Here is a 288,358-nt window from a genome sequence, read left to right on the forward strand (position 1 = left end):
ATTTGTCCAATTTTGACAAATCTTTTAAAGCATCATTCTATATTTTTTCATAATTTTTAAATAACATATAATACTTATTTTTCAGCATTATACCCAAATATTCTACCTTCTTTTCAATCTTAAAACCAGGTTTTTTCATCAGTTTTATTTGATCTGGTGTTCTCGTATTTTTAATTAATATCTTATTTCTTTTAAAACTTGCAGTTGAACCAAATTCTTTCAACATTGTCTTTAATATTTCTATTTCTGTTAGAGAATCTGCCAAAATCAAAACCAAATCAACTGCAAAAACTGTCAATTTATAAATTTCTTTTCTGATTTGTACACCTTCAATCCTCTTGTCATATACTTCTATTCAAAATTTCTAGAGCTAGGATAATAATATTTTTTTTATTTTTAGCCTACCCTTCCATGATGCTCAGTGTGGGTACCAACTGTAAAACATTGTACATCATTTTTTAAAAGTTAAAAATATCATTAATTAAACTAATGGCCACAACTAAAAATTACAGATAGGAGGTGTTTTTTTTAGATGTCAGAAGCTGATCTTTCCATCTCTCCCCTCCTTCCTAGCAGTGAGGCCAGCATTTTTTGTGGATATTATTTTAGCCCCCGGCTATAAGCCTAGTAGAATAGCCATCTTGCAGGCCATGCAGAACTGATTAAGGTCCAGCAGGGCCCTGATCTCCTTCAGGAGTGCATTCCACCAGATTGGAGCCAGTTGGGCTGGGAATCCTGGGAAGGTGTTGATCTGAAGATCTTAATGCTCTTGGGAGAATAGAAAGGAAAAGACAGTCCCGTATTTTCGCTGGTCCCAGACTGTTGAGGGCTTTAAAGGTTAGTATCAGCACCTTGAATGTAATTCAGTCTCCAGACTGGTGCCAATGCACTGTGTTATATCCGCCCTCCACTCAGTCCCTGTCAGGACTCAAGCTGCTGCATTTTGGACCAGTTAGAGTTTCTGGAGCAGTCTCATAGAATCATAGAATCATAGAGTTGGAAGGGGCCATACAGGCCATCTAGTCCAACCCCCTGCTCAACGCAGGATTAGCCCTAAGCATCCTAAAGCATCCAAGAAAAGTGTGTATCCAACCTTTAAGGGCAGATACACTCAAGGGCAGCCTGTGTCTCAAGGGCAGCCTGTGTAGACTGAGTTGCAGAAGTCTAGTCTAGAGATAACCATCACATAGATCACTCTGGCTAAGTCTGTTTCTGAGATATAAGGTGCAAGCTGCCTCACCTGGGGCAGGTGGGAAAATGTCTTTGTGATTTGAGGGATCCAAAATCACACCCACACTCTTGGCAGAAGGCACTGGTGTTAACTGTGTTAACAAATATTGGGAACCGTATCATCTGTCTCTCTGCATGCCAGACCAGCCGCCAAAGGACCTCTGTTATGGCTGGATTCAACCTCAGCCTACTTCGCTTGAACCAGTCCGCCACAGCCTCCAGACACTTGACCTGATTATCTGGAGCAGCTGAGTGAGGGGTCACACACATATATATATATTAAATACCATTGGAGAGAGTATGGCTCCCTGCAGGGACCCTACAGTTAAGGGCTTTACACTGGGATGTACTTCAGTCAAATTAGTCCAAACCAGCTTCAAACAACTACTTGTGATTCTGTTTTGGTAGCCACTTAAAAACAACAATTTATCACTTTGGAAGTTACAATGAACCATGATTTGACTTCACAAGCCATAGCTCGTTGACAGGTCTGCACCATACCCAAGTATCTTGTGTGGTTAGGCAAGAAGATTAGGTAATGGCAAGTAGTCTTTTATTCTCACATGTAGTGTGTTTTGCAGGGTGTTTGGCTCTTGCTTGAACTGTGAGGGAATTAATGCAATATGTGCTGTTTGACTGATTGAACCATCTGAAATGAACCATAAATTCCATCTGTTCACCCAGCTGCTACAATGTATGCTGAGAATATTACAACAGAAAGAAATCCACACATTGTTTTCTTTTCTTTTTCTTTATATTTATAGCCCGCCAGTCCCAGCATAGCCGGCGTGTGGCGGTTTACATAAAAACTTAAAGGATGAGAACTTTCCGGAGAATTTGCACAGCCCTTGTCCATCATCATCAGGACCTCTTTAAGGACTGGAGATGTCCCAGAGGACTGGAAGAGAGCAAACGTTATTCCGATCTTCAAAAAAGGGAGGAAGGATGACCCGGGAAACTACAGACCAGTGAGTCTGACCTCTGTTGTGAGGAAGATAATGGAGAAGATGTTAAAGGGAGCGATCTGCAAACATCTGGAGGACAATCTGGTGATCCACGGAAGTCAGCATGGATTTGTCTCCAACAGGTCCTGTCAGACCAACCTGGTTTCCTTTTTTGACCAAGTAACAGGTTTGCTGGATTGTGGAAATTCGGTTGATGTTGTTTACTTGGATTATAGTAAAGCTTTTGATAAGGTTTCTCATGATGTTCTGATAGATAAATTGAAGGACTACAATCTGGATTTTCAGATAGGTGGATAGGGAATTGGTTAGAGAACTGCACTCAAAAAGTTGTTGTCAATGGTGTTTCATCAGACTGGAGGGAGATTAGTAGCGGGGTACCTCAACAGGCAGTGTGATGCAGTGATAAAAAAAGGCGAGTGCCATTTTGGGCTGTATCAACAGGGGCATCACATCAAAATCAAAATCACAAGATGTCATAGTCCCATTGTATACGGCACTGGTCAGACCACACCTGGAGTACTGTGTGCAGTTCTGGAGTCCTCACTTCAAGAAGGATGTAGATAAAATTGAAAAGGTACAGAGGAGAGCGACGAGGATGATCTGGGGCCAAGGGACCAAGCCCTATGAAGATAGGTTGAGGGACTTGGGAATGTTCAGCCTGGAGAAAAAGAGGTTGAGAGGGGACATGATAGCCCTCTTTAAGTATTTGAAAGGTTGTCATTTGGAGGAGGGCAGGATAGAATCATAGAATCATAGAATTGGAAGGGGCCAAACAGGCCATCTAGTCCAACCCCCTGCTCAACGCAGGATAAGCCCTAATCATCCTAAAGCATCCAAGGAAAGTGCGTATCCAACCTTTGCTTGAAAACTGCCAGTGAGGGGGAACTCACCACCTCCTTAGGCAGCCTATTCCACTGCTGAACTACTCTGACTGTGAAATTTTTTTTCCTAATATCTAGCCTATATCGTTGTACTTGAAGTTTAAACCCATTACTGCGTGTCCTCTCCTCTGCAGCCAACAGAAACAGCATCCTGCCCTCCTCCAAGTGACAACCTTTCAAATACTTAAAGAGGGCTATCATGTCCCCTCTCGACCTTTTCTCCAGGCTGAACATTCCCAAGTCCCTCAACCTCTCTTCATAGGGCTTGGTCCCTTGGCCCCAGATCATCCTCTTCGCTCTCCTCTGTACCCTTTCAATTTTACCCAAGTCCTTCTTGAAGTGAGACCTCCAGAACTGCACACAGTACTCCAAGTGTGGTCTGACCAGTGCCGTATACAATGGGACTATGACATCTTGTGATTTTGATGTGATGCCCCTGTTGATACAGCCCAAAATGACATTCGCCTTTTTTACCGCTGCATCACACTGCCTGCTCATGTTTAGCTTACAATCCACAAGTATCCCAAGGTCTCGTTCACACACAGTGTTACCTAGAAGCGTATCCCCCATCCAGTAGGCATGCTTTTCATTTTTCTGACACTGATGCAGAACTTTACACTTATCTTTATTAAATTGCATCTTGTTCTTATTTGCCCATTTTTCCATTGTGTTCAGAACTTGTTCAACTCTGTGTCTATCTTCTGGAGTATTTGCCAGTCCTCCCAATTTGCTGTCATCTGCAAACTTGATGAGTAGTCCTTCCACCCCCTCATCTAGATCATTAATAAATATGTTAAAAGTACCGGACCGAGCACCGAGCCCTGAGGTACCCCGCTACTAACCTCCCTCCAGTTTGATGAAACACCATTGACAACAACTCTTTGAGTGCGGTTCTCTAACCAATTCCCTATCCACCTAACTATCTGAAAATCCACATTGCAGTCCTTCAATTTATCCATCAGAACATCATGGGGAACCTTATCAAAAGCTTTACTAAAATCCAAGTAAACAACATCAACTGAATTTCCACAATCCAGCAAACCTGTCACTTGGTCAAAAAAGGAAACCAGGTTGGTCTGACAAGACCTGTTGGGGTCAAATCCATGCTGACTTCCTTGGATCACCAAATTGTCCTCCAGATGTTTGCAGATCACTTCCTTTAATATCTGCTCCATTATCTTACCCACAATAGAGGTCAGACTCACTGGTCTGTAGTTTTCCCGGGTCATCCTTCCTCCCTTTTTTGAAGATCGGAATAACGTTTGCTCTCTTCCAGTCCTCTGGGACATCTCCAGTCCTTAAAGAGGTCCCAAAGATGATGGACAAGGTTTGTGCAAATTGCATGGACACGTGTCCTAAAACACGTATCTTTGAGCTTGTGGGGAAGATTAGCCCAAATGCAGCGAGAGAGGGGTAACTTAGCGTTTATGGATCGAAATGCCTATATATACCAGGGTTGATTACACCCATAGGAACTCAAGGCAAACTCAGATGTTAATGGTAAAATAGCAATATAAGCTTTATTGAAAGGAAAATAACAAAAAGACACACAAATAGCTAACACACCTACAAGCAGTTGTATAGAGAAGGGGGGAGGAAGAGTGGAAGGCTTGATAGTTACCTGTCCGAAGAATGGAGGGTCAGAGGAAGAAGCACGAACCAGCGTAGGAGGTCTCCAAAGGTCCTGGGGTGGAAGACAGAGTGGCTGGGTGAAGCCACAGTTTTTATGGGGTTTTGGGAAGGGGGCTACGTGACAAGGCTGAAGTAAGCACGTGCTGGAAGTTTCCAGGGTGCCCGGAGGCTAGGACAATGCCTGGCCAAGTCGGGGGTGGGGGTGGCCGTAAATGGATTTGGATAAAGGTTTTAATGGCTCTGAGGAAGACAGTCATCAGGTCTAGATGTAGGGAGGAGATTTCCTATGGCAGAGGGGCCAAGTGTGAAAAATGTTGCAAGACAAAGGATTTTCCTAGGAGCCCCTAGGCAAACAGGAGGAAGCCAGTCCACTCGCTTAGAAATACAATGGGGGGGGGTGTTAGCTGATGGCAGCTTGAGTCCAGAGGCACCTCTAGGTCAGGCAAAGGCTGTCATTCCAAACCTAAGGCAGATATGGAGTCTGGCCTGGCTTGGCCGACCCTAGCAGTGTCGTCTTGGCTTTAGCTTAAGCCTAGACTATTGTGGGATACCATTGGTTATAGAAGACAGTGTGCCTGTCAGCGAGGCAGGGGGCCCTGCCACACCTTAACAATGCTACCGGATGGAAAGAGCTGGATGTTAATCAACATCCATGCACCAAACACGATGAAAGACTTCTTTTTTACAACCCTCCTCCGGCACTACAAAAATCTTGTTGACAATGAAACAATGCCGTTCCTGATCCACGGACAAACAAATCAAGACATATAAAAGGGGCCAGAACACCAAGTAAAGTCTTGCAAACTCTAAGACAACATGAAATGGTTGGTTTATGGAGGGAAAGGAATCAACTGAAAAGAAAGTATACCTTCTTCTCTGAGAGGCATAATTCCTACTCGAGAACAGATCAGTGTTGGATCTCATGTAGCTTATTACCTGAAGTGGAAGATATTGAGATAATGCCCAACACCTTTGCTGATCATGCCCCTTTGAAAGTTGCAATGGGCTATGGGAGAAAAGGTCTGAGGAGATGGAATATGAACGCATTTTTCCTGGATGACACTACAAGATCAGAAAAAAAGTGAACATAAATTAAGAGAATTTTTTCAATTCAACAGCACATTGGACACAAAGCAGCCAGCACCATGGTGTAGGGGGGAGGGGAGGTGTAGGGGCTGGCATGCCGGTCCGCAACACACATGGCGCACCAGCGCCCTTGCCTCCCCTCCTCCCTCCCGTGCCGTCGCGCTGGCTGCTTCGGGCAGGAACAGCCGATTTGGATGCCGAAGCACCCAACCCTATTTTCGAGCTAGTTGATAAGCCCAGAAAGTGGCTGGTATTCAGATTAAGAAAGGAGATTGGGAACAAAACCATTCCCCTCATTAAAATTGGTAATCGGGAATATCGGAATGAAGGTAAGATCCAGGGATGCTTTGTCAACTGCTTCCAAAAACTCTGTGGAGCCCCAGAACAAAAAGATCAGAATCTGGAGGATTCTTTCAAAACATTCCAATAAGGATGTTTTCCCTGGATCACCAAAAAGTTTTAAATCAGAAGATTACCATTCAAAAAGTTACAGAGGCAATAACTTCACTGAAATTAGGTAAGGCACCAGGGTCAGATGGTCTGCCTGCGGTATTCTATAAAAAATGATACATGCTGTAGGAGTTCCTCTACAACAAACAATGAATGAAATTATCAACCAGGATGCCAGAGCTTTTCCTCATACTTGGGAGCAAGCTTTTATAACTCTACTCCCAAATGAAGGTTGCAGATCTACTGACCAATCTCTCTGCTCAACGTCAATTATAAAATATTTACCAAAATCTTAACAGACAGACAGACAAACTGATATCTGGTGCATATCAGATGTAATTTATGCCAAAATGGATTTATGCCAAAGAGGCTAACAAAAGATAACATCCATTTCATGCTAAATGCCACAAGGCTAGCAAACCCTGGAAACAAAGAAACTGCTTTTCTTTTCTTAGATGCAGAGAAAGCCTTCAATAACGTTAGGTGGGACTTCCTGCAAGCCACTCTTCAACAGATGAACTGCGGTAACAACATCCTAAGGTGGGCACAACTAATATATTGCAAGGAAGAAGCCAAAATTCTGTTTAACGGGATGGTAAAAGAAGAGTCGATCAAAATAAAGTAACAAGGCAAGGTTGCCCACTATTTGACATAACTCTAAAAGTACTTGCTAATAAAAAAAGATGGACCCAGGGATTGTAGGTATAAGAATGGATAATCAAGAATTCAAAACAAGGAGTTATGCAGACAATGTTGTTCTAACTGTACAGAACTTGGATACATTAGTCACTAAAGTTATGGACAGCTTAACAGAGTTCAGATGGTTCCCAGGCTATAAAGTTAACACAAATTAAACAAAAATCTTCTTTTATACCAACAATAATAAAAAATAAAAGATAGGAAGTCCTCTACAGGCTGTGAAGTGAACCCTGAGAAATAAATACTTAGGCATCTATCTCCATAAAGACCTGGATGAACTGATGCAAAATAATTATAACAGGGCCTTTGGCTTGATCAAGAAAGATTTGAAATGTTGGACTCCTCAAAACTTTTGTGGTTGACAAGAATGTCAACAATAGTGTACATCCCTCAGATACAATTCCCCTCAGGATACTTAAGTCATGGGGGGGGGTGCCTCCTTTAAATAATCCTTGGACCAGGAGGTTAATTTGAATGGGAGAAAATGCTTTCCCCTCCAGTCCTAATAAATCACCAGAGAGACATCTTTTGAATTGTGAAGGGATGCACCCTCAAAGTTTAAAAGATTATGATAGAGGGGAAATTGGGCTTATAAGATCTTTGTCTTACAGCACACAACTCAAACTCATTTCTCTCTTCCCTTGGGCCTTAGGTGGAAGGAAAGCAAATGTCAAATTGTTCACATCCTTTCCTGATTAATGGATAACCTGCTCACTGAAGCTTTGTGCCAGGATACTGTGGTGCCTTCATTCCATATCAAGGTGCATGCACAGCTTTTAGTCATTTGATTATATGTCACCTCCCTTTGATATATAGAATCCACTCTGTTCTGTATGATGGCCTCTTTAGCTGACATATTCTTCAGCCACCCTTGTGGTAAAGAAAAAGATTGCAACCTGCTGATTGATCATATGGTTATTAGGGACTGGCTATAATTTTATGTCCTGGTTCAAGTATTTGGCTCTTACCATGGCCTGGTCCTCTCTGGAATGCAGTTTTTGACAAGCTCTCTCACAAAACCAAAGTTTATTTTATAACTGAGATAGTCCCTCTCAAGTCTAGAGAAACGGAAGAAGAGTATGTCACTACTGTCTGACACCTTTGTCCCCATGGCCCATTATGCACGGCTGCCGAAACGGCGATTTCGGGTCACATGGAAAACGCGGAGGGGGAAGACGCGAAGCACACCGGTTATGCATGGGACGGGGCGCGACGGCGGCAAAACCCAGAGTAACCGATTATGCACACGGCGATCCCGGCACCGCTTCTGGTTGCGCCCCAGTCACCCGGAAGCTGCGCTTTCTTCCGCGTTTCGCTGACGCAGCTTTTCCGGCGGCATGCACCAAAGCTGCGCCCGGTTGCAGCCAGCTCCGTGCGTTATCGGTGATTTTAGTCGCCACCATTCCACCCCGAATGTGCGTTATTCCCCCCGTGCATAATGGGTCCATGTGGCTTTACAAGTAATCAAGCTAAATATCTTCAAATGGGTAGCCGTGTTGGTCTGAAATAGCGCAATAAAATCAGAGTCCAGTAGCACCTTTAAGACCAACAAAGATTTAATCAAGGCGTGAGCTTTTGAGTGAGTAAAGTGCTTTTATAAAATACTCTTTACTTCATGATAACAAAATAAATTACACGTTTTATATCACCAAGTGAATGAAGCCTCTCTAGAGAAAACAGACTATTGTATGTATTCTCTTAGGCAAAAGGAAAGTAAACCCTCCAGCTGTGTTGCTGCATGGAAATGGGACATGGTGTGACTGCTTGAAAATGTTCCTCACCTGTCAGCAGACCAATGGTCTGTTTTCTGTTAACAAACACTGATGAACCTGACCCAGTTTGCTTTGATTCCATAATGTTTCCATTCAGCTTTCCTATGAGAGGCAGCTCTCTGATCAAGAAGGCGAAGACTGTTTGGTCTCTGCCAGCTGCTCCCCTGCTTTGACAGCCAAGAGGGAAGATATTCCAGATGCTTCTGTTTGGTTTCAAAGTATATGGGATATATTAATTATGGACAAGTTAACAGATGATGAAAAGCTGAGCTGAGCCATTTTCATACTGCTTGGCTGCCGTTCTTGGGCGGTGAGCAGAACTGATGCTCAAAACAGCCACCGTCATTTGTATTAATATTTTAGTATGAGTGTAATATTTTAAGGGCTGGCTCAACAGTTTCCTACCTCTTTTTTAAGTTGGCATTTGCTCTTTCATAGCATAATAGAGCTGTGCTGAATAGTCTTCTGAAACAGGGCTAAAAAGATTACTAACCAGCATTATTCATGTTGGACCGATGAGGATTTCAGGATGCAGACCCCACCCCTTCCTGCCATGAAGTTTGCTCTGTTATCTTGGAGCAGTGAATCATAGGATTTGTGAGGATAACACAGGCTGCAGTCCTAAAAACACTTTCCTGGGAGCAGTTAATAAAATTAATAGTTAATAAAATGGAACTTACTTCTGATTAGGATACCTGCCATGGAATACCAGGTGCATTGACTTGAGAAGGGCGGCATAAGCCTATGAGAGACACTTTCAGGCAGATGGCACAGGATATCTCCAGGCAAGTCCCCAGTTCAAATTTTGCCTCAATAATAGCAAGCCACTCTCACTCAGCACTAGCTGGGGATGGGGAGAATTGTGTTGAAAGCTGTTTTGGGTCCCCACTGAGGCAAAAAGCAAGATATAAATGCTTAAATAAATAAATCTTGCTATATAATAATTATTTCCTTATTCTTGTAGCCTGCCATTCTCAGCAGAAGTCCAATCTGGAGGTGACCCATGCATGTATCACAATGGTTAGGTTGGTTGAGAGAAGTAAGGTGTCAACTGTCATGCCTGGCAGAAGTGGTAAAATGTCTGGTGGGCAACAGTTGCAACTTAGGTCTCCATGGATAGGGAGACATGCAGGATCACACCGAAGCTCCTAACAGTGGTAAAGGGTATTAAATCGACCCTGTCAAAAGCCAGGAGTTGCACCACTCTCCCCCGGCATGTTGACTTGACCAAAGTACCTCCATCTTTGCTGGATTTAGCGTCAGCCAACTCCACACGAGCCACTCCACCAAAGCCTGCGAGCATTTGGAGAAAGAGTCTGGGGGTGTTGAGGGATGGCTGCCCATAAACAGAAACAGTTGGGTGTCATCAACCTATTGATGGCAGCTCAGCCCAAAACAGCAGACTGGCTGGGCAAGTGGGGGCATGTCGATGTTAAATAGCATCGGGGAGAGAATAGTGCCCTGTGGCATCCTCATGCCAGGACATGCCGCTGAGAGATCCTCTCCTCTACCACCACTCTCTATCCTGATCTTGCAGGATGAACTCCAGTGACCTTAGAGCTGTTAGAGCTTCTGCTTCGAATATCAGAGTTACTATTAGAGTTATGCATGACCTTATTTCCTGACATTTTGTTGCTGTCTCTTGTGGCAGCTGTTTTGTAATTGTGCTGCTACCCTGTGTTAGAATTCCAAAGGTGTCTACAGGCTCACAAAGGCTGGGGGGGGCTAGCATTAACTCACAAGAATTAAGTCCATCAGCAGCAGCAAGCAGAGCGTTAACAACCACCACCAAAACACATGTCCCCAGACAACACAAGTCAATATAAGTCAAGAAAAAGCCAGTGCAAAAAGAGCTTTTATCAATTGTAAGGTTGTAACTAAGATGAAACTAAAACAGAATTAGGGTTCTCCCACTGGGAAGTTAATTAGTGGGCAGTTCCACACATTATGACCACTGTGGGGAACACTAGTTTAATGCTACAGCAAACATGTATTTGTAACCTGTCAACCTCAGTCTACACACATCTTGGGACCTGTGGCTCAAGCACTGTTTTCAAACATTTGTAGACATCTCATGAAAGAACCTTTATAGATTCAAGTGGGTAGCTAGTGGCACCTTTAAGACCAACAAAGTATTATTCAAGGTATGAGCTTTCATGTACATGCACACTTCCTTAGATACAATGTCATGTGTACAAGATCCAGGCTCCCCCTGGTGCTAGGCAGCATTAGGCCATGGGTTATCAATGGCCCCCTCTTCCCACCCCATTATTAGATGTCTTGGGGGGGGGGAGATTGTGTAATACCACCATGTTTGGTGCTACTGCTTGTCAGGTTTTATGTCCTGTATGTTTTAAAGGGGTTTTTACTGGGAACAATTGTAACCCTCCATGAGCCAGTTCCGGGAGTGGTGGGCAATAAATTTAATAATAATAAATAATAATTGTAGAAATAATAATTGTAGAGATAGAAACGTGAGAATATAACTTTGCTGGTCTTAACACTGGACTCAACATTTGTTTAACCTTTCTCTGATGCTGCATAGAGACTGTGGAACCACCAGATGGCGCTTGGAACAACGGGAGGGCTGGTTTCTACAGTTTCTGTTCTGTCCCCAAATGGCTTTGTGTTCCATTTTCAGAAACGAAGGCAATAGTTTAGCTCCTGTGTTTCTCTTTGTGCTTATGAAGTTTCTTTCACAAAGGGAGATTGCATTTGCATAAGGGCTTTATGCTTAGTTCTTGTTTCAGAAGATTAGGCTATGCAAGGAATCAACCAGTTCCCTCATGAATGCTTCAAACTCAGTCAGTAGAATTCCTGTCTCATCTTCACTTTCTGAGGATTAGCTTGGTTTTCAAAGCATCAATAAGGCTGTAGTTCTGTTCCACAACAATTAGTAGTTTCATGGTGAAACACTTCTCAAACAATATGTCAAATTCTATTAATTTTAAGTATAAAATACAAGGATATTGCTCATTATAGGGCATGGTTCCTTTCAGGATGCTTTATGCAGAAAGCCAGGCCCACAGTCTATAGCGTCAAGGTGGACAGGCATAAGGATCCTTTGGGGTTTCATTATAAGCCAACTTGAAAGTAAAAAATTAAAAATATTATATGCTTATAGTTACTTGAATTATTCATATAAACTGAACTGAAATTTTTAAAGAGACTTGTACTCAAACGTGCCTGAAAGATCTATATTCTAGGACTACAACTTAGTGATATTACATTCACAATGGAGTCTACATCTGTCCAATGGAGCATTAATTTATCAAACAACATTTCCACGTTGCAGACATGATACCATCACCTGGTTAGCAGTGGTAATAATGTTTCATTCGGTGACATAGTATGTATGTATCATGTGTTTAAGAGTTTTATATACCACTTTCTTGTATAACTTAAACAGGGTAAATAATCAAGAAGCTGTGGCTCAGTGGTAGAGAGTTTGCTCAGTATGTATAAGGTTCCCGGTTCAGTCCCCAGGGTCTCCACTTAAAAGGATCAGGCAGCAGGTGACGGGAAAGATCTCTGCCAATCTGAGTGAACGATGCTGACCTTGATAGGTCAGCCATGTGATTCAGTATAAGGCAGCCTCATGTACTCATGTGCTAGAATAATGACAAGATTGTGGAAGTGTGTGACCCTTAACAAATAGGGCATCTGAGAAGAGCTAAAGTCTTCCATTAATGGGAAGAGGAACATAGCAAGGACAGAGGAAAACATGGTATTAAAGAATATTATCCACATATATCTTCTCTACTCTGAACTTAGAAACTAATCAGAGTCAGATCTGTTAATACTTGGATCTCAGTAAGAAAGCTGAAAACTTTGCTTTTTAAAAACCAGACATTCAGACTGGAAGACTGCGAAAAGGATCTAGGAGTCTTAGTAGACCATACATTGAACATGAGTCAGCAGTGTGACTCAGTGGCTAAAAAGGCAAATGGGATTTTGGGCTGTATCAAACAAGAGTATCGTGTCCAGATCACGAGAGGTGATGGTACCACTTTAGTTGGCTCTGGTTCGGCCTCACTTGGAGTACTATGTTCAGTTTTGGACACCCCAATTGAAGAGGATGTTGACAAACTGGAATGTGTCCAGAAGGGCAACAAAGATGGTGAGGGGTTTGGAGACCAAGACGTATGAAGAAAGGTTGGGGGAGCTTGGTCTGTTTAGCCTGGAGAGGAGATGACTGAGAGGGGATCTGATAACCATCTTCAAGTATTTAAAAGGGTGCCATATGGAGAATGGAGCAGAATTGTTCTCTCTTGCCCCAGAGGGACAGACCAGAACGAATGGGAGGAAATTAATTCAAAAAAAAGTTCCTGACAGTTAGAGCGGTTTCTCAGTGAAACAGGCTTCCTCGGGAGGTGGCGGGTTTCCATCTTTGGAAATCAGAGGCTAGATAGCCATCTGATGGAGAGGCTGATTCTGTGAAGGCTCAAGGGGGTGGCAGGTGACAGTGGATGAGCAATAGGGATGTGAGTGTCCTGCATAGTGCAGAGGGTTGGACTAGATGACCCATGAGGTCCCTTCCAACTCTATGATTCTATGATTCTAAGACATGGTGAATATGTCTGCTTTAGCTAAAGCTTTTTGATTGGAAGGCAAGTTTGGCCTTCATTGGGCTTCAGCGTTCCTACTTTTCTTCTTACATACTGCTCTGCATTTCTGGACTATGCCAACAGCCTATATGGAAGGTAGATATGCCGGATATTGGTAGATTAAGGATATGTGTCTGTGGAGAACCATCTGTAGAAGATCTAATTCATAAGAGTCAATTCCGCAACAGAAGTACTACTCTGGGCTGCTGGCAGTGCATAGCTGTGTAGCTGCATGCTCCGCAGTTTTCTGTGTCCCCACGGACACAGCTTTGGGGACACATTTCAGCAGGGCACCTGGTCTGCCACTAAAATGTGTCCACTTGGGGTGTCCACCTGTTCAGTGTGGTGAACAGGTTCCACCGTGCAGGTGGGGTGGCAGGGTTATTGAGGAAGATGGGATTGTGTGGGAATGTTTCTTTCTTCAGTTATTGAATTCAAACTGATTGATGTATCTTGACTATCTCTGCTTATCGTGCTAATCTGCTTTATGCCAATAAAGGTGTTGTGTTGTGTTGTGTGTGGAAATGCAACTCCACCTTCCTGCAAAAAAATGTTCAAGTCCTGTTCTGCCTGTGCCACCACAAAGTGCCATAAAATTGAACAGAGCATTTTTTGCCCCCTCCAAGCCTCCACTGGCTCCCCAGCATGAAAAGGGAACATGGACTGTCCTGCATACCGTTAGCGTGCGTCAAATGAATACCTGATCCACAGCAGGCCCTGGAGGGGTCTGGAACAGCAATGACATCATGTGGATGTGGGGATTAGCCTCACATCCATACTGATGCTGCCCTGGCCTTTTCCGCCTGTGTGGAATTGTCCTTTATGCTTCATTGTCCTCTCTATCTATGACCAAGATCCAAATTTTGGGAAGAGGTGTTTGATGTGTGTAGTGGATATACAGAGGATGAAATATTATGCACGTTGTTGTCCGATGTAGACCTTCATATTACCTATGAAATAGCCTTATTTGCTTTAGCTGCATGAAAAATCATGGACAGATTTGTCAAACATAATTTTATTTGGCTTGTCCAGGTATAGTTATCCTGCATGAATGATTTCCATGTATGTAGTTTGTAGTTTTAAAGTTGCTTATGGTAAGGCTTGCAGTGGCTATTGGCTACATGCAATAAACTGAATGTGTACTTTTTCTTACAGGAATCAATTTCAAGTGTTCACTTACAGGGAAAGAAATTAAAGGGAACACTTAGAAACAGCATGAAGTAGAAATTTGCTGCCTTCTCTGGTTACCATGGTGACTTCTGAGTGAATATGCACAGAATCACAGATTTCCCCTCAAGTAAGTCAACATACATAGAGTTACAATTCATGGATGTTCATCTTTCTTGTTATAATACATTCAGATTCAAGGGTATAGCAAAACCACTCTCTGAGGAGAGCTGAGCTACCTGTCACAGTCTACCTTCTGTCAAGCTAAATAGTGTGCCTGCTTATTTATTTAACATATTTCTGTGCTAGTTTTGCTTGTTTTCTCTCCAGGTCCACAATTATCTCTAGACTTCCCCAGCAGCCTTCACAGTCAGGTTTAATAAAACAGCAGTTTGGAGTACAGCTGGCTAACAGGGTCAGGTTCAAACCTGCATTACACTGAATTAGTAATAGCTTGCTAAAGAAGAGTAACCAGAGCACAGAACCGAGGACAAAAGGGCAAAGCACCCATTAGATAATGTCTCAGGGAAATGGAGCATTCTCTGAGTCAAGTTGTGGTAGTGAAATGGAAATGTTCCAGAGAGCTCGCTTTAGAAAAGAAATGTGTAATTAATTTCTGAAAACCTGAGTCAGGGTTATATCCACTGTGCTGTTTTCTGGATATATTATTCAGTTTTGACTGTGTTGGCCTCTACTTTTGTAATCCAGTTTTATTTGCCTGCATTTTTTTTTTTGGGGGGGGGTATGCGTTCGATAAGTCTTCCCTCCTCCTGTTGAATTCTGCAGTCTGCCTTAACTTTCAGGGTGCTTTCACACACACTAAATGACACCATTTCAACCCACTTCCAGTGCACTTTGCAAGTGGATTTTACTGTGTGAAATGGCAACCTCCATTTGCAAACAATTGCTGAAGTGGATTGAAGCTGCATTATTTATCAAGAAGAGGGGAGAGAACGAGACTAAGGGGGCCTGCCTGGAGCAAATTGGTTTTGAGGAGTTGTGGGACCTGGTGAAGCTGCAGTTGGAGGTTATGGGGCCATCTGGTGGTGGCTGCTTGAACCGCAACTCTATGAGGATGCGATGATGATGATGATGATGATGATGTGTAAAAACACCTTCAATGAGAAAGGTGGTCTATAACAGCACAATTCTAAGGATAGATTCAAATGGGTAGCCATGTGGGTCTGAAGTAGCACAACAAAAATACAATCCAGTGGCACCTTTAAGACCAACAAAGATTTATTCAAGGCGTGAGCTTTTGAGTGCAGGCACTCTTCCTCAGACTAAATGAAAAAACATCATAACTGTTGAGATATAAGGCAAAAGCAAATTATGGCAAATTAGTAAACTGTGTCATAATATTCCAATTAAGCCATATGGATGGGGCCAGCAACAACTGGGGAAGTGTCTGCCATTGATTACTAACATTATTTCTCCAGTGTTTTTGTGAACTACAACTGAACTCAAAAGGACTGATTAGCTGTTTTAGCAAAGAATTATCATATGGCATCACTGGAGCCCCCTAGTCTCCTGCTGGTTGTCAGGTTGTATCTGGCAACCCTATGTCAGTCAGCAATGCAGATTAGGCCCCGACCAAATCTCCACTCTTCTATTTTCTTTTTACTATCCTACAATACTAAATCTTCTTGTAGGCTATGTTGTTTATAGCTACTGCTACAGCTAAGAACACCATAAATAGGATTACCAGCCATGAATTGACACTCAACAGGAGGATGGGGACAGTTTAATCCATTTTACCAGAGTTTTGGGTAAATCTTGCAGCACTGCTCCAACATGGTGATATGACATGTAATTTTTGTGGAAGTGACATCATGCCGTTAGTGCCATGCCATGCTGACCCCCCCGCCAATCCCCAATTTGGCTCCTCCTGCTCCATGGGGCACCAACAGGGGCATGGGGGTTTGGAATGATAGGTCTCCCATCAAAGTGGCACCCTAACCTAAAGGGAAGTAGGAAACAGGCAAAAATGTCAAGGAAGGGAGCAAGGAAATGGAGAAACTGATAGATTGGCACTATAGAGAGGGAAGTCTACAAAAACACACCCTTATTTTCAATGTTTAACAGTATGCAGTTTTCTTTAATGGCTTAGTTCAATTAGTTGTGGAAAGTGCCATCAAGGCAACATTATCAAGAGAGGCGGGATATAAATTCAAAAATTCAATAAATAAGTTGCAGCTGACTTATGGCGACCCCATAGGGTTTTCAAGGCAGTCTATGGTGGACTGACTCAAACAGAGCTAGTTAAAGTTGAATCCAGCCAAGATGGAGGTCCTCTGGCTGAGCTGACATATAGAGAAACAGAGGATATAGCTCCCAGAACGTAACAGAGTACAACTAACACTACTATCAGAGCCTGGGCATGATCTTGGATCTTTCTTTAGCAATGGAGGCCCAACTCACGAAAACAGCTTGCTTGTTTTTTTTTCATCTATGGCAGGCAAGGCAGCTTGCACCGTATCTCTCTGAGTTCGACCTAGCCAGAGTGATACATGTGACGGTCACCTCTAGATTAGGCATTTACAAGTCGCTCTATGCAGGGCTTCCCTTGAGACTGCTCCGGAAACGCCAACTGGTGCAAAAAAAATGTGGTTGCATGAGTCCTGACAGGGAGTCAATGGGGAGTCCATATGACACCAGTGCTCACCCAGCTACATTGGCTCCAGATTGGAGACCAAATCAGGTTCAAGGTGCTGGTAGGCTTGCCAATTCTAGGTCAGGAAATTCCTGGCACTTTAGGAGGTGAGCCTGGGGAGAGTGGGTTCGAGGAGGGGAGGGATTTCAATGGAGTATAATGCCATAGACTCAACCCTCTATTTGCACCTGTGGGTCCTCACTGAATAGTTTGTTCAGATGATTTGCAGATTTATGCAAATATTATCAATTAATTGTTTAAATCTTATGTGATTTTTAATAAACTAAGATTTCTTTTAAATAGTTTAATTAACATGCAGATAGAAGAAGGAGAAGGAGGAGGAGGAGAAGGAGAAGAAGAGGAGGAGGAGGAAGAGTTGGTTCTTATATGTCGCTTTTTCTCTACTCGAAGGAGTCTCAAAGCGGCCTACAATCACCTTCCCTTTCCTCCTCCCACAGCAGACACCCTGTGAGGTAGGTGAGGCTGAGAGAGCCCTGATATTACTGCTCGGTCGAAACAGCTTTATCAGTGTGTGGCGAGCCCAAGGTCACCCAGCTGGCTGCATGTGTGGGAGTGCAGAATCAAACCTGGCTCAGCAGATTAGAAGTCCGTACTCCTAACCACTACACCAAGCTGGAAGATAGAGACTTTCTTAAGAGACACAGTCAGTAGTCTCAACAATCAGAAGTCAACATAAGATTAAACAGAAAAGGCTTAAACAAAAGGCTTTCAGGTCATAAGTAATTGGCACTGAGGCTTAGTGTAAGAGTTAGCAAGGTCTTGAATTAGTTGACAGCCGATCCCTATAAATACATGCAAGTCAATTATATTTTGCAATGCATCTGTTCTTGCTATTAAGTAAAGGTATCCCCTGTGCAAGCACCGAGTCATGTCTGACCCTTGGGGTGACGCCCTCTAGTATGCCAGTGCCTTCCCTAGTCATTACCGTTTTACCCTCCAGCAAGCTAGGTACTAATTTTACTGACCTCGGAAGGATGGAAGGCTGAGTCAACCTTGAACCGGCTGCTGGGATCAAACTCCCAGCCTCATGGTCAGAGTTTCAGACAGCATGTCGGCTGCCTTAGCACTCTGCGCCACAAGAGGCTCTTTTTGCTATTAAGTAAATTATCTAAAATTAATAGATTAGATTTAAAATCAATAGATTAGAAATCCAAATCAGAGTGCCAAAGGGTGGATTCATATATGAGTTTAATCATAGACATGCTAAGTAGCCCTGAAATAACTGAACCCTTTCCAACATTTTGTCAGATTGGGATTCATGCATTATGATTGCTTTCCTTGTTCTTCATAAATATTCATTAGGATAGGATAAAAAGAACTTGCTAAAGTGTTAATAAATAGTCTTTCCATTCTTATTGTCATTTGGGATTGAGACCTATGTCCCAGTTCAGCAATCTGTTGTGCTGTGAGAGTTTTAAAATTGCATCGTGCTCTCCTATCTGGAATGGTTTCAAAAGTGCAGACTATGGATTGGGGTTTGGACCCCATTCCAAGTCATAATAGGAATGGAAGGACCATGCATCAAACTGTCTCTTGTACTAGTAGCAAGAGCTTTTAGAGATGAAGTTTAGAGCCAACAGAAATCATATGCACATTGTAAAGTGTAAGAAGGCTGAAAAACAGTTGTAAATCAACCTTCCTGCATGGCCAACAATCAATACAGAAACCTTTTTGTTTGTTTTTCATACCTGCATATCAACAGTGGGAGAGGGACTTAAAAAAAAAAGCTTTAATTTAGCTCATCTGGGTATAGGGACTGTGAAGTTCTCAGTTGAGAACTCACACCTGCCATGATTCACTGTCTATTTTAAGCAAGGGCCCCAACCTTGGGTTCAGGGGTGAAAGGTTGGTGTCTGGGAGAGAGTAGGTTCCCTGCTCTTTCGCTCTGTTGGCACTCATCTGCCTTTTGTGGAATTGAAGAGAAGCAAGCCAGTATCTCTCAGGCAGGGGTTGATGAAATTACTTGTTTACAGAAACTGTGAGTCTAGTGGCACCTTTAAGACAAACAGTGTTTTATTCTGGGTGTAAGGCTGTATCCTAGCAGGAAAGAAAGTGCTGGGCCATTTTAAAAATGTGCAGATGGTATGTTGTGTCGCTTCCAGAAACACTGCACATAAAAGTGCTGAACAATGAGATGCTGACCTCAAGGGTAATTTATATATACAATTATATTGATCTGGAATTTTTCCAAATTCCATTGAAATCACTGCTGTTCTTTCCTGTATCAGTCAGTTCCTGTCCCAATTTTCATTGTTAATGAACAGAAATATAAAGTTCTCCAATACTAGCTTCAAAGCCCATTCGTAAGAATGGGCCCTGAAAGAGTCCCCTCCCCTGGGCCCTGGCCACGCAGATTAAGGTGGCTTTGGGCTGCAGCTCGCAGCCAAATCAAGTGGCGTGGGCAGGGGCTGGGCAGCTCATTAGCAGGGCCGAGACAGAGCTCCTTAGCAGGCAGTCAGCAGGCCCAGCCTAGCAGGCCAGGAGGCCCTCGTTAGCTAGCCCTCCACCATGACCCTTTGCCCAGGGCCCTCTCACCTGCTGCTGGCTCCAGGCACTGAGGCATCTGAGAGCAAAGAGGCTAGAGTCCAGGGCCGGAGGCTGGGAACCATAGGGGCAGGGCAAATCAGGGCAAAGCTGGCTGCACCCTGATTGGCCGTATTCCAACTTGGACAGCTGGACACGTCCCATCCCCTAGGGTGTTTCAGAAATATCTGTAAACCATCCCATGGCGCAGGGCGCCGCGGACTAAATAATTGAGTAAGGGCAAGTTGGGAGGAGTTAGGGCGGGCTCCTCCGAGTGGCACTCCAGGGCCAAGTGTCCAATTGTTGATCTTCAAGGTGCCACTGGACTCAAAATTTGCTCTGCTGCTTCAGACCAACATGGCTACCCACCTGAACCTATCACCATGTCTGGTAGCCACTGATAGAACTTTCCTCCACTAACCTATCTAATCTCCTTTTAATGCTGCCTACTCCTGCGGCCATTGCTACATCCTCTGGCAGTGGATGCTATATCCTACCATATATATTCGTGTATAAGCCAAGTTTTTCAGCGCAGTATTCACACAAAGTGCTCCTTGGCTTATATGTTGGTACATACGGTAACTGAAATAACAGGCAAGCAAATGTTGTCCCTATCTTCAAGAAGGGGGGAAAGGAGGGTCTGGGAAACTATCAGCTCAATAGCTTGACATATATAGCTTGTCAACAAGATTATCATGTGGAACCTTATCAAAAGCCTTACTGGAATCAAGGTAAACAATGTCCATAGCATTCCCCTAGCAAGCTAGTAACTTTCTAAAAAAAAAAAAAGAGAGATAAGATTAGTCTGACATGACTTGTTCTTGAGAAAGCCATGTTGACTCTTAATTACAACCATCCACTCTAGCTGCTCAAGGACCAACTGTTTGATGATGTGTTCTAAAATTTTGTCAGCTATATAAGGTTCCACATGATATTCTTGTTGACAAGTTGTTAAAATGTGATTTGGCCAAACATCTGGAAGAAATTCCTGACAGAGTAGTTCCTCAGTGTAACAGGCTTCCTTGAGAGGTGGTGAGTTCCTCTTCTTTGGATGTTTTTTAAGCAGAGGTTAGATAGTCATTTGGCAGAAATGCTGATTTTATGAACTTAAGCAGATTTTGAGTGCATGGGCAGGAAGGAATGTGCCAGTGTTTGTCTCTTGTGGCCCTTCCTTGCATACCCAGGGAATTCCTAATTGCCGTTGTGGGATGGTAGGTGAATTACCTCCAGGCCAGGCTGGATTCTGATTATTTTTGGTGGAGGGATCACTTGGGCATAAAATTGGGGTCAGCATGGGTTCCTGCATTGTGCAGGGTGTTGGACTAGATCAGGGGTCATCAACCCCCGGTCTGCGACCCGGTGGCGGTCCGCGAAGGCCATGGTACCGGGCCGCCGCCAGCCACGCCAGCCTTCCCCCGCCAGCAGCAAGAAGGAAGGGAAGAGGCAGGCGCGGGTGCCGGCATGGCTGTGACGCAAACACGCATGCGCGCTGTTGCCGCGCATGCGCGTTAGTGCCACCTGGTGGCGAAAACACACATGCACGGCAATTGCACGTGCACGTTTTCGCAGCACCCGGCCGTCGGCTCTTCCCTCACTCCGGAGGCGGTCCCTGACCTGAGAAAGGTTGGGGACCGCTAGACTAGATGACCCTGGAGGTAACTTCCATATCTATGATTCTATGTTCCTTGAAAAGTATCTGTCCAGATGTTACTTAAAGAGGGGGAACTCACCACCTCTACCTCTGAACTACTCTGTGAAATTTTTACACCTGATATCTAGCTGATACTGTTCTACTTTTAGTTTAAACCCATTACTGTGGGTCCTCTGCTGCCAAGAGAAACTGCTCCCTGCCCTCCTCCAGGTGACTATCTTTCAAATACTTAAAGAGAGCCACCATGTCCCCTCTCAACATCCTCTTCTCCAAGCTGAACATTTATTTATTTTATTAATTGGATTTATAGCCCACTGCTCTCGGAAACTGGCTCATGGTGGGTCACATAAAAACAATTCATACATTAAAAAATTCTAATAAAAAACTCCAGTTAAAATCCCATTAAAACCCCAATTATTATAAATACAACAAAAACTCGGCAAAAGGTAAAAAAAAAAACCATAGCCCTCCCTTAACAAGCTCTGTTTTGCAGGCCCTATGGAAGACAGAAAGCTCTCTAAGAGCCCGCAGCTTCTCTGGTAGTTCATTCTACCTGGTAGGGGCCAGGACCAAAAAGGCCCTGGCCCTAGTCGAGGCCAAACAAGCATTCCTGGGGCCAGGAACAATCAAAAAGTTGGTGCCTGGAGAGCACAAGGCCCTGCAAGTGACACAGGACAAAAGACAGTCCCTCAGATATGTGGGTTCCAGACTGTGAAGGGCCTTTAAGGTCAACACCAAGTCCCTCAGCCTTTCCCCTGGCCCTGGATCATCTTCATCACTCTCCTCTGCACCCTCTCTGGGCATTTCTGCACCCGTTCAATGTAGTGAAATGCTTACCTTACATAGTCATTATATTCTGGCCCCTCCATATGATGTCTGGGCAGTGCCTGGGCAGTAACTGGCTGGCTACATCCTCCATTTTAAAGCACTAGATAGGGAATCGCATAAACTGGATTCACCAACCTATTTAGCACTAGCTACTGGAGAGCAACTAGCAGAGGGAAGTTATGGAGGCTAAAACGCGCTAAAGGCACCTGTCTCGTCCCACCCTCGCACCTGCCGTCCTCTCCCTTGTTCCTGGGGATGGAAATTTCTTTTTTTAAATGGCTAACTTCTTGGAGCAACGAATAGGTGGACGAGTGTGCTGAATTTTTTTTTTTCAAATTTGTAACACAAAGCATGTCTCTTGAAAGTTTTCTCTCCTCCCCCCAATCAGGAATTATTTTAAATGTCTCAAATTTTAAATGTCTCAAATACTAAAAAGAGAAGGAGTGGAAATTCAGTGGTTGGAGCTTAACCAACTGTTTCCTAGATTTAAGGCAGACTTTACCAGACCTGTGGAGATGGGTTTCTCCGCTTCCAGAATTTGAAAACATTTTAGCTCAAGCTAAACCACACTTAAAAGGTAAAATATACAATCTGTTATTAAGATATGAAACAGAAGCAGAACAGGTAAAGGAGTGCACGATTAAATGGATGCAGAATATTCGAACTACACAATGGAAACATGGGAATGTATTTGGACAAAAGTACCTGAATTAACAAATAGTCAATTACTAAGAGAGAATTGGTATGTTTTATAGATGGTATGTAACACCTAAAGTAATTGCAAAAATGGCTAAAGGTTATAATAACAGATGTTGGAAATGTCATGAAAAAGTAGGGTCCTTTTTTCATATGTGGTGGAGATGTGGGAAAGTGAATAGATTCTGGGCAAAAGTACATGTTGTTTAAGAGGAGATGTTTAGTGTTAAGTTTCCTATGACAGCTGAAAATACATTGTTAAATTTGTGTCCAGATTTAATTCCCTCTCATGCCAGGAATTTTTTTTCTATGCTACTATGGTGGCAAGACTTGTCCTGGCCAAGAACTGGAAGTCTCTGAAGATACCATTGATTATATTGGCTAGATAAAGTCACCGACTTAGCAAAAATGGAGAAACTGACGTCTACAGTTAATAAAAAGCCAATTGAAGAATTTCAGGAGCAAGGGAGCTTCTACTTGGACTACCTCGCCAAGTGATGCCATAAGCAGGATACATGGTCTGTGGGAGGAGAAGTATACATTTTTCTGTATATCTTTATAAAATAACAATAAAATTAAAAAAAACAAAAAAAGAACTATGCATCTATGATTCTATGCATAGGAATTTCAATGGAGAAGTATGCATTAAAAAAAAATTAGTGGGCATTGTGGGACCTTTAAAATATCGAGAAAGGGGAGTGGTTGCCTGCATTGATTGACAGGCAGAAGCACAACGCATATAAGGCACGTTGCTTTCTTCTGCCATATCCAGCAGCAGTTGTGGAGGGTGAGATGGGTGTAAAGGCGCAGACAAAGGCAAGACAGCAGAAAAGGTGACGGTGGGGGGGGGGCATGGAAGCGTGAAAAAAATTTAGTGCTTTGCAATTCAGCTGGCATAACGCTTTTTAAACTGATGTGTGTCCACATTGTTTTTGAAGTGAGGCCTCCAGACCTGCACACCATACTCCAGGTGGGGTCTGGCCAATGTGGTATACAGTGGGACTATGACATCTTGTGGTTTTGATGTGATGCCTCTATTGATACAGGTCCAAGACTGCATTTTCCTTCTTTAAAGTTGCATCACACTGTCTGCTCATTCTTAGCTTACAGTCTTCAAGTACCACAAGATCTCATTCAAGCAGCCAGTAGTGTATCTCCCACTCAGTATGCATGTCTCTCATTCTTGTGATCCAGATGTAGAATTCTGCACTTCTTATTGCATTACATCTTATTCTCATTTGTCTACTTTTCCAGCATGTTCAGATCTCATTGAACTCATTGCTTCTCCCAATTTGGTGCCATCTGCAAATATAATGAGTAGTCCCTCCTCCAGATCATTTTGTCCATTCTGAATTTCTTTCCCATCAACTTCATTGGATGCCCTCAATTGCTAGTATTTAATAGCTAGGCATTAGGCTCTTTCAGTCACCTGTCAATCATTCTGCATTTATCTTGGCAACCTGTCAGTACTGCTAGTGCCAACTGCAGATGTTTCTCATGTTGAACACAACCTTTAGTAAATGCTTTTGAAAAGCCAATAAATACATGCTGTACTGGAGTCTGTGCATAAATGAAGCATCATTTACCTGTGCAGGATTGCAACCAGTTTTTTCAGAGTACTGTGGAAAACCTCCAGTTGTTGCTTTACTTGAAAGTACTCCTGTGGTGGTTTTCCTTATAGGTGATCCTTCTTCCATTATGCATGTTGGCATTGCCTACACAATGGCTCAAATTGTATTGTTTGTATTTATAATGTAGAACTTCATGACTTTATTGCTAGAAAGAGAATAGGCATATCTCTTTCTTGAATTATGTATGCATAGCAGGAAGGTCATGGCCATCAGTGCCCATAGTACATATGCTAATTTTTTTCTCCAGCCAAGATTTCTATTCTGATGGGTTTGGCAGATTATTTTACCACCACAGAAACATGGGAAACCTGGGATGATTCTGCACTTACTGTTTATTCTGTTGTGGATCCTGCTGAATTCACATCGATTTGAACTCGGGTCTTCCTCTATCCCCCCTCCCCATTGAAACAGTGTTTTGCACGTGATTAGGGAAACTCAGAAGGGGGGATCCAAGCGCAGCAGGAGCCTCTTTCTTTCTTTTCTCTAACGGGGGGTTGGGGGTGGGTGGGAGAGGATTGGAGATATCAGAGGAGGGGGAATAAATACAAGAGGAAAATCTCTGCCAAGAGAAGTTAGGGCTTCCCCTATAAGAGTAACTTTACAGCCTGGGAACAAAGAAGCCTTTGAACTGATGCCCTGTCCAATCAGGGCTTTTCTACAGCATTGGAGGCTCAAGGACAAGCAGAGAGCTGCACCTTTATTCATGCCGATTTTTCAAATATTGAGGGTTATATTGACTCCAGGATATTGCAGGGGAAAGGTATGGTCACTCTGGATCAAGCCTACTTGGGAAAATTTAAATTGCCCAAAATCAAAATGGAAATCGCATTCAGTGTAGACGGAAGAGATTGAATCGACCTGGGGATTGAAATAAAAGCTCAGTGCAGATTCAGCCCTGGTTTAGAAACCTATTTCTGTTTGGTTTAATTTTTGCACTATTTAAGAATAAGGTGACAGCATTATTCAAAGTCATTCTTCACAGTGCTTGTTTTTAAAAATTATTTCAGAGTTGGAAAAAATTACTTAATAGGATCATCTTGATGCTGTGTTACCTTCCTTCTAAAGCACTGTAATTCCATTAGATCAACCACTGAACAAGATCTATGAAATGCATGTCAAAGAAAAAAGAAAGAAAAAAGGACAAGCTTGAACCTGAACAATTTTAGACACTGAAAACAGATGCAGTTTAAGCAATCTGTTAACAAGAGTTTTACTCTCACCAACTCCAGTACAGCACAAGTATTTACTGACTTTTCAAAAACACTTACTAAATGTCGTGTCCAGCTTGGGGAGTTCTTTCACAAGTACCAGGGGGCAAACGTTTTCTTGCACGACCCCCCCCCCCACAATCTCAAACAACTTCTCACCCACAATACATCTATGAATATGGACACTGGTACCAGAGCTTGCAATAAACTCAGAAGCCAACTTTGCTGCCACATATACCCAGACAACATAATCACTAGAACTAACAACATCAACTGCACCATCTTATTCAACTCTTCTTCTTCATAATGCTTGAGGAATGCTCACTCACCTGCATGTTCACCATCACAAATATGCCATTATTAGTCAACAATAACCTTCTGTAGTCCACAAGGACAAAAAGGTATGTATAAAATAGAACAAGTGGACAGAAATGTTATATAAATATTGCAGAATTCATAACTCTGTGGAGAAACATTTCAGTCTCCCAAAACTCTCTGCTGCTAGTCTAAAAGTTATTAGACTTTGAAAGGAATATAAAAAAAGGACTCCAGGAAGAAATTTTTGATTGAGCAATCCATTATTATTATTATTATTATTATTATTATTATTATTATTATTATTATTATTATTATTATTATTATTATTATTATTATTATTATTATTATTATTATTTAATTTTTAGACCGCCCTTCTCCAAATAGGTCTCAGGGCGGTTTACAACATAAATAGTTAAAACACAATAACATCCCCATAAAAACCCCAATTAACATCAACATTAGCAAGCTTGATTCTTCAGAATTTGTGATCATAGGTCTCATGTCCAGTCTGTTGTGTTAATTCTGTTCACCAGCTGGCAAGAAATTAATTACCATATTAATTTATTGCAAATCGGTGTTTGGTAGCAGTGATCTGGCATGTATTTACCCTCTGTGTGAAAATGTAATATACTTACTGCATTCTACAGCTTTTTCATTCCACTGTTTACAACTCTTTTTCCTTCTCTATAGCATGCGTGGACAGGTATGTGTCAGGATACCCCTTCATACTACAGTGAATATGTTATGTTTTCTGTTTCAAAATATTGTTTTTGCTGTAGACGAGGGGCCTAATGTCACATACAATGCTCATGGGACTAAGAATTCTGATATGAAGGCCTAAAATAGCTATGCAGGCACTCATCCAAGACAGGCAATGGCTCCCTTGCCAAGAGAACACAGGGAGGCCCAGTGAGACAAGAGAACAGTTAAACTAAGGACAGCTAGAGAGAATATGAGTCTCCTGCCAATACAAGGCCACTGTGTTAGATCAGTCGGTAGTGTCAGGAGAAGAGAAGGAGAAATCAGAAAGAAGTAGGATAATGCAGGAGCCCCAGGAGAGTGATTCAACAGTTATCACAGACCATAACACTGACAGGTGTATTTGGCTTGTAAGAAAATCATGCTGAATCATTAGGGACAACACTTTGGGGGAAGTCAAAATTTCATATGACAGATAAATGGTTTCAACTTACATCTGGGACTGCACAACAGAGCCTGTGTGGAAACTATTGCGTCCTTTGTTCTGTTCAATTTAGACTGTAGTAAAGCCTTAACAACAGGGGTTACATGAGAGCGTCCCAGGGGTTATGCAGCCTTTCCCAGAAGTTTGTATGACCTCTTTAGATGTCACTGGAGGCCATTTCCCCTCTTGCTCTACAGGCCAGGTCTCTTTCTCCACAATGGAAATGGTATATGAGCAATTGATTGACTTGCTGGCTCCACTTCTTACTTCTGCGCCCACTTCTCTGAAGGGGTATGTCACCACTCTGGGGGTTCCTTGGAGGCTGAAAAACATTTCTGGGATTCCTCCATGGTCAAAAGGTTGAAAAAGGCTGTCTTAAAATCTTATGAAATATAGAATCAAAGAACAATCATATGGTATGCTATACACACTATCATATACCTTATGAAGATCAATTAGAAAAAGCTTTGTTTTCTACCATCTCTTAGAATTTCCTCCCTTAGATGAATATCATTTTCAATAATTTCTCTAAATAATTTGACCAGGAATTAAGCAGGTCACTAATTAGATTAGGTGTGTGTTAGAACAAAGTGTGATTAATGTTCTGATATATTGAATTTAATCACACACTTCAAATTCAATTATTTGCTGTGAACAGAGAAGATGCAAGCAACCAAAATGAATGTCTGATGACATTGTTTCAGGATCACCTAAGGAGAATTTTCAAATAAAGTGCCATGAATTAGGAAGGGAGGTAAAAAAATAAATAGGAAGAGTGCTTTAAATGATCTGATGCCCATGTTTGATAGTATTTAGAAAGCATCTTTCTCTGTCACTGATTAGGTTGCCAACTCTGGTTGGGGAAGAAGAAGAAGAGTTGGTTCTTATATGCTGCTTTTCTCTACCCGAAGAAGGCTCAAAGCTGCTTACAGTCGCCTTCCCATTCCTCTCCCCACAACAGACACCCTGTGAGGTGGGTGAGGCTGAGAGAGCCCTGATATCACTGCTCGGTCAGAACAGCTTTATCAGTGTCGTGGTGAGCCCAGGGTCACCCAAATGGTTGCATGTGGGGGAGCGCAGAATCGAACCCGGCATGCCAGATTAGAAGTCCGCACTCCTAGCCACTACACCAAACTGGTTACCAGAGATTTGGGGGTGATTCCCCGCTCTTTCTCCACAGTCAGCCAGCTGGGTGACCTTGGGCTCCTCATGGCCCTGATAGTGTTGTTCTGACCAAGCAATAATATCAGGGCTCTCTCAGCCTCACTTACCTCACAGGGTGTCTGTTGCGGGGAGAGGAAAGGGAAGGCGATTGTAAGACTCCTTTGGACATTGAAAAGAAGAGCATAAAAACGAATTCCTCCTCCTCCTCTTCTTCATAATGATATAGAGCAGGAGTCCCCAACTTTTTTGAGCATTCTGACACCTTTGGAATTCTGACACAGTGTGATGGGCGCATCCACAAAATGGCTGCACATGAAGGTGGAACCAGCCATACAACGGCTGCTGCACTTTACCTTCTGTCACACACTGAAGATCTTTGTGCTGCGGTGACAGCTGCTGCCAAAATAACATTTAAAATAAAAGGCATGACACCCAGGCTCTCACAGGTATGTGGAACACGTAACTGCTCTAGAGCTCTTTGATCCATCCCCCTCCCTCACCCCCTCTCTCACAAATACACACACAAACACACACACACGGGCCCCTACCCTGCCCATTTCCACCTCCCCCGTCACTTCCCTGAACTACTCCCCAGTTCCTCCCACCCTACACACACACACACACACACACACACACACCCTCCTTACCTGTTCTCCCAAGAGGGACCCAGCCTTATCTGGCCTGGAGGGCAGCACCTGCACCTGTATCATGGCCCCCAAAGTTCTGAAGGGCAGCAGCTTGGCCCTCTGGAGTCTTGTGGCCTCCACCACAGCCCCCACAGGCCTGTGGGGCAGCACTGGGGCTTAGGCCAGGTATGCAGCCTCTGCCCTGGCCCCCAGAAGCCTGCTGGGTGGTACTGTGGCTTTGGCCAGGTATACGGCTTCCACCCCGGCCTGCAGAGTAGTGACGTGGCTTTGGCCAGGTGCATGGCCTCCACCTCAGGCCCTAGAGGCCTCTGACTCCACTGGCTGCCTCCCTCTCTCCCTCATGGCCAGTGCCTCGGCTTCCACCTACACTGACCTCCTCCCTCCCTACCACTTCTGTCTCGCTCCCTGGTGTGAGACTATAGACATCATGTCTGTACCCATTTCTGTCCCAGGAGGTGTCCCTGAAGATGTGTTCCACATCAAAAATATGCCCAGCTATTCCAATATCCAGTGGAAAATAATTAGCCTTGCTGGGCAAAAGCCCCATCTGGTCCTGGCCATTTTCTAAAAATATTTGGTGGGTGTCAGGAAAGGTGTCAGTGGTCACAATGGTGCTATAGAGTTAATCTTCCAAAGCAGTTTCTCCTGCAGAACTGATCTCTATAGTGTGAACATCAGCTGTAATTTTAGGAGATCAGCAGGCCTCACCTGGAGGCTGACAATGTCAATCTTTGGAATAGATTATTTATTTCCCTTGCTCTGAAGACCTAGCGTACAAAAGGGATATTTCTAGCATACAATAGATTATTTGGAAAGTTGTACACTGTAAAGATATTTGAAATTACTTGTCCTTGTTTTCATTATTTTAGAACCCCAGGGATGCCAAGTATCTAGGCTTCAGCACTCAGCAACACTGGGGGGATGATGGACAGGAACTAAATGATGGTCTCGGCATTACCAATTTTAAATCATTTGTCTCAGGTTCTACAAAGTCTTCCATCATCCCCTCCTAGCACGCATAAAAAGAAAGTAAATACCACCATTGACTTTTTTTTGGCACCTTTCTGCTTTTTGTCATATAGCAGGTTTGCCACAGAAACATGATGAAGGAGCAGAGCTTCCACATGGCTCAGTGATTCATTTGTTTGTTTTATTTAAAACATTTTTCCTGCTCACAAGTTCACCTCAAACAAGACCGACTCTCCCCACCCTTCTCCCAGGAATATGAGCAAGTAACCAAGTTTAAATGGATTCAGGGCATTTCTCCCACTAGCTCTCCTCCATACTCAGACTTTTCTATATAATTTCCCCTTAGCCGAGGAGGGAAGCAGTTTATAAACCTTCTAGGTCATTACAGGTCAATTAAGAAAGGCAACAAAAAAGAAGCCCTTTCCCTACATTCCGTTCGAACAAGAATTTTTAAAAATATAGACAGCTGAGGGGAACTATACAACCAAAACTCTGCAACATGGCAAACATTTCTGGTTGGGTCAACAACAGCGCTAGAGCAGTGGTCCCCAACCTGCGGGCCGCGGCCCGGTGCCGGGCCGCGAAGGCTATGGCGCCGGGCCGCGGCTCCCTCTCCCCGCCCCCCCCCGCCACAGTAAAAAACTTCCCAGGCCGCAAGCTTGCGGCCCGGGAAGCTTCTTACTGCGAGAGGGCGGGGAGAGAGAATCAGGGCCGGGCCGCGCGGCCGTGGCCCAATGCGTGGGCGTGGCCCGCGGGTGCGGCCCGATGCCCTGCCGGTCCCCAGCCTCAGAAAGGTTGGGGACCACTGCACTAGAGAACAATACTTGTTATTCACCTAGTATCGCAGTGAGAAAGGCAGACTATAAATGAAAATAACAATCCAGCCAACTTTCCCACTCATAATCTTGTATAATGCTTGCTGGCAACATTACAAATTGCTTCTGACCTAGACTTATTCTACACACATTGGATAATGTACTTTCAATGCACTTTAGAAGCAGATTCTCCTGTTCTGCATAGGAAAATCCAGCTGCAAAAGCACATTGAAGTGCATTATCCAACACTAGATTTAAAGCCCATTTTAGTTTTTAATAAAATGGGCGCTAGACTGACCTTGTGGGCGTCGTCCGTGGTTGTTTGTCAGCTCAGGCGCGGTGGGGTGACGATCCTAAGGCTGCAAGGGCGCTGCAGCGGCGGCGAGAAGGCGGGAGGGCCCTGGATGGCAACGGTAGCCATTTCCATGCATCTCCCGGCCATTGGAGCGGCCAGGAGAAGGCGGCACGGCCCCCCCCCCCACCGAGATCCATGGAGAGGCTTGTTGCGGCGCGGCGCCAAGAAGGCGGGAGGGCGGTGGCCGGGCACGGCAGCGATCTTCAGCCACCCCCCGGCCATTGGAGCGGCCGGGAGAAGGCGGCGCGCCCCCCCCCACCGCGAGCCATGGAGAGGCTTCTTCCAGCGCGACGCGGCAGCCCTGCTCCTTCCCCCGCATCGACTCAGGCGGCTGTGCGGCTGGAAAGGAGCAGGGCCGCTGCGTCTGCGACGCGGCAGCCCTGCTCCTTCCCCCGCATCGACTCGGAGGCAATGGCGGCCAAGGAGGCAATGGGGAGGCGCGCGAAGCCTCCTTGGTCCAGGATTGACACTCGGAGGAGCGAATCAGGAGCCGCTTCGCGGCTCCTGATTCGCTCCTCCGAGTTTTTATCCCGGACTGAGCCCGCCCTAACTCCTCCCCAACAGCCCTTAGCGTTTTATTTAGTCGGTTTAGGCGGTTTAAAGATGTGCAGAATGAGCCCAGGTCAAATTAGTATTTTTGAAGGCCAGTCTGCACAATGACCAATGTTGCTAAATGTTTGCAGTATGCAGAAACGCTATATTTAATTTTGGAATTTCATCATTCCGCATACCTTCAATTCTAGTGGCATATTGAAGTCCCAGTAGTGGCGGGAGGGCGGCGGCCGGGCAAGGCAGCGATCTTCAGCCGCCCCCCGGCCATTGGAGCGGCCGGGAGAAGGCGGCGCGCCCCCCCCCCACCGCGAGCCATGGAGAGGCTTCTTCCAGCGCGACGCGGCAGCCCTGCTCCTTCCCCCGCATCGACTCGGGCGGCTGTGTGGCTGGAAAGGAGCAGGGCCGCCGCGTCTGTGACGCAGCAGCCCTGCTCCTTCCCCCGCATTGACTTGGGCGGCTGTGCGGCTGGAAAGGAGCAGGGCCGCTGTGTCTGCGACGCGGCGGCCCTGCTCCTTCCCCCGCATCGACTTGGAGGCAATGGCGGCCAAGGAGGCAATGGGGAGGCGCGCTTTGCGCGCCTCCCCATTGTCTCCTTGGTCCAGGATTGACACTCGGAGGAGCGAATCAGGAGTCGCTTCGCGGCTCCTGATTCGCTCCTCCGAGTTTTTATCCCGGACTGAGCCCGCCCTAACTCCTCCCCAACAGCCCTTAGCGTTTTATTTAGTCGGTTTAGGCGGTTTAAAGATGTGCAGAATGAGCCCAGGTCAAATTAGTATTTTTGAAGGCCAGTCTGCACAATGACCAATGTTGCTAAATGTTTGCAGTATGCAGAAACGCTATATTTAATTTTGGAATTTCATCATTCCGCATACCTTCAATTCTAGTGGCATATTGAAGTCCCAGTAGTGGTCTATTCATTCCCCACAGGTTTCCGGTCTCGCTGGAATCGCAACAAAGGAGGCAATATTTTTCCACGCTTCTTCTCGCCCCTGGCCGTCAATCAAACAGAACAGCCAATGAACTGTTGTGTTCGTGCTCCCAAAAAGCCCCTTTCCCTTTAAAAACTGTTTTTTTAAACCTGAAAACACCAGTAGCAAAGAGTATTTGTTCATTCGATGTCTCAAGACCTTTTTCGCTGGCATAGGAGCTGGCGCTTAATCGTTTACATGCTCTTCAAGTTAAAAAAAAATCCCCCCCATGGGTGCAACTTCTGGCCGGAATTACGGGCTGTGCCGAACAGGGGGCTGTACTGTGCTCAGGAACTTTAAAGACAATTGCAGACGGGAGCTTTGTTTTACTGTTAAGCACTTCTGAATTGCTTGTGGAGGGACTTCAGCCAGAGAAGCCTCACTTATTCGTTGCTTCCGCCGGTTTAAGGGGGAAAAAATGGCGATTGCATCTCTGGAAGCTCGGGGGTGAGAGCTAGGGAGGGACATTCTTTCTACCACTATTATGAGAATGCACATGTCTTTCGCTGATGTGTTGCTGGAGTTTGGCAGGAGTTTTGTGGTTTGTTTACAATGTCATGCAGAATGTTAAATTAATAGCGTTTACAAAAGGTAAGACTTTGGCTACATTTAAGTTGTGTGGAATGGACCTGAGAGGTAAAGCTCTGCTAGATACTTCATTGGGTTCTGACTCTAGGGCCATTCCTGTCAAGTGCAAACCTCTGCACTAGCATTCTTAAATAATCACAATTTTAAATGTTTCCATACAACTTTTTGCCTTTCCACAAGTAGATCTGAATTTAGTGCCCTGTTTACAAATCTGTTTTTTCCATGATTCCCCCCCCTTTGGATCTGAACTGGCAGTGTTTCAGTGAGGCATTCTTGATTTCAATTTCCCCCCACCTTCCTTTTGTGTTGTCAGTATTATTTGTTCATCACTACCCACCCCCCTTCGTTGTTCCCTGAGCAATCTGCTAATTTTTAAAGAGTAATGTTGATAGTGTTATAAAACAATTTTTTTTCATTATATTATAGCCATGTTATACCTTTGGGACAAAACAAGCAGCAATGTTTCATGTAGCCCTCTCCATACAATTACCTGTCTATGAAGTTTCTTTCCTTTTTTGGGGGTGGGTGGATAGATTTTGATGGCATGCACTTATATTCTTTCCTCAGTCTCCCTCCCTTCTCTTTGCTTATCACTTCCAGTTATTTATTTTTTATACAATGTTATGATGATGTTATAACATCACTGCATTGGCAAACAAAGGAAGGTTCCATCCCTGACGAAGTGCAACAGAACATTTAGCATGCTTCATAATTATTGAATTACACTGTTATGAACTGGTGTATCCAGTTCAATGATCGCCAACCATCTTCTTAGTTGTTGACTAAGGAGGAGGGGTGGACCTTTGAAATAGTGGCAACCATATTGTCCCCCATGATGCATCCAGACTTTTAAAAATGTTATGATGTTATAACATTACTGCACATACGCAGAAGAAAGGAGGTTCCATTGCTGATGAAGTACGTGATGACACAGCTTTTTGTAGAACACAAAGGAAGGGTCAGCTCTGAATTCAAGAAAAAATTCCCTGAAATGAATGCCCTTTTGCAAAAGAGGTACTGCAAAGTTGGAGCAGCAGTTGAGGATTCTGCTTGCTGGGGGGGAAACAGCAACAATGAGTTGCAGGAAAGGTCTGGGAATGTTGACTCTCAAAAGCTTATACCTCCAAAATCTTGTTCATCTCAAAGGTTCTACTGGACTCACAGATAAGCTCTCCTACTGCAGACCAACATTTGAAGCAATCTTCATGGAATAACTTGTACCTCATCTGGAGACCCTTGCTTTGGTTCTTGTAAGTATATATGAATTCTTGTGTGTTTGCCAACTCAGTCTGATTTGCACAAATAGCAGACTGCATGGTAATATTACACCTGCATCACAAGACTGCTAGTGGTGTGGGAGATGATGGTTGAAGAAAATATTTAGCAAAACCGAAGAAAATTTTGACAGTCTAAAAATGGGTTAAAGAGACTGCTAGGCTGGAACCTCTCTATAACATTATGTTACTGATTGTTTACTTTCAATTCCTTTCCTAATAATTTCTGAGTATAAATGGAAGTTCCTATTTATTCCTGCTCTTCAGTGTACAGGCCATCTGCTACATTCAATTTTAGAAATCACCGCTCTTACCTTTGCCCATTATAAAATGGATTAACAGTACTGTCTTCACTGCACAGCATATGAAGAAGGAATTATCTGGCTCCCCATTCAAAATGGCTAAATTAACTTTAGAGTAAGCTGAACCAGCCTTGGTTTAGAGGCAGATATCCTTGTCAGCAGAGTTTTAGCACCAAAGCAGCACTTTGAAGATGGAATGTATCAGGAGCAGAGGTAGAGAAAGATTTTGGTTGACTCATATGTTCCTAATTCTGTACTAACAACACCCACTGGTGAGACAAATTAGAGGAAAGCATGTTTTCTGATGAAAGAGCCTAATATCATAATTGCACATAAAGCTCCATGCATACTTAAACAGTTTGTAATCCTCTAAACCAGATGCTTTATAATGGGGCTATTATACTTGCCTTGGGCTGCCGGTGAGCATTAAAAGTTCATCTACCAAGATGGGTATGTGCAAACCAGAAGATTGATTGATCCCTTGGTGCATCTCCATAGGATTGTCATGAGCTACATTTGGCTGGGTGGGCTAACTTGTGCAAGCCTGGCTTAGAGAAAGTGGAGAATGTCTCAAGAAACTAGTTTTTAGTTTTTACACCTATGAAGAAAGCCATAGATTTAAAAAGTTATTGCTTTATTTTTAACCAACTGTTAAACTTGGGCCTCTCAGAAGGAAGGAGCTTTTTTGTCATTTTTGCTAGCAAATAAGTGTGGCAAGAAAATCATTTTTTCCCTGCACAGAATTGTCCTGAGGGGTCCTAAGCTCACCCCATCCCCTGCTAAGGTTCAACTGAATACTACGCAGCCCTATACCCTAGTTTCACTCACCAAGTTTAGCAGATATATACACTGAGGTACCACAGCTTGTTCACTAACTGCTAAGAGGCTTAACCAGAAGCTGCCGCAGCTATGACTTCAGACCAAGGCTGAACTTCTCTGCAGATTCTTGCTATCATGCAGTTTTAAATAATTCTAAGAGGAATGATTGCAATTCCTATGGTCATACTAAAATGAATAGACTGAACAAAAGCATGTCAGGAAGAATGAATTATATTGTTGACTGCAAATATAAACTTTTTAAAGGATTTGTTGTTGTTATGTGCGAAGTCGTGTCCGACCCATCGCGACCCCATGGACAATGATCCTCCAGGCCTTCCTGTCCTCTACCATTCCCCGGAGTCCATTTAAGTTTGCACCTACTGCTTCAGTGACTCCATCCAGCCACCTCATTCTCTGTCGTCCCCTTCTTCTTTTGCCCTCGATCGCTCCCAGCATTAGGCTCTTCTCCAGGGAGTCCTTCCTTCTCATGAGGTGGCCAAAATATTTGAGTTTCATCTTCAGGATCTGGCCTTCTAAAGAGCAGTCAGGGCTGATCTCCTCTAGGACTGACCGGTTTGTTCGCCTTGCAGTCCAAGGGACTCGCAAGAGTCTTCTCCAGCACCACAGTTCAAAAGCCTCAATTCTTTGACGCTCGGCCTTCCTTATGGTCCAACTTTCGCAGCCATACATTGCAACTGGGAAGACCATAGCCTTGACTAAACGCACTTTTGTTGGCAGGGTGATGTCTCTGCTTTTTAGGATGCTGTCTAGATTTGCCATAGCTTTCCTCCCCAGGAGCAAGCGTCTTTTAATTTCTTTGCTGCAGTCCCCATCTGCAGTGATCTTGGAGCCCAGGAAAATAAAATCTGCCACTATCTCCATTTCTTCCCCTTCTATTTGCCAGGAATTGAGAGGGCTGGATGCCATGATCTTTGTTTTCTTGATGTTGAGTTTCAAGCCAACTTTCGCACTCTCCTCCTTCACCCGCATCAACAGGCTCTTTAGTTCCTCGTCACTTTCTGCCATTAGAGTGGTATCATCTGCATATCTGAGGTTGTTGATATTTCTCCCTGCAATCTTGATCCCAATTTGTGACTCCTCTAATCCCGCATTTCTCATGATGTGCTCTGCATACAAGTTAAATAGGCAAGGCGACAGTATACAGCCTTGCCGAACTCCTTTCTCAATTTTGAACCAGTCAGTGATTCCATGTTCAGTTCTCACTGTTGCTTCTTGACCTGCATATAAATTTCTCAAGAGACAAATAAGATGCTCTGGTATTCCCATCTCTTTAAGAACTTGCCACAATTTGTTGTGCTCCACACAATCAAAGGCTTTAGCATAGTCAATGAAGCAGAAGTAGATGTTCTTCTGGTACTCCCTAGCTTTCTCCATGATCCAGCGTATGTTGGCAATTTGATCTCTAGTTCCTCTGCCTCTTCGAAATCCTGCCTGTACTTCTGGAAGTTCTCGGTCCACATATTGCTGGAGCCTAGCTTGTAGGATTTTGAGCATAACTTTGCTAGCATGAGAAATTAGTGCAATGGTGCGGTAGTTTGAACATTCTTTGGCATTGCCCTTCTTTGGGATTGGAATGTAAACTGACCTTTTCCAATCCTGTGGCCATTGTTGAGTTTTCCAAATTTGCTGGCATATTGAGTGTAGCACTTTTACTGCATCGTCCTTTAAGATTTTGAATAGTTCAACTGGAATGCTGTCACCACCACTAGCTTTATTGTTGCTCAGACTTCCTAAGGCCCATTTGACTTCACATTCCAGGATGTCTGGCTCCAGGTCAGTAACTACCCCATTGTGGTCATCAGGGATGTTAAGCTTGCTCTTGTATAGTTCTTCTGTATAATTTTGCCACCTTTGTTTAATCTCTTCTGCTTCTGTGAGGTCCCTACCATTTTGGTCCCTTATCATACCCATCTTTGCATGAAACGTTCTCTTCATATCTCCAATTTTCTTGAAAAGATCTCTGGTCCTCCCGATTCTATTGTTTTCTTCTATTTGTTTGCACTGTTCATTTAAGAAGGCATTCTTATCTCTTCTAGCTTTTCTCTGGAATTCTGCATTTTAAAGGATAGGTTCTTCTATAAACACCTTCTTTCTTCTTTTTATCCTTTAGCTGGTGATTGGTAGAGCAGGTTGTCCTCTCAGCCCATACGCTGCTGTAGGTGTCGCTGGATTTTTTGCCTTGTTTATAATACGTTTCCACTCTTGGCATTTGGTGGCAGTAGTTTGGGCCATGTAGATAGTCAATTGCTGGTTTCTAAGGTCTTCCTCGATCTGTTTAAGCCATGTTTTCTTTGGCGCCAGTTGTTGGATCTTCCATTCAGCTGGTTGTTCTCGCCAGAAGAGTTTATGAGGCAGTCTGCTGGTGTTCATTCTGCAGACATGGCCAAACCATTGCAGTCTGCGCTTTTGGATTTGCTCTTTAATTTGCAGCTGGTTGTCACATTTTGTCTGAATTGCCTCGTTTCGATTATGATCACATAGAGAGACACCCGGAATCTGCCACAGACATCTCATTTGGAAGGTCTCGAGTTTGTTTATGTAAGCTTTTAGTAAAGTCCATGTTTCTGATCCATATAGGAGGATTGGCAGGATTATCCGTAAGAGATAAACTTTGGTCTTGAGATAGATGTTTGTCTTCTTCCAGAGGCACCATTTGAGTGGGCAAATGCTGATGTTGCTTGGCCAATCCTCTTGTGGGCTTTAGTGGTAGACTAGTCCTTAAGCCTGCTTTACCTGAAATACAGTGGGCGCTAGGATCCCTCGAAGTCCTCTCCTGAGGCCTTGTAGCCCTGCCCCGGCCACGAAGCCCTCTCCCCCACTCCCGGCCCAGTTTCCCGGGGCCTCTGGGCCTACCTTGCCTCTCGGCGGCCAGCACAGGAATGGCTACCGTGGGGCAAAGGTGGCTGACGTTGGGAGGTGGGCTTCGTGCCTCCCAACTGGTCAGGCCTGGGACCAACTGATCAGTCCTGGCCCCTTGGCCCCAGACTGACAAGCAGAGGGCTAGACTGACAAGTGGATTGGGCCTTACTGTTTTATTTATACTGTTCCTGTGGAGCGGTTTAAAGATGACACTTTCTTTTCTTGCAGCAACAAGCCTAAGTATTTAAATTCTTTGACTTGCTTGATTTGGGCTCCATTGAGGTGTACATTTGTTGGTGATCCATCTGTGGTTATGACTTTGGTTTTATACACATTTATTTTTAAGCCGTTAGATTGGGCAATGAAGGAAACATCATAGAGGATGTTAGTAGCCTCTGCATCTGTATTGACAAATATGGCACTATCATCTGCAAACATTAGATCTGTCAAGAAGTTGTTTTGGCCATATTGAACTCCATGGCTATTCTTGAATGCTTTTCTCATAATGGCATCAACTACGGTTAAAAATTATCAGCACCTTATACTAGTAACTATGGAGAAATAGAACTTATTTGTTTTAAAGGATCTTTGAGTACTAGGCCGGGTTGCTATCATACAGGTGGGGCTTGGAGTTCTCCTGGAATTACAATGTATCTCCAGAAATCAGTTCCCCTGGAAGAAATGGCAGCTTCAGAAGGTAAACTTTACAATATCACATCCCTACTGTGCTCCCTCTCATACCTAAATTCTATCCTCCCCAGGCTCTACTCCAATCTCCCAGGATTTCATGAGCTGGAGATGGCAGCCCTGTTGTAGGTGCTAGAGATAAGCACCAGGCAAGAACAGGTGTTCTGTTCTCTTTATCAACTAGTGATTGTTGGAGACAGAGTACTCATTTTTTAAAAAAATTACTGCCTTTCTCCCCAGTGGAGACCCAAAGGGGCTTACATCATTCACCTCTCCTCCATTTTATCCTCATAACAACCCTATGAGGTAGGTTAGGTTGTGAGTATGTGACTGGCCCAAGTTTACCCAGCAAGCTTCCATGTCATGAATGGGGATTTGAATCTGGATTTACCTGATACCAGTCCAACACTTCTAATCCCTGTACTGCGCTAGGTTTAAATTCAATTCTAGCAAGGTAGCTCTCACATGCTTAATCTGTTGCATAGGTACCAGCAGAATAACATGAGGTGCTGCTGATTTCACTTTCCTTCCCTTTACATAGTCTCCTGAGATGGAAATAGTAAGCAATCCATTAAACAAATCAGACATGGACACTTGCTGTTAGTGGTGCTGCCCTCAATGTTTAGTTTGAGAAGGATACTTTTGAATTAAAACATATGTTTCTTTCCCTTGTTTCATATATTTTTTGTTCCTTTCTAAATGAGATAGACTGCCATGAATTGTCTAATCAATCCCAAAGGTATTCCCATCCTCCAGAATATAATTGAGCAAATTAGCATAAGGCAGCAGCATTTGCCAGTTTAAACTAGTGGGAAATTGAATTTTTAGTACATTATAAATACAGGCAACAAGTCTGGTTCTTAAACCCTCACATACAATATAAATTGCCTTGTTTTTTTTTGCCAACTGCAGACCAGTAAAAAACAATGACAGCTGCTACCAAGATGCCATTGTGATGGTATTCAGTTCCTTTCAGGGAGTAATCACAAAATAAGCAAATCATCTCATTTGTCTAAAATTTGTCCACTGTAAATAATTTTTATCAGCATTTATCATCATTTTATCACACCTGTTTAAGATATTAAAGTCATGTGTATATAAAAAGTTGATTAAATTTACAAATTTCAAAGCATTTTAAAACTTCAGATTTATATTTATTCCTTAACAGTGTGTCGGCATTATAAAATATGCACATCTAACTCTTTGTCTTTTTCTAAAATCCAGCCCTCCTCTCCCAAAATGGCCAATCATGGGCCTGGAGGGGGTGGGAAGGGAAGGGGCCTTCAGGGGGCATGTACACAGCTATGCTTCCCAAGTATATTCGGCATGATTTCAACACTTCTGGAGTTTCTCAAAGCCAGAAGACTGTTTCAGGGGGTTCTCAATGGTTGAGAAAGGCTGATCTATGAAATGAGATCTGGCACACAAAAGTTTATACAATTATAAGGATCTTGCTGGGGTGGCTATTGTCAGTAGAGTCTACTTGGCGGCATCCCCATACCATCTGACTGGCCAATGTTGGAATCAAGATGCTCTCCATCTCCCAGAAGGAGCCAAATTCTATATTACTGGAAGATGATACCAACAATGTGAAAGGAAACTTTCCATACTTTAATAGTTTTACTAGTTTTGTGGTCTGTGCAGAGCTGTTAAGATTATGACTTTGATTTTAATAGGAATCAGAACTCATATATGGAATTCCCCTGCCCCCAAGCAGTTAGTATATGAAGAGAGATATTAATGCCATTGGCCCAATATCTCTTGATGAAGAGAGGGAAAAACTGTTTCAGAGAGGACAAAACTATGTACTTATTGTTTTGTGCATTGCCACTTGTCAGTTGATGAACAAATAGTATTAGATGATGGTGTTATTCTCCCAGCTCATCATAGCATGTTCGCATCCTCCACTTCCAATCCAGACAGCTCATTAGTTGCAACTTAGCTGCCATGTCCATAGAAATGTGCAGGTCAGGTCTGAGTTGTTAAATGAGCAACAGCTAGACTCTGGCCTTACTCTGGTGATGTAGTGCATGGGCTATGACTTTTATTCCAACTAATTAAGCATCAGTGATCTTTATGCCAAGGGATGAATTATGCATTTGTTTCCACAGAACCTTTATTAATCTGGACTCCCACTGCTCAACATACATACACACACATACACACACAGAGAATTAAGAACTAATCAGTGTTAATTGTTAAGAAGTGCCATGATGTACATTAGTGTTCAAATATAACTAAAAAATTGATTTGATGAAAATATTTGCACTATAAACAATATACTCCAATCATCCTGTTAGCAGGAGGTAATTCTTCTGCCATAAAACCAATTGAACAAATCAATGTAGGTCAGCAACCTTGAGCTGGGAGATAAATAGCTCTATTCAGAAGGACTTGTCTGGCTTCTTCTAAATCTTTTTAATGTTCAGTCATTTCTTTTGCTCAATAACACAGAATCATAAAGTTGTAAGGGGCCTTCGGGGAGGGCGGTATATAAATCTAAATAAATAAATAAATAAATAAATAAATACAGGCCATCTAGTCCAACCCCCTGCTCAACGCAGGATCAGCCCAAAGCACCCTAAAGCATCCAAGAAAAATGTGTATCCAACCTTTGCTTGAAGACTGCCAGTGAGGGGGAGCTCACCACCTCCTTAGGCAGCCTATTCCACTGCTGAACTACTCTGACTGTAAACAACTTTTTCCTGATATCTTGCCTATATCGTTGTAGTTTAAACCCATTATTGCGTGTCCTTTCCTCTGCAGCCAACGGAAACAGCATCCTGCCCTCCTCCAAATGACAACCTTTCAAATACTTAAAGAGGGCTATCATGTCCCCACTCAACCTCCTTTTCTCCAGGCTGAACATTCCCAAGTCCCTCAATCTATCTTCATAGGGCTTGGTCCCTTGGCCCCAGATCATCCTCGTCGCTCTCCTCTGTACCCTTTCAATTTTATCTACGTCCTTCTTGAAGTGAGGCCTCCAGAACTGCACACAGTACTCCAGGTGTGGTCTGACCAGTGCCGTATACAATGGGACTATGACATATTGTGATTTTGATGTGATGCCCCTGTTGATACAGCCCAAAATGGCATTTGCCTTTTTTACCGCTGCATCACACTGCCTGCTCATGTTTAGCTTACAATCCACAAGTACCCCAAGGTCTCGTTCACACACAGTGTTACCTAGAAATGTGTCCCCCATCCAGTAGGCATGCTTTTCATTTTTCTGACCCAGATGCAGAACTTTACACTTATCTTTATTAAATTGCATCTTGTTCTCATTTGCCCATTTTTCCATTATGTTCAGATCTCGTTGAACTCTGTCCCTATCTTCTGGAGTATTTGCCAGTCCTCCCAATTTGGTGTCGTCTGCAAACTTGATGAGTAGTCCTTCCACCCCCTCATCTAGATCATTAATAAATATGTTAAAAAGTACCCGACCGAGCCCTGAGCCCTGAGGTACCCCACTACTCACTTCCCTCCAGTCTGATTGTGCTAGTAAAGAATGAACCCCAAATATATAATACTCTACTGACCATTTGTAATTCCTCAGTGATCAATAAAAATGAAGGGAAATGATTTTTCATTAGATCATTATTTGTCTGAGCAACTCAAAATGATCTTTCTATTTTGCTTCACAATAGTTTTATGCAATTCTAAAGCTTATGTATGTCTACACTAACCAAAACCAATAAAAGATAAAAATTTTATTCATTAATAGGGGTGAAGCCTGCTTTAAAAGTGGGAGCCGGCAGCAGGCTCCCTGACAGTTGTCACCATGGTGGGGGGGGCAGTTGCCTGCATGGAGGTGGGAGGCCGGCCTAAATAGAGGGTAGCTGTAGGGGAGGTGGGGAGGCCAACCAGACAGGCAGGCCTTTGTGGTGGAGGCTGGCAGTGTTCCTTGCCCCATGCGGAAGCATGGAAGAGCCTCTAATTGACCCTCAGTGGGGGAGGGCCCTCCCAATGAGGGCCAGCCAGCAGTCCACCAGTGATTCCTGATAGCGCAACAGCTCCTCTGAGTGGCTGTTGGGGGAGAGCCCTCCCCCCAAAGGCTAATCAGAGGGCTAGCACACCATTGGAAGTACCCTGCACATTTTATGTGGGATGATGATGATGATCGACTAGGGCCAGGGCCATTTCAGTCCTGGCCCCAACCTGGTGGAATGAACTCCCAGGTGAGCTGCGGGCCCTGCAGTCCCTTGCTGCTTTCCGCAGGGCCTGAAAAATGGAGCTCTTCTACCAGGTCTATGGTTGAGGCCAGGTTAGTGCAGGAAGAGCACTCGGGGTCCCTCTGTTTGCCAACAACGGACACCACATGGTTAGAGAACCGCACTCAAAGAGTTGTGTCAATGGTGTTTCATCAGACTGGAGAGAGGTGAGTAGCGGGGTACCTCAGGGCTCGGTGCTTGGCCCGGTACTTTTTAACATATTTATTAATGATCTAGATGAGGGGGTGGAGGGACTACTCATCAAGTTTGCAGATGACACCAAATTGGGAGGACTGGCAAATACTCCGGAAGATAGAGACAGAGTTCAACGAGATCTGAACACAATGGAAAAATGGACAAATGAGAACAAGATGCAATTTAATAAAGATAAGTGTAAAGTTCTGCATCTGGGTCAGAAAAATGAAAAGCATGCCTACTGGATGGGGGATACGCTTCTAGGTAACACTGTGTGTGAACAAGACCTTGGGGTACTTGTGGATTGTAAACTAAACATGAGCAGGCAGTGTGATGCAGCGGTAAAAAAGGCAAATGCCATTTTGGGCTGTATCAACAGAGGCATTACATCAAAATCACAAGATGTCATAGTCCCATTGTATACGGCACTGGTCAGACCACACTTGGAGTACTGTGTGCAGTTCTGGAGGCCTCACTTCAAGAAGGACGTAGATAAAATTGAAAGGGTACAGAAGAGAGCGACGAGGATGATCTGGGGCCAAGGGACCAAGCCCTATGAAGATAGGTTGAGGGACTTGGGAATGTTCAGCCTGGAGAAAAGGAGGTTGAGAGGGGACATGATAGCCCTCTTTAAGTATTTGAAAGGTTGTCACTTGGAGGAGGGCAGGATGCTGTTTCTGTTGGCTGCAAAGGAGAGGACACGCAGTAATGGGTTTAAACTTCAAGTACAACGATATAGGCTAGATATCAGGAAAAAAAAATTCACAGTCAGAGTAGTTCAGCAGTGGAATAGGCTACCTAAGGAGGTGGTGAGCTCCCCCTCACTGGCAGTCTTCAAGCAAAGGTTGGATACACACTTTTCTTGGATGCTTTAGGATGCTTAGGGCTAATCCTGCGTTGAGCAGGGGGTTGGACTAGATGGCCTGTATGGCCAACTCTATGATTCTATGATTCTATGATATGATGTGTCTCTCTTCTCTCCTCCCTCTAATAGATGAATAGGTACCGCCTATGAATAGGTTGAAGGTACCGCCATCTTACCTGTTGTTGATGATCAATGTTGTTGTTATAGTCCTTTTAATGGGGTTTTGACGGGCCTTTGTGGGGTTTTAGTCGGACATATGTGAACAGCCAAGAACCTTTGGGAGTGGTGGTCAATAAACAAACAAACAAATAAACAAACAAATAAAACAAATGGTGTCAGAATCAGGTTACATTTTCAGTGGTCCAATTAGTTCATAGAATCATAGAATCATAGAATCATAGAGTTGGAAGGGGCCATACAGGCCATCTAGTCCAACCCCCTGCTCAACGCAGGATTAGCCCTAAGCATCCTAAAGCATCCAAGAAAAGTGTGTATCCAACCTTTGCTTGAAGATTTCCAGTGAGGGGGCGCTCACCACCTCCTTAGGCAGCCTATTCCACTGCTGAACTACTCTGACTGTCCTTCTTGAAGTGAGGCCTCCAGAACTGCACACAGTACTCCAGGTGTTGTCTGACCAGTGCCGTATACAATGGGACTATGACATCTTGTGATTTTGATGTGATGCCTCTGTTGATACAGCCCAAAATGGCATTTGCCTTTTTTACCGCTGCATCACACTGCCTGCTCATGTTTAGTTTACAATCCACAAGTACCCCAAGGTCTCGTTCACACACAGTGCTACCTAGAAGCGTATCCCCCATCCAGTAGGCATGCTTTTCATTTTTCTGACCCAGATGCAGAACTTTACACTTATCTTTATTAAATTGCATCTTGTTCTCATTTGCCCATTTTTCCATTGTGTTCAGATCTCGTTGAACTCTGTCTCTATCTTTCGGAGTATTTGCCAGTCCTCCCAATTTGGTGTCATCTGCAAACTTGATGAGTAGTCCCTCCACCCCCTCATCTAGATCATTAATAAATATGTTAAAAAGTACCGGGCCGAGCACCGAACCCTGAGGTACCCCGCTACTCACCTCTCTCCAGTCTGATGAAACACCATTGACAACAACTCTTTGAGTGCGGTTCTCTAACCCATTCCCTATCCACCTAACGATCTGAAAATCCAGATTGCAGTCCTTCAACTTATCCATCAGAACATCATGGGGAACCTTGTCAAAAGCTTTACTAAAATCCAAGTAAATGACATCAACCAAATTTCCCCGATCCAGCAAACCTGTTACTTGGTCAAAAAAGGAAACTAGGTTGGTCTGGCAGGACCTGTTGGAGACAAATCCATGCTGACTTCCTTGGATCACCAAATTGTCCTCCAGATGTTTGCAGATCGCTCCCTTTAATATCTGCTCCATTATCTTCCCCACAACAGAGGTCAGACTCACTGGTCTGTAGTTTCCCGGGTCATCCTTCCTCCCTTTTTTGAAGATCGGAATAACGTTAGCTCTTTTCCAGTCCTCCGGGACATCTCCAGTCCTTAAAGAGGTTCCGAAGATGATGGACAAGGGCTGTGCAAGTTCTCTGGAAAGTTCTTTGAGTACTCTCGGGTGCATTTCATCTGGACCAGGGGATTTGAACTCATCCAGTGCAGCTAAATGCCTCTCGATAACCTCTCTATCCATGTTAACCTGCCACCCAGACACTGTCCTTTCGCTACAGCCATCTCTAGACGTGCCTAAACACTTTGACTTGTGGGAAATAACAGATGTAAAATAGGCACTAAGCCTTTCTGCTTTCTCTGCATCTTTCGTTAGAGTTTGTCCATCCGCACCCAACAGCGGGCCTATTGCCTCATTTACTTTACGTTTGCTCCTCACGTAACTGAAAAATCTTTTCTTGTTACAGTGGGCTTCCCTGGCCAATCTTAGCTCACTCTCAGCTTTGGCCTTTCTGATGATTGATCTACAGTGCCTAGTAACCTGTAGGTACTCTTCTTTAGAGCTCCGTCCTTCCCTCCATTTCCTGAACATTTTCCTTTTCTTTCTTAGTTCCTCTTGAAGTTCTCTGTTCATCCAAATAGGCTTCTTAGGAGCTCCTGCATTTTCATCTTTCTGGGATAGTCATTGATTGAGCATGCAATAGCTCTTGTTTGAGTAGCGCCCACCCTTCACATGCTCCCTTCCCTTCCAGCATTCTCGTCCATGGTATGACACTCTGAGTTTATTAAAGTTTGCCCTACGAAAATCCAACATCCGCGTCTGGCTACAAGCTTCCTTGGCTCCCCATCTCAAAAGGAATTCTATGAGGACATGGTCACTTCCCCCTAGGGTCCCCACCTCCTTCACCTCATCCACCAACTCTTGCCTGTTGGTCAGTATTAAGTCCACTATGGCTGAACCTCTTGTGGGTTCATCTACCATTTGATAAATGAAATTGTCAGCCAGGCAGGTCAGAAAATTGCATGACTGAGGACGCTTCGCAGAGTTTGTTTCCCAGCACACATCTGGGAAATTGAAGTCACCCATGATGACAAGGTCTTGCCGTTTGGATATTTTCTCAAGCTGCTCACAAAGTGCAGCATCCACATCCTCTCGTTGGTCAGGCGGTCGGTAGTAGACACCAACCACCACACTGTTTGTTTTCCCCTCGCTTATTTTCACCCAGATGCTTTCCACTGTATATATGCTCTCCTTCACTAGAATTTCCTGACAGGTAAGCCCTTTCTTCACATACAGTGCCACTCCTCCACCTCTTCGATCTATTCTGTTTTTTCTGAACAGTTCATATCCATCCACCATTACATTCCAGTCATGAGAATCATTCCACCAAGTTTCTGTGATGCCTACTAGATCATACTTTTCCATCAGCATGAGAAGTTCCAGCTCTTCCTTTTTATTGCCCATGCTTCGGGCGTTAGTATAAAGACATCTGAATCCTTTTACTTTTGGTTCCCTATGAGCTGGCCTTGCCAGTTGGGCTGCCTCCGATAGTTTTCCTTCCATACACTCCCTATGTTGATCGTCTCCTTCCCCTAGTGGCTTTAGTTTAAAGCTCTCCTGATGAATCTCCCCAGGTTCCTGCCAAACACATTCTTCCCCAGTTTCGATAAGTGCAGTCCATCAGGTGCTAGTAGGCCTTCCTCAAGAAAGCCTATCCCATGGTCCCAGAAACCAAATCTCTCCTGCCGGCACCAACTACGCAGCCAGTGATTCACCTCCATTATCTTCTTCTCCCGACGCATTCCTCTTCCCTTGACAGGCAAGATTGAAGAGAATACCACTTGTGCCCCCGTTTGCTTGAGCTTCCTCCCCAGATCTTGATAGTCTTTTTTAATAGGAGCGATGGTATTCAGGGACATGTCATTCGTTCCCACATGGACCATCACAAATCACAAAGTTGTGGCATAGTAGTTCAAAAAACTACTAAATTAACATCTAAAACATTTTCAATCATGCATATGTTACTAACAAAGTATTCACTCTAATGACATCAAGAAATTATTACTTCTCCAAAATAATATAGTCCATGTCTCATCCCTTATTTTGCTGGAAAGGAAGCTGTGACCTTGCTTTAATATAATATAACCTTGGTGAAAAGTTCCATTTTAATGATTTACGTCTAGACTTGCTCATATTGTTGTCATCAAAGAGAACAGTTTTTTGTCTGAAAGAAAACAATGTGATGATTCCTACTGGTTATTATAGCAATAAATTGGGCCTTTCCTTGAATAACTTGCTGAAATATAACTGCATAACAGAACATATACATCATATAATTGTTTATAATACCATATTTTCAGATACTTGTCCATAACCATGGCTTGATTCATATGTGCTTTTAAAATTAAAATCCTATCATTCTATTTACTAGGGGCGAAGCCTGTTGTATCCAGGAAATACAACAGGTACTAGAGCATGGCAGTGGGAAGAGGAAGGGGAGGAGTTGTCAGTCTGTAAGGACATGTGGTTGAATGTGTGTGTTGTGTGGGAGGATGTGGTGGTATGGTGACAAATGAGGGTGTGGGTGTGGAGAGATGGATGTCAAGAACCTATAATTTAGAATGTTTGTTGAGTGTGGGAGAGGACTGACCTTTGGGAATTGTGACATAGTAGTTACAGATGAGCTTTCAAGAGCCATGTCTTCAGATATATGAAGGGAAAAATCAGACTGGAGGCTCTTCTTATGAAGAGATTACTTGGCAACCAGTTCCTCCCAGTTCTGTATTCAACATAATTTCCCTTCTTGTCGGAATTAGGCAACAGACACCCTGTCGTAATATACATGGGGTAGTCTTAGTACACAGGTGTCTGCCCTGCTCCTTCTGTCTCCAATTTTTTACGGTTGATAAAATGTTCAGACCAGGTACAGCCAACCTCCAGGTAGGCCTAGAGATATCCTGGAATTGCTGCTCATCTCCAAACTATAAAGATCAGGTCCCCAGGCAAAAATGGCTGCTTTGGAGGGGTGACTGTGTACCATTGTATCCCATTGAGGTTTAGGGTTTTGTTATTTGCAAGGCCAAATCGTTGCGTAATAAAAGTGGATCACCGAGTTCCCCCCAAAGCCTCACTGTCTACTTTCCCGTAAAGGTAACTCCACTTAAAATTCTGGGCCACTTCTGCCTTTGAGTTCATAGGACCTTCCTGGCAAATACTGTTTTTTTTAATTTACTAGGCCAAGCTTGAAAAAAATCACTTTAGTTCCCATGTCTCTCCAGCCATTTACTTGTTTACTATTTACTGTTTCAAGCTGTAAATATTCTTTGTTTAAATCTTCCTGCACTTTCCAGACTCTCAGGACTGATGCTGGTTGGTCGATCTGTCTGTCTGTGCCCCAAAATACAAACAGTTGCTAGTAAGGGCTGGCCAAAGCCCATAGCCCAGGAGAGATACACCCACACCACATGCCCACCGCCGCACCCAGACCGCCAGGGCCAAGTGACTGCTACCACCGCATGGCTGCCAAACACGCATGTGTGCACTTCTATACGCCCTCCCACTGCTGCCCACGTCGTCCACGAGGCCTTGCCGTGCCACTGGCCATGAGTGGAGGCCGCGTCCGCCAATGGCGCCGAGCCAGAGCGCTGCCAGCACTGTGCCAGCCCTCGGGTGCCGCGCCGCCGCCCCTGATGGCGGCAGCCACCAGACATGCGTGCACTTTCGCCATGGACTCCTTCCGCTCGCTGTTGCCCCGCCGGCCGCCCGGACCCCCTGGCCTCACCGTGGCACTGGCGCCCACCGGAGGAAATGGCGCCCACAGTCTGCCAGCCTGCCCCCTGTGAGTATGGCCGCTGAAAAGGGGAGGGGGTCCCCAAAGGCACCGGCCGCTGCGGGGGCGGCCACGTCCAGCTGGAGAGCCGCCCGGACCCCCACACTACGGCAGCTACGGCACAGCGGGCTTAATTTCTAGTCTTTAAATAAATAAAAACAATATCCTGCTTATCATCCCACCTTTCTGATGAAAAAATTAATTCTTACATATTTTTTAAAGTATGCAATTAGAATTACCAGGGATGCCGAGGGGAAAAGAATATTTGTGACTGTGAGATTTGTGTCTACGCAGCGCTAAATGACTGGAATGCTGTTTTTACCAAGACAATTTTTTAGATTTATAATCTCAAATAAAGAAGCCAGATGGTGCTTGTTATGGCAGAGCAACCACGCAGAAATGGTATCAGGATTGGAAAGATGCCAGCCAGCAATGCCTATAAAAAAAGAACAACACTAGAGTGGAAATGTGACTGAGTCCTCAATGAACTTAGGAGACCCTTACAACATATTCTGTACAAATCTTAAAACGTGTCTTATTTTTATCACCCAATGGTTCAAGAAGTACTATTGGCTCTTGATTTAATGAAAATTATCTGAACGGTATCACACTCGAAAGCAAACATTACAGAGATTTTAGGTAGAGGCAACTGGAGATCTACCAGGGGTTTTTCATAGACCACATATTTCCATGTTGTTTCAGTGGTGTGATTTGCCTATGAATTCATCATTTGGAGTGATGCCTTTCTCATGTAAGGAACTTGCTCCTATTTATGTCTAGAAATTACTTCAGCAGTGCAATCCTGAGGGCTCCTGAGAAAGTAGTGGCCAGCTGCCACCACAAAAATTGCAAGCATACTGGAGACCATAACAACCCCAGCAACACCCACTAATCATACAACAGCTGCCAATGGAAGCTCTGTGAGTGGAACACAGAGGCACAGCCAATCACTGACCACCAACCCAGTCATAGCCCCTTGATGCTTCTCCTGGTCAGTCAGCAGACATGGTGGGAAGATCCAGCAATGGTGCAACATCAACACAGACACATGGCTTGACTGCCCATGCAGCAATGTAACGGACAGGATACTCACCCATTCCTGGGCAAGGATTTGACTAGCAGCAAAAATGATGCCCACAAACATTCATCTCTGCTTCAGCCAGACTCCTTCCCATGCAACAATAAATAAATAAAAAGACAAAACAAGAGAGAGGCCAGGCTCAAACCCACAGGCCCCACACCCAAGAGGACAGGTGCAAAGGCTGCATGCCATTAGGCATTCCTGCAGCCCTGACACCAGCAGTAGCCGCCTGGAGGCAGGCCGAGACCATTGCAGTGACAAGCATGACTCAGTGGAAAGGCTCAGTGATAACATGGCCAGGCTCCTAGTTTGATCCCCATTTGGGGAGAGGCCAGTGTCAGGCACACCTTTGCCCATGCACACTGCAAAAGTAGAAACAGGACATGGTAGCCAATGGTGAATCCATCCTTTTGGCAGGGATGTCACTCCACTCCACTAATTAACACAGTTCTTTCATGTCTACCCTGTACCTGCCTCACCAAGCTTCAGGGCTTATACCAACACCGGTATGTTTGAGTGTGGGATCTAGGGACCATTATTCCCCTGTGCTAGATCAGTTGTGCACCCCTGTAGATCACCTGTTCCGTTTGTGAGCTGCACAGTGCAGCCAGCAGTGTGTTTGTGGGAAGGAGATGGGGGATCCATATATGGTCTCAAGGTACTGCTGGACCCCTGCTATGTTTTGCAACTGAACAAAACAGTTCAGTGGCACCAGGAAGACCCAGAATAAGAACCCACCCTCTTGGATGTGTGAAAGTGCAGTCCTAAGGGGAAGTCACAAATTGGTGTGGGGGTGGTGGTGGTGGTAGTCTCATCCAGTCGCAAACTAACAGTTAGGGATAGAGTTATCATTCTGAATTTATTACATTGAAAATTGTGTCAACCTCCTGTCCATTATGGCTCCTTTGCCTTTGTGAGGTGTTACCCAGGGGCCATTGGAGGACAAGTTGAGCTGTCCCTGGCACAGCACGCATACGAGTGGGCAAGGTTGCTGCTTGGAAAGCTGCTTGAGAAAGGATGCCCCAGGATCCAGGCTGGAACCAGTGACAGAAGAAACAGGAGGAACTGTACAGGTCATGTTCCCATATCTTCCTCTTGAATCAACACATGCACAGACGCTAAACAGAAACATGTGCAGTGATGGCAAATGGCATAGACACTGAGTCAGGCACAGCCATGCTTATGCACCCGGTTATTGATTAATTATGCCTGAGGCCAAGCTCAAAGTCCTGTCTGAAGGGTCAAAAACCAAGGGAGGCAGTCCACCAAGAGAGACAGGCAGGGGTGTGGAGTCAAGAGCCGGAAGTAAAGAGTCAAGCTGAAGTCTGGGACCAGGATCAAATGGGCAGAGCTTCGCTGCAGCAACCAGGAATACTGGATGTCCAGGCAGACAAGCAGAGAACACATGGATTGCACCCCTCTCCTTAAGTACACCTTGGCTGAGTGGGGAATCCAATCACCAAAGGACTTGCAGCTGGGTCTAGTCCTCATTTGAGGAAGGAGCCTCAGCTGGGCCCCATCAGGACTGACAGTGTGCTAACAGCTGTCATGTTTGCTGTCAGGTCTAAATGGGACCCTATGTGCTATTCCATGGTTTTTGATAACATAACTTTCTGCCAGGGGTTTTACTGAGCTGAGGTAGCTGAGGAAACTTTGTTGTTGTTGTTGTTGTTATGTGCGAAGTCGTGTCCGACCCATCGTGACCCCATGGACAATGATCCTCCAGGCCTTCCTGTCCTCTACCATTCCCTGGAGTCCATTTAGGTTTGCACCTACTGCTTCAGTGACTCCATCCAGCCACCTCATTCTCTGTCGTCCCCTTCTTCTTTTGCCCTCGATCGCTCCCAGCATTAGGCTCTTCTCCAGGGAGTCCTTCCTTCTCATGAGGTGGCCAAAGTATTTGAGTTTCATCTTCAGGATCTGGCCTTCTAAAGAGCAGTCAGGGCTGATCTCCTCTAGGACTGACCGGTTTGTTCGCCTTGCAGTCCAAGGAACTCGCAAGAGTCTTCTCCAGCACCAGAGTTCAAAAGCCTCAATTCTTTGACGCTCGGCCTTCCTTATGGTCCAACTTTCGCAGCCATACATTGCAACTGGGAAGACCATAGCCTTGACTAAACGCACTTTTGTTGGCAGGTGATGTCTCTGCTTTTTAGGATGCTGTCTAGATTTGCCATAGCTTTCCTCCCCAGGAGCAAGCGTCTTTTAATTTCTTTGCTGCAGTCCCCATCTGCAGTGATCTTGGAGCCCAGGAAAATAAAATCTGTCACTATCTCCATTTCTTCCCCATCTATTTGCCATGAATTGAGAGGGCCGGATGCCATGATCTTTGTTTTCTTGATGTTGAGTTTCAAGCCAACTTTTGCACTCTCCTCCTTCACCCGCATCAACAGGCTCTTTAGTTCCTCTTCACTTTCTGCCATTAGAGTGGTATCATCTGCATATCTGAGGTTGATATTTCTCCCTGCAATCTTGATCCCAATTTGTGACTCCTCTAATCCCGCATTTCTCATGATGTGCTCTGCATACAAGTTAAATAGGCAAGGCGACAGTATACAGCCTTGCCGAACTCCTTTCTCAATTTTGAACCAGTTAGTGATTCCATGGTCAGTTCTCACTGTTGCTTCTTGACCTGCATATAAATTTCTCAAGAGACAAATAAGATGCTCTGGTATTCCCATCTCTTTAAGAACTTGCCACAATTTGTTGTGCTCCACACAATCCAAGGCTTTAGCATAGTCAATGAAGCAGAAGTAGACGTTCTTCTGGTACTCCGTAGCTTTCTCCATGATCCAGCGTATGTTGGCAATTTGATCTCTAGTTCCTCTGCCTCTTCGAAATCCTGCCTGTACTTCTGGAAGTTCTCGGTCCACATATTGCTGGAGCCTAGCTTGTAGGATTTTGAGCATAACTTTGCTAGCATGAGAAATTAGTGCAATGGTGCGGTAGTTTGAACATTCTTTGGCATTGCCCTTCTTTGGGATTGGAATGTAAACTGACCTTTTCCAATCCTGTGGCCATTGTTGAGTTTTCCAAATTTGCTGGCATATTGAGTGTAGCACTTTTACTGCATCGTCCTTTAAGATTTTGAATAGTTCAACTGGAATGCTGTCACCACCACCACTAGCTTTATTGTTGCTCAGACTTCCTAAGGCCCATTTGACTTCACATTCCAGGATGTCTGGCTCCAAGTCAGTAATTACCCCATTGTGGTCATCAGGGATGTTAAGCTCGCTCTTGTATAGTTCTTCTGTATAATTTTGCCACCTTTGTTTAATCTCTTCTGCTTCTGTGAGGTCCCTACCATTTTGGTCCCTTATCATACCCATCTTTGCATGAAACGTTCTCTTCATATCTCCAATTTTCTTGAAAAGATCTCTGGTCCTCCCCATTCTATTGTTTTCTTCTATTTGTTTGCACTGTTCATTTAAGAAGGCATTCTTATCTCTTCTAGCTTTTCTCTGGAATTCTGCATCCAATTGGGTGTATCTCTCTCTTTCTCCCTTGCCTTTCACTTCCCTTCTCTCCTTAGCTATTTGTAAAGCTTCCTCAGATAGCCATTTTGATTTCTTGCATTTCTTTTTCTTTGGGATGGTTTTAGTTGCTACCTCTTGTACAATGTCGCGAACCTCCGTCCATAGTTCTTCAGGCACTCTGTCTATCAGATCTAATTCCTTAAATCTATTTGTCACCTCTACTGTGTATTCGTTGGGGATATGATTTAGTTCATACCTGAGTGGCCTAGTGGTTTTCCCTACTTTCTTCAATTTAAGCCTAAATTTTGCAACAAGAAGCTCATGATCTGAACCACAATCAGCTCCTGGTCTTGTTTTTATTGACTGTATAGAACTTTTCCATCTTTGGCTGCAGAGCACATAGTCAATCTGATTTCTGTGTTGACCGTCTGGTGATGTCCATGTGTAGAGTCGTCTCTTGGGTTGTTGGAAAAGAGTGTTTGCTATGACCATTGTATTCTCTTGACAAAATTCTACCAGCCTGTGCCCTGCTTCATTTTGTACTCCAAGGCCAAACTTGCCTGTTATCCCGGTTATCTTTTGGCTTCCTACTTTAGCATTCCAATCCCCCATGATGATAAGCACATCATTTTTTGCCGTTGCTTCTAGAAGGTGTTGTAGGGCTTCATAGAACTGATCAACTTCATCCTCTTCAGCAGCAGTGGTTGGGGCATAGACCTGGATCACTGTGATGTTGAATGGTTTGCCTTGGATTCGAACTGAGATCATTCTGTCATTTTGGGGATTGTATCCCAAGACTGCTTTTCCTACTCTCTTATTGATTATGAAGGCTACTCCATTTCTTCTGCGAGATTCTTGTCCACAGTAGTATACCTGATGGTCATCTGAATTAAATTCACCCATTCCTGTCCATTTTAGTTCACTGATTCCTAAAATGTCGATGTTCAGTCTTGTCATTTCTTGTTTAACCACGTCCAGCTTGCCTTGATTCAGGGATCTGACATTCCAGGTTCCTATGGAATAAAAATCTTTACAGCATCGGACTGTCTTTTCGCCACCAGTTACTTCCACAACTGAGCGTCCTTTCGGCTTTGGCCCAGTCGCTTCATTCATTCTGGCGCTACTCGTACTAGCCGTCTGCTCATCCCCAGTAGCATATTGGACACCTTCCGACCTGAGGGGCTCATCTTCCGGCGTCATAACGTTTTGCCTTTTGGAACTGTCCATAGAGTTTTCATGGCAAAGATACTGGAGTGGTTTGCCATTTCCTTCTCTAGTGGATCACCTTTTGTCAGAGCTCTCAGCTATGACCTGTCCGTCTTGGATGGCCCTGCACGGTATAGCTCGTAGCTTCACTGAACTACGCAAGCCCCCTTGCCACAACAAGGCAGCGATCCTTGAAGGGGACTGAGGAAACTAGGCCCTCCCAAACCTGAGTTTGCATTTTCCCCAGATGATTATAGAATCCTAGAGTAATAAACTCAGAAGTTACCTCCTGTGTCATCTAGTCCAACCCTCTGTATAATGCAGGACACTCAACAACACTATTGCTCATCCACTGTACCTGCTACCCCCTTGAACCTTCACAGAATCAGCCTCTCTGTCAGATGGCTATCCAGCCTCTGTTTGAAAATTTCCAAAGATGGAAAACCCACCACCTCCTGAGGAAACCTGTTCCACTGAGAAACTGCTATAACTGTCAGGAACTCTTTCTGAATGTTAGGTGGAATTTCTTTTGAATTAATTTCATCTCATTGGTTCTGGTCAGCCCCTCTAGGGCAACCGAGAACAACTTTGCAGCCTTTTAAAGACTTGAAGATGGTTATCAGATCCGCTCTCAGTTGTCTCCTCTCCAAGTTAAACTGACCAAGTTCCCCCAAACTTTCCTCATACGTCTTGGTCTCCAAATCCCTCACCATCTTTGTTGCCCCCCTCTGGACATGCTCTTCAACTGTGGTGCCCCAAATTGAACACAGTACTCCAAGTGAGGCTGAACCAGAGCACAGTAAAGCGGTATCATCACCTCCCATGATCTATACACAATACTCCATTTGATACAGCTCAAAATCCCATTTGTCATTGTAACCATTGAGTCACACCGCTGATGCATGTTCAATGTATGGTCTACTAAGACTCCTAGAACCTTTTCGCACATACTACTGCCAAGACAAGTCTTCCGCATCCTATATTGGTATATTTGGTTTTTCCTACTTAACTGCCTCAGAGCCTCTTGTGGCGCAGAGTGGTAAGGCAGCAGAAATGCTATCTGAAGCTGTCTGCCCATGAGACTCGGAGTTCAACCCCAGCAGCCGGCTCAAGGTTGACTCAGCCTTCCATCCTTCTGAGGTCAGTAAAATGAGTATCCAGCTTGCTGGGGGGTAAAAAGGTAATGACTGGGGAAGGCACTGGCAAACCACCCCATATTGAGTCTGCCATGAAAACGCTAGAGGGCGTCACCCCAAAGGTCAGACATGACCCAGACATGACCCCATGACCTTTCTATATGGGATAGAAAGGTATCCTATCCCAGTTAGGATACCTTTACCTAACTGCAGGACTTTACATTTGTCCCTATTGAATTTCATTTTATTCAGTTTAGACCAATTCTCAATCCTATCAAGATCATCCTGTATCCTGATTCTGTATTCGGTTGTGTTTGCTACCCCTCCCAGTTTAGTATCATCTGCAAATTTAATAAGTATCCCCTCTAATCCCTCATCCTAATCATTTATCAACACAGGCCCCAGGACAGATCCCTGGGGCACTCCACTTGTCACTCTTCTCCAAGAGGATGCTGAACCATTAACAAGCACCTGTTGGGTACAATCTGTCAACCAGTTATGGATCCACCTGACAGAATTAGGATCCACTGCATTTTACTAACTTGTCAACAAGAATATCATGTGGAACTTTATCAAAAGCTTTACTGAAATCCACATGAATCCACAGCATTCCCCTGATCCAGCAAGGTAGTCACTTTCTTGGGGGGGGGGAAATGGTGTGAAAATCAGATTCCCACATCTTTAAACCGCCTGTGGCGCCGCGGGCGCCACGGACTAAATAAAGCGTTAAGGGGTCCTAAGGCGGGATGTGTCCGTGATGAGGAAGGGTCCGGACTGGACCCTTCCTCAGGACAGACAATCAGAGGGACCAATCGGCAGGCGCGCAGGCGTGCAGCGCCTGCCGATTGGTCCCTCCGATTCCCAGCCCCAGCAACTGTGAGCCGCGCGCAGCCTCCGACATGTCAGGCTAGCCGCAAGGGAGTCCCCGGCGGCCTGACGCAGCGAGAGGCGCAAAGCGCCTCTCGCTGCGTCAGGCCGCCGCCCGAAGGAGTCAGCAGTACCTGAGGCAGCCAGCAGTACCCCGTTGTTGGCGAGTATCCATGTTGCTTCGGGACATGTTGCTTGTAGGCGACTCTGTGCTGCCTCCCGCCTCCGTCCGCCGGCTTCCAAAATGGCCGCCGCGCCTGCGCCCTCGCCTCGACGCGGAGCCGCTCCGCCCTCCGCCTCTATGGCGTGTCAGGCCGCCAGGCATGTCAGGCCGCGTCAGGCCGCCAGGCGTGTCAGGCCGCGTCAGGCCGCCAGGCAGGGAGCCCCCGGCAGTTGCGTGGAGCGCGGCTGCCGGAGACTCCCTGCCCGCCAAATGACCGCCGCCCGGGAGAGGCCCCGCCGCCCGACGGGCCTCCCACGATCTGGTAAGTGCCTAGAGCCCGCTGTATTACTCATACAGAGGGCTTGATTACTAGTATAATATATATGTGAAACATCTTATGTCGCAGCCTTGGTTCACACAGCGCTTCCTGGGCAAGGGTGGGCATGGTGGCCAGCCAAGGACCTTGCTCTGTCATGCACCTCTGGGCTCCTTGCACCCCTTGCCCAACACAAGTTGTGTGTGTGTGTGTGTGTGCGCGCGTGCGCAAGGAAAATAATATTCAAGATGGCAAAAACATCCAGTAGAGAAAAAGATGCATAACAATCAGGATATGACAGAAATGTCTGTGGCTGCACCCTGCTTCTGTCCATTCGTATCTGGTGCACAGATCCTGCCTGGCCATCAGCAGTGGTGGGAGGGGGTTGGATTGCAAGATCCAGGTTGGGAAACTCCTGGAGATTTGGGGATTGAGCCTTAGGAGGACAGGAAGCTCAGCAGAGTACAATACCATAGAGTCCACCCTCCAAAGCAGTGGTCCCCAACCTGCGGGCCGCGGCCCGCCGCCGGGCCGCAAAGGCCATGGCGCCGGGCCGCGGCTCCCTCTCCCTGCCCCCCCCGCAGTAAAAAACTTCCCAGGCCGCAAGCTTGCGGCCCGGGAAGCTTCTTACTGCGGGAGGGCGGGGAGAGGGAATCAGGGCCGGGCTGCGCCCGGGCTGCGGCAGGCGCGGCCCGCGGGTGCGGCCCGATCCGCGGGGCGCGGCTCGATGCCCTGCCGGTCCCCAGCCTAATAAAGGTTGGGGACCACTGCTCCAAAGTATCTATTTTCTCCAAGGGAACCATAGTTTGGACAGGAGTTGATATTCCATCAGCAGGGGATGGGTGGGATTGCCAAAAACAGGCTGAAAAACCCGCGGACGGGCGCGGCTCGATGCGCGGGCGCGGTCCCCGCGGGCGCGGGCGCGGTCCCCGCGGGCGCGGCCCGATGCCCTGCCGGTCCCCAGCCTAATAAAGGTTGGGGACCACTGCTCCAAAGTATCTATTTTCTCCAAGGGAACCATAGTTTGGACAGGAGTTGATATTCCATCAGCAGGGGATGGGTGGGATTGCCAAAAACAGGCTGAAAAACCCTGGGAGAAAATGGACCTTGGGGGGAGGGAGGGGGAGGGAGGTCTGTGGCACGTACCTTGGGCTGCCTGCTTCCAGGTGGGAATTGGGGATTCCTTAGAATTACAGCTTCTCTTCAGTTCCCCAGTTGCTGGGGGAGGGAGGACTCTGTGGCTAGAGTTGCCAGCGTCTAGTTGGGAGCTGGGGATCTCCTGGAATTATAGCTTCTCTCCAGACAACTGAGATCTAGTTCCCCTAAAGAAAATGGATTGGAGGGGGGGGGGTCTTTGTAGCACCGCACCTAGAAGAAGAAGAAGAAGAAGAAGAAGAAGAAGAAGAAGAAGAAGAAGAAGAAGAAGAAGAAGAAGAAGAAGAAGAAGAAGAAGAAGAGATAGGGAGAGAGGGGGAAGTTGGGGGAATGTGTCACTCTGTGTGTGTCAAAGAGTGAAAATGAGAGGGGGGTGTCAGCCCTCTGGCTGAGAGCCATGGCTTGTCTGAATACTGGGGATCTGACCTGTGTGTTGGAACCCCAGCTGTGCCAAAACAGCGGCAGACCAGAACAAACAAGGGCTTCAGTGCTTGGAGGCTGGGTTGAGGACCAAGTGTGGCCCCTTGTCCATCAGAATTGCTGCGTATGTGGCCTGGCGCTACTTGTCTCCTGGCTAGCTCATGGATAAGGCTGATGGGGATGAAGGCTGACAATGTCTTCTTGCTCCAGTGCAACACTTTCCCTTCCCCCTTTTGTTTGCCAAGGCAGACTCACCTCCCTCTGGCATGCTGCCTAGGCAGAAGGGTGGGAGGGGAACATACACAAGCAGCCATGCTCTGGCTTTCCTCGCTGGCATGGTCAGGCCCAAAGGCTAGCTGCTGATGCCTCCTCTGCCAACGGCTATCTGCTTTAACAGCAGCTCTGTTTTGTCCTCATCCGCCCAGGTGAGGGAAAGAGGCCAGCCCGCGCATTTCAAATTGTCCACCAATGCCTCCAACACCACTGACTGCCCGCTCCAATGGCAGCTCTACTGTGCCTCATCCTGCTGATGGAAAGAGGTGTTGCTTCACTCACCCCCTCCTCCTGCACCCCGTAAGCCACTGCTGCCCGTCAACTCTGAGGCAGTGAGGTTTTTGGCAGGCAGCAGCTTGCGAGACTGCAGCAGGAGGGAATGAGCAAGGCAAGACTCGTTTCCCTTGGTAAGTCCTCCCACAAAGGACACCCAGAGCCCATGCAAGTCCCCACCCCCACTTAGGAGAGACAGAGCGTGCAAGGGCCTTGCCCCTTCTGTCTACATATCCACTTTCAGCTCAACTGTCCATGTCCCACGTAAGATGTTTCACATGAAAAAGAGATAGGGTTAGCCTGATGTGATTTATCCTTGCAAAACCTGTGATGAGTCAGAAATCACAGCTTTCTGTTCCAGCTACTCAAGGACTGACTGTTTGATGATTTGCTCCAAAATTTTGCCAGCTACAGATGTCAAGCTAATGGATCAGTAGTTACCCAGATCCACCTTTTTCTCTTTCTTGAAGATGGGGGCAACATTTGCCTGCCTCCAATTATCTGATGTTATGGCTTGTGCCAGCATTGCCTTGTGCAGCATCTTGTCTATGGAGCTCTCCCTTTCTATGGATGTCCAAGTCACGGGAGTAGAACATGGGTTAGATTTCTGTAACTTGCTCTATGCAGGTTTTTGAGCAGATTTTTATTGTTTGATCTTAACACTCTTGGGGGAGAGGGTTATAGGGGAAGAGGCAGTCCTGTAGATACAAGGTTGCCAGACCACTTAGTGATTTAAAAGTGAGAGTGAAGATCTTGAACCTTATTCAGTCTCCAGGCTGGACCAGTTTTGAGAACAGCTTCAAGGGCAACCCTGCATAGAGAGAGTAACAGAAGTCTAGTCTGTAGGTGACTTTACATGGATCACAATGGCAAAGTCTGGTGGTGATAGGTAAGATGCAAGTTATTGTGCCTGGTGAAGATGGTGGAACGCTTGTTAAGTGATGTTTGGGACATGGGCCTCCCTAGACAGAGAGGCATTCAGGATCACACTTAGCTCCTTATAATAGTCAAAGGTGTTAAATGTACCCTGTGAAGAGCTTGCACCACACAATCCTTGGCATGCTGATCCAGCCAGAGGACCTCCATTTTAGCAGGATTTAACTTCAGCCACCTCCATTTGAATTAATCCAGATACTTGACCAGAGAATGTAGGGGTATTGATGTATGGCTTCTAATAAACAGAAATAGCTGAGTGTCAATAGCATACTGATGGCAACCCAGCCTGAAACTCTGTACCATCTGGGTGAGGGGGTGCATGTAGATGTTAGATAACATTAGGCAGAGAATAGTTCCCTGCATAGTGTCTGCAACTGGCAGTTTTTCTCCTCCGGTGCCATCCTCTGTCCTCAACCTTTGAAGAAATACTGCAACCATTTTAGGGCTGTGTCTTGAATCCCCAAGTTGCCTAGGCATTGGGCTAACAACCCATTTTTGACTGTGTCAAACACTACAGTCAGATCTAACAAAAACAGCACCAGCCCTCCTAGATCTAGTGATCTCTGGAGATCATCCATGAGGGGGACCAGAGTTGGCTGTACCCCATTGCCAGATCAAAAGCAGGATTGGAAATGGTATCTTCCATGTTATGTATTAGTTTGCATTTTTCCCCTTCATTGCATATATATCTTGATTAAGTGAAACATGTCCTGGTGGTTACTAGAGTGAGTTTCTCAGACTTCTATGAAGGATTAGAGGAAGAATGAATAATGAGAGGGTGGTCAAAGCTTGAAATGTCAATCTTCATATGTATCTGAGGAAGTGTGCATGCACATGAAAGCGGATACCTTGAATAAAACTTAGTTGGTCTTAAAGGTACCACTGGACTCTAAATTTGTTCTGCTGCTTCAGACCAATATGGCTACCCACTTGAATCTATCTCCATATGCCAAGGCTGTATTGGTCAGAATGGCACTTGATGGATTTCATCACACCCTTTCTGTGATGCTTGTTGGTTTCTCAAAAACATCTGTCTGGCCACTCTAGAAGATGGAATGCTGGACTACATGAGCTCCAAGTTCATCAAAGGCTCCAAAAAATCTTGGACTAACCTTGGATGGGTTACCATACCAAGTAAATTTGAACTGGTTGGTCACCTTTCTGAAAACATTGTGAACCACTGCCTTAGGAAACACACCTAAGGGCATCTCATGGTCTTACTCAAGTATGTTCTGTGTGGGTTTTTTCTATGAAAGTGCTGTCAGGATAGTGCTGTTAAAGACTAACACATTTGTTGCAGCATAAGATTTCACATTTTAAAACTCACTTCATCTGCTGAAGTTCATGTAAATAATGAAGTGGCCTCAAACCCTCAAAAACATGGTTAATAATAAATGTGTTACAGAGCAACCCTACTGAGAGTTACTCCAGTGTGAACACATTTAAAGCAATGGGTTCAGACTGGAGTAATAAACGATGGCACTGGGAGTCCTAAAAGATATTACAAGAGTGTTATTTTTATTTCCCCCCCTTATTTAACATTAAACAGATTAACAAAGAGGCAATAGAGCAAAAATGAAGAGAGCTGTTTCCTGGCAACTTGTGCAGCTTTAGGAATTCTTTACCAGAGCTTTTGCAGGTATAATTAGTTGAGTGCTATTTTGGCCACTGCCATTTGTGACAAAAAACATTTTTGTGTGCCTTTGTGAACAGAAAAATACTTCTAGAAAACATTCTAAGTTTCTCTTACTTGGATAGATGCTCTGTGGGAAATTCACCCACAATATCACTCCATTTGAATTTTTCAGATTTTTCCTTTCCAGAACTAAATAAAGGTTTGAAATGGAGTGGAAATAGGGCCCAATGGGAAGTCTCTACTTAGAAGTGACAGAATCACTCCCCTATTGAGCATCTATAATATCCTTCTGCCCACACTTCTGCACTCCTAACTATAACTGTAAGAACTGCTCTGTGTAAAATGTACAGGACAACTTTATATCAAGCGTAGCTAGAAAGGGTTGGTAACTGAGTTGCTGTTTCAGTCATGTTTTGACTTTTTTTCTCCCACAGTTGTAAAAATTATATTTTGTTCCTGGTGAATGCAAAATGACCTCTGACAGATTTTTAAGAACAGGAAAAAGAGCATTCCCAAAAGAGTTAGAAAATAATCAAAATCCATTTGTAATTCATCTGCTAATTCAACCCATAACAATGCTGCCTTGTTTTGCAAATAAAAGAAAACAAGAGGCAAGGTTAAAATAAAGAGAGCTGTTTCCTGGCAACATATACAGCTGTAAAAGTAACAAAAATGCAGGTGGAATAATTTTTAACAACCTTTTAAAAAGGGCAAGCTCTCAAATACCAGTTATTTCACAGTTAGAAAAATTACTAACTTACAAAATGTTCTTGTTCCATTATATACTCCTTGGTGAATTTTCAGAGTGCTTTAAGAGTGTTTTGAAAAATCAAGTTCTACTGTAACTGCTAACAGCTGATTCATTTGATGCAGGTTGTTGGCACAGGCTTTCCCACTGAAACAGCTATAGCATTGTCCTTACATTCAGGATACAGAGTTGGATTCAATTTACAATTAATTAGAGTTAACCGAGTAACCATCCTGCGGAAACTATCTTCTTGGTACAATGAAAATCATAAGCCCTGTTACACAAGTTTATCTGTGAAGAAATAGGATTACAATGTTTAACCAAAAGATTGATTTGTTAAAAAAACGGTGCATAATTAACAAAGATACTGTATCAAAATGCTAATTAATTCAGTCTCAAAATATGCTACACGTACAAAGAATTTGTGGAGGGAGGGAGAGAAGTTTTTTTTCCTCCTCCCCTCTGCAGTTCTTCATCTAGCAGTCAAAAGGCCCCTGAGGAAAGCCCATAATGAAACAGGAGGGCTTTTTCGACGCTGCTAGTCCCATAGATTACTTCACCATGAGGTTCTATGGAAACTACTAGGAAATGGGATCCTGGGGGTGATTGTGCCAAATCCAGAGGATCCTTAGATGCAGCACTAGAAAGACCCTTGTGTGATCCTTGCTATGAATCTGAGATAAAATCAGAATACTGGGCTTCTTCTCCCTCACTTATAGTTTCAGGGCTCTCAGAGGGATTTGCCTTGAGCTCAAGGGTAAGTGTAGCAAGAAGAAGAAGAAGACGAAGAAGAAGAAGAAGAAGAAGAAGAAGAAGAGACCCAAGGCAATTACAAGATTAGAAAAAATGCAGTAAATACAGTTACAGTCCCATCTGATTTCTTGGTTTATTTATTAATTTATTATCTAAAATATTTTAATGCCATAACTTCAGAAACCTGCTTCAGGTAGTTCACAAAATGAAACAAGTTAAAATCATAAAATATAAAATAAAAAAATATCAGCTAAATAAACTCAGACACATAAAACCATACAAGAACCCAGAATGTAAAACATCTGACAGCCTAAATGATCTTCTAAATAAACCTCAGATTGCAAAATGATTAAACAGGAATGTTTTAGACTGGCACCTAAAAACTGTATCATAGGCAGCAGGTGAAACTCAAGGGGGAAGGCAGTACATAGACAAGGCACCACTACTGAAAATCTCTGGTTGCTACTAAGGTGACCAGATTTTAACATTGGTAAAACGGGACACCATTGACCGGAGGGGGGTTCTTGATTAAAAATTTGGTCTATATGGAGCAACACAAAGTTTCATAGAATACATAGAACGCAAAAATAGTATTGTAATATATATATTTTAAATTTCAACATAAGTACAATTTGCCAGGTACCCCCAGATGTCCCTCGGAAAATGGGACAATCTGGTCACCTTATACCTACCCCACCTCTGCAGGTGAAGGAACAGACAGCAGGAGGAGGATCTCAGCTGGTAGTCTGGAAAGTACTGGAGAAGATTGGTTTGTTTAAAAAGAATGGTGCATAATTAACAAAGATACTGTATTAAAATGCTAATTAATTCAGTCTCAAAATAAGGTACATGTTGGGGATATACAAAGAATTTGTGGAGGGAGGGAGAGAAGGAAGGGAGAGAACCTTCAAGTATTTAAAAGGCTGCCATATAGAGGATGGAGCAGAGTTGTTCTCTCTTGCCCCAGAGGGACGAACCAGAACCAATGGGATGAAATTAATACAAAAAAAATCCATCTAAATATCTGTTCCTGACTCTTAGAGTGGTTTCTCAGTGGAAGAGGCTTCCTAGGGAGGTGGTGGGTTTTCCATCTAACAGAGAGGCTGATTCTGTGAAGGTTCAAGGGGGTGGCAGGATACCATGGATGAGCAATAGGGTTGTGAGTGTCTTGCATAGTGCAGGGGGTTGGACTAGATGACCCAGAAGGTCACTTCCAACTCTATGATAGAATCTCTGTCAGATTCTAAGACAGCCTCCCGAGCCTAGGCCCCAAACCATGTAGAGCCTTAATTTGGATTTTTCCCAGAAACAGATGGGCATTCAGGCCAGATCTTTCAGCACAGAGGGGATACAATCGTTGAAGATCACTTCTAACAATAAGCCTGGCTGGAACAGCTGAAATGTATGTACCATTTTAAAAGGCAGTTCTATATTTATTGTTTGCTGTGTGGTGGCAGGTACACTAATAGTAATATGCAGATAGGGCCTTTATCTTCTAGGTTCAGAAACTGGAAGCAGATGGATAAGGTTGTGTGTGAGAGATAGAGCTGTCTATACTGAATTCCTCCGAGGCTTATTTTCCAACAGCAGTAAATGACACTTATGTAGTGATTTAAGTTGGGAAAAACAGCCCTTGCACTTAAGCAGCAATTCTAAAGCACCCTTATCTAGTATTTTATTGATTATGTTAATCACTTCAGTTGCTTGAGGATTACTGAGTGATACAAAACAGTGCAATACAGTGGTAAAAGTATTGTTTTCATTAAACCTAAAGTTCAACTAGTGAGCACAATTAACAAGTTCATTAACTAAAGTTTAACTTTACATGGTTCTTTACTGGATTAATGAATTTTAAAATCCAGAACTCTTTGGAATGATGAAATTTCTACATTGATTCTGAGACAGAGATTTTCTACAAATGAAGTCCCCCCCCCCCCACAAAGCACATAGACCAAGGGTGGCCAAACGCTAGCTCTCCAGTTGCCCATGGACTACAATTACCACAAACCTCTGCAAGTATCCTCATGGTAACTGTAGTCCATGGACATCTGGAGAGCTAGTGTTTGGCCACCCATTCATATTGCTGAGTCATGAGAGAACACTGTGGACCTCCAAGAGGAAGATTTGATGTCTGAGAACTAAAAAGCCATGAAATGCAAAAGACCTGTAAAACTGACATTTTCATACAAAGCTAAATCTATTCAAGATGAGGAATGATAATTCACAATAGCAGTAATCAGAAGTAGTGTATCATGCCTCTGGAGAGACGCTGGGAGCTCTCCTAGGTCCTGAAGAAAAATCTCTCTTTTCTAATTTGAATCCTGCTGCCTAGAACTTGACATCTATTGATTGTTACTTGTGTGATACTAGAGGGCTCCTTCATTCATTCAATGCCCTGCAGGAACTCTCTGCTCAGTTTGGCTTCTACAAGGCAGTGCTAGAGTAATACGAATCTCATTAAAGATGCTAACTAACTTAAAGTAGGTTCCTATTTATGGCTGTGTGAACTGAAAGTACACATATGACATCTGTGTAAGCTCAGCAGACACACATGACATTTAAAGTTTAATTCATTCTCAGATATGAATGTTGTACTGTCAGGAAGTTGACAACCAAAAATAAGATTCCAATCCTTTAAATTTCCATGAAGCACTAACTGGGATGAACTTGGTCCAGAGATGTGTATGAAATTTGTAAACTTGGATCTGAGATCAGCCAGGTCATAATCATACATCGTAATTATCTCCATATTCTCTGAATTTTCTCAGCATAAAAGATTCTTGTGAACAAGGTTTCCAGGCATTCACTTTTGGGTGTTATTCACCAAGCACAAACAATTCTGGTCAATATAACTGAAATAATGACTAATCCCATTTTTTAATTCCTATTTCTAATTCCCATTAATGTTCATCCAAATACAATGTGCACCAAGCACTGAAATAGAAGAAAGTCACTAAGCATCAAGTTAGTTCCCTATTTGTATTTTCAAGGTTTTATTTTTTCAGTTTTTATTAGCAAGTTAGTAACAGTCTGGATACAAGAAAAAAAGTAAAATAAAACCACTCAGTAATAAGCTGATAATGGAGGGATAAATGGCATAATAAACCTGCTACAAATGTTGTTAGTCTTTAAGGGACTACTGAACTCTTGCTCTTTTCTTCTAAAGACAGGCTAATATCTAGAACAAAATGGTGGTGTTGGCAAAACAAGGTTGATGAATCAGAGACATGAGGAAAAATGAGGGCATTTGCCTGTTGAACCCATAAAGTATATGGAAATATTGCCTGTGTTGACAACTGGGACCTTTTATTTCAGGAAGAGGTTCATGGTAATTATAGCCCATGGACATCTGGAGAGCCATAGTTTGGCCACCGTGGTATAGAATATCAGAGAAAAAACAGCCATATTCAAAATGCTATATAATGTGGATTTAAGAGGACCTGTGTAAGAATATCTCATCAATGCTTAAATAAAGGGATGGAGATATTCAATATGACCAAGACACCTTCACATTTTGAGGGATTTTCCTTTTTCTTTAAATACTTTATTTGTAATATCCAGCCTGATGAAGAGTTCTGATGAACTTGAATGCTTGACACTTTTATGTATAATCTGATTGTTCCTTATCAATGATATAGAATCATAGAATAATAGAGTTGGAAGGTACCTCATGGGTCATCTAGTCCAACCCCCTGCACTATGCAGGACACGCACATCCCAATCGCTCATCTACTGTAACCTGCCACCCTTTGCCTTCACAGAATCAGCCTCTCAGTCAGATGGCTATCTAGCCTCTGTTTAAAAATTTCCAAAGATTGAGAACCCACCACCTCCTGAGGAAGCCTGTTACACTGAGAAACCGCTCTAACTGTCAGGAACTTCTTCCAGATGTTTAGATGGAATTTCTTTTGAATTAATTTCATCCCATTCGTTCGGGTCTGTCCCTCCGGGGCAAGAGAGAACAATTCTGTTCCATCCTCTACATGGCACCCTTTTAAATACTTGAAGATGATCCCCTCTCAGTCGTCTCCTCTCTAGGCTAAACAGACCAAGCTCCCCCAACCATTCTTCATATGTGTTGGTCTCCAAACCCTTCACCATCTTTATTGCCCTCCTCTAGACACGTTCTAATTTGTCAACATCCCTCTTCAATTGGGGTGCCCAAAACCGAACACAATACTCCAAGTGAGGGCGAACCAGAGCAGAGTAAACCGGTACAATCACCTCCCGTGATCTGGACATGATACTCTGTTTGATACAGCCCAAAATCCCATTTGCCTTTTTAGCCACTGAGTCACACTGCTGACTCATATTCAATGTATGGTCTACTAAGACTCCTAGATCCTTTTCGCACATGCTACTGCCAAGACAAGTCTCCCCCATCTTATATTGGTGTATTTGTTTTTTCCTACCTAAATGCCAAACTTTACATTTGTCCCTATTGAACTTCATGTTATTCAGTTTAGCCCACTTCTCGAACCTATCAAGATCATCCTGTGTTCTGTTGCTGTGTTCTGTTGTGTTTGCTACCCTTCCCAGTTTAGTATCATCTGCAAATTTAATAAGTATCCCCTCTAATCCCTCATCCAAATCATTTATAAATATGTTGAACAACACAGGCCCCAGGACAGATCCTTGGGGTACCCCGCTTGTCACTCTTTTCCAAGAAGATGCTGAACCATTAAAAAGTACCCTCTGGGTATGATTTGTCAACCAGTTATTGATCCACCTGACAGAATTAGGATCCATACCGCATTTTACCAACTTGACTATAAGAATATCATGTGGAACCTTATCAAAAGCTTTACTGAAATCCAGATAAACTATGTCCACAGCATCCCCCTGATCCAGCAAGGTAATCACTTTCTTGAAAAAAAAGGTAAGGTTGGTCTGACATGACTTGTTCTTGCGAAACCCATGGTGAGTCTTAGAAAACACAGCTCTCAGTTCCAGCTGCTCAAGGACAGAGTATTTAATTATTTGTTCCAAAATTTTGCCAGCTACAGATGTAATATAATGTGGACTAAGTTCTTTTTGTTAAACTTTGGGACCCACAGATTGCTAATTTCTTTCTACAGTTATGATATCTAAATTCCACGGACAAAGAGAAGAAAATGACATCTGGAGAATAAGCTGACTAGCAGAAGACTGTCTGAGAATGCAACATGAGATAAGTAACATTTGGCCTGATTGACTTTAGACTTCATACAGTACTTCAGATTTATCTTCTAAATTAACACAAATACTGTCAAATGTTTTCTGTGCTCTCTTGTGAAAATGGATTTTAAGTCTTGTTAGAAAGTAATTAGAGACAACAGAAGTTATTAACGCCAATAGAGCAGGATTTCTCAGTCAGTGATTCAGGAAACCCTGGGGTTTCTTGATGGCCCTGGGTTTCCTAAATTCACTGAATATTTATTGGGTGATAGGACCATACAAGTCGATCTGACCCCATTCCCAAAATGGCCAGTGATGGACCTAGAGTAGGTGGGAAGAGGAGGAGCCCCGGGTGGGTGGGTGCACAGCTATGCTTCCCAACCATATTCTGCACAACTGAACCACTTCTGGGGGGGCTCAAAGCCTGAAGAATGTTTCAGGGGGTTCTCAATGGTAAAACAGTTGAGAAAGGCTGCTATAGAGTTTGATTTATTACTTCTTGTACCAAAACATTTGTACCAAAAACATTTGAAGCAGCTTGACCAGTTTCATCCTAAGGAATTTTCCTTTTCCATTTAAATAATTTTTGTAAAACAACTGGATGAAAAGTTTTTTATGAACTCAAAAGCTTGCTCAATGTTATGTGTCCTGTTAGAATCTATTATGTGGATTGTGTTCTGTTTTATTTTTCAAAAAAACATTAACTACAGCCGCTCACAGTTCTGGTACATGAGTGCCTGCTTTCTCAGATACCTCTGCCAATCTAGCCTTCTCTTGACCTGAAGTAACCTCTTTAATTCTAATACTGGAACACTTTTCTGACTAAGCAGAGTGGTAATTGGAATTAATTGTGTGGCCTGCAGAAATGGGCACTGTGATAACATTTTGTTTTTCTTTGGACTTAGAACCCAGGGAAATATTATCTCTGTATGTACCTCTAGGGTGGGAGCTGGCACTAGCCCTAATTTGTCTAAGAGAACAAATTTTCATTTTCCAATCTATTCACACCATGTTGACTTAGCTATTAATCCTGCAAATATGCATGAATTAGACCTCTGCAGTCTAACTTGGATGTCTGTGATCAACTTAATCTCTCAGAGCCAGAAAATAAATATATTTTTAAAAGGTTCTGTCTCTTCCCTTTCTTAACCCTTTTGTTAGTCTATGTTATAGATTCATAAACTTTGTGGGCAGGAATTGTATTATTTGAAACACAAGGCAGAGGGGAGTGGGGTTGTCCCTGCTGTCCTTCCTCCCAGTCTATGTACATTCAGCAAAACATCTGCACAGAGCTAGTCATTTGTGCAAAATATTTCATATACTTATAGACACACTTCATGGTATATGTAGTCAATTTGGGTTTGCTCGACATGCTTAGATTGTATGACAATGTATGTTGAGTTATTCTTACAACTACACTCATGTTCACCCAGCATACATCAGTACCTGCAATCAATGTACAAAACGCGAATCAACGTAACAATTGTTGTATTATAAGATGCATATGTACTGTAACATGTAAAAATATCTTCTTTTATGAAGGAGTTCTTGAAGAAGAGTTGACATATATAATTTTGTACATCTTCAGGATCCCATGCAGATGTTCTGCTGAATGTGCAGTCAGGGCTGGAGGGCCCTCCTACACTCATTCAGTACATGTGTAATGGAATATCTGTTCAGGGCTTGTATATTTTGTACACAAGTGGGTAGCAGACAAATTCGGGTTCCCTCGTGGACTACTGGCCTATTGCCAATGGACTGTCTGCTAGTTGAGGCAGATTTTGCTTTTCATCCAGCAAGGCACTTCTTAGTTTCTTAATCAGGATCAAGAACACTTTGAGAGATTAGTTATGTCTTGAGTGTCAAGAGATCCCAGGCAGGCACTTTTGCTATGCACATTTAAGATATTTAGGACTGAAATTAGCACACCCTATACAGAGTGGTTGCACATTGCTTATGTGAAGAAATTTTTTCAGCCTTTAATATTAATTTCAGAAGTGTAAGGTTTTAATAACAATTGGGCCCCACTGAAAACAAGGTAGTGATCCCCTGGGTGGGGGAATGTAGTTTCTCCAGCTTAATTTTTTAAAGTTTTTAAACCGCCCAATGCCAGATGGAAGGGAGGTATAAAAATAAATAAGTAAAACATTAAACGTCCATTTTTAAATTCTGAAAACGTTATTTCCGTTTGTTTGTTTGGCTGCGTTGAGGCGGAGCGAGCGGGAGACCCACGGAGCAGGGCGGCAGACGCGGAAGGCAGAGCCTGGCGTGGATGTGCGGGGTGACTGCAGCGTCCACGAGAGGGCAGGGGGAACGGCCGTTGCGCGCGGGCGGAGGGTCGGGCGCAGAGATGACCGTTAGCCCGCGGGAGATGGTGCCGGCGCACTTTCGAATCTGGGCGCGCGGAGCTGGGCTACGGGGGGAGGGGGGACGGAGGAGTCACGCGCCGCTTTCCCGCTCTGGCGCGCTCGGCTCTCTCCGACACCCCCTCCCTTCTCCGTTGCTCCCACGGCTCCCTCCTCCTACCCCCCCTCCCCCTGGCTCCTTCCTTCCCTCCGCCGCTTCTTTCTTCCAGGCGCTGCCTGTCAGTGCGCCTCCTACGTGCGTTCCACTTGGTACGTCCCACCTGGAAGATCATGGCGATTGATGGTAAGTAGGCCAATAACCGGCTCCTCTCCTTTGGAACGAGTTCCCCCCCTCCCCTCCCTTCACCTGGGCAGCGGGCGCGGGGAGCAAGAGGGAGGCGCGAGCCCGGGGGGGCTTCCACAGGGGAGGCGGCAGAGGAAACGGAGGGGCGTGGGGGAGGGGTGGAAGTGTTGCGGCGACCCCAAAGTGAGCCCAGTAGCCCTCTGTGGGGCGACGGGGCGCTCAGCAGGGCTTCTTCGTTGGGGTGCCAGGCGCTGTCCCGGCCTGAGCTGCTTCGAATCGAGGAAGCCTAGAGCGGAGCGAGGATAGCGGCGGTGTGTGTTTACATGGGGCCGTGTGGGGGCGATTTCTCTCTTCCCCGCCTACGTGTGAGTGTGTATCTTGCGATTATTGCCAAGAGCGAAGGATTCACGAGCTGCGGAGTAGAAGTTGCCATCTGAATTCTGCCTTTTTTTTCTTCCTCACTCCTGGCATCTTTTCCGTTTACTTGTGGGATACCTCCCCCCCCCCCATCCCCGCGTTGGTCGTGCCACAGGCATTTTACTCCCAGGCTTGTGTTTGATGGGAAATGCATGACAAACCACCTAGGGCAGCTGAAAAAGAGTAAAACAGAATACCCCCCCCCCCGCGCGTGAACTCGTATCTTGCAGCTTTAAATGGGTGAGGTAAATAAATCAAGTATCCATCTCACCTAACACCCCAATTAGCTTCATATGTTGTGTTGGGAAACAATGAGCAGTCTGCATAAGCCGCTTTTTGCCTTGCTGTATCTCCTGGATGCTGCTCAGTTCAGCCCTAGATAGCAGCCTGTTGTGTGGAATGTTTCCAAGGTCTGTTGCTCTTTACACACTGTTTGAATAAAACTGTTCAGAAACCTCTGAATTAGATGAAATAGCACCAAAACACACGTGGCATAATGCTCCATCCCTGTGAGGAGTAGTTTTCACCAGGTACTTCACTATTACAAATCTGTGAAGAACCCCAACCTACTCATTTTCATTTTCTATTAAATATTTGATGTACACTGTTTTTAATTTATGCTTTTGATTTTTATAGACTGTGTAAGAATTAGAGTGCATTTAGGGCATTATTGACAACACAGGAATCTGGTGAAAAGAAATAACTGCTACTGCTACCGAAAATGTAAACATCCTAATTACTATCTAATTTAATTTAATTGCTAATCCCAAAGCTCTTTTAAAATCCTTGTGTTTGTGTTCTATACCTAAATCTAAAGTTTGTTTGAAAACTTTGGTCCTTTACTCAAAGAAAAAGCTGGATGATATTTGCATTTGACAAATTTGGAAAAGTGTTAGCCAGATACATACTGTCTAAGTTCCTCTGTACAAACGTGCTACATTTATGCATCATAATAGAAAGTCTCTAATAGCAAAAATAGCTTTTAACAAATTTAAGTGATGATTGCGGAATTATAGAAATACCTTATAAGGGATATTGTAGAGGGGAAACGTGTATAAAATGACAAGACAATGTGTTGGAATAAAGTGTTGGAATAAAGATGTGATTATCTGAAAAATAAATGAAAAAATTCCCCTCCCCCCATTTTTTCTCACCATGGCTGGGGAACACTGAAAACAAAATTATACAATATTTCTTATTTGGAATTAGTGAAATGCTTTTAAGGCAAAGTTTTTATTCAATATGTAGCTAGAAGATATTTATGTGGAACAGTCTACTACATTTGAAAATTATAGCTCTTATGTTTAAATTAGTTTTGGAGCCCATTTATAAAAATGGGCCTTGAAAGGGGAGAAGGGGGAAGGGGAAGAGGAGCCTCCCCCCCCCCCCGCCAGCTTACCTGATGGTAGGCACAGGGCGAAGAGGTGTAGGGCTGGCCGGCTCCGCAGCGTCCTAGGGCCTTCTGCCAGGGCCAGGGACAGCCTCGCCGCATCTATGACGCGGCGAGGCTGTCCCTGTGCTAGGCAGAAGGGCGGGCCTTTGCGCAGCTGTGGAAGCTCCTGCGGGCTTCTGCTGGGGCCAGCTCCTGCGGGCTTCTGCTGGGGCCAGGGACCGTCCCAGGTGGGGGGGTGGAAGATGGTGACAGTTGGGTGGGTGGGGCGGGAGATCCGCGGCAGAGGGGAGAGCAGCAGCGACTTGTGGGGTTGTTTGCAGGGAACTTCGCGTTAGGTGGGAGGCATCATGGCTGGGTGGGGATGTTGGGTGTGGGGAAGCTGCAGCGGAGCGGCAGGGGTTTGAGGGGGTGGGGGGAGGAAGAGCGTGGAGGGTGGGTGGGTTGGTGTGGAGGGTAGGGGGAGCGCTTACCTGCGTTGGCGGTTGGCAGGGGTGGAAAGTGAGCATTGGTGGGTGGCACTGGCACCCGCTGCTGGCTCCAGGAGGGCTGTGATGGCGGGTGGCAGCAGTAGTGGTGGGCAGGGCCCAAACGGTGGTGTGGGGGGAAGGCAGGTTGTGAGGTTCGCGAAGCCTCCCCTCCCGCCGGGCAAAGTGGCCGCCTCAGCAGGAGAAAAGGAGCCGAGCAAGCGTTTCTCTGACACGCTGGCCCTGCTCCATTCCTGCCCCGTCCCCGTCCCCGGCCAAGTTCACTGGTTCGCAGCCAGGAAAGGAACTCCTTTCCTGGCGGCGAAACCTCTGAGTGGGCAGACCAGGGTGGGCCAAGTGGCCAATGGGGAGGTCCTTTTTCCTCCCACTTAGCCCTTAGGGCTTTATTATAATCGCTCCGCAGGAGCGGTTACAGATGTGAATAATGCACTATATTATGTTTGGTGATAAGCACATCATTAACAAGTTACAATGGATCTCCAGGACACTCATCTCATCATCCCATCATCTGCAGTGAATGTGATATGATTGCCTTCCTCCCTGAAGACAAGATGGACTACATCTGCCCCAAGTTTAAGCTGGTAAGACTTTTGGAGGAAAGATTAGGGGTTTAGAAGACAGGATTATTACTCTGACCCAAATTAAGAAAGGGGAGAAGTTCATAGACCGGAGCTGTGCAACTCGGAATAAAGAGGATACAACCAGTCTTGAAGAGGATAAGGGGATTGGCCTCATTACGGAACCTCTGCAGACAGTTAGGAAAAAGACTCAACGGCGTAGAGCAAGACGGTTCATGGGACCTTTGGAGCTCCAAAATAGATTTCAGGCCCTTGCATAGGAGGTGCAAGTGTTAACGAGGGAAGAGGTCCCAAAGCAAAGTCTAAGACAATGTGAAGAGGCCACGGGGATAGAAGGAAATGGTATTGAGAAGAAAAGAAAAAGGAGAGTACTGGTAATTGGAGGCTCCCTGCTAAGAGGAATGGATCGCCATGTGGCTGGGCCCGACTGCCTAACCCGGGAGGTGTGTTGCTTGCCAGGGGCAAAAATTAAAGACATTTCAGAACGGCTGGCCAAACTCCTCAAATCTACGGATCGCTACCCATTTGTGATGGTCCATGTGGGTATGAATGACATGTCCGTTAATACCTATTAAAACAGATTATCAAGATCTAGGGAGGAAGGTCAAGCAGATGGGGGCACGTGTTATTCTCTTCAATCTTGCCTGTCAAGGGAAGAGGAATGCGTCGGGAGAGGAAGATAATGGAGGTAAATCGCTGGCTGCGTAGTTGGTGCCGGCAGGAGAGATTTGGTTTCTGGGACCATGGGATAGGCTTTCTTGAGGAAGGCCTACTAGCACCTGATGGACTGCACTTATCGAAACTGGGGAAGAATGTGTTTGGCAGGAACCTGGGGAGATTCATCAGGAGAGCTTTAAACTGAAGCCACAAGGGGAAGGAGACGTTCAACATAGGGAGTGTAAGGAAGGAGACCGATCGGAGGCAGTCGAACCAGGAAGGCCAGCTCATAGGGAACCAAAAGTAAAAGGATTCAGATGCCTTTATACTAACGCCCAAAGCATGGGCAATAAGAAGGAAGAGCTGGAACTTCTCATGCTGATGGAAAGGTATGATCTAGTAGGCATCACAGAAACTTGGTGGAATGATTCTCATGACTGGAATGTAATAGTGGATGGATATGCCACTCTAATGGCAGAAAGTGAAGAGGAACTAAAGAGCCTGTTGATGCGGGTGAAGGAGGAGAGTGCAAAAGTTGGCTTGAAACTCAACATCAAGAAAACAAAGATCATGGCAGCCGGCCCTCTCAATTCCTGGCAAATAGATGGGGAAGAAATGGAGATAGTGACAGATTTTATTTTCCTCGGCTCCAAGATCACTGCAGATGGGGACTGCAGCAAAGAAATTAAAAGACGCTTGCTCCTAGGGAGGAAAGCTATGGCAAATCTAGACAGCATCCTAAAAAGCAGAGACATCACCCTACCAACAAAAGTGCGTTTAGTCAAAGCTATGGTATTCCCAGTTGCAATGTATGGCTGCGAAAGTTGGACCATAAGGAAGGCCGAGCGTCAAAGAATTGAGGCTTTTGAACTCTGGTGCTGGAGAAGACTCTTGCGAGTCCCTTGGACTGCAAGGCGAACAAACCGGTCAGTCCTAGAGGAGATCAGCCCTGACTGCTCTTTAGAAGGCCAGATCCTGAAGATGAAACTCAAATACTTTGGCCACCTCATGAGAAGGAAGGACTCCCTGGAGAAGAGCCTAATGCTGGGAGTGATCTAGGGCAAAAGAAGAAGGGGACGACAGAGAATGAGGTGGATGGATGGAGTCACTGAAGCAGTAGGTGCAAACTTAAAAGGACTCCAGGGAATGGTGGAGGACAGGAAGGCCTGGAGGATCATTGTCCATGGGGTCGCGATGGGTCGGACACGACTTCGCACATAACAACAACAACAAATGAACAGTTCAGAAAAAACAGAATAGATCGAAGAGGTGGAGGAGTGGCACTGTATGTGAGGAAAAGGCTTACCTGTCAGGAAATTCTAGTGAAGGAGAGTATATCTACAGTGGAAGGCATCTGGGTGAAAATAAGCGAGGGAAAAACATACAGTGTGGTGGTTGGTGTCTGCTACCGACCGCCTTACCAACGAGAGGATGTGGATGCGGCACTTTGTGGGAAGCTTGAGAAAATATTCAAATGTCAGGACCTTGTCATCATGGGTGACTTCAATTTCCCAGATGTGTGCTGGAAAACAAACTCTGCAATGCGTCCTCGGTCATGCAACTTTCTGACCTGCCTGGCTGACAATTTCATTTATCAAATGGTAGATGAACCCACAAGAGGTTCTGCCATACTGGACTTAATACTGACAAACAGGCAAGAGTTGGTGGATGAGGTGAAGGAGGTAGGGACCCTAGGGGAAAGTGCTCATGTCCTCATAGGATTCCTTTTGAGATGGGGAGGGAAGGAAGCTTGTAGCCAGACGCGGATGTTGGATTTTCATAGGGCAAACTTTAATAAACTAAGAGACATGATGAGTGTCATACCACGGGCGAGAATGCTGAAAGGGAAGGGAGCATGTGAAGAGTGGGCGCTACTCAAACAAGAGCTATTGCATGCTCAATCAATGACTATCCCAGAAAGTTGAAAACACTGCAGGAGCTCTAAGAAGCCTATTTGGATGAACAGAGAACTTCAAGAGGAACTAAGAAAGAAAAGGGAAATATTCAGGAAATGGAGGGAAGGACAGAGCTCTAAAGAAGAGTACCTACAGGTTACTAGGCACTGTAGATCAATCATCAGAAAGGCTAAAGCAGAGAGTGAGCTAAGATTGGCCAGGGAAGCCCACTGTAACAAGAAAAGATTTTTCAGTTATGTGAGGAGCAAACGTAAAGTAAAGGAGGCAATAGGCCCACTGGGTGCGGATGGACAAACTAACGGAGGATGCAGAGAAAGCAGAATGGCTCAGCGCCTATTTTACATCTGTTTTTTCCCACAGGTCAAAGGGTTTAGGCACATCTAGAGATGGCCGTAGCCAAAGGATAGCGTCTGGGTGGCAGGTTAGCATGGATAGAGAGGTTGTTGAGAGGCATTTAGCTGCACTGGATGAGTTCAAATCCCCTGGGCCGGATGAAATGGACCCAAGAGTGCTCATTTCCAGAGAACTTGCACAACCCTTGTCCATCATCTTTGGGACCTCTTTAAAAACTGGAGATGTCCCGGAGGACTGGAAGAGAGCAAACATTCCGATCTTCAAAAAAGGGAGGAAGGATGACCCGGGAAACTACAGACCAGTGAGTCTGACCTCTGTTGTGGGTAAAATAATGGAGCAGATATTAAAGGGAACGATCTGCTAACTTCTGGAGTACAATTTGGTGATCCAAGGAAGTCAGTATGGATTTGTCTCCAACAGGTCCTGTCAGACTAACCTGGTTTCCTTTTTTGACCAAGTGACAGGTTTGATAAGGTTCCCCATGATGTTATGATGGATAAATTGAAGGACTGCAATCTGGATTTTCAGATAGGTGGATAGGGAATTGGTTAGAGAACCGCACTCAATGAGTTGTTGTCAATGGTGTTTCATCAGACTGGAGGGAGGTGAGTAGCGGGGTACCTCAGGACTCGGTGCTCAGTCCAGTACTTTTTAACACATTTATTAATGATCTAGATGAGTGGGTAGAAGGACTACTCATCAAGTTTGCAGATGACACCAAATTGGGAGGACTGGCAAATACTCCAGAAAATAGAGACAGAGTTTAACGAGATCTGAACACAATGGAAATATGGGCAAATGAGAACAAGATGCAATTTAATAAAGAGAAGTGTAAGTTCTCCATCTGGGTCAGAAAAATGAAAAGCATGCCTACTGGATCGGGGATACGCTTCTAGGTAACACTGTGTGTGAACGAGATCTTGGGGTACTTGTGGATTGTAAACTAAACATGAGCAGGCAGTGTGATGCAGCGGTAAAAAAGGCGAATGCCTTTTTGGGCTGTATCAACAGGGGCATCACATCAAAATCACAAGATGTCATAGTCCCATTGTATACGGCAGTGGTCAGACCACACTTGGAGTACTGTGTGCAGTTCTGGAGCCCTCACTTCAAGAAGGACGTAGATAAAATTGAAAGGGTACAGAGGACAGCAATGAGGATGATCTGGGGCCAAGGGACCAAGCCCCATGAAGATAGGTTGAGGGACTTGGGAATTTTTAGCCTGGAGAAAAGGAGGTTGAGAGGGGACATGATAGCCCTCTTTAAGTATTTGAAAGTTTGTCATGTGGAGGAGGGCAGGATGCTGTTCTCATTGGCTGCAGAGGAAAGGACACGCAGTAATGGGTTTAAACTACAAGTACAACGATATAGGCTAGATATCAGGAAAACATTTTTCACAGTCAGAGTAGTTCATCAGTGGAATAGGCTGCCTAAGGAGGTGGTGAGCTCCCCCTCACTGGCAGTCTTCAAGCAAATGTTGGATACACACTTTTCTTGGATGCTTTGAGCTGATCCTGCGTTGAGCAAGGGGTTGGACTAGATGGCCTGTATGGCCCCTTCCAACTCTATGATTCTACGATTCTAACTAATTCAGTGTTTTAAAGTTTAATTTGATGTCCAATTAAACTGGTAGACCAGTTTTGATATAGTTTCTGTCAGGATAATACACTGGGGATTTCCGCACCCGTTAAATGTAGTGAAATGCTTACCTTTATATAGTTTTATATTCCGGCCCCTCCATATGATGTCGCCCACATCCAGGGTCTGGGCAGTAAAATGGATTCCCCAACCTATTTAGAGCAACGAAGCAGGCAACCAGGAGAGGGAATGTATGTAGGCTCAAACATGCTAAAGATGCCCGCCTCGTCCCACCCTTGCAGCTGCCTCCCTTTCGATCCCAGAGACGGGAATGTCTTTTGAAAAATGGCTAACATCCTGGAGCAACTAATAGGTGGATAAACATGCAGGTGATGCCAGAATTCCCCTCCCCAAACTGTAACACAAAGCATGCCTCTCTAAAGTTCCCCCTCCCCCCCCAAAATATCAGGAACAAGATTAATTTTTTAAAGTATGAAGACTCGTGATTCCATAAGGGTTGGCATTCAAAAAGCACTACGCATCTATAAGAAGTATGAATTTAAAAAAAATTAGCGGGCATTGTGGGAAAAGGGGATTGGTTGTCTGGATTGATTGATATGTAGAAGAGAGTCACGTATAAAGCGTGTTACTCTCTTCCACCATTTCCAGCAGCAATTGTGGAGGGTGAGAATCGCGAAAAGGTGGCAGACGGGTGAGACAGCAAAAAGGTGAGGAGGGTCTAGGAGGCATGTTTATACTTAATCCTACGCCATTCAGCTGGCGTAAAGCTATTTTTACCCATGTGTGGAAATGCCCACTGTTTTGGTTTCTACAAATTTTGTTTTATAATTTCAAATTCTTACTTCTCACGTGGCAAAATTACATGTTCTAAGTCAGCAAAGGCTGCAAGCAGTTTGCAGATCTCTCTCAAGTACTGATTCTAAAAATGCAAATACTACATTGCTAACTAGGCAGCCTTTTGGAACTGTCTATAGAGTTTTAATGGTAGCGACCTAACAGAAACAGAAGAGATTTTAAAAAGGTGGCAAAATTATACAGAAGAACTATACAAGAGCGAGCTTAACATCCCTGATAATCATGATGGAGTAGTCACTGACCTGGAGCCAGACATTCTGAATGTGAAGTCAAATGGGCCTTAGGAAGTCTGAGCAATAATAAAGCTATTGGAGGTAACAGCATTCCAGTTGCAATATTGAAAAGCTTAAAAGACGATGCAGTAAAAGTGCTACACTCAATATGTCAGCAAATTTGGAAAACTCAACAGAGGCCACAGGAATGGAAAAGGTCAGTTTTCATTCCAATCCCAAAGAAGAGCAATGCCAAAGAATGTTCAAACTACTGCATCATTGCACTCATTTCTCATCCTAGCAAAGTTATGCTCAAAATGCTACAAGCTAGGCTCCAGCAATATGCGAACTTCCAGAAGTACAGGCAGGATTTCAAAGAGCCAGAGGACCTAGAAATCAAATTGCCAACATACGCTGGATCATGGAGAAAGCTAGGGAGTTCCAGAAGAACATTTATTTCTGCTTCATTGTCTATGCTAAAGCTCCCTTATGGGTTCCTGCCTTTAATAAATCTATTGAGGGTGTTCAATCTGCTTTCTATAGGCAAATTGCAGGGGTTCCCAATTGTGTCTCCTACCATGCCATTTGCGCAGAATTTGGCCAAATTAGGGTAGAGACAAGGGCCTGGATAGCTACTTTTAAATTTTGGGTCAGACTGTTTTTTAGAATAGAAACTGGCAGCCTTTTAACTTGTCTAAAAAGTGACCCTCGTAAATTTCGATGGTTCCAGGCTATTGAACAAAAATTAGCCTCCATTGGCATCGATCTGAACTCCCTACTACCTCTGGAAGAAAAATGTATCTTCCGGATTATTAAACAGAGAATATTAGACCATGAGCAGCAGGAACTCATACCTACCCAGCCTCGAGTCTGCTCAGCAGCATTCTTTGGCATCATTATGCAGAGAAATATTATGCCTACATATTTGCATCTCCTTGATGTCCCACCCCTGAGAAGAGCTTTTCTCCTGGCACGAATGAATGCTTTCCCCTCAAAGGTCTTAGAGGGAAGATTCCACCATATCCCATACCATGCGAGACTCTGTCCGTGTGGTTCTGGTTGCCCTGACTCTGTCTCACACATTTTGTTAGATTGCCCCTTATATGAGCAGTGTCGGGATGACAGCTTTGTTGCCTTGCTGGGAAACAAGCCTTCTGTAAGTAAATCTATGACCTTGCAATTTCTGCTCTCTGACAAAGACCCAGAGATAACCATTTTAGTTGCCAGAGTTTTAACTAAGATGCTTTTATAATATGCTGCCTACCTTGTATTTTATCTTTTATAGTTTATTTAATCATTTTAAGATCTGTTTGGTTATGTAACCCCATTTTACTATTTTGTTGAAATTTTAAACCCTACTTTTATATGTCTTATACATTTTATGCCAATAAAAGGTTACTGACTGACTGACTATGCTAAAGCCTTTGATTGTGTGGAGCAAAACAAATTGTGGCAAGTTCTTAAAGAGATGGGAATACCAGAGCATCTTATCTGTCTCTTGAGAAACCTATATGCAGGTCAAGAAGCAACAGTGAGAGCCAGGCAAGGAATCACTGATTGGTTCAAAATTGAGAAAGGAGTGTGGCAAGGCTGTATACTGTACCCTTGCCTATTTAACTTGTATGCGGAGTACATCATGAGAAAGGCGGGGTTAGGTAAGTCACAAATTGGGATCAAGATTACAGGGAGAAATATCAACAACCTCAGATACGCAAATGATACCACTCTAATGGCAGAAAGTGAAGAGGAACTAAAGAGATTTTGATGTGGGCGAAGGAGGAGAGTGCAAAAGTTGGTTTGAAGCTCAACATCAAGAAAACGAAGATCATGGCATCCGGCCCTCTCAGTTCCTGGCAAATAGATGGGGAAGAAATGGAGGTAGTGACAGATTTTATTTTCCTGGGCTCCAAATCACTGCAGATAGGGACTGCAGCAAAGAAATTAAAAGATGCTTGCTCCAGGGGAGGAAAGCTATGGCAAATCTAGACAGCAGCCTAAAAAGCAGAGACATCACCCTGCCAACAAAAGTGCATCTAGTCAAGGCTATGGTCTTCCCAGTTGCAATGTATGGCTCTGAAAGTTGGACCATAAGAAAGGCTGAATGTCAAAGAATTGAGGCTTTTGAACTCTGGTGCTGGAGAAGGCTCTTGCGAGTCCCTGGGACCGCAAGGCTAGTTGCCCTGATGGATGATCTCCGCCACCAGCTAGACTGAGGCGGGTCAGTGTTGCTTATACTATTAGATCTTTCAGCAGCGTTTGACACTGTAGATCATGAGCTCCTAGCTCACCGCCATGCCGATGCCGGGATACGGGGGACCTCTCTCAAATGGACAGAGGATTGAAATAGGAGAGAGAGTATCCAACCATCATCAGTTTACATGTGGAGTCCTACAGGGAGCAGTTCTTTCTCCTATTTTATTTAACATCTTCATGCGCCCTCTTTAGGATGCTTTAGGATGCTTAGAGCTGATCCTGCGTTGAGCAGGGGGTTGGACTAAATGGCCTGTATGGCCCCTTCCAACTCTATGATTCTATAATTCTATGATTCTATGATTCTCTTGCTCAGCTGGTATGGAGGTTTGGGCTGGGTTGCCACCAATATGCAGATGTCACCCAGCAATTCCTTCTTATGGATGACCACCTCGATTCCCCCCAAGAAACCTTAACCAGATGCCTGGCTCAAGCTGAGTCGTCTGAAGCTCAACCCTTCAAAGACGGAGGTCCTTTGGCTGTGTAAGAAGGGACCAAATGAGGAAGCGCATCTACCCAACCTGGACGGAGTGCGTCTAACAGTAGCCACTCTGCCAGAAACCTGGGGTGATCCCCGAAGCCTCCTTTTCCATGGAGGCACAAGTCACAAGAGTAGCGTGGCAGGCCTTTTACCACCTACGCCAAGCCAAGCTACTAGCGCCCTACTTGGCATCAGAACACCTCAGGAATATTAACAATCAGGAATATTAACAATTTGAAAGATGCAGAGGACACTGCATTACTGGCAGAAAATAGTGAAGACTTGGAACAACTACCAATACAGGTTAAAACAGAAAGTGCTGAAACAGCATTAAAGCTGAACATCAAGAAGATAAAAGTAATGACTACTGGGGTATTATAGAGCTTTAAGGCTGATGAAATTGAAAGTATTCAAGATTTTCTGTTCCTTAGCTCCTTCATCAACCAAAAGGGAGACTGCAAACAAAGAATCAGAAGGAGATTCACCAGTCCAAACTATTAGCTCCCTACTTGGCCCCAGAACACCTTGCCACAGTGATCCACGCAACAGTCACCTCTAGACTAGACTTCTGTAACTCGCTCTATGCAGGCCTGCCCTCAACCTTGATCCGGAAAATGCAATTGGTCCAGAACACAGTGGCCAGGATTCTCACCAATACACCATGGAGATCTCACATCCGGCCTGTACTGCAACAACTCAAGTGGCTTCAATTTGAATTCTGGATCAGGCTTAAGGTTTTGGTTCTTACCGTCAAGGCCATACACGGTCAGTGCCCTGTGTACCATAGAGACCATCTCTCCATCTATACCCCCAAAAGAGCATTATGTTCTGCTAATGCCAACTGGCTAGTGATCCCTGGCCCCAAAGAAGCACGTCGGTCTTCAACGAGGGCCAGAACTTTTTCTGTCCTGGCCCCTACCTGGTGGAACGAGCTCCCTGAAGAGATCAGGGCCCTGTCCAAACTCACAAAATTCCGCAGGGCCTGCAAAAGGGAGCTCCTCCACCAGGCATTTGCCTGAGACCGTCAACAGGTCCCCTCTCAGACATCCCTCCATGGCCTGAACCAGTCTGTCCTCTCTGGGAGCCTTGGCTGGGTTCCGTTCCTGTTGTATTGTTTATGATCACTGAAATTGCATTATTAGATTGTTGTTGTTGTATTTGTTTATGTATTAATTTGTTCCATGTATCCCCCGTGTTGTATGTAAACCGCCCTGAGCCATATTGAAGGGCGGTACAGAAATCAAATCAATCAATAAATAAACAAACAAACCGGTCAGTCCTGGAGGAGATCAGGCCTGACTGCTCCTTAGAAGGCCAGATCCTGAAGATGAAACTCAAATACTTTGGCCACCTCATGAGAAGGAAGGACTCGCTGGAGAAGAGCCTAATGCTGGGGGCAATTGAGGGCAAAAGAAGAAGGGGACGACAGAGAATGAGGTGGCTGGATGGAGTCACTGAAGCAGTAGGGGCAAACTTACGGGGAATGGCAGAGGACAGGAATGCCTAGAGGATCATTGTCCATGGGGTTGCGATGGGTCAGACACGACTTCGCACTTAAGAACAACAATAACAACTAGGCAGCATGAGAAAATAAGTACTACAAAGTTCCATTGTCTTCTGAGAAAAGCCTAATGTCCCCATGTCTTCACAATTTTGAGAAATTTTACATCTCTGTGTTGTGGTATGTGAGGCTCCTCCCTTTTTGCTTCTGCCCCTGGTTCTCAGCTTTCATGCTACACTGTTCCCCAGGTCTCCAAACTGAAAATCACCCCAAAATTTCACTCTTTCCCTGAGCCACACTTGGCTTGGGAACACTGCTTCCTCTCTGACCTGGTTGTAGAGCTTGTATTTATCTCTTCACACTGTCCAATAACCCCATTTCTGGCCCTGCCCCTACTACCTAGGTCAATATCCAGGCTGGGGCTTACAGTAGCACCCCCTCCCCATCTACTTCCTCACTTTTGGCCATCTCCCTCCACCTTGTTATTGGCTAATATTTGAGGACATTCCATACATTTCTTCCCCTATCCTTCCCCACTTTGATACTGATTCCCTTCTGCTCTGCTGTTTTCCTTGGCCTGCTACTGGCCATTCCTGGCATTTTTTTTAAAGCCTATGAGGACATGATCCATGTTTATAAAATTATGCATGGTGTGGAAAAAGTGGCTAGAGACTTCTTTTTCCCTGTCTCCCCTAACTTGTGGGCGGTCAGTGAAATGTATATGCAACAGATTCAGAACAGACAAAAAGGAATTGTTTCTTCACACATCATAGATAACTAACATGCAAGATTCATTATCGCAGGATATAGTAAAGGACACTAGTTTAGATGGCCAGCTTACTAAATGAAACCTCCAAGTTCAGTGGGCAACAACGGCAAGAGATTGATGCCTTTATTCCTTGCTTATGTACTTTTTTTGCAGGTTACATTTGGCCACTATGAGAAGTAGGATGCCGTTCAGCAGAACTTTTTATGTTCTTAAGATGTATTAAATATTATTGGGAACAGTGATAAAAACAAATAATTTCACAATCAGCCTCTTCAAGAAAAGCTAAGTGAAAGACTTATGTTTTGCTTAGGTCAGTATCCCAACTTCTACAGTTCAGTTTTGTTTGTTTCGGAGAGTCTAAAACAGGATATTGGACGAATACTACAGTCACTTCCACTAATAGGCTATCTGATATTCTGGGCTTGGGCCAGGAAAAGAGATATTAAAAATTTATACATTTTGAAGTTATGAAAAAATACAATTATTTCTAATCGAACCTTTGTACCACTTAAATTACATAAAATGTATCAAGTATAACTTAACATGTAGAATTATATTATTTGACATTTATGGAGTTTAAAAGTATAAATATCTTCATTTTCTATAAGGAAAAAATGCAGTTTTTAAGAAGGAGCTGCAAACTGCTGCACGCCATGATATCTTAATGCATGTATCTTTAATTTTTGCTACCTGAGGGGTAGGGGGGGGAAAGTTGAAGATAGAAGAAAAATTCTGTACTGAACAAAAGTGTATTATTTGGACAGAAACTCTCTTATTGTGTTGCAATATTGCAAGCATATTTGGATATTAATGCTATAAAACACTGAATGTTAATAATATTATTCAATGTAGCATAATATATGTTATTCAGCATATTTTCCCTCCCCCTCGGGCCCTCATAATTCTAGCCAAGGAAATGACGTAACCTGAACAATGTAATCCTGTGGTGTGATTGTATGGTTGTCCTTATTATACTCCAGATTCTTGACTTTACTTTGCTTAAAATGATTGTAGTAATATTGAGATTTAGATTGTCACAACTGCGCCAGTTGCACCTCTAGCTGAGGCACCAGTGGATGCTCTGGAGGCTGTAGCAGACCTGGACGTGGTGACCGGGGCAAGCACTTTCCCAGCACTGCCTGGAGATCCTGCCATCAGGGATTGGGGCCTGCCTGATCCCCTGGACAACGATCAGCCTTGGACCTGCCAGGCAGATACCCAGCCTTTAGTGCCATTCTACAGAAAACCTCATGTATCTGAAGGACTGCCTCTTCCAATATGTCTCCCTGAGAGCACTTTGTTCATCTGGTATAAATTTATTGGTAGTCCCTAGCCCCAAAGACATCTGCTTGGTTTCAACCAGAGCCAGGGCCTCTTCAGCCCTGGCTACAAGCTGGTGGCATGAGCTGCCATGTTAAGCTAAATGCTTAAATTATCTCTTATGCTCTGATCAAAAATAGGGGAAATTAGCTATGCAAAAAGATATAAATAGCAAAATCTGTCTGCAGTGTATTACAAGGTAATTAATCCTTTCAGGAATCCACAGGAGACCACAAATACTGTGAGGTAGAGTTGCATTGGTAATAGCCATATGAGATCAGGACCCTGACAGAGCTATAACAGTTCTGCAGGACCTGTAAGATGGCACTCTTCCATCAGGCCTGTGGTTGAGGCCAAAGTTATATGGGCCTCCCTCCACTCTATTTTCAAGTTCCTTCTCCCCCACTCTGTTCCACATGCCAGTGCTAGATGCTACTTGCCATAGACGTTGGGCAGGTAAAGTATAATGACTGGATATATGTGTGTGTGAGGGGGAGGTAGTTAGACAGAATTTAGTTAGTGGGTTGATATTTTAATCATATTTAATTTAATTTATAGTTTTTATGTATTTTATAATCCGTGTTGTAAACCACTCTTATGGGAATAGGGTGAGATAGATAGACAGATAGACAGACAGATAGATACATAGATACATAGATACATAGATAAACAATTCTAGAATATACTGTACAATATTAGTGTCCTTATGGTTTGATTGGACTACTTGATATATGGAAGGACTTAATTTCTTGATATATCTGAGAAGTTTATTTACTTACATTCTAAGAGAAGTTGATCCAGGTCCAGTGCAAGATATTATATGCACACCCAAGTGGGGCCCTGCGGGACTCACTGGGGAAATCCTATTTCCATAAGCCCTGGCTTCTTTCTATTTCCTCTCACTCCTCTATGGAGCCTAGAGTGGCTCCAGGTCTCTGAAGCTGCCTCCAAGAATGGAGTGGCTCTTGGAGGCTGCTGTTTCCAGGTCCCAAATGGCTCCTAAGTGCTACTGCTTCAGCCAGGCCTGGAGCAGCTCCTGGATGTCAATCTGGTCCTGAAATGGGCTCTTGATGACAACTCCACTGTGGCCAGACCTGGAGCAGCTTTTGAAGACTGCTGCAATTGGGTCCAAAACAGGTCCAGGACATCACTGTGCCTCCCCAACAAAGGTAAATCTATTCTCTGTGCATGTACAGGCAATAGTGCTATTTTGGAGGGATTTAATCCCATAACATTTTGGTTAAGGTTTTTGATTCTTCTGCAGACCTAGGATGGCTGTACCCAGAAGTAACAAAAGATAGCTCAATTGCTGGGTTATCCTTATATTTCTCTGGCTTTCTTAACCAGGGTTTCATGAAACTCTGAGGTTTCCGTAGTGGGTGGGAGGTAATTAATTTTTAGTATACTTTTAAAATCATTGTTAAACATGTGTCAGGAGATATGGCCATATATGTTTATGTCAACCCTCCCACCTCCCAAAATGACCAATGATGGACCTGGAGGGGGTGAGAAGAAAAGGAATCTTATGCTTCCCATATTCTGCATAATCGCATCACTTTTGGGGTTTCTTGAAGTCTGAATAATGTTTCAGGGGTTTCTCAATAGTAAAAAAACTTGAAAAAGTAATTATTATATTCAAAAACTTGAATAATGTAATTATATATATATATATAATAACTTATATAACCATTAACTAAATACTAAGAATCTATGGGAAAAGAATAGATCCAAAGGTGTTAAACTGGCTTATTTCTCTCCTCATTCCCATCCCCTTCAAACTAGTTCTACACCCTCAACATTCAATACCTCTTGTTAGGAAATGAACATCCTCCTTAACTAGCATGCTTTAATCTTAGCCATGGTTCCTCTTAATATTTGTGAAATTGAGTCATAGAATAACAGAATCATAGAGTTAGAAGGAGTCACACAGGCCATCTAGTCCAACCCCCTGCTCAATGCAGGATCAGCCCAAAGCTTCCTAAAGCATCCAAGAAAAGTGTGTATCCAACCTTTGCTTGAAGACTGCCAGTGAGGGGGAGCTCACCACCTCCTTAGGCAGCCTATTCCACTGCTGAACTACTCTGACTTTCACAGTCTTTCACATGTTTTTCCTGATATCTAGCCTATTTCGTTGTACTTGTACTTGTAGTTTAAACACTGCAGCCAATGGAAACAGTTGCCCTCCTCTAAGCGACAACTTTTCAAATACTTAAAGAGGACTATCATGTCCCCTCTCAACCTCCTTTTCTCCAGGCTGAACATTTCCAGGTCCCTCAAACTATCTTCATAGGGCTTGGTCCCTTGGCCCCAGATCATCCTCGTCGCTCTCCTCTGTACCCTTGCAATTTTATCCACATCCTTCTTGAAGTGAGGCCTCCAGAATTACACACAGTACTCCAGGTATGGTCTTACCAGTGCCCTATACAATGAGAAGAGCCTCTTGTGGCGCAGAGTGGTAAGACAGCCGTCTGAAAGCTTTGCCCATGAGGCTGGGAGTTCAATCCCAGCAGCCGGCTCAAGGTTGACTCAGCCTTCCATCCTTCCGAGGTTGGTAAAATGAGTACCCAGCTTGCTGGGGGGTAAACGGTAATGACTGGGGAAGGCACTGGCAAACCACCCCGTATTGAGTCTGCCATGAAAACGCTGGAGGGCGTCACCCCAAGGGTCAGACATGACTCGGTGCTTGCACAGGGGATACCTTTACCTTTACCTTATACAATGAGACTATGACATCTTGTGATTTTGATGTGATGCCCCTGTTGATACAGCCCAAAATGGCATTAGCCATTTTTACCGCTGCATCACACTGCCTGCTCAAGGTCTCATTCACATACAGTGTTACCTAGAAGCATATCCCCCATCCAGTAGGCATGCTTTTCATTTTTCTGACCCAGATGCAGAACTTTACACTTATCTTTATTAAATTGCATCTTGTTCTCATTTGCCCATATTCCCATTGTGTTTAGATCTCATTGAACTCTGTCTCTATCTTCTGGAGTATTTGCCAGTCCTCCCAGGGTGTCCAAGTTGGAATAGGGCCAATCAGCGTGCGACCAGCTTGGCCCGGGCGGGCCCCTACGACTTCCACCCTCGGTCGCCAGCCACTTGCTGCCATGCCACCCTAAACACACACCCGCACATACATGCCTGCCTGCCAGGGCCAGTGCTCCGTTCCTCCACCTGCCAGCCTGATGCTGTGGAGCACACCCGCCACTCGCACTGCACAGGACGAGCTGCCTGCCCAGCTTTAGAATCATAGAATCATAGAATCATAGAGTTGGAAGGGGCCATACAGGCCATCTAGTCCAACCCCCTGCTCAACGCAGGATCAGCCCAAAGCATCCAAGAAAAGTGTGTATCCAGCCTTTGCTTGAAGACTGCCAGTGAGGGGGAGTTCACCACCTCCTTAGGCAGCCTATTCCACTGCTGAACTACTCTGACTGTGAAAATTTTTTTCCTGATATCTAGCCTGTATCGTTGTACTTGAAGTTTAAACCCATTACTGCGTGTTCTCTCCTCTGCAGCCAACAGGAACAGCATCCTGCCCTCCTCCAAGTGACAACCTTTAGATACTTAAAGAGGACTACCATGTCCCCTCTCAACCTCCTTTTCTCCAGGCTGAACATTCCCAAGTCCCTCAACCTATCTTCATAGGGCTTGGTTCCTTGGCCCCAGATCATCTTCGTTGCTCTCCTCTGTACCCTTTCAATTTTATCTACGTCCTTCTTGAAGTGAGGCCTCCAGAACTGCACACAGTACTCCAGGTGTGGTCTGACCAGTGCCGTATACAATGGGACTATGACATCATGTGATGCCCCTGTTGATACAGCCCAAAATGGCATTCGCCTTTTTTACCGCTGCATCACATTGCCTGCTCATGTTTAGTTTACAATCCACAAGTACCCCAAGGTCTCGTTCACACACAGTGTTACCTAGAAACATATCCCCCATCCAGTAGACATGCTTTTCATTTTTCTGACCCAGATGCAGAACTTTACACTTATCTTTATTAAATTGCATCATGTTCTCATTTGCCCATATTTCCCATTGTGTTCAGATCTCGTTGAACTCTGTCTCTATCTTCCGGAGTATTTGCCAGTCATCCCAATTTGGTGTCATCTGCAAACTTGATGAGTAGTCCCTCCACCCCCTCATCTAGATCATTAATAAATACGTTAAAAAGTACCGGGCCGAGCCCCGAGCCCTGAGGTACCCCGCTACTCACCTCTATCCAGTCTGATGAAACACCATTGACAACAAATCTTTGAGTGCGGTTCTCTAATCAATGCCCTATCCACCTGACTATCTGAAAATCCAGATTGCAGTCCTTCAATTTATCCACCAGAACATCATGGTGAACCTTGTCAAAAGCTTTACTAAAATCCAAGTAAATGACATCAACCAAATTTCCACGATCCAACAAACCTGTTACTTGGTCAAAAAAGGAAACCAGGTTGGTCTGGCAAGACCTGTTGGAGACAAATCCATGCTGACTTCCTTGGATCACCAAATTGTCCTCCAGAAGTTTGCAGATCGCTCCCTTTAATATCTTCTCCATTATCTTCCCCACAACAGAGGTCAGACTCACTGGTCTGTAGTTTCCCGGGTCATCCTTCCTCCCTTTTTTGAAGATCGTAATAACGTTTACTCTCTTCCAGTCCTCCGGAACGTCTCCAGTCCTAAAAGAGGTCCCGAAAATGATGGACAAGGGCTATGGAAGTTCTCTGGAAAGTTCTTTGAGCACTCTCTGGTCCATTTCATCCGGCCCAGGGGATTTGAACTCATCCAGTGCAGCTAAATGCCTCTCAACAACCTCTCTATCCATGTTAACCTGCCACTCAGACACTATCCTTTGGCTACTGCCATCTCTAGATGTGCATAAACCCTTTTGACCTGTGGGGAAAAACAGATGTAAAATAGGCACTAAGCCTTTCTGCTTTCTCTGCATCTTCCGTTAGAGTTTGCCCATCCACACCCAACAGTGGGCCTATTGCCTCCTTTACGTTTGCTCTTCACATAACTGAAAAATCTTTTCTTGTTACAATGGGCTTCCCTGGCCAATCTTGGCTCAATCTCAGCTTTGGCCTTTCTGATGATTGATTTACAGTGCCTAGTAACCTGAAGGTACTCTTCGAGCTCTGTCCTTCCCTCCATTTACTGAACATTTTCCTTTTCTTTCTTAGTTCCTCTTGAAGTTCTCTGTTCATCCAAATAGGCTTCTTAGAGCTCCTGCAGTGTTTTCATCTTTCTTTACCTGCAGCCGTGCCGCTATCAAAGGACTGCCCCCTCTGCCAACTAACCAGCCGGGCCCGTTGCCGACTCTCAGCCCGCTGCCCACCCAAATGCACCCATAGGGGAGCTGCCCTGCCCCTGGAGCCCACAGAGGACCAAGAGCCGGAGATGGTGCCCTGGCAGCCATGCCCATGATCCACCACTGCAGCGTGACCAGCACCCCGAACATAAGGAGGAGGAAGCAGCCCTGCACCTGCCGACTCTACAGCCACACCACTCGTGAACGTTGCCTCCGAGCCTTCCAAGGAGCTAACAGGCCTCTCTCTGCTTCCTGCAACCTCCCTCCCTCCCGCCTGTTTGCCACTAGTGCCTGCTGCATTGAGAATGCAGTGGGCTTGAAGACTAGTTTTTAAATATGTATATTCTTAAGTGTTTTCAGTTTATTTGAAGAGTTCCCGGTATACACAGAACCCCCTTCTTTTCTGTAGAACAATGTGTTCACCTGGCTAAATCTCAGTATTGTGGCATGATAGTACAATTGGCCTGATTATTGAAGTTTGGGATAGTAGCAGTGGCTGACTCCTATTTTATTAATCTAACAGGGCTCTTTTAGCTTCAAAACTGTCAGAGACCTTTAAAACTGGCAGTTTTATGAGCGATGGGTGAAACAGCAGGATGAAGGATGTACATCTGATGACATGCATCTCTGATCCTAGTCTAGTCTTCATGGATACTGTAGTATATTCATCAGACTCAACTGCACCAGTTTCAGCTCCCCACTTGATTTTCATCTCTTTCCTTTTAACTGGTGTTCAACTGTTATCAGAGTTCTGTGGCTCCTAAAGGGCAATGAGCATGGTTAGTGTTTGTCATACTATTTTAAAAATTAAAAACAACACAGTAATATCTGTCTGCTTATTGAGGGATGGATTCCCTTTACTATTCAGAAACTTTGCCTAAGTGTGGCTGCATTTTGCTAGTCTCATATGCTTGGTATTCTACTGGTGGAATTTATTCTACATTGCAATTCTCTTTTTATTAATAGGTGGAGAAAGAACCTGTGGCGTACATGAACTAATCTGCATTAGAAAAGGTAAACATTATTTATTATTTAAAATATTTGATTATTCATACCAGATGATGGAGCCTCTTGTGGCGCAGAGTGGTAAGGCAGCCGTCTGAAAGCTTTGCCCATGAGGCTGGGAGTTCAATCCCAGCAGCCGGCTCAAGGTTGACTCAGCCTTCCATCCTTCCGAGGTCGGTAAAATGAGTACCCAGCTTGCTGGGGGGTAAACAGTAATGACTGGGGAAGGCACTGGCAAACCACCCCGTATTGAGTCTGCCATGAAAACGCTAGAGGGCGTCAACCCAAGGGTCAGACATGACTTGGTGCTTGCACAGGGGATACCTTTACCTTTACCTTACCAGATGATGAAAATTAATTTACAAAATCTGTACTAGATAGTTTGATCACATTGCAGCATAGTTCAGACATCATACCAAATTACCTTATTTTGCGTCCAGTTGTAACAGCTAGACTAGAGCTGTTTTCATTTTCAGTCGATTTAGCATTGCAGTTTAAATAAGACAGTAGCTTCAGACCTGTAGTCCAATATCCTATTTTACACTGTGGGCAGCCAGTTGTTCTTTAGGGCCTTCTAACATTGATATTCAGAAGTTTAATGCATCTGGATATGGAGGTTCCTTTTAGTCACCTTGACTAACAGACACTGGCTAACAGACTACGCTCCAGTAATCTCGCTAATTCCCTTTTAAAACTATCTGTGCTTGTGGCCATCATTGCATTCACCTACAGTGAATTGTACAAGTTAATTACTATACCCCCGAATTCTACTATTCTCTGTCCAGTTTAGGTGCACTGAACTTTATCATCTGTGTTTATAGTTTTTTTATTCAGATCATGCCAAATTATAGTTTCACAAATCTACTTTAAATTATGATTTTTCATCCTTGATTGATGCTGATGGTTACTTCCAGTTACCACATTATGTGAAGGTCTTACTTAACCATAGTTAAATTTACTTAGACATGGTTTAATATGACCTGTATAGCCAGTGTGATTTAGTTGACAGAATCTTGGAAATGAATTGAGAAGACCTTGATGCACATCCCCAATCGACTGTGAAGTTTACTGGGTAATTTACGATTATTGTCCCATCATTGAGGCCTAACTTACCTTACAAAGACATTGTAAAACAATTGCCAGTGTGCATTGCTTTAAGAACCTTGAAAGCAGAGTAAGAAAAGTGTGACAAGGAAAGTGAAACAGATAGCTCTGTTGAAGTAATAGAACAAAGTTTGAGTCCAGTTGCAGGTATAATTTGCACACTTCTTCAGATATATTGAAACAGACTTACTCACACCTTACAAATGGGGAGGAGTTGATAATACTAAACTCTTCAGCACTCAGCTATTATATCAATTGGCTCTCAGCTATTGCTGGCCAATCAGCATGGTTGGAGTTGCCTATTGCTCAAGAACTCTCTCATTTTAACCCTTCACTTGCTTTTTGCTGCTACTTTAGCATAGTGTTTTTCAACCTTTTGACCATGGAGGACCCCCTGAAGTATTCTTCAGGCTGAGGACCTCCAGAAGTGATTTCAGTTAGCCATACCCACGGCAGTCATGTGCCACTGGAAGTGACATCAACCAGATACTCCCACTGGATGTGTCATTAACAGACTACTCCCATATTGCAGGAAGTGGTGTTACTCTTCCTGTGTCACCAGAATTCACGTATCTGTTAGATCCACTTCACCCCACCTACATTTGAGTTTCCCACATTACTAGAGATGCCAGCTGGGAGGGCGCCAGGTGCCATCAGGAGGCCAACCAGCAGGCCTAGAACTCCAGAAGCACTTTTCCATTGGTTGTTTTCTGGCACAGGGTCTCTGGGGACTTGTAATTCACACGGCCTTCCCTGTGTGGTGCACGGGTTCTTGATGGCCTTGGAGATCTGGCCACTGCGTGACACAGACTGGATGGGCCATTGGCATGACCCAACATGGCACCTTTTTGTTATTATAACTGGGACAGTGATGGTCTTATTCTTGGTGCTTGGCAACAGTGGGAGGGCTTCTGGAGTTCTGGCCCTGTTGGTGGACCTCTTGAAGATCTCTGGGATTTGATGACTGTATGACACAGAGGGCTGGACTGATCCATCATGGCCTCTCATGTTCTTATGGGTAGCTGGCAGCCCATCTGATAATTATGCCCAGTTAGGAATTGGGCTGGCTTCTGAAAGGTTACACTGCAGGAAAGTATGGAGGAAGAAGCTGTGACCAGAGGGAGGACACCTTATCCTGCCCAGAGAGATCCAGCCCCCTTGCTCAGGCTTCGGCCACAGCCTCTTGAATCCAACTCAGGTACCTTTTCCCTGAAGAAGAACAAATAGCCAGCCCAGAGTGCAGGTTTTGTTCTGTTCATGAAGGGGATCAGTTTGTACTTGCCAGCCTCCCCCCCCCCGGGAGGTTGGCACCTCTAGCAATGTTTGAAAGTCAAATGTAGGTAGGGGTAGGGTGGGTCTAATAGATATGTCAATTCTGGTGACACAGGAAGAGGCCTGGGAACCCCGATTCCTGTGATGGGAAAGCGATAGTGTGCGTAGCATCATCACTAATAAAATAAATCACTAATAATACTAGTTAAATAAGAAGTTAGTTTCATTTTTGTGTGTGCAATATGCTAAATAGCAAACCTTTCCTGAGAAAAAACAAGTAAATATTCATCTCAGCTGTCATAAATCCCACCGTGCAAAGCAGCAATTATCTTCAGGGAAAATGATCTGTGTAATTTGGATGTGTTTTGGGGAGGTCCCCTGGCAATACCAGGAGGTTGGCAAGCCTAGGACCTGGAAATATATTTTCTCAGGGTTAGAAATGGCTGCCAGGGCAAAGGGAAACCTGGGAAGAAAGGAATCCTTATGCAAGCTGACCTTGCACTGGATCCAGATATAGTAGCTCTCGGCTAGGGATGCCAGCCTCTAGGTTGGACTGGGGGATCCCCTGGAATTACTGCTCATCTCCAGTTCCCCTGGAGATCAGTGCCCCTGGAGAAAATGGCTCCTTGGGAGGGTGGACTCTGTAGCATTGTGCCCCACACAGGGTCAGGGATGCCAGCCTCCAGGTGGGACTCCCTACTGTCTTCCTTATTGTTGGGGCATGCAAGAGGAGATGTTGCGGGGGGGGGGGCTAAGGGCTATTAAGAGCCAGCCTCTTCTCCCCCCCTCCCCCAGCCATCCTCCCCACACAAGCTCTGGCTCCCTTTCCTTTGCTTCACCAGTTTTAGGTAGGAAAACAGAACCTCCCAACGCTGCAGGAAAGGAACATTCTCCAAGGAGCAAAAATACCAACAAACCAGCTTGATGAAGACTGCAGGCAGTGGAGACACAGTAGGTAGTTTAAGTTGGGACTAAGTATGCAGACTTTACTTCTGTCCAGCCGGGAAAACCATCAGTGGACTAAACCACTCCTGTTCTCAAGCCTAGCTAAGGCAGCCGAGGAAATGCCAGGGACCCCTTCCAACTCCCCCACAGACCCCGGGTTGGGAGACACTGCTTTAGTATTTGGAACCTTACTATTATAATAGTAAATTATAATGATAAATTCACACTGTTAAAGTTTAATTCTGGGTATAATCAAGAAATGAGTGACTTAGCATGTATAGTGAATTAAATCACTGGCAGTTTTCAAGCAAAGGTTGGATACACACTTTTCTTGGATGTTTTAGATGCTTAGGGCTAATCCTGCATAGAGCAGGGGGTTGGACTAGATGGCCTGTATGGCCTTTTCCAACTCTATGTTTCTATGATTCTATGAAGATGCAATTTAATAAAGATAAGTGGAAAGTTCTGCATCTGGGTCATAAAAATGAAAAGCATGCCTACTGGATGGGGGATACGCTTCTAGGTAACACTGTGTGTGAACGAGACCTTGGGGTACTTGTGGATTGTAACTAAACATGAGCAGGCAGTGTGATGCAGCGGTAAAAAAGGCTAATGCCATTTTTGGCTGTATCAACGGGGGCATCACATCAAAATCACAAGATGTCATAGTCCCATTGTATACGGCACCGGTCAGACCACACCTGGAGTACTGTGTGCAGTTCTGGAGGCCTCATTTCAAGAAGGACGTAGATAAAAATGAAAGGGTACAGAGGAGAGCAACGAAGATGATCTGGGGCCAAGGGACCAAGCCCTATGAAGATAGGTTGAGGGACTTCGGAATATTCAGCCTGGAGAAAAGGAGGTTGAGAGGGGGCATGATAGTCCTCTTTAAGTATGTGAAAGGTTGTCACTTGGAGGAGGGCAGGATGCTGTTTCTCTTGGGTGCAGAGGAGAGGACACGCAGTAATGGGTTTAAACTACAAGTACAACGATATAGGCTAGATATCAGGAAAAAAATTTTTACAGTAGTTCAGCAGTGGAATAGGCTGCCTAAGGAGGTGGTAAACTCCCCCTCACTGGCAGTCTTCAAGCAAAGGTTGGATACACACTTTTCTTGGATGCTTTAGGATGCTTAAGGCTGATCCTGCGTTGAGCAGGGGGTTGGACTAGATGGCCTTTATGGCCCCTTCCAACTCTATGATTCTATGATTTCTATGATTTCTAAATCTCTGTGGGTTCTATTGCCTGAATATTATAATAAATTATAATTCTGTAATCCCCTGTTCTAGTCTGTTTCTGAAATTCCTTTGCAATAAAACAGCTATTTGGAGGGCTCCCATTGAGTGTCCTGAGATGTTGAAATGTTGTCCTATAGGTTTATCAGTTTTGTGATTCCTGATATCAGATTTTTGTCCACTTATCCTTTGACATGGGGTTTGATCTGTTTACCTTATATAGACAATTGAAGAGCAATGTTGGCATTTAATGACATATTCAGTGGTAGAAGATGTAGGATCACTCACCTTTCATTCTTTTTGTCTATCACACCTATAACACTTGGAAGGAGAAAGCTGGTCTGTCAAGTGTTCCAGTTACTGGAACATGGATCTTGAAAAGCATCATTTTAGCTGATTGTCAGATCAGGATTATATAATGTTCACTGTAGCTAGAGAAGTAGCTGACCCACGGGTGACCCGGCTGCTGGCCTCAGCGTCGCTCACTCACCGGCTGCCTGGCGTCGAACTGCTGCTGCTCCAGCTCGGTCATCACTCGGTTGAGCGCATAGATCTGGGCGCGCTGCCGCTGCTTGAGCTCCTGCTGGGCGGCGCGCTGCTTGGCCTTCTCCCTGCGGCTGCTGGGTGGCTCCTGGACCTTGGGCGACGGTGGCGGCTTCTTGCACTGATTCCCGCCCTGGCGAAGGGAGCAACTGTGAGCCGCGCTCTGCGCGGCTCACAGTTGCTCCATACGCCAGGGCGGGAATCGGCCGGGCCAATCGTCTGTCCGGAGGAAGGGGCCAATTGGCAATCGGAGTAGTCCCTCCACCCCCTCATCTAGATCATTAATAAATACGTGAAAAAGTACCGGACCGAGCCCCGAGCCCTGAGGTACCCCGCTACTCACCTCCCTCCAGTCTGATGAAACACCATTGACAACAACTCTTTGAGTGTGGTTCTCTAACCAATTTCCTATCCACCTAACTATCTGAAAATCCAGATTGCAGTCCTTCAATTAATCCATCATAACATCATGGGGAACCTTATCAAAAGCTTTACTGAAATCCAAGTAAATGACATCAACCGAATTTCCACGATCCAGCAAACCTGTTACTTGGTCAAAAAAGGTAACCAGGTTGGTCTGACAGGACCTGTTGGAGACAAATCCATGCTAGCTTCCTTGGATCACAAATTGTCCTGCAGATGTTTGCAGATTGCTCCCTTTAATATCTGCTCCATTATCTTAACCACAACAGAGGTCAGACTCACTGGTCTGGAGTTTCCCGGATTACCCTTCCTCCCTTTTTTGAAGATCGGAATAATGTTTGCTCTCGTCCAGTCCTCCAGGACATCTCCAGTCCTTGAAGAGGTCCCGAAGATGATGGACAAGGGTTGTGCAAGTTCTCTGGAACGTTCTTTGAGCACTCTTGGGTGCATTTCATCCGGCCCAGGGGATTTGAACTCATCCGGTGCAGCTAAATGCCTCTCGACAACCCCTCTGTCCATGTCAACCTGCCACCCAGACACTATATCTTGGCTACTGCCATCTCTAGATGTGCCTAAATCCTGTGACCTGTGAGAAAAAACAGATGTAAAATAGGCGCTGAGCCTTTCTGCTTTCTCTGCATCCTCCTTTAGAGTTTGTCCATCCGCACCCAACAGTGGGCCTATTGCCTCCTTTACTTTACGTTTGCTCCTCACATAACTGAAAAATCCTTTCTTGTTACAGTGGGCTTCCCTGGCCAATCTTAGCTCACTCTCAGCTTTGGCCTTTCTGATGATTGATCTACAGTGCCTAGTAACCTGTAGGTACTCTTCTTTGCAACTGATAAACGGTAATGACTGGGGAAGGCACTGGCAAACTAACCCCGTATTGAGTCTGCCAAGAAAACGCTAGTGGGCATCACCCCATGGGTCAGACATGACCTGGTGCTTGCACAGGGGATACCTTTTACTCTTCTTTAGAGCTCTGTCCTTCTCTCCATTTCCTGAACATTTCCCTTTTCTTTCTTAGTTCCTCTTGAAGTTCTCTGTTCATCCAAATAGGCTTCTTAGAGCTCCTGCAGTGTTTTCGTCTTTCTGGGATAGTCATTGATTGAGCATGCGATAGCTCTTGTTTGAGTAGCGCCCACCCTTAACATGCTCTCTTCCCTTCCAGCATTCTCATCCATGGTACGTCCCTGAGTTTATTAAAGTTTGCCCTACAAAAACCCAACATCTGCGTCTGGCTACAAGCTTCCTTGCCTCCCCATCTCAAAAGGAATTCTATGAGGACATGGTCACTTCCCCCCTAGGATCCCCACCTCCTTCACCTCATCCACCAACTGTAAACAAGGCCTGTAAAATTCAAGAAATCTTCCAGACAGATATCCTGTTTGTATATGTGTAGGATTCCCTTTTTAGAACTCATCTTCAAGCCATATATAAGCTATAACTAACATTTCAATGATTCTGAAGAAAATATGCTTACCTGATTCAAGTATTTGAAGAACTGTTCATGGCATTGTCATAAATCAGCTACATAGAATTAAAACTAGTTTTGCAGCTGATAAAATAGGCACACACACTACGAATCACTGTGGGTCTCTAGCTGTGTCTTATAATTTTGTTAATCCTAAAATATTTATAGATGTTAGTAACTGCCTACAAAGAGGCATGATGGTTATAAATTGCTTCACATATTGTAGCAGAGCTTATAATATATATGTATGCACATATAATTGTGTTATAAATAGATAGGTTAGCATAACCATAATAAAATGCAAGATATTCGGAAACACATTCTGCTGTTAAACTTCAGCAAAGATTATTTCAAAACAGTGTTAACAGAATGCCCAGGGAATTAAAATTGTTTCCATCCATTACCTAAAGAATGCTATGCTAGATACCTGGTGAATTTCTGTTGGAAGGGCATTCCACTACTACTACTACTACTACTACTACTACTACTACTACTACTACCACCACCACCACCGCCGCCGCCGCCTCCGCTGCTGCTGCTGCTGCTGCTGCTGCTGCTGCTGCTGCTACTACTACTACTACTACTACAGTTGTAGGCTGCTGTTCCCGGCCTGCTTTCTCACAGCAGCTAACAGCAATAAAATATACAATATAATCATACAAAACAAAATTACCATCTACATCCTCCAAATGCTACTGCCAATTCCCCCCCCCCCAGTCTGCCAACCTACCAAATCCAATCCTAAATCAGATTCCAAGACGCCAGGGGTGATGTCAGAAGCGAGTGACCCCAGGCTGACCTTAACCAAAGGCTTTGTCTTGCAGACCTTGTGGAACATAATTAGCTCTGGCATTGCCCTCAGCTCTTCTGGAAGCTCATTCCATCAGGTTGGGGCCAGGGCCAAAAAGAGCCCTGCAGGAGGTATAGGGAGGGAGACAGTCCCTCAAGTACACTGGACTCAGACCGTGTATAGCCTTAACGGTTAATACCAACACCTTGGACTTGATCTGGCACTCAACTGGTAACCAATCTAGCTGCCTCAGCACTGGCTGAATATGGGCCCTCCAAGGTGTTCTTGTGAAGACACTAGCAGCTGCATTTTGCACCAGCTGAAGCTTCCGGGTCAAAGCTAAGGGAAGGCCTGCATAGAGCGAGATACAGAAATCCAACCTGTAAATGACTGTTGCATGGATCACTATGGCCAGGTGTTTTGGGGACAGATATTATGCTAGTAGCCTTGCCTGGTGACCCCCATCTTTTTTTTTTTTTAGTTTTATTATTTATTGTTAATAAAGCATTTACAGAAAGGTAAAAAAGAAAAAAGCGACCAGCTAATAAGTAATTATTAATACATAGTCTATACATAGTCTATACATGTATACTATACATATTATAGTCTGATATTATCTCAAGAAATATGTAGTCAGTTCCCATTGCATATTAACCCTAACCTAACAGTTACTGCTGTCTTAAGAAAGTCCAGGTAATTGCTCCACTGTTCATCATATTCTTCAGGTGGTTTATTATTAACCATGTTAGTGAGTCTTGCCATTTTTGCTAAGTCCGCTAATTTGTCTAGCCATGTAGAAATAGTTGGGGTCTCAGTCGCCTTCCAGTGCTTCGCCCACACCAACCGCGCCGCCGTAGTTGCATGGAAGAAGAGGATTCTAGATGAACTTGGTAAAGCACTTGGATGAAAACTTACCCAATGAAGCTTGAATCTATGTTGCTATTGTATTTTAAATATTTCCTGTAACACCATATGTATTTTAGCCCAATACTTTTTTGCTTTCTCACAATTCCACCACATATGATAAAAGGAACCTATTGCTTTATTACATTTCCAAAATTTATTATCAAACCTATCTGAGATTTTTGCAATTACCTTTGGAGTAATATACCACCTATAAAACATCTTATACCAGTTTTCCCTTAAAATCTGTTGGTTTGTTTAGGAATTTTAATCCATACTCGTTCCCATTCCTCCATAGCAATTATAGAACCCAAATTATGCATCCATTTAATCATACAGTTCTTAACTTGTTCCGACTCGGTCTCATATTTCAAAAGTAGTTTATAGATCTGGCCCTGTAGTTGTGGTTTTTTGAGCAATAACATGTTTTCGAAATCACTAAGAAGCGAGTTTTTGTCCACACGGATCTCAAAGTTTGTTTTTAATCTAGATTTCAATTGATTATACTCCATCTACCATAGCTCATATCCTTCTTTGTTTAATACTTGCAAGCTTTTGAGCTCACCCGTTCTCGTTAGCAAGTCCTTGTACATTGGGCATGTTATTCTTTTTTGCTGCTGTCTAGAAAAATATGCCTCTATTGGCTATTTTAGTAGGTATGATGGAGAGCAGAGTCCTACCTATTATTGCCATCAGTCATTCATTCAGGATGTTCAAGACCTGCCTGATAAGAGAGGAATAGAGCTAAATATATTATTGTGATGGCTTTTCACTCCAAACCTCTGGATGACCTTTGGAAATTTTTAAACAGAGGCTGGATAGCCATCTGACGGAGAGGCTGATACTATGAAGATTCAAGGGGGTGGTAGGTGGAAGAGCGATAGGGTTGTGAGTGTCCTGCATAGTGCAGGGGGTTGGACTAGATGACTCAGGAGTCCTCTTCCAACTCTATGATTCTATGATTCTATGATTCTACCTCTCAAAGAAGTTTTACATACATATTAACCTTGTGAGACCCTATAACAAGGATGTCACAGAGTCAGGAAGCTGTCTTCTAGAACAGGGGTAGTCAACCTGTGGTCCTCCAGATGTCCATGGACTACAATGCTGGCAGGGGCTCATGGGAATTGTAGTCCATGCACATCTGGAGGACCACAGGTTGACTACCCCTCTTCTAGAACATCTTCTGGAACCAATCAGCTAAGTAAGAACATGGTAGCTTTGATCCCCAGGTGAAATTAGTTGAAGATATCATGGTTAATAGTGTTGAAAGTTGTTAAAAGATCTAGATGAATGAGTATGCATATACTCTCCCATTGCTTTTTAACAAAGGTTTCTATCAAGGTGACTGGCTTTTTTTGGTACTAAAACTAGACTAGAGCCCAGACTGAGATAACACTATATGACTGTTTTTATTCAGGACTTCCTAAAGATGGACAATCACTGCATGCTTGAGCATCTAACTCCAAAAGACATATCTGGTTAATAGTTATATAATTACTGTCATATACGAAGATAAATCATATATTGTTTTAGTTAGGTAGTTATGCAGATGTCTATTTGGCAGAATCAAACTTCATGTTAGAGAAAGGGATTTATTTGGTATACATCTTCATTTAAAAGTATAGGCTTTGTAATGAAAAGCAATTTTCTTACCCCTACCCTTTTATCTAGTTTTTAGAACTTCTGCTGGTTGTAGTTAGAACGCATGAGAATACGAAGGATGCTAAAGAACATGACAACCACCTTTGATATAGGTAACATGGCTCACAAGTAAAATGAAAATTTAGTTAAATTTTAGTATTGAGGTCTTACTTTAGGTATATGAATAGGGATTACTCTTTGTTTTAACATTAGAATAAAACCCAAACTGCAATATTGAAATTATGTGACATTAAACATGTATATAGAAACAATATATTAGATTAATTCCATAGGAAGTATGTTTGTTTATATGATGATTTCCACATTGTGCAGTACATGGGGTAGGAAACCCAAAATCAAACTGTATTCAACAATGTGGAAATTAGCCCTGAATATTATAGACTTGATATTGTGAGTTTAGTTGTGTTATAACAAAATGTATTGATTCAGAAAATGTTGAAGGTAAGTGCTTTGGAAAGTGTTACGAATATGAACAATTCAAGTGCGTAGCCATGTTGGTCTGAAGCAGCACAACAAAACAAAATCATAGTCCAGTGGCACCTGAACAAAGACAAACAATTGTAGAAACTTTTTCCTGGAAGGTTTTCAGAGAAAATGGCAGAAATGCTTTTGCTACAAGGTATTCAGTGGGAAATGCCATCATTTGCTATGATGCAATTCAGTTGTTTCAAGCATCCTACTATTTTTATAAGAAACGTAATTTATTTGCAGACTTTGTTAAAATGCAATTTAATCCATCCTAATTTGTATTTACAAGACGGTGAATTTAACCCCTAGAAAAAAGTCACTAAAATACTTGGATTAAACCAGTTTTAGTTCAAGTGGAATGAAATAGAATAAGTACTAACTAGAAAGTAGATTAATTCTTATTTATTTATTTCTGGAATTTATAGATTGAATCTTGCTCAAGAGTAGCTACATAACGCAGATTTGCTTCATGTTTAAGCAAGTTTCTGCATCATTAGGATTTGTTGTTTGTTAATGTTATCTGTGGGAATAAAGTAGTTATACTCAAGGTTTTATTATATCGGAAATGACTGTTATCCACCTGTTTCATGTAGGTTGATTTATTTATAAAATTTATTTCATTTATACTGATATGGCTTGGGACTTGCTCATGTGGAAAGATCTCTCATGCTACAGTTAGTAACATATGAACTGATTCCGAGTTGTGAATTTAAGCTGGACGTTTTCAGACTGAAACATTAGAAATAATACCATATGAAGGATCTTCTTTGATGTAGTCTCTACAGTTCTTGGATTACATAGCCACAAATAAGACTAAATTGTTTGTTTGCTTGTTTGCTTGTTGGTTTGTTTATATACCACCCTCCCGGAAGGCTCAGGGCGGTTTACATCAAACAGGAACAATACAAACAACTCAGTTTATAATAATACAATAATAACTATAACATTCTGAACAATAGAACATTGGGGAGAACAACGCTTACTGATGGCCTGGTAGGTGGGCTAATCTGCTATGATGGTTGTAGGAGGGAAGCTGAGGGGGGCCGATTGGAAGTGGTGGTACTAGTCGACCTCAACCAAATGCCTGGCAGAGGATCTCCCTTTTGCAGTCCCTGCGGAACTGTTCAGGTTCTGTCATTTGATTATGGTCAGATATCTTGATTATTTTCACCTTGCATTTTGTTGACATGAACATGCAGCTTTATATTTAAAGCACAATTTTACATAGATCGTATCCATCATTTGTGTTATTTTTGCTCTTCTGAAATACTATCTTAATGACAGTTTTGAAAAGTGTAGGCTTTGAAACTGTTATTTACTTGGCTTGTAGTGCCATCTAATGGCTAATTCATGAAAATACATTATAATAAATTATATACTATGGTGTAAGATGAACTTTTGTGTATAAATATTTGCTACATCTTGATATATAGCAGAGTTTTTAATTTCCTTCATTTTTCAATTAAAGTGAGATTAATATTAGCAAATTATTAAAACAAAAATCAAGACTTTTGCACCATTTTTAGAGTTTGGGAAGGGATTATCTCTGAAGTTCTGTAAACTGCAAAAGTATATACTACAGCTTAATTTTTGCAACATGTAAACAGTAAAGAAGGTCTACAATGGTATTATACAGCATGGTGTTCTGGATGACTGGTGAGGTCTAATTCGGAGACAGGTGTAGTAGCATCTAGATAAAGTGACCAGATTTTAACATTGGTAAAACGGGACACCATTGATTGGGGGGGGGGGGTCTTGATTAAAAATTTGGTCTATATGGAGCAACAAAAAGTTTCATAGAATGTGTAGAATGCAAAAATAGTATTGTAATATATATTTTTTAATTTCAACATAAGTACAATTTGCCAGGTGCCCCCAGATGTCCCTCCAAAAGTGGGACAATCTGGTGACCTTAATCTAGTTATATATCAGATTTAATTATTGGCAAGAAGTTAATTATTGGCAAGCAGACTGTGATAGCACAAATAGTGTACTGGGCAACAACATTTTTAGCTTTTTATTGGTGTAATAGACAGGTAATACTATTATGTCCACTTTATCTTTTGAATACAATGTAACTATTTACATCTTTAATATTGATAAACCCCCCAAAAAGTATACCATCCATTATTGATACATAGATAATTAAAGAGGGGTAAAGGTTTTAATAATAGAGTCCCATCAAAATATTTTACACAAAGATAAGCAGGTCACAAGCAAGGAACCTCTTTTAAGAATAGCTTCTAATCATACAGTCCCATATTTACAGGTTTGAAAAATTATCTTCCAACAATAGCTAGCATTCTCACTTGATAAGGCACACATTCTTGCCTAACTAAATATTTTATAACTTCACACACCATATAAAATTGTCTATACTTGAATATCTTTATTTATTTTGATAAGATATTCAAATATATTTTATCATGTTATTTATACTCTGCCTTTCTCAGTTTAGGTGGATTGCAAAACAGTTAGTCAATACAATCCACAGGATGGGACATTTGATCGAGATCAGAATTGTTCTTGGTCGAGATCAGAATTGTTCTCCTAAATTCCTAGCCACATCCTTTACAATGACTTGGCCTTTCAGTTAGACATTAGGCTTGAGGATATGCTTAGAAATTCAACAGTTCTAGCTTTCCCACTCACAAGCTATGCGCACTGTAAAAGGCAAAGTGCTTCTCTGACATGTTTATAGATTAAGTACAGCAGCAGACTGTGATAGCACAAATAGTGCACTGGGCTGAGCAGACTAGTATGAGAAGCTGTTGAGCCAGCCTATATAATCTGGAGGAGTAATAACAACCCTTTCCCCTCTATACTGAAGCCCATGACAGGGTTACTGTAAAGAAGGAAGGATGCACATTGCTGCAGTTAATATGGTTTAAAGTAACTTTATTGGATACATGCACATTACAAGATGATCTGTAACATATGCAAACTGCCTCCTCTGATAAGCATTTCTTTCAAGGTAATGCAAGGAAACTATGGGTTACCATACAATTTTATGTTATTATGAATGTGAGTGAATTTGTTGGTAGCTTATCTTTTCTTATCTTTTCTTTTAAATGGTTATTCATAGTAAAATTTCATATTAAAATTTTTTTTCAGTACCATGCTAACTAAATTGACCCTCCATGTTCAGATGTGGTTTGCCCATGAACACCAGGGTTTTATTTAAATATTATAATTTCACCTCATCATTTGAGGCAATGTACAGACAAAACAATAAAATATCACATAAAAAGTAACTCTAAAATAGACATCATTTGCATTAAAACATATACAGCAATTTTAGCACTCAAAACTGTACTAGCAACAAACTAAAATTGAAATTAAATAGCAAAAATAACAACAAAAAGTAAAAACTGAATAAAATAAGCATCAGCAACAATTAAAAAATAACACCAAATGGTAAAAGTCAGTGCACATATACTGGTATTTAAAGATAATAAGACATTGCAAAATATAGTCATCTCAATGTAGCTGCAGTTGAGGTTTCTAACCTATCATCCCTTAACTCTCAGCATGGTGGCTGTACAACAAGCAGTGCTCTCACAGCTGGTGAATCTTTCTAGAAGTACTCACCTTTATAGTAAGGGAGCATACTATTTATTGGTGAGAGGCAAAGCACAGAAGTCAAACAAACATCATAATTAACAACTGAATACTAGAAAGAGTTGAGATAATTAATCTTAGGTTGTAGGTCATGGCAGTCTTTCTGCAAAAATGACTTTCTGCAGAAAAGACTTTGAAAAATAGAAAAAAAAGTTTTTTTATTGAGCTTGGTAGATTTTGATATGACTTAAGTGAACACTTGTAGATCTCATATTGCAAATCTGCATTGATTACTGGAGCCTACAAGATAATTGCAGAAGAAAATCAGCTTGTGTTTCATAGATTTCAGCAGAATTTTTGACTGTGCGAATCATGAAAAGTTGTGCTAGCTTTTAAAAGAAATCGATATGCCTCAACATCTGGTTGTTTTGATGCACACCCTGTATTTGACAAAAGGACAGAATATAGTAGGACAGAGCATAGAGAAACAGAATGGTTTCCTGTTGTATTTTATCTCCTGTATTTTATCTCCTGTTGTGTTCAATCTCTAGGCAGAACATATCATGCAGAAAACTGGATTAGATTTAGATGAAGGTAGAGTTCACATAGGTGGAAGGAATATTTTTTTCATTTTAAAAGCTTTATTTCATCATATTCTGTTTTTTAATTTATTTTTTATTTTTATAAAGATATAGAAAAGAACAAGGAAAGAATTATTTATTTATTTATTTATTTATTTATTTATTTATTTATTAATTATATTTTTATACCACCCTCCCCGAAGGCTCAGGGTGGTTTACATAAGAACAAAGAACAATACATAAAACAGTCTATAGACATGTGAATAACCTTACAATAATAATAACTAATAGTTGTAACCATATAACAATATAACAGTATAAACAATATAAACAAAACAACAGTGCAACAATGCAAGCAGGTCCAGTGGATATTGGTGGAATTCTGAGGGGAGGGTGGGGTGGGCAGGGGGGGAGCAGGGGCCCTTCAGTTGCTGTTGATTATCTCTGGTCTCAACCAAATGCCTGGCGGAAGAGCTCCTTTTTGCAGGCCCTGCGGAACTGGTTAAGCTCCGTCAGGGCCCTGATCTCCTCCGGGAGCTCATTCCACCAGATGGGGGCCAGAACAGAGAATTCTCTGGCCCTGGTCGAGACCAGGCAGACTTCTTTAGGGCCAGGGATCCTTAGCTGGTTGGTAGCGGTGGAGCACAGAGCTCTTTTGGGGACATAGGCGGGGAGGTGATCCGTCAGGTACACTGGGCCCTGACCGCATATGGCCCTGAAGGTAATTACCAGAACCTTTAGTCTGATATGGAATTCAACTGGTAACCATTGCAGTTGGTGGAGAATGGGCCAGATGTAGGACCTCCACGGTGTTGCAGTGAGAATCCTGGCCGCTGTATTTTGAACCAGCTGTAGTTTCCAGGTCAAGGCTAAGGGCAGGCCTGTGTAGAGCGAGTTACAAAAGTCCAATCTAGAGGTGACCATCGCATAGGTAGGCCAGGTAGGGCGCTAGTAGCTTGGCTTGGCGGAGATGGTAGAATGCCAGCCGTGCTACCTTTGTGATCTGGGCATCCATTGTGAGAGAAGCATCCAGAATCACGCCTAGATTCCTGGCAGAGTGAGCCGTAGAGAGCTGTACACCATCCAGGGCAGGCAGACACACTTCCTCACATGGGCCGTTCCTACCCAGCCACAGGAACTCCCTCTTTGAAGGATTGAGCTTCAGACGACTCTGCTTGAGCCATCTCGTCACTGCTTCCAGGCAGCTGGCTAATGCTTCTGGGGGAGAGTCAGGGCGGCCATCCATCAGGAGGAAGAGTTGGGTGTCATCTGCGTATTGATGGCAACCCAGCCCAAACTTCCATACCAGTTGTGCGAGAGGGCGCATGAAGACGTTGAATAGGATAGGAGAGAGTACCGCTCCTTGTAGGACTCTGCAAGTAAGTTGTCGGCGGTCTGATGTTTACTCTCCTATTGCAACCCTCTGTCCACAATCCTGGAGGAAGGAGATCAGCCATTGAAGGGCTGTCCCTCGTATTCCGGCATCGATTAGGTGGCGATCTAGAAGCTCATGATCGACTGTGTCGAACACTGCTGAGAGGTCTAGTAATATCAGCAGTGCCGACCCACCTTGGTCCAACTGGCAACGGAGGTCGTCCGTCAGGGCGACTAGCGCTGTCTGTACCCCATGGCCAGGCCGGAAACCTGACTGGGATGGGTCTAGGACCGAAGCTTCTTTCAGGTATTCCGTCAGTTGGTTTGCGACTGCCCTTTCCATCATCTTCCCCAGAAACGCTAAATGCAAGTCGAGTCTGTAGTTGTTAGGCTCTCGCGGATCTAGAGATGTTTTTTTCAGCAGTGGGCGTACCACAGCCTCTTTCAATCCCTCTGGGAATTCTCCCATTGTGAGAGAACAATATCACCCCTCCCTATACCCTCCAAACTCCCCACTTGCTTGAAGTGTCGTATTGCCAAATATTCCAAATATCTGTTGTCTGTAAATATAAAAACAAAGCAACAACAAAAAAAACACCACTTTAACATAACATTTCCAACACTATGAACCTTGGATATTACCAAAATTACCCTTAAACTTAAACCAAGGCATCAAGATGATGTCTTGACCTTAGCCCAACATTTATAAATTTTCTCACATAAGAATTCCACAGTTCTTGATATTCGTCAACTGATTTCTGTTGACTATAGATTTAACCTTGTTGCAGTGATTGCATCGAAAATTAGGTTTTTAACACAATCGAAGAGCCTCACTGACAGATATCGAACACCATATTTCCAGGTTTGAATTAGATACTTAACATTTAACATTTCTGGTAGAACAATATGAACTTTGGCCCTGTAACTATACACTAATAAAAAAAGAGAGGGGAAAAAAAAACCCTCCCCACTTTATCATGACATTTCCAGCACTTACAATTATATTGCCTTAAAATCTTTTTGATTACCTTAGATGTTATATACCATTTATGTAAAAGTGTACAGAAAAAGAATAAAGAAAAGATTTCCAACACCTTGTTCCCCTTCCCTTTGCTTCTACTTTCTCTTCCCCAATCTTCTTTATTCTCATATCGAGGCTTACTGCACCTTGTTGTTCCAATTAGACTTTGGCATAGAAAGTGCAGGTGGAAGGAATATTAACAATTTGAGAGATGCAGAGGACACTGCATTACTGGCAGAAAATAGTGAAGACTTGGAACAACTACCAATACAGGTTAAAACAGAAAGTGCTGACACAGCATTAAAGCTGAACATCAAGAAGATAAAAGTAATGACTACTGGGGTATTATAGAGCTTGAAGGCTGATGAAGAAATTGAAAGTATACAAGATTTTCTGTTCCTTAGCTCCTTCATCAACCAAAAGGGAGACTGCAAACAAAGAATCAGAAGGAGATTCACCAATCCAAACTATTAGGTCTCTACTTGGCCCCAGAACACCTTGCCACAGTGATCCCCGCAACAGTCACCTCTAGACTAGACTTCTGTAACTCGCTCTATGCAGTCCTGCCCTTAACCTTGATCCGGAAAATGCAACCGGTCTAGAACAGTGTGTCCAGGGTCCTCACAGCAACACCATGGAAGTCCCACTTTCGGCCCATCCTTCAACAACTGCACTGGCTTCCAGTTGAATTCTGGATCAGGTTTAAGGTTCTAGAAATCACCTTTAAGGCCATCCACGATCTGGGCCCAGTGTACCTAAGGGATTGCCTCTCTGCCTACACACCTCAAAGAGCCTTATGCTCTGCTACAACCAACTGCCTGGTGATCCCTTGCCCCAAGGAAGCTCAGTTGACCTCAAACAGGGCCAAAGCTTTCTCCATCCTAGCCCCCACCTGGTGGAACGAGCTCCCAGAGGAGATTAGAGCCCTAGCGGAGCTTAAACAGTTCCACAGGGCCTGCAAAAGGGAGCTCTTCCGCCAGGCATTTGGTTGAGGTTGACCTGAATTCAATCACCTTCCATTGGCCCCTGAGCCTTCTCCTACAAAAACCAACACCAATATGCCATCAGTATGTTACAGTTAAATATATATTCTTACCATGTTTGTTCCATTATTATATTGTTTTGCCTTTATGATTGTATTATTGTTCAATTTATCATGTTATGTGTAATGTTTTTCTCCAGTTCCATGTAAACTGCCCTGAGCCTCAGGGGAGGGCAGTATATAAATATAACAATATCTCCCAGAGAGCCTCTTGTCCTCTGGTCCCTCGTTTTGAACAACCAGGATGGACAGGGATCAAGGGGGCAGGTGGTCGCGCTCACTGACCTCAGCAACTTGTCCACTTTAGTTTCTGAGAGCTGCTTGAAGCCATCAGATGTATCCCCCCCCCGAAAATCGTGCGGGGGGGGGTGTTATTTTTTTTCACTCAGGGGGAGCGTGGCAACGATGAAACGGCAGCTCAAACACCACCTGCTAGCTAGATGGGTCTCTCCGTTGCAACGAATCAACGCAGATTCGTTGCAACGTGTTTTTTTTTTTAAACCTTCCTTAAATCAGAGGAGAGAGCTAGGGGGAGCTAGGGAAACCGCAACAATGGTAACGCACAGAACTTTCCAGCTAGTGTTGCAGATTGGTTGCAAGAGTGTAGCGCTTTCCGGAGGGTGAATCCACTTTTTGGGATTTCCCTGAAAGCGCTACAACAAAGCACTTTTTGCGGATTAGTTTCAGGAGTGTTGCAGATTGTCAACAACGTTGTGCATAACAGCAAAATAGTAGCGATTTCAATTTGTAACCATTGTGCTATTTTGAATGAATGCGGAATGGCCCCAAATAACCAATAATTGTAGGGGGAGTGTTAGAAAAGCCAAAGCTCAATATGGGCTTAGGCTAGCAAGAGGTGCTAAACATAGCAAAAAAGGATTCTTTATTATATTTCCAGTAAGAAAAAAATTAGGGACTCTATAGCGGAGGTCGCTGTGAGAGCCTCGGCAGCGGGCCACAGCTCCCTCTATCCGCCCCCCACGCAGCGAGAAGCTTGTCAGGCCGCGAGCAAATTGGCTGCCGAAGTGGCTGATTAGCTTGCGGCCTGGCAAGCTTCTTGCTGTGGGGGAGGCAGGGAGAGGGAAGCGCGGCCGCTGGCACTCAGCCCCTTGCAAACGCGCATCTGCAGAGCGTGTGCGCGTTTGCCCTTGACAGCTGTAGCTGGGAAAATTTTGGAACAAATAATCAGTTGGTCCTTGAGCAGCTGGAACAGAGAGCTGTGATTTCTAAGACTCAGCACGGGTTTTGCAAGAACGAGTAATGTTAGACCAACCTTATCATTTTTTTTTTAGAAACTGACTACCTGGCTGGATCAGGGGAATGCCGTGGACATAGTTTATCTGGATTTCAGTAAAGCTTTTGATAAGGTCCCACATGATATTCTTGTTGACAAGTTGGTAAAATGCGGTATGGATCCTAATTCTGTCAGGTGGATCAATAACTGGTTGACAGATTGTACCCAATGGGTACTTGTTAATGGTTCAGCATCCCCTTGGAGAAGAGTGACAAGTGGAGTGCCCCAGGGATGTGTCCTGGGGCCCGTGTTGATAAATGATTAGGATGAGGGATTAGAGGGGGTACGTATTAAATTTTCAGATGATACTTAACTGGGAGAGGTAGCAAACACAACAGAAGACAAAATCAGAATACGGGATGATCTTGATAGGCTCAAGAACTGAGCTAAACTGAATAAAATCAATAGGGACAAATGTAAAGTTCTGCATTTAGGTAGGAAAAACCAAATACAATATAGGATCGGGGAGACTTTTCTTGGCAGTAGTATGTGTGTAAAGGATTTAGGAGTCTTAGTATACCATAGATTGAACAAGAGTCAGCGGTGTGACGGTGGCTAAAAAGGCTAATGGGATTTTGGGCTGTATCAAACGGATCATGGGAGGTGATGGCACCACTTTACTCTGCTCTGGTTCGGCCTCACTTGGCCTACTGTATTCAGTTTTGCGCACCCCAGTTGAAAAGGGATGTAGACAAACTGGAGCAAGTCCAGAGGAGGGCAACAAAGATGGTGAAGGGTTTGGAGACCAAGACGTATGAGGAAAGGTTGTGGGAGCTTGGTCTATTTAGTCTGGAGGGGAGGTGACTGAGAGGGGCTCTTTTTCAAGTATTTAAAAGTCTGCCACATAGAGGATGGAGCAGAGTTGATCTCTCTTGCCCTGGAGGGATGGACCAGAACCAATGGGATGAAATTAATGCAAAAGAAATTCCATCTAAATATCCGGAAGAAGTTCCTGACAGAGGGGTTTCTCAGTAGAAGAGGCTTCCTTGGGAGGTGATGAGTTCTCCTTCCTTGAAAATTTTTAAACAGAGGCTGGATAGCCATCTGATTTAGAGGCTGATTCTGTGAAGGTTCAAGGGAGTGTTAGTGGATGAGCGTTAGGGTTGTGAGTGTCCTGCATAGTGCAGGGAGTTGGACTAGCTGACCCAGGAGGTCCCTTCCAACTATTATTCTATGATCCTATAATTATGGCAATGATAATATCAAAACACTTAAAAAACAAAGACAGGCAAGAACTGTGGTCTGCAGGCTTATACACGGCCGCCGAAACAGCGATTTCGGGTCACATGGAAAACGCGGAGGGGGAAGACGTGAAACACACCGGTTATGCATGGGACAGGGCGCGACGGCGGCAAAACCCAGAGTAACCGCTTCTGTTGCGCCCCGGTCATCCGGAAGCTGCGCTTTCTTCCGCGTTTCGCTAACGTGGCTTTTCGGCGGCATGCACCAAAGCTGCGGCCGGTTGCAGCCTGCACCGTGCATTATCGATTATTTTAGTCGCCGCCATTCCACCCCGAATGCGTTATTCCCCCCGTGCATAATGGGTCTTGAAGTGCATCAAATCCAAATATCCAGACCACATGGAAGCCCTTGCTGTACCCAATGACCCATTGGACTTGATGGTGAGCCCATAATCTGGCATTGAGTCTATGGCAGAGAATTAATCTTTTTATTTGTAATTTTAATTGTATAAGTATGTGTTAAGTACATGTAAGGTAAAAGCTCCCTGTGATGGACCAAAGGCTGAAGGGGAAAACAGCCACTCGCTTGAGCCTATTGGAGTGCTGTTCCAGCATCCAATCACCTTTGAGAAGGGGGATGGAATGGTGTAGCAGGGCTCAGCAGGAGTGATATTCTGCTTTAGGGAGAGAGCAGAGAGAGATCATGTCTGACTCAGGAAAAGAGGTGGCAAACTGAAGGGTCATTCTGACTGTTTGACAGTGTGTCACAGGGGTTGGGCTCTACTTCTGACATTGGAGCTTTGTGGGTCCACTCAGGTTTTCAGCTGGGAGGCACTGAGGTTCAGAGATCTTGCCTTTGAATCGGTTAAGTATTTAGGTACAAGAATTCAGCTTGCTTATGAGCTTCTCCTTACAATTTATTGATTTACAATCAGTTTTATATACCACCACTCCCAACATAGTTGGCTTGTGGCGGTTCAGTAATGAAAGTGGTCTGAATTATTTTATTCATATTTAGTTGAAAGTGGAAGTTTGTGGAATGCATTGTTCTGTAAAGTAAGAACTTTTATCTAACCCATCTTTTCTCAACGTATTTACCATTGAGAAACCATTAAAACATTCTTCAGGCTTTGAGAAACCTCAGAAGTGGTGCGATTGTGCAGAATATGGTTGGGAAGCATAGCTGTCCACACGCCCACCTGGGGCCCTCCCCTCCCCATCCCCTTCAGGCCATCATTGGCCATTTTGAGAGGGGGAGGTGGGTCGACATGGCCATATACAGTGAGATTACACAATAAATGTTTAGCATTTTTTTAATATAAAAAATAATTAATTCGGACTCATTCAGGAAACCCTTCTAGGGCTGTCAAGAAACCCCATGGTTTCACAAAACCCTGGTTGAGAAAGCTTGATTTAACCTCTTCGTTATAATATAATAAAAAAATAGAACTCTTCATATTGAATAGGCATTCAGAATGTGAATACCTTCATAGACTTACAAAGGCTTCAGATCAAACTCAGGCTGATTTAGTTTGTATGCAAGGCAGATACAGTTGCATTGATGACATAAATAATTAAACTGTCACTGACATGCAGTGAGATAAATATATGGTGTCATATACCATTGGACAGTTTACAGTACAGCATCTTATGTAAGTAAAGAAAAAATTTACAAATTCATATTCAAACTATGGTCTTTTGCCTTTCTGTATGCAAGTACTAAAATACTGATGGCATTAACAATGCTATTGGAAATGCTTTCAGAAAAAAATAAGAATGTGTGACCGAGAAAACTGTTCTAAAGAAAGTATGCTTTATTTTTAAGTTTGGAAAGTGCAGTAGAACACAGTGAAATTTAATACAGTGGACTATTCTTAGTCCATTGATAGTACTAGTTAGATTTCTTATGATAATAATTTCAGTACATTTTATCTGTTGTCTGTGATGCCTAAATAAATTCCTGTCATTACCTAAGTTCACAAGATAAAACATATACAGTTCATAACCATGCACCAAGTATGTTGAATAAAAGTGCCCAATTGAGTTTGAAGAGTTCTAAGAATTAATATTCATTATGAAATGTTTCCTGTGTCTGTTCTAAGGCTTATCAGGATGTAATTAATATATCATAAATTAGGATTTAACATTAGATAATTCCTTTGTATAATTGTGATAAATATCTTGAACTTAATTTGATGAGGCTTACTATTACTTTCTGGTCAGGATATTGTGTTGTTCAGTATTTTATTTATGATAGGTTAAATGCTATACAGGCACAGCATAATCTATGGCATTGTATGTGACCCTCAAATAGGGTAATCAAATACTGCCTATTGCATTTTTTCTTGTTTGGTATGGTATGGATTTTCATGAAGCTATCCGTGAATTCATGTCTTTTCAGGTGCTATATTCAGCTTGTTTATAGTCTTTTAAAGATGAGTTCATATATGCAAATTGATACAAGATAGATAATTTCCAAAGATATTGGTGCTAAAGTAAATGGATAATTAATCAGTCTAACTGAAGCTAAAGTTTCATTATTTTGTAAGGTATTAATTGCTGTGTACTCTTTTTTATTTATATAATTTTTTACATTTTTATATAGAAAGAACAAGGAAAAATATATTTGATGACAATATTACAATTATCATCCCTCCCTCTACTCCCCAAAGTCCCCATTTGCTTGAATTTTTGCATTGCTGAATACTGTAGATGTCTGTTGCCTGTAAATATAAAAACAAAGCCACAACAAAAAAAATCCCACTTTAATATAACATTTCCAGCACTTACAGTCAACAGATGTTATAAAAATTACACTTAGAATTGAACTAAGGCATATCCTTAATCTAGAAAATCAGCTGGTTCCTGCACTTGTTTACGACAACATATTTAAGTACTTAACATTAAGCATTTCTTATAAAACAATATGAACTTTAATCTAGTATTTATAAAAAGAAAATAAAAAAGGAAAAAACCCTTTATAAAGGGGGAAAAAAGAAGCCCGCTATATCATAACATTTGCAGCTCTTAAATTCTTCAATTCAAATTGTTTTAAAATCTTTGCAGTTACTGTAAGTATTAATGCCATCCATACAGAAACAGAATATAGAAAAAATGTCAGCCCCCCACCCCTTGCCTCCTTCCAATCTTCTTAAGGAGGTCTCAATTTGAGGTTTAGGAAATGAAGTTATGCCCCTTTCCACAGAATATCTGCCGATGATTCTTGAAACAGTTGCACCTCCTGATCTCCAATCTGGGGTGTGTTAGGACCATTTTTTTTCCTGGGAAGCTCTTTTAGAATAGTTACTTTCAGAGCAAACTAATGTGTCTTTTGGCTGATTCTTTTGTGCTTCTGCTTTGAGATATGTCTTTTCAGTAAAGGTAACCTCATCTGGGGGAACTTGATCAGTGATGATAATAAGTTCTTGTTGCAGGTCTTGCTTTCTGAAGGACTCCATCTCCAATGCTTCAAAATTTTCTTCTGCTGAAGATTTCCAATCCTGTAATTCTTCACTCTTGCTATTTTTTTGTTCCAGTTGGTTAATATTATCATTATCATTTGGTTCATCATTCCTGTTCTTGCCATTTCAGATCTCCTTAAAAATATCTTTCAACAAATTTTCTGTGAAGGCATTCAGATCTTCTTTTTGTTTTGCTAACAGACGGACCATCTGAGTCAAAATAGCCATATTAAAAATCAGACTTAGAAGTCAACACCAGCCAGTTTTGTGCAGTGTTTCAAACAGCCAGTAGAGGTCCTCCCACAGAAGTTCTGATTGCTTAGAAAGTCACACAGTGGGAGAGATATCGTGAGAGCCGTTATCAAGGGAAATCTCCGTATAATGTAAACAGTCCAAATTAGCTCATTTATCTTTAAAAATTGTTCATATGTTTCACCTTTCCCCCAGAGTTTGAAAAAAGACAAGAAAAACAAGCAGGAAAGTCTTTGTGAGAAAGATGAACTCACTGCCGCGGCTTGGTAGACAAGACAGGGGGAGGTGTACAAAAACAATTTAGTGTCATTAAAACATTACTCACTGTTGATAGTAGGCATTTGAAGTTAGAGAACTCTGAAGTTTCTTCAAAGCAGTTCAGAAAATGAAAGAGGAATGAGAAAGAAAAGGCAACCCTTGTTAAAGAAGGCTCTGATGGTAGACTGCTTCTTGTCCTTAATAGTCACGTATAGCAGTGGTCCCCAACCTTTCTGAGGTTGGGGACCGGCAGGGCATTGGGGCGCGGCCCGTGGCCCGCGCCCGCGCGGGCCACGCCCACGCATCGGGTCGCGCCCGCGGGCGCGCCCCACATCGGGCCATGCCCGCGAGCCGCACCCGCGCATCGGGCCGCACCCGCGAGCCGCACCCGCACATCGGGCCGCGCCCCCGCATCAGGCCGCGCCCCGCGAGCCGCGCCCGCACATCGGGCTGCGCCCGCACGGGCGCGGCCCGTCCCTGATTCCCTCTCCCCGCCCTCCCGCAGTAAGAAGCTTCCCGGGCCGCAAGCTTGCGGCCTGGGAAGTTTTTTACTGCGGGGGGGCGGGGAGAGGGAGCCGCGGCCCGGTGCCATGGCCTTCGCGGCCCGGCACTGGGCCGCGGCCCGCAGGTTGGGGACCACTGACGTATAGCTTAAGATCTTGAGAATCTCCCTCCACTGATCAGTAACAGGCCTTTTTAGAGCTCCGTAGCTTTCTGAACCTCTTATAAGGAGAATTTAGCAAGGTTTGCGCACCTTGCTTGCTTCTGCCGGACGTAGATACGTTCAGCCCCCTATACGGACCAAGAGCTCCTCCTTAGGAGAAGTGCTCAAGCAGCCATCTTTCCCATCTATCCTCCATTGCTGTGTACTCTTAATCTCAGAAAAATATTCTCAAATATCTACAAATGCTGTATGAATGTTTACTTTTGAGCACAGCTTATTAATTTAAAACAAATTGGAAATCCACAAGACTTGCAGAAGTCAGTTCATTTCCCCCTGTAACTCCTTCTGGCCATATTTCTTTTATGTTTCTCTACAATTACTTGCCTTTTCTCTCCTCTTTCATTTTCTTGTATTCTTCTTTTTTCCCACTCACCAACTAATGTTTTTTACCTCCCTAAAGGCTTTAGGCTATAGCTTTATTTATTACTAGCCAGAAATCCTGTTGCACCCAGGGATGCAATGGGTGCTAGCAGGGGAGGGCACATTCAGTCTACCTGGGTGGTGCGGTGGCGGTGTTTGCGATGCAGGTGGCAGGCATGTGGTCTGGTGGGTGGCCGGAGCGGCAGGCTGGGCTGGTAGTGGCAGTCCTCACCTCGCGCACAGCTGGGCGGGGCATTGTATGACTGCTGGACTCCTCTGCCAACCTGGCCAGCATGGCGCTGGCAGCATAGGTGAGGCTGGCGGCCAGCCAGGCAGGCATCCATAGCAGTGGCCTTGTCAGGCTGCCACAGGTCTGCCGCCCTCGGTGGTCAGGGAGTGTCTGGCTGTGAGGCAGTGCACACGCCTTGCAGCTGGCTCCTGGAGGCGAGCACCATAGGGGCTGGCCCAATCCACATGCAACCAGATTGGCCCTCTATGGCAGAAGCAAAGTCTGGACAATGGACATGTTTCTTGGACTGTGCTCCTCCCTTAGTGCCCCTACAAATATAAGAGACACTAATGGTTACAGATTTGTTCACTTCATTTAGGCTGATTTCACACAGGTAGAAATGCCAGGAGGGCAGTCATATGGCAGTGGGGCTAATCCCTGCTTCCACATGATGATGCTGCCTGAGTGGGCCTCTCCCAGGCCTGGCATGTGTCTAGCCCCTGTTGCCCCGCTTTAGTTTTTCACAGTGGCCACTGAGATATCAAAGGGCTTTTCCTTCTTCCCCTCTCCACCAATGTGTTGTCACCTTCGCTGCTCTGCAGATCCGGCGCATGCGTGGTGTGTTGTGGTCCTGTGGGCGGGGGGAGGGTGGGGGGAGGCAGGGATGCATGCGCGGCCCTCCTTGCATGAGTAGGTCGGTTGTTGGTTGGGCAGGCGCGCGGGTCGGCACGGGCCGGAGGACGCCGGGGAAGAAGGGGCCGGTGATCCAGGGGGTGAGTCAGGTCTTCAGTGACTGTGCTGGTGGGTGGTGGGATGAAGGGTGGTGTGGGGGGCGTAGTGTTTTGGGGTGGGAAGGGCGGCGGAGTGTGGGTGCTTGTAGCGGGGGGTGTTGGGGTGACTTGGGACGGAGGAGGGCTGGATGTTGGGGAGTGGGGCTCGTACTGCGGCGGTGGGGAAGGGGGAGAAGTGGGGGAGATAGTGAGGGGATGGGGGAAGCGGCGGCTGGTGGTTACCGGCAGGCGATGGCTGGCGTGTTCGTGGCGTCGGCGGGAGGGTGGTGAAGGTCGGCAGCAGGTAGCGGAGAGGCGGAAGGCGTCGTGGGAGGCAAGTAAGGCGGTGCCAGCTGGCCATGGAAGCGTGCAGGGTGTGCGGCTGGAAAGGACCAGGGCCAGCGCGTCTTCGACGCGGCGTCCCTGCTCCTTTCCCGGCAAGTTGGGAGGGTGTGTGGCTGGAAAGTCCCTGCTCCTTTCCCCGCATTTATGTGTAGTCGACGGCGGAGAAGGAGGCAATGGGGAGGCGCGCTTTGCGGCTCCTGATTCGCCCCTCCGAGTTTTTATCCCGGACAGAGCCCGCCATAACTCGTCCCAACTTGCCCTTACTCTTATATTTAATAACCGCGGAACATCTTTTCACTTTCTTCTTTTAGTCACTTTATCAGGGTCTTGAGATCACACTCCGAAGCAAAGTACAAAAGATTAAACGATAGTTCCAAAGAAAACACATTGCAAGCCCCCATGGCTGTCTCAAGCAGATTAAATCCCCACATATCAGCAAAACAGAGAGCCTAATGGAATCTGCTTCTTGCATCAGAGCACACCCTGAACTTCTTCCTGAAGAAAGAGGAAGTGGGATGGAGCCCACCTTAAACAAAGGAATCCCCTGGACATTTGCTTGGGGGTTTTTTCACTGCAACCTCACCAGTGACCATTTGTTGCATTAGTGAGCACATAGGTACAGGTCAGCTGCACAAACAGCTTAACAACAGCCCTTCAAGGCTGAATTCACCAAATTACTTGCTGATTGCAATTCCAACAGGCTCCAATAGAAAAGTGTTTTGCTTTCTGCCTCCCTGTCCATTTTCATTTACTGCCTTCTCAGTGAGCAGCCAAAGCCACTCATACTATCATCCTGTCTTTATTTTATCCTCTCAACAACAAATTTGTGAGGTATATTACATGGAAAGAATGTGAATAGTCCAAAGTGAGCATGGGTCCCCCTAGTCTGAAACTCTGACCATCACATTACACTGTTTTTTGTGAGGTGGCTGCTGTTGAATAGTAGCAAGTAGCCAGGACTGCTAGCGATTGCTGCTGGACCTGACCAAAACTGGCCTGGAAAGGCCCTTGCCCTGCCCTGCCCTTTTACTAACAAAAACCAACGCATGTCGTTCCCCAGCAACCCCTACAGTGGCCATTGTAGACATTTCTACTTATCTTGACTTTTAGAGTACTGGGGGAACAGGACCATTGAAATGAATTAGCCTAGTCACAAATGGCTAAGTACTTTACCCTTCAGAGTAGCTGGTTTAATATAAATAAGACTTTTCCAGCAAGCTAATGACTTAAGGGCTGGTTCACATGGTCATTTCTGCAGTGATGAGATTTGTGAGTAGTCAACTAGCAGAAAAGAACCATGATGGGGAGTTCAAATGGGTGCATATCACCTGCTGTTCTCTACCAGGAGCACAAAACCCCCTGCTGCTTAAGCCACACTGCCATTATAGCTGTCTGGCAGGCATGTGTTGGAGCCATTAATGAAAATAGCTTCTACATTGATTCTTATGTGAGCGAGCTAACTGAAAGCTAGTTGAGTAGTAATTCTAGACAACAGGGGGAAACAATAAGATATTTTAAGATAAGCCTCTGTTTATTTTTGATTAGCTGTATCTGCAGGAATAAATTGAATGCAGTCATAAATTTTTCTAAGTATTTGAAGCAATAGATAGTTGGATGTATTTTCCATAGTTCTGTTATTGAGACTGATTTTGTCATTCACTGTTGATAACTACTAGTTGATTGCTAATTTCAGTGCTCTAGATTTTAACGGAAAAATTATTTTGAAGCTAAAATGGAAATTTAAAAAATGCCTGTATTGGGGTTTCATAAATGATATTTGAGAAAGCAAACTTACACCTTTTTTATTAGTTTCAGCTAATATTGCTCACTGATGGTGTCAGAAGAGATAGTTGCAAAGTAGGGGTAATCAAGTCAGACTGATGATATTTACTATTGCATTAATATCATGTTATGTATTTGATTATTGTTTGTTTTTCTTTTAGTATCTCCAGAGGCAGTTGGATTTCTCTCAGCAGTTGGAGTGTTTATTATACTATTGCTGATTCTTTTTCTGTATATTAACAAGAAGATGTGTTTTGAAAATGTTGGCGGCTTCCCAGACCTGAGCTCACGATTCAATACAAGAAAAAACTCACAGGACAAACTTTGTAAGTATAAAAATATTTTTTTTCCTATAAGAGATTGTAAGCCCTTAGTGTGCAATATCATGTGAATAATGTTAAGAAAGTATAACAATCTGACTAGTAAGGAAATTTGTAGAGTATTTATATTATTTGTGGTAGTTAGAATTATATTTTAATATGGATGACTCATGGAGGAAGGGAAATCCCATTGCCTCTGACAGCTCACATTTCATCCCCTCTTGCTCTCAGTCCCTTTCTCTTCCCATACTCAGTAGGCACATCTCCCTGCCCCCCCCCCCCCCCCGATCACCTGCCTATTTTCTGCTTCCCTCAACTCACTATTGCTAAGCCACCCAAGATGTTGGTTTCTTTTTGCAACCTCTGGATATGCACAAGTGTTCTTGCTACATTTTGGAGGGATTTGGGGAAGTTACTTCTTTATTTTAAGTTTTCATATTTTTATGCAGATATGTTTTTTATCTGCCTGAGAAAAACACCCATTACTTTGACCTTTGTTGTATTGCATACCAATGCAATATTGCATTCTTAAACAAACAAAAAATGCCCCAGATGGCTCCACCGCACTCCACATTGTGGCAGAGCCACCTGGGGTATCTTTTTGTCCCTTCCAGGATGCTGTACTCAGGCAAGGGTGAGGAGGAGCTGGGCCAGGACAGCTGACTCTTCCCTTCCAAATGGCCCTGGCCTGACATAGCTGCTGTTGCCACCTGGGGCAAAAAAGGGAATGTGCTCTCTTGCTGTGGGGCAAATGAGGGGCTGAGTCAGGCAGGCCCTGGGATGGCATCGAGATCATGTGGAAGCAGGAATTTGCCCTGCCACTGGATGAGCATTGGGTTGGGGCAAATTCTTGGTGTGGATAAGATGTTTTAGATATATGGTGGGGGTTGTTTAATTTGAGGATTAACATATTTCAACGTAAATAGAAACAAATAGATTGAACCTTCTCAAATCCTGTTAACAAAAAAACTTAAGGATAATTAGGTGACTACCTTTCTATTAATATGTAGTATACATTGGGGACAGTTGAATTATCCCAAATATAAGAAAGAGGCTTCTAGTATTTAATAAAATGGCCTTTTTGTTCTACTGTGGCTACAGTCCACTATGTATTGAACATAGTGGCAAGAGGCCCAGTAGTTTCAACAGAAACTATTCAGTGACTGCAGCTTAGTATAAAGTTAAGAAAGCTTACATCTATTCATTTCACTGTGCTCAAGTGTTGATTGTGACCAATGCCTATTAAATGTTTAGTCTGTGTGAACAAGCAGTTGCAAACAAATTCTGTGCTGAGGTATACTGTACTTGCTTATTAGGAAACAGAATATAGAGTACATGAAGTTGAGCAGATACAATTCATTTGTGGCACAATTTATATTTATGGGATATTATTTAAATGTGTTTTTCTTTGCAGGTGTAGGATAAAATGTCCTACTTTCCATACAGCATTTGAATAGTCAGTTTTGTTGTGATTAGCTGAAGAATTTTACCATAACACTAAAAATTGATATAAAACTGGACTGTAGGTGTAGTCTAAAATGTCCCTCTTTTCATATAATATTTTAAATAACCACTTATGAAATAGTTAGTCGATGTAACATTGCAAAATGTAATTGATTCTGGATTTTTGTAGAAGACATTTTGTCTAGTTTATTTAGAGTAACAAAATCAAGAGAAGTAGTGTGCTAAATCCTTGGTTTAAACAATAGGATACAAGACAGCAAACTAAATATCACTGAACCTAAGGAGTGACACATTCAGAAACCAGAAAAATCTTTTTCTGCTAAAATATTACTAAATAAAAGAAACATGGCATTTTTCAAAAATTTTCAGCAAAATCTGAACCTTCCTTCTATGTCTTCTTTGGTTGACACCCTCAGTAATGCTGTAGATGATCTAACAAGTACTGTGGGAGATGTAAGCTATACAGTAGCCGATTCAGTCACAGAGCAGGTAACAAACATGATCAATAGTCTTCGAACAGATGAAACCATGAAAACTCAGGAAGATAAATCTGAAGTGGGTAAAGAGGAAAATAACATAAATAATGATATAGAAAAGTATATGAGAGAAAAAAAATATGATTCAGAAGAGAAGCATAAACAGCATGATTCTTTAAAACAAAGTATTTATGTTAGAGGAGAAAGTAATCATGGCATAGACAAAATACAAAGACAGTTGAATGCTATAGAACCTAATGAATTTAATGATTCTGAAGTGTGCAGGGAAATAAATAATTCAATAAACCATGGTAAACACAAAAGACAAACTGAAAATAAGTACTTTGGAAATAATACATTGCCAAAAGATACTGATGAGAAATATGGTACATGTAGAACTGACAAATCCCTTCATGAAAATCCTAGTATGAAACTGCATGCAGAGCTAGAACAATCTAAGGACTTGTTGCAGAGGAAAGTAAAAAAAAAATCACCACAAATTGATTTTATGGATGCCAAAGAAGCACAGAGTACTGTATTAAAGAATTTGGGAGCAAATGAAGTGCAAGCATCAAAACTGCCAGAAACAAAGTCGAAAATAGGACATGGTATTCATGAAGTAAAATCTAAGAAACAGACAACACTTTCTGAATACCCCAGACAGTCTGTAACAAAACAGAAAGAAAATGCTTCATCTACTCTTTCAAAGGAAGGTGCAAAGCAAAAGCATAAGGGATCAGAAAGTTTTTCTAAAGAAGTGAGTAGTAAGAAAACACCAGCCAAAGGTGAGGTGTCATATTTAATCAATTTGACCTTTCCTGGATCTTTTACTACATACTTCTTTTCCAAACAATTTTATAGATTTTTATATAAATCTATAAAATGAAACTATGTGTGGGATTTCTTTAAGATATGCATTTTTTCTTTGAAATTTGATTTTTCTAATTATACTTACTTAAAAGCTATGAAATATGTCTCTGTCCTGAGTGTGTAATGCCACTCATTTTAATAACTTTTATTCAACTACCTTTTTCATTTTTCTTGCTATTTTCTGAGTTTGCTGGACATTTGTGTGATTTATGATGGATTACAAAGACTGTTTTTGTAGATGAGTTTTTGAATGCCAAATGTTTGCATGAATTCATTCACCATTTCAGTGGATGAGGATGTGGTGAGTTATTGAGTTCAAAAGTAGATTTATAAGAAATGATATCTGAAATTCTGTTTTGAGATATGTAAGACTTGTGAAACAGAAATAACAACTTTTTTTGCTTTCTATTATTTTTATTTTACCCATCATTTTCAAGACTCCATAGATTAAACAAGATTGCAATTCTAGAATATATTCAGTGAGATGCAGAAACTCTAAATAGATACATCATCAAGAGCCAGTGAGATAAGTGGGCTATAAACATACATCATACAGATTTTTGATAAAACAGTGTATTTTCTACAATTATTACTACTGCATAATATTAATATTAATTCAAATGTAATTAAATTGCTAAACCATCAAAAACTCATAATTAAGCTAATCTATACTTCAAAAACTTATTCTCAATAATCCTTTAAATTTAATGTCTTGTCTGTTCTCCACTACTCGAGGGGCAGCCACTTACTGTCACCTAGAGGGGAGAAGGGAGGTGGGGTGTCCAACCATGAGGTCTCAGAATGGGGCTGGGGTCAGCTACCTTTGGGCCCATCATCTCCCCTGAGTGCAGGGTAGTTTCTGTCATTTACCTATGGCCCCACTTCCTCCCTGACCTGCATCTCTCAGCCCTCGTATCCCTTCCCTGCTCCCTGTGGACTCCCCCCTCCAAGGGCTTAAATGGGTTTACAGTATCACACCCTCCCACTGCCCTGCTTCTGGATGCCGAGCTTGGCTGGAGGATCAGGCTTGGCCCCATGCATGGATCTGCCAGTGACACCTGGTAGCCCCTTTGGGTTTCCCCCCAGCCAGCTCCCCTGTCACTACTCCATGTGCCTGCCATCTCTGCGGTTGAGCAGTGATCAGGTCTATGGAGGGGCTTGGCAGACCTCCCATTCTCCTGGATGGACATCTTCCGTAGTAGTCAGGATATCCTCGTCCTGACATGTAAACATATATGTGCTCCAACATTTATAAAATATGTAACTTTTTTGCGCAAAAATGAATGGACAGTTGCCAAGTATCTGAAAAATAAAGTTTCTTAATTATCACAATTATCTCCCAATATAAATAATTATGTTAATTTCAATAATTCTTCCCATGGGCATACCTTAAGTGCCCAGGTTTTATTATTTAGCCTCCGTATGCTCTTCTAATTACAAGCTATTACTGCCTTTGGTGTAGTAAGCATATCTTGTATCACTACTCTATATTTAAAAACATAATCATCTAATAATCCCAGCAGGCAGACCTTGGTTTCCTATAATAATTTAATGCCAATTATTTAGTCCATTTCTTTCAGTATTACCCTCCAAAAAAATCCTTAATCACCAAATAACTCCACCATATATAGAATCTGCTATTCTATATAGAATCTGCTATATTCTATATAGAATCTGCTATATAGAATCCAGAAATGATAAATTTCAGTTTTATATATCTGATTCATCCTGTGTGAGATTTGATAACACTACAAATGATATACAAATGACTGTATAATAATTTCCCCCTCTACTAATAGAAATGGCAGTGAAGTTTTGACGAAAAAGTATATTTCCATGTTGTATCTGGCAAAAAAATAGAATACATATCATGAAATAGTGTGACAAAACAGATACCAATGATATTTTAGGGACCAAATAAATTTATTCAAGCATAAGCTTCACTGAGTCTGGCTTTACTTCTTCAGATTAAATTGAAGTAAATATTATATGCAAACTAAAAATCAGAGAAAGGAGGAGAGAGATCTATTGCAAATCATTCATCTATAGGTCCTTGTGTAATGAACTGAAGCATTAATGGTTGATACTTAGTCCAATCCTTTGAAGCTAAAACACTCATGGGCCAACAGGCACTGGAGAATCACTGGTGGCATTGGAGAATCACTGTGATATGTTGGTTCAGCCCAGAAATATGCTGGCATCACAGTGCCACCACTGCTGAGTACTGGAACAGCAATGCTACAGTCTCCTACCTGTGTACTAGCAGCACAACCCACTCTTCTGGTGGAGTGGGTGGGTCCTTGGACATGGCAGGATTTAGTTGGCTATAAAAAGAATGCCCCGTGGCAACAGTGCAGAATTTCCCCCCCAAAAAACTGTGACATAGCCCATAGGTACCTATTCAGCTCAGGAAAGGCAACTCTCCACAAGCTGACAACCTCCTTGATTGTGATTGTACTGTGTTTGTAATTGAACATAACAATAAACTGAAACCCTACCCTCCTGTTGCATCCAGTGCTGGTCCCCAGCAGCTTATATAAAGCTTAATCTGTTCATGAGCAATCCAGATATAAGTTGCATAGGACATGGCTATGTGGGTTTGCTCAGTGATCATGGGAAGTCCCACAGCACAGTAGTTACTCAAACACATGCTTGGGGAATGGATACACCATACAAAAGTACAGTTTACTGACCAGGTACATGTGGGGGGAAGCAGCCACAGAGGGCCATCAGATCTCAGCAAACCTGATTTCCCTTAAGGATGGTGTTTCCTGTTACCAGAAGGATTCACCCAGGCTTTTTTTTTTTACAGGCACACTAATGCAGAGTAGCTAAGGCAGCAAGCTGCTACTCAAAGGCCGAACTCTATACTAGCATGGATCTATGGAACCCAATGCTGTGGCATGGATGACCCAGCACAGAGCAAGGGTAGTCCAAGACCCTCCTCAACTCACACCCCTATTCATCTCTGTTTCAACAGGGGCATCTAAGCAGCTGCAGCAAAGATCCCATGGTGATACATGGATGGTTGCCACTTGCCATGGCCCTGTGACAGCTTGTGGAAATGACTGTGTGGTTGATGGAGACACCAGCACAGTCACTGATCATATAGCTCAGCAGGACTATTTGCCTGGGATCCTTGCCTATGCAGTTTCCCCTTAGGGAACGGACTAGTGGCATCTCCACTATGACAGCCCTAAGGATTGTGCTGCCTTTGAATGATCAGAGAGGGAGGTTCAAGCCTCCCATAGTATACAGTTACAAAGAGATAAATTCTAGTTCAGGAAGGTGCAGTATGAGGCATAAGACAAGGATGATAACATGATCACAACATGAATAGAAGAACTGATTAATTTCTCTGAAATGTGGGTCCTACTGAACAATTAACGAATACAGTGCATTAGGAAATCCAAGTTTCTATTTATTTATTTATTTAAATAGATTTCTAGCCCACTTTCTTCCTTGGACTCAAGGCGAGGCACATATAAAACCCCCATAAAACCCCATCCTAAAAAATAACACACATCTAAAATATAGTGAAATGGCAAGATCCCTTCCACGTCCTGCAGTCAACTAATAAGGGTGCACTAGATATTATAGCGGGACTTGAGGGGGCCCCATTGATCTTGCTAACCCAGCCTCAACCAAAGACCTGGTGGAAGAGCTTTGTTTTACACGCCCTGCGGAACTTTGCCAGCTCCGTCACGTCCCTCAGTTCTTCTGGGAGTTTATTCCACCAGGTTGAGGCCAGGACTGAAAAGCCCCTAGCACAGGTTGAGGCCAGGACTATCTTTCTGTGGCCAGGGACCACCAACAAATTAGTACCCACATAGCGAAGTGCCCTGCGGGGGCATAAACAGATAAGCAGTCCCTCAGATAGGCTGGGCCCAAGCTATGGATGGCCTTAAAGGTCAAAACCTTGAACTTGATCCGGGACAGAACTGGTAACCAGTTCAGCTGCCTCAGCAGTGGCTGGATATGGGTCCTCCAAGATGAACCAGTGAGGACCCTAGCAGCTGCATTCTGCACCAGCTGGAGTTTCCAGGTCGAGGACAAGGGCAGGCCAGCATACAGCGAGTTACAGAAGTCCAGTCTACAGGGGGTGATATTTATTTTAGGTGGTGATATTTTATGTATTTTATGTAGTTATTAGAAGATTTTTAGGTTGCTCCTCTTCAAAAATTATCTCATACTTAATCTCTTGTTGAATTCTAATTTAGCACTAATTTAGCAATTCCATGTTGGAATTTCTTTTTGAAGATTTTTGTAGGGTTTTTTTTTCCATACATGTCTTCTAAAAAAAGTAAAGATGTTCACTACACTACAAAGCAGTCAAAAGAATAAAATAGTTATTCCAAAAACTGATACTTGAAAATTCATTAATCCTTGCAATTGTTAGCTATTATAATTTAACACTTGTGGTGTTATATGTTGTTTTGTTTTTTACTTCTTTTTTACATAGATAATTCATATATAAATAAAGAGCAACATGGTTCATCGTCTGAAAGTGAAGATGAGGCACTGGGTAAATACCATGAAGCCTTGTCCAGAACTCAAAGTTCAAGGCCACCAGTTGGAGATAACAGACCACAGAAAAACTATATTTGGGAAACCAGACAAAAATATAGTCCTCTGTCTGCAGAGTATGATGGGTACAGTAGTGAAGCTTCAATAGATGAAGGTATGACTTATTTTACAATAGGTTTTACTTCATATTCTTTCATATTTATCTGATAGAATTATAGCAGTAATAAAGTTGCAAGACAGAAATTCTAAAGCCATCATTCACATCTAAAATCATGGACATGCCTTTTGAATTAATTATCATTGAGAAAATATTGGACTCTTTTTCTTTCAGACTGTTCTGTGTGTAGAATAGTCCCGTTTCCAAGGGGTTGGGTCCAAACCAAACTGGCAATTTCTACTAATTCCCCATACTCACTGCAGACTCTGCTCATAGCAGCAGCATTTTGTAGACATCAGTGGGTTGCGGGGTGGGGGGGGTGGGGGTGGAGTTAGGCAGGAGAGTTCCATACCACTGATTGAAAATTTAGTCTGGATCCAAACCAGGGATTTTTTAATCTGAATATCAGAATCATTAACAAAATATTTTCACAATCTGATGTGTGAACTCCTAGATTTATAGAAGTTCTCAGATCATAAATAAGGCAGGATGTCTGTATTAGCTCTGAAAATGCATGTTGGCTTATTGGAATTGTTAAATTGTTGTTGTTATCATATATTAAGCATTCTGAGGTGGCAATCCTAATGACATTTTCCTTGGAGAAAGCCCTAGTGAATATTATGGGACATACTGCCAAGTACAGCTATTTAGGATTGCTTCATAATAGTGCATATGTTGATTACTACAGATCATTAAGGAAAATGTGTCTACTTAAAATCCTATAGCCATTTGGATCCTAGAACATCCACATTTCAAAAATATAAGGGGATTTGTTTAGAGTTTTGTATGTATATTTCCTTTTCAACTTTATTTTAACATGGAAGACTTTATAAACATAGAAAACAGAAAAGGCTAATTATTTGAAAAGTGGCTGGGTATCTTTATTAAATGTTCTGATGGGATGTTATCGTGCTTTGAACTGGAAAACCATTTATTTTTCTCTGTTGTGTGCCCAGATGCTCTTGCAATTATGCAAGGATGTTTTGTTTTATCAAAAGGCACCATTTAGGCCCATTATGCACGGCCGCCGAAACGGCGATTTCGGGTCACGTGGAAAACGCGGAGGGGGAAGACGCGACGCATACCGGTTATGCACGGGGCGGGGCGTGACGGCGGCAAAACCCAGAGTAACCGATTATGCACGCGCCGATCCGGGCGCCGCTTCTGGTTGCGCCCCGCTCACCTGGAAGCTGCGCTTTCTTCCGCGTTTCACTGACGCGGCTTTTTCGGCGGCATGCACCGAAGCTGCAGCCGGTTGCAGCCGGCTCCGTGCGTTATCCGTGATTTTAGTCGCCGCCATTCCACCCCGAATGTGCGCTAAAACCCCCGTGCATAATGGGTCATACTGAAGTAACATCCAGGAACCAATAGATTGAAATAGTAGGATCCAACCCTAAATTTAGAAACAAAGCAATCAGGCCTCTCCACTAACTTCAAAAGAGAAGAAAAAGGAGGCAAGAAGTTGTTATCTTGATCACATGGAATTCTGGGTTTTTCTACTCTCCGTGTTTTGTGCTTCCTCCAAAGGAAATTGTGTCTCCTTTTATAGTCTTTATATTATATGTCATTTATTTAGGATATTTCAGTATCACTTTTTTAGAGTCCTGCTTGATATGTCTTATAAATAAAATCACAACAATATTAAAAAACAAGCTATTAAAACAAGTTACTGGACATAAGCAGTATAAATAAAAACAATCCAGAAACAGACGCTGGTGCACCCGGTGGGAAGGGTCCTTGCAGCTGCCCCTGGGCCCGGGAAGGCCTCTCACCCCGGGCCCAAGGGCAGCTCTCTGCCGGCATGTTCTCCAGGGAGGGGCCTCCCGGCTGTCCCTGGCCCCAGAAAGGCTTCTTGCCACGTCGAGAGGCCTACCAGGCCCAGGGGCAGCTCTCTGCTGGCATGCACGGCGGAAAGGGGCCTCCCGGCTGCCCTGGAAAGGCTTTGAAAGGCCTTCCCGGGCCTTGCCACGCCTGCAAGGGCCCTCCCTGCCGGCCACGCCCCCCGAAGACCTGCTCCAGGCTCCAGGAGGGCCTCGAAAGGCCTTCCCAGGCCCAGCTGCAAGGGCCCTCCCCACCAGCCACACTGGCAGAGAGCCACCCCTGGCCCCAGGAAGCCTGCCACGGCGAGGGGTCTTCCTGGAGCATCGCCTACCTGTCCACTGCCGAGACCACAATCAGGTAAGCTGCGGGGGGTCCCCTTCTCCTTCCCTTCCTCTTTCCCCTTCTCCCCTTTCAAAGCACATTTATTTTTAATGGGCTCTGAAGCTAGTGATAAGATAAAAACCCTGAGTAAAAAGATATGTTTTGGCTGCTGCCTAAAGGCAAATAAAGCAGAAATAAAAAGGCCTATAAATATGAAGAGCATCACCAACTCAAAATAAATACATTTGGGAAAGTCTCTTATTCCATATAAGCTCATTGTGGAAAGTGATTTAAGACCCTTTAAGCAGGCATTAATACATGCCTTTCTGAAGTACCTGGTAAGCTTGGACTTAGCTTCATGGTAGAGTAATGGCAAGTATATCATCAGCTTTTTATATATGCAATTGGCTCTGTGGCTGGAAAAGTTTCCAAAGTTCTAATTCATTGAGAATTCATTGAGGTGGTATCCCCCAGCTTCCATTTCAAGTGCAAGAGTATTATGTGTTAGGAGAGGTATCTTGCTAGGAGTAATCCATGGATTTTCTGGTATGCCACTTTCTATGTCTTCCTGAAAATGGTCCTGTGCTAAACCTCCAGTAAACTAGATCAGGATTTCAATTTGGAAACTTCAGTGGTCCTTCAGTTAAGTGTGTTTGGAGTTGCAGTCTTAAAAGAGTTTTCCTTCCTTAACTCAGGTCTGCACCCACAATAATTTGTGGATGCAGATCAGGGTTCCTTGCACTTCTGTTTTTGCCTCTAGCAAATAGACATGTTGTTCAGTTATAAAAAAAGTTTGTCTTTTTCAGCAACAAGGGGCTTTTTTTGGCAAACAGACATCAAAGCTCTTACTGTGCGAATGATTTTCTCTTCCTCTTTACCATACTGATAATATGCCTGTGGCCGATTTATGCTAAAAATCTGTGCACAAGCAGTCTGCTAATGGGACTGGTACAGAGCTCACAGATCTTCTACAAAAAGAAAATTTGCAGTTGGTTTTAATGTTTTCATACAGTTAGACTATTCACATAACAAGATTAAAAATATATATAAATTGGTTTATGCATTCTTGAAATTGACTATTATGTTAGAAGAACCAATGAAATGTATTTAGACTTATTTCTAAAATAAGAAACATTTGAAGTCTTATTAAATATGTATTACAAATAAATTTGCTTTGAATGCAGGAAAATTTAATGAAGAATGTTCATGGTTGCATCTGATCCGTGAAGGAGGGAAAACTGCACATCCTAGGACTTTAGTGGCAGAGAAAGCAGAAACCAGCAGGCCATAAAAGAATCTAACAAACACTACCAGCCACTTCATGAATGCTTAGAATATATTGAATATTTGAAGTTTCTATTGTAGAGAAGTGAAGAACATTTTAGACTTCTGATACCAAGAAGCATTTTAGACTTTCAACATAAATTATGTTGAAATATACATTTGGGGTTTAGAAAAGTATCACTGCAGCCTTAAAAACTAAGGTTTTAAGTTGATAACAGACTGTGTAGCTTTATGAAACTATAAATACAAACACATAAAAGAATAGATTATTGCTCTTCTTCTGTACAAAAATGTAGGAAAATGTTGGATGAGAAATAAATTGCTCCTTTGAATTATTGAAATTTTTACAGAGACTTATTTTAAATTCCCAACAGGTTTGCAGATGTCATGTTTATCTCATGGTGTTAACGGTCATGATGAGAAAAACATGATCCCTGTATATAATTGTATGTACCGTATTTGCTGGCGTATTAGACGACTGGGTGTATAAGACGACCCCCCAACATTTCCACTCAAAATATAGAGTTTGTCACCATTGTACGGCTGCAGCACAACCGCAGTGCCTCCGGCCCACCCCTGCATCTCCCTGTGACCGGCACTAGTGCGCATGTACGAGCTCTGCATAGACAAGGGGCGGACCGGAGCGTTGCTGCTTCCCACTGAGCAGAATGGGCCGGTCACGCCGAAAAGGCTGGCACCCCTGTCTCGCTGCTGATGCTCACCGCAGCCACGCTGATGACCCGCCGCGCTGGATACTGCGTGATACTGGATGGTATGTAGAATGAGGTGGGCGGGCATGCGGAGGCCACTATGGGCAGCTATGTCTATCCAAACTGAAGTGCACCCGACGTATAGGGCAACCCCCCCGCTTGGAGGCATGTTTTTCAGGGGGGGAAAGTAGTCTTATACGCCAGCAAATACTGTATTTGCTCTTTTTCTACTATGACTTTATATCATGTTTGCAGTTTTGAAAACATGCTTCTTTTCCCAGTAATCTAAGCAAGCGTAGTTTGTTTGTTTATTTATTTATTTAGTTTATTTGTAGTCCCCCTTTCTTGTTAAAACTGAGCAGAGATATTAGGCAATTCAATCAAACAGTTTAAGATATCCAAAGAACAATCCGATAGGACTAGGATTACAGAAGCAAAGAACAATGCCAACATCAAAATAAGGCAGAGGTTCCTATAAACAATACGGTAATTACAAGGTAGATTACAAGGTATAAGACAGTGCAATAAAAGCAGTTGATACCTACAGTAATCATTGCTTTAAATTACAATCCTGTTCTATTATAGAGGTACCTTCCTACATGATTCCATTGTACCACAGTTCTGGTCTCTATTTCAAAATGACCTCTTGCTGTTTGGCACATTCTGTGGAATTAGAAGGAGGAGGAGCTTTCCTGATCTTTTCAAGCACACCGTTCCACAAGAAGGAAGCCACAATTAAGAATGCATGTAAATGGGTGCTATCAATCTTACCCATGTGCAGGGTGCCACTTTTAGTTGGCTTTGCATGGATAAACAAAGCTTTTGCAGCAGACAATTTATTTATTTAATTAATTAATTTGACTTTTATATGACCCTCCCAGCAGGCTAGCTCATTCCATAGGTATATCAGATAATATAATTAAAACAATGAATTAAAACTGAACTTAAAATTAATCAACAGTTTAAAATAATATACACAATATACACTGCAGGTTTTGGAGTGCCTGCAGTACACCCAGAACCAGGCTACATTCTAAGAGGCTCTTTAATACGGAAGGCCCAGTAGATATTATAGGAAGTATGTGGGTCCGAGGCCATAAAGGGCTTTATAGGTGATAGCCAGAACCCTGAATTGGACTTGATAACCGATCAGTAACCAATGAAGTGTCTGCAGAATGGGTGTGACATGCATTTTCTATTTATTGCTTGATAATTACTGAACAGTTGCATTCCACAATGATGGAGTCTGCCAATGGCATTCATTGTGAAAACACTGATGAGTTCCCAAGACTGTCTGCAAATGCATGTGTATGAATACAGAGGTGGATTTGTGAAAAGGCAACCTCTATGATGGGGATTATTAAGAAAGGGGTCAGAGAATATAAGACAATTGCCCACTTTTATTATTTTGCCTGCTATACGTAGAAGAGGGGAAATTGTTAATTATGCCCCTTTATACAGTTTAAAACATGCTGATGGCCTAATTTGAGATGATATTCTGGATGATAGGTGCAAGCGAATCACATATTTGGTTGCAAAGTTTTGTCTCACTGCGATTCATAAACGCAAAGCTCTTTTAAAAATATAATTTTATTAACTCTCATCTTTGCTATTATATCTCTTTACTGGAGCCTTTTTATTATTTATCATCATTGACATACATTATTAATTGATTAATTAATGTATGCCACACTGATTTAATTTTTATTTGTTTTGATCCAGCACAGTTAGGCACTTTATTTAAATGTGGATGATGTAATTTTATCCAATTCTTGGAATTTGCTGGTCAGTCGTGAATGAATGAATGAATGAATGAATGAATGAATGAATGAGAAAAGTGGTTGAAAAGAAAATGGCCAATATTATAATGCTCCTGTATCTGTCTGGCCTCATTTGGAATACTATGTGTAGTTCTGGTCACCATATCTCCAAAAGGACATTGAAGAGCTGGAAAAAAGTGTAGAAGAGAGCAACCAGGATGATTATGGGATTGGAGTATCTTCCATATGAAGAAAGGCTGAAGAGTCTGGAACTTCTAAGTTTAGAAAAGGGGTGACTAATAAGGAACATTACAAACTTACTTATTTATTATATTTATATTTATATACCACCCTGCCCAGAATTTCAGGGTGGTTTATATAAAACATATAAACAATACATGAAACAATCCATAACATATGAATAACCGTAACATTGAGACTAATCTGTAAACCACTTGGGGAGCGGTATAAATAAAACAGGCTAATGGGGGGTAGGCTGAGTCCAAGATAGGAAACAGGGGCCAACAATTGGCCCCTTGGCCCCTTCCAATTGGGCCCTTACCCGCCCACCCAGCCCAGCCAGGGGCAATCTGGAGACATCGCTGCCAGTCTGCTCCTGACCACCCCAGGGAGAGGAGGTCAGCAGGGCTGCCAAGGGGGATGAGAATAGAGGCCTGGACAGGCTGCGCCAGCCCTTTTCACCCCAAGGCTGACCTAACTGCCATGTCCAACTGCAAATTGGCACAGAACCCTGACAGAGCTGGCAGGAGGCTGCAGAGTGCTCCCCCTCCCCCCCTTCAGGTCTGCTGCAAAGGAGCCTTTAACAGCCCCTGACTAAGGTGTTTCCGAGAGCAACGCAGGGGAGCCTCAGGACATGGGGGTGGGCATTCCTTTTGAGGGAGGAGGAATTACTCTTTCTGCTAGACGGCTGACATGGAGGCCACAAAAAACCCTTCTCATTTAAAATACTGTTCTGGCCGGGGGTTGGACACAGCCAAGCTATGTGTATTTCTTCTTTGCAACTCTCTGCAGATTTGAGGCCTACTGCACAGTGTTATTCTGCAGATGAAACTGGATGCTGTTGCGGAGCTTCTTTTGTCTCCTGTTTCATCTGCACAACAACCCTGTGCAGTAGGCCTCAAGTATTTCAATTCAACAACAACCTGTTGTGGGAGGCCTTAAATTTTTCTTCTCTACCACAACCCTGTCCAAAGTAGCCCTTTCTGCCTGGGGGGCCTGATCTTTATACTATGAAAATGAGCCGTAATTCCAGGAGCTCTCCAGGCCCCACCTGGAGGTTGGCTACCCCTGGGTTGGAAATATTCCTCGAGTTTTGGAGATGGGACTTCAAAATCGTACAATGCCTCAGAGTCTAGCCTTCGAGGAGGCCGCAGGTGCGCTTCTGGGCCCGGGGGGGAGCCTTCCCCCCAGCCCCAAAAGCGCACCTAGCGCCCATTGTATTTACAAGTACAGTGGGCTTGGTCCCTAGTAACTGATAATTGTAACACTGCAAACGGTGCAATAGTGCAAACAGATCCAAAGTGCACTGATGGAGTTCTGGGAAGGAGGGAGCAGGGGCCCTTCAGATGTTGTTGGTTATGCCTGGTCTCAACCAAATGCCTGGCGGAAGAGCTCCTTTTTGCAGACCCTGCGGAACTCTTTTAGCTCCGTCAGGGCCCTGATCTCCTCCGGGAGCTCATTCCACCAGGTGGGGGCCAGGACAGAGAATGCTCTGGCCCTGGTCGAGGCCAGGCGAGCATCTTTAGGGCCAGGGACCATTAGCTGGTTGGTGGTGGTGGAGTGAAGATCTCTTTGAGGGGCATAGGCAGGGTGGCTGTCCCTCAGGTACACTGGGCCATGGCCACATATGGCCTTCCAGAACCTTTAGCCTGATCCAGAATTCAACTGGCAATTACTGCAGTTGATGGAGAATGGGCCAGATGTGGGACCTCCACGGTGTTGTGAGGATCCTGGCCACTGCATTTTGGACCAGCTGTAGTTTCCGGGTCAAGACTAAGGGCAGGCCTGCGTAGAGCGAGTTACAGAAATCCAGTCTAGAGGTGATCATCACAATGGATCACTGTGACTAGGTGTTCCAGGGTCAGATAGAGTGCTAATAGCTTGGCTTGGCGGAGATGGTAAAATGGCAGCTGCGCTACCTTTGCGATCTGGGCTTCCATTGTGAAGGAAGCATCCGGAATCATGCCCAGATTCCTGGCAGAGTGAGCCATAGAGAGCTGCACACCATCCAGGGTGGGTAGACGTGCTTCCTCACATGGGCCCTTCCTATCCAGCCACAGGACCTCCGTCTTTGAATGATTGAGCTTCAGACAACTCTGCTTGAGCCATCTCGTCACTGCTTCCAGGCAGCTGGGTAATGCTGGGTAATTCTCCTGTTGTGAGAGATAAGTTGATTATCTTCTGGAGCAGGCCCTTTGTCCTTATGTTGGCTGTTTTTAAGAGCCAGGATGGGCAAGGGTCTAGTGCAGTGGTCCCCAACCTTTTTATCACCAGGGACCGGTCAATGCTTGACAATTTTACTGAGGCCGGGGGGGGGGGTAGTCTTTTGCCAAGGGACGTCACCGCTGCCCGAGCACCTGCTCCACTTGCTTTCCCGCCAGTGCCCCTGACATCCCACCGCCCGCTGGGGGGTGCTGCCACCAGCAGCTGCGCAGTGCCACTCCAAGGGAGAGCCCCAGCCATGGCGGCCACCAGAGAGCACCAAAGGTGAGCTGGCGGCAGAGTGGCAGGGCAGCCCCTGAGGCAGCAGCCCCCGAGGCAGCAGCCCCCGATGAGGAGGAGCCACGGACCGGTACCAACTGATCCACGGCTGGCAAGTATTTATGAGAGTTATGCATAGGGTGAAAGGAGCTGACATGACTTTCCCCAAAAATACTAATACTTGAGGGTATCCATTGAAGCTGATAGTCATTAGATACAGGATGAACAAAAGGAAATATTTCTTTATAATTAGAATGTGGAATACATTGCCAGAGAATGTAATGATGCCAACCGGCACAGAAGGCTTTAAAAGGAGATTAAACAAATCTGTAGAGGTTATGTCAACTAGTGGTTACTAGCCATGCTGATTATACCTCTGAATACCAGTGCCAGGAGGCAACATCAAGGCCTTGGCTTCTCTGCTCAGAACTGGCTGGCCACCATATCAGATCCTGGACTATATGGACCACTGATCTGACCCAGCAGGGCTGTTCTTACATATGTGAATGCAGCCCAGGGATGCAGCTTTCTGCTGATAGACCCAGTTGTCAAGAGACTGATGAATGCCATAAAGCACCTGTCAGCAGCACTTCTTCAAGAACAGCACTGGCAGTTAATGATGTTCTTGTCATCCTAGAGCTACCACCCTCCCCATCCTTAACTTTTGTGTATTTGCAGAGGTTCTGTACAACTCAAGTAGCTTTTCTGCCAGAGGAGCAATCACTTACAATGGAGAAATGGTTTTTGAGTTTTATTAGTACTGCTCCTATTTATATAGACCCACAGTCACAAGGTCACAATATCTCTTTCATTATCCCTACAATTCTTGAAATATGACTGTCACAGTATGAATAACATATAATTATCTTCCACATTTTGAAAGAATGATTTGTCCAAGCCAGTCAAAGTGCCATTATACAAGTTAGAATATACCTGCAGGTATGTTCATGAAGCTAATGATATTCTGGTGTTCCCTAAAGGCACCCCAGTGTGTTTAGAACTGGGGTGCATGTTTTCACATTGAAACATCAAAAAATGGTATATTACTCTGAGATAATCTGGCCTACTTTCTGATAATTTGCTTCACCTCTAGATGGCCATGTTAATCTTTTTTTAAAACAGTTATCTAGAAAAATGCTACAGTGTCAGAATATAAAGTTTAAAGCAATCCTTAACATTTTACCATTTCTGTGGAAGTATTTCAATACAATTCCCTTGTTATTTCCCAAGCTAGGATAAATTTTTCATTTTATTCATCTCAATAAATAATGAAGCATTTTATTAATTTAAAAATATTTCTCTGGTATTGAAAATGCCCAGCTTGTAAAAGTAAACAGTTTTAAACTTCTGTGAAAAATTAAAAGATTATCAAAATCTCAAAAAATGGAAACAGACGTTATTCTAGATTTCTGGCTTTCTGTTTCACTAGACCAGTGATTTTCAAACCTTTTACATTTAGGGAACATAAGTTCTATCTGTTGAGAGACCTATGCTTTGCAGAAGATTCTGGGTCACATTCTAGGTTACATAGTTCAGGACAGCACTCTTTCACACAATTGCATTATGCACATTGATGGTATAAACTGGAGCTTCCAGTTAACCACACGTTGGTAGAAAGTTAGTAATTGTGGAAAAGCAGGCTTTGTTGACATTCTTGATATGATCCGAGTACAACCATGACAATCTTGCAGTCCGCCTATCTTCTAAACCTGACCTGGCATGTTAAGTTCATATAGCTCATCAGATTGTAGGCTTTGAATTGGATGCAGACATCTTTTTTGCTTGGGTAGAGGAAGAGAAGGTTTTCTTTAGACATCTCCCAAAATCTATGCATGAGACCATGCAACCTGAATGTACAAAATTCATGTTGAATGGGGTTGTAGAAAGGATGAAAACCGGATGAGATTAAGTAAAATACATGACTGGATCCAGCCCTTTCTGAGCTCTATGTTTTACTGTGTTTTGAGACTGTATGATTAAATAAAAATGCTGTGGGCTGTAGGTACAATATGTTGTTTAGAAATGTGTACCAATAATTTATATATAACAGACAAATACCTCAGCCTTTCAGAACCACTTTTAATATCTCTTAGCTGGTTGGCTTGATATATATATTTAAAAATATTTCATTAATCAGATATGTTTAGTGTGCATGACGGATTTCATTATTCTGAATAAGGATGCTGTGTTAAATTAGGTGTTTAGAAAATTTAGTATGAGGCCTTTTACATGTCTTTATGGGTTCCAGAAAGTACCTTGAGGAACAAACAGGAAATAAGCTGTTTTGTATACATCTTGAACTGTAGATATGGAAGAGGAAAAACAAAGTTTTGGGCTCAAGGATTGTACTTTCATCTGGCTTTAGCTTCCAGACTGGTGTAACACTGACTCAAGAATTCTAAACTGGTTAAACTGGTTATTAACATGTTACTATATGTTTGCTCCTACCAAAGCAAGAATTTGCTAGAATAAATTCCTGAATTTGGGCTCAAGGTAATTATGAGATGGGCAGATACTTTGTACAAAAGGTTCATCAATTATATATAAAGTAGGGTAAGGAGTCAATTTTTAGAGCAAAATATAACCTGGGTGAGGGATTCTGAAGCTTCTCCATGGCCATTGTTTACCTCTGGAAAACTTGGGTTCTTTTTGTTATCAAACCCCAGGTGGGGAAGCTTGTGTTAAGACAGATGCTAAAGCAGGCTTATAGCCAGGCATTTTATCGTGAGAGAGCATGAATACACTGGGATGGGTGGGCTAGGGTGGACAACAGAAAAAGGATATGGAAGTGGGGGGAAGGGGGCAGGAATTCACTCTCACAAACAGGTGGAGAAACTCACATGAATAGCTGTGCTCTGGTACTCCTTGCAAGGGGAATTCACTCTCATGAATGGCTAAGACTCACAAATAGGGGGGGGGGACACTCACATGAGCAGCTGTGCTCCAGCTCACCTTACTGCTGCTACCTGCCATCCCCTCATGCCAGCAGGCCAGCTGTTGATGCCTCCTCTGCTGACACCTGCCTGCTGCAATAGCGGCTCTGTTGTGCCCTGCCGAGGGAAAGAGGCCAGCCTGCCCACTTCCAAGTGCACAGCTCTGCTCCCGATGACTGCGTGCTCCAACAGCAGCTCTTCAGGCACAAGATGAAATGCTTGTATCAAGTCTTTCCAGCCTTGATGCTGCAAAGCAGTCAGTCTCAACCAGATCAGGGAAACAGCAGCAAGTGGGTTTCTCCCCCCCCCCGCCCATATTAAAGAAAGAGCTGCAGAGGGCATGGGGAAAGGGAAGACTGTTGGCTCACTTGGAGCAGCTTCAGGCAAACCACAGAGACTGGCGAGGGGAAGGGAAGACACTACTGGTTCACGCAGGCAAGCTCCCAAGAGTGGATATGGGGGAGCCTTGGGAGGGCATACAAAGAGAAAGAAAGAGTGATGGGATAGGGAGTCAGAAAGAGCAAGTGATGCGGTGGAGCAGAAAGAGAAAAACAGATAGGGTAAGTGGCAGAAAAGAGATTGTGTTGGAGAGACCAACAGGGATAGGATTACAGGATGGAAAAAGAGGGAGAGGGGGAAAAGTAGGGGGAGAGGGGAGGAAACAGGGTGAAATCCTCCTCTCTACAAGATTTTTGCAAGTCCCCACTTGTACCATACTATATTTTAACTTTGTTTTCATAGAATCATAGAGTTGGAAGGGACCTCCAGGATCATCTAGTCCAACCCCCTGCACTATGCAGGATGCTCACAACCTTATCACTCATCCACTGTAACCTGCCACCTTCTTGAACCTCTCCCTATAGAAGCCCCACATGCCGGTCATCTGGGCAGGGACAACCTCTTCTGAGGACAGTGTTGTGTTGCTGTCACTGGGCATGGAGTGGGTGAGGGGAGGTTATAGAACTGGATTGTGCTGGTATTACTGTTGTAATTTTGTTTTATGAATTTTTTTTGTAAATCGTCATGAGCCAGCAGGGTCTAGGAGTGGTGGTTCATAAAAGCTAATATAAATAAATAAAATAACATATTCCTTCTGAGCTCATTCCTCTCCTTAGACTGTACTCCAGATCTTCTTATCCCAGGGCTGGCAACTCTTCCCCAAAAGTCTCCATCTTTGGGAGGCTGGAAAAGTCTTCTCGTGCTTACTCCTGGCCATGGGGTTCTCCATTGCTTGCTTCTCTCTCTTTCTCTTCCTAATGAGAACTCAAACTGGGTTTTATAAATGATTTTTACAAAAAAACATTTTTCTCAGACTAAAATATGGCCACTGCACAACAACTCCAAAAGGAATGTAGGTAACATAGTGTGTTTTGAATTTTTAGTAGGCCTAACATCCCGAAAGAGGGGTGTGTGGTTGTACTAGGGGTGTGGCCTGAGAGCCGAGGGGACAGCAGGCCAAAAAAGTTTGGGAACCACTAAGACTCTAAAGGCTGCACTGTCTTCCCCTATCTTCGTTATTAGCTCCTTTCTATTCCTACTGAGGACACATTACACTGCCATCTGCACTTGTGGCTGGTTATTAAACTCAGCCTTGCTGTTAATTGGGAAAAGACTAAATTAGTTCCTCCCCATATGGTTAAATTTATAAGGGCCCATCTGGACATTACTATGGGTAAGATCTTTCTTTCCTAGGAATGTCTTCTTGCACTTAATGACCTAATGTTTAGATTTCAGAAAAAGAAGTTCTAGCTAGAGACTATGAGATCCACAGATTTGGTTCTATTTACCTGGCTACAATTAAGACCTTTGCATACCCAATTCTTAGAGCCTGTAACCTTTTTGTACATTCACAAGTATCGAGGTTCTCCCTGTGCAGTCTTCTATTCCCTTCACTGGTGGATTCAAGACTGTATTAGTAGGCATAAACTATCATGTCCAGTTGCTGATATCACACTTTGTAAACTTGAATGCTTCCCTAGTTTGTTGATGTTCACACTGTGAAGACCACTCTATCCAGAGCACTTGGTCACCCTTGGAAGCTAATGTGTATCAATTTTTATGTGCTATTTGATATGCTTTTGCTTCATCTTCAGATATGCTCTATGGCCGCATTGTCCAAGTGCAGATAAACCACACCACTACCATGTTTTATCTCAAGAAGGCCTGGATGGTATTGTTGTCCCTCTTTGTGGAGGCAGCAAAGATCTAGAATGGGACAATACAGCAGTTTTGAATTTTTTACAAATGTTATTTGAAAGTTTCACCTGGTCCATTTGTTCCCTTACCTGTGTTCTTCCCCTACCCAAGCCATCGACATTGTGGGATTGCACAACTCCTGTACAGATAGAATAATAGAATCAGAATAACAGAGTTAGAAGGGACCTCTTGGGTCATCTAGTCCAACCCCCGCACACAATGCAGGACACACATCCCAATCGCTCATCCACTGTAACCTGCCACCTCCTTGAACCTTCACAGAATCAGACTCTCCCTCAGATGGCTATCCAGCCTCTGTTTAGAAATTTCCAAAGATGGAGAACCCACCACCTCCTGAGGAAGCCTGTTCCACTGAGAAACCGCTCTAACTGTCAGGAACTTCTTCCGGATGTTTAGATGGAATTTCTTTTGCATTAATTGCATCCCATTGGTTCTGCATCCGTCCCACTTAGCATTACATCTTTGGTCCCTGCTGTTATGGACAAGCATATCATTCCTGTTTTCAAAACATGGAGGTTTCTGGATGTGTATCTTTTAGCCACCACAGACAACACCAAAGCCAGAAAATTTTGTTCCAGGTTGGGGAGGGATTTGGATTCTAGGATGCCCAACAGAATTTGGTTACAGAAAATGCACTGGATTCTAATAGCATCATTCTGGTCTTTCCAGATCTGGTTCTCCAATCTGTTGAGCATGTAGAATATATAACCTGCCTCCAGGTGCAGACCTACTTCACCCAGACGCCTTGAGATGTCCAGCTGTTGCCAGACTTCACTGGTGGAAGCCCATGGAAAGGATTTGCTGCAGCATTGCTGGGACAGATACAACAGCGTCCTATCAGACAACCACCTGCATTATTTTATTTTATTGTATTTTATTTATACTTTGGACTTCTCTGCTACCACTCCCAGGGTCTCCAGCTCATGGCGGCTTACAACATTTAAAATATACATTAGTAACATTAAAAAACCCCATAAGATAACCAAGCAGCATCATCATATAGAATTAAAATAAATATTGATCACAGTTAATTCCAGCTGAGATCCTATGACAGCATGAGGCATCAGGGTTTCAAGGTGTGGCCCTAGATGGAATATGTCACTGACCTGGCCTCAACCAAACATCTGGCAGAAGAGCTCCTTGGAAGGCCCATATCCAGCCTGTACTGAGGCAACTGCATTGGCTGCCAGTTGTGTGCCAGATCAAGTTCAAGGTTCTCGTACTGACTTTCAAACCATTGGCAGTCTGGGCCCCACATATCTGAGGGACCGCCAGTTCCTTCAAGGCCCTTAGTTCTTCTGGGAGCTCATTCCACCAGGTAGGGGGCAGGACCAAAAAGGCCCTTGCCATAGTGAAGGCAAGGTGGACTTCTCTTGGGCCAGAGACAACCAATTTGTTGATGTTTGAAAAATGAAGAGCTCTCCAGGGGTCATAGACAGACAGACAGTTACAGACTGTTTAATCCAGTAGGTCTCAAGCAGTGGTATTTGTACCACCAATGAGACCTAGAGTATTACCAGCTCATAGGGAACCAAAAGTAAAAGGATTCAGATGCCTTTATACTAACGCTCGAAGCATGGGCAATAAGAAGGAAGAGCTGGAACTTCTCATGCTGATGGAAAGATATGATCTAGTGGGCATCACAGAAACTTGGTGGAATGATTCTCATGACTGGAATGTAATAGTGGATGGATATGAACTGTTCAGAAAAAACAGAATAGATCGAAGAGGTGGAGGAGTGGCACTGTATGTGAGGAAAGGACTTACCTGTCAGGAAATTCTAATGAAGGAGAGTATATCTACAGTGGAAAGCATCTGGGTGAAAATAAGCGAGGGGAAAACAAAAAGTGTGGTGGTTGGTGTCTCCTACCGACTGCCTGACCAACGAGAGGATGTGGATGCTGCACTTTGTGAGCAGCTTGAGAAAATATCCAAGCGTCAAGACCTTGTCATCATGGGTGACTTCAGTTTCCCAGATGTGTGCTGGGAAACAAACTCTACGAAGCGTCCTCAGTCATGCAAGTTTCTGACCTGCCTGGCTGACAATTTCATTTATCAAATGGTAGATGAACCCACAAGAGGTTCAGCCATACTGGACTTAATACTGACCAACAGGCAAGAGTTGGTGGATGAGGTGAAGGAGGTAGGGACCCTAGGGGGAAGTGACCATGTCCTCATAGAATTCCTTTTGAGATGGGGAGGCAAGGAAGCTTGTAGACAGACGCGGATGTTGGATTTTCGTAGGGCAAACTTTAATAAACTAAGAGACATGATGAGTGTCATACCATGGACGAGAATGCTGAAAGGGAAGGAAGCATGTGAAGGGTGGGCGCTACTCAAACAAGAGCTATTGCATGCTCAGTCAATGACTATCCCAGAAAGACGAAAACAGTGCAGGAGCTCTAAGAAGCCTATCTGGATGAACAGAGAACTTCAAGAGGAACTAAGAAAGAAAAGGCAGATGTTCAGGAAATGGAGGGAAGGACAGAGCTCTAAAGAAGAGTACCTACAGCTTACTGGCACTGTAGATCAATTATAAGAAAGACCAAAGCTGAGAGTGAACTAAGATTGGCCAGGGAAGCCCACTGTAACAAGAAAAGATTTTTCAGTTATGTGAGGAGCAAACGTAAAGTAAAGGAGGCAATAAGCCCACTGTTGGGTGCGGATGGACAAACTCTAACGGAGGATGCAGAGAAAGCAGAAAGGCTCAGCGCCTATTTTACATCTGTTTCTTCCCACAGGTCAAAGGGTTTAGGCACATCTAGAGATGGCAGTAGCCAAGAGATAGTGTCTGGGTGGCAGGTTGACATGGACAGAGAGGTTGTTGAGAGGCATTTAGCTGCACTGGATTAGTTGAAATCCCCTGGGCCAGGTGAAATGCACCCGAGAGTACTCAAAGAACTTTTTGGAGAACTTGCAGAACCCTTGTTCATCATCTTCGGGACCTCTTTAAGGACTGGAGATGTCCCGGAGGACTGGAAGAGAGCAAACGTCATTCCGATCTTCAAGAAATGGAGGAAGGATGACCTGGGAAACTATAGACCAGTGAGTCTGATCTCTGTTGTGGGTAAGATAATGGAGCAGATATTAAAGGGAGCGATCTGCAAACATCTGGAGGACAATTTGGTGATCCAAGGAAGTCAGCATGGATTTGTCTCCAACAGATCCTGTCAGACCAACCTGGTTTCCTTTTTTGACCAAGAGGTTTGCTGGATCGTGGAAATTCGGTTGATGTCGTTTACTTGGATTTTAGTAAAGCTTTTGATAAGGTTCCCCATAATGTTCTGATGGATAAATTGAAGGACTGCAATCTGGATTTTCAGATAGTTAGGTGGATAGGAAATTGGTTAGAGAACCACACCCAAAAGACTTGTTGTCAATGGTGTTTCATCAGACTGGAGGGAGGTGAGTAGTGGGGTACCTCAGGGCTTGGTGCTCGGTCCGGTACGTTTTAACATATTTATTAATGATCTAGATGAGGGGGTGGAACGACTACTCATCAGGTTTGCAGACGACACCAAATTGGGAGGACTGGCAAATACTCCAGAAGATAGAGACAGAGTTCAACGAGATCTGAACACAATGGAAAAATGGGCAAATGAGAACAAGATGCAATTGAATAAAGATAAGTGTAAAGTTCTGCATCTGGGTCAGAAAAATGAAAAGCATGGCTACTGGATGGGGGATACGCTTCTAGGTAACACAGTGTGTGAACGAGACCTTGGGGTACTTGTGGATTGTAAACTAAACATGAGCAGGCAGTGTGATGCAGCGGTAAAAAAGGCAAATGCCATTTTGGGCTTTATCAACAGGGGCATCACATCAAAATCACAATATGTCATGTGGCACTGGTCAGACCACACCTGGAGTACTGTGTGCAGTTCTGGAGGCCTCACTTCATGAAGGACGTAGATAAAATTGAAAGGGTACAGAGGAGAGCGACAAGGATGATCTGGGGCCAAGGGACCAAGCCCTATGAAGATAGGTTGAGGGACTTGGAAATGTTCAGCCTGGAGAAAAGGAGGTTGAGAGGGGACATGATAGCCCTCTTTAAGTATTTGAAAGCTTGTCATTTGGAGGAGGGCATGATGCTGTTCCCATTGGCTGCAGAGGAAAGGACACGCTGTAATGAGTTTAAACTACAAGTACAACGATATAGGCTAGATATCAGGAAAAAAATTTTCACAGTCAGAGTAGTTCAGCACTTCCTAATGTGGCCTCTGAGACCAGGCCCTGTGATAAACCAAGAAGCCAATTCTGTCCCCATAAGTGTGAAGCCAAATCAGTGGACTGAACAGCACCAACCATACCATCTCAGGTTCATTCTCTTGTTCATCTTTTAACATTATCTATGCCATCAAGTGTCCACAATGCCCTTCCACGCTCTACATTAGACAAATGGAAAAATCTGTGATCCACCACACAAAATCTGCTCAAGATCTTCAGAGAAGTCAAATTGGCTACATGCTGTATTTTTATTTCTTTTGTGTGTGTGTGTGTGTGGGGGGGGTACTGTTCTGATGCAAACTGTAATAAATATATATACATTCTCTGCCCTGGCACTGGACAGAGCTGTTCCATGAGGCCCACTTAACACCATCAATAAGCCGGCTTCCCTACATAGACGACAACCTACACCACGTAGATAATAACCTCACAGCACTTTACTCCCCCTTCCACTGGAGAAACAGTGATGACCTCCTTGATTCTTAATGTATGCCTGATTTTAATGTTCAAAAATGTTTTAACTCCTGTTTTATTGTATTAATGTACTGTAAGCTGCTCTGAGCCCTCAGGGAACAGCAGCATATAAATCAAAAAATAAATAAAACAGGTCACTATCTGTGTAAAAGAATAAATTAATATAAATCTGACATACAAAAAGCCACAACAAGCCAAAACCAGTGGGAGAACATTTTAGTCTTCCAGGGTATTCCATTGCTGACCTCTGACTGGCAGTCCAAGAGGTGATTAGAGTGTGAGATTGCTGAACTTGAATAAGGACACAGGATTTTTACCTCACTGCAGGTGCTAATTTTATGGTCCTATACATTTCTCCCCTGTTTCAAGCTGATCACATTTTGTGTTGTACCTCTACATCCTGACTCCTATCATTGCAACACCTTGTCCACCTTCAGTTTGGGATATAAGAACTCATGGATTTCCATTCCTACTTGTATCAGATGAAGGGAGTTTTGCATGTTGAAAGCTCATACCTCCCAAAATTTCTTTGGTCTCTAAGGTGCTACTGGACGGGCATCTAGCTGCAACATTTTAATCTGTTTCTTGGTACTTGATAATTTATTTGTTTCAGTAGATTCTCATGGTCAGAGGCTATATTGTCTCAAAACTGTGATTTTTATATGTGAAAAGGAATGCACTCCGTGTTGCCATTCCTATCTGAACTCCTTTTTGTTTATAGTAGCACTGTTGTGAGAATCTTCCCTGGTAAGACGTCTTGGGTGCAATTTCCAGCCCAGTACACTAGCGATCCCCAACCTGTGGGCTGCGGACCACATGGGGTCCTTCGACTAATTGGAGGTGGGCCCCGAAGGACGCCTTCTCCCCCCCCCCCCGGCCCTTTACTTCATCCCCCCCAGTCCTTTACAACACACTTCATTGATGTGGCATGTCTGTATCTTATTTTGAAGGGATGTTTAAACATTACCATAGCGATCAGAGAGCGTTAGGGTAGTGGTTGAGAGTAGAGGAGTAAACTACCCCCCCCCACCGGGCCTCAATAAAGGGCGTTGAGTGGTCCCCGGTGAGTGGTCCCCGGCATTGAGTGGTCCCCAGTGATAAAAAGGTTGGGGACCACTGCAGTACACCATACCTTGGTCTAATGCAGAGGTGGCCAGGCTGTGGCTCTCCAGATTTCCATGGATTACAATTACCATGAGCCCCTGGGGAGAGCCACAGCTTGGCCAGTCCTGGTCTAATTCACTATACTATACTGTGCAACTTTTGTCTTGCAAAACAGATTAAGGATTGAGTAAAAGTGTTAAGTACAAAGGAAAGTGTAATGAGTTTGTAAAGGGAAAAGTAGGACTATGGTAGTCAAAGATAGGACGTACAGAAGCAATTGGCTTTTGAGGGATTGGTTTAGTAAGAGAGAATGGATACAGCCCTTCCACGCACAGAGGGCAGTATTGCAGAAGGCATAAAGACAGGAGTGGGAAAAGGTAACAAAGGGAACTAGCTAGATCTTATATCTGGCTAGAGTTGCCTCATTTTTTTCTTGACATTCTCTGCGCCTTGAACAGCTGCATGACAAGCAAAAAATGTGAAAAGCACACTATTCCTCATCACTGTATGCTAGGGGGAAAATGTAGTCAATAATGGAGTGGAAAGACAGATTTATTACATACATGGAGCACAGAGCAAAACAATAAAGATGAGAAAGAAATGCAGATACTTAAAGATAGAGGCAACCGTTGAAATTGAAACTGAAAGCAACAGAGAACAAGTACAGGGACTGACTGAAGATGTGAGATATGCTCCTAGATTAGAGACCAAATTGCTTTTTTAACTTTATTAAAAAGATAACTGTTATAAGGCAATTGTACTAATTTAGTCAGTTGATGTCTCATGCAGACGTATTAGTTCAACAGTAGATATTGAGAAGAAAGGCTGGACCTCAAGGACTTTCAACAAGGGAGATCAGGCTGAGGAGCAGAGGAACAGCACAAACAGGCCTTAAATATCATATTTAGGGTATATCAGAAGGAATACTCTGGGCAGTAGTGTTCAAGAACTAAGGGGGCTGGATGGTGTTTCATTGAGAAAAAAGTAGGGGAGGGAGCAAAGTATCTGGATCTCCCTCTCAACATTCCCCCAATTCTCCTTGCAAGGTTGGGTATGTACATTTTATTCATGCCACCTGGAAATATCCCCAAGCAAAAAAAGAGCAGCCTTGCTGGCTCTGAGTCAAGGAATGGAGGAATTGTGTTGTCTGACCAGTAAGAAAGTAGCCTAAGGAATTGCTGAAAAAGCTGAACACACTATAGTACATTCACAGAGCTCTATGACCACAGTGTTGGCCTCACTACGATCTCCCTGCCTACCCATGGTTGCCTTAAGGTGAAGTCACCATTCTCCTCTACCTGCATCCTTAAAATGACCATTGTGGGGAAGGAAACAAGAATCAGAACCTCAAAGGCTGTGTTCTCTCGTAGCTCAATTTCCTCTTCCTGTAGCCATTTCCAATGTAAAAGGAGGTATTATCCTTCTCTTCATTTTTTAAGCAATCAGAAAGAAAGGAATCAGGCTCAGAGGAAGCTTCTTCTAACCACACTCATCTGCAACTATCAATTTCTTTGTAGACAAGAAGTTGCAAAGGGAAAAAATGCTTTGCCTGATCCACATTTCATTAGGGTATTTTCCATTTTTTTCGTGTATGTCAAATATACATTAGAGAATCTCTGCAAAGCCAGTTATCCCAAACCCAAATAATTTCCCCAAATCTGGGTTTTATTAATGATTTCAGGATAGCAGCAGTTTTTACTGGGTCTCAAGTTGGGTTACACTAGCACAAAAATGATAATAGATCTGAAAACCAATGTAAGCATGACACATTAAACTGTGTAGGAATTACATAGCAGATTCATACTTACAGAAGTAGACATTATATACAGGACACCACAGTACAGACCACAGTCCCTGTCCCTTTCCCAAAACATGTTTGTGCTTGTACTACAGGTTCAATATTATGTGGCCCTGATTTTAGATTTGAATGGTGGAAGTTTAAAATGACCAGTTCTCTCTCTCTCTCCCCCCTCTCCCACACACATACATACATGAATTAGCACTTTCCTTGACCAGCATTAAGTCATTTCATTCTTTTCTCTCTTTCTGCAGTACTTTAGCTTGTTTGAACTTTTCCTTTGTAAGGCTACAACCATGATGGTAAAACTATTCTATCAGCAGAACAGAAATTATACCTGGAGGGAGTCATACTGCCCTTGTATAAGTAGATGCCTATTTATAGTGTGTATGTGTGCGTATATCTATATCTATAGGCTTAAGATTGCAAAAGTATCATGATTGGCATATATGTCATGAGACTACACAGACATTCTGCCTCATATCAACTTGTAGCAGCAGAAACAGAGTTTATTTGGATTTACCCTATGTCTTCTGCATCATCTTGTTTTGCCACCTGTACAGAGGCAGCCTCAGTGTGATCCTCCTTTCTCCCCAACTCATGCAGAAACCCTGTTTGTCTCATTTTTAATAACCTAGGGAGTGTTTTTCATTTTCAATTGGCAAACCAGTATTTAGAGTTCATTGACTTTGTTGTACAGTCATCAGGTTTGTTTTTAATTTGTAGTAGTGCATCCTTTTACCAGTACTTTACAAATGCAGTATTATATGGATGCTGCACATTAATGGCATTCCTTTGCAAAATGCATCAATTTGTCAGATAAAGGAAGAAATTAGCTACACTTTCTTCATGTTAAAGTCACACCCTATCTAATTTAGAGGCATCTTTGAGTTGAAGTTGCAAGCCTTAGGATACTGATTTGAATTATGCATGACTGTCTGGTTCGCAGTTCCATTAGCTTGCTGTTTGGATGATGTAAACATGTTCTGAATTTTAAGTATACTATATGAGTGGCAGGTTAAAAATAGAGCTAATAAGAGTGCATACTTGGAAGATTGGAATCTCATAGAATAGACTGCTGATCACTCCCAACTGCTCAAATTAGGATGGAAACACGTGACCATTAATCACTTGCGGCATGCTGTAACAGTATGGAGAGACAACCTTCTATAGCCTCTGGCCATATAATAAGCTGAGTGTTATGACTATCCCCAAGCACCTCTAAATAGTGTGGTAAAGCTTATCACATAGCCTGAGGTTACAGGTGACCATCTCTGTGCATGATTTGGGACCTCAGAAGGACACAGAACACTTGTTCTCATAGCTTCTAGCTAAAGCCTCTCCATTGGATCTTCAACAATTTACAGCTCTCCTGGGACAATGATGCTTCTATCTCATAGGCCTTCAGCAATAGTTCTCTCATAAAACAATCTGTAATGTAAAACAGCTTTTAATCAACATATTGTCTAATTGTGACACAAATCTGGGGACTAGGTTCTATAATAACCAGAAAGCCAATTCTCAATACCTTTATAGGTATATGTGTGATAATAATATCAGGGACTCATTAACCTTCTCATTCTCTATTGTGCTATGGACAGAAAGAAACACTGAATTTAATGGTAGCTATGCATGGTGTCCTAGCATATATGTCTGAAGCCTGATAGAAGAAGAGTTGGTTCTTATATGCAGCTTTTTCTCTACCCAAGGGCTTCTCAAAGCGGCTTACATTCACCTTCCCTTTCCTCTCCGTAGAACAGACACCATGTGAGGTAGGTAAGGCTGAGATAGCCCTGATATTACTGCTCGGCCAGAACAGCCTTATCAGTGCTGTGGCGAGCCCAAGGTCACCCAGCTCATTGCAAGTGGGTTAGCGTGGAATCAGATCTGGCTCGCCAGATTAGAAATCTGCACTCCTAACCACTACACCCAGCTGGGTCTTTGGGAAATGGATTTGTCCCACTATGAAGGGTTAAAAGCTGAGTCAGTCCACCAAGGGGGACAGGCAGGGGTGCAGAATTGAGAGCCAGGCTGGGATCAACATCAAAGGAAGTCACAAAGCCATATCGTGGTCGAGGAGCCAAAGAGCAGAGTCAAAAACCAAACTGGAGTCAGGAAACAGGAATGAAGTCGAGAGCCAAGCCAAAGTCAGGAACCAGAAATGAAGGCAAGAGTCAAGCTGAAATCAAGAACCAGGATCAAACAGGCAGAGCTTCACTGCAGTGACCAGGAAACTCCAGATGTCTAGGCAGATGTCAGGGAACACATGTGTTGCACCAATAGAGAGGTTTGTCCCAAGCCTCTTCTTACATCCACCTTGCAACTGGGTCTAGTCCTCATCTGAGGAAGGAGCTTCAGATGTGTCCCATCAGAACAGACAGCAAGCTGACAACCAGGATAATCTTCTGACAGCTGTCAGGTTGGTATGCCAGTGTTGGCACTTCCACTCTGGCAAGTCTTTCAAATTGGATAGGACCTTGCCCTGGGGTCTTGAGGGTGCTGGAATACTGGGTAGCAGCTTGACTGAGACCAAGCTGCTCTTCATCTGAAGGAGCAGACTGGTCCCAATCCCTGATGCTGTCTTTGGTGGCATGGTCTGAAGGTGGTGCTGGAGGTGTGTTTGGTCCAGGCAGTGCATCTGGGCTGGATATGGCCTGTGGAGCACCCTCCAGTGGCTTGACAGGAAGTGCAGCAAGTATGGGCATGATAGACAACATGGTGACATACATGCATGCTGGGTGCATGCTTTCAGTTCAAGAACTGGGGTTCCTTTGGGTGGGCAGGTTGTTGTGAATTGCCTGCATTCTGCAGGGGGTTGGACTAGATGACCCTGGAGGTTCCTTCCAGCTGTGCTATTCTATGATTCTAACAACACACAAACATAGCTATGGGCAAGTGCCTGTTTAAATACCAATTTTCATGTATGGAAGCTAAGGCCAGGCAGCTAGCCCCTAAAACAGTGGTTGTCAACCTGGGGGTCGGGACCCCTTTGGGGGTCAAATGACCCTTTCACAGGGGTCACAGTAGGGCAAGCAGCTTGGCCGGGGGGGGGTGCCATCTACACCAGTGGTCCCCAACCTGCGGGCTGCGGCCCGGCGCCGGGCCGCGAAGGCCATGGCGCCGGGCCGCAGCTCCCTCTCCCCGCCCCCCCCCGCAGTAAAAAACTTCCCAGGCCGCAAGCTTGCGGCCCGGGAAGCTACTTACTGTGGGAGGGCGGGGAGAGGGAATCAGGGCCGGGCCGCGCCCATGCAGGCTGTGCCCACGCGGCCCCGGCTCGATCCGCGGGCGCGGCCCGATCCACGGGCGTGGCTCACGGGCGCGGCCCGATCCGCGGGCGTGGCTTCCGGGCGCGGCCCGAACCGCGGGCGCGGCTCGCGGGCGCGGCTCGGGTGCGGCCCGCGGGCGCGGCCCGAAGCGTGGGCGTGGCCCGCACGGGCGCGGTCCCCGCGGGCGCGGCCCGATGCCCTGCCGGTCCCCAGCCTAATAAAGGTTGGGGACCACTGATCTACACAACAGCCTTGTGGAGTTAATCGAGATAGAACATTAGTCTGTCTGGAGCAGCGGAAAAGAGTGAGATCAGCATGGTGGGGCAAGAGGCAGAACTGAACTGAGAAACCCGGGGGAAAAAACAATTTCTAAACAATTATGAACAATGGTTTAATTTCTGCGAAAGAACACGTGCATAATTTGATGGTTGGGGGTCACCATAACATGACGAACTGTATTAAAGGGTCGCAGCGTAAGGAAGGTTGAGAACCACTGCCCTAAAACAAGGAGTTGATATATTATCTGAGTTGAGGTAAAGAAACTGAGCCCAGAAAATGGCTCTGTCATTGTTGAAACCAAAGCCTTTAATGGAGTGACTGACTTTTCCTGGATCAGGGAAGACACCAATGATTGTTTCAGGATGGACCCTAATGGGTTTCACAAGTGAAGACAAAAAAAATGTCCAAGAGTTTGACTCACTGGTAATTAAGTATGGAGGGGTCTGGACCATAACATTCCCATAGACTATCATGATGTCCTGTCACTCATCAGATGTTCTGTCCAGCTGTTACCTGATTTAGAGTTAAAATTCTCGTTATTTCCCAAATAATTATTTTAATGCTCCTAAGCAATTTCCTCCATTATTTTGCTGATTTCCTTTCCCTTGTAGGTCTTTTTCTTCACTGCTCCCCAGTGCATTTAGCAGCACTCAAATGTCTTGTTATAATAGAGACGGTATGCTTCCACTGGGAAGTGTTGAGGTTTCTACTTTTCCATGTACTACATATCAGGTAAAGGTCAGTGCCCAATGACTGGCCTTTGGCCTGTTTGATGGGAAAATTAGCCACCGTTCATGGTTCCATGCCCAGTCTCAGATAGGTGATGGGTGCCGTCCAGGTGGGTGCATGCAGGAGAATCAGATACTGCCTCTGTGATGAACCAGGATTTTAGGAGATAAAACATGATACGGTCAGGGCATAGTGTGTTTAGACATGTTAGAATACAACTTCCTTGCATAGTCCACCTGATAAACCTCCAGCTGAGATTTCCAGATCATGAGCTCATAAATTTTTTAAAAATGTATTCTTTGTAAGTTGCCTGGAATACTTTCTACTAAATAAAAAACTTAGTAGAAAGATGGGATACAAGTATTCTGCACAAATATGTGCCATAGCCTACCAAGAGTGCCCCACTCATACACATGCCTGCACTTTGCAATTATGAAGAGCAAGCACATGCACTCTGGAGATGTGTGAGATGGCTGAATGCAGAGTGATTCAGATGCTCACAAATATCTTTATTTTGTTTAAAAGCAATGCAGTTGTGGAGGAGATCATGCCCCAATATTCTTTGTTGTTTTTTCTGCAAAATACTAATATAGCCACTGTCTCCATAACTGATCAATTCAAACAATGTCTGGTTGTCTTTAGCACTAGCTTGCAAATCAATGTAAGGGGGTCAGTCATGCATGACAATAGTTTGTGATGGTGCTTACAAGTAGGGATGGGCATGGACCAAACCACAAAGCAAAATTGGTGATAAGTTTCACCCTGTTCATGGTTCATGAACAAAAGTTCTTGATAGGTTCACTATTATGAGCTTCCATTAGTTTAAGAGTGAATTGTGCCGTTTATGGATGGAGCAGAAAGTGTGTGTGTGTGGGGGGGTTGTTTTCTGTTCCCAGTGAAAGCCGCAAAATAGCTGAGTGGCAGAGAGGTGTTCCCCACCACTCAACTGTTTTGAGCAGATTTCTGCAGTCCCTTTAAACTTTAAAAGGACTGCAAAAGGCAGCCTGAAAAACAGTTGTGTGGTGGGGAAGCTGCACAGCTCTTTCTCGGCTGTTTTTTGGGCTTTCTACAGGCCCCATTTAAAGTACTGCATGAACCTGGTTGGTGAACAAGACTCCCAACTGGAACAAGACTCCCCATAGTTTGGTTCATGATTCAGCTATGAACCATGAACTGAATCACATTTTCCTGGTTCATACCTATCCCTATCTACAAGCACTCTGAAGTTCTTAAAATATTAAGAGTGTGACACCTACCCTGCAGGACCTCTGAGTTAGGATCACACAGCATATGTTTCCATCCTGGCTTCTGTCCTGGTCACAGGGAAAAGACTGTGCTGGTCGCCTTGATGGATGATATCTGGCGCCAGCTGGACCAAGGTGGTTCGACCTGTTGGCTGCATTTGATGTGGTTGACCATGGGTTATTGGGCTGCCGCCTTGCCAGGACCAGGATTAGGGGGACTGTGGTGCAATGGCTGGTCTCCTTTCTTCGGAACTGGACATAGAATCATAGAATCATAGAGTTGGAAGGGGCCATACTGTCAGGATTGTAGAATCTCTGTCATAAATTAGCCTGAGTTCCTCCATGTCAGTTATATTGCTTGATTGGGCCTGGCGCCTCCTTGCCCGGGCCTTGTAGTTTGCTAGCTATAAAATTGAATAGTGATGTTATGTTAACCTTATCTTGTTGTGGGCTCGCAGGGTTGTTGTCACCTCTTCAAGGCTGGGAGAGTGAAATCCTGTTTATGTTACACATATGTCTTTTCTCTCTCGCCCCCTCCCTTGGGAACTGTCAAGTTTTGGGCGGGAGAAATGTATTGATAAGCTGGGGCAAATCTGGCCTCTGGCAGATTTGACTTCTCAGTCTCTTGCGTATAGTGCTAATCAATAAAACTCTTTTTATTAAGAAGTTTGTTGTGAGTTTCCTGTACGTTTGACATTAAGTCAAATCTCACAACTCCTTTCACCTGCCAATATGCAGGGCGAAGGACATACTTTCACTGAGCAAGGAGAGGGCCTGGATTGGGACCTCTCCCAGGGCGACGGTGCCGGTGGAGGGCCGTACAGCTCGGGCATGCTCAGGGCCGTGTCAGGAGCAACTCCTGGGCCCGAGGATTTTTTGGAGCGGCACGTCACCGAACGCAGGCGATTGTCGAAGTATGACCGCCCCACTGGGGATGAACAGTGGCCGGAGCATCTTGGAATGCCTAGCTACGGGCTGGAGCCCGTCGGTGAGACACAGGACCTGCAGTACAAGCTGGACAGGGTGACCAACTGGTTGCAGGATCTATCGGGTCGGTTGGATCCGGAGGAGCAACGCCGAACCCAACGCCTCCTGAAGGAGGTGCTCGGTGGTGGTGCGCACGACACCAGTGGACGGAGGTCGGGTGGTCTGCTCGCCCTGCGGGAACGTGAGATGGCGGCCATGCAAGCAGCGGCGGAGGCCGAGGCGGCGGCCCGGGCAAGAGCGCAGAGGGAGATCGAGGCCGAAGCGGCGGCTCGGGCGAGAGCGCAGAGGGAGAACGAAGAAGAGGAGCGCGAGGACGCCGGTGGTGGCGGAGAGGGTGATGGAGCCGGAGCTGACGGCGCGGGAGGAGAGGATGGAGCAGCGGCGGCGGCGGCGAACGTTGCGGGAGCCGAAGCAGCGGCGGCGGCGGCAGCACGAGAGGCGGCGGCGGCGGCAGCCGCGCGAGCGGCGGAGGCAGCAAGGGTGGCAGCGGATGCAAGAGCGGCGGCAGGAATGGGACGAGGCATCGGCCGTGGGGCGAGAATCCCGGCCCCGGCCCCGGCGGATTGGGGCCAGGGACGCCTGCCTCCTCACCTCCGGGGAGTGGAGATGCGGAACACCTATAAATTCAAGGCTAAATTTTCGGGGGACCCCGCAGCTTTTCCTACGTTCCTGGTGCATCTCCAAGCCTACATGATGGACATGGGGTTCACTTTTCATGATGATGCCGAGCGTGTGCGGTTTGTGGGGGAAGCCCTGGAGGGTAAGGCTGCAAAGTGGTTCCTGGACTTGTACCGTTACAACCCACGAGCCATCCGCAACTACAACCACTTCCTGCGCTCTATGCGCCAGATGTACGTGGAACCGTTTGAAAGGGAGACTGCGGAGAAGAAACTCAGAGCTCACCGGCAAGGAAAATTGTCAGTGGTCGAGTACGCCAGAGAATTTAAGGAGCTGTCCTCCTCGGTGCCGGACTGGACCGAGCCCCAACGCGTGCTTGCGTTCGTGGGGGGTCTCTCACCAGACCTGGCCAACAAATGCCTCCTTTTAGACGACCCGCTTACAGTCAACGGGTGGGTCCAACTGGCTGGTGAGATGGAGAATCGTCTGGAAAGGGCCTCAATGGTCCAGGTGTTGGCAGGAAAGGCTGGGGCAAAAACCTCCACCCCAGCTAAAGTCAAGCCAAAAGCGAAGTTGGAGCCAACTGAGCGCACTCGCCGCATGGAGAAAGGGCTGTGCTTGGGATGTGGCCAAACTGGGCACTTCCTTGCACAATGCCCATCGAAAGCGGCGGCAGGGGCGAGAGCTGTCAGCAGCCCCCCGTTGAAAGCCCAACCCGCCATGAAACCCACTCCGAAGAAAAGTGCCAAGTCTCTACTGGTGCCGGTCGGTGCCGTACCGGCAGTGGACGACTCGGAGGAAGGCAGTGGTCAGGATGACGAGGATCAAGCTGAGGAGCAGTCGGGAAACGAAGACGGTCTGCTGTAAAGGCGCCCCGCCGGCAGGCCGCCAACAGGGGCAAACGCGCGGTGAGTGATTCCCCCTTACTGCTCCTACCCGCCAATCTCTCCAACCCCAGATCTGGGAAAACGGTGGGAGTCCGTTGCATCGTGGACTCAGGGTGTACCCAATCCCTGGTGAGCCCAGCACTTGCCGAGACTCTGGGGGTGGGGAAGGTGCCGTTGGGGGAGCCTTTGCCGATCACCCAACTAGATGGGAAATGCGCTCCCGGAGGGGAAGCCACAGTGAAGACGCGCCATCTAGTCCAACCCCCTGCTCAACGCAGGATCAGCCCAAAGCATCCTAAAGCATCCAAGAAAAATGTGTATCCAACCTTTGCTTGAAGACTGCCAGTGAGGGGGAGCTCACCACCTCCTTAGGCAGCCTATTCCATTGCTGAACTACTCTGACTGTGAAAAATGTTTTCCTGATATCTAGCCTATATCGTTGTACTTGTAGTTTAAACCCATTACTGCGTGTCCTCTCCTCTGCAGCCAACAGAAACAGCATCCTGCCCTCCTCCAAGTGACAACCTTTCAAATACTTAAAGAGGGCTATCATGTCCCCTCTCAACCTCCTTTTCTCCAGGCTGAACATTCCCAAGTCCTTCAGCCTATCTTCATAGGGCTTGGTCCCTTGCCCCCAGATCATCTTTGTCGCTCTCCTCTGTACCCTTTCAATTTTATCTACGTCCTTTTTGAGGTCAGACCTCTAGAACTGCACACAGCAGGTGTGGTCTGACCAGTGCCGTATACAATGGGACTATGACATCTTGTGATTTTGATGTGATGCCCCTGTTGATACAGCCCAAAATGGCATTTGCCTTTTTTACCGCTGCATCAGACTGCCTGCTCATGTTTAGTTTACAATCCGCAAGTACCCCAAGGTCTCGTTCACACACAGTGTTACCTAGAAGCGTATCCCCCATCCAGTAGGCATGCTTTTCATTTTTCTGACCCAGATGCAGAACTTTAAAGGTAAAGGTAAAGGTATCCCCTGTGCAAGCACTGAGTCATGTCTGACCCTTGGGGTGACGCCCTCTAGCATTTTCATGGCAGACTCAATACGGGGTGGTTTGCCAGTGCCTTCCGCAGTCATTACCGTTTACCGATCAGCAAGCTGGGTACTCATTTTACCGACCTCGGAAGGATGGAAGGCTGAGTCAACCTTGAGCCGGCTGCTGGGATTGAACTCCCAGCCTTATGGGCAAAGCTTTCAGACGGCTGCCTTACCACTCTGCGCCACAAGAGGCTCTAATAGAGCCTCTTGTGGTGCAGAACTTTACATAGAGGGTTGTTGTGGGGGATGAGTTGTCTGACCCCTTTGGGCTCCCGTGTGGAGTACCACAAGGGGTGATACTCTCCCCCACACTCTTTAACATCTTTATGTGCCCTCTAGCCCAGCTGGTCCAGGGCTATGGGCTGGGTTGTCACCAATATGCAGATGACACCCAGCTCTACCTCCTAATGGACAGCCGGCCAGACTCCCCCCTGGATACATTTGCCAGCTGTTTGGAAGCACTGGCTGGATGGCTCAGGCAGACCTGTCTGAAACTCAACCCCTCCAAGACAGAGGTCCTGTGGCTGGGTAGAAGGGGGCAGGATCAGAAAGCACGCCTCCCATGCCGGGACCTAGTGCGATTAACTCCTACTCTGGTTGCCAGGAATTTGGGTGTGATCTTTGATGCCTCCCTTTCCATGGAGGCTCAGGTCACGAAAGTAGTCCAAATAGCATTTTTCCATCTGAGCCAAGAGCAGCTACTAGTGTCCATGCAACGGTCACTTCCAGATTAGACTTCTGCAACTCTCTCTGTGAGTCTACACTTGGTTTTGATCCGGAAATTGCAGCTGGTACAAAATGCGCCTGCAAGGGTCCTCACTAGAACATTATGGAGGGCCCATATTCAGCTGGTGCTGTGACATCTGCACTGGTTACCAGTCTCTTTCTGGGTCAAGTTAAAGGTACTGGTATTAACCTTTTAAGGCTATATGCGGGCTGGGCTCCACTTATCTGCGGGACCGCTTAGCTGCTTATGCCCCCCGCAGGGCTCTTTGCTCTGCGGTATGAACTTACTGGTTGTCCTGGGACCTTGGGACATCCGCCTGGCCTCGACCAGAGCCAGGGCCTTTTCAGTCCTGACCCCAACTTGGTGGAATGAGCTCCCAGAAGAGCTGAGGACCTTGTCATAGTTGTCAGCTTTCCACAGGGCCTGCAAGATGGAGCTCTTCCGCCAGACATATGGTTGAGGTGAGGGCCAGGTCTCAGTGTTTTACCAGAGGATCCCCCAATGTGTGATTTGATCTGGTCTCTCACTCCCAGTGAGAGAGAACTTTGACCCATGGGCTGAACAGGAGGGAGTGGGACATAAGAACTCTTAATAGGAATAGATCACCATCTGATTAATGTAATGTAAAGGGTATTTTTAGGGATTTTATTGTTTTTTATCTACCGTTGTGAACTAATGCGAGACTTTTGGTCATAGAAATACGAAAATAAATAAATAAATATATTAACTTGATCTATTACCTTGTTTTTCAGATATGCATTTATATAGCACCCTCGCTGTGTGTGGTGTTTTCCAGGGTACAATAACAGAGGTTCTTGTCTCAGAGCAAATGTTGCAAAATGAGCAAATATCACAGGTCTCATATATGGGGACATGGGAGTGGAGAGAGAAAGGGGGGGCAGGCCATGTAGGTCTTTACAGTTAACAAGCATTTGTGAAGAATATGGAAGTGGCTACGAAGCTGGGGCACCAATGTCAAATGGTTAGAACAATGAAAAGGGCAATTGGGGGCAGCAGGGTGCTGCTAGCAGGTGGGTGGGGGACTTAGATTCAACAGAAAAACAAAGAGGAAGAGTTTGAAGTAATTATCAGAGCATGAAATGGGGCTTGGAAAAGAGTTCTGTGTTCCTGATAGAAAGCCATGTAATACAAGGAGGGTGACCAATGTGAGAGTAGGGCCTGCAGATCTCCTGGAATTACAGCCGACCTGCAAGAGATCAAGTCCCCTGGAGGAAATGGCAACTTCCATTTGGAAGGACTGTATGGCATCAAGTCCATGTTGAGCTGCCTTCCCTCCCCAGACTCTGCCATTCTTTGGTACCACACCCAGATATCAGGAATTTCCTAAACCAGAGTTGGCATCCCTAATTACAATCCAAAATCCTGTGTGGGAGAATTTCCGTTTTCTTGCATGAAGATAAACACTCTTATCAATGCACAGAAATTTCCCATTTTGCACTTAGGGCATTTCTTTATTCATGGAGAAAAATAAAAGTGCTTCATGGTACACATGTAACTTAGACTTGCACATCAGAGCTATTTGATTGTGACACTTTCTAAAAAGAGAACAAGGGGAAGCACTTAGAAGCTGGGTGGAACTGCAAACAGAAGAGTAGAAATGACACAGTGGACTAGCTTGCAATGCCGTTTCTGAGCTGGGCGCTAAAATGGGATGCCAGTTGTACTTTGCTTGAGACATTTGTTTAAGATGTTGAAGCTTGCATATTCTCTCTGCTCAAATGAACTAAACAGGATCTTTCACTAAACTCCTTTTTTGGAACGTGTCCAAATGGTGTTAATCTTCTCCTTGTGATACATTTGAACTCTTGTTTTTAATTTCAAAAATATCAAATGCATCTCACTTAGCACTCAAGTACACCTTTTGGGGCGGTGTTAAGGAGTATGACCAAGAAATTAGACATTCATCCTATATAGATGGCTCAGATTCCTACTGTGTCAGTTTTCTGGTGTTTGATAAGACACACAAAGCAATTGTGGGAGAAAGCATGTCACTGGTCTCCATGGCAACTCCGAAGATACTTTGGAACTCAGGGGGATAGAGTGAGCCACAGTAATGGGCCGCATTATAAGGGCAAAATGCATAAAAGGTTCAGACATATGCTTGTAATTAATTGCCACAAATAGCTTAAGACAAAGATGTCACAGCATATCGAACTGTTAGAACTCTGTAACATTTAAGTGCTAAAGGTATGCTTTAATAGATTTTTTTAAGGACTTGGTTTGTCAAGAGGAACAGACTCTTGAATAGATTTGTTTAATTGTGTTCCAGCCATAAGAGAGGATACTTTGATAAAAGCTATTATGAGTATCAGAGGTTTGTAGGTTTGCAAATGTCATGTCAGTGTTCATTCCTGGGCTGATCTGATAATTTTTACAGCGATTTTGAATCATGAATCATTGTCTGTATGATGCCTTGTAATGAACTAGTCAGAGGTATGTTTAATATATGCCTTTTGGAAAAATAATAATGATACAAACATTGTTGAAAATGGTCATGATATACTAGAAATCCTACTTTCCCCTCTCTTGAAAGTGGGCACATCTTGAATTTATTTGCAGGAAAAGAAATTGCAGAGTAATATGTGTACAGATGCATATAAAAAGGAATAGAAGAAGCAATGCTTCCAAGTCCAAAAAACACGAATGATCATTTAGAATAAGCATTTTAATAAATGAAGAATGGTCAAAGTTTTTTCAAAATAAGCCTGTTTGCAAGAAACCTATCTTTGTGTATTACAATGCAATTCACCACATTATTTCTTCTTGGTTGCTATAGAAACTAATTCTGGTGCAGCTGTGATCGCCTATCAAAATTCTAACATTATCCAAGCCTATGTTACAATACACATTTCTTACTTTGAGTAAGTAAACTGCAATATTGTATCTGGTTAAACCATGCTCTTCATCATTCAAGGATTGTCGAGTGGCCAAAACGTTAATACAAGGGTTGTTTTTGTTTTTTTTTGGGGGGGGGGGGCGCTGGGGTTGCATATGTTTCTGGTAACTATATTTTCTTATTTTTAAAGTTTACATAGCAAGCAAACAGCTTTTCAACTGCAATGTATGAGGCAGATGGAAACACATGATGGTTTCCAAGTATAATCTTTGTTTTCCTACATGGTGGTGCATCATTGAATCACAATTGTTTCTAATGAGGGTTAATTCTAAAATATTTGGTTCTGTAGTAGCTTCAATATATAAATCAATAGATGAGTCAGTCTTATTGGAACTCAAGTTAAAATAACCACTTTGGTACAGGGGGATTCTGTGAATTTATATGTTGACAAATTCTTACAGTGTTATAAACATTTGAAGCAAAACTACCCTTGGCTGAAATTTTTTAATATGGCTATGGTAATGCAAATTTCTTTTCTTTGGCAGAGTTTAGTAAGCAAATCTTACAGATGTAAATTGATAAGTATACTGAGTAGATTGGTTCTGAACAGAACCAGACAATCATTTTTGGGAAAGGGAGTTATTTGGGGGGTTGTTGTATGTTTACATTTAAATTTGTAAGCCATATTGAGCCTTGGAAAAGGCAGGATATAAATATTTTAATAAATATTTGTATTAGAATCTTATTAAAAGTAAACTGAACTGTTTAAGTCTCACGAGGACTCTGCATTCAGTTCTGAAAATGAAGCTGCATGATGCTATTTAAACTTTTCTATAGCATGAGCAATAAATATTTTATTCAATTTTTCTAGATTTCCTTTAGGTGACAAATAACAGTATTAAACTGACTGTTTATTTTGTATTGTTAAAAAAATTAGGATTCACATAGCTGTAGAAAGGGCTGTTGCAAGGCTAGAATAGATTCAAAAGTGATATATCTAGGAAGCTTTTTATAACAGGAAACTGGAAATTTTTGGAAGGACAGTACAGTTGGAATTAAAGATGAGGCATAAAATAGGTGTACAAAATGAGATAGAGGGAACGGTGCAAACAGTTTCATAAAGTGCAGGGTAAAGAACTTTTCAGCCAACTGGCTGAACTGGGCATCCAGGGATATGTTGATATTTAATCGTACATTGTCTAGAATTACAGTAGTTACTTGTAGTCTTGCTGAATACCAACAATACAATACGTTACATGGCAAAAAATTAAGGAAAGCCATTAAACTGGGATTTAAATCCAGAGAAGTAGTACAAAAAGTGGTTGGTGATGCCACTGACACATCATGAAATGTTGCTGTGCCTCTTGGACAATTGTCAAAGGGATGCAGACAGAAAGAAAAATGGACAATTTCAGTTCCTCCCTCACCCTGTCATGCACACGTGGAAGCCCCTTCAGCTTCTTGCATAGGGCTTATTGCTTCCCAGCCTATTTATACATGCGGATAGAATACATGTTAATGACTTCTGTGGAATGGCATACAAAAAAAATAAGTGATGGAACCTTAGTGAGGAGGAATCTTAGTGCTCCTCTTCCTTCTATCTGTGGCCGATCTATTGGATCAAATTCAGTCTAATCACACTTAGGGAAGATGCAGAACAGAAATTGGGAGTAATCCCTAGAGTCAAACAATTGTCAGTCAAACAATTTCTTCTGTTTCCTTTTTCGGGCAGTAGACCAGGGAATTAGAGGGGAGTGACCTATATATGTATCGTATCTAGCACTCTGTGTGTGTGTGTGTGCATGGCACCACACAGGAACATGGGAGGCAGGTGCCTATCTTCTATTCCCCATAAGGCCCTGGCTTGTGCCAGGGAAGGATTGTCTTCTATATACTATCCAAATTTAGTTAAACAAGTTCATGTTTAAGTGTGATGCTCATTTAATTAATGGCTTTTGTTACTGACTATGGAAAAGTTCTGTTTGCGCATTAGGCACGATTAAAGCTATTGAGGCAAGATCTATTGTTGATCGTTTGCACTTTAAAAATTTTTTAAATTCATTTAATTTATATACTCACCCACGCTGTGATGTCTCAGGATGGTATCTTGCTGTCGAAATGATCCTAACCTACATTTTGCTCAGAGGAAATGAAAGCAGGACTTGGATTGTAGCCCTCTAAGAAAATATAAGTGTTTTAATAGCATTCCTTTTAGATAAATCGTTTAGTGTGAATAGATCTACAATCAGATTTGGAATTAAGATACAGGTACTTTGTAGTTGTAGCTGTCAGTTTGGCTAGTAATTAGCTACTTATCTGCCACCTTCAGATGGCTTGGTTAACAAGCTGTGTAAAATGGTACTTTCAAACTAGGTATTTCAATTATATTCTTCATATCCACAAAAATGTGTTGTTTATCAAGTAGGCTAGATCCTCTGATCCAGTGATCCCCAACCCCCGGTCCGGGGACCGGTGCCAGTCCGTGGATCAGTTGGTACCAGGCCGCGGCTCCTCCTCGTCCTCCTCCCCGGTTGCTGCCTCGGGGGCAGCCCTGCCACTCTGCCGCCGGCTCACCTTTGGTGCTCTCCAGTGGCCACCATTGCTGGGCCTCCCCCTCGGCATGGCACTGCTCAGCTGCTGCTGCCAGCGCCCCCCAGTGGGCGGCAGGAAGTCAGGGGCACAGGGGTAAATCAAGTGGAGCAGGGGCTCAGGCAGCAGCGGCAACATCCCTTGGCAAAAGACTACCCCCACCCCCGGGCCTCAGTAAAATTGGCAAGCGTTGACTGGTCCCCGGTGATAAAAAGGTTGGGGAACACTGCTCTGATCCATCAGTGAAAGGTGCTGAGAGTTACCAGAATTTCTAGCTTTCCTTTTCCCACCAGCAGCTGTTTCTGACCCCATATTTAAACCTGTCAAACCAGGCATTGAACAAACCACAGTTTGTCTGCAAGCCATAACTGGAAACTATGTGGATGTAACAGCAAACTGATTTGCTAGGAATGATGCCTGTGGGAGAAGAACCTGGACATCAGGCTTGGCAAAGGCTTTCTGCTGGTTGTGTGGCCAAGGCAGGGGGCGAGAGGTGGCATAGAAGAGAGAAATGAGGACAGAGAGCTTAGAATAGAATCATAGATTTAGAAGGGACCTCAAGGATCATCTAGTACAACCCTCTGCACAATGCAGGAACTCACAACTACCTGCCTACCCACAGTGAGCCCAGTTTCATGCCCAAGTGATCCCCCCCCCCAAATCTCCAGAATCCAGCCTGGCCTGGAGGAAATTCACCTACCATCCCACAATGGTGATCAGCAATCCCCTGGGTATGCAAGGAAGGGCCACAAGAGACAAACACTGGCACATCTCTTCCTGCCCACCCACTCACAATCGGCCTAAGTTCAGAAAATGTCTGTGTCTCTTGTTGTGTTATTGGGATCATCCACTTTCTTCTTGCAGCACTTTAAGTTAATAAAATCAGCATTTCTGTCAGATGACTTATCTAGCTTCTGCTTAAAAATATCCAAAAGAGGAGAACGCACCACCACCTGAGAAAGCCTGTTCCATCGAGGAACCATTCTAACTCTCAGGAACTTCTTCTAGATGTTTAGCTGAAACATCTTTTGAATTAATTTCATCCCATTGGTTCTGGTCTGACCCTCTGGGGCAACACAAAACAACTCTGCTTCATCTTCTATATGACAGCCCTTTGAGTATTTGAAGGTGCAAGAGTTCATATGTCGCTTGTCGTCCAGTGGTCTTAGTGTGTCTGAGGACAGCTCAGGACAGCTCAGGGAGGGAGAAGCAGAATTTCAGCTGCCAGGCTTAACCTGGTCTTTTTATCCCCCAGATGTGTGACTTTTTTAGAGTGACAGAAAAGTGGTTGCCTAATCAGCTATTGTGTTGCACTGGAGGGCAATGGTCCTGTCTCTGGAAATTCCATCAAAGAGGAACCTTGATGGATCTGTCTGGTGGTTGAATGTTATTTTAGAGTTCTGTTAAGCATACTAGAATGTTCGCTGATATCTCACTTGTTTACTGATTTTCCTTTATTATCCTGTATTGTGGACAGAGACTGTGGTTACTTGTCACTCAGTATGATATCTATGGCATCCGGCCCTCTCAATGCCTGGCAAATAGATGGGGAAGAAATGGAGATAGTGACAGATTTTATTTTCCTGGGCTCCAAGATCACTACAGATGGGGACTGCAGCAAAGAAATTAAAAGACGCTTGCTCCTGGGGAGGAAAGCTATGGCAAATCTAGACAGCATCCTAAAAAGCAGAGACATCACCCTGCCAACAAAAGTGCGTTTAGTCAAGGCTATGGTATTCCCAGTTGCAATGTATGGCTGCGAAAGTTTGACCATAAGGAAGGCTGAGCGTCAAAGAATTGAGGCTTTTGAACTCTGGTGCTGGAGAAGACTCTTGCGAGTCCCTTGGACTGCAAGGCGAACAAACCGGTCAGTCCTAGAGGAGATTAGCCTGGACTGCTCCTTAGAAGGCCAGAAATACTTTGGCCACCTCATGAGAAGGAAGGACTCCCTGGAGAAGAGCCTAATGCTGGGAGCGATCGAGGGCAAAAGAAGAAGGGGACGACAGAGAATGAGGTGGCTGGATGGAGTAACTGAAGCAGTAGGTGCAAACTTAAATGGACTCCGGGGAATGGTAGAGGACAGGAAGGCCTGGAGGATCATTGTCCATGGGGTCGCGATGGGTCGGAAACGACTTCTCACCTAACAACAACATGATATGTATTTCCGTATTTTAGTTTGTTTGGTTGTTATGCCTTCAGCTTCAGTAAACCTTTTACCAATATTATATCTCACCAGCACCAGTTGTCCTGTCTTTCCCAAATTTTAGGAGAATCATGAAGAGTCACAAGTCAAGCCCCTGTGCTGTCTCTCACGGGAGCCATGAGTGAGCATTTTATTTAGTTTAATTTAATTTAATTGGTTTTGGTTTGATCAAAGGCAAAGTTTCCCCTGCTGATGTGTCATGGCCCTTGGCTTCTGGGGTTTCAGGGCTATATATTGTGAGCCGCCACGAGCCAGCTCGTCTGGGATAAAAGTCAAGGTAAAGGTAAAGGTAAAGGTATCCCCTGCGCAAGCACTGAGTCATGTCTGACCCTTGGGGTGACGCCCTCTAGCGTTTTCATGGCAGACTCAATACGGGGTGGTTTGCCAGTGCCTTCCCCAGTCATTACCGTTTACCCCCCAGCAAGCTGGGTACTCATTTTACCGACCTCGGAAGGATGGTAGGCTGAGTCAACCTTGAGCCGGCTGCTGGGATCGAACTCCCAGCCTCAGCTTTCAGACTGCATGACTGCTGCCTTACCACTCTGCGCCATAAGAGGCTCTTCTAAAAGTCAAACAAACAAACAAATAAATAAATAACAGCTCTGGTAAAATGCTGAGGAAGAAGAAACTGATTAACGCTATACCTTTCCCCTTAAAGTTAATAACTAATGCGAACCCATTCAGGGAGAGAGCGGGGTTCAGATTTGCACCATTCCCACACTCATTGCTCCAGTGAAGGGAAGCATGCAGGCATGTGCACATTTCTTCCCAAAGAGCAAGTGAGAGCCCAGGTTGGGGGAATTGAAATGCAAGCGGTATGAGGGAAGGGATAAACATCATGCCCTATGTCATGGTCTTACACTCTATCTTTCTACCTACATAGTTGCTATTTAAACATTTAAAAATGGATTAACATTATCAAGTGATAATGGTGTGTGTGTCAACCATAAATGGATGCTTATTTAAGTGTCTGAAATGCCCCTCTCCCTTCTGCTCTCCTCCCTTTATCTTCCACTTCTAGCATAGACCTGATAAAAACATGTTAAGGCACTTTTTGGGGGGTATGTTCAGATGTCTGAGTTTCTTAATGGAAACAAGTTTGTTGACTTGTTTGGGTAAGATTTTTTGTTTGGGTAAGATTCATAAGTGCTCTTCCATTGGGTTTCCTTTTGCAGTCTTACTGGAACACTGGCATGTCATGGAAGCATTTTGCCTAGCACACCACCGCTGCTTTGCATTCTACTGCTTGGAATGTATGTATCCCTCATTAGTCTATCTCTAGATAACAGGAAGTGCAGCCAGACCTATGAGCAGAAGCTATCTCTGTCCTGAAAATTGGCCAGAACTGATTGCTCTCAATCTCTCGTCATGACTCATGATTCCACCTGTGAGCTAATCAAAACGAAAGCTAGCAGTTCCACTCAGAAGCCTCTAGCATAACCAAACAGGGTTCAGGCTGTGTGAGAAGCAAGTCACCCAAAGAAAAGGAGCAAGGCTTTCCAGATAGTAATAGGTACTGGTGAGGTACCCCTCTTCTTGAGAGTATATTATAAATGAGATAATGGCAGACTGTTTATTTATTTAGAAAATTGACATGATGCGTTTCCAGAGACTTGCTTGAGGCCGTTTATTGCTAAGGTAACACAGAACTGTTAAAACACCACCATGAAAAACAAAGCCATTAAAAGACAGCCATTAAACCAGATCAATGTCATTAAAAGAGCCAAGGCATGACTACAGTTTTCTTTTAACAGGGCCAATAGCAACTCCAGGATACCATTTCAGATTGGGTGGATCTGGGGTGGGGAGAGAGAATCCTGGATGCCATTTTGGAACCCCAATTGCTGCTGATTAACAAAAATAAATAAATAATAAGACTGAGGAGATTATTTTTAAAAAACAACAATGAAAAAAGTGGGGTCAGTACTCAGGGATGGTAGGGAAATGAGCATCCATGGTGCATGTATAGGTAACAGGGTCGTAGAATTGGCATAACCTACCTCAGAATTCTTCACAAGCAAATAAATTCATGGCAGCCTATGCAAAGTGCAGGTTTGGATTTGTGTTTGATGGGATAATGAGATCAAATTGTTCCAGTGTGGTTTAGACAACAAAAGCTCTTCATTGGAGGAAGAAAAATATAGGCTACAGTGCTGAACAATTTCTCTGTCTGTGCTCCTTAATACCCTGATGCCTCCAAACAACCACCTGGAAACAGGCTAGCAGTGACTGAGTTAGAAAAGAGACACCTGCCTAATTTATGAACACTTCACACATGAAGTAAGCGCCGAATCAAGAAAGCGTATGCTACAACAAATTTTGCAAGATTTCAAGGTGCCCTATTCAACTCCAGAGTCCCTAGGAGGTTAAGAGCAAAAACTGCATAGAACTTCTAGTCACTGACCCTTTTCTTGCTTCACCCCCCTACTTGACATTGCAAAATATATATGCAATGACAGACTTACTTGTCTATCATATATGTGTCTATTATATATAATCCATGCTTGAGAATATGAAATAAGATTCGTGGGAGGAGTGATTTCAGCAATTATGCCATCAAACGGAGGCATAAACCCTGGGCAGCCAACAATGCATTTAAGAACAAGAATAATCACATTAACTTTATTGTATGAGTTTCAAAATCTCTTAGGATTTCTCAGTACAGTAATGTGCTACATGCGCTAGTTTAATTGAAAGTCTAATTCTTCATCAACATATCACTGGGTGGGGTATATTTTAATTACTGTACTATCATTTCCCACACAGAATCCTCATACTTCTTAAATAGGGTGTTTCTTGAACAATCTTTTGGACCCAAGTCAAAGGTGAAGAACATGCTGCTGTCGCCTGCTTCACTATGTGCCTGTATAGCTTGCCAGCTGAGTAGGTTGTTTGGGCACGTTGACTGAAGAATTGTTTCACCAGCAGTTGATCCCATGGTACTGTTGTCTGCACTCATAGTTGACTACTATCTTAGTTACTTATTAAAAGGATTCTGAAGAGATGCCATGGTTAACAGAGCACCTGCCTTGCATGCACAAGGTCTCAGGTCCCAGGCTTTTGAAGTTCAGGATTGCACCCTGGACCATTTCCACCTTCCACATTTGGGAGCCTTTCCCCCCTATTCACCCCTGATTTGAGCCCCAGATCTTTTTCCACACTGAAGCCTAGGGACAGGAAGTGGAAACTTCCCGGCAGCCTTTTTCTTTTAACTTGTCCATGCTGACAAAAACAGCCAATCATTTGCCACTGCCATATTGCTGCCTCTGAATACCCCCTTCCATGCCTGATATCATGTTGCCTTTTTTGAAACTCAACCCCAATTGTAATGAAATTCCACTATTACAAACTCATTCCCCTCCACCACCATGTGGATAGGCATGTAGTGCATGTGTACAACAGCTCAGTGCTGCATGCACATGCACACACAAATTCCCACTTTTGGCTGAATTCATTTCTTTCTCCAGCAATACTGGAGAGAGAGAACGCACTATCACTTAACACCAGCCACTATCAAGGGGGGAAAGCCAGCACAGCCTGCCTCTGCTTTTTCCCCATGCAGCACTGGGCATGCAGCACTGGGCAATTATACACATGCACTGCATGCCTATCCACTTGGCTTTGGATAGGTGGGGACCTTGTTTGTCATAGTGGAATTTCATTATAATGCATTTGAGGCTGAATTTTTTAAAAAGGCAACATGATGTCAATCATAGAAGAGGGTGTGTGGAGCCAGCAAAATGGCAGTGGCAGATGCCACTGTTTTCGTCAGGATGGACAAGTGAAAAAAAAGGTCAGAGGAGGTTGAGGTGCTTGCCAAAGGAAATAACGCTACAATGAGGTGGGACAAACGCAGACCGGAAAACCCAGAATTTCCACATTTCCACATTTCCTGTCCCAATTCATACCCCATTAGCTCCCAGTTCAATAAGTGAGAACCAGATTTCTGAGGGGACAAATCAGGTTTGCACCTGGAAAGGGGAATTTCTGTGTGGAAATGGACAAAAAACTTGACCCTATGCAAATGCAAATCCAAGCCAAAACGCTAGTGCAGAAACAGTCACTAGTCTGCCGTGGAAGTCCACTACTCACACAGCCTTACCCACCTCTCAGTACTGTTATGATAAAATACAGGCAAGGATAATGATATAAACTGCTTTGTTTCCATTGGGAAGAAGTGTGGGGTATAAATGAAATAGATAAATAATAACAATATATAAACCTGAAGACTGGGGCAGATAATTGGTAGCTTTGTCAGTAGGAAAGAAGGAGAAAGTTTATTATTTATTAGATCTGTATGCTGCCACTTGTGGCTCGGGGCAGATCACAACAATAACAGTTTGTACAATAAAACAATAAAACCCTGTCAGTCCCAACAACTTCCCTCCCATCTCACCTCGCTGTACACTGGCTCAAGGGTGATGGTCTGGCACATCAGAGATGGGGAACATCTACCGGTCCCACCAGTCCTCAACCAAAGGCCTGGTGGAAGAGCTTAGACAGGCCCCGTGGAACTTTACAAGCTCCTGCAGGGCCCTCAGCTTTTCTGGGAGCTCATTCCACCAGGCTGGGGCTAGGGTCGAAAAGGCCCTTGCCCTGGTTGAGGCCAGCTGGACTTCGTGTGGCCCAGGAACCTCCAGCCAGTTTGCCATTGCAGAGCGAATGGCCATGCATGGGGCATAGGGAATCAGTCCCTATGATACACTGTGCCTAGGCCATGCATGGCTTTGAACTTGATCAACTGCAGATGCCTCAGTGCAGGCTGGATGTAGTCCTCCATGGTGGGGAGCAGCGGTCCACAACGCTTTTGAGGTTGCAGCCCGTTGCCAAGGGGTGGGGGGAGAGGCCGCTCATGCGCGACAGCCCTGTGCAAATGCGCATGCATGGACCTGCCACGCATGCATGTTTGCACTTCCAGCAGGGTGCAGGCATACAGGCACTGCGGTTCTGCGCACACGTGCATGTGCAAAAACTGCCACACGTGCGCATTTGTGCCCCCGCCAGGCGCAAACGCGGATTGTGCGGCAGGTCCGCGCATACGCATTTACACCAGCGGTGTGTCGGCGGCCACGCTTCCCTCTCCCCTCCCTCCCACAGCAAGAAGCTTGCCGGGCTGTGAGCTAATCGGCTGCTTCGGTGGCCTATTTGCTTGCGGCCTTGCAAGGTTCTCGCTGCGGGGTGTGTGAGGAGAGCGAGCCGCAGCCCGTTGCAGAGACTCTCGCGGCCCGACACTTGGCCGCAGACCGGGGGTTGATGATCCCCGCTAGTGAGGACCCTAGCTGGAGTTTCCAGGTTTAGGACTAGGGCAGGCCTGCAAAGAGTGAGTTACAGAAATCCAATCTATTGCATGGATCACTGTGACCAAGCAGTCCAGAGATAGGTAGGGCGCTAGCAGGTTCACCTGGTGCAGGTGGAAAAATGCCATACAAGCTCTCTCCGTGACCTGGGCCTCCACAGATAAGGAGGAATCCAGAGTCACACCCAAATACGCGGTCTGAGAGACCGCCTCCCTGCCTATACCCCCAGAAGAGCTCTACGCTCCATCACCTCCAACTGGCTACGGATCCCTGGCCCTAAAGAGGCACGTCGGGCCTCAACAAGGGCCAGAGCCTTCTCGGTCCTGGCCTCCACCTGGTGGAATGAGCTCCCCGATCAGGGCCCTGCTGGAACTTCCACAATTCCGCAGGGTCTGCAAAAAGGAGCTCTTCCACCAGGCATTTGGTGGGGCCGACTGACCCATAACATCTACAGGACCCCCCCAGACTGAGAGATCAAACTTGCTGAGGGAGTGTGAAAATTATTGTTGTAGTGCTGTTCTAATTGTTCCAGTTGGTGTGTTGTTGTTTCTGTTCTATTGATTTTGATAGTGTTATATGTAAATATTCCAAAATGTTTTATGTAAACCGCCCAGAGCCGTAGGGAAGGGCGGTATAAAAATCTAAACAAACAAACAAATAAATAAATTCCTTGATGTGGACACGATGTTAAGCTGAACCCCAGCCAAAGTAGGTAGACACGCTTCCTGCCTTGCCATCTGTCCTGTCCTGTTCTGGATAAGGGGCTGCCAGGAGGAGAGAAACAATGCAACCGAGGTACACTTTTTGTTTTGGACAATGCAACTAATGTTTAAATGTATTGGTCATCTGATTACTTGAATTTCAGTGAGAAAGCTAGGATTTAAATAAATAAGGAGAAGAGGCTGCCTTTTAGATTGAGATCATTCAAATGGCAACAGCATGATCAGGCTCAAAATTCTCTCCCCCTCCCAATTAACTAATCAGTATTGTAGATTTATTTTTCCTATGTTTCTTGTTCAGTCTATATTGTTTTCATTTTGATAGACAGGTGATACAAGCAGAGATTTCTGTGTAGCTGGATGCTGAGACAACCTGCTTCCATTGTAAAATAACCCGGTTTGCGTACAGCCATGTAATCTTTCTGTTTTAAAAGAAAAAGCCCCAGGTCTGCATTAAATATTTATTATTTATATTCTATACTGTCCTTGTGGTATAGGGTTATTTGGTGAAATGAACTTTTCTCAGCACACACAGAAAATATTAAAACACAAAAATTCCATTTGCCCTCGCCAGAATAGCATAGCAGAAACCTCTGCGGGTATTTAATCATTCAGAATAAAGGAGTTTCTTTAATTTTTAAACATGTATTTCATTTTATGTTTTATTTAAATTGTTTTAACATTTGCCTAGAAACCCCTGAAGGATTAAAACTTTTGAAACTTAGGTTAGATTAAAAAATAAACACGAAGAATGCTGCATGAATAGGAAGAGTGGCGGGACAATGTTACAACTGAGAATAGAAATAGTCCTGATCATTGCCAACCATTACTTGCAAAAATTATCAAGCGGCATAACGTCTGTAAGGATGTTAGAATCAGATTCAATCATCGTTAACAATATGCATTTCTTCAGTGGTTTGAATCTTTCACAAAGTGCAAAAGGTCCTCAAAACTAACTGCAAAATTGTGATATGCTAGCTGTACTCCCTAACTGGGATTTGGAGCCACACAGAGTAGATGCAGAAGCAGTCGATGTGGTTGGGCAAAACTGGATATGGAACCAGAACAGTGGAGATGATGAAGGCCTGTGGGGAAACTGCAAGGTATTCAAAGTAACTTTAGTGGCAGTGCTATATCTTGGGGTGGAACAAACAGAGAGCACTAGGGACCAAACTAAAGTAGGAGCAATGGAAAAAGGGAAGGTGGCACAAGAGGAAAACAGAGATTGCTGCTTAAACAATAATGGTGATAGTTAATATTAAGGATGACACTTGTTTTTTCCAACATTGCCTATATTGAAATGTATAAAAATTGGTTAGTTTGCATTAATATTTCCTCTGCCTCTTTTATAAAAATATACCTTGCTTTGGTGTATTACACATATTTGGTGTATTAGAAAAACCCAAGTGCACTCAAACATTTTTTCTTTTAAACTCAAGGGATGACCATATTAATTTGTAGTGTCTTTAGACTATTGTCTCTTCACTGGTGCTTTACAATGGCAATGTAATACACTGATATTATGGGATGCTGGACACCATTTATGCTTGTGTGTGTGTGTGTGTGTGTGTGTGTGTGTATGTGTTGACCAACTGAGAATAACATTTCATGCATCTGCTCAGATGACCTCTAGGTCATAGAAACTTAGACCACCATAAAGATGTAAGTTTTTATGGTGCCCTAAGATCTTTGCTGATGAGAACCCTAATTTGTTTCTGCTCTGCTCTTTGTATGACTGTGTTTCTTGTTTTAAGGCATATGCACAAGATATTATTGGATTCATTTCTGTACATGATTCTACCTGATTGTTTCTAGTCAGAGATTCTTTTGTTTGTATTTTTATTTGTAAAATACTATATGAGGGCTAATACTTGATTAAATAAATGGTGAGCTGACTATGAGGTTTCATTCAATAACTGATTGTTGCCTAAATATACATATGAATAAAATACTGGCTTTGGAGCAAAAGCAAATTTTATTTTTTCGATTATGCATTTATGCATGAAAGCTGGTGTTATCTTTGAAGAGGCATTCCCTCCTGGGGGAGAGAAAGGGGAATGCCTCTTCTATGATCATATGTGCAGGTTTAAGTGCTGATTTTTTAAAGTGTTGCCTGATTATTGGGAGAGAGAAATTTTATAGTCAATAAAAAGTTTTTTAAATGATTAGTCATTTGCGACTCCACTTATAAGTTGTTCTCTGTCACTCTTTCCTGCACACATGCACACACATGCGCACGCACATACACACACACACGGATTTATAAATAGACAGGCATATCTACACATACACTTTTACATATAAGTAAACAATGCTGTTATCGATTAAATATTTTAATTGCCATATATTAAAATAAAGGTTCATTTAAGAGACCTTTTTGAAAATATAACTGGTGGGGAAATGAGTTCTTGATTGTTTATGCAAGAACAGGTCTGGATTGAGACAGATAGTAGGTTTGCATTTGGAATCAGCTGCCTCAGTCAAGCAGAATCTAGATGAGTGTGCAAACCAAGGCAGCAAATCAAGGAAGTCAGACAAACGATCATATCTCAAGTACAATTGGAGTCCTATTGAGGAGACCTAGGAAACAAGCCTAAAAGTAGAGCTACTAGTTGACAGGAGACTGGTAAGCTTTAGGTTTGGATGTGGTTGGATGGCTTTGGAGGATCAACATAAATGGAAGACAGCAAAAAGAAAGCATCTGGACCCTGCAGAAATACAGCAATAAAGAGACAAGGAGATAGTATGCTCAAGACCCTACTTTACATTCCAAACACTATGGATCAGGTTGTACAGGTCTGGATTTCATCTGATTGTGTAGAATTTTGCATTATGGATTAATCAAATAATCTTTTTTATGATCCAGCTGGACAATTTACAGAGATCAAGTCCCTGATGACTGTCATTTATTCACAGCTAACTGCATCCAAAGAATGAGACAAACGCCTCCTCTTGATGAACTTCAGCCTCCACCATACCAAGATGACAGTGGCTCGCCACACCTTTCGTGCACACCCTCTGAGGTTGGGGATAGCAAATGTGAATTTTCTCAGTGCAGCAACAGTCCAAGATGTTCATATAAGTGCCCAAGTGAAGGAAGTACTGGCCATGAAATAGAAAGCTTTCATAACAAAGGATATGAAGAGGATGTGCCCAGTGATAGTACCGCTGTCCTTAGCCCAGAGGTAATAAAACAGTGTTTCAGTTGTACTGAAAATGTGCTAGATATAATGAAATAGCATTGATCTGATGCTTTGAGTCTATGAGCACTTTTGGAATTTTGAGGATGGATGGTGAGTACCACCACAAAATGGCTGCCGTGGAGGGTAAGTAGAACATGATTGTCACGGGGTGCTGGGACCATCACAAATTTGGAGGTTGCAAGGCAAGTGTGCTCCTATGATGGCAGTAGCAGTTGTTTAATGGCTGCTTCCTGCTGACACAAAAGTGATACCTTCTGAATGTTTCTGAAGCACCCTGTGGTCTAATCCCCCCCCCCCCCAGAAAAAAATCTGTTCTCTCTCCTACCACTGCTCAAAAGAGCAGCAGCAGCAAAACTGAGGAGAGAGATGGTGTTGCATAATGCAGTGATGCCACTTCTGGGTCTTCATCCCAAAGTGATATCACCAGGTCAAGCAACGAGCCCTCTCACCTTGCCCTGCTCCTAGGGCCTCCAGCCCTTTTGATTTAATGGAAGATAAGCTTTGTCAAAGAAGCAGATGGGCATCTGGAAGCCAATTAACAGGCACCATTGTGCTTAAGGGCAGCCTTTTGGGGAATCACTGTATTAGAGCCTAGTTTGGCCGTAGAATTGGGCCTCACCAATTGCTCCTGCAATTTTCAATTGAAACACAGGCAAAAGGACTTTTGAAACCTCTCTTTCTTATATGAGTCACAAAAAAGACCAAAGCCTTCATCTGGGCTCAACTTAAAGAGCCTTTTGTGGCTTGGTACAAGTGAAAGAAAGCAGATGAGGCATATATTTAAGGAGTAGAGGTCCTAGAGATTTACAATTGTACCATTTAGAATTGTACCGTAGGCCAAAAGGGAAGCTCCTGAGCAGAGTAGGGCCTTTAAACAGCCAGATTTCAGAATATATGTTCTAACCCCCAAAATTCCATCAGGAGGCAAAATTCTAATATATATGGTAAAAGGACATGGCTCTGTGTGATCTTGCTCTTTACAATTCTCTCTGTGGTATTTCATTTTGGATATCAGACCTCTCTTCTCAATCTTCTTTTTTCTTCATCAGTATGTACAATTTATAAAAAGGAAGCTTTGCAGTTATTGGTATTGAAATGGTTATATGGATTCTTTTTATACTGATGTCCTGATGTTTCATACAGAAGCCTTTGATTAGAATCCTTGACATTTGTAAAAAAGAAAAATACATTTTCTTTTTGTATGAATGATACAAGCAGTTTTGTTAACTTGCATGACTCATTCTTCCTCACAATTAATAATGTGCTTAGAGAATATAAATATGCAGCACACAAGCACTCTTATTGTATTTCTAGCACAATGAATTTGCTTACCACATAGAAAGTACTACTGTGATTAGTCACCTGAATTACTCCTTAGAGATAGAAAATATTACAAATTGTTGCCTTTTTGAGAATACAATCCATGAGAAAAGAGCTGAAAAATGAATTCAATACTAGGCTGGCTTGATGGATCACTTCTGTCTCAGTCTAACCTACCTCACAGGGTTCTTGTTGATAGGATAAAATGGAGGAGGAGAGACTGTTGTTCTCTCATTGGGGAGAAAAACAAGGAAGTACATAAATTCATAAAGACTTGCAAATCAAGCACAGTGTTTCTGTGGGCAGAATCCCAGAACAGCATTTCAGGGGGCATTTGGGGCTGTTGTGGGAGCAGGTATGTCTTGGGCAGAAAGCCACTTAAATAGGGTGCTGTATCCAAGCTATAATATTGTTGTTGTTATGTGCGAAGTCGTGTCCGACCCATCGCGACCCCATGGACAATGATCCTCCAGGCCTTCCTGTCCTCTACCATTCCCCGGAGTCCATTTAAGTTTGCACCTACTGCTTCAGTGACTCCATCCAGCCACCTCATTCTCTGTCGTCCCCTTCTTCTTTTGCCCTCGATCGCTCCCAGCATTAGGCTCTTCTCCAGGGAGTCCTTCCTTCTCATGAGGTGGCCAAAATATTTGAGTTTCATCTTCAGGATCTGGCCTTCTAAAGAGCAGTCAGGGCTGATCTCCTCTAGGACTGACCGGTTTGTTCGCCTTGCAGTCCAAGGGACTCGCAAGAGTCTTCTCCAGCACCAGAGTTCAAAAGCCTCAATTCTTTGACGCTCGGCCTTCCTTATGGTCCAACTTTCACAGCCATACATTGCAACTGGGAATACCATAGCCTTGACTAAACGCACTTTTGTTGGCAGGGTGATGTCTCTGCTTTTTAGGATGCTGTCTAGATTTGCCATAGCTTTCCTCCCCAGGAGCAAGCGTCTTTTAATTTCTTTGCTGCAGTCCCCATCTGCAGTGATCTTGGAGCCCAGGAAAATAAAATCTGTCACTATCTCCATTTCTTCCCCATCTATTTGCCAGGAATTGAGAGGGCCGGATGCCATGATCTTTGTTTTCTTGATGTTGAGTTTCAAGCCAACTTTTTCACTCTCCTCCTTCACCCGCATCAACAGGCTCTTTAGTTCCTCTTCACTTTCTGCCATTAGAGTGGTATCATCTGCATATCTGAGGTTGTTGATATTTCTCCCTGCAATCTTGATCCCAATTTGTGACTCCTCTAATCCCGCATTTCTCATGATGTGCTCTGCATACAAGTTAAATAGGCAAGGCGACAGTATACAGCCTTGCCGAACTCCTTTCTCAATTTTGAACCAGTCAGTGATTCCATGTTCAGTTCTCACTGTTGCTTCTTGACCTGCATATAAATTTCTCAAGAGACAAATAAGATGCTCTGGTATTCCCATCTCTTTAAGAACTTGCCACAATTTGTTGTGCTCCACACAATCAAAGGCTTTAGCATAGTCAATGAAGCAGAAGTAGATGTTCTTCTGGTACTCCCTAGCTTTCTCCATGATCCAGCGTATGTTGGCAATTTGATCTCTAGTTCCTCTGCCTCTTCGAAATCCTGCCTGTACTTCTGGAAGTTCTCGGTCCACATATTGCTGGAGCCTAGCTTGTAGGATTTTGAGCATAACTTTGCTAGCATGAGAAATGAGTGCAATGGTGCGGTAGTTTGAACATTCTTTGGCATTGCCCTTCTTTGGGATTGGAATGTAAACTGACCTTTTCCAATCCTGTGGCCATTGTTGAGTTTTCCAAATTTGCTGGCATATTGAGTGTAGCACTTTTACTGCATCGTCCTTTAAGATTTTGAATAGTTCAACTGGAATGCTGTCACTACCACTAGCTTTATTGTTGCTCAGACTTCCTAAGGCCCATTTGACTTCACATTTCAGGATGTCTGGCTCCAGGTCAGTAACTACCCCATTGTGGTCATCAGGGATGTTAAGCTCGCTCTTGTATAGTTCTTCTGTATAATTTTGCCACCTTTGTTTAATCTCTTCTGCTTCTGTGAGGTCCCTACCATTTTGGTCCCTTATCATACCCATCTTTGCATGAAACGTTCTCTTCATATCTCCAATTTTCTTGAAAAGATCTCTGGTCCTCCCCATTCTATTGTTTTCTTCTATTTGTTTGCACTGTTCATTTAAGAAGGCATTCTTATCTCTTCTAGATTTTCTCTGGAATTCTGCATTCAATTGGGTGTATCTTTCTCTTTCTCCCTTGCCTTTCACTTCCCTTCTCTCCTTAGCTATTTGTAAAGCTTCCTCAGACAGCCATTTTGATTTCTTGCATTTCTTTTTCTTTGGGATGGTTTTAGTTGCTACCTCTTGTACAATGTTGTGAACCTCCGTCCATAGTTCTTCAGGCACTCTGTCTATCAGATCTAATTCCTTAAATCTATTTGTCACCTCCACTGTGTATTCGTCGGGGATATGATTTAGTTCATACCTGAGTGGCCTAGTGCTTTTCCCTACTTTCTTCAATTTAAGCCTAAATTTTGCAACAAGAAGCTCATGATCTGAACCACAATCAGCTCCTGGTCTTGTTTTTATTGACTGGATAGAACTTTTCCATCTTTGGCTGCAGAGCACATAGTCAATCTGATTTCTGTGTTGACCGTCTGGTGATGTCCATGTGTAGAGTCGTCTCTTGGGTTGCTGGAAAAGAGTGTTTGCTATGACCATTGTATTCTCTTGACAAAATTCTACCAGCCTGTGTCCTGCTTCATTTTGTACTCCAAGGCCAAACTTGCCTGTTATCCCGGTTATCTTTTGGCTTCCTACTTTAGCATTCCAATCCCCCATGATGATAAGCACATCATTTTTGGGCGTTGCTTCTAGAAGGTGTTGTAGGGCTTCATAGAACTGATCAACTTCATCCTCTTCAGCAGCAGTGGTTGGGGCGTAGACCTGGATCACTGTGATGTTGAATGGTTTGCCTTGGATTCGAACTGAGATCATTCTGTCATTTTGGGGATTGTATCCCAAGACTGCTTTTCCTACTCTCTTATTGATTATGAAGGCTACTCCATTTCTTCTGCGAGATTCTTGTCCACAGTAGTATACCTGATGGTCATCTGAATTAAATTCACCCATTCCTGTCCATTTTAGTTCACTGATTCCTAAAATGTCGATGTTCAGTCTTCTCATTTCTTGTTTAACCACATCCAGCTTGCCTTGATTCATGGATCTGACGTTCCAGGTTCCTATGGAATAAAAATCTTTACAGCATCGGACTGTCTTTTCGCCACCAGTTACTTCCACAACTGAGCGTCCTTTCGGCTTTGGCCCAGCCGCTTCATTCATTCTGGCGCTACTCGTACTAGCCGTCTGCTCATCCCCAGTAGCATATTGGACACCTTCCGACCTGAGGGGCTCATCTTCCAGCGTCATATCGTTATGCCTATTGGAACTGTCCATAGAGTTTTCATGGCAAAGATACTGGAGTGGTTTGCCATTTCCTTCTCCAGTGGATCACCTTTTGTCAGAGCTCTCAGCTATGACCTGTCCGTCTTGGGTGGCCCTGCACGGCATAGCTCATAGCTTCACTGAACTACGCAAGCCCCCTTGCCACAACAAGGCAGCGATCCTAGAAGGGGGAAGCTATAATATAATTTATATAATTACACTCCAAAATCTGAAATGTTTTGTCATGTCTTCCAAATTTACAGTGCAATTCTTCAGAGTCAATTTAGTCTATCCAATAGATTGTGTAACTATTGTCCACTAAGTCTGTTATTAGCTATTTGCTTCTCTGCTTTATAGGAAATTATTATCATGGCTAGAGAATGAAGTTGCTTTGAAATAAGAACAAGCTGAATGCTGTAGTTATTACAATTGACCATCACCATACTCTTCAGTTTATTGAAGATAAATATACCAGCTTAAAGGATGGCATGTTGGCTGTGGTCATTATTTATTTATTATTCATTTTATTATATTTATATACTGCCCTCCCTCATGGCTTAGGATGGTTTACATTGGAACTGTCTTAGGATCATACAATACAACATCTTGGCTTGAATGCATAAAATTTTTTAAACAGTAAGAAATTGCGCAAACTTTAATCTTTAAACCGCTCCTGCGGAGCGGATTAAATAAAAGGGTAAGGGCTGTTGGGGAGGAGTTAGGGTAGCCAACAGTGGGCCCCGCGAGCGACAGGCCACAGCCCCGCCGCCCACGCCTGCCCACCCGCCCGCGACCCCACGCTCCTGCAGCTAGAGCCCGCTGTATTGATACCACAGTGGGCTTAATTCCTAGTAGTACCATAATATGCAACAATTTGTTTTGTCACTTCAGTTTAATGTTAACAATGAGATGCAATTGCAGTGCTGCCTCAGATTTTTCTGTGAGTGCAGTTGGTAGTAGGAGGGACCTCTGGGCTCTGGTTGTTGGTGGATCACTCACTCAGCCTGGTGAAAGAGCTCCAGTTTGCAGGCCCTGTGGAATTGTTTATGGACTTTAGAACTACCTTTGACTGAGTGCCAAGGCAGAGGTTAGGCCAGGGGATAAGATGAAGAAATCATCTATTGAGAAATCTCCCATTTTTAAAATTCAATTATTATATGATTGGCCGACAGCTGAAGTAAGATGTGGTCCATCTGGTAAACTGACGAGAACTATTGTATTGAACAAAGGATGTATCCTCACTCCTCTACTATTTAATTTGTGCTCTAAGCTCTTATATTTCCAGTGAATTCCATCTGCCTTATCTAGCTCATGTTAAGTTGCTGTGTCTTTTGCATGCGTGTGATACAGCTTTTCTCACAAGAACTGTTGTACTATGTAAACTTGCAGCCACCTTTTCAGGTATTTATCCAAAGAAAGCCTAATCATTGTTTCTGAGTCAAATGATAGCATACAATTATGGACAAGGAAGTATAAGTGGGCAGCAGCAGGTCATCCTGTGAAGCAAGCAGAGCAATTTAAATATTTAGGAGTTCCTTTTCAAGCACATTTTTCTTGGAATTTATATTTGAAATCTGTTATCAGCCATGAGTACCGGGAAGGCTATTTTGAGATTTTATTATTCGTCTGGAGGACAATATATTATATTATGCAGTGGTTAAGGAATCAGATGCTAAAATTTCTGAACACAATGGAAAAATGGGCAAATGAAAACAAGATGCAATTTAATAAAGATAAGTGTAAAGTTCTGCATCTGGGTCAGAAAAATGAAAAGCATGCCTACTGGATGGGGGATACGCTTCTAGGTAGCACTGTGTGTGAACGAGACCTTGGGGTACTTGTGGATTGTGCTAAACATGAGCAGGCCGTGTGATGCAGCAGTAAAAAAGGCAAATGCCATTTTGGGCTGTATCAACAGGGGCATCACAGATGTCATAGTCCCACTGTATACGGCACTGGTCAGACCACACCTGGAGTACAGGAGTTCTGGAGGCCTCACTTCAAGAAGGACGTAGATAAAATTGAAAGGGTACAGAGGAGAGTGACGAGGATGATCTGGGGCCAAGGGACCAAGCCCTATGAAGATAGGTGGAGGGACTTGGGAATGTTCAGCCTGGAGAAAAGGAGGTTGAGAGGAGACATGATAGCCCTCTTTAAGTATTTGAAAGGTTGTCACTTGGAGGAGGGCAGGATGCTGCTTCCGTTGGCTGCAGAGGAGTGGACATGCAGTAATGGGTTTAAACTACAAGTACAACGATATAGGCTAGATATCAGGGAAAAATTTTCACAGTTAGAGTAGTTCAGCAGTGGAATAGGCTGCCTAAGGAGGTGGTGAGCTTCCCCTCACTGGCAGTCTTCAAGCAAAGGTTGGATACGCATTTTTCTTGGATGCTTTAGGATGCTTTGGGCTGATCCTGCGTTGAGCAGGGGGTTGGACTAGATGGCCTGTATAGCCCCTTCCAACTCTATGATTCTATGATTGTATGTTGTAGGGGGTTGACTTAGTGTGGCAGCAGATACTACTGATGTACTGTTCAAGATTTTTACACAATATCCTGGGAACTACGAGATGGCACATGTGACATGAAAAGCTTTGAGAGCCATGATACGGGAGATATCTTTTGAAGCAAAGGCTTTATAGAGAGCATTTAATCTGAAAATTGAGACACTGAAATCAAATTTGAACTGTGGTCTTATATTAGTTATGCTGGATCATCATATAAATATTTGGGACAAATTTAAATGAATGTGTCTCCGCATTACCCAATAATATGATGGAAACTCTGAGCAATAGTGAATTGAGTTAATTAAAAGACATTTGAGGGATCTAGATTTATAATGCTGGTTAGAGCACAAAGAATATGTCTATCCTTTTCAGCTGGCTTTCTTTCCCTGACAAACTACCTGTTCGAATTATCTCTTCCAAAATATCAAAGGGCATTTATGACTGAGCATTTGAATGCCCTGCCATCAGTGGTGCTGTTAGGAAGATTTAATGATATTCTATACTCCAATAGACTCTGCAAAAGCAGCATTAATCAGATTGACTCTCTAGATCATATTCTTTTAGATTACCCTGAATTTTCAGATTTGAGAGCTGAATTGATTTTTCCTTTGCTTCAACAGGACATCTCTTTAGAAGCTAAACCTTCTTGGTTACTAAGAGATGAAGATTAAAAAGTAACTTTCTGTGTAGCTAAATTTTTGGTGGCTGTAGTGAAGTCATGCTGTAACTCATGTGGCAAAACTTAGGGTTCACCTTTAGTGTGCAATGTCTTGCTATGTATGGCTTTTGTGCAAAACCACAATTAAGAAGAAGAAAACAGGTGTCAATTGAAATCACAGTATAACTTGGAACAGTGTAGATTCAAATGAGTAGCTGTGTTGGTCTGAAGTAGCACAATAAAATCATAGTCCAGTAGCACCTTTAAGACCAACAAAGATTTATTAAAGGCATGAGCTTAAAGGTAAAGGTATCCCCTGTGCTAGCACTGAGTCACGTCTGACCCTTGGGTTGACGCCCTCTAGCGTTTTCATGGCAGACTCAATATGGGGTGGTTTGCCAGTACCTTCCCCAGTCATTACCGTTTACCCCCCAGCAAGCTGGGTACTCATTTTACCGACCTCGGAAGGATGGAAGACTGAGTCAACCTTGAGCCGGCTGCTGGGATCGAACTCCCAACCTCATGAGCAGACAGCTTCAGAGAGCATTTATGCTGCCTTACCATTCTGTGCCACAAGAGGCTCAATAGGCGTGAGCTTACGCCTTGAATAAATCTTTGTTGGTCTTAAAGTTGCTACTGGATTCTGATTTTATTGGAACAGTGTAACATTATTTAGGATTACATTGTTCAACTCCCTGGGCCATTCCGCACGACTTTAATGTAGCAGAAGGCTTGCAAATTGTAAACGCTACTAATTTGCAGTTCCGCAAGACGTCGCACACAATCTGCCACACTCCTGAAACAGTCCCACAAAAACCGACTCGTTGTAGCGCTTAAAGGGAAATCGGGAAAAGTGGATTCACCCTCTGAAAAGCGCTACACTCTTGCAAATAATCTGCAACACTAGCGAAAAAGACCTGTGCGTTCCCATGGTTGTGGTTCCAACAAAGTCCCTCCCCCTGGCTCTCTCCTCCCAACTTCCAGCGAAGCGATCGCCATTTTTTTTTCTCGGAGCGAGCAGAAAGCAACGAACCAGCAAGCCTTCATTCACCCAGTGAGGCTTCTCTGGCTACAGTCCCTCCACAGAAGTGCTTTAAAGCTCCCCTGAGTCCCCAAGCACAACACAGCCCCGTTTGCAAGTTCCCTTTATTTTCCGCCAAAAATCGCGCCAGTTCATTGTCTTGCAGCTTCAGTCTTTTGCAAAAATGACTCCAATTCAAAGGTTAGGACCATACTCCTTTGAATCTTTTATTCCTGTCTTTCTCTCCCTTTTCTGATTGGTCATATTGGCAAGCTCTAAATGCATCTTTCGTCACATGGCTGGGTATCAGCGTGCTGTCCTCCCTTGTATAGTTGATTATCTTGTGTTGAATATTTGATTATCGTGTATGTGAAATGAACAGACATGTCAGACTATCCAGGCTAGCAGAAGTGCTTTGAGGATGATTTTAGTTCAAAATACAAAGGTATGTGATTGTTTTTTTACCAAAATGTATCAATGTAGATATATAAACTGGAGCACATCTGTGTAACAGCCTTCCTTTTCCATTTCATTTAGGAAGTGTCAGCTCGAGGATCATCCTCCCACCTCCCTAAAACTTTTGATCCTGAACCAGAAGCTAAATATGGCATTCTGGATGTGACTTTTGACTATGACTCGCAGGAACAGAAGCTTCTGGTAACAGTGACAGCTGCCACAGACATTCCCACTTATAACAGGACGAGTGGAAGTTCGTGGCAAGTACGCCTAGTTCTCCTTCCTATCAAGAAACAGAGAGCAAAAACCAGCATCCAGCGGGGTCCGTGCCCTGTCTTCACAGAGACATTTAAATTTAATCACATTGAATCTGAGATGATTGGGAATTATGCAGTACGCTTTAGACTGTACAGCGTACGCCGTATGAAAAGAGAGAGGATTCTCGGGGAAAAGATATTTTATTTAACCAAATTAAATCTTCAAGGGAAGATGTCAGTACCAGTGATACTGGAGCCAGCATACAGTATTTCTGTGAGTATTAAATCAAGGAGAATAAGTGTGACATAAAATGCTTTAAAAACATTTATTTATGCCATTAGTAATTAAAATTGTAGTATTTTTGCCAACTGTATGATGGGTTAGGAGACTTTTTTGGTCATTTCAGCATTTGATTTCATAGCTGAGTTACTTTTCAATTTTATGTGTTATCATCTGCTTCCCTCTTGTCATGACCCAAAGCCTTCACCAGTGACCAAAACACAGACTCCAGTGCTAATAAATAAATAAATAAATAAACAAACAAACAAACAGACAAATAACTAAATAATAAAATATTGGAGCCCCCTGTAGTTTGATGGCAAAGATCTTGGAAGCACTAGATAACATCTCCAAAACTAAACAAAGAATTTCCAAAAATGGACAAGAGCCTCTGAGCTAGAACCCTCTAAGACAACCCTGAAACATTCTTCAGGCTTTGAGAAACCTCAGAAGTGGTGCAATCATGCAGAATATGGTCGGGAACCATAGCTGTGCACACGTCCGCCTGCGGCCCCTCTCCTTCTCATCCCCTTCTCACACGCCCATCGTTGGCGATTTTGGGAGCGGGAGGTGGTCAATATGACCATATATAGTCATGTCAATCAATAAATGTTTAACAACTTTAAATATATTTAAATTAATTAATTCCCACCCATTTGAGAAGCCCTTCTAAGGCTGTCAAGAAGCCCCAGGGTTTTATGAAACCCTGGTTGAGAAAGCCTGCCCATCCTACCACCTGGATCCCCCTGAAGAGCTACTTCCCTTGCCCAGGGGCCTCACAGCCCACAACTCTTTCATTGCCAGAGATGACCAAATGCCTCTCTATAGTTCACACAGCTGGCTGGGCATGCAAGGTTCCAGGTTATTGAATGTACTGTTCTTGCAGATGACTTCAGCTCACTGACTGAGTCAGACCAACTCAACCTGCCGACATATTCAGTCTCTTTAGAACTGAACACTCCGTACCAATTCAGACTTTCCTTTAAAATGACCATAGTCATTATAGTCAACATTCAGGATGGGGGCGTGTAGATGATGGGGGGGGGGACTGGCAACACCATCAATCTGGGTTTTCATTTCTTGTTTAGGTTTGTTCTTAGTTGTCCAGCAATGTGCTTTTTGTATTATTCCTGTCCACAAATGCTTTCTTTGGGGACTGCAGGATTTTTTAAAAGTTGCCCAGGACATGTGTTTCTCTGTGCCATGAGAATGAACACCACAGGACTTTTGTTGGTTATTTGAAACCTCTCTTTTGGACCTAAAGGACCACGAGTTAGAACTTGTACAGCCGCAATACTGTTGCAGTACTCCTCCAAAAACATTGTACTGAAATAAGAAGCAGAGGAATACACAGTAAGGGGCAGAGAATGGCGGGTGTAATTTGGTATGTTTCTGTTGTCTTCGGCACAACTGCTACTTGCCCAAGTTGAGCAAGAAATTTTCAAATGGCACCATCTGTGCTTTTCATAATTGTGGTTATCATGTTACGCCTATGATTCTGTACACCAATGTTTCCCTGGAGGCCAGGGCCATTAGGGCTGAAGAGTGATAGTGCACTGAGCTTGCTTCATTCATTCATTCATTCATTCATTCATTCATTCATTCATTCATTCATTCATATCATTTTGATCTTTTTGTCATTGGCTCATTCCAGACACAATAGAATCCATGCACAGGAAAATTCAGCTGCAAAAGCACATTGAAAGTGCATTATCCAACATATGTAGTAGAGTCTCTTATGTATTTTCTTAAATCAATAGTACAACTATTATAATGTAGAATTTCCATGAAATTTTTTAATGTTAGAAAGTAGTCCCCATACTTGAGAAGATTGAGGACCATTCCTTTACCCCCTGATCTTAACGATTTGTACTGACCTGAAGTGTCCAAATACTGTCAGTGTGTTCCCACATAGACATTCAAAAATTAACCCCATTAGTTTTAAAGACTGTTGGCTTTAATTGTTAAAGTTGACTTCCTGTGTTTTTCCTACATGGCCTTTATTCAGTCCAATAATAAGGTAAAGAATCTGACATGGCATCTCTAGAAACAGCTAGAGTTGGCTCTCCTGTCCTGGCTCTAGAGTTACTTGGTGCATGCTGTGAAGTAAGCATCTTAGCTGTGAAGTAAGTAACTTCCCACTGTTAACTTCCATTCATTATACAAGTGGCATTCTCCATGATTTTGTCTGTCAGAACTTGAGTGGGTGAATGTATTATGATGCCTTTCATAGGAGCTTTAAAACCAGCCTATGCTCTGGCATAATCAGAAAGCAGACTTAATTTTTGTTGAATTAACATAAGGCTAGACTTTAGGAGTGACCCTAATTAGAGCATTCTCTCATCTCACTAGAAAATAAACCAAATACCCTGAAAATCTTGTTGATATCTAGGGGCCACTGGAGTTCGATCCACCTGTTCTACTGCAGACCAACACCCAGTGTGCTGGGGTAGAGATGCTAAGATTGTTCATTTTGTATCTGAGAGAACCAAGTTTGAATCTCCACTTGTGCCATGGAAGCTTTTTGGGTGACTTTGGGCCAGTTGTGGACTCTCCTCTTCTTCTCTTACCTCACAGGAGAGGAGAATAATGTAAGCTGCTTTGGGTCCCTACTGGGGGGAAAAGGTGGGATGTAAATGAATTAAATAAATAGTCTCTGAAACAGTTATTTAAATGAATAGAATGATCTTCTTTATCTCCTGCAATGTTCAAGTAAGTTTCAAGAGAAAGTTTTGATATGGAAATCAACTGGATTTTTGGGCAGACCTTTGCCAAGTAATTAAGCACAGCAGCAGAAAGACAGGCATTGTGACAGAAACCACTCTGGATTATTTGAGTCTCAAGTGCTGGCAGACAAAAGGCTAAATAGCTAAAGTTTAAGGACAGATTATTTGGCATTTCTTCTGGATGGCATATTGCCTTCTCCTTGTGGCTCAGTGTGGTTCCAAGTTACAATTTAAAACATACAGCATAAAATAAAACTCCAAATAACCCCCCGTCCCTCCTAAAAGATACCTGTAGCCTGTGCCACAGATATTCAGTATCCGGAGACTTCAGAGATATAAAGTTGATGTAGAGAAATGTTGAGAACAAAAGCTCATGGACTAATATTCTTGCATTGGCTATGATGTACAACTTTGTAAATACAGAATCACAACAGCCTAGTGCCATAGCAATGCCTCTGGGTGGTTTCCATGCAAGAAGGCATGTTGTGTACATCTTACCAGGAATCATTTTTAAAAGGACAAATTATCTGGGTATTGCAGTAGAGTTTTTTGTGGAGCAATTGCTCCTGATCATGTGAAAGTGGCTCTGCGGTTGCTGAAGGGTGAGTGAAGCAATCCTGAGATAGATGTGATGCTTGAGGTTTCCATGCTAAGCATTTCTACTTTAGTTCAATCACCATGCAATTTGCTATGTCAGTTCCTAGTTTGTAGCATACTTATGTTATCTGAAAAAGAGGAGTGGGGTGGGGTGAAGGTAATGAACCCTATCCTTTGGCTGCTCTGGAAATCTCTTGCACTTGGTTTCAAGAAAAGTACAAGAAGATCTATACAAGGTCAAGAGTGAGTATAGATAGTAGGTTACCATCCTTTTGGGGGGTCTCTCAGAACAGAACTTAAATTTGTGATCTGATGGGGTAACAAACTTTATAGCCCCTTTGAGCTATAGAATAATCAGGAGAAAATCAAGCGTGGTACTTGACTACAACTGTATGCTAGTCAACATTAGGGTTGGTATGCTGCCACATTGGAAGGAAGTCTGAGAGTCAGTCACAAGAGAGGATGAATACTTGAGAAGAAAAAAAGTAAACAAGTCAGGGAGTTGCTCCGGAGGTCCTTTAGAAGTGGAGGTCTGTGATTTGTCTTTACTTTTTGGTATCTGATCTCTGTAGTGCTGCAATATATGAAACTGAGGAGGCTGCAGTTTTCTCAGTGGCAGAATATGGGGGTTGTACCAGACTTATTGATATACTGAAGGAAGAAGCATCCCATAGTATTCAGTGGGATTTAAGGGTATGCAAGAATGCCTAGGGTTGCAACACTAGTGCTTCTTCTAGTAATGTCAGTCAGTCAGTCAGTAACCTTTTATTGGCATAAAATGTATAAGACATATAAAAATAGGGTTTAAAATTTCAACAAAATAATAAAATGGGGTTACATAACCAAACAGATCTTAAAATGATTAAATAAACTATAAAAGATAAAATACAAGGTAGGCAGTATATTATAAAAGCATCTTAGTTAAAACTCTGGCAACTAAAATGGTTATCTCTGGGTCTTTGTCAGAGAGCAGAAATTGCAAGGTCATAGATTTACTTACAGAAGGCTTGTTTCCCAGCAAGGCAACAAAGCTGTCATCCCGACACTGCTCATATAAGGGGCAATCTAACAAAATGTGTGAGACAGAGTCAGGGCAGCCAGAACCACAGGGACAGAGTCTCGCATGGTATGGGATATGGTGGTTCTAGTAATGTATAAACCACTATGCATATGCTACTGCAATAATCTTTTCAACAACCCTGTAAAGTGTGTCATTATTATTACGCCCATGTTGCAGATGAGGATAGAGACCGAGAGAAAAGCCACCTTGATAATTATGGCTGAGTTCACCACCCAGTCTCACCTCCACTAGTTTACATTAGCTTGACAATGTCTGACAGCTGCCTCCGGGCAGGAAATGCTTATCACTGTTGACAGTGATATATAAAAGAATTGTTTTATTGATTTAAATGTTGTATTTCACTTATTGCATATGAATTCTAGGCAACCTGCAGACGACAGTGACATTAGATTCGTGTTGGGCTGAAGCAGCGGAATAAAGTTTGTTCTGACAGTAACAATAGTTGTTCTCAAATAACACACAGTACCATAGCAAACCCTAATAAAATAGAGATTTTATTAAGCCAGCTGCTGTTCAAACAGGAATCTTTAAGGTGCACATTCAAATGAAATGCTGTGAGATGCTTCAGTTTGTGTTCAGGGACTATATTAATGTAATATTATACAAAAAGGTTTATGATGAAAAATGTTTGCTAAATCTTTTAAATTGCATGTCTGATGAAGAGCTACACTCCTCATTTGAACCAAGGATCTTCCTGTCTGAACACCTGAGAAATCTCATGTTTATCAAGAATATGGGTCAGTTTACAGGAGAGAAAGGGAGAGAAAGAAAGAAACGGGAGATCCTTGGTTAGTGTGTTTATGATTTTTGTTCGAGGAGCACCATTACACTGCAGGCATTGCTTTTCATGAATGTCTGGGATAACTAGCCCTTATTTTATCTTCTGCCATTCATGTCGTAGCCAGCCAAGTAAACATTTTCTGAGTAATATAGGCTGAGTGTTACTGCACTGGAATGTGCGAGCTCCCTGGGATAATGTAAGTGGCCTGTCTGAACAAGTCGCTTTCAACAACTGTCAGCAAAGTCGTATCGTTGTAGTTGCAAGGAGGTTAATAGGGTAAGTACACAGGACATTATTTTTAAAGAGAGGAACCAGTATTGATTTCTTAAGCCAGTTAGACTTGCCTCCTTTACTATTTCTTCAGTATTTCTCAAAACAGTCCAGGGACACTCCTCCTTCCCTAAAGTCTGTAAAAACAGTCTCTTCTCAGTTTTCTGGGAAAGGAGTCAGGGACTCTGCTGCAGGGAAGAGGGCTGGAATTGCTTTGCCTCCTATTTCAAAAGTTTGAGCTTGTAGAACTGTTATCATGCTCAGCCACTCAGTCTCCAGTAACTCTCAGAGCACAAGCTAGAAAGCAAACTAATTGGTTACTTTTAATCTAATAGCTCAGATTTAAGAATTCTAATTGGTTGAGTGGCACCAAGGAGGCTCCGTCCTAATACAGTCATCATAATTTTTCTTGTACTAGTGGTGAAGGGTGCTTTAAAAGTGTGCCAGGGGCTAGCACTCCCCCCCCAGCTCTTGCAGTGGGAGGATGGAGAAAGGGGAGGGAGCACAACGGAGGACATGGCAGCCACCCCCACTGGTGGCGAGGAGACGGTGAAGAGGGAGGAGAACCCCCTGGCTCTGCAGGGGAGGAGAGACACTTTACTGCCTCTGCCTGTGGGAAGGAGGTATGCAAAATGTTCAAGGCCTCTGCAGAGGAGGCAACCGCCCTTCTTCATCCCTGCTGGTGACAAGGAGCCAGAGGAGGTCAGCAGGCCCTCCACGAAGAGGAGGTAGCCAATGTTCCCTGCCTTCAAGGGCAGTGAGGAGACAGCAGACAATGATGTGGCCTCCCCAGAAGATGCAGCTGGGTCTCACAGCTCCCAGTAGCAGCGATGAGGTGATGGAGAGTGACAGGGCCTCTGGAGAGGATGCTGCCAGCCTTCCCTGCCCCTGGCAAGGTGGAGAGGTCAACAATATTAGTGGAGCCTCTGTGAGGAGGGAGAGAAAGTGGTCAGACTTGCCATCAGGTGTTAGGGGGTCAGTGCAATGCGCGATTCCTAGCCGGAGGATGGGCTGGCATTTCCAACGTGGCCTATGGTGGGGGAGGGAAGGACCTCCCCTCCTACTGGAGAGCCTACTGGAGAGCCAATCAGAGGGCTGGCACATCTTCAGAAGTATGGTCATGATTTTATGTGGACTGATAATTGGTTTTTGCTCTGTTTTCCAGTGCAAACGATTTCTCCTTGTAGATAGACTTCAATCTGTATCCATAAACATCAACAGCTAAAGAGGATTTCCAACTGAATGCCAGTCAGGATTTTTGTGAGGCTGGTTTTCAACTATCAGCTCTGAAAAATTTTTCTCCAGCATCTGGCTGAAATGATTAAGCAATAAGGAAGTTTCTCACTCTCTCCATTTAAGGGGGGAGACTGAATAGGCCTTTGGAATTGCTTCTGTATCTTTTGATACCTGACCATATAGGCTGTGTACAGACATTACAGACATTTCATTTGAACTTGTTTTTAAATCTTAGGAGATATGATTGTTAGTTCTAAGCATATGAACATCTGTTGCATTAAAACAGGACTATATAGCTCAGTGATGCCTGTTCTGATGGATAACTGTCTAGTATGTAGAAGCTCTCTTAACTTTTAAAACTGGAAATATCAGGAAATGAACCCAAGCCCTTGGGCATGAAAATGAAGTCCTCTACTGAGGACTTGTATAGGGCAAGTCAGAGCATGCTTCAAGTTTGATCCTTAAAATGGAAAAGCAGCATCTCTTTCATGCACACAAAAATCTCTATGCTGACCTCACCCTGCCAATAATGAAGCTACACAGAATCATGTCTATTTTTCTATGTGCTTTTTAGAAAGGGGGAAAAATAGCATGTGCTGGGCAAGCAAGAAGCTGGATGAGCTTTCCTTGATTTCTTTCAGCACACAGTTTCTAATACTGAAGCTTCTGGGATGGTAGTGACAGAATCCGTTGTGTCTCTACTCTTGCTTCAGATCACTAGCTGACCAAACTTCTGTTCCTGTGGGAGTCAGTGGATTCTAAGAAACAGCACCTGCAGAACCTTTAAAGCCCTTCATGGCTTAAAACTCATATCTGAAGGACTATCTCAACCCATATATTTGTGCTCCAATTATGGTCTCTAACCCTCATCTTCTGGTCGTTCCGCTAAAATTGATCAACTAGACACTTCCCAGTCCTTTTCAATTGCATCTCCCATCTTGTGGAATAGGCTCCAAAATGAGGTGATGGGGGCACTATTCCTTAGAAATCTGCTTCTCGGGACCAGGTCCTGAAATGCCATTTGATTTGCCTGGGCTTTTAATAGATCTTGACCTGCAAGCTGGGAGGAGAGTAATGGTGTTTTACTGTATTACATGCTCTTTTAATTTGGAATTTTAAGCTGCTTTAAGCCACAAGAGAAAGGCGAGGTATAATAAATATTTTAATAAAGTGGGGGCCCAGCAGTAGGAGTGGGAAATCTGAGGAAATTGCCACTCCCCTTCTTCTGTTAACTTAATTGCCCTTATGTCTTAAGGTGTTTTTCAGTACAAGGCACTATTTTGTACATTTGTTCTCAAGTTTTGCTTTAAACCTTGGGCGAAACTGTGAGCTGACCACCATTGAATAATTAGTTTCCCAAAGTACGAAAAGCCCACAATCCAACTTTGAATTAATAAGGTTGCTGATTTTTGGTTGTAAGTATCTTTAATTCCATGTTGGACTGAAGCCTTGTCTCTGGATATTTTTAAGCAAATAAGATTTAAAAAATTCTTTGAACCGTTACTGGTTTGTTCAGCCTATAGCCTATGGCTGTAAGCAAAAGTTACCTTACTTGTGCCATTGTTAGTTGTCAATACAGATGGTAAAAAGTGTATCTAGGCAGTGTTTTTTTTACGCTTTATAATACCGCATTCCATACAAATTAAAGAATATATCTTGTCATTTTTTCACTAAAATGTACTGTGTAATTTTTATTAGAAGACTTATAAAAGCACCACACATGAGGCATAAAATGAGAAAAATGGCACTAGGGTCCCATTCTTACCTTGCTGAATGTCTGTTGAGGAAGTTGGAACTCTGATTTACTGGAACATATAAATTTTGTTTTGTCATTTCATTTTGAGAATGCATTACTCACAATAGCTTAAGTCTGGGAACAAAGCTGATTTGTGAATAGTGTGGTACTTGTGTTCTTAGGATAATTTGCCTATGTGTATATTTCCAATATCACTTATGATTTCAGAAAGGAAATTTGATGTAACTTTAAGTGCTCGATGGCAATAAATTAAAGTTGTACATGTTTTTTCCCTAGAGTTTCAGTCTCTTGATTATACTCAACAAAGAAATTATATTTTTATTTGATTTTACTTTAATCAGTGTTTTTGTGCATGACAGAAAAAGTTATTTTTAATAGAATATCCACTAGGTTACCATCTTGAGACTGACCCCCCCCCCCAAAAAAAAGCTTTTGAAAAATTGTCTTTAAATAATTCCCCAAACAAACTAATTAAGCACTTTAACAAAAACTTAATAACAATGAAGGCAATAGTTCTTTTAATGTTCTCATTGTACTATTGGATTCCCATATGTTGCAGGTACATTTAAAATATGAATAACAATTTTTTAAATTACAATTTTGGTGAAAGGAGTTTTGAGACTGATGCAGAGAGACTAGCAGAGTATCACCTTTCCCATGCCGCATCCCATAAAAATTTCAGTATATTACTTGCCATGTCTGTATTTTGGTGAGAATGGGATTGTCCAGCTCCCTGCAGTCAGATCGTCTATGCAGGAAAATGTAGCCCTGGGATAGAAACCCAAGACTGGTTGATCCAGCAAGGCAGTCCTCCCAGGCTCCCCCCATATAATTCCAGGAGGTCTTCAGCTCCAACTTGGAGGTTAGCTATCATACTATAGGCCCAGGTTCTCATCCTTTCCGAAAGAGGTCTGGTCACTACTTCAGGGGCTTGTGGTGACCAGATAGTCCCACTTTAGGAGGGACGTCTGGGGGCACCTGGCACATTGTACTCATGTTGAAATTAAAAAATATATATTACAATACTATTTTTGCATTCTATGCTTTCTATGAAAATTTTTGTTGCTCCACATAGACCAAACTTTTAATCAAGACCCCCCCGGTCAATGGTATCTCACTTTACCGATGATAAAATCTGGTCACCTTACTCTGGTGCTGCTGGACCATTGTCAGCAGGCACCTCAGGGTGCCAAGCCCTTTCTGATCCCCCTAGTCTTCCTGAGCCACTGGCCTTGGCTCCTTGGGTTCCTTCCCTGTAGACTCTGAGTTTGAATCACTGGACTGATCAGAAGGGATCATAGCTCCTTTGTTGGATCCAACGGATAACAAAACATTGCACTTTGGTTGCACCACACTTAGTAGAGGTGCTAAAACGTTATTTGCAATTTTGACTAGTATTTCTAGCAGTCAGGTTTATCACACCATGTTCCCTTTTTTTCTTTTTTTTTCTTTTTTTTTTGGGGGGGGGTGAATCATAGAGGCAGGATATACAAATTCAATCATACTGCTTCCTGAGAAAAACTTTGAACATTGAATTTCAGAACTTAATAGTGTGTGTCAACATTGTTTCAGGACTCCAAAGAATGTGGACTCAAAGGCAGCTCCTTTCTATGCTGATATCAAATCTGCCAACTCATGCAGGGAGGAAGGAGATAGGTACTTACAATGAATCACCAGAACAAGTGAACACCATTAATCATCTATTTAGTGCTGCGTGCACAGTCATATATTCAAGTGCTAGACTGGAGATTCATGCACAGACCAGAAAGGTTGCCATGTATGGAAATCTGTTTCTTTGCATGGACTACTCTGTAGAAATTGGAGGGTACAACTTCACATACCTTATGATAATGTTAGTTCTCTGAGTTGTCCATCAATTACAGTAGTTTATTTATACATTACAGTAGTTTATTTTGCTTTGTGGTGTTTCATCACAGTTCAGCCATTTTTGCTGAACACAAAAGGCTGAAAGTTCTCTGAGCTCACCTCTGTCAGTGTACTACAAGCTAAGGTTTATCATTATTAGGAATGGTGTTACCTACCCTCATTAAGAATTTGTATGCTCAATCCTTGCCCATTCTGGCTAGTAAAAGGCATCAGAGAATAACTGCTCCAGTGAATGGGGCATATTTTCAGTGCCTCTTTAATGGAAGATTCAAGTGGGTAGCTGTGTTGGTCTGAAGCGTGAGCTTAGTCTGAGGAAGAGTGCTTGCACTCGAAAGCTCACACCTTGAATTAATCTTTGTTGGTCTAAAAGGTGCTACTGGACTCTGATTTTCTTTAATGGAAAGACACTTGCCTATAGCCTTGAAAGTAACCATTGTAAAGCTATTCTTTGGGGGGGGGAACTATTGGAGAATCAAACAACTAGTCTCTAATCTGCAGTTTTTGAGTTAGAATGTTCAAACAAGTGATACCTTCTGACCCCAACTACTTTCTGAAAACATTTGTCAGGTCCCAGGTCCATTGTACCACATTAGGGACTCCTGATCTACATGACTCTATTAGGCAAGATGATCCAGAAATGTGGAGTTGCCATCACTATGCGGTTCTAGATGGGATTGGGGAAGGGCTTTTCTACAATAGGCAGAAGATTGTCACAAATTCTCCTTTTTTTCTTCAGACTTCCACAACATGTATGCTTACTGGGGTCCCTTGAGCCCTGGCGACAGTATTTCAACGGCATAGTAGACTGCAGTGGAAAAGGAAGGGCTTTGGATTCAGCTGATTATGTTGACCTCACGTGTTGTTGCTGTTAGGTGCGAAGTCGTGTCCGACCCATTGCGACCCCATGGACAATGATCCTCCAGTCCTTCCTTCTCATGAGGTGGCCAAAGTATTTGAGTTTCATCTTCAGGATCTGGCCTTCTAAGGAACAGTCAGGGCTGATCTCCTCTAGGACTGACCGGTTTGTTCGCCTTGCAGTCCAAGAGACTCGCAAGAGCCATTTTTCTCATTTTATGCATCATGTGTGGTGCTTTTATAAGTCTTCTAATAAAAATTACACAGTACATTTTAATGAAAAAATGACATATTCTTTAATTTAATAAAAATCCTACATTCGGATAACATGCCACGCCTGTAAAATAAAGTGAAAGGCTTACTTTTTGCAGACGCCATATTTTTGCAATGTCGCCAACATCCAGCGTCCCAGCAGCCAACTGCCAGCTACATCCTCCATTTTAAAGAGAAAGTTGGGGAATCCCAAAAAGTGAAATCTCCCAACTATCTGGCATGAGTGAGAGGAGAGAACTCAGCAAGCCACACACCAAGGGAATGTGTGGAACTGAAGTAGCGCTGTCTCTGCCTCCAGCGCCTGCCCTCGCACCTGCCTCCCTCTCCCTTCTACTGGGGATGGGGATTTTCTTTTCTTTTAAGTAACTGCCTAGATCAATGAATGCATGTTAAATTGCCCAGGCAAAGCAAAAAAAATTCCCTCCAGTTAACACACTAAGCATGCCTCTCTAACCTCCCCCCCCCAAAAAAAAAATCAGGAACAACATTGCTTCAAGGCTAATGATTCCAAAGCACTATGCATCTATGATCGTGGGCCCTTTAAAACTGGGAGAAAGATGATTGGCTGCCTGGCTTGATTGACAGGCAGAGGAAAGTCGTGAGTATAGTGCATTTCTCTCCTCCGCCATTTCAAACTGGCATACAGAGTGCCCAGAAGTGCAAAAGGATGGCAGAAGGAAGAGAGAGAGCCAGGAGTTGAGTAATGGCCAGAGGTGTGTTATTTAATAGTGTTACGCCATGGTGCTGGCATAACGCTATTTTTTTCAATGTGCAGAAATTTCACATTTCCTGCTCCCTCCTGGCCCATTGTTGGCCTTTTTAGGAGGGGAGGGAGACAGGTAGTCATGACCGTATATGGTCATATCACTTCATAAATGTTTTAACAAATTTAAGAAATATATTTTAAAATAATTAACTCAGACACATTAGGGAAACCCTTCCAGGGTCGTCAGGAAACCCTGGTTGAGAAAGCCTGCCCTAAGGAATGAAAAGGATTTAATTTAGCTGCGTTGCTGAGTAGGATCTTTATGTTCAGCTGCTCAAATACAAACTGTGTATGTAAAGTATCTTTTAATAAAAAAAGGATAATTGCCTTGTGGGAGACATGCTCCTCCACTCTCTCCACAAAATCATATCAATTTCAGTTCTGTGGAGTTAATCTGATTTGGAAACTTATTTTACTCTGGCATCTGTACATTGCTTACTAATGGTATTATTTTATACAGGGCAGACTTGAGCTTTTTGCCTGTCTTTGCAAATACTAAAGGAGGGTATCCAACTCATAACAAGCCCATGAGATAGAAGAAGCTTCCCTCTTTGTAGATCTGAAATATTTTTTACTCTCATATCCTAGTCATAAATTACCCATGCAGTAACGTATGTATCACCTAGCGACTGCTTTCCTCCCAAAATCAAAATGTTTTTTTAAGTACTATAGTCTAATTCCAGTACACTGCTAGTGACCCCAGTCCCTCTTCTATAGAGTCAACTCTACAAATCCAGTTTACACTCTTGCACGATTGTGCTATTCATTTATCCTGCCTCCTCAGTACATCTTATAATGTTTGTTGTGCTGAGAACCATCAAGTCATTTCTGAGTTATGGCAACCCTAGGAATTAATGACCTCCCAAACATCCTATCAGTAACTGTCTTGCTCATGTCTTGCAAACTGAAAGCCATGGTTTCCTTCACTGAGTCAATTTGTCTCATGTTAGGTCTTCATGTTTTCCTGATGTTTGCAGCATTGTCTTTTCCAGTGAATCTTGTCGTCTCATAATGTGACCACAGTACAATAGCCTCAGTTTGGTCATTTTAGCTTCTAGGGAGAGTTCAGGCTTGATTTGATCAACAGCCCGCTTGTCTGTTTTCTGGCAGTCTTTCATTATTGGACAACTCTCCTCTACCACCACATGTCAAATGAATCAACTTTTTTCCTGCCAGCTTTCTTCAACAATTTCCATTTCTTCATCATCAGTCTTAACATCGTGTGATTCTTTAAGACCATAAGAAGAGCCCTGCTGGATCAGACCAGTGGTCCATTTAGTCCAACATCCTGTTCCTGTTTTACACAGTGGCCAACTAGTTCCTCTTGAGGACCAACAACATAGCACAGGGGCCTCCTGGATCTGGGATTCATAGGTTTAGTGCCTGTGAATGTACTTTTGTCTTCTTGATATTCAGCTGTAATCCTGCTTTGGGACTTTCAGCTTTAAACTTCATCAGGAGTAATTTCAAGTCTTCACTATTTTCTACCAGTAATATGGTGTCATCTTTATAACTTAAATTATTAATGCTCTGTTTTTCAATTTTCATACCACCTTACCTTAATCCATAGACTCACAGAATCATAGAGTTGGAAGGGGCCATACAGGCCATCTAGTCCAACCCCCTGCTCAACGCAGGATCAGCCCAAAGCATCCTAAAGCATCTTATGATATGTTCTGCTTATAAATTACAGAGATAGGGAGATAAAATCCATCCTTGTCTGACACATTCCAAGAGGTAATTATTCCATTTTCCCATCTTCTGTTCTAATAGTAACTTTTTTTCTGTAGTATAGGTTGAGCATCAAAACAATCAGATGCTGTGGCATACACACTCTTTTAAAACCATCCATAACCGTTAATGATTCACACAGACCAAAGTTTTGTTTTAATATGATTTTCTTCTGAAATTCTTTCACATACTCTAGCAACCAACATAAATTTGCAATATGATCTCTAGCGCCTCTTCCTTTTCTGGATCTAGCTAACATTCGGTATTTTAATATATAGTAGCAATCTTTGTTGTGAGATTTTGAGCATCACTTTACGTGAGGAAGGAATTAATGTGATTGTCTGACAGTTGCTGCAGTCTTTGATGTCTCTTTTTTGGAACTGGAATGTTTGTGTGACATTGTATAGTTTTCTATATTTGTTGGTATACATTTGTTATGATTTTGATGGTCTCTGTGGCTTGAAATAGTTGTACTGATATCCCATGCATGCCTGGCAATTTGTTTCTCCCAACTGCTTTGAGTACAGCTTTGATTTCACTTTCTAATATAGCAAGTTCTTCCCCAAAGATTCTATTCTTGAAGGATAGTTCTTCAATTTATTGTCCCCATGTTTTCTTTATTTTGTCCTGTTTAGTTAATGTAGTCTCACACTGATCTCTCAGCACACTTGACTGTGCTTTAAATTTCCTTTAAAAAACAACTCTATGTATATAATATATAATTACATTCAAAGAACAAGGGTGAACAACTTTCAACAATACTTCTTTCAATTCATTATTTCAGGGAATCTTCTTTCTGCTATCCAGGAAACTTGCTCAATGAGGCTTATAAAATAAAACATAATAAAAACAGATAATGTTAAATATTGTTAATTAAAACCCAGTACTAGAAACTTAACTCTAGTATGAAGATATAAATCACTGTACAGCTGAAAATGAACTTAACAGTTAAAGTCAACTATAAAAATGGTGATAAGTATCAGTCCCTTAATGAAAAGCCTCAATAAATAGAAATGTTTTGGTCTAGTACCTAGAAGAGAGCAATTTCTGTTTTTCGAGGCAATATTCCATAGGCGAGATGCCACCACTGAAAAAAACCCATAGTTGCCACCCACTATACCTCTGCAAGTGAGGGTAGAGACAGCAGCATTTATCAGGAAGATCATTGCTGGTAGACCATATGGGAGGAGGGTGGTGCTTCAAGTACTGTGGCCACAAACTGGCTTTAAAGGTGCCAGAAACAGATTTAAACACAGTGCAGATCCTTCAGGGCGATACAAGCCTTTTATCTCACCCCTGACAGTAGCTGTGCTGCCATATTTCAGGCCGTCTGGAGTTTCCAGATCATTTTCAAAGGCAGCCCCATATAGAACGCATTACAGTAATCTAACTTGGATGCAACCAGAGCATGGATCACTGTGGCTGAATTTAATCAGTGAGATCAATTATTCTGGCATAGGAAGTGTGGTAAGGTCTTGACTGCATTTTCAGTGTTCTGATTTCAGCCTTGCATGTGTTGTTCTTTTCAAACTCCCCCCCCCCCCATTTTTATTTGAAAATAAGCTGTTGTGACTTGTTCGGATCAAGTTAGAATTTTTGAAATTAAATTATAAAGGAATAAACGTTAAGGATGGATTGTTGGGTATCTTGGTTCCTTAAAATGCTGGCAAATGCTTTGCTTTTGCTTCCAGGGCTGTGACTCCCAAATGAGCATGTCAGAAATGTCCTGCAGTGAAAGCACCTCCTCTTGTCAGTCTCTGGCACATGGCTCAGCTCCAGAAATCCTCATTGGACTGCTTTATAATGCCACAACTGGAAGACTAGCAGCAGAAGTGATAAAAGGCAGCCACTTCAAAAACTTGGCAGCAAACAGACCACCCAGTGAGTGGAATCTTTTTTTTCTGTCCTAATGCTTATGCTCTTGGGGGGATTTCAGTGGTGGGGACTTCAATCCTATCATTTAGTCTCACCCAGTCAAATTCAAATAGTGCGATCATCAGCTAATCTGTTTCATGTTTTATATTGCCAGTCAGTTGGGAAACGGCAAAAATCTAAAATTCAAAATATTAGTTGTGATTTGACAAGATCGTTTTAATTTTTCATGATGGACTGACTAATAAATTACTTTTATCATACTGATTAATTGCTGAAGTATTAATGCCTCACATCACGGAGCCAATATTAAAAGTTACAGTGTCTTTTTTTTAATAATGCCAATGACTTGTGAATGAGTGAGGCCATTTCAGCTCTGGGGATACTGAGAAAAGCATTTATAAGGGTGTGAGAGCATATCGACACTTGCACTTTAGATTTGGTGCTGTAAATGTTGGGTTCAAAATGATTCTTGATATCTAGGATGGAAAATGTGCTGCTGACTTTTTAAGGACCAAAGCAGGTTTGTGCAGAGCCCTTTCAAGTAAGGGGGCCCGGCTTAGTGGTTGATTGTGTGCATTACAGCCAGCGTGCTGTAGTGGTGAAGAGTGGCAGCTTCTAATCTGGTGAGCCGGGTTTGATTCCCCACTCCGCCACAGGCAGCCAGCTGGGTGACCTTGGGCTTGTCATGGTCATGATAAAGCTGTTCTGACCGAGCAGTAATATCGGTGCTCTCTCAGCCTCATCCACCTCACAGGGTATCTGATGTGGGGAGAGAAAAGGGAAGGGGATTTTAAGCTGCTTTATGACTCTTGGTAGAGAAAGGCAGCATATAAAAACAAACTCTTCTTTGGCATCTTCAGTTAAGCAGTCTGAGAAAGCAAGTTCAGGGGAAAACTTTTCTCTGTCTAAGATCTTGGAAAGCTTCAAAATACTGGGCTACAAAAAATAGATATTTATATTTATATTTCCCACCACTCTCAGCAAGCCGGCTCGGGGCGGTTTACAGAATAAAATATACTCCCCTAAAATCCCTGTTTCCCTTAAAACCAACATTTAAAAACTACTCAACAACAACCAGCAGCAACCAACCTACCCACCTCGCTGGGAAATCAGGGAGAGGATGACCCCCACCAATGGCATATGGTGGGATATTCCATCTTTGGCGAGGCCCATAGATCTCTTCGCCCTGGCCTCAACCATAAGCCTGGTGGAAGAGTTCCATTTTCAGGGTCCTGCGGAAAGCTGGAAGCTCCCACAGGGCCTGCAGCTCCGGGAGCTCATTCCACCAGGTAGGGGCCGGGACCGAAAATGCTTTGGCCCTAGTTGAGGCCAGGTGAACCTCCTTGGGGCTAGGAATGACCAATAAGTTGGAACCCGCAGAGTGCAAGGCCCTGCATAGGCCGACAGGCGGTCTTGCAGATATTTGGGTCCCAGAATAGTCAAAACCATGGTTTATGTTGTCATGACAGAACTTCCTTAGGGTCAGGAATCACTAAACATATTAGTATTTTATTATTTTTATGGGAGTATATGGGGAGAGGTGGTCCTTTAGATGTGCATGGCCCAGACCACATAGTCTTGAAGGTTAAGACCAAAATCGTGATCCAGAATTCAACCAGCAGCCAATGCAGCTGATGGAGAACCGGTCAAATATGGGTCCTTCACGGTGCCCATGCAGCTGCATTTTGCATAAGCTATCCAGCCTAGAGGTGACTGTCACATGGATCTCTGTGGCTAGGTTCCCCAGGGTCAGATAGGGCACTAGTAGCTTCACCTGACAGAGGTGGAACAACACCTGATGAATTACCTTTGCGATCTGAGCCTCCATTGAAAGGGAGACATCAAAGATCACCCCCAAATTCCTGATGGAGTATAAAACTCTACTCCACATGGGGGAGGCACACTTCCTCTTCTTGCCCTTTCTTCCCCAGCCATAGGACCTCTGTCTTTTCAGGGTTTAATTTCAGGTGGCCCTGCTGGAGCCACTGCCTTCAAACGCCTGGGAAGTATTCAGTTGGCCATGCATCAGCACTTATATCTAAATGTCATTCACATATTGGTGACATCCCAGCCCATCAGCTGTGTTAAAGGGCACATGAAAATATTACCATACACAATCCAAGCATCCAGATCCAACCTCTGGTAGCTGCACATTCGTGAGGCAATGCAGAAAATTTGTAGTACAAGATTATGGGGAAAGAGATTAGAACTCAATTCGAGGTTTAATTTGCAGCAGCAACAGCTGCATGTCAAGCATAACATCTAATTCATCACCATGATGCCTGTGCAGTCCTATGTGCACAGTGTGCATGTGCAGGTCTGCCATGGAAGATGTAGAAAACTCTAGAACAGGGGTCTTCAACCCCTGGTCTGCGGCCCGGTACCGGGACGTTAAGGCCATGGTACCGGACCGCCAGTGGCCGCACCTGCCTCCCCCCCCCCCGCAGCGAGAGGGGGGGAAGATGCAGGCACGGCCGCTGGCACACCAGCGACGCAAACGCGCATGCGCGGAGCTGCCGCGCGTGCGCGTTTGCACCCCCTGCTGGCAAAAACGCGCATGTGCAGTTCTGCGCATGCCCGTTACCGCCACCTAGTGGTGAAAACATGCACGCGCGGCAACTGCACGCGTGCGTTTACGTGCAGCTGCTGTGGCCGGGCCACCGGCTCTCTCCCACCCTCGGAAGCGGTCCCCGACTACAAGAAGGTTGGGGACCGCTGCTCTAGAAGTCCTGAGGTACTCCTCCCCTCTCCAGGTGGCTTCCTACACTTTTCAGTTGAGGAAGAGAGGAGTGCCCATTGCTCAGTTCTTTCTCTGATGCCACAGAGAGGGTGTCCTTTTCCTAGGTCTCTTTATTGATTTCCTTCAGTGCATTTGTCTTTGTTTTCTGGGGGCCAAATGGTAGACACCTGGGAGCCATATAGGAAGTATATCCAAAAACAAAATCATTCTGAACTTTTTTTTTTAATTAGAAGAAAGGAATTCAGCTTTCTGAGGCTGAAGTTTGGCCTTTTCCCCATTTCTTGCCTAGTGTGTATCCAACCTTTGTGTATCCAACCATTGCTTGAAGACTGCCAGTGAAGACTTACCACCTCCTTAGGCAGCCTATTCCACTGCTGAACTACTCTGACTGTGAAATTTTTTTTCCTGATATTGTTGTAGTTTAAACCCATTACTGCGTGTCCTTTCCTCTGCAGCCAATGGGAATAACATCTTGTCGCTCCACTGTGACCTTCCGGTCACAATTAATACAGTTAACGAACTGGAGACCCGTTGCCCCCCTTTGGTAGTGAGGTTTGATGGCTTCAGGCAGCTCTCTTCTTCTGAAGTGGACAAGTTGCTGGGGTTGGTCAGGGCGACCACCTGCCCCCTTGATCCCTGCCCCTCTTGGCTCCTCAAAGGAGTGGGCTAGGAGATAGGAGGCCAACTCAGGGACATCATCAACCTTTCCCTGTAGTCTGGGGAGTTACCTGAGCGGCTCAAGGAGGTGGTGGTTCGCCCTCTCCTGAAAAGATCTACGCGGGACCCTGCCAGCTACTGCCCAGTTTCGCATTTAGCATTCCTGGGCAAGGTGCTGGAGTGGGCTGTGGTGGACCAGCTCCTAGCTTTCTTGGAGGAACTCAATCCATATCAGTCTGGCTTCCGTTCTGGCCATAGGGTAGAGACTGTGTTAGTCGCTCTATTGGATGATCTCCGTCGCCAGGTGGATAGAAGTGGGTCAGCCGTATTGGTTCTCCTGGACCTATCGGCGGCCTTTGACATTGTGGATCTTGACTTGCTGGTCCACCACATTGCCGGCACGGGGGTACAGCCTTGAGCTGGATATGCTCCTTTCTCCAGAACCGGACACAGAGGGTAGCAGTGGTGGAGGAGTTCTCACACCCTTATAGACTCCCTTGTGGGGTCCCACAGGGCGCGGTTCTCTCCCCTACGTTGTTTAACATCTTCATGCGCCCTCTGGCACAGCTGGTGTGGAGCTATGGACTAGGTTGCCATCAGTACGCTGATGACACCCAGCTCTATCTCCTTATGGACGGCCACCTGGACTCCCCCCCCCGGAACCATTTGCCAGATGTTTGGAAGCAGTGTCTGAATGATTCGAGCAGAGTCACCTGAAACTCAATCCCTCCAAGACAGAAGTCCTGTGGCTGGGTAGTAGGGGGCAGGATCAGAAAGTGCACTTACCCACCTTGGCAGGAGTGCAACTTATCATCGCGCCCCAAGCCAGGAATTTGGGGGTGACCATTGATGCCTCCCTGACTCTGGAGGCACAGGTCAAAAGACTAGCGGGCCAGGCATTCTTCCATCTTCGCCAGGCCTGGCTACTAGCGCCCTACCTGTCCCCCGAACATTTGGCCACAGTGATCCAGGTGACGATCACCTCCAGAATAGATTACTGTAACTTGCTCTACGTGAGCCTACCCTTGTCCTTAATCCGGAAACTTCAGCTAGTGCAGAATGCAGCTCCTAGGGTCCTCACTGGGACACCTTGGAGGGCCCACATCCAGCCTGTGCTGAGGCAGCTGCATTGGTTGCCCATTGCTGCCCAGATTCAGTTCAAGGTGCTGGTTCTAACCTTCAAGGCTATATGCGGGTTGGGCCCCACATACCTGTGGGACCGCCTACTGCCCTATGTTCCCCACAGGGCCTTACGCTCTGCAGGGGAAAACCTATTGGTCATTCCTGGCCCGAGGGAAGTGCGCCTAGCCTTGACCAGGGCCAGGGCCTTTTTGGTCCTGGCCCCTACCTGGTGGAATGAGCTCCCGGGTGAGCTGCGGGCCCTGCGGGATTTGACATCTTTCCGCAGGGCCTGCAAAACGGAGCTCTTCCGCCGGGTTTATGGTTGAGGCTGGGACCAGCGGAGGAGATCGGCTGCCCCCCCAGCGAAGGGAGGTTGCGGGCCTGTGGACATCATGCCACCCCATGCTCTCAACACCCCATGCTCTCTAGTTGGGATGGGGAAGTAGGTTGGGAGATCATCCGGCATGTTATGGGTTTTTAAGTCTTTTAATGGGGGTGTTTTAATGGGGTTTTAAGACCATGTTACCCACCACGAGCCCATTGGGGAGTGGCAGGATACAAATCAAATAAATAAACAAATAAACAAATAAATAAATGGACTTCGAGGAATGGTAGAGGACAGGAAGGCCTGGAGGATCATTGTCCATGGGGTCGCAATGGGTCGGACACAACTTTGCACCTAAGAACAACAATGTATAATCTGGTAGACTGGAATAAATTCTTTGCAGTTGGGTAATCTAGGTCATCACAAGCATTTAAAACAAAACAAAAAACTTTTAGCACATCTGCATTTAGGAAGATCCAAGAATAGTCCTATGAAAAATAGATCCCTCTCCTGTCCTGTCCGTTTATTGTTGTTGCTATATTTGAATCGAGACCCATTTCTATCTATCTGTCTGTCCATCCATCTATCTGTCTGTCTATCCGTCTATCTTCCTCATGAAAACGCATAATGAAATAAATCTTAGTCTTGAAGTTGCTGGTGGAATTCATTCTGTTTGGAGCTGCCCCCAATGGTGTATTGAGTAGGAAACGTGCGCTAACAGTGTGACTAAAGAAGCCATGTATCTTTAATTATGTTTAGGACAATCCTATTCTTTAGGTTCAGCGCTTTATTTCAGATGAATGAAGTGGTGTTAAATGGAAGTGTGTGGATGAATTAAGAACAGGAGTGTACCAGCCAAGTTAACTTTTCAGTCCAACTATTTTTCATTGTGTTGTTTGTAATGTAGAAAGGGTGCAATTCAGTGATTGCTTACCCTAACTGTAATCCCACTGACCTCAAATGAGAGAACCCTAGTTTAAGAGGTCAGAGGGTTGACCTTTACTCAAAAGTAAGGTCTGGTAAAGACTATACTATGGTTTTATAGTGCAGTAGCCTGATCTTTTGCATGAATCTCTGTGTTCTGTATGTTTAAAATCATAACAGATATAAAAATTAAGATATCCTGTAAGTTAAAGAAGGTATAATTTTTTTGGTTTAAAGATTATACTGTGACCTTACAAAATTATCATTTCATTAAATTGTACCCACCAATCCTTTTGTTTGGTTCCTTTCTCTTAAATGAAATGCTAAGGTTTTGTTTTCTTCCACTCTAGTGAATAATGTTTCCTCGTAAACTTTAACCTTTGATCCTCTCTCACCCAACTATTGACATCTGGTCATTATTTCTTTTACTGCTTTCCACCCCCTGTTGTCAGATGGACTGTTCTGTTGTCTAAAACACTTAATAGGTGGACAGGTTTATATAATACGAGGTGAGTTTCTGTAGAACCTAATTAGATGTTGTCTTTTTCATGCAAAAGAAAGCTGCCAGCGCAAAGCTCTCTACTGCTCTCCACCATGTTGGTTTCTGACAATGTACATTAATTAACCGTTGTACTCTTAGAGTGGAGACAGACCTTATCTCTGACTATGGATGATGGTATTCAAAGATCTATGAAGTGAAAATGTGAAAAAACCACACCTGGACACAGTATTCCTGTAGTCTTTTGTTCATCAAATTTTTCTAATTTCGTGTATAAATAACAATCTTCAAAGGACAGAGAAACTGCCTGATTTGTAAGAAATCTGTAAGAAAGACAATAGAAATTTTTGATGCAACTGACAGTATTCAGAGGCCTGACACTCCAATTCAGGGTGTTTCTTCCCAGGCAAGTTTGAAAACACTATAATAACAATGAAAGCCTTTTTTTTGTGCCAGTTGCAGATGTTGTGTTAATGAATGCATCTCTGTGATCCAGTGGCTCCAGCATACACATGGAGCTCCACATCAACAGAAGTGTCCCTGTTCCCTTCTGTGATCAGTAAAGTGCGCTAGGTTTCTATAAAGAGAACAGGAGTCTTCTCTGTGTGTAGGAGTTTGGACTGTGGCCTAAATAGTTTAATCGTAGCTCAAAAATGGTACTTCTGAAATGCACCATAATGTGCATCTTAAGCAACTGTGCCCAAATAATTCATCATACCATGTATTACGTAACTTTGTCCAAAAATTAGGCACAAGCAACTTTACTCACATGAGTAAAGAGTAGTTTTTCCATGCATTTTGTTATAGTTTGGTATTTTAAAAGGCAGCCAAAAAGATTGACTATGAAACCACATCCAAGCAGAGAATTTCTTAGTAAACATTTCATCTTGAGCTCCCTTGATGCTAACACTGCGCTACACCTCTTTTTTTAACTTGTAATTTTTTTTTCATTTCACTTTTTGTTCACCTGTTTACATTCCTTTTTAAAACTCGGATATGCTTTACAGTGTTGTGGCCAATTGTAGCTTGCTAAGTGTTAATGCTATCAGTGTCTGCTTGATGCAAATAAGCCAGGGTTAATGAACAGGAGAAGGTTTATGAAGTATACCGTTAAGTAAGTAAACTAGTTATGATAAAGAAACACAATTAAGTAAATAGAAGCTGAAATTAAATGTGTTCCTCTATATGGTTAGATTGCTAAATTCATTCTGCTGTTCAACATCTAATATGGTATACACCATAACCTTAAAGATGTTATATTTTAGGAGGTGGGATCTATTGTCTAAGACAGCTCATGTTCCAAATTGTTTATTTTGTAGATACTTATGTTAAGCTGACCTTGCTGAATTCCATGGGTCAAGAGATGTCCAAATGCAAGACATCCATCCGAAGAGGGCAACCAAATCCAGTATACAAAGAGACTTTTATTTTTCAGGTAGCATTGTTTCAGCTTTCTGACGTGACACTCATATTATCTGTGTATAACAAACGGAGCATGAAGCGGAAGGAAATGATAGGCTGGATTTCTTTGGGCCTGAACAGTTCTGGGGAAGAGGAACTAACCCACTGGACTGAGATGAAGGAATCCAAAGGGCAACAAGTATGTAGATGGCACTCTTTGTTAGAGTCTTAATGGCAGCTGTGGCTTCCCAGGGTCAGGATTCATCAAGGCTGCCACCTGAGACGCAATGCAGAAGTTACAAATCCAACATTCCATTTTAATAACTGCACAAAATGTTACGGACAGAGTAACTTTTACACTGTTGCTTCACTTAACACCATCAATTTCAGGTAAACCTGTGCTGGGCAGAGAAAAGACACCGAACCCTAATTCTTACTGCAACATTTTCAGGACTGTTTCAGTTTTAACTTTCAATTTTGTGTAAATCGGCTATTATTGAAATGTCCTCCAATTGTGTGAGATTTTTTTGAATGGTGCTATGCTGAGTTGTATATGATCTGTCCAGGAGCAGATTCAAGATAGAAGGGTGGAGTCAAGATGGAACAGTGGAACCAAATGCAACAGAGAGAGACTATTCATAATTTGGGATGACTCTTTAATTTTAATACTAGCGTTACAATCCTCTCCCTCTGTACATGAAGAGCCATGCATTTTGGCAGCTTTAAACCAGATCCAAACACAACACTCTAATGCCTCCTTAAGTTTAGTGACACACTATTCCCCCCCCCCCGACCATTGAAAGTGGTTTGATGCTCATGGTGTGTACACTTTTAACATATTTATTGCTGGTAAATAGGGTGCATGTAGAGGTCACACAACAGACTCTATTGCTGGAACTAAACAGTTTTGAGCCTGGTCAGTGTCTGGATGGGAGACTTCATGTGGATCCCATGCTAGCCACCTTGAAATCCGCAATGAAAGAAATACAGAATTCAGACATAAACCATAGCACTCCATAACCTGGGTGGAGCTGACAGTGCAACTAAGGAGATATGTACGATTTGTGGGAAGTGCAATGTCCCCCAACCCACCTTCAGTTCTTTTAATAACTGTTGCCCAGCTTCATGGAGGATTCTGGGGATGGTTCCTCTGCTTTGAAACATTCCTTATGCAGGATTTGTTTTCTCTCTCATGCCCTTGGATCTCAGTGAAACCAAGTCTCAATGTCTTCAGTCTCACTTTATCTAATGCTCCTGAAGTTTACCATGGGAATGCTCTATGCCGTGCAGTGGAAACATTTCCCGGGATCCTGGCTTCTGTCCCAGTGTCCCAAGAGAATTGGGAGCTTGTGTTCCTCAAACACCTGTCTTCCTGCCATACGGCAAATCTGTTTTAAAATTCACAGGAGTCTCAAAAGTCTAAAAAGAGTAGGAATGAAGGTCAGCCATTCCATGCCTGGATGTATTTTCCTTTGGAAATGTGGATGTTAAAATCTGGGAGCTGAAATGTCTAGAGTAAAAGACTTACAGTCTTCTATTCAACCTTTCCAGTCCCATGACCCAGCTTTCAACCCCAAGTGACAGTATCAGGCCCACTGAGGTACTACCTTGTGGCAGGAACTGACATGACATCAGAGTAACTTCACAGGAAGAAAAGGAAACCTGGCTGTGTTTAAAAGGAAACTTCTCCAACAGTCGCCTTATTTGGTCATGCCTCTTCAGTGTTCATGGAAAGATAGAAGTGTGGTGTCCTTTCTCTCCATGCATGCCAACTAAGAGAAACCCTTCCAAAAGCAGCAGAAAGGTAGCCCATCTGAGGACCTGATCCATAACCTGACCACTGTATTAGTATTAGAGGAGTAAACTGCTAACTCCACAAAAACGTTATTTAATGCCAGCACTTTGCTAGACATCTATGGTCACTAAACATTTTTTTGTCTTGAAAGTATAGCATCATTATGAGATTTGAGGTGGAAAGAAAGTATTGCACAAGTTGGCAGGCTCCAGAGTTTTTAATTTTTTCTAGCAGGTTTTAGGGATTGTGTAGCACACTGAAGCTTTGAGGTAAGCTGGCATCCTGCAACAATTTAAATACACGTTAAGAGTTCTTTAGTGAATATTTGCGGATGGGATCTTTGTTGTAAGCATAGTAAAGAAATCACAGATTAATAGTTTTAATTTAGAAATGAGAATAATGTGATTTAATACAAATGCAGATTCACAAATTTGGGTTTGTTAACATAACAGTATATAAAATTGAGAAAGCACATATTTGTCACTGACATTTCCACAATATTTTTGAATACCGCTCTGTTTGAGACCTTCCAGTATTGCATGAATGGAGCATCATATGAAGGATATATCGAAATTCTTAGCAACCACTTCAAAGATTCCCAACTGTTGTCTTGAAACTGTTATCCAGTGCCTTTAATGTTTCACCACTTAAATCTTCTGTGACTATAATGTGATGCTGAATTAATTGATTTCAGTCTTGATTTATTTAAAGTTTTACCAAATCAATTTTCCTTCCTGTGTTGCATGGCACAAGAAATGTACTTTTGTTAAAACAAAACTATTCAGGAACTTTTGTGAAGAGAAACACTGTTGATAATAGTACAAATATCAGATGTTCTTTTCAGCTTTGTTTCTTGTTACATTTTCAGTGCATTCTTCTACAAGGCTTCATATAAGGCAATATATGTTCCAACTTTATTAGCATTTTAGTTGAATTGGGGCTAATGGGAGTTTACTTATAGATCTAATACCACAATTCCAAACATACTTACCAGAAAGTAAGCATTGTTGAATTTGTTGGAACCTTTTCTGAGTAAATATTTTTTCATTGGATATTAAGACTTGCACTGATACAGTGCCTTGAAGACTTAGTTATATATTCATACAGAACAAAACAGATGAACAAAACTATTTCGTGAAGGTTTCCTAATTTTAAAAAATGTATTGCTATGTCTGTGTTTGTGATTATAATCAGGGAGATCCTTAAAGCAGAAAGTTGCCTAACCAGAGTTGTAGTTTTATATGTGTGTTGCTCTTTTACGTATAGTAACTCCTACAACAGGTACTGAATAATTTCTGTTGAAAACAAGATAAAGGTGAGCTGACTATATAAAAAAGGAAACTTATTTATGTTTATCAATTTACCCAAATTAATACCATGCTCTAATTTTCACATCGGTTGCCTTGTTTAGGAATATACACAAGTCATTTGATGGTAGGAGAATCAAAACCTTTTTTCTTCAGGGTTATTTTACATGCATTAAATTGCAGATTCAACTTTTACGCTACAAGGTAACTGTTTTTACAATATGTACTGGAACATGTTCTACTGGTATACAGGAAGGCCTTAAAGGAATTTAAAAACCACATGATTCTTATACCTGAGGTTATACCTCAGTGATTGAGCAAATGGTTTGCAAATTTGAGGCCCCGGGATTAATCATGAATATGTTTAGGTAAAGATTCTGAGCATGAAGAATATTGTATACAAATAGCACTATGAGATGAGATGCAACCACATGAGGGGCACATGAAAATGCACCCCCGCCATGGCATCAACTGCAAGCACTGCAGGAGCAGCATCCACGGGTACCTTTTCCTTCCCATACTGTTTGCTGCTGCCGCCACCACCCATACCCTCTCCTCTCTCCACTGCAGCCGTGCACAGACAGACAGCATGGCAATCACACTAGTCCTCACACGACCTCTGGGTTGGGAAGTACTTGGAGACTTTGGCAGTGAAGACGGGGATGAGTGGGATTTGGGTCGGGAAGGGACCTCCATGGGGCATAATGCTATGGGGTCCACCCACGAAAGCAGCCATTTTCTCTGATCTCTGTCACCTGGAGATGAGCTGTGGACCGGCATCTCTATCCAGAGCCCTTTCCCTGCACTTTAACTTTATCTAGTCATGCTGTAAAACTATCGGGTAGATTGTCAGGGAAAGGGGGGAAAGCCTTTAAAGAATTAAAATGGGGAGGATGGTGTGAGCTAGTGAGCTGCCCCATGTCATTTGAAAGGCAAATTCAGTCCCCCCTGCAACAACAGAAGTAGTGTCCATATGAACATTCTCCACAGCTAGTCTGCAGATTCCCTTTGGGGCTGGATTCAAACAGTTTTTTTTTATTTTAAAAAGAAAAAATCCCCAGAAATGCCAGAAGTCATGCTTGATATGACCATGTTGTCATGCAGATAGTCTCCTTTAATGCAGAACCTTCATGTTTTCCATGGAGGGGAGAATCCAAATTTGGAAACAGTGGAGGAAAGCACAAACTGTAGAAAATGTGTATGTACTAAAAATGGGAAATAATATGTACACTAAACCTTTCTCTATATGAATAGAGTGATGTCGGCAGGTTTAGAAAGACAGTTCACATTTATTTTTCCATATAGTCTACAAAAGCAACAAGCTTTGTGTGGTTTAGCTGCTTTTTCCTACATGTGGGTGCTATCTGTGTAGAAAATTATTTTCATCTGATGGATTTCTAATGGATCTCAGGAAATAAGTCTGGAAAATACTTTCTTCTGAAATTCTAAAGATCTTAGCTCTTTAGATCTTCTAAAGAAAAGTAGCCCACCTGCTGTAGCCAGCTCTGGGTTGGGAAATACCTGGAGACTTTGGGGGTGAATCTGGAAGTGGGTGGGATTTGCAGCAGGGAGGGACCTCAGTGGAGTATAATGCTATGGGATCCACCCTCCAAAGCAGCCATTATTCTCCAGGGGAACTGATCTCTTTAGTCTGGAGATGCGCTATAATTCCAGGGGATCCCCAGGTCCCACCTGCAGGCTGGCATCCCTAAGCCCACCTGTCAGGCTGGTGGTCCTAAACTAGAAGTACTGTCACTCTGTCCCCTTAAGACAGCTTTTTTTGTGCTGTTTGCAACTCACATTGAGATTAATGAAAATAAGAGCAGCTACTGCACTGTTAATACCTTTGTTGATTTGTACTTGTAAATTTTGATTATGTTGTTGACAATGAAATCTAATATCCCCATTGCTGTCAGATATACGACCTATAACCTATACACTATATTGACAAATGGCAGATATGAAATAATTCCTCTAATTTTGTGACTTGATGAAAGCTTGGGGAAAGACCGCAACACATGGTGCTTGTATCCTGTATACCCCATGGGCCACAAATGTAACAGGGCTGCATTGCAAGTCTCACTCTAGATAAAAGGTTTGTTGAATTCTTAACTCTAGTGAGTCAAAACAACAAATAAAAAGCTACACCAAGCTTTAAAATTTGGGTGTGGAACATAGCAAACTAAATGAAGGCCTTAATATTATTTCCTCAGTATGTGTCTTGAGTGATTGCAGACAGATGTCTGGAATTTCTCTGTCCCTCTGACTACCTCTGTTTGCAACATAAATTGTTTTCTGGCTGCTGTCTGAAACATTATTTACACCCCATCTCAGCAACATTTTGGGATTAAGTCTTACTGAATTTTCACACTTTTAGTTGTCCTGTACATCTATTGAAATAAACGGGATAGTGTGCTGGAAAGTACACTCTGAGACCAGGTTCCAGGTTGCATCAAGACCATTTCCCTGTAGGGTTGTAGTTACTGTGACAAAGCTGATCCTCTACAACTGGTTTCCAAGCTGCAACTGATCATATGGGTGCTTCCCATGCATGTGTCTCTTTGTCTCTCAGGGCCAGGGTGTGAGAAATACCCATGCTGTCTGACCAACCTACGTGATAAAACTTGACCTATGTGGAGCCAGGCACGAGGAATGGGCCTTTGGGTGGAAACGACAACACAGATATACCAGACAAATTGACCTGCGCAACTAAATGTAAAGACACTCCTCTCTCTTATGAAAAAATGCAGCAATTATTTCTATATCTGCATTTTAAGGAAAGAGTTGTTTAGTATTAAGGAATCATGCAAGTTGCTTAGTCACTTCTAGTTGTTTTATGCTTAGTCTTTTAGGGTTTAGCAGGACTTTGGTTTCACTTTAGAATAAGACATTTACCATACCATCCTAAACAGGCCTACTCAGAATCCAACTCAAGGCTACAGTGGGGTGTAGTCCCAAGAAAGTATTCTTGGGTTGCACTGTTAATGCAAGAAATGTTGAGTGTTTTGGTTTTTGGAAACTTGCATGCTTTCTTGAGGGCACTTGGCAGAGGGACCATTTTCAAACTATGATTATTACGATGATTGCGTATTGGATCTTTTCCAACCAAAATATTTCCATGTGGATCCCAGGGTGTGGTAAATGCAAATAATAAAGCCATAGTCAGAAAGCTGATTACCTGAATCCACTTACTATTATCTATTTCTACCAATTATCAAAAAGATTTTTAACCAGTTTGTTCCCAGGATCATGTGCAACTATTCCTAAAATAAGCATTTATTAGCACTTTGGTTTGGTTGCTACTTTGTGGATTGTTGCGGGCTGACTACCAGTGTGCCTTTTATAAAACTGGCTATTTCTCCTACATAAAAGCAGCCGTTCTGGATCAGACAAAAGTCCATCTAGTCCAGCATCCTGTTTCACACAGCGTCTGACACCTACAGAAGGTCAACTGGCAGGACACAGAGGCCAAAGATTGTCACTGTTGCTTCCCCTGGTTCAGAGGATTATTACATCTGAACAAGGGGATCCATTTAGTTGTTACTGGTAATAGCCATTTGTGCAATTCCATTTTAAAAATAAATAAATTAGTGGCCATCACTATATCCTGTGGCAGTGAATTCCATAAGTTACCCTTTGACTGAACAAGTAGCTGTTTTCGTCTGTCATGAATCTGATGCCCATAGTGTTCATTTGGTGACTGTGAATTCTTATGTATAGAAAAGGGAGAACATTTTCTTGATATCTACTTGGTTTACCCCATGCATTATTTTATACACCTTTATTATCAAGTCCCCTTTTCTCAAACACCTTAATCTTTCCTCTTTAACAAATGTTTTCCAACCCATTGATCATTTTGATTGCCCCTTTTTGTACCTTTTCTGGTACTGCTATATCCTTTTTAGATAGACCAGAACAATACACGGTATTTCAGATACAGCCACACCATAGATCTATATAAAGGCATTATGTTACTAGGACACAGATTTTTCCCCAGTCATACTAATCCTTATTTGCATTTGGTTTTCCACCACTGCTACACACTGAATCAATATTTTCATCAAACTATCCACCATGACTCTAAGGTCTCTTTCCTCAGCAGTCACTGCCAATTCAAAAGAATATAAGAACAGCCCTGCTGGATCAGAACAGTGGCCCATCTAGCCCAGTATATGGTTTCACATAGTAGGGAACCAGTTGTCCCAGAGGGCCAACAAACAGGATGCAGAGATTAAGGACTTCCCTGATGTTGCTTCCAATCACTGGAACCAGAGGTTTACTGCCTCTGAATATGGCAGTTAGCTATAGTCACCATCACTAGCAGCAATTGATCGAACTCCTCTATGAACCTGTCTAATCTGTTCAGACCTCATCACTGTATATTTAAAGTTAGGGGTCTTTTTTACCCTAATGTACATCACTTCACACTTAACTTTGAGCCTTATTTGCTATGCTGTTTCCCACACGCACAGACTGGAGAGATGGTTTTAAACTCCCTACTATCCACTTTGGTTCTCACCATTCTTAAAAATCTGGTATCATCTGCAAACTCGACCATTTCACCATTCACCTCCGCTTCTAGTACATTTACGAACAGGTTATAAACAGCACTGGTCCCAGTACTGACCCCCTGGAGCCCTTTAGCTTACTTCTCTCCATTGTGCAAACTGTCAATTTACTTACTAACTCCTAGTATTTAACCAGTTTGTAGTCCACAGGAGAACACATTTTCCTCCCCCCTGACTGCCAAATTTACTCAGGAGCCCTTGATTTGATTTAGCCAGGCATACAGCAGTGCTATTTGGGAAGGTGGTAACTGATTTATAGAATGGCACCATAGGAAAATAATTGTGGACAACTACAGACATTGTGTGAATTACATCTAAGCACAAAACCATTTTTACATTTAGGAATTTTGTAAAAATAGCTTTTTAAACATTTTAATATTCCTTTCATTCCACCGCAGCATGGAATGACAATACCTCTGACCCTTCAGTACTTACTTGGAATCTCCAGAAAGTTTCATAGGTAAACAATTGAAGGGCTCTTGATTCAAAGATATTTATCTGTTAAATAAGAGAGGAAGTATAAATTCTGCCCTAAGATCTCTGTTCAAAATGGACATTTAATTTCTAAATAAACAGCTGAGAATAACTGAATTTGTTTCTGCGTTGAGATTCCTTGCTGATACAGCAAGGAATACAGTTCTAAATTTTTTAAATGATGTTCTCAAATATTATGAATTTCAGTTTCCTGCTTTGATTGAAGACACATATCTTAAAAGGATACATTTTGAATTGGCTTTTTTAAACTGAGTTCACATTTTAGAATGCTAGACTCTAACCACCACCACCACCCCAAAAAAATACAGTGTTTTTGCTAAATTAATTTTTACCTGGCACATCCTACTGTATATGTACAACATGCATAATTATTATATTTAGATGCATACTAGCCCCAATGGATCCACACACAAAAGGTGGTTCTTCATGTACAACCAATATGACATCGTAGTATTCAGGCAAGCACAATTGGACTTGTTGATTGTGTCTTTTGCTGTGAATGGGAAAGTGCATACCTACCCAAGGTCACTAGTTGTATGTAACTATCTGCAAACATCTATAGGTTGCTGTCATGTCATCTCCAATGCAATCAAATGTGATTTCATTAATGAGTGCTGGTTAAAAACGAAATCTCTCTACCTACAGTATGAATGTGTATAAGCACAAAGAGGGAATAGCAGGACTGGGCTTGCTGGTCTTCCTCTATCAATAAACAGTTGGCTTGCTATTGGAATAGAGCATTCAAACTATGCCCAGAGGTTCTGCCTCATTAATGGAGATGCTGCAGAATGCCTTCAGACATGGATGGAACTGAATTGCTCCTTTGTCCGTCAGGAGCATGGTGGGCCCTAGGCCTATTATGCACGGCCGCCGAACTGGCGATTTCGGGTCACATGGAAAACGCGGAGGGGGAAGACGCGAAGCACACCGGTTATGCACGGGACAGGGCACGACGGCGGCAAAACCCAGAGTAACCGATTATGCACGCGGTGATCCCGGCGCCGCTTCTGGTTGCGCCCCGGTCACCCGGAAGCTGCGCTTTCTTCCGCGTTTCGCTACCGTGGCTTTTTCGGCGGCATGCACCGAAGCTGCGGCCAGTTGCAGCCGGCACCGTGCGTTATCAGTGATTTTAGTCGCCGCCATTCCACCCCGAATGTGCGTTATTCCCCCCGTGCATAATGGGTCCTACAGAGCTTTTTGGAACTTTAGGAGGAGGGAGGGGGAGAAAAGTCAGCATTCTGTAGTTTCTTACACAGTTTCATAGTTAAATTTCAGTACAAAAATTGAAATTTACTCACAAAGATTCAGTATTTTTCATTTTATTTTTAGTTTGTGTGTGTTTTACATTTTCATCATCACATCCATTTATTTAATAAAATGTTACTTAAAATTACCTATCCACTTGTATGAAGTGTGAGAACTCCCAGAAGACCATTTCTGAAGTTTGTGGCAAGAGTTGGAAGATTTGTCCTATATCTTTTTTACCTTTCTAACTGTTGTGATGTTAGAGGGCAGAAGTGATTGTTTTTTTAATTATATTTTATTTTTGTTCTTTTATTATGTTCTTTATAAATATGATTTTAAAATGTCTTTTGCCAAATAGAAATGTCAGTAGAAACGTCAGATGACATAAATATTGTTCCAAGCAGGAAAACTTATTCATTTCTGTAATCATTGAACCATACCTATGTTTTAGTACATTTTTAAAGAATGTGTTCAAAATCAATAACAAATGGCATAACCACATTCTATTGGATATGGCAGCAGATTTTTGTGAATCTGGCCGATTCCACATTGGGGGGAAAGGCCAGGCTGGCACTCGTGTGACAGCAGGGCTAATACATTAGCACCGGCCTGGCCCCCTCCCAGCCCTAGCCTGCTTTAGGGCATCTGATGCCTTACTACAAGAGAATGCAGATGTTTCTGCCTTCCCTTTTTCACTGTGGGCACCATTGGCAGCCATGTGGGTCCACACCTGTGCACACAGGGAAGAGCCAGGCCTTTCAGGGACAGCTCCTTCCCTGCCTATGGTGTCCTGGCAGGGACAGAAAATGCCCCGTTGGGCTCTGCGGCACTTTGCGGGAAGGTTTTCCTACTTCAACAAAGGTCACAACACAATTCTATTTTTGTGAAAGTAAACGCCCCTGCTCCTATCGTGGCAAAGCACAACAGAACCTTTCTGCCCTGGCTGCATGTGTGCACACAGAAATCTGTGGTGGATTGCGTCCAGCAAGGAAAATATTCCCCCATTCATACATAGGGCATGCTGCCCCACCACAAGAAACCACTGTTGGCCCGGCGCAGTCACCACCATGCATAATAGGTCTGTGAGATGCATTATGAAAGCGCTGCACATTTAGTCACACTGGGCTGCCCTTGTACTCATCGTACTTATTCCAATAAGTACGAGTCTTGAGGGAATGTTCAGCCTGGAGAAAAGGAGGTTGAGAGGGGACATGATAGCGCTCTTTAAGTATTTGAAAGGTCACTTGGAGGAGGGCAGGATGCTGTTCCCATTGGCTGCAGAGGAAAGGACACACAGTAATGGGTTTAAACTACAAGTACAACGATATAGGCTAGATATCAGGGGGGAAATTTTCACAGTCAGAGTAGTTCAGCAGTGGAATAGGCTGCCTAAGGAGGTGGTGAGCTCCCCCTCACTGGCAGTCTTCAAGCAAAGGTTGGATACACACATTTCTTGGATGCTTTAGGATGCTTAGGGCTGATCCTGCGTTGAGCAAGGGGTTGGACTAGATGGCCTGTATGGCCCCTTCCAACTCTATGATTCTGTGATTCAATAGAGCATAGTGACCATCAGATGCACAGTTCAGCCCAACAGGGCATCCTTCATGGCCTCTCTTCTTTTACTTGCCTTGCAGTCCACTCCTTGTAAGTGTACTGCCTCAATAGCTCCATGTAGCTGTATCCCATAGCTATGTAGAAACCAAGGGCCATTTCGCACGGCTTCAAAATAGCACAATGGTTGCTAATTGGAAACGCTACTAATTTGCCATAACCCACGACGTCGTAGACAATCTGCAACAATCCTGAAACCGACCCGCAAAAAGCGCTTCGTTGTAGCGCTTTCAGGGGAATCCAGAAAAGTGGATTCACCCTCCGGATAGCGATACACTCCTGCAACCAATCTGCAACAATAGCGCTAAAGACCTGTGCGTTACCATTGTTGCTGGTTCTTCAAAGTCCCTCCTCCTGAGCCTGTCCTCCAAACTTCCGGCGAAGCGATCGCCATTTTTTTTTCTCCGAGCGAGCGGGGATAAACGCACCAGCGAGCCTCTTTCTGTTTAGAGGCTTCCCTGGCTTCAGTCCTTCACCTTTAGTCACTAAGCACAAACCACATAAAAGCCCGTTTGCTGAAATAAAGTCCCTTTATTTTTTACACATTAATTCAGCCGAAAATCGGGCCCGTGAGAGGGGGGGGGGGATTTTTTTTTTATCACTCAAGGCAGCGTGCCAACGATCATACAATCAAACGACAGCTCACATTAGGCAGCTGGATGGGTCTCTCCGTTGCAACGAATCTACCTAGATTCGTTGCTATGGGTCTGTTTTTTTTTTTTAAACCTTTCTTAAAGGGAAAGGGGCTGTTTGGGAGCATGCTAACGGCTGCCCATTAGCTGCTTGACGGCCAGGGGCGGGACGAGCTTGGCAATAGCGCTTCCTTTCTAGCAATTTCTGCCGAGACCGGAAGCCTGTGGGAAACGCTAAAAAACGCAACTGATTCCACTACAAAGGCAGGTATGCATAACGACTAATTCCACTATTTTAAATGGCGATTTTTCATTCCGCAAACAATTTGCAACAAAGATCCCCGTGCGAAAAGGCCCCCAGTGATGGGTGCAGGCTCTCAGCAACAATAACCACAAGGCTCCAAGCATGCATCCATCCTCACTGATTTTGGCAGAACCTTGGGTAATATCTTGAATGGTCTGCTGCTCTTCCTGCTCTGCTGATATATGCACATAGAGTAGCCTAATGGCGAACTGTGATTAGTGAAATGGTATTCCCTTTTCCCTTCTTTTTTTCCCTTAGGGCACGGTTACTACTTATATAACTTATGAACCTTCCTACAGAGATTTCTTACCTATTCTTATAAAATTGATTTTAAAAAGTGAAATTAAATGCTCAATGAACAAACCTATATAACAGTCTTGTCCCATAGTTCTTACTCAGAGAGTGATTTTGCAGGGTTTATTCAAGTAGTTGAAGTTTATTACACTATTACACTATCCTCTCCTAAAATACACTATCATACAATAGAAGTGAGAGAACCAGATCAATTTTCTACTGATGTCAAAGGAAATGTTCAGTGGAAGCCCGATTAGATGCATTTGTTTTATTAACTAGGCCTTAATAACCCTTGAAAACTTACAATTCGATAAATCTGTTAGTCTTTGAGGTTCCACCGAACTTCTTTTTGTTTTCATAATGCATGTAGGATTAATATGACCAGAAATGCACATATTGTCAATTAAAACTACACGGTCCATCTTTCCTGGACAATAACACTTCAGAATGCAGATAGATTGAGATAGGTAGTCTGAAGCAGCTAAACTGGACTGAAACTTTGTTCTATCCCAGAATGCAGGAAGGGGCTTCACGTGACTGTATTGTCTCCATTTAAAAAGCATTCTGCCCACAGAGCACTAGCACATAATGAAGATGGGTTTTAACCTAGCCATGTCCTTGACATGCTAGTTTTCTCTGCGTAGGTACTTCTTTGGTATGGAGGCATATTAAATTATGTGATTTCTTCCATTAGTATTCTGAAGTAGGACAATATACTATGTGCTTTATATGGATGTCTAGATTAGCTCTTTTGTTTAATTCTGATCTTAAACTAGTTCAAGTTTGTTGGTTGCAATGAACTGATAAGCATGGAGCATTAAATTGTGGTGTTACAGAACAAGATTATCAGTGTGTTCTTTTTTATTTTGTATCACATTTTATTGTATTAAAAACTAAAATGGGTCTGTGATGCAGTAGGTTATATTGAGAAAGCACATGTTCACCATATTTTTAAATGTGTGTATTTAAAAATGTAATGCAATCATATTATTCACGCATATTTCTACTGTAAATACTACCGTTATACTCGGTGCCTTTTTTGGTAGAATTAAATGGGGAAAATTAATTTTATTTTACATTATCCGTGTCGCAGCAGTTATTCCTTACACAGAAAGTTCTGTTATAATTTGTTGGTGTTTTGCACATAATACGCATAATTTTGTAATGAGAGACTGTTCTCAGCCCCCTTTCCAGGGAAGTAGATTTTCCTAATGTGATTGGTTGCTTTCAGCTCATGTATGATTGCCCTGCAAAGTGAACCAAAGAACTAGCCCTGTTTCTTTTGACTGAAAAGGCTATTTTAAACTTGCTTAAATGTGATCACATTTTACAAATGCAAGATTGATTTGTATGAAGTGTGTCTCAAAATGTGTCTTTGACTGGTTGTATAATACTGGGTCCTGTAGGATAATTATTTGTAATGTGTACGTTTTATTGGCCAGATCAGCCGTACAATCAAAAAATAACAATAAGCCATGATATTATTATTTATTAAATTTCTATACCACCTTCCCATGATGGCTCATGGTGGTTTCAACTTGTATTCACAATTCATATCTGTGTCAGAGGCTTATATATTTCGGAAGCCTGTTAATGTATTTTAGTCAAGTACTGTTATCTGTGTGGGCTTCATACAGTCTACATTAGATGCAGGGGGCTGGCACATGTGTTCAGTGTACTCGTTGGTTATGGCCTGTGTAGCTTGGCTGTTACATTCCAGTCCCACTCAGTCAAAGAATATGATTCTGAATTTACATTCTTTGATTAAATGATGGGCTGAGTAGGTATACATGAGTCATACACAAAAATCATGTTTCCTATAATGGCTTGGTGTGGCTCTTGTATGCACACCATTACATGCATACACTTCAGCGTCAGGGAATGAACAGGTATCCATTATGCCCTGTGGAGATTCCTTCACACATGGCTACTACACCCACAGTAGACTCAGTCATGCCCTATGTATCTGCATTTATTATACTTTTTGTGTTCTGTTGTGCACTATCCCCACAAATTGCTTATGCATTATCGATGGAGAATTATATTAATAGAAAAAAGAGGACAGTGTTCCAGAAAACTGTATGCTGCATATGAAAAATTATAAATTGGACTATAAAGTGGATGGAAATTGAATACATGTTACGACCAAGTCACCAACAGCCTTTAAGTCCAATAATATCCATGACTGGACCAGAAGCCTTCCTGATTGACTCTGTTGACATGAAATACCAGTGTCTGCTCAATCTTTCTTTCCTCTTATATACTTTTTTTCTGATACTTAGAATGGAAACACAAGGAACTCTTCCTTTTAACCCTTTGATATTCATTAGAAAGCATGGATCTTGTGATTCCTGCTGCTGACTTTATGCATTCTTACTGCTTCTCTTAGCTAATGTGGTTACTGTAACTTCAGTTGAATAAATAGAAAAAAGCTTTTTCTATAAATAAACTTGTTCTCTATTTTTAACAGTCTTCTCTTGTTTACATGCTTTATTGTCCACTAAGGATCTAAGGATACTTGACAAGAATTTGTCCCATAAAATTCAGTGCACCTTACTTTCAAGAAAACATATTTTGATAAATGAAATCAATAAAGAAATAGGATTGGGCTGCACATGGTCACATTATCTCAATTTCTTCTGTTGCCTCAAAAGTTTGTTTCATTTCATCTTTGTATAATTAGCCACAGTCATTTTTAGTTAAAGAAAGTAGAAATATTTCCAACATGCCCTCTTATAAAACAGATCCTTTCAACAACAACAAAAAATGCTCACCATATGTAATCAATTTACCTTATTACTCTAGATTATATTTGTGTTCTTACAAACAACATAATACTTCAGAAGGCTGCAACAGCAAGCCCACATACTTTAAGACATTTGGGGAAAGATTAGATATTTAAAAACCGAGAACTGCAAAACATGGATTTACTACCTCTTCCAACAAAATTCACTCATTTCATTCTGCTATTACCATTCTGGAATAAATTTTTATTGTGATTACAGCTTTCACCTTGCTCTAGGTTTCCAGGGAAGCATAAAGATCCACCTCCAAAACTTGTATGACAATGGTGATAGACATTATTTTCTGCACAAGATGGATCAAAGGGCTTCAAGTTAATCTGAGCGACATAGGCTTTTGATCTTTGGACAGAATTGCATGAGCACAAGAGTCTTCATCTTCCTGTGTCTGTGTTATTGCTTGAGTGCTTTGTAAGGGGCAAAGTTTCTAGTTTGGTGCAGTAAGTTAAGTTCTAGTAAATCTAGTAAGTTAAGTTCTAGGAATCATAAGAGAGTAGATAGAGGAATACCTGTTCCTTAAACCAGTACACTGAAAGATTTACCCATTAGCTATAGCTAAGATCTCTATCTTTCCCTTCATATTTTATTTCCAGCCACTCTCTAAATGCATTTCTGTAAGACTAGCAAGAAAGCCCATTGCAACCAGGACTGAAATGTGCGCTAGGACCCAGGGGACACTGGGAGGTGCAGATCTCTATCTGTGTGTCTCTCCCTCTCGCTGCACTTATTACCTGCTATGCAGGAGGCATAGCAGGTAATAAGGAGGGATGATTCTTAGGAGGGAAGCACTGCTGGTGTGCAGTTTGGGACAGCTCTCTCTGTCTGTCTCTCTCTCCCTCCATCGCAGCAGGGGCGGCTCTCTCTGTGTTTCTCTCTCTGTGGCAGCAGATAGCAGGTAATTAGGGCCCCTTTTTATGAGGGAAGCAGGGCTGGTCAGCAGCTTGGGACAACTCTCTCTGTGTCTCTCTCTGCCTCCCTCGCAGCAGGAGCGATAGGAGGGAATGAGGACTCGTGTTCAGTATGGCAGGGCTCTGTGTATCTCTGTCTCTGGCATGGCTGAGAGAAATGTGGCTAGTGTCCAGGAAGAGAGGGTGGGAGCTGTAGGGGCAGGGCCAATCAGGGTGCAGCCAGTGTTGCTGGCTTCACCCTGATTGGCCCTATTCTAACTTGGACAGCCAGACACATTCCACCACCCCCCCCCAGGCTGTTTCACAAATATATAGAGGAACCATTTATGTAAGATGGGGATGATCATTCTTGCCAAAAAGTTTTAAAGACGTTTAAACACTGTATGAGCTTGACTGTACCATTATTGTTTGGTTTCTCTATGGCTTACATTTACCAATACTTATATTTGTGGAGCTAATAGCAGTTTCTTAAATTATTTCCATTATTTTTTTCTTATGTTTGGACAGAGGTTCGCAACATTGTACAAGAAGTAGCAACTAAAACCATCCCAAAGAAAAAGAAATGCAAGAAATCAAAGTGGATGTCTGAGGAAGCTTTACAAATAGCTAAGGAGAGAAGGGAAGTGAAAGGCAAGGGAGAAAGAGAAAGATACACCCAATTGAATGCAGAATTCCAGAGAAAAGCTAGAAGAGATAAGAATGGTTGGATACACAATTTTCTTGGATGCTTTAGGATGCTTAGGGCTAATCCTGCGTAGAGCAGGGGGTTGGACTAGATGGCCTGTAGGGCCCCTTCCAACGCTATGATTCTGGTGCTGGAGAAGACTCTTGCGAGTCCCTTGGACTGCAAGGCGAACAAACCGGTCAGTCCTAGAGGAGATCAGCCCGGACTGCTCCTTAGAAGGCCAGATCCTGAAGATGAAACTCAAATACTTTGCCCACTTCATGAGAAGGAAGGACTCCCTGGAGAAGAGCCTAATGCTGGGAGCGATCGAGCGCAAAAGAAGAAGGGGACGACAGAGAATGAGGTGGCTGGATGGAGTCACTGAAGCAGTAGGTGCAAACTTAAATGGACTCTAGGGAATGGTAGAGGACAGGAAGGCCTGGAGGATCATTGTCCATGGGGTCGCGATGGGTCAGACACGACTTCGCACCTAACAACAACAATTAAATAATTCTGTTATTCAGAGTCCCAATTTGTTGGAAGAAAGGAAGGCTTATTAATTTGATATATAAATAATGTAATTTGAGATACAGGAAAAAGCATGAGATTTAGAAGAATTAAGAATTTTTTTAAAATCTGTATTTCGTTGCCTGAGGACAAATGTTACTTGTGAGAAGCAGATATGTGAGTGCCTATTTGTAAACCTCATTCAGCACACTTTCAATGTACTTTAAAACAGATTTTCCTGTTTCATACGGGAAAATCCAGCTGCAAAAGTGCATTGAAAGTGCATTATCCAATGTGTGCAGAATGAGCATGATTTAGGGAAAGATTTCTGCAAGTAAAACACTTTGTTGGGGTTTGTTTTCTTCTCTTTGTGTAAACTCCATCCTTCCTAATTTTATGCAATCTCTTGTTGGACGTTTTTTCAGAAGGACACATGCTTCCTAATAATATACATATACATATTATTATCCTTATCCAGTGTTCCTCTTAATATTTGTGAAACGCCCTGGGGGTGGAGAGTGTCCTGGCTATCCGATATGGAAAAGGGCCAATCAAGGTGTGGCCAGCTGCCCTCCCTTTCCAGCTCCCACCCTCCTTCCCTGGACGCTAGCCACTTTGCTCTCAGATGCTTGAGGGAGACACACAGAGACACAGAGAGGCCTGCCAAACTGCAAACGACCCCTGATTACCTGCTATGGCTCCTGCTGCGCGGGAGAAAAAGAGATAGAGACAAACTGCAAACAACCCTTGCTTCCCTGCTACCGGAGCCCTGATTATTTCCTATGGCTCCTGCTGCGAGACAGAGTGAGAGATCTGCGCCTGCCAGTGTTCCCTGGGTCCTAGCGCCCATTGCATTCCTGGTTGCAATGGCTTTCTTGCTTTATATTTATATTTATATTTATATTTATATTTATATTTATATTTATATTTATATTTATATTTATATTTATATTTATATTTATATTTATATTTATATTTATATTTATATTTATATTTATATTTATATTTATATTTATATTTCCCGCCACTCCTGGCAAAGCCGGCTCGTGGCAGGTTGCAAAATAAAATACCCTTATTTCCCTTAAAACCAACAGTTAAAATAAGCTACTCATTGTTGAGTGGTGGCAATCAACCCACCCGCCTCACTGGGGAATTAGGGAGAGGATAATTAATGTGTATGTGCACAAAAGCTTATACCCAACATAAAACTTTGTTAGTCTTAAAGCTGCCACTGGACTCAAACTTTGTTCGACTGCTTCAGAACCCGCTTGAATTTATATACCCCAAACAACTATCTTTGATTCCGGTATTTAAATGCAAATAAATAAATAAATGACCTGCACCAGTGTGAAAAGAATCCAGTGTAGAGTCTGAGTAAACCACACTGCATAACTTAAGAACATAAGAGAAAGCACACCAACAATCTGTGTCACAAAGTGTGCAAATCCCAGGTGGCATCAGGTGGCTTACCAGCGAGCTATAACAACAAAAGCCCTCCCACTGTTTGTCCTCCAAGCACCAAGAATACAGAGCATCACTGTCCCAGATACAGTGTTCCATCTATACCTTGTGGCCCATAGCCACTGGTGGACCTCTGCCCCATATGCTCATCCAGTCTTCTTTTGAACCTGTAGATGCCACTACTTCTTGCAGCAGTGGATACCATGTGAATTCCACTCTTTGGGTGAAGAAGTACTTCCTTCTACCTACTTCCCCCCCCCAATGCTGTATCTTTGCAGTGACAGGTACAGTGTCTGAACTATGCACAATATTCCAAATGGGACCACACCTTAGATTTATACAAGGACACTATGATACAGGCTGATTTGTTTTCAAGCCCCTTCCTTATAATCCTCATCACTTTTTTTATTTCAGTTGCACGCTCAATTAATATTTTCAGTAAGTGATCTACGAGGACTCCAAAAGAAATTCCATCTCAACATCCGGAAGAAATTCCTGACAGTTAGAGCAGTTTCTCATAGAACAAGCTTCCTTGGGAGGTTGTGGGTTCTTTGGAAATTTTTAAACAAAGCCTGGATAGCCATCTGATGGAGAGGCTGATTCTGTGAAAGCTTAAGGGGGTTACAGTGGATGAGCAATACTAGTGTTGTGAGTGTCCTGCATAGTGCAGGAGGTTGGACTAGATAACCCATGAGATCCCTTCCAACTCTATTATTCTGTGATTCTAGGACTCCAAGGTCTGTCTCTTGGTCAGTGTATATGTATAGTTAGGATTTTTGGCTCCAATGTACATTGCTTTGCACTTTTCCATGTTGAACTTTATTTTCTATCTGGACAACCAGTAGTTATTTAAGAACTCTTGGATGTACAACATCTGAGTCTGGTGATTTGTCAGTTTTTAGTTTGTCCATTTTATTGCCTCAAGTCTTTTGACACCCCTCCTGACATCAGCAGTTCTAGAGTGGGCAAGCAATCCAATCTTGCACAGTGAAGACAGAGGCAAAAACACGCATTCAGCATTTCTGCCATTTCCCTATCACCCATTAGTAATCCTTTTGCCCCAGGTCATCCAATGGCCAAATTGTCTCCCTGAGTAGTTTTCTATTTCTGTTGTATTAGAATAAATTTTTGTTGGTCTTTATGCTATTTGCAGTATGTTCCCATAGTCCTTTTTTGTCTGTCTGATCACCAACTTGCATTTTGTCAAAGCCTCAGTCGAACTAGCCTTCCACTGCTTAAAGAAATCCTTATCTTTTCATGCTTCCATTACTTTGATAACCTTTTAAATACCTATTCATACCGTTTTCTCCAAACTCCTGAAGGGATTTGACTCTCCTTATCTTTCCTTTGCCTGGAGGATCATTGTCCATGGGGGTCACGATGGGTCAGACACAACTTTGCACCTAACAACAATCTTTCCTTTAGGTTTCTTTTTCACAAACCCTCTCATTGGAAAAAAGTTACCCATTCTAAAGTTAAATGTGGTTGGTCTTTTGGGACAGCTTATTTATGTAAATGCTAAAATATTATAGTCACTGTTCCCAACTGGTTCTCATGTTTACATCTCTCACCAGATCTGGGTGTAAACTGCACAGAGCTTTTATTCCAATCCCAGGTCAATTCAGCCTCTGCCATCTTCACAAAATGCGATTTCCGTTTTGATTTTGGCCGATTTTAATTTTCCCTCTGCACCAAGCAGGATTGATCCGGAGTGACCCTACCATGATATAATTATTCCATTTAGTTGCTTTCTCTAATCTTTTTGCTTATACCTTCCATAAAACGTTGCTGGTCGTGAAGATGCCATTGGACTCGGACTTTGTTTGGCTGCTTCGGACTAACATGGCTGCCTTCCTGAATCCACTTCCTTGTCAGTTATGTTATTCTTCCTCATTAAGCATTACCTGGAGTTTCTTCCCAAGTTCACTTTTTACTATTCTTTCCGCCCATTCTTAGTTAGCAGTAGGAGATGTCATTCACATATTAATGCTTCCAGCTTCTTTGGATCAGGTGCAGGTTCTGCATCAAGGCATAACAGATAAGGAAAGACACATTCAGTAGCAATGCTGAAAGGGAATGTGAGGCAATCAATACACAATAATTGGAGGTAGCATTTTGCCAGATCATTTGGATTACATGTATATAGAATATATGTCCTGAGATATTCATCTCTCCTTTGCATCTCATCCAGCAAATGGTATCTTCAGAAAACTAACTTTTCTTAATATTCCTACTACTATAGGCACTAAAATGGCTGACAGGCAACTGGTGAATGTTATCAGTTCCTACAGTGCCAAGACACTTATGTGTAGCTTACAAAAGATGTTACATTTCATAAATTTCTATTAAGCGTAACAGTAAACAGGATACCATAAGAGAACTGCAGAATAAAGTATATATTCTTTAAGCCCTGTTTTTCAGTTAATTTTAGGAAGTCCAGTTTTATTCCTCATTTTTCTTGAGATCCCCACTCAGCATTTCTTGTGTAGGTAGTACAAAGTAGTCACTGGCAGTGGGGGACAGATGTACCAAGCCAGGTATTCTTATTTTTCTTACTTTTTCAAACAGAAGTCAACATTTAACAAGAATCATAGAATCATAGAGTTGGAAGGGGCCATACAGGCCATCTAGTCCAACCCCCTGCTCAACGCAGGTTTAGCCCTAAGCATCCAAGAAAAATGTGTATCCAACCTTTGCTTGAAGACTGCCAGTGAGGGGGAGCTCACCACCTCCTTAGGCAGCCTATTCCACTGCTGAACTACTCTGACTATGAAAATTTTTTTCCTGATATCTAGCCTATATCGTTGTACTTGAAGTTTAAACCCATTACTGCGTGTCCTCTCCTCTGTAGCCAACAGAAACAGCATCCTGCCCTCCCTCAAGTGACAACCTTTCAAATACTATCATGTCCCCTCTCAACCTCCTTTTCTCCAGGCTGAACATTCCCAAGTCCCTCAACCTATCTTCATAGGGCTTGGTCCCTTGGCCCCAGATCATCCTCGTCGCTCTCCTCTGTACCCTTTCAATTTTATCTACGTCCTTCTTGAAGTGAGGCCTCCAGAACTGCACACAGTACTCCAAGTGTGGTCTGACCAGTGCCGTATACAATGGGACTGTGATATCTTGTGATTTTGATGTGATGCCTCTGTTGATACAGCCCAAAATGGCATTTGCCTTTTTTTACCGCTGCATCACACTGCCTGCTCATGTTTAGTTTACTATCCACAAGTACCCCAAGGTCTCGTTCACACACAGTGTTACCTAGAAGCGTATCCCCCATCCAGTAGGCATGCTTTTCATTTTTCTGACCCAGATGCAGAACTTTACACTTATCTTTATTAAATTGCATCTTGTACTCATTTGCCCATTTTTCCATTGTGTTCAGATCTCGTTGAACTCTGTCTCTATCTTCCGGAGTATTTGCCAGTCCTCCCAATTTGGTGTCATCTGCAAACTTGATGAGTAGTCCCTCCACCCCCTCATCGAGATCATTAATAAATATGTTAAAGAGTACCGGGCCGAGCCCCGAGCCCTGAGGTACCCCGCTATTCACCTCCCTTCAGTCTGATGAAACACCATTGACAACAACTCTTTGAGTGCGGTTCTCTAACCAATTCCCTATCCACTTAACTATATGAAAATCCAGATTGCAGTCCTTCAACTTATCCATCAGAACATCATGGGAAACCTTGTCAAAAGCTTTATTAAAAAAGTAAATGACATCAACCGAATTTCCCCGATCCAGCAAACCTGTTACTTGGTCAAAAAAGGAAACCAGGTTGGTCTGGCAGGACCTGTTGGAGACAACTCCATGCTGACTTCCTTGGATCACCAAATTGTCCTCCAGATGTTTGCAGATTGCTCCCTTTAATATCTGCTCCATTATCTTCCCCAGAACAGAGGTCAGACTCACTGGTCTGTAGTGTCCCGGGTCATCCTTCCTCCCTTTTTTGAAGATCGGAATAATGTTTGCTCTCTTCCAATCCTCCGGGACATCTCCAGTCCTAAAAGAGGTTCTGAAGATGATGGACAAGGGCTGTGCAAGTTCTCTGGAAAGTTCTTTGAGTACTCTCGGGTACATTTCATCCGGACCAAGGGATTTGAACTCATCCAGTGCAGCTAAATGCCTCTCGACAACCTCTCTATCCATGTTAACCTGCCACCCAGACACTGTCCTTTGGCTATGGCCATCTCTAGATGTGCCTAAACACTTTGACCTGTGGGAAAAAACAGATGTAAAATAGGCACTAAGCCTTTCTGCTTTCTCTGCATCTTCCGTTAGAGTTTGTCCATCCGCACCCAACAGTGGGCCTATTGCCTCCTTTACTTTACGTTTGCTCCTCACATAACTGAAAAATCTTTTCTTGTTACAATGGGCTTCCCTGGCCAATCTTAGCTCACTCTCAGCTTTGGCCTTTCTGATGATTGATCTACAGTGCCTAGTAACCTGTAGGTACTCTTCTTTAGAGCTCTGTCCTTCCCTCCATTTCCTGAACATTTTCCTTTTCTTTCTTAGTTCCTCTTGAAGTTCTCTGTTCATCCAAATAGGCTTCTTAGAGCTCCTGCAGTGTTTTCGTTTTCTGGGATAGTCATTGATTGAGCATGCAATAGCTCCTGTTTGAGTAGCGCCCACCCTTCACATGCTCCCTTCCCTTCCAGCATTCTCGTCCATGGTATGACACTCATCATGTCTCTGAGTTTATTAAAGTTTGCCCTATGAAAATCCAACATCCGCGTCTGGCTACAAGCTTCCTTGGCTCCCCATCTCAAAAGGAATTCTATGAGGACATGGTCACTTCCCCCTAGGGTCCCCACCTCCTTCAACTCATCCACCAACTCTTGTCTGTTGGTCAGTATTAAGTCCAGTATGGCTGAACCTCTTGTGGGTTCATCTACCATTTGATAAATGAAATTGTCAGCCAGGCAGGTCAGAAACTTGCATGACTGAGGACGCTTTGCAGAGTTTGTTTCCCAGCACACATCTGGGAAATTGAAGTCACCCATGATGACAAGGTCCTGCCACTTGGATATTTTCTCAAGCTGCTCACAAAGTGCAGCATCCACATCCTCTCGTTGGTCAGGCGGTCGGTAGCAGACACCAAGCACCACAATATGTCACATCTTTGCACGTGACAAACAATGTAGCTAAATCATCTGGTTTTTCACATACAATGGCTTAAGACCAAGAAATATTGTTATTGTACACAGCCACATTCTATATAAAAGCAGTATTTTTCAGAAACTAGGTATCTTCTAAATTGAAAAAAGTAAATTCTTCTACTTTTGAAAATCTGAGAAGCCACTTTGGGATATAGAACAACCAGTTTTCATTTGTGCCTTGAGTATTGTTTCAGTAAAGCTATACCACTCACAGGATTCAAGCAATATTAACAACACAACTGTTGCAAGAAGCAGATTCTGTTGTTGCACACCTTGCTTTCCCTTAGTGGTCAGTTTTATTTCTATTCCCCTTTCTCCAGATGGATCAACGAGGCATGAGAAGAATTCTCTAGCTCTTTTCTGCCTAAGCTGATATTTTCCTCACGGTGTCAGAAATCCTGACCACAGCTGGAATATGTGTGATCCCAACAGAGTGCAGCTGTTTTTTTAATCTGTTTTGAGTAATCAACCGTCTATTTCACTTACTCAGTGTCTTTCATAGGTGTGCAATAAGACTAAATTTCTATTATTTTTTTAAATGTGTTGTAAGCATTTAAGAGATCTTTTGCTTGACACATCTAGAGCTACTTGCTCTGCAGGCAACTTTTTAAAAATGAAGTTGCTCTATGTGTGCATATACTACAGTGTGAAGGTCTTAGAACCCCTGGTGGATGGCTCTGATTCTGGGTAATGGAAAGTCTAAATAACCCTTTCTGTCCTTCAAATTTATGGTATTATGTAGGAGCAGTTATGAATGTATTTAATTACAAAACTGCATTACTAAAATATATAGTATATTATTATTAGCAATTTGGGTTTTATGTATGCAAATATATAAGTGCATAGTATTGCATCCTACATACTGTCCACTCAGAATGAGGATCTGATAGCTATAAGTTCCCTTTTTAAAAAAGCAATGTACCTAACAGCTAGGTTACTGATGCCCTTAATTAACTTTGATGAATAGAATTTAAAAGTATAGAAAATAAGCATGCAGTTGTTTAGCGAGACAGTGAACCAAAATTATTTGGACTTCAAGGAGTAAAATCAAAATGTTTATATATGTCATAAAGTTTTGAAAGTCTATAAAATAAATATGTAAATAGGATTGCTCTATTTAGAGATGCTAATCCTACCACCTTGATTTTTACTCAGTTGTCTGGTTTTTTCCATTCTGTGTTCCGGACTCCTAGTGTGCATGATTGAGAAGTAAACTGTGAGAGGCTATATAAAGATGCATTACTACTTTAACACGTGTCAAAAATGTAACTGTGACCTTGAAATTTCAGCATTGAGGGTTCTCACATTGCAGAATAGGCCCACTGATTTCAGGAAGTCATTCAACTTTTATTATCATACTAGGGATTAAGCCCATTTATAAAAATGGGCAAAGGTTGGGCGTTGGGAGAAGTGGTATCACAGGGCATTGGAGGGAGGCGGTGGCGTAGTATTGGGTGGCAGCTGTTATGGGAAGGTGGGGAAGCAGCGCAGCGTGGGCTGGGGGGTGGGGTGAGCAACGGGGAGGGGAAGGATGCATGCTCAGGAATCCAGGCATGCGTGCAGCAGCGGGGGGACGGGGTGCTTGGGCCGCAGCACCGCGTTGGGCTCTACAACCAGGCATGTGTGTGACTTCTCACATGCCTGGTTCATTTCAGGGCCGTGGGAGCAGCCGGGCAGAGCAGGCCGGCTAGGGCCAGTGCAAGCGAAATGGAAAGGAAGGGCCAGGGCTGCAGAGGACCGGGGTAAGGTGAGTGTTGTGTCGGTGAGGCTGGATCGGGTGAGGAAAGGGGTAGTGGGGAAGGGCGGGGATGGGGGCTGGGCGATAGTTGGTAGGTGGTTGTTCGGGCTTCGTGTCGGGGCGAGAAGGGGTCTGGGGAGGTTGGGGGGTGATCGGTTGGTGGCCGGGCGGGTGATTGTGTGGTTGGGGGGTGCTGGAAGTGGCTGCGGGGCAGGAAGGGGTCTGGGGAGGGTGGGAGGGTGATCGGACAGTGTGTGTGCAGGTGAGTGTGTGTGTGTGCTCGAAGCATGGGAAGCAGCAGTGGGGCGTGGGGAGGGTGGGAGGGTTAGCGGCCGGCGGGCGGGTGCATGAGTGTGTGTGGGGTGGTTTTAAGGGAGGGGAGCATCAGGGGGGCAGGAAGGGGTGTAGGGATGGAGGGGGTAGTTGTTGTTGTGCGGGCGCGTAGTGTGGTTGGGGATGGGTGGGAAAGGAGCAGGGACACCGCGTCTTCGACGTGGTGTCCTGGCTCCTTTCCCCAGGGTGATGGGAAGGCAGGAGGACTCACCATGGGTTAAGGCAGCATGTCTTTCAGCGCGGCGAGTCCCCTGGCAGGCGAGGCCAGGGCAAGCGGCCACTGGGGAGGCGTGTGAAGCACGTGAAGCGTGCCTCCCCAGTGGCCGCTTGGCCCTTGAGTGGCACTCGGAGGGGCGAATCAGGAGCTTCGCAGCTCCTGATTCGCCCCTCCGAGTTTTTATCACAGACAGAGCCCGCCCTAACTCCTCCCCAATAGCCCTTAGGGCTTTATTTTATCCGTTCCGCAGGAGCGGTTAAAGAAGATTTATTCTTCTTTGATAGGTTGACACCTTGTTTGCAAATGAAGCAATGACAACAAAAAAGCACACTTTTCTAAGTCCCTAAGTTTTGTTCCCCTTGTAATACAGCGCAGCCCTATATACATATATATGTATGTTTGTTTGCAAAAATGCTCTCACATTAGACGGCTAGTTTTAAGACTGCCTCCTGAGGCCATGCTTCCTGTGCCTCAATCTGCAGAGAAAACATTAAAGAGTCTTATGACATTTTCAGTGTAAATTTTGCATCAGCAGAATGGAACTTTTGCACTTTCCCACTCCCACTGTAGCCCACAAACTATAGGTATTGGCTCCTCTTTTAGTTCTCTGCATTTATATTTTATTGAAGCTTTATAACTTTAACTGCATTTTTATTTTTAAAACGTTTTAATGTTTGTTGCCTTACGGAGCCTAATTAAGTGGAAAGGTGGCATAAAAATATTTTAAATAATCCAATGAGGGATCACCCAGGAATAGCACGAGAAATGTCTGCAGTGAAAAGTAGGAATGGATAGACTTTGCTAGTTCACTTTGGATCCAACCTTTAGGATGCTTTGGGCTGATCCTGGGTTGAACAGGGGGTTAGACTAGATGGCCTGTATGGCCCCTTCCAACTCTATGATTTTATGATTCTGTGATTCAACCCTTTTCATTGCAATGTCTAGTTTATGGAATGCCCTTCCCCTAACTCTCCTCTTGACACCAACAGCATTAATCCTAAATCATTGACACCAATTGTATTCATTTTGTGGATTGCGGAGAGCTACATTCTCAGCTACCTTCAAGGAAAAGAGCACAGTGACTACTGCATAGTGTGTGCACCACGCCACTGTGCACATACATACAATAAGTTACAATATAACTATCAATAGTAAATATATAACCATACCCTTGTTTGTGTACCTGACTACCTCTGAGCGTGTAGGGTTTTTACTCTTCAACACCGTTGAATGTGTGCACCATTTACTTCCCTCACTGTCTTCTTATTCTCTCCCCCGACATAAAACTTACAACTCTGGTGACAGCGAGATGGTCCAAGTTGATCTGCCACATGCGAGGGAGAGAGCAAGAAGGCAGCAGAAAGAGTAGAGGGGGCTGAGGTTTCACACTGCTGAATCCTGTTCTAGGCCAGCCAGCAAAATGGCCAGCTTGTGTATTCTTTACATCCCTCTCGGCTCGTGGTGTCAATTTTTCTCTTTCTCCTCTGTCCTCTTGCTGTCCTCTTGCCATCTGTCCAAATGCAGGGGTGATAGTGCAGAGACAATGCAAAATATTGGGGAGGGCCTACAAAAAAGGATAGGCCCCTTCTTTCCATCCCTGGCATGAGTCTTGTAGGCCAGGGGTCTCCTTGGCACACGGGGGCCACATTAGCATGCCCAGTGCCTAAAAAGGGCGACATCTTAAACCAAAATGTAACAAAATTATTAACCTACTTATTTAGAACAAAAGTAAACATTCACAGGTAAATGAAGCAATGTTCACTTTAATACAATCCATTTTGGAACAATATTTTAATGTGGAATCCTTTTATTTAGCTACACATGCTTACCTAGTCAGTGTGATGTTTGTGGCTGTTTTCTGTTAGCCAAGGCATTGATGTCCAAGTCAAGGTTTGTGACAGACGTTCTTAAAATGTCATGCAAATGTTCATCTGTAATCCTTGGCCTACACTTTGATTTCACAATTTTCATCTTGGAAAGGTTTGTTTACAGATGTATGTGGTGCCAAAGACTGTGAATATGCCTGCAGCAAATTTCTTTAGGTTGATAAATATATCAAGAAAACCAGAATAGAAAATCTAACAGACTATTTTCTTTGTAAATGTCTCCGAGATGATCACTGGCTTGCAAACCAATTAGTTCCACTTGAAAAAAGTTACTCACATCTTTTGGTGTGGATTCTGAAACATTCTTATTTCCTTTCCAAGTTTATGGCAATCAGTAAATCTGTTCTTAAATTCCACCTGCAATAGGTTCAGTGCTTTGATTTGTCTTTCAACATTGAATTGTGAAGTCCCATCCTCCAGTTTTAGTCCATTGCAGCAGAGAAGTTTCAAAAGTTAGCTTCACTAACTTGCTTCACAAAAATGTTTAGTTTTGCTTCAAAAGCTTTCAGTTCAGTATACATATCACACACAAGCTTTCCTTTCCCCTGCAACCTTAGATTCAATGTGTTCAGATGCTCTGTGATATCCGTTAAGGAAGCCAAATCTAAAATTCATTCAGGGTCAGAAAGTGCTTCTTGACCTTTTCCTTTTTCCTTAAGAAGATATCAATTTCATGATAAAGACTGAAAAAATGTTTGAGGTCTTTTGTCTCTGCTAAGCCACCTGAATTCTGCATGGTATAATAATGGTAAAGGTATCCCCTGTGCAAGCACTGAATCATGTCTGACCCTTGGGGTGACGCCCTCTAGCGTTTTCATGGCAGACTCAATACAGGGTGGTTTGCCAGTGCCTTCCCCAGTCATTACCGTTTACCCCCCAGCAAGCTGGGTACTCATTTTACCGACCTAGGAAGGATGGAAGGCTGAGTCAACCTTGAGCTGGCTGCTGGGATCGAACTCCCAGCCTCATGGTCAGAGCTTCAGACAGCATATCGGCTGCCTTACTACTCTGCACCACAATAGGCTCTTCACGTGGTATAATACACCGCCATATTCTGCATCTATCTCTGAGAGAAAGTTTTGAAAGTGACGATGAGCAAGGCCATGATGCCTGATATAATTAATGCTGGATACAACAATACGCATAACGTTTTCCCACTAAAGAATCTTACTACACAAGGTTTCTGATGGATGATGCAGTGAAATTACATGAGAAGTGTACTATTTAATTGCAATATCTCTTCATTGATTTTTGCAACTACACCAGTTTTACTTCCCACTGTATTTCTTGCACCATCAGTTGTGATGCTTTTCAATTTATCCCAACTCAGACCAAGAATTTCTACTGGTTTACACACCTTCAAGAATATGTTTTCTGCAGTTGTGGTGCATTTCAAACTCTGCAGTGCACACAACTCTTCTGTAATTGTGAAGTTGGAATCTATCCCCCTGATAAAAATTATTAGTTGAGCAGTGTCTATAATGTCATTGCTCTCATCTAATGCCAAAGACAAAAAAATCAAAATATTTTGCCTTGACAACCAGTGACACATGTAGCTCTTCTCCTAGTTCTTCAACACTCTTGGTGATTGTTGATGCGGATAAACTGACATAACTAACACAAGATACCTTTTCAGGACACATGTCCTCCATTACTTTAACCATGCATTTTTAAAACAAATTCACTGCCAGAGAATAGTCTATCACTCTAAGCCAGGGGTAGTTAAACTGCGGCTCTCCAGATGTCTACGGACTACAATTCCCATGATCCCCCACCAGCGTTTGCTGGCAGGGGCTCATGGAATTGTAGTCCGTGGACATCTGGGGAGCCGCAGTTTGACTACCCCTGCTCTAAGCAATACATGTAGCAGCATAATAGTTGGCCCTCACAGTAGACAGGTTCTCTTCAACAGGCTTTCTAAAACTATTTTGCTGCAAAAACATTGATTTTTTAAGAGAGTTTATCTTGTTCACTTGCGCCTCTCCTTGATATATTGAGTAGCTCTTGTGACAGGATTCAACGTGCCTTTTAATATTGTACACCTTTAATACTAAGACAGTCTCAAGACGTATCAGGCAAACTGCTTTATCCTTGTTTAAAACAAAAAAGTACTCAGTAGTCTATTTGTCATTTTAGACATAGTGCTCATGTGCAATTTTCACTTCTTTGGAACAAAATTTCTTTTTGTAGACATCTTAAAGGGTTTTTAGCAGAGCGGCAGAAGCAGAGTTTCAGTGTTATTCTTGAATAAATAAAAATATGAGTAGTATACTCTTAGGGGCCTAGCTCCTCCCTTCCCATTAAATCCACTCCACTTTAGTTGCTATTAGCATTAAATCTGTTCCCCCAATCCACTACAGATCTCAGAAGCTAGGAACTATTTTTAAAAAATAGATTGTGAATCTGGCCTACTGGTAGAGTTGCAATTCTAAATACATTGAATACTATGAGATGTATTTCTTAATAAACACAGTCCCTTGAAATTTAAATATACACCTGCTAATACATTTTAATTGTAATACATTGGGGGCCCTCCAAAAAAGGGCAAGTAGAGAGAAAGAGTGAATGGGGCAGCCTACTACCTGGAACAGAGTATATGCCATTAAGTTGGCTTCAAATTATATGCAGGGTGCAAATACACATCACTGCTTACCAGCCAAGCCTCAATTGTGAAAAGTAAAATGGCAGCTGGGGGGAGAGGGGATTTGGCTGGAGGCAGATGTGAGAAGGGGAATGCCATAAGCTTCGGTGCTAAGAGAGTACTCAAGGGGCCACTAACCAGCTCCTGTAGTCACAGATGTATAAGAAGACTCTTAGCTGGAGTGAGGAAGGAAGGAGAGGCAGAAGCAAGCAAGGCCAGAAGTCAGAGCAACCAGCTCTTGTTGTGGAAGGAAGAATGCTTTTGCTTGCCGCAGCAACCTCACCAGTAACTTTGGAAGCCACTTGCTTTGATGGTGGAGCCTCTAGAAATGTTCAGTATGCAAAACACTTTGTATCCTTTTTTGCAAAAACACCAGGCCTTTTACTGTCCTTTTCCCGCCTTGTTTTGCAAAAGCGAACCTGATATCACCTGAACACATCACACAGCGATTTTACTTTCTTTATATACATATATATATATATTCCACCGTAATTCATGGAAAGGCTAGCTGGCTAGCAAAGCACCTAGAATGGCCAAAATGTTATTATGGAGCATAAGAATAAAAGAGGGCTGACAGAAGGAACCACGGATATCAAAATAAACAATGTTGCTATTGTCTTTTTTGCACGAAAGAGACAGGTTGAGCAGCAATAAATGGTGCCTCTTGAGGCAGGAAGAACAGTATGGGTCTGAGGGAAAATGCCCTGAGGGTGACAGCAGGTTGGAGGGCCACCCAGAAAGAGGTCGGGGGCTGCATGTGGCCCGCAGGCCTCAGGTTGCATACCGCTGTTGTAGGCTATCCATTTCCAGTCCTTTTAATGGTAGATGTTTCAAGGTGGAAAACATCTGTCAGTCACAAGCCTTATTAGGCAATGGTCTTGTTCATGTTTCTGAAATAGGGAGTCGGTGCCATTTTGGGTAAAAGAATCTACAGAAAAGCCACAGCAGCATGTCAAAGACTCACATGTGGTTCCTGGTTCACTCACTAAGTATCACTGGTCTAAGCCCATTTTACAAGGGTATAACTGTTTAACATTTTTCTATACATCTATTAGTATCTTGGTCAAACTAAAAATTGATTCAAATGAGTAGCCGTGTTGGTCTGAAGTAGCACAATAAAATCAGAGTCCAGTAGCACCTTTAAGACCAACAAAGATTTATTCAAGGCGTGAGCTAAGTGCTTGCACTCAAAAGCTCATGCCTTGAATAAATCTTTGTTAGTCTTAACTGCGGCCCTCCAGATGTCCATGGTCTACAATTCCCATGAGCTCCTGCCAGCATTTGCTGGCAGAGGCTCATGGGAATTGTAGTCCATGGCCATCTGGAGGGCCACAGTTTGACTACCCCTGGATTCTTAACGGTGCTACTGGACTCTGATTTTATTGGTCAAACTAAAACATTTTTATCCAGAACTTTTTGAATTGTTTGGATTTAGTTTTCATATCTTTCGTATTCTATCTTGTGCTACTGGTCTCATAAGACTTGCCTTTTTATATCATTTTAATTAGGTTTTTAATGCAGCATACTCTTTCTAGAATTTTTGCTGCCAATGTATTTTATATTGCCACATCACTTGGTATTGTTTTTATCATATTTTATAGAATATTTTTATGTCTATTATTGGATGCCATTTTTTACATTATGGGCAAGAAAGCTGAAAAGTAACAAGGGAAAGTACTTACTAAGCACAACTAACACTCAAATGATATCTATTTGAAGGGAGTGCTTGCAAAAAAAAATACACACACACACCAAACACACCATAACAGATTTCAAAGTAAAATACCCATTTTAAATTGCTTAAATGGATAAGCTAATACATGACAAACTTAGGACAAACTTAGGATACAAAATGAGCAAATTGTTTTGACCACTATTTTTCTAGCTGTAATGCATTATTTTGTATGGAAGATATGGAGTTAATAAGACAAAATCAGGAACAGAAATGTAAATCCAAAAACTCCACTAAGATTTCTGTAAGTGGGCTGAATTGCATTTGGCCTGGGCTGGGTGAGAATTTAATCTTCTAGAGATTCTCTCTTGATGCTTTACATAACATACTTTTAGAATGATTTCTTATGTTTTGTTTTAAAGTACACTTTAACCTGTCCAGAGCTCTCAGGCTGATTATCAAAATAGAATTTTCAAATCACCCAAATTGCCCATGGATTCACATACCCTGAGGCAGATTTTGTGGTCTATATTAATTAAATATGCCACATGCATCAAGCACAGTAATTAATCAATAGACAGTTTGTGAAACGAAGCCTAAATAAACCACCATTTGCCCTTTGCTTTAATTCATTAACCTGTGCCATGAAATTGAGATGTCACCTTTTCAGTGATATGCAGCCACATACATGTTTTCTTGGCTTATAAGGATCTCAACAGGCCTGCTGGACTGAATCAACAATGGTCAGCCAAATGCTCACAAAAAGGCAAGTGCAAGCCAGCCATTTAACTTTCCTGGTTAGTGACCTTCATGGAGGGCCAGAAGCAACCAGGAGCTAGCAGAGCCAAGCTCTAGTGCCTCTGCTATGGTGCTGACACCATCTGGCTCAGACCATCTGGCCAGCAGTGGCAACACGGGGCACAGGCTCTCATGAGAACATAAGAAGAGTCCTGTTGGATCAGAACAGTGTTCCATCTAGTCCAACATCCTGTCTCACACAGTGACCAACTAATTCCCCTGGAGGTCTAACAACAGGGCATGGAGGCCAAGGTCTTCCTTTGGTGTTGTCTTCTGGCTTGGAGAAAATTTTTCACAGTCAGAGTAGTTCAGGAAAACAAATTTCACAGTCAGAATAGTTCAGCAGTGGAATAGGCTGCCTAAGGAGGTGGTGAGCTCCTCACTGGCAGTCTTCAAGCAAAGGTTGGATACACACTTTTCTTGGATGCTTTAGGATGCTTTGGGCTGATCCTGCGTTGAGCAGGGGGTTGGACTAGATGGCCTGTATGGCCCCTTCCAACTCTATGATTCTATGAGATTCAAAGGCTTAGTGCCTTTGAATGTGGAGGTTCCCCTCAGTCACCATAGCTATTAGCCTCCTTAGATTTATCTAATCCTCCTTTAAAGCTATTTATTCCTGTGGCCATTAATCCACCCTCTGATCATGAATTCTATGTCTGAATCCCTCTCAAGTATGAGACAAGTGACCACTGCACCACTGAACTGTAGCACTGCAGAAGCCACTTAATCTGGCTCACTCCAGGACCATTTTGATTTCCTAGTCAGTCCCTGCAAGACTTGCAGAGCAAGAAAGCAACAATCCCCCTTCCCCCTGGCTGGGATTCTGAGCTCTAATGCCTCCCAGACCCAGCCTGAAACACTTATCCACCAGATCACAGCACCTCGGCTAATGGCTGGCCTTCCAGTCCCTCATCTGTTTCCTATCAATGGAGCATTGGCTAGGGGAGATGAAAGGGGTTGGAGGCAGAACCGGGGAGGCTCTCTGAACAACAATGGGCTCCTTGATGAGGACAAATTAAGACCTTTGCCCATGTGGCAGGAGCAGCTTTTCAGCCTCTCAGGAAAGGGGCAGAGAGAGGGCGAGGGGTCTTAACCTGGGGCGAAGAGGGCTTTCTTCTGCCCTTTCACTAGCTGGACGCCGAGGGAAAGGAGGCAAAGCAAGGAGCTCTGGCTGGCTCTCTTTCCTCCCTCCGCTCAGCCAGCCAGCTGCAGCTGCAGCAGGGGCCAGAAAGCCCCGGCGCTTGTCATATTCCCTTTCTAACCCTGGGGGCATCCTGAGGAGGGAAAAAAATCTTTTGCTATTATATCCAGGGGGACATGAATGTGCAGAAACAGGACTGACTGGTTTCACACGCTCTTTTGCTGGAGACCGAGCCTCTCTCTTTATTTTCGTCAACCACAACAGCCCGCCTGCACACAAGCGAGGGCGGGAGGGAGGAGACAGCCCTCACACACCCCCAGGAGCAGCAGCGGGCATTGAGGGCAAGCCTCAAAAAGGCCGCCAGCGGGATCCTGAGGGAGGGAAGCGCCGCCGCCGCAGCCGCTTCTAGCCAGGCAGTACCAAGGGTAAGGAGAAGGCGCTTCGGAGCGACACCGGCGCAGCGGCTCGCGTGACCCTCCGGCGGGGTCTGGGAGGGCGGAAGGGGACTGCCCAGGGGGACGAGGGGCGCCCCTTAGATTGGCGGCGGCGGGGGCTCCTCAGGTGCTGACTGGGCTGGGTGAGAGAAGAGCGCGCCTTTCCAAGCTAACGTGCGTGCGGGGGTGGCGGCGGTGGCTCTGTGGGTGGACGGGAGGCACGGAGTGACCGACCCTTGGGGAACGCTAGCCCGCTGCTGGAGAGAAAAGGCGGGGTGGGTCAGGAGGGGAGGGCGAGATGGTCGGCGTCCGCTCGTGTGGGGTCTCCCCACCCTGGGACAGAAGCTTAGCCGCCGCCGCCGCCTCTTGCCAAGATTGGCCGGGGAGGGGGGGGGGGAGGTAGAGTACGGAATGGAGGGAGGGGGGGGGGGCGGGACGGAGGCTGGAGGAAAGAAACTGGCAGCCACTCTTGTCATGTGCGGAAAGATGAAACTAGCGGGAAATCGGCCGTTCTCCTCGCCCTTTTCCCCTCCCGAGCACCTCCCCCCCTTGCTGGCTCGCCTGTGCCAGAGACAGCACGCTGCGCCAAGCTCTCCATTAGGGAGAAGCCCCCGACCCTTTCCATTTGGTTATAAATAACCAGGCCACTTTAGTTTTAATTACCCCCCCCCCCCCGACACACAGACACACAGACACACACTCCGCCACCAGCCCTGCCTTTCAGCATCCTCCTCCTCCTCCTCCTGATGGCTCTTTATGCTCTAGGCGGATACTGTAAGCAGGTTCCCTTGGGGAGAAGAGAACTGCCTATGAGCTGCTACCCTCAGGCTCTCTGTGACTGGCTGGCAGAGCCGCTTCGGTGCGGCGGAGATGGCTATAGGTGTGACAGAGAGAGTCTGTCACTGGAGAAAGTGCGTCTCTAGATATAGATAGCCCCATACACACAAGCGGGTGCCCGCATACATATGTGTATTCACACGTGTATAGCTTTAATACCTCTATGGAGAACGAGAGGAGACCCTTTTTAGGTTCAAGGCACAACTCCCAAATGCAAGGAGAGTTTACCATGAATTTAAATGAGAGGTGAATTGTGTGCCTATGTAAGAGGTGGATATTTAACCAGCCCTTCCTACTTGGGGAATGCTTACCATTTCTTGTCCAGAAGCAAGAATGCATGCAGCAAGTGCATGCTTGCCCTGTACGTGTATAATGGAGATGTGTGTGTACCAGTGTAAACCACCCCCAGCCACAGGGGAGGGCAGTATATAAATATAATGAAATAAATTTACACACACACACACACACAGCATTTGCTGAAGCACTTGATAAGTGGTTGCCTTAAACATTCCTGTTTTTGTCTGATACTTCTCTCATGGAGTGCCATGTAAATAAAGATCGGGGAAAGTAATAATTCAGAAGCGTGCATCTCTTTAGTTCACTTCATACCAAGATATGTGTTAGCTATATTCTGCTTTAGACCTCTCTCCCTGTCCCTTTTCGTCTTCTAGCCAGTTTGTGGAGGTGTTTATCTGTAATATTTTGCTGCAGTGTCTCTGCACATGAAGATAAATGATTCCCATTTTCCCTGCTTGCCACAATAACTCAGTCATTAAAAATGCTCAACTTGGAGCTAAAAATGGCATCTCAAGTAATGCCCCAGAGGGGGTTATGCAGGAGGGTGGAAATATAGAAGAAATGTGAACAAGTTGCTTTAGTAGCTCCTATACTTAATTTTCATTTGAAAAGTCTATTTTGAATTAAGAAGGGTTTCTAAGGAGCTGTAGAATTCTGCAAAGGCTGGACTTAATTTTGAAAGCTAGTTGCCAATATTTGTGAGTCATTTCCTTGGAATCCTACCTTTGGCGTTTAATTCCCTTAGAAGGAATCTTGTAAAAGTATAATAATAGCTCTTAAACTTCACAGAAAGTAGCACTATAGTTGGAGACAAGTTGCTTTTTGCTTCAAAACACTTATTTTGGTTTTGTTTGCATTATTCAGTGGACAGAAAAGAAGTTGGCAATATAATTAACCCATAAAGTGTCTAATTTATTATGTCAGTGACATTTGTGTATTGCCCCTTTAGGGTGCAAAGCCTGTTGGAAAGACAACTTTAATTGGTACTTCTTTTTAGAAGAATAATTAAAGAATCAAGAGAACCATCTTGTTATTTTAGAGTTCTTTGTTAGGAGTGGTTTGCTTTGTCATCCCACATGGAAATCCTTGACCCAATTTTTCTTTCTTAAGATTTATACAAATATATCCATATCTGTATATACCCACATATATACAGCCATAAGAAAAAAATATATATCAGCAGTGCTTTTCCTCAACATAGACCCAAATTATTCTGTTAGGTTATTTTAGGACTTCCCCCCATTTAGTGTTCCTGCACTTACAGACAGACATTAAGAAATCACAAGATTTGCCTCCACATGAAAACACTATATTATAGGAATTAGTCATCCAGGCAATTTTTTCAGAGTTATGGACAAAGACGGACAAAATTTAGGAGGCTTGCTAACAGATGCTCCCGGGAAATGATGCTGTTCCCACGTAGCATTTCCACGTGTGAGTATTTAAGAGATTATATTAAAACCTGTGAGCTCATTACATTTCATCAGAAGGAGCTTCCATATACACAAGAATATTGATGTTACCACTGGCAGAGTGGGAGGATTGGGGCAGTCAGCACTTGAGAAAAAAAATCTTGGCTTAAAATCTTGGAGGAATATAAACATTTTATTGTTTTCCAAGTATTGACAGGTTCTTGGCTTTTACAGTCTCATATGGAACAGTTCATACAATAAACTATGCAGAACCCAAGTTCCTAGATGCCATACTGTTCTGACAATAAAAATGTTGTATATTTGCATAATTCCTTGTCTTGTGGATCAATTCAAGTTCTAAACAAGTTCTCCCCTGCCTATCTTTCCCTCTCAGAATCATTCAGCAGGAGAAGTAGTTGTCCACGTTGGTATGGAAGAGCAAGGGTGATTTATAAGGGTAATCTGTTTTATTGCTACTGCCTCTCTCTGCCTTGATATATAAACAATACATATCTGTACTGTTCAGTTATTGATGTTATATCTTCTCCTGATGGTAGTGTCTGGGAAGACTGAATGGGAATGATGCCAATTAGTACAGCCCATTGCTTAATTATCACTTAATTAACCCCCAACATTTTAAAAAGAAAGTGGAGGAAATCATGCTATTTAAAACAGCTGTTTCTAGGGATCTCAGAAGAGTGGTAATGAGATCCTGGGGCCATATTCTAGAAAACTAGAAACACAAAACATTGCTTTAAAAAAAACACACACAAAATGATTTGTTCTCTAAGTGAACAAAATGGTAGCCTTAAGAAAGTAGCTTCAAGATATGTGTGGTATAGCATGAAAGCAGAACTAGGGAAATGTAAGACATTATTACATCCACTTCTGTATGCATCCAGGTGAAAGATACAGGGGTTTTAAAAACTCCTTTTGACCCCAGGGACCAACTGGCAGTTGAAGTATCATTAGTCTGACTGAGTTACCTGAGATAAGCCCATATTTAAAATACAAAAATGTGCTCCATGGGGAAAAATGGCCTTTCTCCCTAAATGCTAGTATAGTAATTGTAAATTTAAGATAGTATATAAATAAGAAATACCAGACAAACTCAAGGAATTAAGCTATGAATTATTTCCATGTTAAAGCTGGTTTTAAGCTTGTATGACATTTCTTTCATATTATTCTTTTTTATTTTTGCACTAAGCAATTCAACAAAACCTGTGGGGGACTTACATGTTCCTGACAAAGATCTAAAATTGCGGGTATAGGAGAAGATGCTGGACTCTTTTAGTAGTTTATTTTCAAAACACTGAATATTTTGGTTTGTTGGCATCTGACAGTGATTCTATAAGTAAATGTCCAAACAACTCTTTAATGCCATGTTATACTGTACTCCGGTACAGTACCTAACAGGAATGAATGGAGCAATAATTACATTGCCAATCAGTTCACCATTGATATGGGACAACTGAATAACTGTGTAACATCCTTCATATATATTTACATTCTCATTTCTTTCAGCTTTAGGATTTCACTTCATCTTTTCTATCACCTTATTGTTCTTACAGCAAGTTCATTATGTCTGCCAGGCAATATCTACCTTTGAAAGATCCCCTCATCCCCACTCTTTGAGTTACTCTTCTGACTGGCCTACTTTCTCCCACCTCTTCCTACCTCACCCTCCTAACCTTTTCGTACTTGGGCTGGTATAATCTATATTTGAAATCGAAAATTCTGATTATAAGGAACATCTAAATTGTTACCTTTGGAGGCACAACATGCTTCTCTGTTCTTTTATAAATGTGGTAAAGAAAAAGATTAGACACATATTTTCTTTCTGTTTTGAACCAACCTGTCATTATTCATCACCATACTTTTGTCATTCTCACTGCCCTTAACCACTGCAAGACGCCTAATCACTTTATGTTTGATTGCATTAGCTGGCTAAGTACTATATGCAGAACTTGGGTGGTAATTGCACCATGCTTGAGCCACAGGGGGCAGTGTTTTTTTTCTTCACAATAGCAACAACGTGAAGGCCATCTAGACCAGAATGGATAAGGCCATGTTGATGGATTATGTTACATATAATAATTTAGAACACATTTGTATCTAGTATTCTGTGCCATCCAATGATCGTGTTACCACTATGACCTATACCTATATGGACTGCTGCAGCCAGGTAATGTGGTCACAGATACTTTAGTAGTCTACTGTTTCTATACAAATGTGTATGATCTGCTTCACAAGCCTTTCTGTCTGCCCCTACTTTCAGATAAGAAGCAACCAGAGACAGGGCTTATTCAGTTGTAGCACCTCTCTTATGAAATGCCTTTCCCCTTGAAGCTCACCTGAGGCCTGCATTGCTCTCATTTAGGCACCAGTCTATTTTTATGGTCAGTTCTTAAGCTGAGGTTTAATGCTGGATTTTAATCTTTTAATGCTTTGTTATTTTTATTTTGTGAGCCAACATTGGCAGGGTCCTGGAGATGTGGCATAAAAAATTTCTTAATAAATACAATAATTCCAGGAAAAAGATTAATTTAAAAAGTAAATTGCTACTTGGTTCTGCTGTCACAAAAAAATCTGTTCTGTCTGTTATAAAAGACTTTCTTTAGAGCTCATATCTACTATTCATTTTAAGATTGTGGAGATAGGGCAGAATATAAATTTAAATATTTATTTTATTTATTTATTTATTTATCATACTTTTATACCGCCCTCCCCGGAGGCTCAGGGCGGTTTACATTATAACAGAGAACCATACATAAAACAGTCTGTAGAACATGTACACCAATAACCAACAATTGCAACCAAAATAATTGCAACCAAAATATATAAATAAGGCACATTTGCACCAGAGCTTAAATCCACAGCTACAGGATATCAGATTGCTGGGCAGATCCCCTAGCATACACAGCAAACCTGTCCACTAGGTTCATGGGGTCAGCACAATGTAATTGCAACTCAATCATAGAATCATAGAATCATAGAGTTGGAAGGGGCCATACAGGCCATCTAGTCCAACCCCCTGCTCAACGCAGGATTAGCCCTAAGCATCCAAGAAAAGTGTGTATCCAACCTTTGCTTGAAGACTGCCAGTGAGGGGGAGCTCACCACCTCCTTAGGCAGCCTATTCCACTGCTGAACTACTCTGACTGTGAAAATTTTTTCCCTGATATCTAGCCATTACTGTGTGTCCTCTCCTCTGCAGCCAACAGAAACAGCATCCTGCCCTCCTCCAAGTGACAACCTTTCAAATACTTAAAGAGGGCTATCATGTCCCCTCTCAACCTCCTTTTCTCCAGGCTGAACATTCCCAAGTCCTTCAACCATAGGGCTTGGTCCCTTGGCCCCAGATCATCCTCGTCGCTCTCCTCTGTACCCTTTCAATTTTATTTATGTCCTTCTTGAAGTGAGGCCTTTTCTTGTTACAATAGGCTTCCCTGGCCAATCTTAGCTCACTCTCAGCTTTGGCCTTTCTTATGATTGATCTACAGTGCCTAGTAACCTGTAGGTACTCTTCTTTAGAGCTCTGTCCTTCCCTCCATTTCCTGAACATTTTCCTTTTCTTTCTTAGTTCCTCTTGAAGTTCTCTGTTCATCCAAATAGGATGAATACACACTATTCAAATCCAAATAGGATGAATACACAATACACACTATTGTCCAATTAACTTCAAACTGGAGGCATTAGAATTTCTCCTATGGACATGCCCTCAATCTGATTCCATTGGGAACTGAAGTCTGCAGCATCTTCCCCAGTACCTATAAGGCTACCTATTTGTATCCACAGAAGAATGGGCAGGATTCCTTTCCAGGCTTGTTTGGGCCTTTGAGGGAGGACTCATTGGGGCCAAACCTGACTTCTGTTGCCACCTCCATGTTGGGGAACTCCTAGAGATTTTGGAGTGGAGTTTGAGGAAGGCACAGGGGAGGGCAGGAGGCCTCAGCTAAATATAATGCTATAGAGTCCAGACCTGGCTGTCTGCTACTGTTGAACAACGGCCATCTTATGAAACCCAATGTGGTATATAAGTTAGAGCTTCAGTGTTGGATCTGGGAGACCCGGGTTTGAAGCCCCATCTTGCTGTGAAAGTCAGTCACATACTTTTATCCTAACCTACTTCACAAAGGTGTTGTGAGGAGAAAAGGATGACAGGAGAAAAAAGTAAGCTGCTTTGGTTCCTGCTGTGGAGAAAGGTGGTGTATAAAATAAACAATAAATATAACTATAAAAATAAATATAACTGAAGGTGGAAGGCAGAAAAAAAGGAAGGTTGGTTGAATAGCCAAGAAGAAGAGAATGAGTCAGGGAAATGGAAGAGAATATGGGTGTTGATAGAAGAAAGAGAAGGAAATAGCATGGATCAGAGGATACTGGGGAAAGCGTGGTGCCCCCTATAAGCCCTTGAGGGTTCCCTATCATGCAAATGGGCCTGGCCCAGTGGTCAGTACCACACAACCGAACCATAATTTTCCTAGACAACGGCAGCTGGCAGAGGGAGAGGGAAACCTGAAGACAAAGGGGAAGACAAATGTAGGTAGTCTCTTGAGTGGGAAGGGGAGAAGGAAATAGGGAAATGTTATGGGGGCTTTCAGAAATGGGAAATAGGAAATAGTGGTGGAGGGGGAAATGACATGTCTCCTACAAGTTCTCAAATAATTCCTCACATTAGATTTGTTTCCTGGGTGAACAGAGCTTTTTATCATATGTGCTTTAAAGAAATCTGAACCAAAGTAACACAAATTCTGCTCCCCAAAAAACATGTGATGAATAAATGTGCATATAAAGGCAAAATGAACATGCTTATTAATATTTACTTATATTTATAATTTAATTTCTATCCTGCCTCTCCTGACAAAGTCTATTCAAGGCAGCTCACAACAAGATAAAACAAAAAATATAACAATACAATTCCAGCAAAATCCCCTCAATTAAAACCCCAATAATCACAACAATATTAACAATATTAACAATCCCATAGATGGCAGAATAAAACATCCTTCCCCATTCCAGCCAGATATTTCACAATTCCAGCTGCATCCATCCACTGATGTCACTCAGGCTAAGATCTATCTCACCAGCAATAATGCTTAGCAATAGGTGGGACCTCCAGTTCGTAAATCCTGGGACACCCCCTCCATAATTAGTTCCTTGTGTTAGTCCTAGGCAGAAGCAAGAACCCATGCAGAGTGTTCAGCGTCTGACTACTGGAAGACTTATTCTATCTCTCCATCTTTTGGGTTCAGGGAAAGCTTGAAACATTTCCCGCATACCTCCAAATCTATCTCTGCATCCGTAAATGCTTGAATCTTGTCCTTGTTTTTGAAGGTGATTGCCAAGAGTCTCTGAATGCTCAGCTCTGCACTCTATACAAAATTATCCCCTTATGTTGAATTATGAAATAGACATAATAAACTGACTGTAAGATAACCAAAGATCATTAAGAAAAGCCCTTGCCTGATAGTGATTTTCAAGTGCACTGCTATAGGATAGCAGATTCATGGGTTCAGCATGCAGTAATGTGCAAACTCATCAAGTACACATAACGTATCCTTTTCTTGCTAATATTCTACACAGAGAAAGAATGGCCAAGGGGTACTATGCCTGGGGTGCACAAATCCAAGGGAAAAAGTAAGAATGCTAGGGTTATCTGATCTCATGCAGCACACTGAATGCAGCTTCTTCCATCAATGAATTACAGTCATGTACATACTGAGAATTAAGGAGGAGCAGCCCCGGGCTATACAGAATTTGGAAGTATTAAGTAAAATAAATGACTCAAGCAAATAAGCCATGGCAAATTCTAAAGATAAAACAGTATACGAAGATCAAACTAGAATGTACATAAGTAACCAAGAAGTCTAATCATACTTTCTCTGAAGCACTCTCAGTTAGCCATTGTTTATTTTATCTATAGTATATGTGAAACCAGTGTTTGACTTGCAGATAGTCACTTAAGTTCTCCATTTACACTGTCTGCACTGCTGTTCCCTCGATTTCTGCTGCAGTATCCTCCTGATTGTCTGGCTTACCACCTGGGTTGCCCCAGCTACAATAGCATCTTCTTCTAGGCAGGTATTATATGCCAATCTGTGGCCAATTGCACATCACCTATATACTGTGGCATGCGTACTACTATGATAGTTTAATGGTTATCTTTCATAGCTTTTTACTGTGAGCTAGTCTGAAGTCCCTAGTGGGCTGGAAGGTAGATTATACATTTTTAAAAATAATTAAAATGTCAAGCAATTATTAATTTTAAAAAACTTCCATCAAGTTATGAAAATTGCATCTTTTAATCCATAAATGCAGGTAACCACAATGGTGCCATACAGCCATAATAAAAATAACTTAACAGGCAGCAATACCACATGGAGTGCTTCCATACACTGTTGGATGCTGCACTATAGTAATCAGTTGCAACTGGATTCTCCTTTGCAGACTAGCCATAGTGTAACTCTGACACAATGGCCAATAATGTGTGGATGTAGCCCTGCTGTTTCTACAGAATATCAAGTAACTAATGAAGCCCTCCCAACACCCAGTGCTGCTCCTACCTTAACTTTACATAAGGCCTTTAGGGATTTTAGTCTGATTTTGCAGCATTATTGTAACAAGCATTTTAAATTTAACTTCTGTTTCAGTGGCATTCTGGAACTGCATAAAGACTCTTTTTCATTGACATTGTGAATGGCATCATTATAGCTCTCTCATTAGCATCATAATGACTTAAAGGAATAGCGAGTGAAAATGGAGTAGTTGTTGAAGGAATGGCAAGAAAATAGAATGGTATAGCACTGCACTGTAACCTCTTACTGTGTAAAACTACACACATGCAATAGAAATCCGATGTTTTAACCTTCAGGCTGCATTGGATTCCTCGGGGTTTCCTCATTATGCAGGGCAACATAGAAAATCTGTGGTAACCTAAAGATTAAAAGCTGGGTTGAATTCAGTCTGGCTTCCATACCATTTGAACCCACACACAAAGCTTTGCAAATGGATTTTACAACATGGGTCTAACTTACAGAATCCAGCCATTCTGCAACAGTTCTGTACTACACTTTTTCATGTATTGTTATTATCTGTTTTTTAATTAAATAACAAAATAATTGAAAATAGCATTAAGATAGTACTATGACACCCAGCTTTATCTGTTAATGAATGGTCATCCAAATACTCCTCCTGAATCCTTGGACAAGTGTCTGTGAGCTGTAGAGGAGTAGCTCCAGCAAAGCTGCCTGAAGATGGAGGTCTGAAGACCTCCTGAAGATGGAGGTCCTGTGGTGGGAAGGAAAGGACAAGACAAGAAAGTGTGTCTCCCTTCTCTTGATGGGGCGCAGCTTCAGGCGGCACACACTATCAGGAATTTGGGAGTGATGGAGGTGCAGGTCACTGGAATAGCAAGACAGGCATTTTTCCACCTATATCAGGCAAAGCTACTAGCACCCTATCTGGCCCCAGAACACACAGCCACAGTGATCCATGTGACAGTCACCTCCAGGCTAGATTACTGTTTTATTGTATGGAGATTTATTTTTATCTGTTATGTCACCCCAAGACATTTTTTGGAGAGGAGCAACTCAGAAATCAAAGAAATAAATAATAAATGAATGTTAAAAAAATTGGAATTAACATATGACAGGAGTAATGAAACACCCAATTCCCATAACTGTCTCTTTCTTATATTCTTAAAAGCTAATAATGAATCCAAGACACCAAGAAACAGTTGAAGGGACCCAGTTCTGGGTCCCCTTGAGTTCTAGAGAGCAAAGCAGATAGGCTTCCATGGGATAGTTAGGAGGGTAAAGTAACTCACCTCTCACCCCAGGCACCTGTTTCATCAGGCAGAGGACACATACTTAGTCTCAGCATTTTCTCAGTTTCCTGCCTCCTCACTTCCATCCATCATGATGATGGATCTTTAGCCAATCTAAGACTGATATGCCATTCAATAAGTTTGTTGGAAGTCACGCTGGGGCTTATACACATATGAAGTCAAGCATCCTAGAAGGAGAACTGTGTGGAGAAGTTGTGCTCCAATGGCAGAAACTGTCCCATCATTGAAATTGTTAAGCAAGATCCAAGCCACGGTCCTGAGAAGACTTTCTTCACAGTATTGTATTTTAGTGTGGTCTAAGCCATCTAATTCCATGGAGCTTCATAGACTCCAGAAACAGCTTGTGCTGATACATCTACTGTCTTTGGCATACCAACTGAGCTCTCCTTGATGAGTAAAACTCCTTGGAAACGTATATTTGGTTTACATGTGCAAAAGAATGAGAAAAAACAGCATTTCAGACTTTGGCATGAGATTTTTTTTCACATGCTGTAATGGTATGTGATTTTCCCTGAACATGTAAATCAGGACTTCATTTTTTCCAAAGTGAGGCTGATGTTCAAGTTGCTGACTTTTCTGGACCTAAACACGAATCATATGGGAGTATCACTGGCCCTTCCTGGCTCAAGTCACATGAGGCAAGGAATATTGTTCAGCATAAGTGTGATACCTTCTTTGTGGCACTGGTAAGCCCACCACTGCTGCTGTGCTATCTTAAATGATGTTCTCAGGAAACTACTACATGTTCTGTTCTAGGAATTCTAGACAATCTCATATACTGGACATTTGTGAAAGATTGTAAAACTAAGATGTTTCAATTTGAGTGCAGTTAATAAATCCAACCCCAGTTGGGAGGTATAGCAATGCATTTCTGGAAACACAAGAAGTGACTCTTGGGAAGCCTGAAAGTCAACTTCAATTTTTAAAAAACATACAGTGCCATCTTCTTCAGTTAAAATGAGTGTTGTGGGACTGCACTAGTCGTCCTTGTCCATTCCACCCCCCCATTACAGATTGGTCTTTCATGTCCTCATCTGTAAATTAAGAATTACATTTTACCTCAGAGGGATGTTGTAGGAACATCTGTAAAACAACGGTACAGCATTTTGCAGATCAAAATCAAAAGTGCTATATAAATGATGAACGTTGATAATGGTGGAAATTACAGGCTAAAGGAGAACCAAATGAAACACAGCTGAAACATTGTTGCTAAGGAGCACTCTGAACTCTCTGGAATTTGCTTCTGAGCAAGCATGCCTAGGGCTGCAATCTGTGGGTGAACTCCAGATTGCAACAACAAATTTCAGAACAAAAGTGAGACACTAGTGCTTTTTAAGGACCTCATATTTCACATTTCCTTACACAGCTTAATTGTCAAGTGTGTTTTTATCTGCATGTTGGAAATTTGCTGGTTGATGACCATATTAAACTGATTGATTGTTACAGGAACAATCAAACATTTGAAAGAAATAGATTGTCAAGCTATTTGCATACCCAGACAGACATGTATGTGCTAGAGAGCTATGATACAAGTGAGATGAATCATCCATTTGCCCCAAGCCAGCAATGCAATTCATGCATGAAAACTGCTTTTTGTACAAATACTGTCTTGACTCCTCCCTCCTCAAATGCTGCAGTGGGAAAACCCGTACATCCAAGCCAGCATTAAATATCCACTGAGAGGGGTGGAGATTAAACCCAGGAAATCCCTGCCCTGTTCTCCACTAAAGTTGATCGGCTCTGATTCCCCCTCTCAGTGGAGGAAATAACACCCATGCTTCAAGTGTAAATTCTTAAAATGTGCCTTTATTTATCTGATTTTAGCCCAACTTTCTCACTGAGACTCAACATGAATTACAAAGCACAGAAAGAGAGGCTTAAAATGAAAATAAAAATGTAATCATACAGTATTGGATATCTTCGGTGAATTGCCCACTTTATATGACTCTTGCAGAAATAAATAAACCCCCAGGGGTCCAATCTGGACAAAGTAAAGTCAGAAGTGATTGTCTCTCTCCAGCCCAAAAAAGTGAAATAAGCATGTAAGAGATTTCAAATGGCTCTGGATCAGGATCACTCAATGGTCCTTCAGCAAGGCAGGCTAGACTGCTGTTAAAGACAGGAAGGAAAGGAATTCATTTCAAATTAATAGCTTCCTGTGTGGAAAACATCCCTAGAAGTATGCAGTGAGTTCATAGATAAATAGGACATTCACTGCTTTGCTAGACAACTGAATAAATGGGTTATGTAGTGTTCTGTTGAAACTGCTACAGTAAAGTTGTCCTATTCCCATTTTTCATCGTAAAGTTAGTGGACATATTGTCATTGCTGCTGGTTTGAGCTCCCTTTTCAACCATTGGCATCTGGATATTTTGAAAAACAGTTGCAAGGCGGACACAGGATCCTTACATCCCCAATCCCCAGGCTGAAATCAAGTGAGGGTCTCCAGAGGCCAGGAAAACCTGCTTCTTATCATTTTCAGCTTTGACCTCATCAGTCTTGTCCAGACAGACTTTAATTCTAAACATGCTGCTAGCTTTCCATTCTGTGTGACCTTCCACTCCTGCTTTGGAGGACCCTTGTCTTCCTGTAGTAGTATTGACTTGAGAAATGTATGGAAAGGAAACAAAATCCCTTTCTTGGACAGCACGCTGAAATAGAGAGGATGCATCTGACTTGCCCTGCCAAGGAGTAAGTGAATTATTGGGGAAAGGGGACTGAACGGTGGATTGCCTGCCGCTTTCAGAAAGTTTCCTCTCTCTCTCTCTCTCCTCTCTCTCTCTCTCTCCCTCCTTTTTTTGCTTGGGACTGGATGATAGCTCAGGCAGCCTGGCTCCGGCCCAGGAGTCCCTGCTCCTGTTTAATATTCTGCTTGCTCCACTGATGTTGTGCTTGGCTCCTATGGGACTGCAACTCACGGCTTGAAACCGGAGCCAATTTTCTGTCTTAATCTCAGTGTTTTGACTGGAGGCAGATCCAGTTCAGCCCAATCGGGGCTGATGGAAACAACTACCTAAGAGTCTCGCTCTGTTTCGCTTGGGGAGGGAAAGGAGAAGGGGGGAGGGAAAGGAGGGGAAAAGCCAGCCAGCCAGCCACGCATAAGACACACGCGTACAATGTCGTTGCTGAGGTCGCTGTGTTTTTGCAAATGAGACCAGCAGAGTATGTGGAGAGAATAAAGTGATCCTGTTGCAATCTGGGAGCATCAGCTGGATCGGTTGGTTTGGATTTATAGCTTTCTCAGGAAAAGGAGAGGCAGAGACGGAGGGAGGGAAGAGTCGAGAGCAGGGGTGGGAACAGAAGGGCTAAAGGTTTGCCTTTATTTGGGGGAAAGGTTGCGGTGCTAAGTGCACTTACCTGGAAGTAAGGGTAATTGAGATCAAAAGCGCTTTACTTCCAAGGAATGATGCTTTATGTGCCTGTGTCTGGAGGGGGGGGGGGTCAGTTCTGGGCTTGGGTCTTCTTCAGCAGAGTGTGGTCCGTGGAATTATTGCGCCTCTTTCATCTGTGGGGCGGCGGGGGTGGGTGCGTGGGTGGGGTGAAGAGAAACCCTTGTTGGCCAGGGGCTACCAGACAGCGAAGGGGACCATATCGTGAGCCCGGGGGACAAACGAATGGGCAAAATCCCACCAGGCGTGGGGGCAGAATGAGAGACGAAGGCGAGCGCCGGGGCTGGCGGGCGGGTCATTCCCAAAGCCTTGGGCGGGCGAGGGAGCGAAATGCCAGGCATAGCCGCTGCCCGGGCAGGGCGAGCGGGCCGGGCCGGGCTCGGGTGGTCCGGCTGCCAGACCTGACCTGACCTGAGGGGCCGCCTGATCTATGTCTCCCGCGTGCAGGTCGGAGGCGCCGCGATGACTCTGGTGCTGCCGCTGAGCAGCTTCTGCGAGCCCATTGTCTCCTCCGAAGGAGCCGCCGAGTTCCCGCCGCCGCTGTGGGAGTCGCGCTGCTGCAGCAAGAGCAGCCCCGCCTCGGATGCCGCCGCCACCACCACCGCCGCCAGCAGCAGCAGCAGTAGCAGCAGTAGCAGCAGCAGCAGCCAGGGCCCGGCGCAGCAGTCTCCGGGCGACGGCAGGGCGGCCGCCGGGCAGCCTCCCGAGTCAGGTAGGCAGACTGGAGTGTCAGGGGGCTCCGAGTTCGAATCTCGCCTCCGGACTAACTTGTCGGAAACATCTGGCAATTTTAAAATAACCCACTAGCAATAAATAAAGATCAAAGCTACAAACCCGCAAGAGCGCCAACACCTGGAAGATGGGCGGTGATAAATTCGACCAATTGTAAGGATGACTAGGCCCTATCCTGACCTGGGTCACCCAGGCTAACCGGATCTCATCTGATCTCAGAAGCTAAGGGGGGGGGGCTGGGCGACCACCCAGGGAGGCTAGGGGCGCTGGTTAGAGGCTGGCCATGGTCTCTTGCCTTGAAACCCACACGGGGTTGCAGTTAAGGTAACTCTGCCAAGAAGAATCCTGAAGGGTCACAAGCGAACACAAAGGCAATAGTACTCTACAGTCATTTCTCCCCAGCATCCGATAGGGGTACACTGTCTCTGCACATGGAGGTTCTGTTTTGCCATCCTGTCAAGTGACTGCTGAAGGAGGGGCTGGAATGGTTTTCAGTTCCAGGGCTAAAGGCTGTTTCTGAGCAGGAATCCCTTCCAGCTGTGTTAACTGCTAGTAATCCCCCCCCTCCCTCCTTTCATCTAAAAGGTACTTTGCAATGTCTGGCTGAAGGCATGCTCTTTTTTGTTCTTTCCAGATGGGCAGCAAGGCTAGCATGCACTAGAAAAATAAAACAGGAATCCAGTGGTGCCTTAAATATTAATAAGGCTGGGATAACTTTTGTTAGTCTCTAATGTGCTACTGGACTCCTGTTTTAGTCTTCTTTCTTTGGATTTCACTGAGCCCTGCCAGGAAAAACAAGTAATATTTTTGCAGTGGCCCAGTTTCTTTAAAAAGAGAGCTATCATCAGCTCTTGTTGCTTTTTATTGAGTAGGACTTACCTAGGCTGAGGTCCCGCTCATGTGTTTAGAAGTAGGGCTTAGATCTGGAACAAATGTAGTAGTAGTAGTAAGAATTTCAGGTCTAATTCTTACCAGCAGCAGTGGTAGTAAGCATGTTTCTATACTGTATACTGTAATACTAAAGAGTTTTAGTATGTTAATGAATGCTCTTTCATACAGAGAATCTCCCCCCCATTAGAAATATAATTGAACAAAGGAAACAAGATGCAAGAGAGAAAGCCTTCTTCCTTATATATTAGCCTCCTATGCATAGAAATGCCCCCGCCCTCTGAATGTTTCATGCATGTGAACTCTCACTTACAGGCTGAAGTAGGCAACTCCCATCCAGAAACACACTTGCTGCTTTGAGACTTGTCCTTCTGTACATACTACCTCTTAGGACAGGATGAAATTCACCCTAGGTTCAGGGTGAAATTTTTGGGCTTTCCAAAGAAAAGCCAAATGACCCATGAGGTCCCTTCCAACTCTATGATTCTATGATTCTAAAGAGGTATATCTTCAAGGCAAGTTTGAACTGATCCTCAGTGCTTCCCTTTTTGGAGTGTTCTTTACTTACCCTAATTCAACAAAGGGGGCAATTTGATGTTCATAAGACAGCTGTTTACCCCCCCCCCCATTAATTTATGTTGTTTATCACATCTGCTATCGAGGCAAGCAGCTGATGTGATTGCTTTGATGACTGGCTCGCTGTTCAAAAACTAGCAGCATTTGATGTAGTTTAATGCAGCGACAGCATTCAGCATGGCAGCTGTGCATGTTCACAGTTTCTTTTGGATTCTGTCTGTCTCTGGGTCATCATAGGGCTAGAATACAGGAACAAGCCATGCATTTCCCACACCCCAGCAAAATCAGATCTCTTTTAATTACGCACAACAAAAGTGATACATGTGAATACTGGATGTAGTGTGAGAGTGAACATGCACATAGGTTTTGTGATTTAGTCTCAAAATGTTTGGGAACAGGTGAACTTTTTAGGGAGAGTTTATGGGTTCTGCTCATACTTTGTGAATGAATTGCAATGGAAAAAAGGAGGAACTGAGAATCCCTTGTTAGAAATGTGTGTGGTTTGTGCTGGTGGGGGCTGTTTGTAGAACAACTCCTGAGTCAACCTTCCTTAGCCCCTAAGGAACTGGATAACTGTTGTCCAGTTGCTATTGTTGCTTTGCAGGCAAGGTGATCAAGAAACTGGTGGCCAGATACCTCCAGACTTTTTGTGAATCAAATGGAACTCAGTCTGTTTTCAGGCCTGGGTTTGGGACTAGAGCTGGCTTAGTCACCCAGATGGATGAATGGCTGTAGGAGAAAGATTAGGTGTATATCTCTGTTGACACTCCTGGACTGCAACCCTATTGATCTTGCAATGACCTTCAGTAACATGGTAACCTACTGAGTTGTATGGCAGAGAAATGTTCAGGCACTTTGAGCTTTTCTATTAGAGCCTGGTTTCAGATGGGCAGCCTGTTCAGTTTGTATGGGTGGAGGCAAAAAGTGCTGTTAAGTCTTGGCTGACTTATGGAGACCCCATAGGGTTTTCAGGGGTGGTTTTTCATTGTCTGCCGCTGTGTTATGATCCTAGTATTCCTTGAAAATCTCCCATCCAAATACTGGCCAGAGCCAACCATGCTTAGTTTCCGAGATCAAACGAGAACATTTCAGCCTGGGCTATCCATGTCAGGATGCTAGTCTGTAGCAGCAGAACAAAATCTGAGTGCAGCAGCACTTTAGACACCAACAGAATATTCCAGGGGTGTAAGATTTCATGAGTCAAATCTCTATGAAAAGATGTATAGTAGTGGCAAGTAAGAATGAAAATCCATCAGTCCTTATAGCCAGTTCAGAAGGAGGGAGGTATGTTACCAAGAAGGGTAAGTTGGAGTGTGAGTCCATGCCACTTGGGTTGTGGGATCCCATAAGATTCCATGTTATTCACATGCTTTTCAACATATGCATGAAGTCAACAAGGAATCTGGAGTGATGCAACCAAAATGTGGATGACCCTCAACTGTTTCTCCCATTCACCTGACTTGGGATAAGGAGTTCTGGAGCATTGCTTGAAGGCAGTGATGGGCCGAATGACCCAGTAAATGGATGCTTTCAGATCAGATGCTAGTTGCAGATTGGATCAGGTTCAAGGTTTTGGTGTTAACTTTTAAGGCCATCAATGGTCTGGGCCCCACATACCTGTGGGACAGCCTGCCTCTTTATGCCCCTTATTGGACTCTTTACTTGGTGGGTGCAAATCTGTTGGAGGTCACTGGCCCAAGGGAGGTACCTTGACCAGGGCCTTTTTGGTCCTGGCCCTGACATGGTAGAATGAGTTCTTGGGAGAGCTGAGAGCCCTGACGGTTTCCCAGTTCTGCAAGACCTGTAAAATGGACCTCTTCTGCCAGGTCTTTGGTAGGGCCAGGGCGAGTAAGATCTGGGCCCCTCCCTGAATTAGCTGGAACAACAGGCTGCTGGGGCAGCATCTGGAGATAGCTGTGAAAGTCTGGAAGCAAGTGAGAGGGAGGTTAGACTGCTGCCACTGGTGGAGATAGAGTTTTAATGGGATTTTGTAATTTTATGGGATTTTAATGTGGTGTTTATGATGATTGTTACTGTGTGGGAGTGGCGGGATACAAATTGAATTATAAGTAATTAAAATAAATAAATGGAGGTACTGTTTGTAAGTAACAGGGGCAGACAGGAATGAGTCATTGCTCTGTATCGGATTGGGTTCCTTTCCTCTTAAAGGACTAAATTTAGATATTGGGAGTACTGCTAGAACCATAACTACAGGTAGAAGTACAGATCTCAGCTTGGGTAGGCTGGCCAACTGTGGACTTTTCATGAAAGGCAGAATTTGGCCATCGTTACTCATGCACTAGGAGCCTCTTGTGGCACAGAGTGGTAAGCGGCAGAAATGCTGTCTGAAGCTGTCTGTCCATAAGGTTGGGAGTTCGATCCCAGCAGCCGGCTCAAGGTTGACTCAACCTTCCATCCTTCCGAGGTCGGTAAAATGAGTACCCAGCTTGCTGGGGGGTAAATGGTAATGACTGGGGAAGGCACTGGCAAACCACCCCATATTGAGTCTGCCATGAAAACGCTAGAGGGCATCACCCCAAGGGTCAGACATGACTCGGTGCTTGCACTGATGCACTGGTTGCAACCAAATCAGATTAATGTCATGTACTCTTTTTGGGTCTGAATATGAAGTTTCTAGAGCCTCTTGTGGCGCAGAGTGGTAAGGCAGCCGTCTGAAAGCTTTGCCCATGAGGCTGGGAGTTCAATCCCAGCAGCCGGCTCAAGGTTGACTCAGCCTTCCATCCTTCCGAGGTCGGTAAAATGAGTACCCAGCTTGCTTGCTGGGGGGTAAACAGTAATGACTGGGGAAGGCACTGGCAAACCACCCCGTATTGAGTCTGCCATGAAAACGCTAGAGGGCGTCACCCCAAGGGTCAGACATGACTCGGTGCTTGCACAGGGGATACCTTTACCTTTACCTTTATGAAGTTTCTAGTCACAGAGGTTAGATTGTTAACTGGTGCCTGTGATTGGGGGCACATTTCCCCCAAATGGAGCAAATGACACTGTCTGCCAATCTGCATTGGGGACCAATTCAGATTGCTAGTTACTGCCTTGAAGCCCTAAACAGCTTTAATTGGGATGCTTGAGGACCATCTCTGGGCATATTGTATTTTGAGATCCTGCTGCATCCATTTCCCCTCATTTTCTGAGGCGAGAGGGATCAGCATCAGCTACATGCTATTCTCAGTTGTGGTGCGCCAGATGTGGAATACCTTCTCTTCACCTATTTGCCTGATACATAGACTTCACAATTTTTAGATGAGTGGATATTTTTGACTACTCTCCACTCTTTGCATTTAGTCTATGAAAACCTTATTTACTGATTTTATATTTTTAAAGCTGCTCTGGATATTTTGATTTTATTTCTACTTTTGTATGCATACATGCTTGTGTGTGTGTACTCCTCATGCTGATTTTTTTTAAGTTGTGGATAAGGATTGTTTTGTTTTATTGATGCTATAGGATAACCCAGATTTGATGTTAACTGTAACCATCTGGTTGGAGAGCAGAATATAAATGTTTAAAATACGTAATAAAACAAATAAACAATCTCAGAGGTACTTTCTGCTTTTCTATGCTTTGGAATGCCATTCTTCCAGAGCTCCAACAAAGCCCATCTGTGAATACATTTTGGAAGGAAGTCAAGGTCTTTTTAATACTAGTATATATGGGCAAGGGGTTCTTTAGTGGTATGTGTATTTGTGCTTGTGTATGCTTGAAAGCAATGATTGTTCCTTAATGTTGTTGCCTACTTTGAGCCTTACAGGGAAGGGCAGAGGAAAAGTCAAAATAGACCAAAGCAATTAAAGTAGGGGTTCTGAAAGTGGAACTCTGGGGGGGGGAGTGGAAGGATCCAGGAGGGCAGTGAGGAATTTTGGGGCAGTAGGGGGGCAGCAGTCTAACTCCTTGCTGTGTTTTCTTAGTGAGAGGTGGCCTTCCTCTGGGTAGAAGTGACCCTGGACTTCCTTGGTGGTCTCACATCCCAGTGCTGACCAGGGCCAACCCTGAAGAAAACAACAGTTTTGGAAGGTGGCCTGGGTGGGATCATATTCCTGGCAAGTTCCTTCTCCTCCTCAGTCTCTGTCCTTCCCTAGCTCCACCCCAAATCTCCAGGAATTTTGGCAACCCTTCCCCCAAAGCCTCCATTTTTGGGAAGCTGAAAAAGCCTTTTTCTGCTTGCTCCTGGCCATGGGATTTTCCATTGCTTGCTTCTCTCTCTCTCTTTCCCCATCTGTCTTTCTCCCCAATGAGGACCCAAAATGACTTTTATAAGTGACTTTTACAAAGAACATATATTTTTTGCAGAGCTAAATACAGCTTCTGCACAACAACCAATAAAGAAATGTAGGCAATATAGTGTGTTTTGAATTCACAGTAGATCTAACACCAGGAAAGAGGTGTGTATTCATATGTATGTGTGTGGGTGGGGGGCAGTAGAGATGTGGCGTGGGAAACAAGGGGGCGACAGCCTGAAAAAGTTTGGGAACCACTGAATTAAAGGTTGTCTTGTTGTTATGTGGAGGCCTCCATACTATCTATCGCTTTAGATGCTTTAGTATTTTGTCTATTAGCTGCTAGGAGGGTCATTTTTGGACAGCTGGCAACCCAAACATTTTAGATATTGACATATGCCAGGACTGAGCCCAGGGTGGGGTGGGGGGGAGGTTCTGATGCTGATTGTAAGCAGCAGAATTTTGGCTTAAAGGAAGCTTTATGCCACCCGGTTTAACTTGCATGTCATTTACTGGAGGTTTAAATTAACACCTGGGAAAAAATGTAATAATGCCCCAAACAGGTGGCCATATTAAATACTAGACAATAATTAAAATTTCACTCTCTGTAGTAGCATATGATTTGATTGGTACACTGTGACCCACACTAGATTATAATATCCATCGGTCTCCAAAGAGCACAAAGCAATTACATTTTTGGCTACCTGTTCCAAATCACTTCCTTTCTGTGAAGCTAAAGGATTCTCACACTGGCTTGGTTATTATAACCAATTATGCAAATTTTAGACATTACTTACAAATGTGATTTGGGCTTCCCATCAGGCCAGTGTTCTTTCTTGTAGGATGGATGGTGGAAGAGCAGTGTGCCTTCAGTAAGAAGATGACTGTTATTAAGAGAGAGGAAATTTGCCAAAAACAAAAAAGTGCCACAGCTCCTTAGCATTGGCAGTCTAGTCTTCCCCATGGCACCTTAGTGTTGCAAACAACTGCCTCTAAATTGATTCACTTCCTAGAAAGCTGATTCATGCTTGTTTGCATTTTCACAGACAGCTGTCTATAGAACCAGCTACATATATTATTTCCTCTACAAGAACTTGGGAAGTAGCTACTATTTTTACAGGATTTCCAAGAAAAGTAGAAGCATGTGGTATGAAAAGATGTACAGTAGTGGCAAAAAAAAAAAAAAAAAAAAAGTAGAAAGTTATCATTTGCCAAGTACATTTGTCTGAGATCCTTAGTTTTACTGAGCATATTTGATGTTAAGCCCAAGCATTTTGGGGGTTAAGTAGTTAAGCAGCTACTTGAGAACATTATCTTGGGAAGAAACTCCATTAAATAAAATGGGACTTCTGGTTACACATGCTTAGGCTTGCTTCCAGAGAGTCCTGTATTGTAAAATTTCTAGTTACATCTCTATATATCTATATCTTCTAGTAAGCCCCATTTCTACAAGGTAACTCAGAGTACAGTGATTAACACTGATTCAGGTGAGCATCCATGTTAGTCTGAAGCAGCAGAACAAAGTATGAGTCCAGTGACACCTTTGAGATTAACAAATTTTATTTCAAAGTATGAACTTCCATGTGCATGCACCCAAAGCTTATCCTTTGAATAAACTTTGTTGGTCTTCAAGGTGCCAGTGATGAACACTGTGGGCCTTTTTGCACGGGGATCTTTGTTGCAAATTGTTTGCGGAATGAAAAATCGCCATTTAAAATAGTGGAATTCGTCGTTATGCATACCTGCCTTTGTAGTGGAATCAGTTGCGTTTTTTAGCGTTTCCCACAGGCTTCCGGTCTCTGCAGAAATCGCTAGAAAGGAAGCGCTATTGCCAAGCTCGTCCCGCCCCTGGCCGTCAAGCAGCCAATGGGCAGCCGTTAGCATGCTCCCAAACAGCCCCTTTCCCTTTAAGGAAGGTTAAAAAAAAAAAAAAAAACAGACCCATTGTAATGAATCTGGGTAGATTCATTGCAACGGAGAGACCCATCCAGCTGCCTGGGGTGTTTGAGCTGTCATTTGATCAGTTGATCGTTAACACGCTGCCTCAGAGTGAAAAAAAAAATCCCCCCCCCTCTCACGGGCCCGATTTTCGGCTGAATGGAATGTGTGAAATATGTGTGTGAAATGTGTGTGCTTAGTGACTGAAGGGGAGGGACTGAAGCCGGGAAGCCTCTGTTTGAGCTGTCATTTGATCGTGGCCACGCTGCCTCGGAGTGGAAAAAAAAATCCCCCCCTTCCCCCCCCCCTCACGGGCGCGATTTTCAGCCAAAACAGTGTGAAAAATAAAGGGAAAATACATCAGCAAACGGGCTTCTGCGGGCTTCTTGTGACTGTAAACAGCTCTGAGGAGGGACTGCAGCCTGGGAAGCCTCACTGGCTAAACGGAGGCTCGCCGGTGCGTTGATCTCCACTCGCTCGGGGGAAAAAAAATGGCGATCGCTTCGCCGGAAGTTTGGAGGACAGGCTCAGGAGGAGGGGCTTTGAAGAAACCGCAACAATGGGAACGCACAGGTCTTTTTCGCTACTGTTGCAGATTGGTTGCAGGAGTGTATCGCTTTCCGGAGGGTGAATCCACTTTTTGGGATTCCCCTAAAAGCGCCCCAACGAAGCGCTTTTTGCTGATTGGTTTCAGGAGTGTTGCAGATTGTCTACGACGTCGTGCGTTAAGGCAAATTAGTAGCGTTTTCAATTAGCAACCATTGTGCTATTTTGAAGCCGTGCAAAAAGCCCCTGTGATTTTTAAATCTGGTCAGACGTATGGAATGAAAGCATTTCAAGAGCCAAGTATGTAGTGCCTAAGCCAATGCTACAAGTATGCTTAAATAAACAGCCTTGCTTCCTAAATTGTCTTGTAGCAGAGCCTTCTATTGCCCATAATATTTTTCACATGAGCTAGTATTAATGTAGGTTCTTAAGACCATAAAAACATTCCGAAACGTACAGCAGAGTTCTGCTGCACTGAGGAGGTGAAGGCGAAGTATTTTCTTTTGGAAACCTCAGGCAGGCCACCCATCACTTGTCATGTGTAATTTATTTTCCACAGGATCACACCACAGAGGAATTTCAAATCCTATAGCAACATCCAAGATCACATACTTTAAAAGGAAATATGTGGAAGAGGAGGACTTTCATCCACCACTCACCAGCTGTACACCCAAAGTAAGTTTTAAAAAGCAGCCTGCAGTAAGTGACTCTGATATGAAGTCACAGTTGCTTGAAACTACAAAATACTCCACCCAAGTTATGACAGTAATTCAGCTGTTCCCATATAAATTGATAGTTTACTTCTCTTTTGAAATGGCTGGGTTTGTTTTTCTACAGTTGTACCCAGAGTGGTGTAATGAATGGATTTGCTGTCACTTGTGCTTCGTAACCACAATCAACTAGAAGCAACAATGATATTTTGTCTGCTCTAATAAGTGAGAAGGGGTAGAGGATGACTATTTCCCGCTCATCATTTCAACTTTGTGTCCATTTGGATGTAACCCTCCTCCCCCGCCACGAGACACAGTGAGATCATCCTGTCATATGTAGAACGCATGGACATATAGGCCCTATGGTTATAATTTACCCATAGATCCCATCTATATTGAAACCATGTTTCCTAGCAGGTAAATTCAAATGTTTTAGTGCTTAAGACAAAAAATCCAAGGTTGCCAAAATGTCGGGTTGGCACCTATGAATGGAATATTTTGTCTGATCTTAAACACGTCAGATAATGAATGACCAGCTTTAATAGGAGTTGCCTGCAGAAGCACAATATCTTTTTACTCACTCTTTAGGAACTTGAAGATTTCTTCTCCTTTGTGTAACTATTATGGCCTTAATATTTAAACTTGGTGGCTTTATATAAGATTTCCAAGGATGGAAAGGCGCTTATGACATAGCGGGGGGGGGGGGGGGAGATGTTGCCTTCTCTGTGCAGAAAAAAAAATAGAGGACTCAGTGAGTTCAAGGAGAAGATGGTAGAGTCCAACAGCTCAGTTCCAATTGCAGATCTTGTAAGGTACAAGTCAATAATCTTAACTTTCTCATTTCTGTTTTCCTTTTGAAATAACAATATCCACCCTTTCTATTTTACTGTATACAAACTTCAATTTCACTAGATTCACACATTTATATTTTTAATACATTAAGACAGATTCCTCTTTTTCTAATTTGAGATATGTCCTTCCCTGTGCCCATCCACAAAGTTCATGAGCTATTTCTCAACACTGAGAATAATCAGTTACTTCTAAATCCCCTTTAGCAACTAACTGCTGTTGAGAACAATAAGAAACAGATTGAATTTGAGTAGCATCATTTAAAATAGCAGCTTCAAATTCATGAGAGCCAAATTGTTCTAAAAACAGAAGTGCTACATCTGAATCTTTTATCATAATCCAATGCTGGTTAAAATAGGAATGGTGCAGAAAAGGAACAGTCCACTTAAATGGAATGCTTTCTTTGCTTAGTTTGTTAGGAATCTCAACAGTCTCCTTTTCCACAGTGAAATGGGAAAGAGATAACTTAGAAAATGAATCCATTTCCCATCTATTTGATCTTGCGATTCATAAATAAATCTTTAGAGCTGGTATTCTAAAAACTAACTACAATGTGCCTTCTGAGTTTTCTTTTTGGCAAAGTTAAAATTAAATGGTGAGCACAGTAAGTCAGATCCAGCGATAGCAGCTATGAGATCATCTAAATAAAATATTAAATCTTAGAGTGCTCAGGAATCCCTCTGACTTTCACTGTGTTTTCTCTGCTATTGTCATTTCCCAGTAATTCTACTGGGTCTCTATGTTTTCTCAATATTTTAATTTTAATTTATGACGTGGAGGTAGATTGAACTTTTTGCATGTTCTTTTCATTGCTTGTTCCTGTAGCTGCCAAGTGCTATATTTGGCTTAGCAAGTAGTGTTCTTTGGTGTGACCACCAGCGCAGACCTCAAGTTCCTGAGTACAGGGGTTTGCCTTCCCACTGCAGTGGATCAAACTGTTTCCACACCTTGTTCTAGAAAAGGCTGGAAACCTCACCTCCTACTAGTATGGGTCCCACTTGTATGCTGATTATCAACAAATGTTTGCATTCACTTTTACTTGTAGTGATCCCAGTCTTACCAGGTGAGGGGGTAAGGAGACCTCAAGACCACAAAGCAAAAATCTCAGTCCAATTACTCTGTTCGAACCCCAGTCCAGAAGAGTTTGTAGCAACCTAGCCCCACCCATTGGGAATATCATGGCAACACCCTCATGTTACAGAATCACAGAATCATAGAGTTGGAAGGGGCCATACAGGCCATCTAGTCCAACCCCCTGCTCAACGCAGGATCAGCCCAAAGCATCCTAAAACATCCAAGAAAAGTGTGTATCCAACCTTTGCTTGAAGACTGCCAGTGAGGGGAAGCTCACCACCTCCTTAGGCAGCCTATTCCAATGCTGAACTACTCTGACTGTGAAAAATTTTTTTCCTGATATCTAGCCTATATCATTGTACTTGTAGTTTAAACCCATTATTGTGCGTCCTTTCCTCTGCAGCCAACGGAAACAACATCCTGTCCTCCTCCAAGTGACAACCTTTCAAATACTTAAAGAGGGCTATCATGTCCCCTCTCAACCTCCTTTTCTCCAGGCTGAACATTACCAAGTCCTTCAATCTATCTTCATAGGGCTTTGGTCCCTTAGCCCCAGATAATCCTCGTCGCTCTCCTCTGTACCCTTTCATCTACTTCCTTCTTGAAGTGAGGCCTCCAGAACTGCACACAGTACTCCAGGTGTGGTCTGACCAGTGCCGTATACAATGGGACTATGACATCTTGTGATTTTGATGTGATGTCCCTGTTGATACAACCCAAAATGGCATTTGCCTTTTTTACCACTGCATCACACTGCCTACTCATGTTTAGTTTACAATCCACAAGTACCCCAAGGTCTCGTTCACACACAGTGTTACCTAGAAGCCTATACTCCATCCAATAGGCATGCTTTTCATTTTTCTGAATCAGATGCAGAACTTTACAATTATCTTTATTAAATTGCATCTTGTTCTCATTTGCCCATTTTTCCATTGTGTTCAGATCTCGTTGAACTCTGTCTCTATCTTCTAGAGTATTTGCCAGTCCTCCCAATTTGGTGTCATCTTCAAACTTGATTAGTAGTCCCTCCACCCCCTCATCTAGATCATTAATAAATATGCTTTAGGATGCTTAGGGCTAATCCTGCGTTGAGCAGGGGGTTGGACTAGATGGCCTGTATGGCCCCTTCCAACTCTATGATTCTATGATTCTATGTTAAAAAGTACCGGGCCGAGCACCGAGCCCTGAGGTACCCCACTACTCACCTCCCTCCAGTCTGATGAAACACCATTGACAACAACTCTTTGAGTGTTGGTTCTCTAACCAATTCCCTACCCACCTTACTATCTGAAAATCCAGATTGCAGTCCTTCAATTTATCCATCAGAACATCATGGGGAACCTTATCAAAAGCTTTACTAAAATCCAAGTAAACAAAATAAACTGAATTTCCACGATCCAGCAAACCTGTTACTTGGTCAAAAAAGGAAACCAGGTTGGTCTGACAGGACCTGTTGGAGACTTCCTTAGATCACCAAATTGTCCTCCAGATGTTTGCAGATCACTCCCTTTAATTTCTGCTTCATTATCTTCCTCACAACAGAGGTCAGACTTACTGGTCTGTAGTTTCCCGGGTCATCATTCCTCCCTTTTTTGAAGATCGGAATAAAATTTGCTCTCTTCCAGTCCTCCTGGACATCTCCAATCCTTAAAGAGGTCCTGAAGATGATGGACAAGGGTTCTGCAAGATCTCCATATTAGGTGGAACCTTTCTCCTTCCTTCCAGGCCATACAGCCATCCTGCCATACAGCAGGCAGGCAAGTGAGCCAGCTGCTTAGGGAGCCTTCTAACTGAGCTGGCTGCCAACAGCTTGAGACAGGCTGAGAGGGAAGGAGGCACCGAAGGATGACATCTGCTGGCTGTGCTAACTGTCAATAGTCCAGCAGAGGCTAGTGAGATCAATCTGGCAGGCTGGAGAGGCAGGAGTTGGGTGCATGCAGGCCTGAAGATGCAGGGGTATGATGGATGAGAGGGAGGAACTTGCCTTCTAGGCAATGCCAGATAACTGAGCACTCTGGATAATGAAGTGCCAGATGACAAAGCTTTTACTGTATTACTTTATCACCACTACTGTGCCCATGTTGCTGGCAGTGTTTGGATGTCTCATACCATGTGCATTTTCAGTCATGTGCTAAATATGCACGACCATAGTGCTGCTGCTGCCAAGGATAGCTTTGCTCTAGAGTGCAGCTTTGAGGTGCTGGAGCTTCCCTTTAAACGCTCTGGCTCACTTAGCTTATTAAAGAACACACCTCCCTGTGTGAAACTCACAACAGCTGCCCTTTGGACAGTTGCTGGGAGACTCTGGAAGCCTTTCCAGTGAAGTGCAAAGCTATTCATCCCTTAAGGGAGGCTGTGCCGGTTTCAGAAGGCAGAGGACCACCAGGGTATGTTGTGTTGATGTTTTGGTTCCACTCATTTTCTGGGATGTTTTAATGCATTCCATTTTAAAATTTGGGCTGCAGTGTATCTTTTAGCATTCAGTGGTGTTCATTGCCTTGATTCGGTAAAGGTAAAACTAAATACACCTTAATACATAAATAACATGAAAACATTGTTGCCTCCCAACAGTGTATCACTATATGCAATCTTTGAAGTGGGCAATAGCAGAACTAAGTTTGAGTTCAATGGCTCTTGAACCAGTGGGCCATAGGAGAGAGTAACAATGTTTTTTCTGTCCCAAGACAATGTATGTGCCCCATTTTGAACACCTGTTATCAATTATTATTACCAACATAATAACTACTTGTGGTTGTCTATTTACTGTGAAAAACAATTACGTTACATTTCAATGAGTGCAATTTAGAAAGCCACAATGTCATTATAAGTATTCCACCTTTACTTTTCACTGGGACAGGTAGTAAAACTTATGATAATTGCATTCTTTGTAAATGGCTGTACGTTCCAGCTAGAAGCAGAATCCCTGGATTGTATTGCAGCTTTGCCAAATTTACTCATAAAAGAGTAATCCAAAGCAACCAATAAAACAAAGGACAACATCTGGTTTGGTATTCCTGGCTGCAGGGGTGGAAACCTTAATATTTTCTAGGGAATTAGTGACAACCTGTCTGTGTTCTGATGCCTTTTAAGCAGGTCTACTGCCCAATGGATAATACTACTCTGAAAGCACAGTCCTGCAAAATGCCACCATTCAAGATCAGACTTTGTGCTTTCACTAGCTGAATGCCTGTCATGATTCAGAAACTACAAAGCTACACCAATCTTACCTATTTGATTTTAACTTATTCATCTATTCTCCCCCCCCCCCCCTTTCTCTCTCTCTCAACAAATTAGCATTGGGCAAAGGCACCAGTATAACAGTTTTTGCTGAGAACTTTATTTCAGCCTATAGTTAAAATACAGATAATATGTTAGAACTTTGTAAGATTCCCATATTGCCTGGACATCTGGAAAATCAAGCTTTGAGCCCTAGGGAATGTTATACTCTAAGGTTCATGTGTACACATGACCTTTTTGCTAAGTAAGATTGCCAAATCTGATGGTGATTTTTTTTTAAGGTTAGATAGTTTTCCACTGGGAACTGGACAGAGACCAGTAGATAATTTCACAGAAAGCTCCTGCCAGATACTTATCGGCTTCCAGTTACAGACAACAGTAATTGCAATTGAACCAGAGACCCTGGGGTGAAAGATTATGTCCTTTTTAAATTGCTTTAACCATTCAGTCTGTACAATGAGCTTGCTATATAGAAACACATACTCTATTTGAAACAAACATTTCATTTTTATATAGGAACTGTTTTGGCTAATGATTTAACCCTTTCTAATAGAGATATGCACATTCATTTCTGTAGTTTTCCTATAAAAAGATAGGTTTGGTAGAAAATAATAGTGAGCAATAACCAATTTCATAGTGAACAGAAATTAATAGTGTGTAGTAACGAATTAATGTTGGCCTCATTGACATGAACTGAGACTGGACTGGAAAGATTGGACACCTCCCTCTCAATCAAAATCTGAACTTAGTTGGACCTGTAGCCCTGCTTTGTAGGGTCTCTGGCCCACCACTATGGGCACTGTAGGCATAGCACTTGCAATTTAGAGAATAGTAGAAAGGCTCTGTGCCAGACCCATAGCCAGATAACCCATTGGAGCCACCTAGACCCTGGAGTAGCCACACATTAGATGGGCAGAGCCTCTGCTGCTGCAGTTGGCAGCCATTTTATTGCCCAAGGTGGGCAGTGTTCACCTTGGGTGAGGTAGGTGTGAGCAGCCGGGAACCTCTTCTTCCCGCCTCCAGTTGGGTCAGGGCTTTTCCTGTGTGCCCTTTTCCAGGGCCAAATTGGCCTCTCAATCTTCATAAAAAGAGGGACTTTTTTACATTGTCTTGAAACAAAAAAGGTAATATACCTTATGTTCTTACAGTTACAAGTATTGGCCTTGGTTAATATTTGGATGGAGGACCTCTAAGGAAAACCAGGGTCATGAAACTGAGTCAGCCAATGGCAAACCACCTCCAAATGTCTCTTGCCAGACTGCCAGATAATCCTACAGTCATAGGATCTCCTGGCTACATGACACACATGCCATATGATACATAAATAAATATGTATGTGTGTGTATGTGTGTTGACCTACAAACTTAAACTTGAACTTTTAGTGCTTCTGAATCTAAATATATCTGTAATTTGATAGCAGCTGTTTGGAGAAAAGATGCTTGCTTAAATTCATGCTCTTAGTCTTTGGTTGATTTGACGCATTTATCTGTATTATTCTCTTAACTGAATGCTGCAAGATAGGACTGTGGGGTAGGTTTTGAAACTGTGTTGGGAAATGTAAGGAGTAGGGAAGATAGCTATTAATGTTTTAATATTTTACACTGAGGATTCTACTGATGTATCTGCTTGCAAAACACTAACTCCAACCTAGAGATGTGGCCCCTAAGAGCAAGTAGGTAGTGCGTTTAGTTACTCTGTAGGTGAGAAAAGAAACTGCACATGCCCAAAGTACTCTCTTTATCTCTTTGCAGTCTTGGCATTAAGTGTAAGGATTCTCCTGGGCTGAAACTTATCTAGAACCTTCCAAAAATCCCCCCTCCCTCCGTAAGAGGTGTTGAGCCTTGAGATTACCTTGACAGAATGCCTCATTAACACCCAGGCCCTCTGCAGAAAAGAGGCCCATCAATTTAAGACCACCACAAAATTGTGTCTTTAGCTCTCCTCTCAGATTCTATGGAGAGATCAGGGGCTTGATATTGTTTATGGACCGGTGAATAAAAGGTGTTCTGCACATGCTCAGAGATCCATTCTTTCATGCAAAGAAGATGCAACAAGGTGGCTTGCAATTATTAAAACTGAGTGAGGCTGAGCACTCGTTCCTTTTCCCTGCCCTCCTTCCTATGATCCCACTCCCAACAAACCAAAACTTGGGTTTTTAATATCCAGGAAGGCTTTTAAATGAAATTTAAGGAACATTTTAGGTTCCCCATCTGTATTCCAAAGGGGTACAGGCATGAAATAGGTGTATCACAGTTTTTATTTTTGAGGGGGAGAGGTACTAACTTGACTATGACTACATAATTTATGTATTAAAAATAGCCAAGTTGGCTAAAGCTGAGGATACTTAAATCTGATTGTAGATGTGAACAGGCAAAACAGATCTATACAGTTGAAAAACACTCTAGGTTTGCAGAAAAAGAGTGAAATCTTAAAAAAAAAACATTTTTTAAAGCCAAAAATGATTTAAAAGAGAGAGAGAGAGAGCTCTTGCAGCTTTAAGCTAGGCAGCCACAGTATTCCAGGCTTGGTTCTGTCAGTAAAAGGCAGGCAGGAGGGGACAGGGCCCTTTCCAGGACTGTTTTGGCCTTTGGTGATGGAATCATTGGGGTCAGGCCTCACTAGGGTTGCAGCTCCAGCTGGGGAAATCCCTGGAGATTTTGTGATGGAGCCTGAGGACAGGGTTTGGGGAGGGGAGAGGGTTCTGCCAGATATTATGCCCTACAGTCCTCCCTCCAAAGCAGCCATTTTCTCCAGGAGAACTGAACAATTGTAATACTGGGAGATCTCTAGGCTCCACCTGTGGGATGGCAGACCTAAACTGGGGGTGATTTGTATTTTGAATGGATACCTTTTGGGTGTCCTATGTAAACCATAACTGGAGGAAAGGCAGGATGAAAATCTGATGAATTAAGAACAAATAATATTTCTTCAGAAGCCCTTTTAGAAATAGTGAGCCTGCCCCATGGTAGGGATATATAGAAACCTATGGATCTCTGAGAAAGCCTATGACCTCAAGATAGCTAGGCTGCTAAGGAAATGATCTAGGCCTGAGTTTTTCAGTGATGAGTGAATTCTCAATTTAAAAAGACAAACATTGCCTCAGTTCATTTATATTCCTGAAAGTCTCAGAGAAAGTACTGTTTGATGAGTTCCTGTACCCTTAAAAGCATACCGCTCTGAGTTTATTTCTCCCCTTGCCTACAAATACTGCTCTGCACAGTGACACAGTTTGGATCAAAAATATTCCATGCAGCTATACTAGCCGTAGAAAAAATAAACATCCCAGCACCGGTTTCCTCCAGACTTTGGCTTCTGACTAATTTTCCTAGATGGAGAAACCCAGCTGTGGTGAGAAGAAGTACATGAGCCAGTAAACCTCCCAGCTCTTTGATGGGACTGGAGGAGCTGAATAGTTAGTGTGTTACCTGAAAAGTTAAAAGTGATGACTCAACGGTATCTTTCAAGCAACTCCCACCTTGCTCATCTTTGTTATTGCTGTTGTCTCTCCACCCTCCCTTTTTTTTTGCAGACAATCTCTGTCTTTGAAGAGCGGGCACATATCCTTTACATGTCTTTGGAAAAACTCAAGTACATCGATGACCCTGAAGTCTACCTAAGGCGATCAGTTCTCATAAACAATTTAATGAAGAGGATTCATGGGGAAATTATCATGCAAAACAACTGGTGTTTCCCCACTTGCTCTTTTGGTGGAGCTTCAGCCCAAGAATGGTTTGTGTCTCATGACTGTCCTTATAGGAAACGCCTTCGGATGGCAAGGGAGGACTGTGAAAAGATCCACACTTGCTGCCTTTATCAAGAATGTGGCAACCACTATTTAAGTTTACCATTATCTACCAATTCCACAGTGGGAAATTCCTCTTCCTCCCCATCTCCCTCCTCTTCTTCTGTATCTTTGCCAAGTTGTTCCCAGCAAGTGGAATATGGTGTAAGCGGCACCCCTGCTTACCGGAGTGACGATCCAATAAATGCCAATGAAATTTTCATTACTAGTGCTGGGCCACACGGTAAAGCAGTGTCAAGCCACGAGAAAGGAGGTGATGAACTGGAACGAGAATGGGCTACAGACTGGGAACCAATGAAAAGCGATCAGGGCACTGAATGTAAGAGTAAATATTATGATTATTTTGAGACAGGGCGTGGTGACAGGAGCAATGTGAATGAATCTTGGAAGAAATCCTTACGGAAAAGGGTATGCTTACCAGGAGGCAAAATATGTTGCAGTAAAGGAAGTAAAATATGAAGCACGTTCCCAACTATTACAGTTCTGAAGCATGCGCAACATGTTCAGTTTATCAAACACAATTTCAATCTGGATGGATTTTCTTACAGTTTTATACTACCAATGCAATCGTGTATTCATGGATAGTTTTTAATGACTGGTGAGCAGATTGCATCAAAGTGTATGTATGGTCTGCATCACAGAGCTATTTATAAGGAGTTTTCGTCAAGAGCACAGTTGAATTGCAGCGTATGAGCAGATTTTAACTTTTGTTGCTGAAAGAACAAATCAACCAGCTAGAGGAAACATGACCCTCCCCCAAGGAGGTTGATACGAATTAAGAAGAATCTCCTTTATGCTTATCAGTGGATTATATGTTTGACAAACAAATTGTTACCAGCAAAGGAGGGAGGGGGGGACTATTTCTTTCCCAACAATAAGTGCTGTCAGTAAGACCGAATGTCATTGAAGAAGAATAAGCCTAGCATTAAACAATAAGGCTAGCATTAAAACTACTCCAATTATTAAGTGTTTGGTTCAGGCAGCCAAGTAGGGTGCAATAAACATCTTTGAATGGAATCGTAATCAGAAATACTATGTGTAGCTACAGCACCTGTACGGTATTTTCAGCAATGTTGCAAGAACGAACAAATAAGCCTCACAGTAGTTTATTGCTATACAGGGCGGAGTTTCTTTGGTGCCTTACTTTTTATCTTACATTTTCCAGGGTGAAAATTGAGTTTTAAAAAACAGTGCTACAGCAGGGATGTAACCTAAACAGGAAAAAATAATAACAGGGTGGTTGAAATATTATTAGAAACCTGTATCCTTTGAAATACTGAATTTGATTTCCTATTCAAATGCCTCTGTTCTTCCTTTTTGCTCAATTGCTTTTTGATTTGCCATCCTTTGGAAGGGATTGAAGAAGAAACAATAGAGAGATGTCTCCTGTAAACAAGCATTAGCTGCTTGAATATTTCTATGGCAACTGTCTGTTGCTGTGATTTTCCCTTTTTTCTTTCTGGTATAATGAAGTTCATGAACCAGTGGCATGCTTTATACTTTATTCTACTTCACATCATTTCTCTTTTTAAAATTGTAAAGAGCATGTACTGGGATTTCATATAACATTAGGGGGGTTTATTTGGGGTGGGGGAAGCACAATGTTAATAAATGATGTGGGGATAAGATTTTTACCTGAAATGAATGTAAAGGTTTTCATCTTTTTTTTAAAAAGATTTTCTTGGAGAAACAGGGGGCATAATCTTCACTTGTCAGAAACAAAATTTGGTTGTTTCAGTGTCTCTGCTTGAAAATGAGCATAGCAGCACGGTCCAGCTAAAAGTGAAGGCCCACAGATAACAACAGGAGGTTCTGCACACAGTACTGTGCAAGCCACTGAAATTACTGCAGTTTAAAAGCACTGTGGTTGAACTGAATCATGGTCTTCTTTTTGTTCAGGGTAAACTAAAAACTTACTCTTTCCCCATCACCACAAACCCATAAGTTGTCAACAGAGCACATTACATCGTTAAAGATTTTCTGTTGATTTCTAAGCCTAGCTATCCCCATTGTATTATTTTTTCTTCTGCAATGGATGCATAAATTCCTCAAATATGGTTGCCTTCAAATCTCATTTCTCACTAGCAAATTATTCTTCCTCTTCTGCCCCTACTTCATTAGGGATCTTCTGAACAACATTATGCTCTTTCCAAGGATGGCTCATTTAGGTTCCTGGGACTTTTCCTATTAAGCCAGAGCAAAGGAAAACCTCCTTTGCATCACTATGACCTATTCCACGGGGCAGCTACACTGGGTCACCACTGTGAGTTGTGACAGGGCTATTTGCCCCACTGCTTCCTGTGTCTTCCATGGGGGACTGTTTTCAGGAATGGACCCAGTCTGCCCCGGATTTCTGCCTCCACTTGAGGCAGCCAGGACAGAAAGTTTCCACTGCACAGAGGAGCAGTAGGGATTTTTAAAACAAATTCTCAATAAGGTGGGATTGCTTAAGAATGCAATACCACCATTGTGAAAAAAATTTAATGCCCTAGTTGGCTATGTACTGCCGAGCCAACTAGGACATTTTCTGTCCCTTCTGGGATGCTGTAGAAGGAGGAGGAGCCCACCTTGGAAGGCCCGACTCCCCTTTCACATGGGCCTGCTCTGGGATAGGCCCCATGGGCCCCCAGGATGAATCATAGAATCATAGAGTTGGAAGGGGCCATACAGGCCATCTAGTCCAACCCCCAATGAAAAAGGTAATGCAGGGCAACAGAGGGACTAAAGCGGGCCAGTGTCATATGGAAGTGGGGATTAGCCCCGCTGCCAGACTAGTAGCTTTTTCTCTTAGTGCAGAAAAGGCATCAGAGAGGATAGAGTGTGCTGGCTGCAGACAGCCTCTGTGTGAAAACTGTGCTGAAAGCTGATCCCTAGAGGGAATTAACCTTAGCAGTGCCATTTCCCCTTTAACAGCAAGTGGCACGGAGACAAGTGGTTGTACATGTCCTCCCCATGCATCTCTCTCTGTTCATCCCTGTTTTCATAGTGGGGATGGATTTTCCTACCCCAGTGTAGAACCCATCCAAGTTATGAACAATGAGGGCCAGAGTAAAGGCCCCCAAATGTAGCAGCACTGTTCTTGCATTTGTTTTAATGATTTTATCTGTGGAGGAACAAAACTTAACTTCTAAAATGAAAAGTGCTTGTGTCTGGAAATCTGAGTTAGTTCGCAGAAAATGTAAAACCATGCTTTGAGATTGTATGATGCAATCTTGGTCACACACCCCTCATGCTTTCTTCCTTTCTCCCATTACATGTGTTCTGATTCAACCAATTCAACTTAGCTTGAATTCACCTCCAGATCAGCAAACCATTGTTTAAACTTGGCTTCTAAGTAGGAGTACAAACCAATTTCTGACCACTGTTTGAATTGGTAAACATGTGCAAACTGCAGTTTGTGCATTTGGTTGTAATAACAAATAACGGTTTGCACTATATGCAAGCTGCTTCCACACAGAACTATTCCCCATTGTTCACTTATTGCCACTGCAAATACAGAGGTGATTGAGCACCCCTACAGGGATAATCTCCCTGCACACACAAAGATGTCTTATGCTGAATCAAATCATTGGTCCATCAAGTTCAGTAGTTTCTCCTCCGACTGGCAGCAGGATCTCAGTTAGAGGAAATTCCCATCACCTGATCCTTTTACCTGGAGACTGAAGCTGGAACTTTCTACATGAAAGGCAGATGTTATACTACTGAGCCATGTCCACCATCTTCCTGCTTGCAGCCAGAGTGGTTTGCTGGGGAGAGGTGTTAATCAGCAGTAGGTATGTCACTACAGCATTGGGATGCTATGCGCTGATTATGCACGGGATGGGTGCACCGGGCCAGGGCTTGCACGTCAGCGGGGAAAATTCCCACAGATGTGCAATGTTGCCATCAGCCCGGCCCCCTCCCATCCCTGGCCCACATTAGGGCCTCAGATGCCTCGTGGGAAGGGAATGCTGAATTTCTGGGCTGGGCCATTGTGTATGAGGAAGAGCTGAGCCGTTTAGACCTGACTCCTCCCCCGCCTATGATGTCCCTAAAGAGACACAGAACACCCCATTTGGCTTTGTGGTGTCACAGAGCCAAAAGGGGCATTTGGCGACCCCCATAATAGTGCAGGGGAACCCGTCTGCCCTGGAGTTGTGTGTGTGCACACACAACTCCAGGGCAGACCATGTGCTGTGGATATTGGCCCCCTTGCATATTCAGGACATAGCAGGGCATGCTGCCCATCGCTAGGAATCGGCAGCAGCCCAGTGTGGCTACCACGGTGCATAATCAGCTACAGCAATGTATCTACTACTATTTTTTAAAAGCCATTGAAGCTTGTCATCTGTGTGTGTGTGGGGGGGGGGTGGGAGTGAGGTGATATGGAGGGCATACAGAATTGATGTAGAATGGAAGGGAAATTGCACCAGATGTGGGTGTCAAGGTTTGGTAATCTGTACCTTCCTGAGCACAGTGAGGGCAAATCCACTTTGACTTTGATGTTTCTGGAAAGATAAGATCAAAGTAGGTCTCAGAAACATCTGAGCAAACCAGAGGAAACCATGGAAGGAAAATGACTGGAAAACAACATTGTGTAGATGCTCTGAAAAACCCTACTCCAGTTTAAAGTTGGGGCAGAGCAAATGCTCTGTGTGGAAGCAGCCACACATTAACGTATTGCACATCAAAGAGAAAACAAGGAGAGTATGGAGTGTGTGAGCCAAAAGCCCAATCATGTCGTCTCTGATTATAGTCTTGGTTTGGCATTTCATGTGATTTCATTCTGATTTCATGTATATAAGGGACCATTTGTGCACACTCACTAGCACTCTGAACTAACCCAATAGTGCTCTTGTCAGGCTTTATCTGTAATTCACTTTTCCCACAGTTGAACACATGGTTTTGTACTCTTGGCTGGATTTTTAGCACTGCTGATTCCTAGGTCAAATTAAGCTTCAGGAATCTGGCGTCGATCTGTATTTTCCCTACTATTATTTCAGTCATGGATTTGAATAGCAATAATGCAGTCAGTTTGCTGTCATCTCTGAGTAACCATGGAATAGAGTCTGGCTCTGATCTCCTTGCCTGTGGCACTCATAGGCAATTCTGCAGTAAAGAACATGCCTTCTTCTTTTCTTCCTGAGGAAACCTGCAGTATCCACTGCAGATTTAAATGTGTGGCTTCAAAATTCAACTTCTCCATCCGCTGTGATGGAAGCCCAATGATCTTTACCATGTGTACTCTCCCCTTCTGCTTCCACTTCTCATGCATTCATATATGATTAGTTATTTCCTGGCTTGTGTAAAATTGTAGGTTTGTCATTACATCCAAATCAGCGAACCATTCTAGGATTGCAAAACTGGAAATACAAAATGTCTTGTAATCCAGATTTGCAGGGAAAGCACAATGTAAATGTAACAGCAAACTGTGGTTTGCCTCAAACCAAGAATTAAAGAATTACATGGTAATGGCTGAGGAGAGTGGGCAAAAACAGGAGGGAATGTGCAGGCCCAAGGATTTCCCTATGGTTGTTGACCCAGTGCCAGGCCAAACTTTTGCATTCCAATGCCTCAATCCAGGTCTAGAGCTATCTTAAAATTGTGCATGCAACAGACATACTTGAAATTACAAAGCAGACCTTTTAAAAATCAACAGCTGCTGTTATCCTTAAAAATGTGTTGTTTGCCTCTGGTATATTTATAACAGGTTATCTCCACATTCCTAGCATGCTTAAAAATGCATAGTGATATTCTTCAGAGAATTAAAGATATCCTGATGCCAAATTTAGGACATCTGTGAGGATTATCAAAGTTAGACACATCCAATTAAAAATTATCCCACCTTATTTCTCCAAGACAAAAACATTTTTAATTATTGCTATCAATATTAAATATAGATCTCATTCATACAGTGTATGAGTAGGATCACTTAGTCATTTGTCCACATGGACCAATTTTTTTTAAGTTTGATTTTCTTATGTTATATTCAGTTGAGAATAGACTCAAATGCCCCCCCCCCGGTATATCGCAAACATCTGATGTTTTAAGCTTAGATATTTAGGTACTTGTATACTAAGGTGGTGTTGTAGTAAAGTGAGGTTTTTCTTTATATATATTTATTAAAATGATTAAAAATCATTTTGATTTAATATCTTTCAAATGTGGTTATTGTTTTTCTTTTTTCCTTTGCCTTCAAGAAAGAGCATTTAGAAACAAAGTTTCCATGAGCAAACGATACCTTAGTATCATTGTTAGGCCAATCCAAGGATCAAAATCAAACATAGAACCCTTTGGTACTGGATGTTACTTTGAAATACTCCCATGGTGTACTTCTGTAAACATTGATGGATATGTTCCAGGGTGCCACTAGAATTAAGTTCTCTCTAATATGAAAGTTGTTAAAGTGCATTGTGATGTATAGCTTCCCTAATTTTGGATTAATAGTGGTTACTACTGCAAATGACTTCCCAACTATCAATACAATCCTAAACAGAGTTGCACAGAGGAGTCTATTATTATTATTATTATTATTATTATTATTATTATTATTATTATTATTATTATTATTATTATTATTATTATTATTATTATTATTATTATTTCTAGCTTGCCACTCCCAAAAAGGCTCATGGCGGGTTACGCAGGTGCATAAAATCCCTAATAAAAATTGCCCCTAAAACCCATTATAAAATGCACATCAATCCATACAAATTCATACAAGATCAAGATATAGCGATGTAAAAATCACAACCAACTCCACTCCCCCCAACCATCACCCCCAAGAGTGGATGGGGGATTGATCTCCGTCCGCCATGAGTAACCCAAGGGGGGGTCTAGATCTTCCTCAGCGTGCCAGCCTCAACCATAGGCCCGGCGGAAGAGCTCCATCTTGTAGGCTCTGTGGAATGCTGAAAGCTCCTGCAGGGCCTGTAACTCTTCTGGGAGCTCATTCCACCAGGCAGGGGCCAGGACCGAAAAGGCCCTGGCCCAGGTCGAGGTCAGATGCGCTTCCCGGGGGCCAGGTATGGCCAGCAAATTTGCACCCACAGAGCGTAAAATCCTGCGGGAGGCATAAGGGAAAAGGTCAAGTATGTGGGTCCCAGACCACGCAGGGCCTTAAAGGTCTAAAACCTTGAACCTGATCCAGGCAGCAACCAGTAACCAATGCAGCTGCCTCAGCACTGGCTGGGTATGGGCCCTTCAAGATGTGCCCATGAGGACCCTAGCAGCCGTATTTTGCACCAGCTGTAACTTCCGGATCAAGCCCAAGGTCAGGCCCATGTTGACTGAGTTACAGAAATCTATTCTGGAGGTGACCATCGCATGGATCACTGTGGCCAGATGTTCTATAGAAGTCAGTTGGCTTGGAAGGGTCTGCAAGACTGGCTTGGAATTCCTGCAGCTCAACATTCCATCATGTCTGTGCTTTGGTTTGCCACGTGCCTGAATGGAAACTCCCTGGTAGAGGACAGAATTCATGTTTTGTGTTTCAAGGGAAAGGAGTAAAAATCTCTAATACCAGATTATTCTTGTACACACTTTTACCCAGCTCAGTATATGAAAGCAGGCATCTTCCCACTGGCTGGAGTGGCATAAATCTCATAGTAATTGAAATGCAGATGTATCCTATCCAAACTGTTCTTTTCAATTACATAAACATATGAATCTACATCCACTTTCTGACACAACTATCGGTGCGTAAGTACCATTTTTACAGACAGCTAGGGTTAGATTGAGATGTTCCATTTTCCATGGGTTATAGTAATTCCTCCACATGTTTGAGATTTGTGAGTAAAGATTTCTGAGTAAATGAAGTCCAAACATCTTCAGGGACTGAGCAATATAATCAAATATAATATCAGAGCACCAGGAAAAATGTTAATGATTCCAGTCTGCAAAGTAAAAGAACTGATGCACAGAAAAATCTTTGCTTGAAGAACTGAGTTTTATTTAAAAGAGTGATCCTGACAAACTGTACAAATTACAGCTCTCAGGAAATCATGCACATAAAATCAACAGGGAAAAGCCAAATGAACTGGTTGTATTTATCTGTTACAAAAACATTTAAGAGGAAACATTTCAGTTTTTAAATATCTGCTACAATAAAAAAGGGAAAATTGTCCACTATATTCACTAATAGTAGAAGAAGAGGTACTCATTTGGAATTCAGAAAAACAAAACAAGGTCAAACTTCTGAATAGACTTTCTAGATATAACAGTGCTTGGAATAAGCAACAGTCAAAAGGTGGATGGGAGGAGAAGAATCAGGCTTTGAATAATTAAGCGTAGTTACTCATATCACACCAACACATCATCATATACAATTTTATGCTTTCCAGTCACAGACAATTTATGGTCACCCTGGAGGGTTTTCAAGGAAAGATGTTTAGAGATGGTTTGTCATTGCCTGTCTGTGTTGCAGCCCTAAGTTTCCCTAGTGGTCTCCCTTCCAAGTATTAACCAGAGATGACCCTGCTTAGCCTCCAAGAGCTGATAAGGGGGAAATGCAAAAAAAAAAAAAAGTTTCATTAAAAAATCTGCCTGAAGCAAAGTCTTCAGAAGTGTCAGTTGCTTCTGTATTAAACCAGATCGATACTCATTTCCTGGGCTAATTTATTTGAGACAGTGAAATTATGAAAGACATCTGCACTGGAACTGGGAGACCAGTAACAGCATTCTGATGTCCAGAACAAAACAAAAATAAATACAATACACAAAATTATTCTTTGAAAGGGCCTTTTCAGGGATAAGGTGTGAATTTGAAAAAAAATGGGAACATTATCATCACTAAATCCAATTCTCAGTGTGGCCAGTATAGTTTTTCTAACTGCCCTTTCAGCACTAAATGTAAATTCAGTGGTCACATGTTTTTCAGACAACTCTCTCTTTCTGCCAAATATGTGAAGACATTATTTTTAAAGGCTTAATCCCCCTGGTTAACAAGTAATGAAGATACTCAAGTACAAATGTTATTGCACTAGGGCGGCCATAGACCATCTCAAGATTTTTCAAGGTACTCAGGGGATGAGTCAAACAACTGAGCAAGGTGCAATTGTAGATGATCAGTCAACAGATCGGTGGAATGTTTGGTCTTAAAGGAAGCCATGGGGAGGACTGATTTAGATGTGTTCCATCAGTTACTACTACCTTGGTGACTAAAGAGAACCTATATAGTGAGGTAGCAAATCTGAGGGCAACATCAGGGAAACGCAAAGCGGGCTACAGGGAATGGAAAGCCCCCCCCCCCCGGTGGTGACAGGCCTTTGTGGCCCACAGGGAGGCTGCAAACTCCCCAACCCTGGCTTCCTCACAGCAGGAGCCTACCTACGGGCCGCAAAGCCCTGTCTCTGCCTCTCTCCTTGTGGGTGTCAATGGAGGCTGCAGCCACAAGGTTTCTAGCAGGCAAGGGGGGAGGGTGGGAGCTGGAGGGGTCGAGACAATCAGGGTGGACCTGGATGGACAGGGCCCCAGACAACCTCCTCCCAGGAGGCTGTTTCCCAAATATATAAGGGAGTGAAATAGTGTTAAGGATTTCTTGCTGTATAGGAATAAAAAGTAGCTTGCGAGAACTTCATTCTACTTCCCACCACTGTATCCTACAGAACAACCTTGTGAAATAAGGTAAGCCAAGAGAAGATGGCTAGCCAAAGGGCACCCAGGGAGCCTTATGGGAATGTGGGGATTTGAGTGTCCCAAACCCTAGTCTGACTTTCTAACCACTGTGAAGTAAACTTTCATGCAAACTGTTTGGGTGAGTTTTTTTTTAAGCTGCTATGTTTGCTTTATTTCAAATGGTTCTGAAATTGAGGACTGCGCAAAATGAAGTCAGATGAGCTTGTTAAAAGAAACCCAAACTTAAGAGAAATAAGATAGAAAGGCTTGCAGTGTTCGACTTCAATTAGCCATCTTACACATAAATATTGCACCATCGATGCCAAGTTCA

At 43.3% G+C, this 288,358-nt stretch overlaps 2 protein-coding genes and 1 long non-coding RNA gene across 22 annotated transcripts; all 3 read left to right on the forward strand.

Annotated features, from left to right (window-relative positions):
* Positions 1-13,066: 13,066 nt before the first annotated feature.
* On the forward strand, positions 13,067-70,144 carry LOC143837865 (uncharacterized). Its single transcript, XR_013231126.1, has 4 exons — positions 13,067-13,418; positions 14,478-14,619; positions 34,406-34,509; positions 69,287-70,144. It is a non-coding gene; the product is annotated as an uncharacterized LOC143837865 (long non-coding RNA).
* A 1,457-nt stretch (positions 70,145-71,601) lies between these two features.
* Positions 71,602-222,868, forward strand: SYT14 (synaptotagmin 14). 16 transcript variants are annotated; one of them, XM_077338173.1, is made up of 13 exons: positions 71,602-72,014; positions 73,068-73,154; positions 74,793-74,890; positions 93,079-93,126; positions 96,336-96,444; positions 103,481-103,563; positions 122,336-122,500; positions 129,767-129,985; positions 177,728-177,996; positions 187,493-187,942; positions 203,599-203,788; positions 210,003-210,059; positions 211,369-222,868. In XM_077338173.1, exons 6-13 carry the CDS (start codon positions 103,515-103,517, stop codon positions 211,680-211,682), a joined length of 1,713 nt encoding a protein of 570 aa, XP_077194288.1. In that variant the 5' UTR covers positions 71,602-72,014; positions 73,068-73,154; positions 74,793-74,890; positions 93,079-93,126; positions 96,336-96,444; positions 103,481-103,514; the 3' UTR covers positions 211,683-222,868. The 16 variants fall into 16 exon arrangements, with proteins under 16 accessions (XP_077194288.1, XP_077194279.1, XP_077194315.1 ...); XM_077338164.1 differs by lacking the exon at positions 73,068-73,154 and adding an exon at positions 92,636-92,891; XM_077338200.1 differs by lacking the exons at positions 73,068-73,154; positions 96,336-96,444 and adding an exon at positions 92,636-92,891.
* A 22,662-nt stretch (positions 222,869-245,530) lies between these two features.
* SERTAD4 (SERTA domain containing 4) lies at positions 245,531-284,564 on the forward strand. 5 transcript variants are annotated; one of them, XM_077338301.1, is made up of 5 exons: positions 246,732-248,630; positions 249,003-249,065; positions 260,294-260,558; positions 269,321-269,436; positions 278,161-284,564. In XM_077338301.1, the coding sequence occupies exons 3-5, from the start codon at positions 260,309-260,311 to the stop codon at positions 278,890-278,892; spliced, it is 1,098 nt and encodes a 365-aa protein (XP_077194416.1). In that variant the 5' UTR covers positions 246,732-248,630; positions 249,003-249,065; positions 260,294-260,308; the 3' UTR covers positions 278,893-284,564. The 5 variants fall into 5 exon arrangements, with proteins under 5 accessions (XP_077194409.1, XP_077194416.1, XP_077194426.1 ...); XM_077338294.1 differs by lacking the exons at positions 246,732-248,630; positions 249,003-249,065 and adding an exon at positions 245,531-246,053; XM_077338311.1 differs by lacking the exon at positions 246,732-248,630 and having other exon boundaries at positions 248,691-249,065.
* Positions 284,565-288,358: the final 3,794 nt, after the last annotated feature.

The sequence above is a fragment of the Paroedura picta genome, chromosome 1 (genome assembly GCF_049243985.1).
Source record: "Paroedura picta isolate Pp20150507F chromosome 1, Ppicta_v3.0, whole genome shotgun sequence".
Lineage (NCBI taxonomy): Eukaryota > Metazoa > Chordata > Lepidosauria > Squamata > Gekkonidae > Paroedura > Paroedura picta.

What these genes read in the sequence shown, in the direction of transcription:
- SYT14 (XM_077338267.1), top strand. Translation starts at nt 124,304, where the DNA reads ATGGCATTTTTCAAAAATTTTCAGCAAAATCTGAACCTTCCTTCTATG. An exon ending in TGAAGCTTCAATAGATGAAG is followed by an intron (nt 129,986 to 177,727) that starts GTATGACTTATT and finishes ATTTATTCACAG; the next exon opens with CTAACTGCATCCAAAGAATG. An exon ending in CCGCTGTCCTTAGCCCAGAG is followed by an intron (nt 177,997 to 187,492) that starts GTAATAAAACAG and finishes CATTTCATTTAG; the next exon opens with GAAGTGTCAGCTCGAGGATC.
- SERTAD4 (XM_077338294.1), top strand. Translation starts at nt 260,309, where the DNA reads ATGACTCTGGTGCTGCCGCTGAGCAGCTTCTGCGAGCCCATTGTCTCC. An exon ending in CGGGCAGCCTCCCGAGTCAG is followed by an intron (nt 260,559 to 269,320) that starts GTAGGCAGACTG and finishes TATTTTCCACAG; the next exon opens with GATCACACCACAGAGGAATT. An exon ending in TCACCAGCTGTACACCCAAA is followed by an intron (nt 269,437 to 278,160) that starts GTAAGTTTTAAA and finishes TTTTTTTTGCAG; the next exon opens with ACAATCTCTGTCTTTGAAGA.